This window comes from Astyanax mexicanus, chromosome 2, assembly GCF_023375975.1.
Source record: "Astyanax mexicanus isolate ESR-SI-001 chromosome 2, AstMex3_surface, whole genome shotgun sequence".
Taxonomy (NCBI): Eukaryota; Metazoa; Chordata; class Actinopteri; order Characiformes; family Acestrorhamphidae; genus Astyanax; species Astyanax mexicanus.
In genome coordinates this window covers 63241079-63505239 of record NC_064409.1, presented here as the reverse complement: position 1 = coordinate 63505239, position 264161 = coordinate 63241079, and the positions used below count along the sequence as shown (strand labels likewise).

At 37.9% G+C, this 264161-nt stretch overlaps 5 protein-coding genes across 7 annotated transcripts; 3 read left to right on the top strand and 2 right to left on the bottom strand.

The window, feature by feature from the left end:
* Window positions 1-68480: 68480 nt before the first annotated feature.
* mrpl23 (mitochondrial ribosomal protein L23) lies at window positions 68481-101929 on the bottom strand. The gene is made up of 5 exons (XM_049474710.1): window positions 101791-101929; window positions 100476-100598; window positions 94032-94114; window positions 85867-85940; window positions 68481-69586 (listed from the first exon to the last, which is right to left on the bottom strand). The coding sequence occupies exons 1-5, from the start codon at window positions 101805-101807 to the stop codon at window positions 69422-69424; spliced, it is 462 nt and encodes a 153-aa protein (XP_049330667.1). The 5' UTR covers window positions 101808-101929; the 3' UTR covers window positions 68481-69421.
* A 12366-nt stretch (window positions 101930-114295) lies between these two features.
* si:ch211-236l14.4 (SITS-binding protein) lies at window positions 114296-152504 on the top strand. The gene is made up of 10 exons (XM_007228066.4): window positions 114296-115252; window positions 117893-118064; window positions 130769-130976; window positions 131156-131306; window positions 143676-143870; window positions 144000-144268; window positions 145401-145537; window positions 146275-146396; window positions 148622-148801; window positions 149847-152504. Exons 1-10 carry the CDS (start codon window positions 114782-114784, stop codon window positions 150021-150023), a joined length of 2082 nt encoding a protein of 693 aa, XP_007228128.3. The 5' UTR covers window positions 114296-114781; the 3' UTR covers window positions 150024-152504.
* An 11118-nt stretch (window positions 152505-163622) lies between these two features.
* Window positions 163623-189813, bottom strand: cpt1ab (carnitine palmitoyltransferase 1Ab (liver)). Of its 2 annotated transcripts, none has more exons than XM_007228069.4 (19): window positions 189701-189813; window positions 182427-182585; window positions 182032-182174; window positions 180372-180543; window positions 178754-178855; window positions 177432-177569; window positions 177264-177341; window positions 176365-176472; window positions 175099-175186; window positions 171037-171232; window positions 169683-169871; window positions 169418-169523; window positions 169164-169280; window positions 168506-168670; window positions 168273-168407; window positions 167436-167588; window positions 167017-167130; window positions 165529-165621; window positions 163623-165427 (listed from the first exon to the last, which is right to left on the bottom strand). In XM_007228069.4, the coding sequence occupies exons 2-19, from the start codon at window positions 182565-182567 to the stop codon at window positions 165341-165343; spliced, it is 2325 nt and encodes a 774-aa protein (XP_007228131.1). In that variant the 5' UTR covers window positions 182568-182585; window positions 189701-189813; the 3' UTR covers window positions 163623-165340. The 2 variants fall into 2 exon arrangements, with proteins under 2 accessions (XP_007228131.1, XP_007228132.1); XM_007228070.4 differs by lacking the exon at window positions 175099-175186 and adding an exon at window positions 173583-173667.
* Window positions 189814-196785: 6972 nt separating this feature from the next.
* Window positions 196786-220931, top strand: nap1l4a (nucleosome assembly protein 1-like 4a). Of its 2 annotated transcripts, XM_007228068.4 has the most exons (15): window positions 196787-196931; window positions 199625-199677; window positions 201082-201142; window positions 201623-201782; window positions 204714-204797; window positions 205931-206062; window positions 208249-208320; window positions 208416-208555; window positions 208802-208947; window positions 212862-212878; window positions 214765-214884; window positions 215140-215175; window positions 215286-215336; window positions 218473-218509; window positions 218850-220931. In XM_007228068.4, the coding sequence occupies exons 2-14, from the start codon at window positions 199641-199643 to the stop codon at window positions 218476-218478; spliced, it is 1062 nt and encodes a 353-aa protein (XP_007228130.3). In that variant the 5' UTR covers window positions 196787-196931; window positions 199625-199640; the 3' UTR covers window positions 218479-218509; window positions 218850-220931. The 2 variants fall into 2 exon arrangements, with proteins under 2 accessions (XP_007228129.3, XP_007228130.3); XM_007228067.4 differs by lacking the exon at window positions 218473-218509 and having other exon boundaries at window positions 196786-196931.
* An 18385-nt stretch (window positions 220932-239316) lies between these two features.
* Window positions 239317-240749, top strand: phlda2 (pleckstrin homology-like domain, family A, member 2). The gene is made up of 2 exons (XM_007228071.4): window positions 239317-239908; window positions 240372-240749. The coding sequence occupies exon 1, from the start codon at window positions 239464-239466 to the stop codon at window positions 239872-239874; it is 411 nt and encodes a 136-aa protein (XP_007228133.1). The 5' UTR covers window positions 239317-239463; the 3' UTR covers window positions 239875-239908; window positions 240372-240749.
* Window positions 240750-264161: the final 23412 nt, after the last annotated feature.

Sequence of the window (264161 nt, the reverse complement as noted above, 5' to 3'; positions counted from 1 at the left end):
AAAGATTGTACAACATTTGGATGTTATATTGACTTCTTTTGCCTTGTAAAAGAGTTCTTCACAGTTTTTCTTAAATTACTTTTTTAGTAATAGCGTTCTTTACAAATGGTGGAACACTTTGTGAAAATGAATCTATGCAGGCCATAACAACAAACAACAAAAGCAACAAAAACCACAGAACCTGGTAAAATGGTTCTAAAGGTGATTTTATAGAGGATCATGAACATCCAAAGACGGATTTGGATTTTTTTCCCTTGTAAGGGGATTATTTGCATTGGTTGAAAACATTTTAATCGTGCTGCTGTGACACCATAAATAATTCCATTATCATTTCAAGTCCAATAACTCTATTGGCTTAGAGAGTGCAGAACTCAAGCGTTAATGTTCTATTCGTATAAGATTTAGGAGGATACAGGATTCAGTCTATTCCTTGTCTATGAATCAAGAGTGAGACTTGTATTAAAAGAGCAGCGTTGACATGTGGCATACCCTCATCTTCAGCAGCAATAAAGCTGAGTACTGACATGTCACTCAATTCTGCAACACTGCTGTAATTCATTCTTTATTGAGCTTCTTATTGAGTGCAGATGTTCGTGTGTAATGAATCCAGCTCTGGACTTACGGCTCAATACGGCTATACATACAGCTGCAATTCGCTTCCAGTACTGAGCGGCATTAAATGTGTAAATGAATATGCCCTCAAATCTTCACTGCACATCAGCACAGAGTGTACATGGGGGTATAGTGCAGGTGTGCTTTCACTGATGCTCTCTGTGATGTGACACCTGTGTGATTTCTAAAGATGCCTGTGTGTATGGACAGCTGGGGTAAAATGTGAACTGGTCAGGTCCTCAGGGTAATGTAGTAGACAGGGGGCTAAGCCGCAGCAGCAGCAGTAGCTGATATGTGGGAGGTAATATGAGTATGTGGAACTCTTGTTTCTACAACACTTACTTGACTTAATACTCTCAAATTATGGTGCTCCATGTAAAATGATTGGGATGAGTACAGAGTATAGTATATATAATTCACTGAAAAGTAGAGATAGTTACATCAACAAAAAACAGTTTAATATCCTTGATTTCAAATTAAAGTACAAACGAGTAGTGGTCCAATACTTCTGTCAGTATATTGTATTTTTCATATCTATCTGATAATAAAATCCAGGACCAGAAACTGAATTGAAGTCTGGATTTAAATACCTCTGCCACAGAGTATATTAACTACAGCTCTGGAAAAAAAAAAGAAAAAAACACTTTAGGTTCTGAATCCGTTTCTCTGGTTTTGCTATTAATAGGTATATGTTTAAATAAAATGAACATTGTTATTTTGTTCTATAAACTACGGATAAAATTTCTACCCAATTCCAAATCAAAATATTTACAGCATTTATTTGCAGAAAATGAGAAATGGCTGAAAAAATAAACAAAAAAGATGCAGAGCTTTCAGACCTCAAATAATGCAAAAAAAAAAGTTCATATTCATAAAGTTCAGAAATATAATATAATATTTGGTGGAATAACCCTGGTTTTTAATCACACTTTTCATGCATCTTGGCATGTTCTCCTCCACCAATCTTACACACTGCTTTTGGATAACTTTATGCCACTACTGGTGCAAAAATCTAAGCAGTTCAGCTTGGTTTGATGGCTTGTGATAACAAAAATTAGTGAAAAGAGTAAAAAAAACTTCCTAAGAGAACTGCTCATCCACTAATGCTTATATTTGTGTTAATATTTGATAGTCTATACCTTAAAAATCCACAACCATCTGTTGATTTTGATATATTAATGTGAAAGATTACAACTTAATGTTTACATGACATATTTTTTGTTTTTATGTTTATGAATAAAACCGATTTCCTGTCATTTTGAATAATATTGAAAACAGACTACAATGGCTTTAAAACTTTAAGATTTGTTTGTTTCTCTCATATTGTTTTTATTTATTTTACTTATTATTTATTTAAATTACTTATTACTTATTATTATTATATTGGTAACACTTCACAATAAGGGTCACAATTAACTGTGCTTGTGGCAGTAATAAACATTATTAAAGTAAGTAATGGTAATTAATGTCTAATTTTTACTACTAATTATTAACTGACATGTAACTGTCAGAGTGACATGTTAATTAGAATGTTTATTCATCATTATAAATTCATTGTCATTTAATTTCATATGGTTGTTAAAAAGGGCTAAAAAAGCAATACCAGGGTCCAAAACGAGGGTAAGATGTGTTTAATACACATCTGTAAAATAATAATTGGTTAAAAAAGAGTACTTGGTTCAGTGCTGCTTTACTGTAGAGCGTAATGAGTCGCGTGACATGAGTTAGTTATGCAGGTAACTAAAGAATTGTGGGTCAGAACTAACTTAGCGGCAGAGCGAGAACAACAACCGTAGCTAACACAAGGTCTAAAGGTGCACACAGTAAAAGCTTATTCTGTTTAATATTGTTTAATAATGTGTTTAATATGTCTTTTTGTAATTTATTTCATGTTTTGAGTTGTACACAGTATTGTTGTGCTAGCAAGCATATGCTGAACCGATGCTTTTTTTTGTCGTAGTTTTCACGGTGTCCGATGAAGGACCAGAGAGAGAGAAAGAGAAAGTAGAAATAAACCTTCAAAAGACATCAGTATGACTCGTGGTCATTATTCCATTAGACTGGTGTAGTTACATGACACTAGACATTTTAAATAATTACTAAATATTAATATGAATTATGAATGTTATTAATAATAATGAATTGAGACATTGGTTAAAAATCTATAATTAGTTGGGACATTTTGTTGTAATTTTAAGTAAATTTTAAGTAATGCTGTTTTAAGTAAAACAGCATTATAGTTTTTAAACTTTTAATATTGTTTCACTATTTTTCTCTCCCTCTCAATGCAAACTCAAGCTTAAATACAGCTAAAATAAAAAGGAAAATATGTAAAATGAAATGTGTTTGTTGATGAGGAGAACAGAAGTGAACAAACATTTCCAGTACGAGAATAAAGATTGGTCATGGATTACAGAGATAAATCAGCAGTATGTCTTATTTCTACACAGCCATGTTTTAAAGCAGCAAAGCAGTTTCACTTCCCTCAGGCTGCATTTAAACTCCATGTGATGAAATAAGCAGAAGGTTCAGCTTGTTCTTCAAAACAAGTGAAAAGTGAATAAACAATGAATAAAAAAGGAGCTATAAGGGTTATTGACTGGGATGGGACACTTTTGATACTAGAGAGATATAAAGTTCTATAAAAAACCTACAAGAAGATATACCAGCCAAAACACAATTTCTGCCTTCAGGTAGTTCGGTGAGCTATCAAGGTTCAATATAGAATGTAAAATATACAGAATATATAAAACACAGACAGAACTATGGCGTGGAACATGTACTTCACAGTGGAGATACCAAGTTAACCTTAGAACACAGGAAAAAAGGGAATATATTTAGCACAAAACCATGGTTCCTTATCTTAGACAAACATTTGACTGGATCACATGATCGGGTCGGTGCAGCTGTCTTACCATCTGTTGGTCCTATCTCACCTTGAACCTGTCTAGGAATTTGGATGTCATTTGTAAACGTATAGGAAAGACGTGACAGCCTGCACTGAAACCCTAAAACTGTTATTTTGAATTTAAATGAATAAAAATGTGATAAATGTCCATACACAGTTCAACAACACTTAAAAACAATTCATTTTCTTAAATAAAATTGAGTTGAAATATTGTATTTATATATATTTATCTATATAGCATTTTCATGTTTACAATACACAGTTTACAACAGTGCCGGTTGCAGGTCATGCTAAAAATAAACCAAAAATCCATAAATGAAAGTTAATATTTCGTTTTTTAGATAAATATGTGGTGGAATTGAAAAGAATAAAATAGAAAACAATATGCAATTAATGAACTTAATATATCTTTATATAGCGCTTTTCTCAGCTAATGCTGTTATACAGCAGCTTTACAGAAATCTACTTAAAATAACAAATCAATAAACCTTAAAACATTAAATCATAGTAAGCAAGACAGACAAAGTCAATATTCAAAAGAGTCAAGAAAAAGCTGAAAATGTTGAAAATAGTGATGAATAATGGTTGTATTAATAATATAATATAATATAATAGTAGACATTTAACCAATCAGGTCCGTGGAAACGTAGTTGTTAATGGGGGGGGGGGGGGGGGCATAATTTAAGGTAGGCAGCAATAGCTGATTGGTGGGAAGCTGGTCTGAAAAGGGTAGCAGGAGACCCCAGCGGTCAAAGTTCAATCAGTGTCAAACTAAAATGATACAATGTGCCCACACAAGTCAAAAAGAATGGTAATCAGTTGAGCACTTCCAACTAATAACCATATTTAACCATATATATTTAATATTATATTAGAAGAATCTTTTTTTTACGCTCAGAAATAAAACAAAACTAACAAATATTGATTAATGTATTTATATTAAGTGGCTTAATTGATATATAATTGATATATATAATGATTTTGAGCATAAATGATATTTTTTTTTCTTTGAAAAATGCACACAACATGGACTGAGACCTGTTGTTCATCAGAATAAATGTTTATCAGCACACTGATATAAGGCATGGTAGCACTTCAGCTAAGGAGGCAATGGAGTAAAAGCTTATTTTAAAAAGGTTTCTATAAAGTCTGTATTTCCAGGTATTATAAATGTGGTTATAACTGTTTACAACTCTGTACCAGTGCATTGTAAGCACGATTGTAAACTATAACTATAACTACTGAACATTGTTAATACATAATTACTTATAATAGGTTTTAAACAGGCATAAACAAAGTCATAAATTACTTATGCTACTGATAAACAATTACAAAAATGTTATAGACACTTAACATGTCATCACTGAGTTCTACGAATAAGGTATTTGATTAAGTGTATTATTTGACACTTAAGACAAAAAACATTGTTGTAATTTAGATCTTTAAAGTAAAGCAAGAATAAAAGGAGTGTTTTGTCTTAATCCAAATGTAAAGCCCCAATAAAAGTGACTCAAATAGTGTTTTTTTTTATATTACTTGGTCTAGACTTTGCTTTTTTATTGTATTCAGGAAGCGTGGTGTTGGTGTGGTAGTATGTGATAGTGGGTGTTGTGCTGGTTTGAGTGGATCAGACACAATAGTGCTGCTGGAGTTTTTAAACACTTTATTGTCACTGCTGGACTGAGAATATTCCCACTAACCAGAAATAATTAGCCAGCAGCTTTCTGTGGGCAGCATCCTGTAAGCAGCATCCTTTGAGCAGCATTCTGAGGGCAGCATCCTGTGGGAAGCATCCTGTGAGCAGCATCCTGTGGGAAGCATCCTGTGAGCAGCATCCTCTGAGCAGCATTCTGAGGGCAGCATCCTGTGGGCAGCATCCTGAGGGCAGTATCCTCTGAGCAGCATTCTGAGGGCAGTATCCTGAGTGCAGTGTTCTGTGAGCAGCACCCTGTGGGCAGCACCCTGTGGGCAGCATCCTGTGGGCAGCATCCTGTGGGCAGCATCCTGTGGGCAGCATCTTGTAAGCAGTATCCTGCGGACAGCATCCTCTGAGCAGCATCCTGAGGACAGTATCTTGTGGGCAGCATCCTCTGAGCAGCATCCTGTGGGCAGTATTCTGAGTGCAGTGTCCTGTGGGCAGCATCTTGTGTTCACAGATGAAGGACTAGAGGATGAGCAACACAAAATGTACAGCAACAGATTCAAAGCACCTGTCTCTGACTTTGGAGGAGCAGTTAGGTAGGAGTGTCTAATATAGTGTAGAGCAGGGGACGGCAATTAAGTTTGGCCACGGGCCAGATATTTTCCAAGCCATTACGCGGCTGGCCACAAAAAAAAAAATTATTCTGTTTTGGAAAATGAAGTGTAATTGGATGAAGCGCTACAGACTAGTAGCTCTCCAGCCCAGAGGGTTGTTGAACCCAATTTAAAAAATATATATTTTATTTTATTTTTATCATTATCATTCATAGTTCAAACAAGCTCACCGCCTATTGACCACCCCTGGTGTACAGTGAGTGTTTAAACACAGTGTTTAAAAACTCCAGCAGCACTGCTGTGTCTGATCTACTCAAAACAGCACAACACACACTATCACCTCATACACCAACACAATGTCAGTACAGTCACTGCAGTGCTGAGAAAAATTACCCACAATCCAAACAATACAATAGCTGCTCTGTGGTGGTCTGTGGGGTCCTGACCATTGGTGAAATGTGTTTAATAAAGTATGCACTACAATATATATGCACCACAGAAGGACTACAGTTTGTAATTATAGAACTACAAAGTGCCCCTATAAGTGAGTGGAGCTGATATATAGTGAAGCAGTGAGAAGGGAGGAGGTGCTATTAATACTGTAGTTTTATGAATCTTTATCTCTCTGAGATGTTTACTGATTGGTCTTCATCAGCGTATGTTAAGCTCAGTTTCACTGATAGTTGTGTGTATGCATGATGCACACTGTAGCTGTCTTCTAATTCCCCTGGAACCCTCCTAACCCCTGGCAGCTCTGACTTATCCTCATGCGCTGTCCGTGGTTCTGAACATGTCTGCTCACAATTCCCGCCTGGGCAGCCTGGCCTCCCTGTTTACCAGCTTGCCCACTGCTTTCCCTCCCAGACCCGGGACCCCTCAGCACTGATCTGTCCAGGTGTTTATAACCACAGACTCGGGACTGTTCAGAGCTTAGAGAAGCTTTAAATACTTTAAATAGTTTTCTTGGGTCAATATCAGAATACTGTGTCTTTTGGCCCTCAAGAGTTTCAAAAATGCATTGATATTTAATTATTTTGAATTTTCTTTATATTTATAAGACTTCAGACTACACAGAAATCATATTTTTCTAGCTTAATCACTTTTAAGTTAAATTTTTTAATTCCCTTTAATGCATGATTCACACAGTCACAACAAGCTGCATGGCAGGGTGGTCAGTTTTAGTGAAAAATTGTGATTTGATTAAAAAAAAAAACCTGTAAAAAAAAGAAACCACTTCAGTTTCTGAATCAGTCTCTTTGATTTTGCTATTTATAGGTAAATGTTTGAGTAAAATGAACATTGTTGTTTTCTACAGAAAACGTTTCTCCCAAATTCCTTATACAAATATTGTAATTAAGAGAATTAATTTGCAGAAAATGAAAAATGGCTGAAATAACAAAAAAGATGCACAACTTTCAGACCTCAAATAATGCAAATAAAACAAGTTCATATTCATTGAGTTTTAAGAGTTTATAAATCAATATTTGGTGGAATACCCCTGGTTTTTGTTCTTGTCATGTTCTCCTCCACCAGTCTTACACACTGCTTTTGGATAACTTTATGCCGTTCCTGGTGCAAAAATTTAAGCAGTTTAGCTTGGTTTGATGGCTTGTGATCATCCATCTTCCTCTTTCTTTTTCTCCAGAGGGTTTTTTAATTTGGTAAAATCAAAGAAACGTATCATTATTAAGCAGATCTTCTAAATATATTACCTTGATATTTAATGACAGGGTGGACAGCTAAAGCTTTACCTCAGCTGAATATGGAGACAATAAAATAAATATTAAATTAAATTAGTATTAAAATGTCTGAACATGCAGCAAACATCTTCAGTCCCTTGAAAAGAAAACAGTGAAGGTCATAAAGGTCTAATATTAATGGTTACTTTCTTAAAAGGGTTGCTCGCACATTTAAACAGTTTGATAATAAATGAATGAAAAGAATTAATGAATGATTTAATGAATAATTGATGTGTTTATATTACTTGAAAATCATGTTCAAAGCTTTAAGAAATCATATTTTAAAAAACTCTGAACATGGCAAAAACTCTTGATAAAATATGCAAAAAGGGAAGCATTCCTCTATATTTGTAATAATGTGTTAATTCAGAGTAAATGTTCAAAAATGTATTGTTACAGAGTGTTTGGGTACATAAACATGTTACAAACACTACACTGGTACATAACAGTAGTATTGGTCCTTTTGTTATCAGATTAGAGTCATGTGAGTATATGTCTATTGTAATATGTGTTTAGGATGACTGTAAAACTGTAAAAAAAGTGCAAGAGTTTTAAAGACTACCAAGCAAATACAATTACGACAAAATGTAAAGTGCAACAATATTTGTTTCTTATTGATGATTATGTGGATCACAGTTTGATAAATTAGCAGGGAATGAACTATTAAAAAGGAGGATTCTGTGTATCCCTGAATGGCTCAGGGGCGTTAACATCCTGCCAACCCACAGTCATCTGGAAAACAGAAACTAACATCAAATGGTTTTGCATAATACTGTGCATGTAGAGATCTCTAGACTGGATTACAGTGTAGGAAGTGGACTCAACCACTGATAGTCCTTTGAAAAGCAAATGAAGCCTGGATGTTTTATCTAGGAGAACATCATGCACACCCGATAGCTACATCCGCTTAGCAAAGAGCAGGGCGTCAGTCCTCCACTGATCTCCACTGGATCGGTTACGCAGACTGTGCTAAGTAGGAGTCATACTGCACGGCAAAGTTTTACTGATAATTTTATGTGGCTAGGTTTGTCTTTTTGTGTAAATTCAATGCTCAATTTGACTTTTAGATGCACATAAATGTAAATAAAATGTTATCAGAGTTGTTTGGTTTCTGCACTCTGGGTCTGTGGTTTCTTAAAGATGAACCTTAACAGTAAGGCATGCAACATCTACTAATACAGTTTTAAAGACTTTATAGTAGCAAAGTGCAAATATCATCACTGAACAAAATAGAAATATGCTTAAATCTAAATTATAGTTAGCAATAACCCTCCACTATTGTCTGTTGAAGCATAAAATGTATATGTTTTGTTTGTAGGTGCATGGCCACATTTTAATGATTAATTTAACTATATTTATAAAGATATCAAGCTACATAAACTTGTCCATGGATTCCCTGTCCACCTGGCCATGTAAGGATAACTGAAACTTTAAGAAATTAACCACTGACCTAAGTCAACCTTTACACAGTTCCCTTAGACACTTCCTCTCTGCATACAAAATAAAAAAAAAACTTAATACATGGGCAAACGAAGTCAACTATGTTTTATCAAATGTCAATTTTTACTAAATGTGTTGCATGCCAGATAAGTGAGGTACCAATTTACAATAAGGCATCTTTTTTTATAAAGAGTTTATAAATAGTTTAGAAAGAAGTTTATTAATGGTCATTAATTAGATTGTAGATACTTTAACTGGCATTATTAAGCAGTTACAACACATTATTGAATGGGCAACAGTGACTTGTCGTTTGCCCAATAGTGATCTCTCATTCATTACCACTGTCAAAATCTTACTTATGGTTTTTTCCATCAGTGAGCATTAACATATCTGTTAATAAATTCTTCAGTTAACTACCCAGATTAATTATCATAATGTGGTGTATATAAACATATGAACTAAACTCATGTGTGACTAAACTGTTTTTCTATGTTATTTTATTAGCGGTTGAACAGCATAAAGGAATGTGGAATCACTATTTGGCAAATGACAGGCCAGCACTGCCTTTTCTACTTATGTATTGTTTAAGGAATAAAACAGGAGGGACAGTGTGTTATCGCAAATAACATTGCAGCTGTGTTTTGGTCAAATAGATCACAGTTGTGATGTTATTCACTATAACACATGACCTTGAGTGTTCTATTGCTTTTGTACAATAGTTTTTTTTATTACAAGATAAATAAAGAAAATAAAATAACCTTAAAAACTGTTAATGGATATGCTTTTATATGAACTGTGCCTTTTGCCAAAAAGTATTTCCACAACAAGTGAACTGTAAGTGAACTTTAACTACAAAATGGTGTATACTTCATACAGGCTAACACCACAAATGTTAGCTTGAAAATAAAGTGAAGAACAGTAAAAGTTAAGGGGGTTGGTAAACACCAGGACCGTGCAATAACGCTGAAACTCTCCTCTCCTGCTCTGCTGAGTCGTATTCTGGTGAAAGCTGTGTGTTTGTGAGCATTTTTGTCTGTGTGCTGGGTGGTGTTGGTGAGCTAGCTGGCAGGTTAGCGTAGCTTGCTGTAGCTTAGCATTAGCTTAGCTTAGCTTAGCCTGGCTGGTTACCGTTCCGGATGTCAGACTGCGGGAGAGGTGACTGATGGATTTTCTTTTTCCTTTTTCCACAAAGTATGAGCCAGTACTGTGGGCTGCAGGCGAGAGTGCCTTGGCTGGGCGCTAGCCTGTGCTAAGCTAATGCTGCTGCTTGTGTTGGTGGAGGTGATAATACAAAAATGTCTTGTGTGTTTATGCCGTTACTCGGCAACACGTCCCGGAAGTGATGCAGATTCAGTGTTTGAATGCTGTGCTGGTATCACAAATATCTGAACGGTTTGAATACTTATTAGATTGTGAGGTCGGAACTATAAAACTGTATAGAACTACTTATTAACCATTCTTAAAATATTTACAACCTAATGAATAACATTAATAAACTCCTTTACAAACTATTTATAAACACTCCATAAAGGCGCCTTATACTGAAGTCATATCAAAATGCAATATAAAAAGTGATTAAGCTGAGAAAATATGATTTCGGTGTATTCTAAAGTTTTATAAATATAATACAAAAAAGTAAATATATATATATATATATATATATATATATATATAATTTTTTTTTTTTTTAATAATGACCCATATGCGGGAAACATTTAAACCACTATCTCTCAGATCATCACTCATATTCTCACTGCAAACTAGCTATCAGTATCAGCAATAATTAAGATCACTTAATGGTAGGACATGTAGAAGCATCTATCACTGCATCGTGTACTGAAGGACTGAATGTGTAAATCCTGAATTCTTGAATCTGGTCCAGTTTCATGCTCTGAGATATCTGTGCATTTCCTCACCTGCTGCATCCAGCGAAACACTGTAAACATTGACATAAACTCTCCGAACGTCCCCTGATTCCACATGTGGGATTTTTGTGAACCCCTGCTGGCAGCGCTCCAGCCCTGCTCGGACATTTACATTTCATCTGTCTAGCTTTAGCTGAATAGATATGTAACATTTTAACTCAGCAAAGATAACACCCTGCAGTCAGGAGATAAGAGGCTCAAGACAAACACTGAGGAAGATCATTGACTCGTATGGATTTATGAACTGTTCACTGCTTCACATCAGTGAGCTACAGGAAGAGACCCTCCTACCATAGCCCTGCTGCTATATTGTGTTAACCTTTCTCTGTGAAAAATGCAGTTAATTAAATCTGCTTACCATGAGCTTCCATTACCTTTTCCTCACTGGGGATTTGAATACACACACTTATTTTTTATTATTTTATTTTGGATGTTTGGGTTTTATTTTACTTCTGCAATCAATCTGTGCTTCCAGTTGAAACATTATTTTAAAAAAAGAAGCTACTCACTGCATTAGTAAGGGTTAAATAATTGGTTACCAGCTGAAACATAATCACCCATGCAGTAATTATTCAAGGAGAGGCTCTTTCCTCTTTGCTCAGTTAAATCCAGGTGTTGACCTTTTTTTGGCCAGGCAGTGTATAATGATGTTAAAATATGCTACTTTCTATAATGATTCCAAATATTCCAAACATATATTATTATTAAAATGTTTTCCAAAATAGACTGTGATGAATAAAAAATATTTGTTTATATCTCAGTTGTTCAAAAATCTAAGTCATGAGGCCTACACTCTAAAAATATCTTGCACAACAACAACAACAAAAAACTTAGTTCTTCATTTCCTCAAATATTTTTTTGCTGAATCAACTTAAAACATATTGTAGCTCAGACTTTTGTTAAGGAAGTTTAGATTTTTTTATTGAGCTACAACAAACCAGTTCTCCAGAAATGTCCTGCTTGATTTGTTTATTTCAGGCAGTTGTCTAAACCAACTCATTTGTTCTCCTTTATGTATCTCAATGTAATATAATATAATATTATAATAATTGTATAATAATTTTCAATCAGAGGTTAAGTAAGTTACCCATTATTGTAATTAAGTGTGAATTTGGGCTCCAATGTCTGGTAGCAGCACTTCTGTGCAAATAATCTTGAATGTCGCCAGTGTATTCAGTGTAAATTGGCTGAGATAGGAAGGTCCTTGCTGTTTTGGATGTTTGTTTAGCACATGAGATTAATCGACTTAGACACGGTAAAGTCCATTCTCTCCGCAGAGATTATTAACTCTCAGTGTGCGTAACTTAGCCAAGGGGAATATTGCCAAAAGCCACTCTGATTGCAGTTGGTGGAGCATTCAACACGTCATTAATAAACCCACTGAACCAGGCTGCACACTGAACACTGGCAGATTTACAAGTGAAGCTGAGCCTCATGCGTCACTCTTGTTTTTTGGTGAAGATTAATCATAATTAGTTATAATTCAGAGAGTGAATTTTCATGATCGACAATAAATTCACAGTTTAGTCATCAGGGTTCCCTAGCACATATTCCGGCCCTGTGAAATTATAAAAAAAATAACAAGTTAAAGCAAAGGTTATAAATGATTATCAAATTATTTATTTCATATCATTACTTAATTGCCACGTAAGTACTAACTGAGAGAAATGTGTTGCAGCGCAGCTCTAAATACATCGAAAAAAAGACAGGGATACAATAACGTCCAACATTATGATAAAACAGAGAGGTGCATGCTGTTACGAAATCTGGATGTTCTACAGAAAATGCTCGGAACGCGCTTCCCAGAAAGGAGCAGTTTGAACAAGTTTTGAGTCTGGTGTGAATGGTCGTAATGCGTAAACCTTAGATACCCTTTTTTCCATTCTACTGACGTATACGGAGCAACAGACGGAAGTTCAGAACCAATAATTTTTTATGCAATATACACTACTTTCTCTAGCTGATCTCTTTTATAGGCAGTTTTGTTATTATACCACACACAGTTCTATACAAATGTACGTGTCTCTAGCATCACCGCCTCTTAATACCATTTTTTTTATACTGCTGTTGATGCAGCATCACTGGGTAGCCAGCGTGTTCAGAGAAAAGCGCGGTAACTCAGCAAAGATACATCAACAACAGACGTCTGAGCTGACCAGCATTACAATAGGAGTGATGTGGGGAGAGAGGTTCATATACAAGTTTAAAGCATGGTGGTGGTAGGATCATGCTGTCAGTTAAATCCCTGTATATTGGACAAAGTGGATAAAACGATGAAAGAGAACTACCTCAGAAGTTATTCAGCATAATGTCAGACCATTAGCTCCATAAGTTAAAATTAGGACACAGTTGGTTGTTGTTCAAACAGGACAGCTTTTGGAATGGACTTTCCAAAGTCCTGACCTCAGATACACGATGTGTGCTGTGCCTAAATGTCAGGTCATTGCCAGATGAGCCAGTAAATTTAACTGAACTCTACCATTACTGCCAAGAAGAGTGGTCAAATATCCAACCAGAATTCTGCCAGAAGCTCGTTAATGACTACCAAAGTGTCTGGTCATAGTACAATTTGCTAAGCAAATATAGTATCGATATATGTTTAATCCTGTATATATAATTCTGAACAGGTAAGGATTTCTGAAAATAACCTAATTTCAAGGTTTAGGCCTTGAAATTAGGTAAAACCCTCTATAAGCTATGTTAAACCCTCCTGTCATGTTTATTTGACAGGAACAACAATGGTGTTCTCCGGTCAGTTTGAACCGGTACATGTTTAATTATGCAAAAGGTGTCTGAAACCAAAAAAAATTCTAACAAGCAGTGTAAATATTTAATTACTAACTCTATTGCTAATTATTATATCAATATTTAGTATATTTAGTACAATGGTGTTCCTTACCTATAACAGGTAATGGTTCAGTTTGGATAATTCACACTTCTTTCTGTTCAAACTTTTTTAATGTTTCACAACTTACTTTTATTACTTTCGAAAGACCGACAAAGACCAACACAATAGTTTTACATAACATTAAAACATAACATAGCAATTTTATGTTTTAATTTTCATATTATATGTTGACTACACTAATTAAGGCAAGCATAGAAGTTTAATACTAAAAAAATAGATATTCAAACGTTAAAACAGGTCAATTTGACCAGTAATATAACAGAAGGGTTACATTACGGTTGTGTTGAAAATTTCCAATTGCAACTGGCACATATGTACACACATGTTTATGTGTGCATACATCAAGATGCCACAGTAAATAAAATATATGTATTTATTACATTATTAATTTATTTATTTTAAAAAAATTACACTATTTAGGACAATAACCTTACATCTCTCCATTTCCGAAAAAAAGGAAATAAGAAGAAAGAAATTATTTAGATTTTGTAAAAATTAACCAAACCTTTCTTAATCTGGAAATTTTATAAATAATTTTCGAATTTTCTCCATACATTTTCCAGCCATGCATTTGTACTGAGTAGCATGTATGACAAACACATGGATGTCCTTTGACAAGATTTGCTGGCCCTTTTTTAAGGGATGATCAAGCTGAACAGCACTATTTCTGCTGTCACTGTTTTTTTATTTAGTAGGCTAATGCTGAAGGCTGACAATCAACCACTCGTCACTGTTTAAACTAGACTTAATTATCTTCTTATCTGGTAAAAAGATTTTTAAAATGAAAGTAACACATCTGTCCCCAGTACATAAGCTAATAGTTTTTGTGTCTGATTTGAATCTAAATGGTTCTGTTTCTTCTGATATGGCCCACTCACCACTCCTGAAAACTCACTTCAAATTCATTTTTAGTCCATGTTTTTCAGGTAGGGTGATGGGGCTGGGTTTTGTTGGATGCTCAGCCCTCCGAAACCTCTTATCCTAAAATCTCCCATGTTTCTTCTTAAAGTATTATTATTTCTCATAGATATAAATAAGTCGTGTTTAAGAGCAGTGTATGATTTACACATTTTCTATCTGTTTCTAAAATTCATAGAAAACAAGCATAAGATTCCTTATTTTTAATATTTTAAAATCCTCAGACAAAGACAAAAACTTATATCTCCTTTAGGTTGTGCTAAGATCTCAGTGTACTTTATATGTATTAGCAGAAATGCACTGACACATCCTCATACCATGACAGATCCTGGCTTTTGGACTTGTTTCTGATAACAGTCTGAATGGTCCTTTTGGTCTTTGGCCCAGAGCTCATAACTTTTATTTCTTCCAAAAAGATCTGGAATTCTGATTTTCTTCACCACAATACACATTTCTAATTGGTAATGATCTATCATAGATGCTTCAGAGCCTCTGCATTGTAGTTCATGATAAAGGTTTGCCAAAATGGCAAGGTTTGCCATGAAGTTCCATCAGCTATTATTAAATGACAGCTGCAGATGATCGAAGACTATGGGTGTTCAGCATAGACTTTTAATTCTTGTTTTTTACACATTAAAGACTGAGAGGGAGAAAACGGAGAACTATAGAACTATACCAAGTTAAGTCCCATTCCAGACTTTTAATTTCAGTCATTTTTTCACAAATTTGTTCACAAACTAGAGATCATCGACTTATTTTGCTCCTCAATACCTATTTTTGCCTTTTGTAGATTCTGGTTATTTTCCAAATCATAATCATCTGTTGACATCATCTATTTGAAATAATTATTTAGGATTTTTTCCCCTCATTACTAGCCCTGGACTTTTTTTATATCTTGGGTTCTCACTGACTGCAATAAAATGGGTTGCTCATGATTTTAATTCTGTGCTGTATGAGGGAAACGTGCAGCATTATCTCAAACACACAGCATGGGAATCGTTCTACTGAGTAAAGAAAAAAAAAAACTCTGTCCAAAAGTCACACTGGAAAAGATAGTGATGTTTGATTTCTTTGCTCTTTGATCTACAGCTCTTCTAGAGAACAAAGTGAAAAAAAATGTTGGAAATTTTATGTACACAGATGGGACAGAGATAGCAGATATTTTAATAAAGATGGGCAACGATGCAATAAAATGTGCAGCTGTTTGATGTTCTTTCAAATCTTATTTTAAGATCAAATTATTTATCATTTATTTATTTTAAACTTTATTTTAGGGGATACTCCATAAAACTGCTGACTCAAGTTGTTCAAATTCAGAAACAGTGCAGTGATAGTAGGACAATCACTTCATATATTTATGAATGAAACTTCTCCTCAGTAATGTGATGTTCTGTTGGGCAAAATGAGTGATGTGCTGCCACCTGCAGTTATGGGTTCTTTCCCTGGTGACGTTTTTTTTTTTTTATTTGCTTCACATTGGGAAATGTCTAAATTAACACACACACAAACTTGTCTCATCCCTGTAGAGAATTACTGCCAAAAGAATAAGACTCTCTGGAGCCTATAAAGCTGAACCTACTGGTACCATGCCTAATGTCAGGCGTGTGTTAGATTTATATAAACAGATATAAACTATATAGACAAACTATAACTGTATAGTTTGTCTATATTATTTTGGAATGATGGTGCTCAACATAATCTTTTGGGATGAAGCTGTTTAAAGACTCTTAATTTCAGGAAAACATTGAATGTGCATATGGCCCAATAATTTGTCCAAATATACTAACATGACAAAAGTCATGAGGAACATCTTAAAATTTCTCTCAAAAAAAACACTTCACAACTTTTACCAGTGTGGGCATTTCCCAGCAGCCCGATGAGGTAACACTTAGTCATCAGTTTACACACTGCATTTCCATGACATGTCAGGTGGATGAGTGACAAGACAAAATAAAAAAAAAAACTAGGAATTCTGTCCAAGAAGTAAAATAGGACCACCTACATGTACTGGAAAAGCCCTTTTCAGGGCAATAGTTAAAGGCTATATATATATATATATATATATATATATATATAGTACCATATAATACCGTATTTTTCACACTATAATTCTCACTTAAAATCCTTCATTTTTGCCCAAAATCGTCAGTGTGCCTTATAGTGCGAAAAAAAAAAACAGTATATATAATATAATATGATGGATTGATGGATGGATGGATGGATAGATAGATGGATGGATAGATAGATAGATAAATGTTGAGTGTTCTTTTTCAGTGTAGTCCACTAAGCGGTTAACATATATGACCTGAGGCATGACCTTTTAAAAAGCAAGAACCTTTAAAAAAAAATCCATTTGAAAAATAAATCTTGGGTCAATTGTGCTTTATAGAAAATTGACAAAGGTTGTACAGTTATACTTTATCTTCAGCTGTCTTTGTGAATGTATATTTTATTTAATTAAGTCCATGTAGGACAGAGTTGGATGTTGGGTGTGGATGAATTATGGAAACTCCCTCACTTCAATAAAAAATAATTAATTAGCTTGTTACTATACTCATGTCTGGGAAAAAGTCAAATTCAGAGTCTGAAGAGAGACTAATTTTCCTGTTTTACATGCATGAGTCACAACAAGAAGCTCTCTGTTATGTCTGCTAATAACCTTTAACGACAAAGGGCACAATAACTATTGTCATATTAACCACTGCCAAATGCAAACAAAAAACTGTCTTTGGTAGCTGCCTAAATACACTCACCGACAAAAACAATGCACCGAAAGGAGTTGGAATGAAATGAGAATTTATATGTGTAAATCTAATGATGATATATGTTAAGATTACAAAGGATAGGTTTTTAGGGAAAAGCTTAACTATTGAAAGGAGGCTCTAGAAGTCTTTTGGCTGCCTCTTGATACAAGATGAGATATGTTCCAAATGGACATGGAGGCATCTGCATGTTTGTAGATGTTGCAGTTCAGCCTGTAGATCTTGCACACTTGTAGGTTACCAAAGCTGGCTTCCCAGTTAGTCCCATAAATTCTAGATAAAATGACTGGATGACAGATGGCCTAGATGGTGGCCAATTTGCCAAAATGACCATCCTGCTCCCAGTTTAAGGACACCAAAGTGAGGCATGTCTAGAAGTCAACAGTCTCTCACCTAGAAGTACACTATCCAAAAGTAACCTCTGAGAGCTTTTTTAAAGAACAGCGAGGGAAAACACTTTTACATCTTTTTATAGAAAGACCTCAATGAGACTACACTTGTAGTCATTTATATATCTGTCTGAGACATAACTGCATGTTGAGATTTACAGCTGTCTAAGATGTGTTTTTATTCAGCAAATAAAATGTATTATTCAATAATTGTATTAAGAAGGACATGTCTGTCTCCCCCTTGTCTCCACAGTTCCTATGTCCTTCCGTGAGCCATCATTCTCTGATGTAGCAAAACTTTTACTTAAGAAAAAGATAAGAGTACTCTACTCGAACTTATCTCTGTTAGCATCTAAGAGCTATAACTCAGAACAGGCAACAGACCTGGCATGAGGATGAGGGCATGAGGGCAAATTGGCTGTTGAACCACAAAAGAACTTCTAGTAATGCCACTGTTCTGGAAAAACATGTTAATTGCTGGATTGCACATAACAGAACTTTGTTCTCTAAAAAACATGTATTTGATTTATGGTCATCCTTTGGGACTTTCAGAGATATTTCATTTTAGAGGTTCTACATGTTCTCAAACAAAATGACACACCTTGGCAAGGCTCATAGTTTAAGCACTTTTCAGAACAGTTTGTTTTATTGTGTTTAAACTCGTGTGTATTTCTATAGAGTGGGTTTTTATAAATTGTATTTGAGGGTTTCGATGATACCCATTAAAAGCATTACATTATACATGGTTTCATAGATCATAAATAAGAGAGGCCTAGCAGTGGTTCTGCTCTGGATGAGCCTCCAGGCCTGCTGCTCAGACTAGGCTCTAATGCAGAAACCATGGCATGTGATGAACCATGGCAGCTAATGTGTCATGTGGGGTTTGCCACAGACATTTGATGTGGGTCAGCTGGACCTCTGGCTGGTGGCAGACAGTTTTCCTTGGTCTTAGTAATGCTGCTTTTACTGGGGCTTCTTACTAACAGAAGCAATGGAGCAATGGAACACTGAGTGGATATACTACATTTATTTAAATATATTATATTATATTATATGGACATGCCATATGTTTTGGGAGTGCAGTATGTACAAGTTGTGAGGTGTTATCTTGTGACTGTGGTTAAAGACAAGGTGATGTGAATTATCACAGTTGTCAACTTTTCACAGTAACGAGTAGTTTGGCCAGTAACGAGTTACATGTAATTAACCCCATTTACTCACATAACATATACTAACTGACATACTAAAAGCCATGGCATAGCAGTATGTAAATTTATCAATAAGTTTTACCTCATGGATAGGCTTAGGAACTCCCACAGTTGTTTAATTTCGGAGGGGTTATCTTGTTAATGATGCAGAACATCAGATGAATGGGACATCCCAATTTCAACATTTTCAATTTGTGTGGGTATTAATATTCCACAGTGGACACTGCATTGGGTAATAATGATTGTGACCAGTGGTGTCTGGCTAGAAAGAGACTCAAGAGGCACAAATCACATCCAAATTAAGTGCAGGAAGCCTCACACACATTGAGGATTAGTGTTAGGATGAGAGTGTTGGTGAGGCTGTCAGGATGTTGGATGATCACCACCACACCTCATCCCAGAAGCATGGGATGGAGCACCATCATTCCAGAAAACACAGTTCCACTGGTCCACAGCTGAATGCTCCAGCCCACGTCTGGCCTCAGACATGGTATTTTTTGTTATAATTATATTACATAAATAGAGAAACACGCAGAGTAGCCCAAAGCTTATAATCAAGTAAAAGTGTTGTTGCTTCAGGGAAATAATGACTCACATTCAAGTAAAAATACCTTTCTTCCCAAAAAAGAGTGCAAAATATACGTCAGAACAGACAACAAAACAAAAATTTGGTGCAATTTTAATTTTGAAGGTGTTTTCTGAAGTCAACACATACTCAAATGATATATACTGTGCCAGAAATTGAGGAATATTTAGTAAAATGTAAACTAACAAAGTACATTGACCAGATACTTCTCATTTTGAACATTTGATGACTCTTGGCAGAATTGTGTTCACTTAAATGTGATGACTGTCTGGCACAGACCCAACTTTTATGTACAGCCCACATAAATTCAAAGGTTAATGTAAGGACCTCTGAAAGGTCAAAAGGCAACAGATTAATGGTAGTTTACTTTATCTATTCCACGCCCACCTTTGATGTGTGTTTGGGGTCATTGTGTTGTTGCAACACCCAATTATGTCCCAGGTTCAATCATCTAGCTGATGGTTTGAGGTTATGCTGAGGTATTCTGAGGTACTTTTTTTTTAGTTTGGTCATGTGGTTTATCTAAACATTAGTCAAGCTTGAGGTATCAATTTTGGAGCAGGGGCTTTTTTCTTGGACCACAGACTGTGAACCAGCAGCTTCCGTTTCAGGGAAGACCTGTGACTTGGTGCTTCTTGGGTTGTGTCTGAAGATCTAGACAAATTGACCCCAAGACTCATCAAAACCGCTATACCTCCCAATATAACTTGTATTTGTTGGTCAACCAAATAAATACTGTTAAGCATGTGACGTTAATTATCATTCGTAAATTAACGTAAATGAACATTTCTCCACCTGCAGTGTCACCTACAATGTCCACTGTTCTTTGGCTTTCATGGGACATGGCTAAAGTTATGGGGCATAACACTCATGAGGGCAATATTCGGCAATATGCCATAGAAGGAAATCCAATAATTCATGTCATCTTGCTCTGAGCAAGCTGGCCAGTGTTTAACCTTACAAGATAACACCTCACAACTCATACAGGTATGGATGTTCCCTATCCATCCCCTGAGGTAACACTTCGTAATCGGCCAATTTACAATAGACATGGCAGAAGTCACGGGACATAACACTAATGAAGGCAATATGGTGTGAATAGGCCATAGAAGGCATTATCACCCATAGTGGACAGTGCAGTGGGTTGTAATTAATTACATATATGACGTATTCCTCGTACACACATGACACTGTGCATCAACCAACAGTGCCAACAGATAAGAATCTGTGAAAAATGGCAACACAACTTTAGAAATGCAGAAATGTGGAAATGCAATGGCTGATCCATGTAGTATCCACCATTAGGCCTGGCTCCAAATCTATTAATTCACATCATCTTGATATGATCAAGCTGGTCAGTGTATAACCTTACTAGATAACACCTCACAACTCATACAGGTATGGCTGTTCTAAACACTTCCTGATTGATTATAATTAGGTTATCTCATAAACAGTAAATTTAACTCATTACCGGCCACGTCTGCAAAAAGATGACTTAACATGTAAAAGACTATAATAATATAATAATAATAATAACTATAAATAATGACTATAGTTATTCTCCAAGCATGTAAAATGTTCCCTAAACTGACTAGCCTCTGGATAACAACAAAAACCCTTTCCACCCCTGGCTGACTGCAAAGTATCCAATCGAGTCATAGACAGCACAACGCTGTCATTAAGCCCACAGCTTAGCTCTCATGAATCAGACTTTGTCTGACAGCAGTGGTGAATTAGCTAACTGGCCACGTACAATGAGCATGACAATGCCTCTGAAAGTGAACATTTTTGTTGTGTGATCTTAAAAAAACGTCTGTTCCCCATTGCCGTGTGGACAGACACACTATAAACACCAACTGAGATGAGTACAGGACTGTGCTGCTCCAGTTACATGCTATTTTACACCTACAATTATACACCAGCTGAGCCTAGTCAAATCTTCAGCTTAACAATCACAAAGGAATCTTTTAGCACAAAAGAGACAATTCCAACAATACTCATTCTTCCGCTGCTCGCAAGCAGACAGACATCGTCATGGTGGGTATGGGCTGAATCACCCAGGCAAACATCTGGTTTCTGCCTCAGTGTCTGACCAAGTGTCTGTCAGAGCTCAATAAACAATGACCCAACACTACGCTCCTCAAAATAAGGGTCCTAATGGTTCTTGGACCTACACTTCTAGGAAAAACCTTTTATTGGCACAAAACGCTGCATTAGATACACGTAAAGGACTTTTAAAGGTTTACATCTCATTTACAATGGTGGTTCTTGATCTGAGCCATACAGCATTTCCTTTGCTTTCATTTTTCTGCTTTCTTTGAGAATAAAAACACTTAGGAAATTAGATTTTTATTTCTTACAACATATTTAAAGTTGCTAGTTTATTTCCTATTCTTGTCAATTGTGCAGTACATAAATAAATAAAGACACAATTAAATAAAATCATTACAAATGTGATTATTAATAAACAAACAAATAAATAAATAAATAAATAAATAAAAATAAAAATTGTGATGTTTTTTGTTTGTTTTTCCCTACATTTCAAGCCCTGATTCTAAAGTAACTTTTGTCGTACAGATTGTAAATGCTTATTGACTCCCACACTTTTATTTCAAGTCAAGGGCTTGCTAATTAACTTATTTGGATCAGCTCTGTTGGAAATAAGCTGTGCAATTAAAATTTCTAAATTAATCAAAGCTGACATTCAGATCTTCTTGATAGATTAATCATGCTCACATCAATTAGTTGATATGGTTTGTACTAAATACTAAAGCCATATCTGGATGGGATTAGTTTCTCAGGGGGATATCTGTGAAAAATATTTCACACTACTACACTGACGGCAGTTGAAAAAACAAGAGGACCAGTGAGTGTTTTGGCTTTTTCGGTCACATGACATCGCTTTCAGTAGCTCCTCCATTTCCACTCGCTGTTGTGTTTACATGGATCTCTGTGGAAACGCACGCCCAAAGAGTAATTACGGTGCGTGGCAGTGGACAAATAGCTTTTTTATTAAACGCAAGGTGACGAAACTCAGAGATGTGCGTCGGGACGGGACTAAAATTAGAAAAAAGGTTTAGCGAAAAACAGTAGGTAAGTCAGGCTATAATTTTCTCAAAGGACGTCTAAAAAAACACATGCATGGTCATTCCAGACGTGAATAAAATCACAGAGGACCCCCCCCCCCCCATGAAAGAGAAAATTACCCCAGGATTACCCCCCCTCACAAACTAATCCCGTCTAGAAAGGGCTTAATACTCCTTATTGTCCGTCTTTATGTACTGTTTCCTCAACAACATGCTACCACATGTGTGGTCATGTAGCTCCATCCCTTCCAGTCTGAGACATAGAAGCAACATGAACTAGAACACAAATACTCTCAATAAAGGAAATGTTCATCATTCATTGAAATAATCACTCTTTATTTGTAATCAAGGCAAAATGCTCAATTAATTGTGATATAGAATTGAAGATATGTTTGAGATGTGTTCATGTACTGCCCCTTTAAAAAGATAAAACCATGTGTGGCCATGTGGCACCACCGCTTCCTGCTTGTTACATGGAAGCAACAGGAAGGTGATCTCAAACACAGAGTCAACTGAGCAGCTTGTTCAGTGTGTACGACAAAAAAAATGCAACGTTCGTTAGTTGTAATCAAGGTAAAATTAATTAATCATGATATTGATTTAAAATCATAGTGTCCAGCACTAGCTGGAAGCAGGAAAGCCTCCACAGTGTGCAGGACTGAGGTACTCAGGGCTGGGAACCACTGTTCTATTGCATAACCCGTTGTGACATTTTTAATTTTTAAGAATTTCAAAGTTAGGAAACCAAACACAGTTAAATGTTCACCAACATGCTGCAGATTCCAGTGGGTCAGCAAACCACATTTTATTCTCAGAACTAACAAAAGATCATTTTCTCAGTGGTCAGTGTTGTAAACACTAAAAACCCAGCATAGACCTGCGTAACAGATCACCAGTAAAAAAAAACAGCTTAGTTCAGCAAAGGATTTGCTAAAATATCACTAGTCAAGCTATTTTTCTTTAGCAGGGGCCATATAGAACCCATCAGGAAGTTCTTGACATCTCCACATTTTTCATTCATGCTTCCATATTGGGTAAACCAGGCACAGTGACTGGATCTCATTACTTAAACTAGCTGAAAGGTTTTATGTGTCTCAGTAGAAATTTGTAGTTATTTATGAGATGATCCAAGACCCTGTGAATCCTGTGTTCAGAGCACGGAGACATAAAAACATGGTGAACAGTTTTTTATCCTTCAGTTTGGGTCAGGAAGGGAACAGTGTCTCTTTAATTTAATGCTTTGATCAGTGGTGCTTGTTGCATTTAAATCACCACTGCATAAATAAGATTTGTGCTCCTTCTCTGCTCATACCAGATGTGTATGTGCATGTGCATGTGTGTGTGTGTGTGTGTGTGGTGTGTTTGTGTGTGAGTGGGTGGATATGTGTGTGTGAACTGATTGGTTTGGCTCACAGAGTTACTTATCCATTTGGTGAATGAGAGGGGGTGTAAGCTAAGCTTATCGCTGACCTGGACAGACCGTTCCTAGAGGAATGAATTGTCCAGCTTCTACAAATCTGTGTTGAATAACTTCCCAAAAATAGCCTTTTCTAATCGACTTACTCATATGAAATATACTCGTTTCCTTTGGATGGAGGGGGAGGGGATATAAATTATTCTGTAGATTACATGTACCGAGATAAGAGAGCGGGGATTAACAAGAACATTAAAGTGAAGCTGATTAAGCCAGGCCTTGCTCTTTTTCACTTCCAGCGTAATAAAGTCCTCATATCCACAGCGCAAAATTATTGGCCAGATTGTCTACCTGAAATATTTACTTCAGCTAAGAGGATTACGTTTCTTAATACTGTTAAGTGGCCTAGTCGACATTGGGATTTAACTTCACCTCAGACAAACACACTGTACTAAAACTTGGATAATAACACTTGATTAAGAGCCAGGTCCTGAACAAAGCACACTGAACGCCTCCTGCAGAGACCGCTCCGTTTTTTTTTTTTTTCCAAATTATGAAACTTTTCGGCATTTCTGTAACCCTTAATTATCCCAAGAAAACAGAAGTGCAGACAGATTTTGTCTGTTTTGGCTAAGACATAATTTGATGTATTCCAAATATGCACTCTCAGAGGATCTATCTCGTAAGTATCCAGTGGTTCTCGCTTTGAGATCTTTTTGCAAAATATTTTTGTTTTCAGAGAAATTCAATCCTTTCTAGTGCGATTAGTGGAGATTTGGCAGGCTGAGCCGTCCAAAAGATGCAGGTAAGTGAGCAAAACATCGTCTTAGAGAAATTAAACAAAGACCAACTGTCCAAAGAAAACCCGTAAAGCAATGCCCAGAGGACAGAGGACGCAGACTCTTGGATGATAGTGCTCTTCTGATACCTAGGAGAGTTTGTGCTCACAGCGTGAGACGCAAGTGGCCGCAGCCAGAGCCAAGGACAAAGGATCAAACCGAGAAAACCACACATGAACTGATGAAAACAACAACTTCATTGTGCACCCATCCGTCCTTATCGGGGACCCCTCAATCTCTGTTTCCTCCCCCCTTCGGCAGGTTTTTCATGTGGTAACGAATGTATAAGGAAGCAATGGTTTGCCGATTTTTTTTTAGTCGAGGGCGGAAAAGAATAGAGGAGCGATTCGAGGCCTTGTAATTGAAAACACACACTGAGTCAGAGAAGCAGAGCTACCAGGGGACGGAAGAGAAAGCCCCAATGAACAAAGGTTTGAATTGCGAAAGAGACAAACTAGACTCTGCGTGACATCTGACTAAATACTCTCATTGTTTTTCTCCCCAAAAACAAGTATCAAATAACCAGCGGAGAGAGAGAGAGCAGAGGGATGTCTGCGGAGCACAGACCTGCCGTCTTAACTTCCCCGGCCGAGGCCGAGAAACAATCCTCCCGGTATTAGAAAGACGCAACCCTGAAAAATGCGTATCCGTCTGACTTTATAAAACAATGTAACCCTGTGCGCTACGAACTTGGAAGCGTTTCTGGCTTTAGAAAAGATTTGCTGTTCTCAGGGAGTACTGTTAATGCTCTCCGTTGTGTGCTGGCACACGAGCGTGTTGTGGTGTACGTTTCTGCAAACCAGCCTTTCTGAGGGCAGCACGGGCCACCAGTGGTCAGTTTAAACTAATTGGACATTCACCCTGAATTTTCACTTCTCTCACTCGCTCTGCTCTCACATGTGGCCGGGTTATCTGGGCAATTCTGTACAGCAGTAGCATTAGTCATTTATTTCCTAATGTTTGTGTCGTGGTTTCCTTGAAACCCTGTAGATAAGGTTGGTGCGAACGTGCACATGCGGCAGTAGCCCTTTCATGTTTTAAAACTATTTTGTTTTTTGTTTTCTTGGTCTATCGGTTTCTTATCTAATGGCTGCTTTTCAGCCTTCATGCAGTCTGAACGCTTGGTATTTCTTTGGCTGCTGTCGGGAGGTGCGTTTTTTGCCCCGTTTTTCTCCCCAAACATCCTATTGAAATTCATGATGAGTCAGATTTTGAAGGCTTGGCAGACCAATGGATCAGCTCGTCCCCGCCTCCAAACGAAGCGCCATTGTAATGTTGGTCTAATTGCCCTGGTATACACTAGGACTGGGTCTGAAAGGAAGTGGACAAAAGTTCACAGTGGGTCACTTTGGCTTGCTAAGATGAAAGCAGAGTCCATTTTTAATGAGGATTAACCTAAAATGTCCTTTTTAACCGGAACTCCATAGAAACGGCTGGTGTCTTATACATGCCCTGCTCTCAGGCAGGGTCCCCTTGCTTGTCGGAGGGCCCCACTTCATGCGACCTCTGATCCCAGCCCCCTAATGTACCCACACATCACCAGCGTGTTAAATGGGTTCAGTTCTTGGCTGCACAAATGAAGGCCTTTCATCCCGGGCTGGCAGGCCCAACCTCATTTGGAGGTTAATGTGTCACTTTATGAAATGCTGTGCTGCATGCTTCCCTATGTAAGCGGGTTCATCCTCTTGGCTTGCGTCAATGTCTGAATGCGCGGAGGCTCACAGGAGGAGGCCCTGCAGGAGATGGAATGCATGTGTGCATGCTCACATGTAGCATAAATGATGAGTGTTAGAGTGTTTACACACACGTTACACACACACACTTCAGAATTACAGAGAGAAACACCAAGCAGTCGTCCATAGACAGAACAGAAATCAAAATACATACATACAAAATTAGATTGTTAAAATAATCATCATTAATATAAGTATAATTGCCTGTTTTTGGGATTAAAGGATTCATACACGACTTTTTTTATTATATTGTATTGTAAGTTTTACATTTTACAATTTGACAATCCAACCTCTCTGTATCTATTAAAACAACTAGGTCATTTAATTTTGTGTACTTTTAAATATATAAAATATATATATGCAAACTATATCTGTCTTGATAGGCTTCTCTGTATTTCGTTCATAAATAGTACAGGCTGAAACACTTCTTATAACTTCATTGCAAATGAGGAGGGGCTAAACTCTGATAAATACAGAGTACTGTATATATGATTATTTCTTTAATGCTTCTAAATTCAAACAGTCTGTACTTGCTGATTATTTGTTGTTTTACATATATATTTTTATAACATGGTTTAAACAGTGTCTAAAACTTAAATTCAGCTCCATGTGTTTCAGGCCCTTTAAGTCGTCCTTTTGTTTTGGGTAGTGACATTTCAATCAATAGCTGCATCCTCCTTTACCACTTCTGCAAAGCCAGTAAACACTTCTGGTTGATTGTAAAATAAAAAAAAGGAAAAAGTTTAGACCCCACCACCCCTCCTCCACACATCTACACACACACACACATACACTCTCTGCATTCAGAGACAGCGGCATGGCATGCCAAAAGAGAGGGCGAGAGTTTGTTTACGCAGAGACAGCCTTCAAATGCAAATGCACCCCACTTGTTAGACGTGCAGCAGCACCACAGGGCAGCAGATACACACTCTGACTGGGGAGTGAAGTGCTCCATTCATGAGATCACTGAGCCTCTTGTCTGTCTGCCTCTTTAAATTAAGCCTTTTACTTACCTGGCCCGCATCATCTTTTACTGGCGGATTAGCACTATTACCGCAACAGCAGTCATATGGGATGCATTCACTTTACTGTACTTTAACCGCACCAGGCCTCAGCCAGGCCTCGGATATGTGTACAGTGTTTAAAAAAAAAACACTGCACAGTGCATCCAGAAGTAGCAAAAAGTCAGCTGCGATTGTTTGAGCAAGTGGCATGTAAGACTCTCCGAAATGCTCATCTAATTTCCAATAAAACTGTGAATAAATCCTTTGAGTAATGGGAAGAGCTCCCTCTCTCCCACAAGGACAAACAGCTTTTGTTTCTCTCATGCACGCTCAGAGGCAAGAAAGGCCTTTATTGGAAAACGGCTGTGGTGTTTTTCCGAAAGATCAGTAGGCCTCATTAAAGAAGTCATTATAAAACTAGAAAGAGCATATGACACATTGCAGTTCAGACAGATGACCTATTTATGGGGTGACTGTTAGTGCATCTATAAAACATACAATGGACTTTTCATGGATTACATCTCACAATAGCTAATTCCCTGTTGAGTCGAGGAAAATATGAACAAATCATATTCCAGTCTGGCATCACTGCGGACATGTTGTGCTGGCTGTCAGGGCCTTCCCGCTGCATGCTGTACAGCGCAGGGTAGATCTGTAGAGTAATAACTTAGCTCTCATTGTTTCTGAATAATTTAATCACCTAAGATTATTCCTGTCCATTCCAGTCCACTTTAATACTTGGCTAGATTGCAGCTAAAGTCTGCTAAAATCTGGCTATTTACCTGTTGTTCCAGGTTAATTAACCTATTCTTAAAGCGACAGTCTGTAAGTTTTAGGGATTTGGGGAATTGGAGACCTCTCTGGTGGGAATGTGTACTTGCACAGAGCATGAGGAAGAGTATAATGTAATAGAGTTCATGTAATTGTTGCTGTTTTTTCATTGAGTCTGCTGTTTGTTTATTTTGTCCTTTTTGTTAGAACAATTGTATCTAGCAAACCTATCAGACCATTTGTTTTTTTTTTAACGGATTAAGCATATACTATTAACCCCTTAAAATGCCTTGTCCAGGTGTGGGTGATACAAAACCCTTTTTTTCTGAAGTAAAATAAGTTATTTACATTCTGAAACTTTGAGGGCTTTGAAATCTTCTACAGGACACTTGGAGAAGCTGCCTCTACTCTCTACTCCACTTAATAATTCCAGATCAGTAACAGGAATTAACCAAAATTTTGCAGGTTTGAAAATAGACGTACAAACTAGACAAACATACGAAACTAAAGGTTTGGACAACATTAACTGGTGAATTTGTATTCAGGACAATATTGATTTTAAAATGAAAGCCAATTTTTTATGTAATGCTTAAATAGAAATTTAGTGGTGTAACATCAAGCAGAAAATTGACCAAAATCCTGGCCTGTTAAAGGATTAATTAGCATACTGTGTCCCCTACAAACATTTAAAAGGAACGTTCTTAGAGACTGCTGCTTAAAGGTTAAAAAGGGTAATACACATTTGTACTTAGCAGTGGCTGCTCAGGACTTCTAGAAATAAATTAAGAAGTATTAGTAAGAGATGACCTGAGGACTATTTTTCTCTTAGGTAATCTAAAACTAACGCCTAATGCAAAGGTTATGACTTGTTTGTAACCTTTGATTGTCCTTAAGAAAGCTGTTTTGGTAATTGAAAGCTGGAAATGAATAATACACAGTAAGATGTACATTCACTGAGCTGCATTTACAGTGTAGCTGTATCACCTCATACCCAGACTGAGAACTGAGATCAAGATCTGGTGATTTTGTCACTCAGTCAAGGCCTCCCAGTGTTCCATAGCATCTGTTGAACTTTGTGCTTTGCGTCTTGTTCTGTTTGGACACAAAGCACAAAGTTATTCAGAGAGTGGGCTAAAATGGGCCAGAGCTCTCTAGTGCACTGGAGTAATCCTTACCTACAGGAGTGATTCTGTCATTAATCCCTGAAAATCCCAGCTATATTACAGCCTAAGACTTATTATTTCATAACTACAGTGACTACAAAGCAAAAAAGCACATTTATTCTTAGGGTTTAGAAGTGTAATACATTTTGGGCCCACCAGTGGGACCTGGTATTGCAGATGTAATCAGGACAAGGGGGCACTCAAGTCACTGAAAAAAGTAATTCAGATGGCCTTTAACAATGTTTAAATACACATGCAGGTTTTTTGAAGGAGTTATTTTGTGGAGTTCTGGTAACACAAACATTTCATGTCATGTTTGGTGCTGAAAGCGCTCCTGTGCCTTCCACACTCAGCCCCGTCAGTGCTTCTCCAGTCTCCAACTACAATACCCAGAACGCACCACACCATGAGATCATGCACACACCTGTTCACCTGACGCACCACCTGACTCCTCCAGGAAGTCCGGAGTACTAATTACTAATTAGTACTCCGGCACTATTTAAGGACCGAGCTCACGCTCACTCCTCGCCGAGTAATTGTTTGGTTTACCTGCATTACAAAGCGTTTCCTTGCCATTGTTTGATTATTCCGTGTTTGATTATTCCTTCGCCCTCTTATTGGATTTACAGCGTGTATGACCTGGACTGTGCTTATCACTCTGCTTTTTGCTTTTGCCCTGTGTGTTGGATTTACTCTCGTGTTTTACCTGGACTGTATTAACGACTTTAATTTTTGCCTGCTCCCTTTCACCGCCTGCCTGTGTATGAACTCTGGACTGATTCCCGTTGATGGTATGGTTTCTCCCTGTTATCCTTCTGTGGTTTTGTACCTGCTTGTGCTCATCACCCCTGTTACTACTAAGCCTTTTAATAAAAGCGGTAAACTGTGTCCGCACCTGTCTGATTCCTGTCTGGCCCTGACATTTTAACACATAGTGTAACACATAATGTGTTACCAGAACAAAATTCTCACCAGAACTTAAAATAGTTGATTAAATACATTTTAAAAAAATCCAATTTAGAAGTGCTAAAAAAAGAATTCACTACTCTTGAAAAAAATGCATTGGACCAAAAAAACTCCATCAGTGTTTGGCATATTTTAAAAAGACTAAGGCAAAATATTATTTTTTTCTTTGCTGGTCTAACGCTTTATATATTTTTAAGTGCCCATATTCATCATAATTATAATATTGCTATAGATCAATATAGAAAATGTAATTCTTTATATGGCAATAACATAACTCAAAAAATCTAAATCAAAATATTAATGTAAAGTTTTTGCTGGCTTTATTGCTTGATTTTTTTTACAGGGAACTTAAGGAGTCATTAATTAAGAAATAATACATAACACTAATTCCCTCTCTAGAGAGAAAAATCACTCTACTAAGCCTTCCTGCAAACGACAGATATGTGACTGTAACCTTTTGATTGTCCTTAAGAAATATGTTTTTGGTATTTAGAAGCTGGAAATTAACAATACATAGAAAAAGGCCTTTTTCTCCAGAGCCAAAAGTTCAGTCAAAAGAAAATAGCAGTCACAAAGGAAACATCCCTTGGTGATTTATGAAAAGACAAAAAATTAATAGTGATATAATTCAATAGACTGTAGCTCAGAGCTTTATGGGTAGAGGGGGTGTCTGGGAGCTGCTCCCTCAGAAGAAATAAAAAAAAGACCTTATATACTGTATTTGTAGATCATGAACTGCTACACTAGTAAATAGTGGCTATTAACTACTGGATATTTTGTCAAGTTGGCACACTGATTTTTTCAGGTTAAGTTCTTGAGTCTAATCTAATCTAGTCTACTTTGTGGGCATGCAACATGAATTTGAAAGGTCGGAGCGGATTTCGTGCATATTTTTTGCCTGTACGCATTATCTTAAAGCTGTCAACATCGACACATTCAACACCAGCACCGACATTGTGCCAGATTCTGACTAACTGCCAGGATCTGACTGTACTTTGCATGTCTTATTGTCTATTTTGGGTCTATTTATTATTGTTCTTTTTATTTCCTGAAACTGAAGGTGTTCCACAGGGTTTAGTCCTTGGTCCCTTCTGGTTTGTTAGTTACTCTTTTTTCCCATAATATTATGCAATAACAGTATTTTATTATGAATTGCATCTAGATATTTGTTTATCTATCATTTTGAATGCGTGATTTGGCCTAGAAATCGCTAGTAATGCTTATAAAGGCCCCTTTATTTTGGCTTAGCCACCATTTTCTAATGCTTCTGCATCATGCAGTTTTTATTGTGGAGGCGGGGAATGCTGTTGGGGTTTGCCAGAGTGGTGGACATGAAGGTCATTTGTAATTGCACCGAGGTTTTGTTTATACTATGGCAGCAGTTCCTCTCGCCCATGTGCAGCTCAGAGTAACCAGATTCTTTCGAGGACTGGACTGTGAGAGCCTGACATACAAAGAACAAAGAAGAAGAGACCGTCGAAGAATTTCACATTCCCATGAGCGGAGATGCAATTAATCAAACACTTTTAGCCAATTTTCTTCTTATCTCTGACTTTTTAAGCAGATCAACGATGTCGGCGAAGAGCAGCAGTGTTAAATATGTTCATAAGTTGCACCGTTTAGAAGCCGGATGATGAGAAGTTCCAGTGCCTGGTTAAAATGTTGGGAGCAGAGGAGTAAAAAGCAATTAGTTGAGGATTTCTTGTTGGTCCTAATGAACACCATAGTTAATGACCTCACAAAAGCCTGTTTACTACACAAAACAGCTTTTATTCTCTCCTCAGTGTCGCTGTGACCTTGCAAACATGTCTGACAAAAGAGATGGCACCCTTTCCTCTCTCTTTGCCACGGCAAAGTGAGACACAACATCTTGGGTCAACTCATTCAAACGCCTGCAGAAAAACGTCTGCGTATATTTTTCTGTTTAAATCTTATGGAGAATATTACTGCCTGTGTGACAATGGGGATCTTTAACTGGCCAATCATGTAATTAAACTGGCCATTTTAGAACATATCTATAATTACATTCTCATGATGGTCATATTTGTAATACTTAATCACTATCTAATATTTAGTCAAATATGTATGCTTTACAACAATTGCATTAAAAGCATTTGTTGGTTGGTATGAACTGTTTACCTCGTCTAACCCCCATTTCCCCTCCTTACATGCCTGATCTGATAGCTGTAATCATGCCAGCGATTGTTCAAATTCCAGGAACTGAAATCTATCATGCCCAGTGAATATAAGCCTAATGCCTCTTCAATTAATTTAACTGTTTATGAACCCTTATCCTCTATTTCGTCCATAAGAAGGGTCTCTTTACTGTGTTTTTAATAGCACCCGTGCATAAAAATGCTTCGTGAAATATTGTACTGTCTTATGCATGTAATTAAAGATAGACAATAGAATATTTACAGCTCTGGAAAAAAGATCACCTAAAAATGATTAGTTTCTTTGATTTTAACTGAATTGAAAACCACTGGAATATAATCAAGAGGAAGATGGATGATCACAAGCCATCAAACCAAACTGAACTGCTTGAATTTTTGCACCAGGAGTGATATAAAGTTATCCAAAAGCAGTGTGTAAGACTGGTGGAGGAGAACATGCCAAGATGCATGAAAACTGTGATTATAAACCAGGGTTATTCCACCAAATATTAATTTCTAAACTTTAACTTGTTTTCTTTGCATTACTTGTGGTCTGAAAGCTCTGCATCTTTTGTTATTTTAGCCATTTCTCATTTTTTTTGCAAATAAATGATCTAAATGACAATCTTCTTATTTAGAATTTAGGAAAAAATGTTGTCTGTAGTTTAGAATAAAACAACACATATACCTATATACATATACATATACTCAAACATATACCTATAAATAGCAAAATTAGAGATTTTTTTTCCAATGCTGTATATATAGATATGTGTAATTAGATATGTAAATAGATATGTAAAAAGTAGATATGTAAATACCTAAAACCCTACATCGCTCAGCTAACTGTTACATACATTTTTCTTTATGGTGGACATCATTCAGCAGGCTTAAGCACACACACCTTTCGGAACTGGACACCTTGATAGACTTTGCGATGACTTCCTTTTCTGTGCACGCACATTGCTTTGTAGAGTCTTGCTTCTGGGCTGCATTTCAAATGGTCCTCAATTTTTCATGAAGACTCTTTCGTTCAGCTCCCGAGGGTTGAGAGGCCTTCTTCTTTTTCCTGCAGCATCAATTCTTTATTTCTCTGCATCATCTGCAACTTTTCATGCCAACAGCTGTCACTTGTATGAGCCTGAAATACTGAGTTTTGGTTACAAATTCTTCCCCAACTTTAGCCCACAGAGAATAAACCTACCAGATATTCTCAGAAGTTCACAAGAGAAGGAACAAAATATATGAAAGACTGTATTTCATGTCATGGAGTGTTTCTACTGGTCCATTCCAAATTCGCTAAACAGTAATAGCCTAATTCACATTGTGTCCAAAAGAAAGTTTTTTTTGGGAAAGCAACAGTATGTATTACATGTCTGTTCTATATGTTACTATATTTTATGTTTCTCCAAATAATCTTTTCTGATTTTGTCCAAAGCGACTTACAATAGTGAAGTACAAATGTAATTGAAGTTAAAGGTAAAACATCTTTCGATAGGGCCTTAAAGAGGTCAAAGGGAAATAATGGGATAGAGGAGTGAAGGAGGGGAAGAAGGAAATGAGGTTAGAAGTAGTTAGTGTGTTAGAGGTGTTAGGAGAGTAAGTGCTCTTTGAAGAGCTCTGTCTTCAGGAGTTTCTTAAAGATAGTGAGAGATTCTCCTGATCTGGTAGTAGAAGGTAGTTAGTTAGAGGTATTAAGAGAGTAAGTGCTCTTTGAAGAGCTCTGTCTTCAGGAGTTTCTTAAAGATAGTGAGAGATTCTCCTGATCTGGTAGTAGAAGGTAGTTAGTTAGAGGTGTTAGGAGAGTAAGTGCTCTTTGAAGAGCTCTGTCTTCAGGAGTTTCTTAAAGATAGTGAGAGATTCTCCTGATCTGGTAGTGGAAGGTAGTTTGTTAGAGGTGTTAGGGGAGTAAGTGCTCTTTGAAGAGCTCTGTCTTCAGGTTTTTATTAAAGATAGCGAGGGATTCTCCTGATCTGGTAGTGGAAGGTAGTTTGTTCCACCATTGTTCCACCATTGTATGAGAACAGTCTGGATTGCTTTGTGTGAATGTTTGGTTAAGCGAGGCGACGTTCATTGGATATCTATAGATGGATGGAGGATGGATGGATAGATAGGTGGATAGATATATATCTCATTAATGCAGTGAACAGTATCAGATTGTAATAGCGCCTCAGTTTACTGCATCTAAAAGCTGTAAATGATCTCAATGAGGATTAATTATGAGGATTATTTACTTGCAAGAGAACCTAAAGTGATTATCTAAAGTAAACAGATTACCAGATTTGAAGAAACAGTTTAATTAAGCCTGATGCTTTTTAAATGTAAATGTTATGACCCAAAAAAATAATAATAAATCAACAGCCAAAGACTCTTGTTTTGTAAAATATTTTACATGAACATGCTTCACATTTCTTTCCTAGGAAATCTGTCCAGATGCTGGTCTTATCTCTGATACTTGAGATAAGACTTATGAAGGCTACTGATAGATGTGCTGTGTGAGTGGAGAGATGGTACAATGTTACAATTAGAAGCACTGACCAACATTTTTCACATGGCATGCTCAAATGAAAGCATGTGTCTGTTTCAATCCACTGAGGATTTTACTTATGAAGGACTAGGTGATGCTGGTGTCAAAAGTCTAAAATACCTAAAAAGGTAATTAGTATGCACTATATATTGACAACACTCATAGCATTTTTTTTTTTGGATAACAGCATCTCTTTGGTTGCTTCAAACAAATGCTGAGGATAAAAGGCATTACAGTCCACAGTGAACAGAGCAGTGCGTGGTCATTATGGTGACTGGCAGTGTCTGGTTAAAACTGTCCATTTAGACAGACTGCAAAGTCACTGTGGCAAAAACTAAATCCATATTGAATGCAGCAGGTCCCACACACATATCCTACAGATCAGTGCAGCATCCTTTAGCTTCTATAGGACATGGCATAAGTCATGGGACAGGTTAGACTAAGTCCAAGATAGACCTTTGGCCTGTTTGAGTTATATTAGTCATTAAAGTCTATGGCAAAGCCTTTCTAGACCAATGCAGCCAAACTTCAATCAAAAAAGCTTGAAGGTAATAGCAATAGGCTAACTGTTAGCACTATATTAACACCAAAACCTTTTTAAAAGCTTGGTATTGCATTAAAAATGGAACTCAAAATATACTAAAAATACTAACAAATACTAAAATGGACTCGGAAGATAAACTACTTCTGACATTTGAGCAAATTATTAAGCCTATAAAAGTGGTAGCCTGGACATTAGTTCAGTTCATTTCAGTTCAGTTATTAATATTGGGTATTTTTTTTCCAGTATCTCCAAAAGCAGCCCAAATGATTTATTAGGACATTTTGGGTGTGAACCAGTAAGCCCTTAAATTTGCATTCAGAATGTCAGTTTCTTGTGACACGAGACATGTTGATGTTTGAGGTCATTGAGAGGTAAACTCCACAGCTCCCAACCACATCTCACATTGTATAAAAGCCAGAGTTTCTCAAATGAGTCTTTACGTTTTGGATCTGATAAAAGCCACATGGAGCATCATCAGACCTCTCCAACTGGCTGAGCGATCGGATGAGCCACCCTCGCTCAGAGTTAGCGAGGATACTTTTATCTATCTTTGATATGGTCTGGGCTCGGATGAGATAAAAGATTCTGGGCGGGTGCCTGTGTCGCTGAAGTGCTCTTGTGTTCTGTCTCCCGCAGATTAGCCTTTATTTGAAAAGAAGAGGCAGAGAAGTGCCATCATTTTCCTGATAAGATCATGAATCAGAGGAATTTGTCATCAGACATCAGATGAATGCGAGTGACGTGGGACCCCCACCTTCTTCTCCCTCTGATCTGGATCATTTTCCCCACCAAACGATGATAGACTGCTTCCTCTTGAGTGACAAAACTCAATTACTTCAAGTGTGAGCGCACACACACACACATTACTCACATACATACACACATACACACACATACACGCAAAGTTTGGCGCAGAGAACAGTCCGTGGATTCTGACTGGGTTTATGACTGAACTGGAATTGGGTTGCAAAATATGCTGTACTACTCCCATAAGAATGCGTATTAAAAAAAACGAAGAGTGAACCACAGCTCTGCCTAGTTCTGCCTAGTGGGTTATCAAATGATGTATGACTACTTTCTACCAGGGAAACCCTCCAAAAACACATAAGCTCAGACACAGACCCACACCTCCTCCCCTCTCCTCTCCTCTCCTCTGACAACCAGAGCTAACCTCATTTATCTCCTGACCCCTGAACAGCTGTTATTTCTTCTAACCTTACACACCCCTGCTCCATTCTATCCATGTATCTGACATGTTTGCTATATAGGCCAAAAGGAAGGAAGCTCCTTAGGAAGTGGTGTGAGAGTCAGATACTCTCCCCGCAGACATGCTATTATTCTTAAACAATGTTTAGAGTGCAAAGTCTCTGTTGTTTTTCATTAGAAAAGGAATCACCTTGCTTTTGCCAAGGATCTTGATCAAAACCAGCCGCTTATGACTTTTAATTGAAGCAAGCTGGACCTCCGTGTAGAGCACGATACACGTAATGTGACAAGTTAACCCATCTCTTTAACAGCATTTCTCGAAAACAAGGGGGGGAAAGAAAAACACACAGAATAGCACATCCATTACGGAAATCCGGATTTGTCATATTTCAAAGTCTCGTTTAGAATTAGGGAAGCGAGCGCAAAACGCAGCCGTGGACTCCGCCACATCTTTCGGACAGCTGCACACATGCGTCTCTTTTGCTTTCGGCTCTTTATTGATGTTTTGTACATGTGTTTTGTTCAAGAGGTTCTTACCCCTCAGGACAACTTGGCAGCCGGAGTGGAACGGAGCACAATGTGTGTCTTTCTAAATGGCATCGAGCTCCGAGTGAAAACCTCGTCAGGAAACGGCCCCAGAAATAAAGTTCACTGAGGTTTTCTTCCCGGCATTCCCGGAGAAAACTGATTTAAAACACTGGTCCTGAATGATCGTTATTGTTGAAACGCGTTTAAATTGGTGTGGGCTGTTTTGCATCACTCACTATTGTTTTTGTTCTGTCTTGTTTGTCTGTTTGTCTCTGTATTAGTTTTTTTTTTATATAACTCTCATACTGTGTGGCTCTGAAGCTCAGCCCACACTTTACAGCACAGCTCTGTGCTGCAGAGCAGTTCCTGGGACCTGCATGCGTTTACGAGCCAGCGTGCATCCACAGTCCACGATCAAATCAGATAGGAAAGTGAACTTGCAAAACAAATAAAAGAACAAAAACATGCCTACAAAAAAGGCTTTCACTTTAAATGATGTCTAGTCTGGTTGTAACACAGATACACCACAGATACAACAATTGCTGGATCTAAATTGACTCACTCTGGCAAGAAGTTTGTTGATGCAATAGATTTCATTAATGTGTGACCTTTGTACAGTTAAAAAAAAGCAAATCCAAAGCACTGTGTACTGGCATGCCAAAAGTCAAGGTACAGGAACTAGTAGTGTTTTCCATAACTTTTGCCACATCCTGAAAAAGCTAAATAACACTGAACAAACAGCAGAATTTGCAAGATATGGGGTCTTCTGAGACACTTTTCTGTTCGCATGGACAATTCTATTCTAATGCTACTGGTCACGATCATTACCACCCACTGCACTGTACACTGTGGGTGATAATGCCTTCTATGAAGTATCCCCAGAATACTTAGAATAATTCATGATGCTTCGCTCAACCTCCACCTCCACCTACTAGTGCTCAACCTCTCTAACAAGATAACACCTCACAACTGCATTCCCTTCCATTAAGGTAACACTATATAATCAATGGAAAAATCTGGTGTCCCATGATTTGTGGCATTTCATTCTTCTTAAACTCACTTTTTCACATATGTTTAGAATTTGCTTTGAGAAATGTGTGTCCTTTTATTGTCTTGTTACTCTTTTTGCATTCCTCTGGGTCTCTTTTCAGGCTCTGCACAGCAGCACCTGCATGTGGGAGTTGGATGAGCAGAGAATGAAACAGATCATGTTTGATATGTCTTGTGGCCTAAAAATAAGAACAGAAAAACAAAGGAACAATGTGCAATCCTCCGATTATGTGCACATTCTCGAAAGTGAGGCTCATGTCAGGGGTTCGAAAAAGTTACAAAGACTTACTTGTACTTTTTTTTTTTTTTTTTGCATATTACAGGCATTAAAATAGTTTGTCCACCTTAAAACAAAGCCAAACACAATGCATTCCGTTCCCATCTTTCCAAAGCTGATTATAAATTATTTGGAAGTGGCCCCCTGCGGGTCTTTTGGAATGAAAAAGAGAGGCAGCAAGTGGACCACGGCCATCGAGACGTTAGCATGAAAACAGCGAGGGGGAACACAACTGCTATGAGTATCACGTCCGGGAAAGCCTTGGCAAAGTCTCAGCTTTTAAACAAACACAATGGCCCCAAGCGCAGTGGATCTGACAAAGGTTAAAACAATATCACTCGTGCAATTAATTTCAATTAATTCGCGTTTTTGTTTTGCTGGCTTTGATCTGGGTTTTCTAAGAGGGCTCCGCGAACGAAACCTTCCTGGGGATGGACTGGGGTCGGACACGACTTGGCAGTGGCAGCTGTGACATAGACCATCGCAAAAAGGGCCATTTCCTCAGGGTCTGCCCTGTTTACTTCACCGCAAAACATTTAGTTACTTGACCTAATGAAAATCTGTCCAACAGCCAGTGACGCGCGCAGACAGAGCGGGTTTGAAGTGGAACTCGGCTGGGTATGTGAAATGATAACACACAGCTGGAGTCTTCCCTGTTCAAAACATCCCCAGTGAGTCATAAAGAGACCTCCAAGCATGCATGCGGCTATTGCCAGGGTTTACAAAGACTGAGAGCATGCAAATGCAGTCCTGATGCACCACCTGAGTCGATACAATCAAGCTCAGGAAGAATTAGTCAGTATTTTATTCAGCCCATTTATCCGTTTTGCCAGTTGCAGTGATTTGTTGTCTGGGTGTACTGAGCTTTTTCAGTGTGTACTGTTTTACACTGTTGGGTGTAACAGTAAACTGCTCAGAGGTGAACTTCAACAACAGCTCGACATCGGAAGAAATTGCCCGTTTGTACATTTGTTGATGTTTTGACAGGCGGGCTTTTGTTGTGTAGCAACAGAGCCATTTACATAATTTTGCAATCGCGTAAGAACTTACATAACGAGTCATTTATTTCAATTGAACTGCAGCTCCCAACTTGGCCCCACGATTCCGAGACACTGCAGAGCCAGCTGACTCCACTCTCAGAGAATGCTCTACAGTAACTTACAAACGGCTCTGAGCAGCGGGAATCCCTACAGGCAGCTGAGACTTATTGGCCTGCTCACCTATTATGACATTTCCACAATGTAAAATACAGTAAATCCATTAAAGATAGCAGAACGTTAATGCAGTTGGAGCTGGTGTCATTCTTAAACGTGATAGAGAAATGCATGGGACAGATTTTTTTTCTGTAGAATTTGAAGCAGAAAGTGGTTGAAATACATTATTTTATGTACCATTTCTCTCTCCTCTCTCCCAGTAGATGATATCATCCACTTTAAGGCTCTTCTTGCATAGCATAGTGCACACAGGTTATGTCCACACACACACACATACATATGCGTACGCACTCACTGAGAGATAGAGAAAGAGACAGAGAGAGAGAGAGAGAGAGAGAGAGAAGGAGAGAGAGAGAGAGTGTATTTGTCATGCTGAATCACCACTCTCCTACTCTCCTACTTACTTACTGGGCATAGATACCTGAAATAGATGAAGCCGTGGGCCAGTGACAGATAAATGCATTTGTCAGCTCGTATTGCCGTCAAAATGAGCAGCACACCATAGTGAGGAGTTATATTTGGATTTCAAGCCACTGCTGATGCTTGAAAACTGGTGGGCACAAGAGAGAGAGAGAGAGAGAGAGAGAGAGAGGGAGAGAGAGAGAGAAAATGGACCATGGCTGCTTTTTCCCTCCTCCTCTAATAGGGGAATAAAAACCTGAGTGGTGTGCAGTACAACTATAATTCTTTTGTTTTGGCCACGTGCCATGCATTAACACCCATTTCCCCCATCAATATTTCTTTTAAGTGGCTTCAAATAAATGCTGTAATATTCACAATTCCAAGACCAATCACGCAACCAATGCAGACCTACGCGGAATTAAAAAACGCTTCCTGATGGGCCGTTGGAGGAAAGCCCTGAAAGCGGGCCTCCCTTTGCAGATGGAATCTGTCTCGGACGTAACAGTGACCAAATTGTGCACATTTTTTGGTTTTATTGGCCATAGATGTCCAGCCAACAGTCAAAGCCCAATATTTATTATATGTTTAGACGTATCACTGAGGCACAACACGGGGAAATACTTTGATTCCAAACATCAGGTCACGCAGTTGACGTCAGTACGCTGCTCGTTGGTAAATAAGCTAGACCCTCTGTGGCCTTCCTCGATCAGGACAAACAGATGGAGACGAGGACACAGAGAGAGAAAGAGAGAGAGAGAGAGAGAGAGAGAGAGAGAGAGAGAGAGAGAGAGACGGAGAAAAAAGGGAGAGAGAATAAAAATCAACAGTTTGGGCATCTAGTCGTCTGGATGATGGATTTCATAGATGTTCCGTAGTGTTTAAAAGAGAAAAGATCTGTAGGAGTTTGATGTGGGGAAACCCTTTTGGTTAACTGAAAGAGAGAGAGAGAGAAAAAATAGACTTGCCCAAAGTTTAACTGGAAAACCCATGACATCATTCTGAAATAGAGGGGTATGGAGAAAGAAGAACGGGAGGAAAAAACATGGAGAGGAAAAAAAAAAGCTGTAAAGAGTCAAAAATGGCATCTTTTAACCAAGAGTAGCTAAAAAAAAGAGGGCAGAGGAAGGAGAAGCAGACAGGTTGCCTGTTTGCTTGCTTTGAGAAAACTCCCGAAGTGTGTGTGTTTTTGTAAACGTGTGAATGAAAAGAAAACCCCATTGCCATAACCCCCCCCAAACCCCCCGCCCTGTTTTCCAGGAGCAGCTCAATTTGCGTCTGTTCATTTTGGTGGCAATATCCGCACTGTGTGATCTCCTCTCACTATGAAAGGCCTGTGCATGCCTGCATGTCTGACAGGGGAGCAGGGGTCAGGCTAAGGTTCAGATGAAGTCAGAATGCAATTATGTCTCAATGAACCAAGAGGGAAAGTAATAAAGAACAGCTGGGTGTTTTCCGACTTGAGACGTGTAGGCATGAGTAGCGTGCTCCTGCTCTCGCTCTCTCGCGCTTTTTCCCTTTCAATCCTACCCCGCTCGCCCAGCGGCCCGACGTAAGGTGGCATGCCATGTCCGACTGTTTTCCGAAGGCCTGGTGGCACCGACCACATGAAAAGAGGTCACAGGAATGGAAGTGTGGTCTCTCATCTTCTCTCACATTGTAATCTTTGTGTGTTCCCCTGGTTACTTGGCTTGAGGCCAGCGAGAGGTGGTCACTGAGTACAGCCGGGGGGAGTCGGGGGTACCAGGTGGTTCTACTCGGGTGATCTCACAACTGCCTGTGTATGGAGAAAACACAGACAGGAGAAACTGCATATGCGGCTGAGAAGGTCATTCGAAAAAAAAAAAAGAAAGAAAGAAAGGAAAAGGAGGGAAAAACAACTCAATCTCTCTCCCCCCTCCCGACAAAGCCCCTCTCCTCATCAGCTCCCAATCCGTCTCCCTCAGACGTGTTTTCCAAGCCCTGACGTCTATAGATATGGTATCCACGACAGTAGCCATGCAGTAGTTTTGTGGGAAACCACACGGGGAGAGAGCACGGAGTGACACGGATAAGCAACTCAAATGCGGGAAAAAAGGCACAGAGCACTTTTTGTTTCAAGATAAAGAGCTCCTGTTACCCACATACATGGAAACACGCGGAATAAGAAACATATTGCACACATAAGTACGCCGGACAAATGGGAAAGGAAAATATCCAAGCGCTCCACTTGGACGGGCAGCGGTTATATGAAACCCCCTTTCTGGAACTGTGTTAAAATTTCTCAGAAAGAAAAAAAATGGAAAAAAAGAAAAGAAAATCACTCACACACTGTATCTTTGAACTTGAGACTTTTCAAAGCTGTAGGTCCACATAATACCGATTCTGTTTCTCTTCAGGGAAAATAATCTGTAGTCACGTTTATTCAAACGTTATGATAAATATCACACATTCACATCACACAGATCAGCCATTACATTAAAACTGCTTCACTGCTGTGAAGTAAAGTGAATAGCATTCATTAATTACTAATTAGCTAATTTATTTTAACATTTTTTGGGGATGTTCATATTAAGCAGTCAGTAAAAATTTAGTGTACAAGATTCAAGATCTAAGCCAAAATTGTGATGCTACAGACATCCAACTAAAAAAAAAACTCATTTTAGGGAGATAGCAGGATGAAAGTCATGTCCATAGAACACACTGATAGGCCTGCTGAGCACAATGACAGACCGACTGTAGATTCTGTGCACGTCAAATACTCTTATTATCAATCAACCTTTATTTTCACTCGGGGAGAAACATTGAGGGTGACCCTCATTTACAATGTTGCCGAGCCTTTATAACATCAAAGGGATTGAACACATTTAATGATAATTTGAAAATAATAAAAAATAAAATAGTAAAAAAAAAAATAATAATAAATAAATAAATAAAAGTATGCATTTTAAATCAACATTTAATAAAAATATATATGTAAAAGACAAAATTCTAAAATACCATAAAAAACAAATTTGACATAAAAATAAAAAATTATAAAATATAAAATAAGTAAATAGATAATAGTAGAAGTAAAGTAAAATATTAAAATGATAAGTGATTAAATGAGTAATAGAACTAAGAACAAGAATGAAAATACAAAACATTAAAATGAAATACAAAATAAAAGTAATAATAAATAAACAAAAAATAAATGAATAAAATAAATAAAAAATAAAAAATATATATAAATGATATAAGAAAAAAGATAAACTAATAAAAAAAGTCATTTAAAACAGTCACAGGCTTTCTGATGGTGATTAGAAACTAAAAGTTTAAAATGGTTCAGTGATCCCAGCGAGCTGAGCTTTAACGTTGTTACTCTCATTACTGTCTCTCTGTTCGTGACTCTCATTACTGTCTCATTTGATCACTGGCAAAAGGTACCCAAGAGAGCCAGACACACAATATCCTGGTTTTCAAGATATAGTACAGTATGGTATAGATACAGTATAGATACAGTATGATCAGGGAGTTGCGATGAGTATGTGTGAGAATCCCGGTAGTTGCTGGAGAAGTGGGATGTCTGTAGTTAGATGACCGATATGCAATGGCTAGAACCTACCAAAAGTGATCCAAGAAAGTACAACTGGTGAAATGAAGAGCTACTATAGAGTAAAAAAACATAAAAAGAATCAAAATTACTTGTAATAATTCCATGTGTGATCCTTCATAGATTTGACGCCTTTAAAATTAATGTAGAAAATGTAGAAAATAAAGCAAAACAAAGAAAAAAACATTAAATGGAAAGGGAGTTGTCTAAACTCTGGACTCTTTACTGTATAGTTTATTATATGGTAGTTACTATAGTTCCCTAAAGGATACTTCACAAGTATTATAGGTTATTATTAGACAGTGTTGGAGGAATATTTTACAGAGATGAAAGGACTATAAAAAATACTATACAACACCCCATAAAAATGAAAGATTATTATTGCATTAGCTATTACTGGATAAATATTTAGATAAAACAAATCTCAGTTGTTGTGAGGGATGGTTCATTCAACAGAAAGTTCACCTTTTTTTCTTTGTGCAAGGTCATCTGTAACACTGTGGCTATTTTTAGGCCTTTTACAAACAAAATATAATAACTAGAATGTTATTATATAGAGCACGTTGCCAACAGAAGTATGAAATGTCATTTATGTATGTTTTTATATATGTTTTAATGTTTTATGCTTCAGTGTGTGACATTTTATGGTTAAGGGGGTTGAGATAGTGTTTTCCACTTGGTTTAGAGGGAGTGATATTCTCAGAAAGGTCTTAGGGTTTGTACAGTATTTGCCTAGAAATGTTCTTTAATCACTCCGTCCCCCCTTTCTCCCTCCCACCCTCAACACACACATACACACTTTTTTCCCCTTCATTCTCTTCTGCTGTTGTAAGCAGCGAGGGATGTGTTTTTTCCTGAAGTCGTCCAACTTCTGCTGTCTGGGTCTGATCAATGTCTGCGAGCAGCAGCGGTCAACTGGGCTCAGGCCTCTGACTGCTGGCCTTTAAATGCATTTTCTGGGCCACGGCAGACTGGCTGACCTGGTCACAACTCCCATCCAGCAAACGTGTGTTTTTTTGTCTTGTATTTTTCACAATGAAAATGAGAGTCTTGAGGCACTGAGTGAAGAAACTGTAGTGATCTTTCAAACTGTCCTATGGGGAAGCTTTCTGTCAGACTCTGAAACTATTTGTGAACAGTGCCCTTTGCAGCATTAGGGCGCAATCCCATTTCTCCACTTACCCCTACTCCTTCTTTTCGAGTGTAACCGAAAATCCTCCAGGGGTTGGGGCAACCCTTCAAGCTCCTAATACGTCATCAGGAGCGCTAAAGTTCAGTCACCTAGCTAGCTTCTGCTTTACTAGTTAACTTTATGGCATTTTATGTCTTCAGAAAGGGGGAAGGTGGTGTAGAAATTAATTATAATTGTCCATTCCTTAATTCCTCTGTGATGGGGAGCTAAAATTAGCTTTAATTAACTTCTATTTTACTAAATGTTTCAGTTCTGCCTTAAATGCTGCAGCTTCTGCCATCTGTAGCAATCTTTAAGGTGGAACGGGAAAGTTAGCTAGCTAGCTACTGAGACAAACTACCAGCGACCTTTTTTATGCTTGTTATGAAGAATTTGACCCTAAAACATTAAAACTACACATTAAACAAAACAGAGGGTTAGGGGTAAGTAGTAGGGCCAAGGGCTGAAATAGGATTGGGCCTTTGTCAACTGGTTTTGCTCTGTAGCTTATTAAGTTAATATTTCCAATAACTGTGAAAGAAGTGCAGCACCAGAAGAACTAATTGCAGTTCTCGTCCAGCATGAAGACACACCAGGCAGAAAAGAATATGATAACTTGTTCTTATGACCTACAACACTGTCGCCAGGCAATCAGTTAATTATTATTATATACAAAGTAATTGAAGGTAGCCTTGGTGGGCAACACTACACACTGATGGTAAGATAAGGTTGGGGACATACAAATGCAATTTAAATGTGAATAAATAATGCCAAGTGCTAATAGGAAAGATGTACTTTTGTTTGATGTAAGAAAGGTTAGATTTTACAGTATTTCAATTGTGTGAATCACACTCCACTCCACAGTACCCAAATACACCACAGAAATAGAGTATACACTGAATATATTAAAATATAAATTCAGTAAAAAAGCTTTTAAATATTTTTGGTGTTAACTCTAATGTTAACTAATGGAGTTAATTTAGAGTATATGTTTAGAGCTGTCAGATTTTACTGGTTACCTTAATGAACAGTTTCTCAAACATTTGCTGTCAGAGACCCATTCTCATAAAAAACCCAAGAAAATCCACAAATACCTGAAGGTTTATATTATACAAATATTCTGTTCAATGCTTAAGCACATTAAATAAGTATCTACTGCTTCAAATTTGTCAAAAGCCTTTATTGTTTTGCTATTATAATCATGGTGCTTGATAAAGGCGCCACTGTAACAAAGCTGGTTTTACATGACTTAAAAAGATATTAGAAAACTGGCATATCTCATATTGTGCTGTTTTGCTTTGGCTCATATCAAACTTTATATTGGCTCACAAAACATAATACCATTGTGAAGCCACTGGCTGCATGTCATGGACCCCTGGGGGTCTCTGAATCCTAATACTTGGGTTTAATGAACTTGCCTGGATTAGAGCTGAAATTCCACTTTGTCGATTAAAAAGAAATCCATTATGTGGCTGAACTGAAACAAGAGGCTTAATAAGCAATATCTCTCACATATACACATAAAGCATTTTTTTAAAGATAGATTGTTAGAAAACACTGCTAAACACATATTAAAAACATACAAGCATAACACACCTTTATATTACCACCAATGTGCAATCTTAAATGTGTTATATTTTACACCAACCAACTAGAAATTAAATCTCTAATTAAAAAATATATTTTTAAGTCTGCCCAAACATACATCTATTGTTCAGAATAAAAAAATGGATGTCATGATTGCTTTCTATTTAATTTCTTAGAAAATAAAACAAAACTGTCTGTCATGTTGTTATATTTCCAACCAGAGTCTACTCGTTAGATAACAGGAGCTAGGCCAGGCTGTCATACTCACTTGGTAGAACTGTACAGTTTTCCCAAAACAAGCATCTCAGACTGCCTTCATTGAGTTTATAGCACAGTCTACAGGCATAAAGGCAAAGTGGATTTTCTTATAAAAACTATCCAGGTTAGCTACTGATTTATTGCTGTAAAAACAGCATACATTGACTATACATTTGACTATACATTTTTTACAGGTTATTTGAACTCTTTGGACCTACCCTTTGGTACTATCACCCTATACAGGGCTAACATGCTAATGCAAGTTTTTTCATCTCTATTTAAATGTAACTATTTTCAAAAACAGAGTAATGGAAATTAGGCGAAGTTTGTTTTATTTTAATATCCAGAAATGTATAGGCTTTATTTTTTGTCTAATTTTTTTTTAAATGGGTTCAGAAAAACAACCAGCAGTAGTTAATCATGATCACCAACAGAAAAATTAGAGGCCTTTGTCTTGAGTTTTTAAAGAACTTTCGCCACCTCTGAATTAATATTCCAAGTGAGTGTATAACTCTGTATGTACTGTACAATTCTGACTCCTTGTTGACTTTAGGAAACCTCAAAAAAGTTCAAACCTGTGCCAAAAGATGTGTCATTCTGCCTACCCAGCAGTTCAAAGAAATCGTTTAAAGCCAAAATATTATGGCATTCACGTGTACTGCATGTAAACCGCCACCCACAACTGTCATAAAATCAAGCTACGGTTACAAGCTAGATATTCAATTGCAGTCTGAAAGAAAAAGAAATACAGATTATAGATTCTACTGTAATGAGAAAATATATCTCTACACAGTGAGTTTATCAGTGTTAAATCAACACCACTAGGGCTCTATCTTACACTCCGCCAACAGACTATTTTCACACCTTGTACCCGCTTTGTTTAAATAGCAATGGTGCTTGTAAATATATCTATGGGCATGGTGGTCTCAAAATGAGGTGTGTTTGTGTAAATTTCTTTCATATTGCTATCTTGCCCATGGAAAACACAGTTGCACCACTGAATGAAATTAACTCAACAGTCAGATGTTCATTGCTATCTTGACAGTGTTGACAGTGTCAACAGGTGCATCCCCAATGTGCGTACACTCCTGCATGTTATGCACACATGGACAGTGCAGCAGTGCAGAAAACCCATAATGCATGCCTGTTGGCAGCTGTGCAAACTTAAAATCCACAATAAACAGAATGAATAAGTGTGAACGAGCAGGTACTGGGCACGTCCAGATAGCTGCACCCCTGAAATAGCAATACATCAAATACTTTAAAGTCAGAGCACACCTCGCTGTAAAAGGGAATGGCAAGTGAATGGTTTATTATTAATACTTTATGCTCAAAAGACACCCATAATTAATTAAGAGAATTAGTACATGCCTTTTGTGCATTTTAAGACATGCAACACAAGGTACATTTCACATTGTTACGACAGCACAGACACACTGACACATCCTAATTCAAGTGGCACAATCCATATAAATCACTACAATTGGGACCATAGTTTCAAATAATTGTAAAGGGTACATGTTAACACTTATTGTTGCCTAATCCAACAAAAAAATATGTTGGAAACTGGAAGATAGTGCTGTATATAGTTGGAAGACATTCCTTCCCCACAAACACGCTTCTGTTAATCAAATTTTAAAGGATAATAGTAGTTTTAAGAGTTTTTTTAATAGTACATTATTTGGCTCATACAGATATGAGCAATAAGTACAGTATGAACAGCATTGAGGGGCAACTTCAGTTCCCCCCAACTTCCAACATCCCGAGCCCATACACTCCCAAACATGGCGAGCCGTATCCGTCTCCACTCAAGTTAAACTCAGGACACGCAGAGCCCCCGGGCGATCTCCAAGTGTGAGGGGCTCTCAGATCCCACCAGTCACTGCCTTGCTATAAACTTTGGACAAAAATATTTGAAAGGAAAGTTCCATGTAGGGTCATCAGTCTGCTTGCTCTGCTTTGTATCCCAATGGCAACTCTCCAAACACTGAGCTTTTTCCTAGTAAGACCCCCACTCAAAAACACTACATGGATCAGCAGTCATAAACTAAAGCTGCATAAACTCTGTATTGTATCATTAATGTGGTTTAAATAGATTATAGCTGTGGGCCAGTTCCTCTGATTACAGATAAAAGTTTAGTCTAGGACCTAAAAACAGAGGGTTTCAGTGGAGAACACTTATTCCAGACAATCTGGTCTATGGCTAGAACTAATCTGGGTCCTGGAAACCATCCCTCAGTGTAATAAAATCTACTTTGGGAATAGACCCTTTGCATTATGTATTATGAGTCTGAAATCCATGCATTTCTATGGAAAAGGAAGGGGAGAAGTAACTATGTGGAGTTTGGAGATTAGACTGTCATGTACGCTCAGACGTGTTGAGAAAGACTGTCTACCCTTGAAAGTCTTTGGCCTAGATTTACAACACCACCGCATAGCTTGGCAGTGACATACAAGTCAGGAACAATCTATTGGATATCTTTAACAAATGACCTCAAACTTTGGCAGGTCCCAGCCGTGGAGCTGTCCGATTTTGGCTCACTTTAGAACACCTTTTCTCTTATGCTTCTGATTTAGTAGTAGTACAGTATGTCTGTAGACTGAGAATGGGTGACTCACTAGCTTAAAGTATGAAATATTTGAGTGGATAAAAGTATCAAAGTTACTCATATAGATACTCATACTCATACTCATATAGTCAAGATACATACATAAATCTGGTATTCTGAATACTGAAACCAAATACAGGATGTTTGATCTGAATTACGCATTAGCTGTCACATGTAAATTCTTTGTATAAACTTTTTATTTTTATATATATATATATTATATATATATATATATATATATATATATATATATATATATATATAATGTCTTCTCTAGTGTATAATATATACACAGAAATAATAAAATTGAACATTGGGATATTGGGACAATTTATCAAAAAACTAAATCTTTTCAGAAAAAAAACATAACAGTAGAAGTTTATAATAGTATTATAAAGAGCAGTAGTTGTATTAAGACAATAACAAACATAGAATAGAATAGAATAGAATAGAATAGAAATATTAACATAAAACACAATTAACTTAACAGATAATCACTTTGTCATGATAAAATAAAGCCACACTATTTTCCAGGAGCAGTAGTTGTATTAAGAGAATAACAAACATAGAATAGAATAGAATATAAATATTAACAGAAACACAATAGAATTAACAGACTCTTTATAAAATAATTTATAAAATAAACCCACACTATTTTCCAAGAGCAGTAGTTGTATTAAGAGAATAACAAACATAGAATAGAATAGAATAGAAATATTAACAGAAACACAATAGAATTAACAGACTATTTACCATGATAAAATAAACCCACACTATTTTCCAACTGTTCAGCTCAGTAAGATTCTCCACTCCATGTATTTCTTCCTACATAAGCAATGAGTAGAGCTGGCAGAGTTTAAGATACAGCCCTCATGAAACTCTTTCAATAGAACCACTGTAAAGAGAGCATTCAGAGACTCACTCACAAGTTCCCTTACACTGGGTTTTATTGCTCATTGCCAGTAATCAGGTCATTGTAATCACTGAGCTTTGTGATGTAGGTACACCAGCAGAAGATGGATGTGGATGTTTTTGGTCGGGCTGCTCTGAAAGTCTAAGAAGAATATCTTCTGGAGCAGCAGCACCAACAATACTGTTTATTTTCAGTGGCTACAGCATTCGGAAAAAAAGACAAAGTGAGCTAATGTTTCAACAGCGAACTTGGCAGTAGATGATTTGCAGCTATAAAGAGGAACCGCAGATCTCCCACTAATCACTTAATCACAGATGGCTATTTGTGCAGATCACACTGAAGAATAATAGTTAATTGCAGTAGCTAACTAGCAGACAATGTTCCCCACACACTGAGTTTGCGGTATTCGCCTTGTCTTACTCTTTTAAACATTTCCAGCAGAAATATTCTCCACACGAAGAAAAGCAAACCCAATTAGTAATATACAATATGACTTCACCTTTAATGGTGTGCAAAAACACTGGTACAGGAAGCACAGTGTTTTTGCCCCCATTAAATACTTAATGTTCTTGTAAAAGTCGGGTTTAAAAGCACTCTTCAATCTGCTTACAAGGGGGAAAGCTGAATCATCTGACTCTCGTCTGAGCCCACGTATGCCACATATGTTCAGCACGCTGCAGAGAAAAAAAACACCATGTGAACTGCGAAAGCATCGGTTAAAGGAATCTATCGTCTCATTGTGCTCAACTTTTTTTGCTGTGCTGGATGGTCGTACAGTCCAAGCCATCAGGTTCATAGAAAAACTCTTAAGGCCGTCTTATGAACCTTACGTTAAACTGAACCAGCCACAGGAACTGTATCTGTATCTGCTGAACTCTGCATGTATCTGTCTAATGTGGACTGCGATGACCTCAGGATACATTGTGTAGCATATTTCAACTCCGGTCCAAGGTGAAAACAGATCTTGGGCCACTCTGGGGAAAACATTTTTTTGTCAGCGCTGATGGATTTGTTGTATGAAGGAAGACGTTATGAAAAAGAAAAAAAGCAGAAGAAAGCTTTTTAATTACAAATAGATTGGTTGCTATGATGTTGTTGTGTGGTCTTCTGTAAACAATCCAGATTTGCTTTGAGACGGCATGGATCCGTTCCCTTTGTCTGCCCTCCAAAAAAACAAGAGCTGCAGCAAAGCAGGCCAGTGTTTGTACAGAACAGCAAACTCAGGACACCCCCAGAGGTTAGAGATGTTTGGTGATGTTTGGTTCCATCTCTTGATCTCTCCCTCAGAGAAGCACTGCTAACATTGTTGTTGCTCTATTTTGTTACTGAGCCCGAGGATTCAATTACAATAACACTGAATAATAGGTCACTATGATGGGTTTCGCTGGTTGCGCCACCAAACCTCTGTAGCACCACAATGACGGCGCAGAGGAGGTCGATGGGCATGGGGCCAGCTGAAAGGCTCAGAACTTTCTTTCATCTTTTTTGTGAAAAGTTGTGGTGTCCTCCCTGTTAGATGTCACTCCCTGGAGTATATGTGTGTGTGTGTGTGTGTGTGTGTGTGTGTGTGTGAGTGTGTGTTTGCCAAGTCCAGAATGAGGTAATGGGTCTGTGGCATTGCCACTGCAGTTACCTGCCTGTTTAACCTTGAATGTCCTTTATTTTGCTGCCTCCAGGCAGAGTAGTCTCGGTTAGACTTATTGTATATATGGTTCAACTGAAGCTATCAATGTTTTTCTATTTCTACTTCTACTTTATATGTATGCCCACATCCTGCAAAACTCATTTCCGTGAGGCAGTACAAAGCTAGCTGCAACCATATATTTATATATATATATGAATACTGTTTGCTCTGCAGTCATAATATTAACTAAATTGCGGTTACTAATTTTTTTTTTTTTTTTTACATTTTTAGATATAAATATATTTTTGTGATACACTTTTAGGTATTTTAGCTAATCTGAAAACAAGTTAATAAATGTGACTTTAAAATATGTACATATACAGCTCTGGGAAAATTGAGAGACCACTTCAGTTTCTGAATCAGCTTCTCTAATTTTGCTATTTATAGGTTGACATTGTTGTTTCTTTCTATGAACCATGGACATTTCTCACAAATTCCAAATAAAAATATTGTCATTTAGAGCATTTATTTTCAGAAAATGGGAAATGGCTGAAATAACAAACAAGATGCAGATCTTTCAGACCTCAAATAATGCAAAGAGAACATATTTATAAAGTAAATAGTTTAGAACCCTGTTTTTTAATCACAATCTTCATGCATCTTGTCATGTTTTCCTCCACCAGTCTTACACACTGCTTTTGGATAACAGTTGATTATATTCCAAAGGTTTACAATTTGGTAAAATCAAAGAAACTCATCATTTTAAATTGTCTCTTATTTTTTTCCAGAGCTGTATGTTATTATTATTTTGTTTTTTATTATGTAATGTTAATAACGTCCACAGGAATTTTGTCCTCACTCATCCAAAGGACATTAATAGAGCAACAGCTAGCAGCTAATATAAAAATAAGATAAGTTTAGCAACAAAAGAACAAACTCATATAAACATATTCCATCATGTCTTACAGTCATTTGCCCACTATAGGCAATACAGGTAGGGGAAGTGCTTTTTTATGCCCTGTTTTAAAACTCTCTGCCACTGAAGTGAAGAAACTAAACTGAATGGATTCCCCAGCCAAGAAAAAGAGACGTCAAATTTAAATCTCGCTCACAGAGCTCACTGATAGGCCTAAGAAAGACAGACAGACCAATCTTGACGTAAATCCCACCCACAGAGCTCACTGATAGGTCACTGATAAGCACAAGGAGAAACCAAATCAGGATGTTTTTTGCCTCACTTGCCTTGCTTGAAAAAAGAATTACAATATCCTAGTTTCATGATATTATAGACGTTTTTCAGATATCAGAAAGCCGCTAACAAAATGCGCGGGAGAAGTGAGATCCCTGTTTATGTTTAAATTGCATTTGTCAGTGGTAGTCACAGTATGCCACTATGTTGAAGGTAAAACACTGCTTTAAAATGAAGTTTGTTCAGCTGTGGCACTGATGCAGACAATCCAGTTCATAAAGTAAAGCCTTTTCAGAGAATGTCGTGAACCTCTTCTATGAAAGTAAGAAAGAGATGTTATTTTATGCACATTAATTGGCCGTGGTCTGATTGTTTAATGTCTCAAGGTTTATTACAAAATCCCGAAAGGTCGACCGGACCACCTGTTAGAATGTGAAGAGACGGACAGATGGCACCTCAGTGTGCGTTACTCTGACATCTCACTTCATGCGTGGAGTGGGCAATAAACGAGAGTGTTTTTTAAAGGAAAGTGAGCTGGCTCTCCCAAAGACCTGCCTTTTCACTCCAACTACAACAGAGAATGCTTACTCTGGGCACTGTTTGACTACTACAGGGGATTGCATGGCTTCCCACACAACAAAGTGCCAGCTGAACTAACATAACCTGGACTCAATTGCACTGCAACCATTTCCCATCCGGTATCCATTGTCCGCAATTAGTACCGAGGCATTTCACCCTGGTCGAGAATTGTGAAACAACTATTTTTTTCACCCCCATCTTACTATTTTACACCCCCACCGCCCCCACCCCTCAGAAAAAAGCTCCTGAGCAAAAGCAAACACTGGACAAGTCTGGAATACCGGAAAACAAATATGAACGAGTCCAATTATAGGGAACAATACGTCAAATTTCAGCTTAAGCATTGGAATGGTTACAACTAAGGAACACACACATACACACATGCATTCAAAAAAAAAAACTGCTTTTAACAGAGAAACAAAAATCTGTCTTTACAATCCCCGGGTTTCTCTCTGCCAACTTTATGCTGGCTGTTGGGGGAGAGGAAATGAAAGCGTGCTAGATTCTCCCCTCCGGAGAATAATACTAACCCCGCAAAGCGCAAATCAAACATACAATCGACGTCACAGGAAACCATTTTGAAGCCTAAAACCTCCCAATGGGAGATCCATTTGAGTGCTGCGGGTATGCGCTTCTCAGCTCACCACTACGCCTCCCTCTTTCAAAGCTTCAACCGCAAAATAACCCAAACCATACCACACCAGCGCTCTGAGGAAAGAGCTGCTCTCTCTCTCTCTCTCTCTCACTCCACATACTCACTTTCTCCTTTTTCACTCACTCTCTCCTCCTCCTCCCTCCCTCACTCACCCTTAATCTATTCCTCTGATGCACTCTCACATCACTGTCTTCAGGAGCAATTAGGAGTGTAAGACTACACTCTTAAACAGAAAGTTTCCTAATTGGTTCTTGGATGTCCGTTTCTTGGAAAATTCTTTAATTGGTCTAGAAACTTTACATTATGTAATCTTTAAACTTTAAAACTTTTTTCAACCACTCATACTCCTACTACATGAACTCAAAATAAAACAAAGAATTTTCAATTTTCTTAGCTTCTAAGATACTTGCTAAAAATCATATGTACTCACTGAATTCCGGTAAATCACAAAAAATAACTGTAGTTTATTCTAGGAAACAGCATATTCTGAGAACAGTGCGTCTAACAGAATGTGATAGGGTGAATTTTAAACTGTGCATGCAAAAAAACAGTGAAAATATCAAATAGGAGAAATTAACAAGAAATTAAGCACAATGAACAGCTATTTAAGCATCTCAACTGCAGCTCATTCATTAATGTTTTGAGCATCAACAAAAAATGTGTTGGCCAAACGACGAATGTTAGGAGTTAGAAGACCTTTTGACCAAATCAAGATGATTTAACTCAGCTGTTCAGAAATTAGTAATAAGACAAAAAGAATCAAAAAACAGAACATAATCAATGAGTTATTTTTTTTATAGTGTACCAGGAAAACAAGGCTTTGATTGTCTATATATAATATACATTCACACATTCAAGTTAATATATTTGCATTTAAACAGTGGCTGTTGAAGAAACAGCACAAGATAAAGGAAAAAAATAAATAAATAAATACAAATTAAAGTTGTTTAGTGGCAGGGTTCATGCTAACTCACTCTTACATCCAATAACTGCAGAGATAGGTGGTAATCAATGAGCACAAGAAATGATAATGAAGGAAAAGCTTAGGGTTTTGGTTTTGAAATACAATACACATATAGTGAGTAAAATAATTAAACAATGGTGGAACAAGGAGTTGTTAAAATGACCCAACAAACACTCACCAAATAAACTCTGACAACTACGTTTTATTGAGAAACACTCACTCAATATAACTTAGTCACACATATTTGTTAAGTATCGTTAATGAAAAGCAGATTCAGAAACCTGATTCGCAAAAAACAGAAAGTTCTTTGGAAAAGCAAATGTGTTTTTCTTCTACAGCATCATCTTTATTACTAAGAAGTGAAGCAAAACATGTCATGTTGCTGCTCAGAAGCACCGATCTGAAAGCCGCCATCCTGTGGGCACTCTCCTGTCCACTAATCCAGGACAAGCAAGACTCAGTAATGATCTGGATCACATTGGGTTTAATTATCCGCAGGATCCGTTTGAGGCCCTGTGCCAAGCCCTCTCCCTTTCGTCTAAGGAACCCACATGACCCGCACGCCCCCCCTTCCCCCATCCTGACATCTGAAAGACGGAGGTCACGGGGTCAGACCCAAAGCAATCAAAGAGGTTTGTTTGGCTCTCCTTCCCCCAGCCCCATTGGCCGTGGAAAGGCATTGCCATCACCTAACATGCCTCCCAGAGAGACAAATGTTCTTAAGCTCACTGAGGGCTGAGGCCACACATCCAGCTCATCATTTACGGTTCCATCTCCAAAATAGGTACCATTCCAAACCGCCTCGGGAGATGTGCGTCTGTGGAATTTTGCGCACTCGTAAAATAAAGAGTTATGAATGGTTCTTGACTTGGATGCATGGGTTCTATACTGTATATTTATCCAAAATATTCAATAAATGAGCAACTTAATAACTCATATTTTATCGTTGTTTTCTAAAAGTGGTGTCAGTACTGTTAATATACAACTCCGGAGCAAAATATGAGTTTCTTTGTTTTTACCAAATTGAAAACCTCTGGAATATAATCAAGAGGAAGATGGATGGTCACAAGCCATCAAACCAAACTGAACTGCTTGAATTTTTGCGCCAGGAGTGACATAAACAAATCCAAAAGCAGTGTGTAAGACTGGTGGAGGAAAACGTGCCAAGATGCATTAAAACTGTGATTATTCCACCAAATAATAATTTCTGAACTCTTAAAACTTTATAAATGTGAACTTGTTTTCTTTGCATTATTTGAGGTCTGAAATCTCTGCATCTGCAAATAAATGCTCTAAATGACAATATTTATATTTGTCTCTTATTTTTTTCCAGAGCTGTATATAATATATAACCTTTATTCGAGCGTTTTGGATTACTAAATGTGTTGGAACTGATTTAAGCAATAAACACAATTTTAAAGGAGTTAGTTTTATTTTTTTTAATGCATTAATCCAGTGCTCCCACATTCTGTAAATAAGATTAGATAATCACACATTTACACATTGACCTGTGATGCTGTCAGGATGTTTAGTATATACTTTTTATCACTCAGGGACTTTATGAGTTAAAGTGAAGGGCAGAGTGCTGTAAGTGCTGTAACTTTACACATCTTTTATCTTTTACAGGGTCTGTCATACATACTTCACTATGGGTTGTTTTGGGTTGGTATGTCTAGAGCCTATGTATCAAACACAAGGCAAAATCCAGACCAGCCTGCTAAATGATTATGATATTCTGTTAATATCATAAAACAACATAGAACATCAAGAACTAACGACAGGAGTCACACCCTGTGTTGTATAGATTTAGTAATATTTTAGACACCTTTCTTTTAAGAGTTATTTTCAAATAAGTGATTAGCGACAAATAGAGAGTTTCTGTATACAGCTACATTACACAGAGAGAGAATCAGACAAACTGCCCCTAGCACTCTCTCTCTCTCTCTCTCTCTCTCTCTTTCTCTCTCTCTCTCTCTCTCTCTCTGTCTGTCTGTCTCTCTCTCTCTCTCTCTTTCTCTCTCTCTCTCTCTCTCTCTCTGTCTGTCTGTCTCTCTCTCTCTCTCTCTCTCTCTCTCTTTCTCTCTCTCTCTCTCTCTCTCTGTCTGTCTGTCTCTCTCTCTCTCTCTCTCTCTCTTTCTCTCTGATCCCAATAATCCCTGTAATACATATATAATGTATAATAATACAGGTGATATTTAGCATTTATTTGTAGATAATGTAGCTTATTGTCATATACATAGTTAGTACCTATTTCATATTTCAAGGTCTACATCAAGTGCCTATATTTTGCTTTTGAAGTTCTTTGGCAAATTTTGATTAAACAATAGGCAGTGTGGTTTATATATATAAAAAAAAAAAAAGAAATAAAAATATTCACCATCCTGGTCCCTGGTTTTGTTAAGATTTTGTAATGTGGCCCTTTATGCAATTATGCAAATAGTTTGACACCCCTGGTCTACAAGCTTTAAGCTTCACACTTGCATATCTCATTAAAAATGCTTCATAAAAGAACAATCGTTGTAAAGCATCTTCAGTAAAAGAGGTTCTGCTACAGCTTTGTTTCAAAAAAAACTTTTCCGGCACCTCGATTTTAAGAATGCAGCGGTCCTGAAACGAAAACCAGCAAGCCAGCATTTGCTCCTCCTCCCCTTCAAGCCGAAGCAATTCACAATTCACAGCTCACACACCATCCGTTCAAAAACACCTCTTCACGTTAAACTCTCTCGAGGGCTTGCGCATTCCAGTCATTGATTGGTCCAGTCTGAATGAGATCAGAAGGCTTGCCTCTGTGTGTGTGTGTGTGTGTTCAGGGATGAACAATGAGAGGCACAGCTCTCGTGAGCTGCTTAAAGCACTCTGGTTGATGTCTGTTTGAGTAAGACCTGGGGGGGCATCAGATATCCATTAGAGAGGAAACCACAGCATTCTCAGACGTTTAAGAATCTTTAAACGTAACCCTTAAAAATTTATTGTATTTCTTACGGGGTCATACCGACCCAGACCCTCATCTTTAGAGTGATGTTATTCAATTAACCTTCCAGCGATCCAAATGTCTGATCTCAGAGGGGTCAGTCTATTAAAGTCAGGCCTACATGCAGCAGGCAGGCCAGGATTTGGCTCTGCAGCAGTAGATGACTTCAAGTAGCAAGAATACCACAAATCCTACCAAAACCTAGCCTTCCATTAACAACCAGCAGCACGTAATGGGGTAGCTGCAATGCTACTTGTCAATTTCTGACGGTAAAACGCAGCTCTTTTATTATTTCTCATAATATAAGCTTCTATAAGAATAAGTCACATGTTACAAAATATGTAGACAACAAGTCATTAAAAAAATATGTATGGTTTGTTTTAATATAATGTGCCTTTTGTGTCTGCAGCATATTTGCTTATACTTGCTGTGCAACAATACATTTTTCGATAACTCGAAAATACTGCAATAATGGTTTTTAATTAACACTAGTTAAGATATTATTATTCATTACATGTGTTAACTAATGTCTCAATTCATTATGAAGTACAATTGTTTTAAGCACAAAAAATGTTTTAATGTTTATTATACCCCAGTTAGTTCCAATCCTGCAGTGTGATTGGCTCAGAGGCATTGTACAAGTGCCGTTATCAGCCAGTAATGCACTGTGACCGAAGCTCTCCATGTATTACTTCGCCACATACAGGTAACCTAGCAACGATGCAGCACTTACAAGCCAAACAGCGCAGCTACAAACAGAGCAGCTATGGAACTATTTTAACTCAAACAGATCGTATTTTCTCATCCTCTTTACCTCATAATCCCTAATAAACAGTGATAATGGAACTGTAGTGTAATCACAATAATACACTTGAGTTTCGTGCCATACCATGTAATATTGGCTCTGCAGTTTGAGTTAAACAACACTCCCTCTCATGTACTATTCCTTAAATAAAAATGTCTTATGTCTAGTGTCAATTAATAATTAGTTAAAACATACATTACTAAACCACATAATAATGTTTATTACTGTTGTAAGTATTGTTATTTGTGATCCATATTGTAAAGTGTTACCAATTTTTCAACATTTACGCTGAAGAATCACACTATCACAAGTATAGAAGAATGTTAACCTTTTTTTAAACACTTTTTTAGGTTCTTTTTATAGATTTGTTTGAGTGTGTAATGGTGTTTTTTTGTTTGCCACAGTTTTGCCTGGTTAAGTTCAATCATTTCTTCAGGTGAACAAATAAAACAATGTTTTTTATAATGATATTTTGTAAGCTCTTTAAACCTGTCCAGGATCTCCCTGCATCCCTTTAAGAAGGTTACCTTTAATATCAATGACTTTACAATCTCAACCGTGCCTTCTTGTCAAGGAACTGAAGACATGTGCTGCATGTTCAGCAATGAATATTAATTAATAATTAATTTCACTCAATATTTCTCATGTAGTCTTTATATTTATCTCAGGTAAAGCTTAAAATGTACATCATGTCATGATAAATGACCTTAAATCACAGTAATTACAATAATTTTAGAAAATCTAAATGTTTGCAATTCTAGATTAACCCCCTTTTTCATTAATTGTCAATTAATAAAAACAAATGTGATTAAGCTTAAAAATATGTTTTTTGTGTAGTTTGAAGTCGTATAAATGTGATAGAAGTAGAAGAATTAAAAATCCTAAGTTATGAGACACCAAAAGGCACAGTATTCTAATAAAAAGACCAAATATAACATACAGCCATCATATAAACAGTGCTATTAGCCCAATAAAACACCATCTGAATGACATGTGTACAGAAGAGTCTGTGCCAATTCCAACTAAAAGAATAAACATGCAACTGACTCATAAATGATTCTCATCTGTACATTTCTATTGACGATGTATTTCAAACAAGCGGGCTGGGTGGCCACATACTGTACAGCACAACATCCACTGATTGCAGTTATAGCAATCAAAGCCACTTTACAAAAGATGCTTTTTTTCTTTACCTTTCATACATCAAAAGAACTCCTGCACCATCGCATTTCCTTCATTTCATTATTATTATTATTAGTAGCTTTTTTAACATGCAAATGTGTTTCTTCAGCAGCTGCTTAATCTAAAGACCACCCAGTGGGTATAAAGCACTGTTGATTGCAAATATGCAGTTCTGTATTATAGGCTGTAGGAAGGGATATTCTTTTCCAGTAGGCTTACTAACATCACATGCATCATGCCAAGTACAATGCAGTCTACTGATCTACTGATTATATAGTAACATTATCTGAGTAACATTGTTTTTGTTGTTTTCTAATGATTAAATCTGACATTTCTGACATGCAAAAATGATGTGTTTAAAAACTCCAGCAGCACAGCTGTGTGATCCACTCGTACCAGCAGTGAATTATCAAACTAGACACAAATGTGCCAATAGACACAATAGACAATAAGTCTAGAAATTGGTGTATTGTATATGTTATGGCTGCTTAGTTTTAAATGGAAGTCAATTTAGATTTAATTTCATTTAGCAGCATTCCTGTTGGTAATTAAATTAACTATTAGATTTTGAAATAAAGAACAACCTCCAGATGTCTGAACTTGAAAAAGGGGTCGAACAAGGTTTATGAATCATAGAGACAGTATGACAAGATACATCCATATTTAAAGTGGCAGTCTGTAGGTTTTTGGTGAGTATGTGTAATTGCACTAAACATGATAAAAAAAAGTATTTTTAAAACAAGTATTTCAGAATGAATGAATCTGGTGGGCTTTTTTTTGAGAATTATGTTGCACCCTTTAGTTCTTATTCTGCTTCTCTTAAAATACATGATGCATGAGTGAGCAGGTACAGACAGAGTTTGCATTTCTGATACCTCCATGTTCGCAGTATTTCTTGTATCAGCACAATTAGCAGCACCGTGGTTGCTCAAGTATCCAGCAAACGTTGTTACAGCCAAAAGGCTTTTTAACCCTCCTGTTATGTTCCGGGTCAATTTGACCCGTTTTAAGGTTTGAAGATCTAGAAAAAATAGTTAAAAGTATTTTGTCAGTGTGAATCTTCTTCTGCTTGCTTTAGTTAGTGTAATCAACGTGTAATATGAAAATGGTTCATCTCACATATTTGCAACCACACTCTGCAAAAAGCAAAATTTAAACAAAATTGGAATCTTATGTTTCAATGTTATGTAAAACTATTGTTTTATATGTTGGTCTTTCAAACGTAAAAAAGTAGTGAAACTTAAAAAAAAAGGGTACCACTTTAAAATAAGACTACCATTATAAAGAGTTTATAACTGGTTTACAATTAGTTTATTGATGGTTACTAATATGTTTGTAAATGCCTTAAAAATCAAATTAATAATCAGTTATAACACATATGTAGAAAGGGCAACAATGACCTGTTTGCCAAATAGTGAACCCACAGCCATCTATATTGTTGCCCTTTCTACATATGTGTTATAACTGATTAATAATGAGTTTTAAGGCATTTACAACCTAATTATTAAACTTGCAATTGTAAACCATTTATAAACTCTTTATAAAGGTAGTCTTATTTTAAAGTGGTACCGAGTTAAGGAACACCACTGCACTAAATATTGATATAATAATTAGCAACGGAGTAATAATGTAATATATACACTGCTTGGATTTTGTTTTTTGGGGTTTCAGACATCTTTTGGATAATTAAACATGCACTGGGTCAGAATGACCCTGGAACACCCTTGCTGTTCCTGACAAATTAACATAATATGAGGATTAAATGAATATATGTGTCTTTGGTAGACGAAGCATACTGATGCCGCCATTTATTCTGATATGTTGCCCTCTCCTCACTCAAAAACACTACTACTTCCTTTAATTTAAAATTATTTAAAAATAAAATGACTGCTGCTTTAAATAAGACTTTATTGAGTTAGGTACATTAAAAATGTGGTCTCTTGAATCAAAAAACGTTAGAAAAAGTAATTCAAATCATTGTTGAAGCAGGCATGTTTTGTGTGCGAATAACCCTCTTATCTCAACGTTTGTGTTGAGATAGTGTTGCAGACTGATTGTGAGTAGATCAATTTCCAGACACTGGTTAGGACTATGATTGATGTCCTCCATGGCAATGTTTTGTAAATGACTTTTGTATTATTATTTTTTTTTTATCCGGTGGCTTGTCCTGTTATAGAAAACAAAGCACATTTCCCGTGCTATGTGTAAAACCGTGCAAACGCACAGCTCTTTGCAGTCTATCCATTATTCACTGTGTTTACAGGAGCAGATTCCTATGGCAGTTTTCTGAGTAATAATATATAGCCTGTGGATAGAGTGTCATAAAATACAGCTGTGAGCACGGGCACTCAGATGCAGGCTCCCGCTGGGCCAGAAACTACGCTGTTTGTGGATCGGGCCATGAGAGAGTAAGAGAGAGAAAGAGAGAGAGAGAGAGAGAGAGAGAGAGAGAGAGAGAGAGAAGACACGGGGTGACAGAGTGCGTTGGCTGAGCTCAGATGAACCAACAGCAACCTAGGGGAGTCAAGAATGTGTATGGCTCCTGTCCAACACACCCGCCTGCTCAGGGTCTGCGCTGGTTGTCTTAGCGAACATTAGGAGACAGTGAAATGTGTAGTAAATGCAGGGCTTTCTAAAGGTTGGCTTTGCAACTATTTATAGGATGGGGTATTTATTGTCCCGTCCGTCTTTGGCCACGTCCCATTGCGACCGCAGGCCTCCGCAGACGCTGAAGGTGATGGAAGCAGCTCTGCGTCGCCCGGGCCTTTTCCGATTCGTCCGAAAGCCTTTGATGGATGGAAGTGGCGGTTGGTTTAAACTCCAGTAAAGATGCTGTTTATTTAATAGACCCTGTGGGTCTCTCGAAGAACTCTCTCCCTCTTACTATCACTGCAAAAACAGCCACCATCCATGAGTCAAGAATGACAACAGCTGTTATTATCAGGGGGAAATAGCCCCATTACAGTTTGAAATACCAGACCACACAAGATGTTTGCAGAACCACATTTTTATTAGGCCGACAGAAACCACAATATATTCATATTGTTGAAAAGGTTAGTTTATCTTACTTGATAGCTCTTGTAAATTTGCCTCTCCTTAAAAAAAACATGGCGAGCTGAAGAGGAACATGCAATAGGTCATCTCTGCTGTGCTCAGTCAGACCATGCAGACGTTCACATGCAGCTAAAGAGAACAGCACGGCTGCAAAAAGATATAATAAAAGTAGGATCATCCCAACTGAGACTGTGGTAACCTGAAGTTTTCTAAACGTCATGCCGTTAAGTAAAGGTTCATGACACTGATCCTGAATTATGATCAGTTAAAAAAGGTTGGTAACACTTTATAATAACTTTCATTATTATATTTTTTAACTAATGATCAGTAGATGTGAACAAAGCAGTGGTTCATCAGAATTTGAATATTAACAAATGCTCACACATGACACTTATTTATCAGCATGGATATTCATATTAAAAATGTAAGCAAATCATTAGCGCATCAGAATTTGAACAAAAATAAATCGCTAGTAAATACAAATTTTAAACCAGGCAAATTTATTTATCAATTGCAGTTCAAGTTGCCAATGCGTTCATTAGTACTTACAAATGTGATAGCAACTTTTAATTTCTTAAAATGTGAAAAATAACAGTTATTAATCATTAGTTAATGGTATATTAATGAACGTTATTGTTACCAAAATATTTAAATTTATTTTGGTTTAGATTTTTTAATAAATAAAATTAAAATAATTATTAATAATAATAAACAAATAAATCACAATTTTCTTTAATTTATCACAGTTAATCACACTTTTCCATCTTTACACAGAAACGTCTAATAATGAATCCTTTAAATGAAAAATAAACCATAAAATGTTAGATAATCACAGTGGGACTTTATTTACATTTAAATATGTTTATTTAACTGTATCTTTTTAACTTTGAGCATAGCTTGTCCTTTGTGAACTTTAAGTACAATCTGATTTTCAAAAAAGTCACAATATCAGTAGAAATTATGAAAAAAGGAAAGATTCTTCTTAAGGAGATAAACAAGTGAATTAAACAGGCAGAAGAGGACAATTTTAAAATCTCACAAAAGCAGCAACCTGTGTGTTTGAGAAAGTGAAAAAGGAGTGTGTAAGAGAGATATAAATACATATAAATAAGTAAAAGAACAGGAAAAGTTGCACTAACTAAAACAATTAATATGTTCATATAAGCTACATACTGTAGACTAGCTCTTGTATTTATTCCCTATATAGACCTACTTTCCTGACAGGTATCTACTGCATGTTTAAATCAACCAATCAAACAGACAATAAAACACAAATCAATACAATGGAGTCAAAACAAGTCTGAGACAATAGAGTAAACATGCTGAACGCTGCAGTACACCGTGCAGTTTGTGTTATAGTCTAAACTATTCACTCTCTATATTCAGAAAGGACTGTACAGTTATAGATAGATAGTAAGTGGTGTGTTATTAACACTGCTTCACTCAGCTTGATTAAATTATCAGAGCTATCAGGGGTTCAGCTGGAGGAGCTGGGGTGGGGAAAATACTGCTGAAGCTGAGCTTTCCATCTCCTGGTCTCATCTTTCTTTCTCGCAGCAACTGCTACATTTATATCCCTCTCTTCTGCTTTATTTACATTCACATGCTGCACTTTCTGTACGCAGGCCTGTATCTCTCTCTCTCTCTCTTCACCTCCATCTAGGAATGCATCTCCCTCTTTCTCTCTCTCTGGAGCTGCCTCATCCCTTAACCCTCAGTCTATCCCTGCTTTTTATCTTGTGTGTGTGTGTGTGTGTGTGTGTGAGCACATCTTATGAAATGTACAGTACAAGTCGTTTTACTGTCCGGCTGTGAAAAGCTAATGGAAGGGGGCTAAATATTTTAAATAGACTCTCCAATTCCCCTGCCTTCTCAGTCAGGCTGATGTTAGAACTGCGAGCATGACCCTATTTTATTTATTTATTTTATTATTTATTTTTTTATAAACTCCGGCATGACATCATCGGCTCAGATTAGAAAGTGAGGCAAGGAAGTTGGAGCATGCTCAGCAGTCCCACCACGGCAGGTAGTAACACACAGGCTCAGTTTCCACTATAGAGACCACTTAAAAAAAAATTACTTTCTTTGATTTTACATCAAATCAAGCTGAACTGCTGGATCTTTGCACCAGGAGTGCAGGCATAAAGTTATCCAAAAGCAGTGTGTAAGACTGGTGGAGGAGAACATGCCAAGATGCATGAAAACCCTGATTTCAAATCCAGGGTTATTCCACTAAATCCAGATTTCTGAAATTTTATGAATATGAACTTGTTTTCTTTGCATTATTTGAGGTCTGAAAGCTCTGCATCTTTTTAGTTTTTTAGACATTTCTCATTTTCTGCAAATAAATGCTCTAAATGACAATGCGTTTATTTGGAATTTAGGAGACATATAGAATAGAATAGAATAGAATAGAACAACAATGTTCATTTTACTCAAACATATATCTATAAATAGCAAAATCTGAGGAGTTGATTCAGAAACTGAAGTGGTCTCTTTTTTCAGAGCTGTATAGATCTGTCAGCCTATTATTAAACACAAAACTCAACGATACATTTTAATAGTTCAAAGAATATTCATTAAGAATGTTGTGTATATATACATTCATATTAAAATTTAAGATTAGTTGATTTTTTCATACAGAAAAATTAGCTGTGGCAAATTACAAGATGTAATATCGTGCAACTGTGGTAAATCTTAGAATATCCTTTTTTTTTCCTCAACATGTTTTTTTTGTAAAGTCACTGAACTCTGACTTGTGCTCCAGCAACTCCAGATCTGAATCATTGATTTGTGTTTGCGACAGCCTACTTAATTCTCTGAAAACTGCGTAAAACTTGTGACCACATCAGATTAAATGGGGAAACTGTTACTTTAAATTGAGATCACATTTGTGTTTGCAAGTAGAAGAGAAACTACTATTCATGATTTAATAGAGTTATTGTTGAGCATATGGTTTTGTTTGCGGGCGAATAACCATACTTTACATCTGTACATCATGTTTTTTTTAATACCAGATGTTACAACAAGGCAAAAGTTCAGGCTTGAACGTGTCTGTACAGAACATATTGCAAGCTAAACACAAATGTTATATAACATAAAAAAGTTATATAATTTATTATTTTTAAAGAGAACTACAAAATAAAGCCTTAAGCAGAAACTGCTGTCCCACGTGAATCAGCTGGAGTATAGGACAATTTTAAAAGATAAATGTAAATAGAAACAGAATTTAATGACTGTAAATTTCAGACACATTTTTATTCACAACAGAACAAAGACCACTGAGCAGATGCTGAAAGTGAGACCTTTTACCATTTTATGAAAAAACATTACATGATTTAGAACTTGATGGAAGCAGCACCTTTCAAAAAAATGGGACAATAAGTAGCAAGCGGTACTAAAAAAAAGTGAGTGTTTCAGAAGCGAAGACGGGCAGAAGTTAATCTTTTTTAATATGCAAAATAAAATGAAATGATTTAAGAAAAATGTTTTCCATCATTAAATTTAGAAAACTTTGGATATTTCAATATGAAGAAGATGATCTCACCATTTACAGTGCATAATATCATCAAAAATTCAACAGAAACTGGAGAAACATTAGTGTAGGGGGAAAATACTGAATATACTGAATGCTGGTGATCTTTGGGTCCTCAGGTTTTACTGCACTAAAAAGAGTCATTAAAAGAGTCATGATTCTGATCTGGAAATCACTCCAGAGGCTCAGGAAAAGTTTTTAAAAAAAGCACCGTCACCTGTGAATACTGTTCCCTGTGCAATCCACAAATCCCATGCATTGAATTCTATGAAATGGAAAAATGTCTCACTTTTAATTTTGATATTTGTTCTATTGTGAATGAATATCTATAAGATTTAAAGTCACTGCATTCTGCATTTATTTACATTTTACACAGTACCCAAACATTTTTTTTTATTGGATATGTACTTACTAGGATTTTACACACACTCAGATTTATTTTTTATTATAATCCTTATTCTGAAGTTAAACGCGATTCTTTCGTAATCAAATTTTATTTCCCCAATGCTGAGCAGCAATTAAAATTTATGAAGTAATTGTATTCAAATTATAATTACAAGCTAGCCACTGAACTGCAAGTGTCCATCAATTATTAACAATAAGCGACCGTCAATGCTTTGCTCAGTTCAGATTTGCCCCGAAGGCTGGTACGCGAACAAACAAGGCATCGGTGCCAGGTGCATCATCAGCACTGTGTGAAATTCCATGTGCTTCCAGTTTTAATAGGTATGGGCAAGAGATGAGTGGGGGTAGCGCTGTTGTTGTGGGAGGCTTGGCAACTGCTGAGCAAGATTTCCCAACTTTCACGTGGAGTTTCTTCAAGCGATGAAGACACTGGACAGGAATCTGTTCTCTCTGTGGTCCAGCTGCCGTCTTACAAGCATTTCTTCTTTTCTTTTTTTTTGTTTTGCCTTAAATCAAATTGCTTTATTGCAATGCAGGGGGTACTCGTTTCCGAGCACAAAACAATGGACAAATGTGATCAATATTGACATTCTCCTTGGCGATCGCCGGGTTGGCCGGGTGAGGTCAGGCCCTCTGGTATGAGAACTGGCAAGGAATTACGCAACAACGTGTGGAGAAGAACAACTACAGTAGAAACTGTTCCTGTCGGCGCAGGATGAAGACTTGTCCTGCACAGTTTGCACAAGAAGAATAATGGCATAACTCTGAACTGCTTTAACAAATCCCTGAAGACCAAATCCAGACCAAAGATGCCCTTTGTTCTAAATACAGCTTGTGCCAGAAGTCTAAAAGCTCTTAAATAAAAACAGAGACAGAGACGCACTGCAATGTTTCCATCTTTTAATGGAAGATAAACTCAAGTATACAGATTCAAACTGCCTCATTCAAACTTTCAGTCATTTTTAGACAAAATTCAGTTCAATGGTGCGGACTGTCAGTTTTCCACACTTTTAAGGGTCTCACAGATCAGGATTATTATTCTTTATTTTGCAGAGGACCCTTATTGCATTGTGCCATAGCATTGCTATATGAATACAGGAAATATAATGTAACAAACATTGATATAATAAAAAAAACAATGAGAGGCACATGCATGATTTTCCAGTGCTAACTTTTGGTAGACTATGGTTATATGCATTGCATCAGGTCTTTTTTGTCATTTTTGTGATAGTTTTTTTTTTTCGTGTGTGTCGGAGTAAACAGCAAAAACACAGAAGGAAACTAATAGTGAAAAAGGAAAAATGGAGGACAGCAGAGAGTGAGGGGTTCAGTTGTGCAAAAACAAACTCATAACAGGCAACACAACTCTTTTTTTACTTTATATTATGTAATAATTATTTATTTATTTATTATTATTATTTTAGTCTTGAATTACTGCCGTACCTTGTTTCTAATAAAATGGCTTAATGGAGCTGAAGGAGGACAATAAAAAAGACTAAAAATTATGTTTATTTTCATGTCCATAGCCATAAGACATGCCTCTTTTTACAGCAAGCTTAAACACATTTATAGTAATAAGCCCCCCATCAGACACCTCAATTGAATGTCTCAATAAAAAAAATCTGATTTTGTGAAAAAACTGGATTTGGGCCACTTTTCCTGCTGTTTGATCTCAGCCTGTGTGAGAACATTTCCAGAAGGCAGAATTCCTCCTTTAAATAAGTCTGATTATGACCCATCACACCACCAAGCGATTCCGACAGAAACATCATCATTATCTCAAAACAGTTTTTATCATCTTCTGTCACGAGGGTCTGTAGGGGTTTAGAGACCGAACCATTCGGTGACCCCTCCTCTCCTGGGGTCTGGTTTCTGCCTCTGTCGCTCATCTTCCATGAATTTCTCCTGCATCTCCTCCACAGAACCTTCTTCATGCTTTTTTTCCTTTTCGGGGAAGATATCTGGAAACTGGAAGGTCTGCTGCTGGCCCTGTAGGGAAAGCAGGAATTCCTTTAAGTTTAAGGAGAGATAACCAGCACGACCGTACTGTTTAACTAAGGGTCCTCCAAATTCCCTTTGCTTTACCAAGACCCCACCGCATGCCGTTTTCACAGCACAAGTCCTGTTTTTCATCTTGTTTGCTTGGGAAATATGGTTTACAACCCAATCCACAACTGAACGCAAGCAAGGTTCAGAGTGAATGCAGTCTGTTCTTAAAAAACAAGGAAAGTAAAAAAGGAAAAGCCTGCTTAGGACTGGTAAGTCTCCTGGCATGCAGAGATAAGGTCATAGCAATTTTAAGGAGCAAGGATCATCAGGGACACTCTTCTTAATATAAATCAACACAGTGCAGTTTGTCTGCATGAAGAAGCGTGACTAACTGCTTGAACTTTACCTGAAATGTCAGCAGTAATCTGGTCTTCCTTAGCTCACCTTCAAGCTAAGTATACTGACATGCCAAAAGTCACAGGAACTTGATCATGAAGTGTTCCCTCAGTGGATGTCTTAGGAACACGCAAACCCGTGTTATCTTGTGAGTGAGGTTAAACACTGGCCAGTGTACTCATGGCAAGGCAATGTGAATTATCAATGCGAGTTGGAGCGAGGCCTGATACCTGATGCTGGGTACCTGATAGAGGGAACACTCAATTTTATCCATCTACTTCATAGAATTATTGTGACCACTGGTGTCTGGCTACAACTGTCTGTGCATTAGGGGTGTGCAATATCATATCATACGCAATAAAATCGCCAACATTTTTAAATACCGTGAAGAATAGTATACTCTGAAAAATGGTGCCATCATATTTCATACCTCTAATTATTCTATCAGGGTACTATTTGTGATTTTTTTCCTTTTGCTAAAAACATCACTGTTCTCATTTCCCATTATATATATATCTACTAGAGACAGATTATATTTGTCCAGTATCATTTCTTTTATTTTAATCCTGGATATATGGAGATATTTGGAGGGCATTATTAGTATCATGACATTCTGGATCATTGACTTATGCTACAAACCTAATAAAATTCTAGTATTTTTTTAATATGTCAGTTAAGGGTGTGCCATATTATATCATATGCAAAAAATACCTTCAAATATCGTTATATTATTTTAGGACCATATTGCCCACCCCTACTGTGCACACAAACAAGCGACTCAGAAATGGCACAGATCCACATTTAATGCATGGTATGTCTATGTAAATGTAAATGTCAATGTAAATGGTTTGCATTATGCAAAGTGTTTTAAATTTATCTTAATTATTTTTTTTATAAATTTAAAACACCTGAACACCAAACACAGCATGGACTGCACTGAACTATATTGCTAAAATGGTGAAATAATCTCATTCATGCTGATCCTTCAATTACAATGTTTCTACAACATAATTTAGACAATTTAGACTATACACTGTCGAAAACCAATTTTTAGACAAACAACCTGTGTACAATAGTTTTAGAAAATAAATCACATGTTAATCTGTATAGTAAGAGCTATATTGCAATATAATATATATTTTTATATATTTTACATACTGACAATATATCACCCAGCCCTAATTGCTAAGCATAATGTACACACAGTTATGGTCCACCTCATTACAACACTGTCACCATCCTCTTACTTTAATTTAAACCATCTTTTTTCGTTTAAAAAAATGTATATAAAAAAAACATAAATTATGCTGTGGATCTGTTTTTCTTTTGGTCTTACTTTAGTGAAAGTTAATGCTGACTTCACCACTTTCCCACAGCAAATAGTTCACTCAGTAATATCACTAGAACACCTGGTCACATGGACTGTAATTTATTATATTTGTTCTGTTGAGTATAACTGGTTCAATGTGCCTTGGTCCACTATAAAATTCCTCCCTGTGTCAGGTCAATGGACATAAAATTCCTCCATGTCATGTTATAAATCTCCAGAGACCATTATAAGCAGCACCGGTCCATGCTTTTCAATAGGAAACTGCGAGCAGAGTAATCATCAAAAGGATGAAGTCAAAGGAAACGGATACGTTTCAACTCCTTTGGTCAAAGGCAGAACAAAATAGAGAGATGTGAAGTTTAGTAAATGCCTTCCCATTCTCAATCACTGTGATGGAATGGGTTTAGGAAGAAGTTGAGGGGGAGAGCCTATCCATTAATTACCAAGTGACAAGAAAAATAAATAAATCTTTCATATATCCAGGTTTTTCACTGGTTAGGCATGAGCGAGAGAGAACGTTATGACCTCTTTCCGGAATGTTGGTCTTTCTCTAACGAAGGCTCCAAAAATGCATAGATCACAAAGGTTTCGAGGGCCTGGTCCCACTAGGAGGACAATGAGAAGTTCATTTCTTAGAACAGGGGAAAAGCACAAATCATTAGAAGTGGACGAGCTGATCTAAACATAGTGGTTGCACGCTGGTGGTGCTGCTGGTCCTCTGTATCAGGGCTCACCAATGTTGTTCCAGCGATAAAACAAAGTTGGGCAGCGGCAGGAGGAAACAAGGGGATTGCTGTAAGCCATGGCTAATGAGAAGCAGTGCTGCTCTGGACAAATACGTTCAGAGTTCCAGCATTTCTTACAGACTGTGTTCTTATTTGGGCCAGTCTGTCCACACTAAAGATTTTTTTGTTTTTTTGTGGAGGGGTAGGGGGAGTTGTGTTTGTGTGTGTGGAGGGGGGGTTATATCAACAGACTGGTCCCTTAGTAGTGGTGTTCGAACTGAAACATCTAGGAATGCAAAACTCCACACTATAAACAGAGAGTTCGTCCAAGTGAAAGTACAAGAACCAAACCTATTCAAAACAGGGCCCTGGTAACAGAGTACCAGATCTGATGCCAAAAATGCCTGTTCCTTTCACCTGTAGTAAACTCTGCTTCAAAAAACAAACTGGCTGAGGCCGCCAGGGGGAACCCTGTTCTGCAGGATAAACCAAAACTCAGAAAACATCTAAAAACTATTAGAAATATATCAATCAATAAAAGCACACCCAAAATAATACTGACAAATAATAATAATAACAACATTTCATCTAATAGTAATACTGTAACTATTACATTCATGCAAACCTACAGTAAGTGGAAGCCCAGATGCACATTTTTCTGAGCTGGTCTTTGATGGACAAAACATACCCTATACTAGTAAGTTAGCTGGGAAATGACTCATGATCAGCACAGTGTTTGTTTGTATATGATTTTGGTCATGCTTTGTCACACTGGATGACCAGAATGTCTAGTAAGGCCAAGCTGGTCAACCAGTTTGACCAGTCTGAATTTACTCAAAATGCTAATCATATAGGTCAACAAGCTTGGTCTTGCTCCGTATATTGTTGGACCAACTTGAACAGGCCTGTAGTACTGGCCAACCAGCTTGGTCTTATTGGCCATGCTGTTCAACCAGCTTGTTCCTATTGGCCATGCTGTTCAAGCAGCTTAGTATTAATTCAGCTAAATTCAATTCAATTTTATTTATATAGCGCTTTTTCAACAAAGGTTGTCACAAAGCCGCTTTACAGGAAAAACAGGTCCACGTCTCTTATGAGCAGCACCACAGAGATGCCAATTTTATGGTGACACAGTGGCAAACTCCCTTTAACCTTGGAAGGAACCAAGAGTCAGAGAAACCCATCCTACCCGGGTTGACCCGCTCAGTACAAACAAATAACAAACAACAAACAAATAACAGAACAAAACAGTACAGAGAATTAATGTGAACTATGGTTAATATAACAGGTACTAATTTATAATTTATGAATATAAGAATGTGATTGGCACAAACTATAGAGCTATGGCTAATATAGAAGCAGATTCTGAGTGTGTTAATGGTAATCAGTGCAGGGTTGCAGAGCCGGAGAACAACACAGCGGGCAGTGGAGAGCCAGGCTGGGAACAACAGGAACAGGGCATCTCCATACATGTAAAAGAGATAGATAGAGAAAACAGAAAGGAAAGAAAGAGAAAAAAAACTGGCCATGCTGTTCAACCAGCTTGTTCCTACTGGCCATGCTGTTCAACCAGCTTGGTCTTATTGACCATGCTGTTCAACCAGCTTGTTCTTACTGCCCATGCAATTTAACCAGCTTGTTCTTACTGGCCATGCTGTTCAACCAGCTTGTTCTTACTGCCCATGCAATTTAACCAGCTTGTTCTTACTGGCCATGCTGTTCAACCAGCTTGTTCCTACTGGCCATGCTGTTCAACCAGCTTGTTCCTACTTGCCATGCTGTTCAACCAGCTTGTTCCTACTGGCCATGCTGTTCAACCAGCTTGTTCCTACTGGCCATGCTGTTCAACCAGCTTGTTCTTACTGGCCATGCTGTTCAACTAGCTTGGTCTTATTGGCCATGCTGTTTATCTAGCTTGGTCTTATTGGCCATGCTGTTCAACCAGCTAGTTCTTACTGCCCATGCTGTTCAACCAGCTTGTTCCTACTGCCCATGCAATTTAACCAGCTTGTTCTTACTGGCCATGCTGTTCAACCAGCTTGCTTCTACTGGCCATGCTGTTCAACCAGCTTGCTTCTACTGGCCATGCTGTTCAACCAGCTTGTTCCTACTGGCCATGCTGTTCAACCAGCTTGGTCTTATTGACCATGCTGTTCAACCAGCTTGTTCTTACTGCCCATGCAATTTAACCAGCTTGTTCTTACTGGCCATGCTGTTCAACCAGCTTGTTCCTACTGGCCATGCTGTTCAACCAGCTTGTTCCTACTTGCCATGCTGTTCAAGCAGCTTGTTCCTACTGGCCATGCTGTTCAACCAGCTTGTTCCTACTGGCCATTAGAGGTGTGCCAAAAAATCGATTCACATAAGAATCTTGATTCTCATTTACTACGATTCAGAATCGATTTAAAATGTCCCAAAATCGATTCTGAGGGGCGGGTTTTAGACTGATTTTGGGCTGGGTATTTTTGTTGGACCTGGCAACCCTGGGGATAGCGCTTGTCCTTTCAAACGGAGATCTTCCAGACACACACAGAGCGTAGGTGTTTGAGAATCACCGGTAAGATGGCAGAACAAGCACTATATTACATTAGATTAACGTGTAGTTTCAATGTTTTATGGCAGAATGCTTCATAACAAGCATAAAAAAGATCGCTAGTAGTTAGTTTCAGTAACTGTTAGCTAGCTAACTAGCTAACTTTCCAGTTCCACCTTAAATAACGCTACAGGTGGCAGCGGGCTGCAGCATTTAAGGCGGAACGGAAAAATACAATAAGCTAATCAGAGCTAATTTCAGCTCCTCATCACAGAGGAATTAAGGAATGGACCATATGAATTAATTTCTCCACCTCCTGCCCCCTTTCTGAAGAAATACAACGACCTTAAATTAACTAGTTAATCAGCAGCTGCTCCTGAACTTTAGCGCTCCACTGCTATCATCACATCAGCCCAGCAGCGTCACCTACACACCACCGCTAGTAGCCTGGTAATAAAGCAGTGTTATTTATTATTTATTTATTGTTCATTAACGTCATTGTGATATCCCAGTGATTCCTCTGTCACTGAGGACCCACATTCCTGCACATTTTATTGTTTTTGTAACACATTACCTGCTCCAGGACCAGTGTATATTATGGAGGGTTTTTTTTTCAATAAGATTCATAAGCCAGAAGCAGAAATTTTTATAATTCAAATCGTTTTGAATCAAAAATCGATTTTGAATCGAATCGTGGCCCCCAAAATCGGAATCGAATCGAATCGTGAGATAGTAAACGATTCCCACCCCTACTGGCCATGCTGTTCAACCAGCTTGTTCTTACTGGCCATGCTGTTCAACTAGCTTGGTCTTATTGGCCATGCTGTTTATCTAGCTTGGTCTTATTGGCCATGCTGTTCAACCAGCTAGTTCTTACTGCCCATGCTGTTCAACCAGCTTGTTCCTACTGCCCATGCAATTTAACCAGCTTGTTCTTACTGGCCATGCTGTTCAACCAGCTTGCTTCTACTGGCCATGCTGTTCAACCAGCTTGTTTCTACTGGCCATGCTCTTCAACCAGCTTGTTCATACTGGCCATGCTCTTCAACCAGCTTGTTCATACTGGCCATGCTCTTCAACCAGCTTGTTTCTACTGGCCATGCTGTTCAACCAGTATGATCTTACTGGCCTTGCTGGACATGCTTGCCAACCGGCTTGGTCATTATGCTGTCAAAAGTCTTATGCTGATAAACCAGCCTACTATGTTTTGAACATGTTTTTATACCAGGGATATACAAAATGTTTATTTACAAAGGAATAGCCAACAGGCCACCAGCTACACCTTATTAAAATGATAAAGAAGTGCTATATAGTTGCTACCCAATAGCAGCCTCAAAATATCGTTGTATATAAAAGCTTACAGAGCTGTTTTCTAACTGAGAATCAAGGTCGACTGGAGTAGGGACTCTCCTCTTTGGTATAAAGATTCAGTGTTTATCCATCAGTTTCACATTAGCATGATTAGAAGCTTCGACAGATTGCTTGCCGAGTTTACAGCACTGCCGGCAGTTGCGTGCTCACATTCACGATCAAGGTGATTAAGCCGGTCTACATGAATATGCCAAGACTGGGGTGATTAACAAAAAAGCAAAAACAGCACTGTATACAAACCATTCACACGCACATTAAAGCATTAAACAATTCATGATTCTGTTATGGTTGGCAGCAGCTGATGGCTGCATATATGTTTGGGTGTGATGTGTACAAACTCTTGTCTGAGGCTGTGGAGCACATTTCCATAGTTTGATTTAGCAGTGGGGTAAAGCATTAATATCACCATGTGAAATGTATACACTGCACACTCCACTGAGCGTCAACTAGTGTATTGCACAACACGAGCAGGAGCATAGCTCCTAAAGCCCAGACCACCAAAACATTTCTGCTCAAGGTGCAGGACCATCTATTACACACTGACACATTAAGCTAAACATGTTCTCGCACATGTTCTAAACATGGACGAGAAACTGGGAATAAAAAGAAATCTTGCATGGAACACAAATGTCGTTGTTGGGCTCCGTCCAACCATTCTCTTTACAGTTTTCTGACATGCCATTTCAGTGTCTGAACACAAATCTATGGGAGGATAAAACAGAGAATGTTATACTCCTTCCAGACAAAAAAAGGCATATAACGAATCAGAGCAGTTTATGATAGGCTCGGAAAAAAAGAGAAAGCTCAGCAAAAACAAGAACAAAGCATCTGATGTTACAGAGTAGCAAAGAATGTTGTTTGGACAAATATGTGTCCTGCAGGACAGGAATGTACATGAAACCAATACTGTAAAATCCTGTGGAACCGATTCGGTCTGAAAACGAAAACAGAACGAGGAATTCAGAGCTGGCATTCAAGTTAAGATGTCCGAAAAACATGGAGTGTCAGAAACACGCTGGACATCCAAGACAAACCACACTACCTAAAGCTGTAGCATGAAAGTGTAACCGCCCAAACACGCACCCTTGGTGAACTCCAGTGACTCGTGTCTCACAATCACATCCACAATCAGTTAAACAGGAACAGCTGGCAAGACTTGGGCTGGTCTGAAAGGGTCAGCAGTTGATGGGGTTTCCGCAAAGGCAGCAACACCCTGCCCTCCTCACTCACCTCCATCTCCAGGATTTGCTCCTCAGTAATGACGGAAGGTAATGTATTGTTGCTGTTGGAACAAAAACTTGCAACTCCAAACCGCCAAGCTTTTAGCTTTTGGGAGACAGGAAAAAAGGAGCAAACCTTCGTAACTTTCTTATAAACATTTTTTAAGTGCTTTTGTTTCATTTCTGTTGATTAATGCTTCATAAAAATAATTGGAATCAATTGGAAGGACAGCCAGTATTTTAAACTAAAATCCTTTTTGGTTTGCTTGTTTTAATTTAAATTTAATCTTTTTATCAATTAACCCGCTCATATGATGCAGTGCTCCCAACAGTACTCCTCCAACTAACCGGCACACTCAAGAAGAAAGTTTTGATACATCAGCCAACAGACACTTGCAACAGTGATGAAAGGAGATAGTGTCATCTACTCACCCAGAGAGAACATGGCTGCCAATAGTGTTATCTCGGGCTCTGGCTGCTGATGTTGAAGCAGATGTTAAACCAGAGTTTCAAACTAACAATACAACAGCCGTAGTGTCAGCTTATTAAGCGGCATTCAAATACTTTTATTTTTACCCGGGAAAGAGGGGTAACGTGTTTATACTGCAGGACATCAGAAAAATATATGACTGATTCACATGGAATAAGAATTCTCGGCATAAATTATAAATGTACACTGTAATCACCTTCAAAATACATAAAGAAAACCAAGATTATAATCCACTTACAGTAATCATGACATTTTTCTTTAAATATATACATATTAGCTAAACATTCAAACTATTCACATGCTATACAACAAAATCAAAGCTGTGAAAAACATCTGAGGTATTTAAGGTAAACTCCTGAGGTATTTAAAGGAATTTTACCCAAATTTTACAAAAAGGATTCAGTTAACCTAAGGTTATTTTATGTGACTAGTTTAACTGAAAGCCAAAATGCTCCAGCATTCTCACTGATACAGGAGCGAGCAGTTTGGGAAAATAATTGATATGGTGCCTTCGGGAAGGACTAAAATAACTATCCCAATGTCATTCCTATACGACTTTCTTCTGCTAAGGTTCTCTGAGTAACATTGTTGTGATCTGACAGCGACATTACACAGACTACAGAATTCTCTAATTTCTTCAGGCATTGTTAGTAGGCAAGTTGGGATAGTTTTATTTTGTTTTATTTTATTTACTGGTGCTGGGGTACACTGAAGGGTTTTGCTGTTTGAAAGAGCTCAGAAGTAAACTCCCATCAAAGATCAATCAATCCTTCTAGAGAAAATCCAAAAGAAAGAAGAAAGAAGAAACGTCTGCAAGAGTTTAAGACCTGGAAGAGCACCATTAACACTTCAGGGAGGCCCTTCTTTCTTCTCCTCGTGTCCCTTTCAACAACAACATTTTGGATCACGAGTGAGCTGAGGGATACATTCATAAATCAAACATTTTTTAAGAGAATTTGCCAATGTGTACATTTTGTCAAGATCTGTTTGTGTAATGTTGGAAGTCTATTAACAAGTTCATTACTAGACAAGAGAGAGTAGGAAATGCAAGGAGATGCTTGTAAACAGCTCTTTTTGCCAACCTCTCTGGGTGGGCCACACTGTTGCTTCCTCTGGGTCCAGAGCCTGGCCCGTCAACTGATACACACGAACCACAAGCATTTGGCTGCCTTCAGATGCCTCATATCTCCGAGTCTTGATGCACACCATACCAGAAATTAGCCTTAATCAGGCTGGGGAGAGAAAGCAGTGGTAAATGGCAATAGCAGGGAGGGGTTTTTGAGACACAGCTGATTGGGGAAGGATTTATAGCTCTTGAGGGGTAATGCAAGTGTCAGGCAAGTGGTTAAAAAAAGGCGAGGGTGTGTGAGGGGAAAAAAATGCGAAGTCTGTTAAACGCAGAGAGGAGACGCAGGTCGAGACAAACAAATAAAAAAGAGAAAATCCCAGAGCTGACCACAAGTCAAGAGCTAGCTGCTTTTGCCCAGCCCGTGACCTCCTCTCCATCCCAAAACTCGCAAATTTCATTTAACTCTTCAACCACAGTGACCAACAAAATAGCATGGGCCGGGCCTGTTGATGGACGAGTACAGATGTGTTTGGAGCGGAGCCTATAGACATAAAGCACAAAAAGCTAACAGCTGATTCTATGAATAGAGACTGTGCCAAGTTTTCAGCTAAACGATTCTGACAATGTGAGGAACATTCAACCAAGGGTTACTGTGTGGCCTTAAGCAGCCTTACCCCACAGATCCTTCTCTTTCTACCACGAGCCAACATACAAGAAATATATAATTTATTAGAATGAAATCATTACGACATGCAAGCACGGCCAAATGTTCTCTCATACGCAGGGCACGTTTTTTTATGCAAGTGTGTCAAATTTGTTTTCCTCACTGTGAAAAACAGCATGGACCCAGTGGCACTACTGTACTGAGCTCTGGAAAGACAAGCGCTCCTGGCCCATCTAAGGTCTATCTGGGCCCACGCCAACCTGCCTGTCCGCCTGCCGACCCTGACGCCTTCCCCGTCCCACAGCAGTGGGCCAGCATTTGCGCAAAACACACTTCCTCCAAACACGAGTCGAGTGACCCAGCTGTCAAAACCAACTGCCCACAGCAGTTGAGAACATGATTCATGCATGGCATTCCCTATGCCAAGACTCAGCTGCCCCACGAGAGCCAAGCAGGGGAGAAGGTTTTTCGAGTCTTTGTTCCCGTAACCACTCTAATGAAACCTCAATGCCAGGGAAAAGTGGTGCTAGGGAAAAATGAAACAAAATGTATTATGTTTCCTCACAGAGGACAGCCATAAGCCAGACATTTCACCCATTACTGCAAAACAGAAGCGTGTTTCCACTGCAATTGAGAGATTGTTTTTCCCCCTCTGTGCTGTTCTAGACAATCATCTGGCATAGAGTCCAGCTTGTTAAATAAATACAGCCAAGCCAAGGAGCCAGTCTGAGGGAGGGGTGGCAGCAGCGGCTACTTTCAGCGCCACTACGTCCAAAATCGGCTGTGTCATTTCTTTTTTTGAAGCCATTGAGTCACTCATTCCACAGGGTTCTGCCTGGCAACAGCGTGACCCGTCCGTTCACTTGTCGGGGCTTGTCTGAGTCTCGGTTATTTTCTGGGCCACCAGGATATCGGACCCTGTCAACAACATCCAAAGATAAACTCCACAGTGTTGAAATTCCACCAGCCATCATGACGTCTGGACCCCTCCCTCAATTAGAAACACACAAAGGCAAAAATCAAGCCCAGCCAACAAATGGTCAAGCAGGAGGAAAATGAAGGAGTTGGCACCATAACAGGAAGAGCAGTGTCAGTATCTCAGGAATTTATTTTGAAAACGATACCAAAATAAAAGGGGGGTGGTGCCTCCATGTTGACAGACTGATCAAAGTAGCGACGGGTGGGAAAAGGTCAGGCATAATCAAAGGGTTTTATGACCGAAAGTGTTTACAGTGATATCTAAATGAGAGCGACCTGCAGGAAATAGAAGACAGAAGATAGAAGTGCCCGACACAAGGCATCTGAAAAGGGGTGGGGGTCAAGTATCATGTCCTGTCCTTGCGTCTGCTGGCTCTTACAGAAGCCGTCTCGCAGCGGCCGTCCGCTGGGGAGCCGTGTGTGTAAGCTGTCTTCAAACAGGATGCCAGAGACCCTGCTTTCTTTTCCATTATTCATGCTGTGCTCTCCCTTGCCATGTTCCGGCTCTTATGAAACTCTGTATCGGTAATGACAAATTGCAAAATCTTGTTGGATATTGTGTCCCGTTACATATTTCAAAATCAACATCCAAAATTCATCTCTTGAAAGGAAGTCTTGGGGGGGGGGGGGGGGGGGGGGGGATGGTTGGGGGTTGGGGTCCGACAGTACATTTATTATTTTGATTTTGTCTTCTTTTTTTTATCAGATCGGCTCCTTTTTTTTCTTTGGAAAAAAAAAGAAAATTCATCCATAACCATCAAGTAAAAACATCTTTCTCCACATTTTATACAAAGGAAGCACAACAAGCCTTACACACAGCTGCACAGTCCATGAACTCAGTGGTACTTCAGTGGTGTTTTCATTGCTTGGATGAAAACATGAGAAGCATGAATTGCGTGACAAGGTGAGCAGGAGGAAGGCACAATCACAAGAGTTATGATCCAAATGGTTCAGAATAATAAAATTCCTCACAGATAGCAGGATTTCCACTTTGAGAGAATCTACTGATTCAGCAACTAGCATTTGGGAGTGTTTAGATCCAGAATTCAGCAGGAAGCTGACTGTGAAGGGAATGGTGGGGGATTTTTCCTGCTGTTGGCTGGACTTGGACACAGGGGAAAATGCTCCACACCTTCCCCCTCGCTGCTGAAGGCTCGAGCTTACTGTACCCTTAGCCGCAAAGAATCCATAACAGTGAGGTCCTGGGGTCCAGAGCTCCATCAAAACCAGCAAAGCCAAACGTTGCCACCTAGTGTTGATCAAATCAAGATCAAGATTCCACACCGAACGCACACTTTCCAGAGAAAACTGAAAGGGTGTTAATTTGCCCGGGGGCAAAGGGAACAGTATAAGAAGAAGGAAACTATCCGAGTAGGAAACTGCAGTGTGCCTCACTCGCATTATGTTTCACAGTGTTTTGTTCTCCAGTAATTGATCCCAATATGCTCCAAACACATGGAGAACATGGTGATCTGAGCTGAAAGGTAGCCTGGTTACCAGCTGGGCCCAGACCGAAACACTGCCCCAAAAAACACACACTAGGTTCTTAAGACGGGGCAAGGAGATCTCAATCAACCAACAATAAGCAACAGTTGCTGCCAAATCCTAGCACACAGTGTAAGACCTCTGGAGCATAATGTGAGGGAGAACACAAATAAGATAAACAGCGTTTTGGCCACTGATGTTACTGATTGAAGCTCTTTTTTCAAGGCACATCATGGTCTCCTGGAATGAGAAACAGAGCCACCCTGTTTGTAATGGTTGGCAGTTTGAGAGAGGTGTCACTACCAAGCCAAAGCCCAATTATTACATTTTGGACTTGACAAGACATTAAAAATAACAACAGATAAGTGGTGAACTTGTGGAACTGGGCAATATACATAAATACAGATAAGTTAATATTGTACTATTTTTTTCAGTATTTTTAAAATAAAAATAACTAACTGTGCATTTATTGTTAATATATATTGTATTTAATAATAGATTTGGTGATATCTTACTGACTAAGTAAAATCAACTGGATTGTGTTGTTTGAGATGCTGAAATATTCATCATGCTGCTAATTTATTTGTGATTTTGGTTCTATGACAATTTATACCAGACTGCGCTTTGCTGATTGCCATCCCTTCAGAAACCAAACTCCTTAGAACAACCCAAACTTGTGTAGCAGCTGTGATTTTTACATATTTGGTCACAGACACATTTTGCATAAAATACTTTGGAATATATCAATATTTATGATACATTACCCAGCCCTGAGCCAACCCTGTAAGCAAAGCAAACTTAGAACTTAGAAGTTCATATATATAACCACCACCTTCTACCACCTTCTATACCTATGTCTTGATTGTGCTTGGCTCCGATGATCTGGAATAAGATTAAATAAGATTTTTCATAGAAAATAACTCTAAGCTCCTAAACTACTTCCTTTGCTATTTTTAAATTTTGCTATGCCCCCCTGTCAAAAAAGAAAAAAAAAACATTTTAAAAGCTTAATGTTTAAAGGTAAGCTTAAGCTTAAAGGTAACCTCAGACAAGATGAAAAAGGGTTTACTTTTACATTTATGTTTAAGTGCCTTTAATCTACAGTTAAGCTTACCAAGACACCAGAACCAGAGAAGTCAGTTTGGTTATCTAAATCATATAATAGAAAAACACCACAATCAGTGCTGTAACCAGAGACAATCACAGTACCGTGCACAAAAAAACAGACCATGCTTACTTATCTTACTTAGTTTTCATTTAAAAAACACACAACACTATTAATTTACTATTTTTCGCTGGTAATATTAAGAAGGTTGGATAGGAGAAAATATTCATTTAAATAAAATAGTTAAAAAAGAGTTAAAGAATAAAACTAGAGACAGGACTAAAAATGGGACTCATAACAACCATGCAACCTAAAAGACCACAGACCAAATCTTTTATCTATTAGAAAGAAAAAAAAATCAAGCTTCATGCTGGCTTTAAATGTGAACAAAATCCACAGGTGATCATGTCCATTCTTCCATTGTGAAAAGACAGAAAAAGACTCTTCTCTGTGGGTCTAAAAAGACATAGAGCTGATCAAAAAGCTCAAAAAGACAAAAAAAAAAGAAGGAAATGCACAAACAAAGGAGCTGCTGGGGTTCTCAGAACAATTGATTGGCCACCCCAGAATCTAGACCCTAACATTACTGAACTTGTTTGGGGTTAATTGGATTGTGAAAAGCTAAATATGCTTCAAATTCGACCAATTAAGTTTGGAGCTGCAAAACAAATGCTGTAATAGAGAGTGGAAACATATTACAAAATATTTAATACATTATATGTAATACATAATGTGTAATTCTCCGTTAAATACATGATTATTGTATTTAAAAAAAGATCTTGATTATAGTATAAAATAAAATTATTAACTTTTCCAAAGTATCAAGTTTCTCACTTCCTTGTAATCTGCCTTAATTCACAATATTCCTATCGAAACCCTGGCTGATGAAACAGCTTTTTATATATATATATATACACACAATAGCAGCACACTGCTACATTATGCAAGCCAGACTGAAGAAAAACATCAGAGACATCAGAACTCTACAACTTACACAGCGACAAACTGGTCATGACCTTTCAGAGGACGCCAAAATATCTCAGGATACTACTAACTGGAGCATGACTGACTTGCACGTTATTACATGGAGCCTAGATATTCTCTCAAGATTTTATTTTGCTTAAGACCTCCCTGCCCCATCTCTGGACCTCCCTGTTTTGGCACGGCTCCAGCGTGCCCTCAGTCACCTCCCGTTTCACCCGTTCCGTGCACCCTCCACCCTCCTTTTCCCCCCCCCCCTCGCCTCCAGCGGTTCTCCCCGTTGCCCGATCCCACGTCTGTTCTGTAAGTGGCCGTCGAGAAACCCCGCAAACGGAGGCCTGGCCCTCACTACAAGCCTGTAGTTTGTAAAAAAAAAAAAAAAAAAAAAAAGTGGGGGGGATAGAAAGGGGAAGGAAAGCTCTGCCTTGTACAAGCGCTGGAATATTAGCTTATGGAGTGTGTGGGGGAGGGGCCGAACAGGGGGAACCGCTGTGGGTATCAGACCACAGAACACTCCCCCACATGTGGTGTCAATTAGGAACAATCTTGTTTTTTACCCACCACTGAAAAGAAAGGAGGGTTTTTCTTGGGCAGTGTGTTTTTTCTCTCTGCAGACCGCCAGACCCCCCAAAAAAGCCGGAAATTCAGTTTCATATCAATGCGTTTATGCAGAGTTCCAGCTTTTTAGGACTCACATCATTCACACTTAAATAAGCATGACATTCAGTGAGCTACAGTTCTGCTATAAAACTTACGAGTGACATTTTTGCTTAAAAAAAGAAGCAACAGTCGATGTGTGTGTGAGTGTGTGTGTGTGTGGGTACCGGTATTCAAGTTGTGAAGTAAATGCTGAACTGTCAATATCTATTGAACATTAAGCTCCGGGACAGTAATGCAGGCTTTCACCTTAAAGCTGGGCTTGAGAGAAGATTAAATCGACTGCAGAAAAGGCACAAAGGAAGTGAATCAGCTCCTCACTGTGGAGGCTCCCCTTTAAAAAATGTATATGTGCTTCAATTTTATATCCCATTACAAACAGCCCTGTTTTGACAATTTTAATAATTCATTCATCTCCAGATTGATGCCTGAAAGAGAGTATAAACAACCTGATGCCTCTCTGGGAAACTTTAAAACCTCAGCACATGTAGAAGCATTTCTGGTTGAATCAGAGGAGAACAGATGAAGATGTGTTCGTTCACGCCTTTGAAAGCGGCTCACTTCAAACGGCAGGGTCAAAGCCAAGGCCCAGGATTCACCCCAAGTGCAGGTGTGAACGCTGCAGCTTGTGCTGCCTCTGGAACAAGATCAACCTTCAATGTTCTGATACCCACAAAAAACAAAACCCTCCGCGACCTAACCAATAACCATACCCAGTTCAGAAGCTCCTATTCTACATCCTGCAATAAGTTTGGCGTGTAACCAAAGAAGACCTCTGGCCCCTTCAGCTAAAGTGAGAACCCAGACGCTCTCTTTTCTCTATCTCACTCTCTCAGAAGAGCAGAGCCAAGTGTGTGGGAGAGACACAAAGTAAACAAACAGCACTGGGACGCTGGGAGTAGACCACAATAAGGTGAGGTTTTTGCATCAAAGGCTACCTGCGCCTTGGGGTTCTCTAAAGGAACATAAGCTGCGACAAGCCCTCCGAAAAGAGACAAAAGCTCAGGGCTCAAACGCCCATACAGCCCCTGTTTCCTCTGGGGGATTGTTTTGTTTAATAACTCTGACTCAGTAAAACAGTCGCTCCCATAAAGGCACGATTGACACAGCACTGGAGGTTATTTTACAGGTGACTCCCTTAAACTGCCCAATGTTAATGACACAGGCACCTTCTGGACATCGAGGTGGCCAGTGGTGTCAATAGCAGGAGATACAGGCCATTTCACAGTAGGCGAGGGGCCTTTTCTACTGTTACAGCCCATGGGAACACACTCACCAATTGAACGTATGCCACTTTGTAATCCGGCCTCTTCACACGCTGGTTTAAGTGGTTCCTTTTCTTGTTTGAACCTGGAATAAAGAGAAAAATGTCCTTTAATGTGTCGCTAATCTGGTTTCACCCACTTTACCTGTCCACAACAGAAAAAAAAACAGAAACGTACACTTTGTAAGGGACAGATTATTGCAAAAATGGTTTATGCAAATGATGGATGAAGAGACATGCCCAAGTTAACCTGTGTAGTCATTTAGCAAACCACATGGTTATGAGGAAGCTGCACAGCTGTTGTTTACTGTAGGCAATCAAATGTGGCTGGAGGAAGCAGCACGAAACCTACCAAAAGCCACTGCTATCATTTAAGGTGGAATGGTAATATACAATGATGACAATAAAAGATAAATAATAAGGAGCTGGCAAATAAAAAGCTAAATTTGTCTTTGTCTAAAACAGCAAATTTAAACCCCCCAAAAATATATGTGCTTCAAATGGTTCTTTAAGCTAAACTGCCATAGAAGAACCACATTTCCACGTTTCCATACAGACCCATAGAGATGTTAAAGAGTGTAAAGTCTTCTATGGCACTGCTTAAATAATGCTTTAAAGTACCTTCATTTTTAGGAGTAATTGGGTACTTGGTGACAGTAATTTTGAAGCCTCAAGCTTCTTTTGTACTAGTTTGTTCACATTCCACCACCATTATTGTCGTTTCGGACGTGTGCGCATCTTCACACTGCATTAAGACCAATTACTGTAATTTTACTACTAACAACTTCAAAGACGCAAGGACAAAAACAGGCTGAAGACTTAATGAAATAGTCTTCATCGTACAAAATGTTCTACAAACGTAGTAATCCATAATAATGAGCGGCACGTTGACCCCGTTTACACCTGGTCACGTCATCTGTATTGAGCAACCGGATTACATCTGGAAAAGGCCAAGCCACATAAGACATTATATGCCTGTATAAACTGTGTAAAATCCAAGACACGTTTACAACAAAGACAAATCTGATCATAGTCTGGTGGAGGTGTAAACACATCAGACACATTCTACAACCATTCTACTCCCAGTACTGTACAATCAAAACTACCAACATAACTGTTGATTTATTATTATATTAAACATGATGTTCTGTTAATGTTTGAGCTTGAGTTCCTATACATTCTCACACAAATTAATTTCTTTAAAATGAATTTTGAACCAATATATTATTAACCTTTTATTATTTATTATTACCCTGCCTTGTGATAATCAGTATTAGACAGTTTGTCATTTACAGTCCTAATAAACACAGCAGATACCAGTTTCTAGCTTTGTGCTTTCAATCAGTGTTTATGCATACTTACAAACTGAGTTTAAATACCTTAAAGAATATTTAGAACATTCATATATTTATAACAATTTTCAAATTCAGATGGCGTAGCACTATTTTGTTACACATGATGCTCAGTTTTGCTCAAACCGTGTTAATAGCGCTTATAAAAGTGATTCCCTCTTGTATTCAGCAACTCACTCCTTGTCGCAATTTTCCGGGATGATAAAGCTTGTAATAAGCGCGGTTTACTTGTCTGTAAAATCTTCCACTTACAGAAAATCCCTTGCCTTTTCATTTTACGCTTTTTTTAAGCCCCTTTAATAGAGCCCATTCCCTACTTTCCTCTTGAGTTCAATGGGTTCACTTAAAATCAGTCATAATTCATTTTTATTTAAAAAAATCTCTTTATTTCTTACAAATAAACACACTGCTTTTAACAGTATACACTGTATTCTAATTTTGGAACAAATTCCTGGTTTTGTCAATGATTATTTGATTAATTTGATTAAATGATTATTATCACAATTGATAGTGACAGGTGGCTAAAATTAGCATTTTAATAATGTAAAAAGTGTAATTTTGGAATTTTGTTACACATGATACTCAGTTTTGCTCAAACCGTGTTCCTAGTATACATTTCCACACTCTTACAATTACAATGAGTTGCATCTCAATTTATCATCTACCAACAATCAGTTCTGACCGGTTTGTGATCTACAGACATATAAAAACAGCACAGACATTGCAGGAATTTCAGCTTTGTGCCAACAGACAGTGTTTATCCAAGTCACAAACTGAGCGCAATAATTCTTCAAAACAGTACAGGAAGCTACAAAGTAAACGACAGTAGAGAAAAGTTTGGTCACTAAAGGGCAGACTCTCTTTTTTCTGTCTTGTCTAATGGAGGATAGTGTGTTAACCTTTTCCCAGCTGGGCATGATGTCATCCTTAAAGGCCTCCTGGACAATTTTAGCTAATAAACAAAGGAAGCAGTTCTGAGGAAAAACATCTTTCCAACCTCTCAACCACTACCATATTATTTCTAAGAAATGGAATGAATGAGAGAAAAGAAAAGACCTACAGTTGACTAGGGGGGCATCATATTATATTGTACACATTGAGGTTTCTCAACTATACAAACATTTACATTTGAGAAATTCTAACAATTACAGCGATATTCAATAAGTGTCTATTCTTTATTTATTTTACTATTTACTGTGAAGTTTTAAGGGTACTGTTGTATAGTTTATGTTTGCAGTTTTTATGCATGCACTAAAAATGCTGCACCTAGGTTTTGTGTAAAATGTATATATATATATATATATATATATATTTTTACATTACTTTATTTGTATGATTAAATGTTAGAAACTACTCTATGAAATAAAACTTAAAATGATTTTGTTCTGGTTTGAATCCCGTTCATGTAGCTTGTCATGTAGCTGCTGGAGCCCTGAGAGAGCAAGCTAGCTTCTGACATGTATTGCAGGAGGCATGTGCTATGCTAGTCTTTACCCTCCTGGTATTGAGCACTACACGTGTTATAGGGGGAGTCTTAATGAGTGGGTTGGATAATTGGCCTTGTTAATTTGGGCAGAAAATAGGATAAAAATAAATAAATAAATAAACAAATAAACAATGTTGCTGAAGTAATATACTAATATTAATGTAAGGTGACATATTATTACAATTAAGATTAAGATCATGTCGCCAACAATAATTCACAACCAAATATGTGATGACATAATTTTAGAGATATATAACCCACCCATACTGTTTACTACATGTTCATGTAATACTAAAGAATATAAAGTGAGGTGTTAAAACATATGAGCATGTATGCATGATGCGTGTGTGCATGTGTATGTGCGTGTGTGTGTTGTGTGTGTGTGTGTATATATGTGGTTACATGTAATCACTTCAGTGCACTCAGGGGAAGCCCTTCTTGGTAAAATCAACAGCCTGACTGAGGCAATGGTTGATGGTTGAGTAGAGGCAAAAGCAGGATGGGGGACTCCTCAGTTTGGGGTCAGCTGGGTTACTCCACTAAACCAGGTGAAAAGACTTGCTTTTGTCCATGTGTTTGAACCTCCTATCCTCCACACTGCGACCCCCCACCCCAAAATCCCACCCCACACATACTCCATAAAAAAAAAAGAAAGAAAAACTCCCTGTTTTGGGGTTGTGGTTTGGCTGCTCTCATGTTACAAATCCCAGGACAGAGAGGCAGCCATGGCAACCTCTTCCAAAATACCCCACCACACTCGGGGAGGAAAGAATGGAACCCTTGAGTGCTGGAAAACAGTCAGAGCCCCCCGCGCCCCACTCTCACATCCTTTACGCCGCCAATGAAGTGGAACCCATGACGCAGACAGGGATACCTGCTCTGACGCACCAAGGGGTCGCTCGGCCTTTGTTGTTTTTATTTTATTTATTTATTTTGTTTAAATCGAGCCTGTGTTCTGCTATTTTTTGTGTGTTGTATGTAGCACTCGTAAAACACAGCCCGCCCACTCACTGGCTCCCCACAACATTAGTGCAAAAAAGCTGCTCCAGGGAAATGGGGCTTCCAGTGGCTTAAACTCAACAGGGCGCTCATAAAAGTGATTCCCTCTTGTACTCAGCAACTCATTCCTTGTCGCAATTTTCCGGGATGATAAAGCTTGTAATAAGCGCGGTTTACTTGTCTGTAAAATCTTCCACTTACAGAAAATCCCTTGCCTTTTCATTTTACGTTTTTTTAAGCCCCTTTAATAGAGCCCATTCCCTACATTCCTCTTCAGTTCAATGGGTTCACTTAAAATCAGCCATAATTCATTTTTATTCAAATAAATCTCTTTATTTCTTACAAATAAATTAACTGCTTTTAACAGTATACACGGTATTCTAAGTTTTTTGTGTTGTTTCTGCCATATTTGGGAACAAATTCCTGGTTTTGCCAATGATTAATTAGATTAATTTGATTAAATGATTATCACAACTGATAGTGACAGGTGGCTAAAATTAGCATTACATTTAAATAACTAACCACAACTTAGTAAGCTTAGCTTAGTTAGGTTTAGCTTATCTTTGCTGTGGTGATCTGTTGAGTCAATATGTAGTAAATTGGCAGCTCTGTGAATGCAGTTCAACAGTTATTTAGGTTTGTGTTTTTTGTGATAATTCTGTTTTGTTTTTTTTTTTGTTTCCTCTGGTACACTATACAATCTGAGCATATAGACAAGGCAACACAAGCAACAGAACTAACTAGTTAGATACCAAGCTAACAAATTACAGGCCATTCCAACAGAAGAGAAATTACACAGAAATAAATAAATAGCCCATCAGTTTTTTTTTTATTTAAGCAGCTTGCGGTATAGATATATCAATAGCATAGCTACTAGCATAGCATAGTATAGCTTTTTCCTTGCCACTGTGTCAACATAAAATTGGCATCTCTGTGGTGCTGCTCATAAGAGGCGTGGGCCTGTTCTTCCTGTAAAGCGGCTTTGTAACAACCTTTGTTGTAAAAAAGCTATATAAATAAAATTGAATTGAATTTAATTGAATTAAATAGCTACCCAGCTAATAGCCCATGAAACACAAGAACATTTGGGATTAACAGATGTATTCTTTCGTAAAGTTGTAATTTAATATGGGTGTAAGTTTAATACTGCTGGAATGGGTGCTAATTTGTCAGCTGGGTAGCTAAGCTAGTCGCCTAGATGAGACTGTAGTCAAGTAGAGCCCCCTGCAAGAAAACGCATCCCCAAAAAAACAACAGGACTAAAAGCTGCAATCTAAAGCGGATCGGAAGCTTTCTACTAGTGGAACAGATGTTAATTATTTAGCTGGGTAGCTAAGCTAGAAGGGATGTTAGCCACCCAAGCTAATCTTTCTATTGAAAACCAAGTTAAATAGGTGGGGTGAAATTGCAGCATGCTGACTTAGGTGGTCCATTCAAATGTAATGGTTGTGACATCCCAAATTTTTATCTCATATGTACACTGAATGGCATAAAGCTTTTCAAAAGCAGTGTGTAAGACTGGTGGAGGAGAACCAGCCAAGATGCATACAAACTGTGATTAAAAACAAAATCAGATAAACTGATTAAGAAACTGAAGTGGTCTTTTAATTTGTTCGAGAGCTGTTTATACATACATGATATGACTAATGTTGGGCTGCAGCATTTTAACAGGTTTAGAACACGACCTCTGAACAACTGGTTATGCAAGTTCTTGGCTGGCAGGTTAAAGAACAGGGCATCCAGGACAGCTGATGGTCAGAAAGTTGGAGCAGCAGATTTAGAGATAAGTGACTGTGGGAAAAACATTGTGTTGCCACTCCATACTGTCATTTGTCACTCTCCCTCTGATCTGCCCTCCTTCAACCTCTTATCAGAGAACATGTTTTCTATGTAATATGAGCAGTCGCTTGTGCTTGAATGCACAGGTAAGGAGGAAAAAAAAGGGATCAGGAAATTCCAGAACACTTTATTGTAGTGTACAGTGTCAATGGAAATTTTTGTGAACAACTTTATGTCCTTTGTTTGTTCTCACTCTCTAATTTTCCTCTGCAGCAGCAGGTCGTTCCCTCATCACTGCAGACTGGCATGCAGCACCTGGAAGGGCAAAGGCTGGCAGCAGCAACTCAATGTCTCAATATGTGATGAGAAGGTGGGGGTGTCCTCCTGACAGTGAACCCCTGGGGTTTGTAATTGACTGGAAGAGGATTGCTTAGAATGCTTTATCTACTTTTCCCCATGGTTAGCAACATCGCCTCCCTGTATGAATCTGTCTGCAGGCAGATATTAGTTTTCTTGTTGAAGACTAAGTAAAGCTGAAAAATTAAACCTCTAGAAAAAATTAACTTGAAAAGCTTAAGCAATACAAGTAGATGAAATTCTGTATAAAAACATCCAGCAATATTTATAATTATCCCAAGCACTACATAAAGCTCTAAAAATAAATTCCGAGACCACTTCAGTTTCTCTGATTTTGCTGTCTATAGGTAGATATTTGTTTAAAATGAACAGTGTTGTATTATTCTTTAAACTACAGACAACATTTCTCCCAAATTCCAAATAAAAATATTGTCATTTAGAGCATTTATTTGCAGAAAATGAAAAATTGCTAAAATAACAAAAAAAGATGCAGAGCATTCAGACCTTAAATAATGCAAAGAGTTCAGAAATCAATATTTGGTAGACCCTGGAATAACCCTGGTTTTTAATCACGGTTTTCATGTTTCTTGGCATGTTCTCCTCCACCAGTCTTACACACTGCTTTTGGATAACCTTATGTTACTCCTGGTGCAAAAATTCAAGCAGTTTAGCTTGGTTTGATGGGTTTTGATCATCCATCTTTCTCTTGATTATATCCCAGAGGTTTTCAATTTGGTAAAAAAAAAATAAAAAAAATAATCATCATCTGTAATTTTGCATGTATGGCTATTATAGTTTAAACTACCTCATACCCTCTAGTGCAACTTCTGCCACATTAAGACTAATCACTTATATAAATCTATATACACTCATTATAGTGTAAATTATTTTATATTTATTTTACTTAACATATGTACACTTGTGTGACTATATGTATTGCTATTTGTAATGCTGCTATTTCCTGTCAGTCTTTCTTTCTGTATTTTAAATAATGTATGGCTTTGTCAATAATAATATTTGAGACCTTCTTACAATATAATTTCTTTTGGCACAGAGCACTGATCCTTTATCTTATCATATATATTTTACTTACTTATTTAAAATCTTTGTCAAGTTTGGGAACTGATCAAATATAGTGTGTTGGAGCTGTAAAGCATTAGCTTTTTAGACAAGTTAAAGGTGCCCACTGAGTATTTTGAGTTGTTGTTTGATGTATAAAGAGTCAGTATGTGACTTTAGCTGGGCCAAAAAACGCTTAGATGTCATTTTACAAGCCTATTTACAAGCCAAATTTGCCTCTGATTTCTATTTGAAGCAAAACAGTGTGTTCTTTGGTTTGTTGTGGGCCACAATTGAGATCCCCTTCAGTGAACACAGACACAGGAAAAGCGTGGTCAGGAGGCCTGGTGCGATTAGAAAACCATAGCGTCTGGAGTTGATGTGCTGCTTAACAGTACCAAATCCATATTCTCCTGTCTAGATGAAATATACTTTAAGAATTACCACAGTGGATACATACATACATACATACATACATACATACATTATGTGGTGCTTAAAAACTCTTAAACTCTAACACTTTTGGTGGTGGTTAAATGTGCTTTGAAACAGTTTGCTGTTACCTGTGGTTGGAGCTGTTAGCTCAGTTGTGTTGCTGCGCTAATAACTACTCACTCTATGAGCTGAAATAAGCAATTTAATAAGGTATCCAGTTAGGTTATAAATCTCTACTTAGCTTACTCCACTGATTTGTAACAGTCTTGCCTTCTTTATGATTACACTAGACATGGAAATACTGCGGCCATTTCTCAGCCAAATAATGTGAATAGCCAATCTACTATCTCTAGTGTAAACAGTTTTGGACATTTGGAATTGGCCTGAAAAACAGCCCTATTTCCGTCAGTCCAGACGTGCCAGAACAATTTACTTTTCAGAGGAAGAAATGAGGATATGAACTGGGGCTGGGCAATATAATCATATTTTTATTGTATCATACTGGGATAAACAATACACCTTTCTAAGCATATTGTCGATATTCTTAAAAAGCACTAACTAAAATAATGTAATTCGGTCTGCTCAACTGAACAGAGTGGAGCAGATTTTTAATAAATATGTCATAAATTCCAATTTTTAACAAAACGTCTTTAAATATCATGTATGTATATAAACTACTGATTTACTGTATAAGTGGAGAATCAACTCACAGTACTGAATCCTAGTGCGTACTCCTGAAACTGGAACACTGTAGATCTTCTCCAGGTAGTTCCTCACATCAAATTTGGTCATCCTAAGAAAGTAAATCAGAAAGAAAAAGGGCATGAAGTTGGAACAGAGCAAAATACATGGTCAGTGGTCTGTTCCAAGAACATAAGACCTTCTTAGTCTTGCTTTTGTCAAGACACACCATAGTGTTTAGAGGAGATGTCAAGCATGATGTTTCAGTAGATAGTGTTTGGAATGTTTTGTTTCACAGGAAAGAAGCCATTTTTAGAACATTTCAGAACAATTTCTCAAAAGTCATGGTTAAAAACACACGCACAAAGTGCAGTATAATAAAGTTAAAAACCCTTAATGCTCACTTACTGGAAAATCTTTCATAAAAAGCAACTTTATATGAAATATGACACTAAAAAACTGTAACTAGAAAGCATAGAACTGTCATGGCCAAAGATGTAATGCAGCCAGTCATTCTTGTGGGCACAGTTCATTGAGGGTGAATCATCTGAGCCAAGCATTTTCTAACATTCAGACCGATTTGGCTTTCTGAAAGCTGAATCTGCCATGTTAACCGCATGCTAACCATTTAGGCCTGTTGAAACTCTGTCTTGGTAAGAATAAATGGCTACGATTTTACAACAAGATGTAAAAATATATGTATTTCAACACACATACAGAACATAAAACTGTGGTGTTTACTGTGGTGGTAATAGGTGCGCTGGTTTCACCTTAGCACTGTAGCATGTTACATGTTTCCTTAGTAAGAGCCAATCAAAATCAGGAATTAATGTTTATGAGGTCTCAGTGGCTGTTTGGGTGCCATACGTTTATGCTGCAGTAAAATAAAAAGCAAAAGTCAGAGCTGTGTTATCTTAGGGCTTCCATATATTATACAAGTCTTACAGTACTGGGATTATTCTGGTGGTATTTAAGACCTTGCAACAGATAACCACATATACAGCATGTTTGCATTTTGGGAGAAATAAGTATTTGCTTGACTATTGTTTATGCTAAGGCCTACATGAATTAATAAATATAGAGGAGTCACGCATAACATTATGATGACCACCTTTGACACCTGCCGATTGGACATAGCCAACAAGACATAAGTCAATTTTCAGTCCAGAAGTGACAGTGAGGTGTTTAAAATCTCCAGCAGCACTGCTGTGTTTGATCCAGTCATTCCAGTGAAACACACACTAACACTGCAGTGCTGAGAATATTATGACCCATCACGCAAACAGTAATACCTGCACTGTGGTGGAAAGTAGGATAATAAAGTATACAGAAAAACAGATACAGGACTACAGTTTGTAATTCTAAAACTACAAAGTGCTCACATACTGTATGATCTGCTGATAAGCTGATAAGACAAATAATGGTTGTAAAAACACAGATAATGTCATAATGTTAGACGTGACCGATGTAAGTCTAAATAAAGCATATTTCTTTTTTTATGTAAAAAAAAAGGTAAAAAATGGTTGATATATGGTTATTTGGTTGAATGGCTCATTTGTTGCTAGGAGGTGTATTGCCATTAAATGACCTATGCCAATATTAGGTCTCAGTTAGAGGGTAAAAACCATCCACAGCACTGTGCCGTTGAGCTGTGATTTCATGGAGTGATGGAGCTCCAGCTAATACCACTGGGACAAGCTGTAGTAGAGTCTGTGATCCGGAACTAATCACCCAACATCAGCACCTGACCTCGTCACCTCACTGCCGCTCTGCTCTCATGGCTGAATGCAATCAGATTCTCATGGCAACGTTCCAGCATCCGGTGTGAAGTGTAAAATAAAGCGTCACGGCCATATTGTGAGGACGAGTGCCACTTTATGAGACACAGGAGAGAGCAGTGTGAGAGTACGAGTGTGTGACAGAAAGAGAGAGAGAGAGACACAGAGACAGAGGCACACAGACAGACAGAGAGGATTCCTAGAAAGCAACACACTCAACAGGCAGTGAGTGGAATGGTAATCAGAACAAAGTGCTTTCCGAGCCATTTGAGTGGAAAAACTGCGCCTGATTAGAGAGCAGGAACGCTCTGTAAATCACTGCCCCTGATGATCTCTTCCGCTGCCCAACCACAGGGCCTGACCCTCGGCCTGCCCACCCTTTCCACTGCCTGTTTTTTCCCCTTAACAGCAGTTACCATCTTCCATCATCAAGCGAATACATTTCTAAAACAGCATCTTGTAAAACGTGGGCAGCAGCAGTAATCATTAAGTTCTGAAATGGTACCTCTCATGGGGGCACCACGCCATTTGCTTTGTAGCTATGCTTCACAGAGCACAGAGAATACATGACAGCAGGAGAAATGAAGCATGGTTAGTTCGATGTGATATGTGCGACTTTACAGGAGGTCTTTGATGCTATTCTGTTTCACTGAAAGTGCACCACATAAGAGAACGCCGATGGCAACTAGGGAGGCATCAATTTCCCCCTCTCACTCTCTTCCGATAAGTATTGTGATTCTGAGCTTAGGGAATCGCTTGATGAACTGATCTTGTATTCCACCTACCTACATACATATACACACACATATATATATATATATACACATACATACACACACACACACATCACACATCAAAACCTTACAAAACTCCTTTTCCATTTTTGAACCAAAGTTTCTTAATAACTAAACTTAAATAAAGACCTGGAAAACTAAGTGTATATAGCAGCACAGTGGTGACAAGGTTGTTATGGGTTCGATGCCTACTCCAGTCACTGTCTGTGTGGTATGGTTTTCCCCGGTCAGTGCAGGTATGAAATTGCACAGCTCTAATTTTACAATGATCTTGACCAAAAACCCTATCCAAACGGGATTCGTTTTTCACGGGTACATCTTCGAAAAATATTTCACACTTCTACTTAGTGATAAAACTCCTGCATACGGACTGCAATAAAAAAAAAAAAAAAAAAAAAAAACATTTCTTTGCTTTCTCGGTCACATGACATCGTGTTCAGTAGCTCCTCCATTTCCACTTGCTGTTGTGTTTACGTGGATCTCCGTGGAAACACGCAACCATAGTGTAATTATGATGTTTAGCAGTGAACAAATAGCTATTTTATTAAAAGCGGGGTTATTTATAAATAATTAATTACATTTTTAGAAATGTTAAAAATATACAAAAAAAAACAAATTAGACATTTTAGTGTGTGTATATTAGGTGTGGGACAAAATATACATACAGAAATATACTGTATTGTTTTTGTTTGCAACACATTATCAATATGTGGCATCAAATATCGATATTTCCTTTTTGCATAAATGTATTTTTGTAAAATATTTTTTTTGTAGCGTAGTTGAGTTCTATGTAGATTTTAACAGCAGCAGAACTGGTCTCATTTATGGATTTATTTTACAGCATTGGAATAATTCTTCACTTGAGTTGTAGGGAGTGAACGTGTGTTAAAGAGACAGGAGCAAACTGAGTTATGCACTCTGTTGTACATTGTTTTATATTGAATGTCAAATTCTGTGAAACTGAAACCAACAAACACATAATTAGTGGTATTCCTGATATTTATGAGTATTTTTCCTCTTCACTAAAACAGATGATGTGTGTGTTTAGAACATTTGTGTGTGTTTTAACACTTTTCTGAAAACAATAATAACATTAAAATGCTGTATATAGCTATATATATGAGGTTTAAATAAATAGTCACTTTTAAAAATTAATAATTTATGGGTTATAAAGCTCTGTATATTTATCCTACTATGTATCTAACCAATTTAATCTTTTGTTAGTAATTTATTTAATCACTATGACTAATCAGAATTTACCCTGATCTGTAACATCTGATTGATATCAGATCCATTAGTAAGGTTAGTAAGTATCACTGCCTAAACTGATCTGGTACATCAGCTCAGTAAATCACTAATGACAACACTGCAGGGCAGTAGGCAGTGATATCCTGGTGCAATGAGCTACTAGGCTATTAGGCACAGATCTAAACAGCTCCCTGGAGGTCAGTGCGGCTTATCTTTTCATGTGCTGCCCTCGCTGAGCTCCCAGGCCTGCTCCCTGTTGTTCAAACTTCTCTCCCTGTTCCCAGTTTCAGAAGGACCCCACCCTTCACACATAAAAGGTATTCAAAACAACACAGACGCTCATCTCTAAACACAGCTCGTCCTTCTCTCCCTCCCTCCCTCCCTCCCTCTCTCTCTCTCTCTCCCTCCCTCCCTCGCTCTCTCTCTCTCTCTCTCTCTCTCTCTCCCTCACCCACACAGACCCACACGCACACATATCCTGCTTCTTTTTAAGTCTTTTAAGTAGGTGATTCATCACAGAGGGCTAAAAAACAGGGAGATGAATGATAGATGAGAACACTCCAGATTCAGATGAAAGATTCAGATAAAACGACTGCAGCAGTCCTGCACATCGGAACAAACTGGATAGGAATAAAAAAATAAAAAATAAATAAAAAACACATTAGGTACATTTACACAACAAAAAAAACGAAGCAGATTGCGTGAATTGGACGAAAGATTGACATCAGCCCCACAGCTGCTGCAGCGGGCTGTACCCGAAAGAGATAAAGGCGGTATAATGATGTGGTGAGGAGGCCTATGGTTACACAGATAACTGGCGGGGTGGTGCGGAGCAGTTCCTAGAAAACATTTATCTGACTCCTTCCACTTTTAATGCATGACGACAGACTGCATTCAGCCTCGTTTTGAGGTCTCAAAGACTTTTGGCCCAGTTAAGAACCTTTGCATTATGCTGAATCCCGAGCCAGATGGCTCCAGCACTGTGCTACAGGTGGCGAGGATGTCTAGTGTGGACTGATACGCTCAAGATCACAAAAGACAGAGAAAACAAAACACTGAACTCCTTGAAGGTAAAAAACTTCCCCCCTCCGTGCTTACGCAAGTGCTAACACACAGCAGGATTACAAGCTTGTGCGGTTTGGACTGCTTTCCGACAGAATAATAAGTAAGATGTGGCGCTCCAGCGTCACGGCGTAAGATGTACACCCTCAGGTTTAACTGAAAACAAAGCAGACTTTGTCCTCTTCACATGTGAGCTCCACTACTAGACCCCTCATTTACAGTTTGACTGCCTGTTTCATATTACAGCGCCGCAACTAAACAGCAAATGTTTGGACGCAACCGATGGCGAAAAAACGTCATCGGCAGGCCGTGCGTTGTTGACTTGGAAGGTGGTCAGAATGGTGAGATGTAAACAAGACTGAATGATAAGCAGCATGCCTCAGTCAGTTCTGTCTAACTGTCTTAGAGTTTTAAAGACACCCACACTCACTGCCCACTTCTTTCTGATCAGCGGGATTTATCATCTATATTTCTATTTGTTGTTTTTTTCAGTTGTTATGCTATTAAGAGTTACCTGAAAATGTTGCACTTTAGGTTGCCCACAGATAATCCACAACAAATGCTCTAATCCTTCTAATCTCCAGTCAGGAAAGACATGCTTTGTACATACACACACAGATACACACTCACTCACACACACATCTAAAATGTGCAGAGAACAGGCATAATCAGAACGTGACAGAATTAAAAAAAAAATGACAAAGGTCCCTGCTTGGGCTAAAATAAGACAAAAGGCATAATTCTAATTTTTAAAATGCTTAATTGTTGGAAAACATCATGTGTGCATGCTGTACACCAATGCTACTTTTGGTATACTATACTTGGCCTTATATCTTCTTCCTCTATGTTTGAGACCTATGATCTCAAGCATCCTGAGGCTTGTTTTGAAATGACCACCTACCACTACCACCCAGTTACTCACACACTGGAAAACACAAATCCCATTACTGAGATTTGGCTTCCCCCTAGTGGTCACAATGAATATTAAACTACACAACACCACAGAAACCAGTTGATGGTAGTCAATAATTCAAGTTTTTAAGTTTTAAGTAGTTGTGTGAAGTTTGTTCCAGTCTGTGCTTTAATTTAGACTTGCTGAAAATTAACTAAATAAAAAAAATCTAAAAAAAAATCTATCAAAAAAAAGTCTTTGCTCTGCCTCTTCCATGATATATATTATTCCTAGTCATTATAAAAAGCTGTGAGCTTAGGTAAAATAGTCTAGTTTTATGCAGTCATCCTGCAGTCAAGGTGGGCTACACTTCTTGGCCAATATATCATATACTGTTTTTTTTACACTGAAGGACTCTGTCCTACAGATGTTTCCTTTCTAGCAGAGTGGGTCTGTATTGCCATCTAGTGGTTAAATGAGGAATTGCAGCGTGCTATGACCTCAAACAACACAGCAGCAACTCACAAAATATGAATCATATGTTCAAATTATCTGTAGATTTTTTTTAGCACAAATATGCAATCAACCAATAGTTCAGCAGATCCTAAGAGCTGGGCACGTGTCAATATGATTCATATTTTGTGAGTTGCTGCAACATAACACAGCCGAGTGATCGTCCTATCTATACGAAATACTTACTGCATAGGGATGCGAAACTGCACTGTATCAGATGGCTGTTCTTTGCCCGGTCTGACGAGGGTCATGCTGACAGTGGGCCGGAATATTCTCAGCTGCGGGTTTCCCAGCTGGTAAATAGGATAGCTGCATAAAACAGAATAATAATGACAGGTGACATGAAGGAAAAACCCACAGGTATGACAACAATGCGATTTTTTTTCTATTATTACAACTTTTTAAGCCTTGATAACATGGAAATATACATTATTAATTTTGCGATAAATCACATTATACACTTTTCTGATTATACACACACACACACACACATTTACAGCAGTAGGCTTATGACTTATGACTTGCAATCTGAAACATGTTAGGAGAATATAGTTTTAGGACCGTACACCAAGAAGATTGTTAGGGTGGTGTCACACATACTGATTAAACATCATCGGTCCCTTGTTTTTATCCTTCTCTCTATTTTTTATTTATTTATTTTTTTTACTATATCCAAAGTACCAACTTATCATGGAAACTAACTTTTTATAAAATTCATTAAAAAATGGTCGATAAGTCCTTTTATCAGGACATTTGGACATCATTGTAACTGTTACAACATAAGAGCAGATTACACAAATATAATAGGAGCTAAATAAAGAATAGAAACTACCTGGATAAATAAAGGTTAAACTAAAAATATATAAATAAAGCTACAATGTAGACAATGAATTAGATAAAGAAATAAAGGAAAACACTGAATGAGAAGGCGTGTCCAAACCTGTAACTGTATATTGTAATGTAATTATTATCCACTTTATTATATGGTGTTTAGCCCTGATTCTGACCCTGTCAGGGGACGAGCCCTGTAAAGTTTGTTTTAATTCTGCTACACATTTTCTTTAACTTGGGAATAACTTAATTAGCTAGCTGATCGTTAAATCCTGTGTACTGGGATCAAGGAAGGTGTAAGCATGGTTTAATAATTTAATAATATTTTTGTATAATAATGTGTTACATTTAGAGACAGACCATCAGTATCATAATCACTACTTGTAAGCTAAATTAGCCTGCTAGCTACAGCACTGGACGAGCACTGCCAGTGGACGAAGGTTTACCTCCACATTACGTGAACTAAAACAACATAGACGCAGTTTTATTGGTGATAAGAAATTAACGCTAAGCTAGTAGTCAGACCATCAGGCTGGTAGTGAAGAGAACTGAACAGACCTGCCTGTTAGCAGGCTAACTGCACTAGCTAGAGAGAAACAGGGGCTTTAAACTGCACTGCAGGATATTAAAACCTATCTGACATAAACAGACATGAGAAAACAGCACCTACATTAATCGTCTGGCCATATCTGTAACCCGCCTCTGTAAAGCTGCTGCAGGAGCGGTAAGTTAAATCAAGTAAATTCAGCTGGTAACAACAAACGTGCTCAAGGTCCTCCGTAGCGTCCCCAATGACTACAGGAAGTGTTGGCCGGGTGACGCATTCCAAAATAAAAGCCTTATCAAGTCTTATCTATTCTCTATTAGTTTTTTAAACATTTTAGTCCACACTCACAATACCACCTAAAAGACATTTGACCTTTTTTATTATATTGAATTATATTATCACAGGGTCTTTATAAAAAAAAAGTCCACAGTAATATGTCTTCATCTTTAGGATTTTAACAGTCTAATATATTGTTTCTTAAGTCTGAAAGTTTTTTGAGACGTCTTAAAATTGATGAGATAATGCCCTGAGAATTAGACTCACAGTGCAATTTTCACCCTTTTTATTGAATGCTATTGTGACAGGGTCATTATATAAAAAATATTTTATTTTATTATTTTTTTTTTTTAAGGACTGCTGCTTTAATAAGTGTGATTAGTTGAATCAAATGTGCTGGGAACAAGAAAGACAAAAACATACTTTAATAATTTAGTAATCATTCATTTGTACTTTACCTTCAGTTAAAAGAACATGTATTCTGTGCCAGTAATAAGTATTTTTTATTTGTAACTGAAGCGGGTCTGAAACCTTTATTTTGACGTGTGAATAATTTTTCAACTTCTGAAAAGAAGAACACATTTCATAATAGCAGACTTAGCCTTCAATATATATATTCTTAAAATTCAATATACATACATATTTGAGAACAGCTTTTTAAATAATTATTGTATTGTCCCACTAATTTGTAGAATTAATAAAGCATAATCTAATGTTACATTAAATACATTATAATTACACCAAAATAGAAATATGAATGTGATGTTCTATTGACATATATATATATATATATATATATATATATATATATATATATATAAAGACACATCACAAAAACCTAGTACATAATAAATTATAGTTATATTATAGTACAAAAATGAGTCTTTGAGAAACAAATTATTTCAAAGACTGATAATCATAAATCATTAGAACTCAAATTTTCCCATTTCCATTTGATACTTTACAAATACATTTCTCATATAACTGCAGAGGTCTGGGGGGTCCACCACAGAGACTCTTGTTTATTATATAAATCAATCCTCTTCCAGTAAACTCATGAGACCAGTTCAGAGGGAACAGCAGAGGGAAACCTTGCCCCTTTCAGCACCAGCACCACACAGCAGCACATGCTGGGACATGGTCAGCACATCTGACCCAACATTTAATCTGGTGTTGCAGTGGGTGTAAAAATGACAAACTGTCTCCTGAAAGGAACACTTGTCAGGGCCTCAATTCATCCAAGGTCTCAGTGGGCAGGATAGCTTTTCCAGCCTGTGACTGCAGTCATGTGACAGGCAGACACTGTGCAGGCGGGGCTGTCAGAATGCTCAGATAGTAATCTGTCTAACTGTGCTGATCTTATTCAGTTAGTGATCATATTAATAACATTAATAGCATACCAAATATCCACTTGAGACCCAGAAAAAATTATTTAGATTTCATTTAGGAAACAAATCTAAAAACTAAAAGTCTTCCTTGAATAAAATTGTTATGCCTCACTCAGCCCTATACCTCTAGTCCAAGTATGCTGTTGTATAAAAAGGTTGCATTTATTGCACATTTCTGAAATCTTTTTATTTTAAAAAAAATAAGTTGATTATTAGTAACAGAAACATAATTTTTGCCAAAAATTGATTACTTATCCTACTTGTTACAAATTTTGAAAGTTGCGATGGCTGCTATTTTCAAAATAAAGTCCCTGTGCTTTGGTTGTCCACTTCCAACAACTGAGCCCTTTTCAGACAACTCATAATATCCTGATGACAGTCTAGTAGGATTGAAACAGGTCACATAAATGGTGCTTGACTTAAAGCAGAGACAGCATTAACGTGAAGACCAGCCACTGACTGCAATATAAATTTGATTTCTCGTTAAGGACAATCCTGTTTATGGATTGTCACGGATGACCCAGGCAGGGAGACGAGGAGGCGGACACAAGTGCAGGTAGGGTGAAAATAAATAATAATTTAATAAATAAATAACAAGAGAACAAGGAACAAGTAACATGAAACAAAGATAAACAAATAACCAATAACCAAAACAAATAAGGGGTTAACGATAACAAAACAGGGAGACTAAAGAAACAAACGAGTAACTGAAACAAGACTAAAATAACTAAACAGAACAAGGATAACCAAATAATAAAATAAACCAAATACTAACAAACAAGGAACTAAAACAAGACAGGATTAACTAAACTGGGCAAGGGAGAAAAGAAGCAAAATAAACAAGGAGCTAGAAGTAAAACGAGGAAAACTAGGAAACGGGATATGAAAACACAGAGAAACGCTGAGAGACAAAACGACATGGGAAGGTGCAAAGACGACAGAGGACAAGGTGGCAGAGGAGGGCTATTTATAGTAACATAAAACACACTAGAATTGGAAACACCTGGGGAAGGGGCGGAGCTACAAATGAGACACACATGGAAAGGTACTGAGACAGAACACAGGGGCACAGGTCAGGTGGGACACACACAGAGACATGAGACAGGGCTAAGATGTGACATGTATAAAATCCCACCCTGTGACAAAAAGAGCCAATCAGCTTGATAGTTGTCCTGTGAGTGGAAGAGGGTCTGTGTAGATGAGAAATGAAAATCATGTTTTTTGTGCATTATTGAGTCAAATGCTACGAATTCTTCATGATATTTTGTCTCTCCCCATTCAAAAAGATAGAAGACTGAGTAGAGTAGAAATAACTGCACAGCCATGTTGCAAAGATGGCCACAAACCTGCATATAAACACTTTTCTTATAGCCCCCCCCCCCCTACAATATGTCTGAAACAGTGGACAAAAATGAATAGCTAAGTCTCAGAAGGATATTGTAAAGTTTTATAAAATGCTGATGTCTGTAAGTTATGGAATTCAGGGCCCTCTCTGGTGAGAATGGGTAATTGTGCACCGAGCATGTGGAAGAATCATTTTAAACTGGGCGGGTGTGATGTGGTCTCCTTTCATAGCGGATCAATCTGATTCCAGGTTATGTTCAGTCAAAGAGAGAGAGAGCGCGCTCAGTCAGAAACTTCACTTCAACTACACACTTTGTTTTTACTATGAGTGAATGAGCTATTGAGCTCTGAGTTTCCCCTTTTGAAGTCTCCATTGCTCCACCAGCCGCTCACATTCAGTAAAACTGAACCAGATCCTCTTTTAGAGGCTGTACGTGTGATGTAATTACTTAAAGACGTGTGGCGTGGACAGAAGAACTCTGCGAAAAGCGACCCGACACCCCAGTTTTTAGAATGAATATATATTAGGCTTAGCTGGGATGGTCGTTTCAGCACAGTGGTAACATTAAACACGATATTTTATCCCTTCTCCACTCAGAAATGCTTCTGCTTTCAGTTTGAACAAAGTAATATGTGAGCCTACATGACTAAAATGGCTAAAGATTTTGTTTCATCATGTTTGTTTATAGGCCAAGATCTGGTTATGATGACAGACATTTTGAAGATATCTATGAGAGGGAAACACACACACTGTGATTATTGTAGATCTGTTTGGCTCTGTTCTTGCTTGGCTTCAGTCATTTCTCTCCAGTTGCCCTATCATGTAGCTGACAAGGGCTCTTTGCCACCATCATACTGTCACCTCTTATGAGACAGACAAACATTTGAACTCTATTTTGTTTTTAAATAAATGTTTAATACTGTATTTTACTTTTTTCTTTTTGTCATTTTATGTACCAAGAATTTCCAAATATTTCCCTATAATTTCCTACATATATGTGTTTTGTGCGTTTTATTAAACACACAGAACACATATACATGGTTACACATAGCAAGTATCATGTGCACTAACCTCTTAAACTTGTGGTTCCTGGCTTTTTTTCCCTCACTGTTATAACTCAGCTATAACAACTCGCAAGCTACTTTGCATTGATTTGCATGTATTTTTAGTATCAATCCTAAGGGTGTGATAAAAGTCACAGAGCATAATAAGTTAATGCGCTTTTCTTTGCAGTTTTATAAAAGTGTGAGGGCATATGTGGCCAGTAATTTTACCCCACTTGGCATTGTGGGAAACCCCCTGGCAAATCGCTTTAGGATATTACAAGACTAGTAATAAGACACATGAAACTCAAATTTTAACAGGGTTCAGAATGTTTATTGAATATTATCAAATGTATGTAATGGAAACTACCGGTTACTATTGGCTTTAATCCTGTTTTTTTCTCTGAATCTTTAGATTTAAAGCCTAATACATAATCAAGTAATACTATATAGAACTAAAATGAAAAAATATATTATTTCTCTTTAGGTCCAGACCCAGGAAATCCAACTGTGGTCATTTTAGTAAAGGGAACCCAATTACCAGTATAAACGCATTCACTTATCTGAAGACAGTTACAGAGAAATCAAATAGGCCTGGATTGGTCTGTTCTGCGTTTGACAGTTTTTTTTTAATGCTATTTTGAAACTGAAATTAAATTTCAAATATTTGATCATATATCACCATGAGTGAAACTTAAGCCATAAAATCCAGATTTGGTTTTAAATACAGAGCATATGATATAGTTAAAAATAATTTAGATTATTGCATTTTATACATATTATAGGATATAATTATAGGATATACTTGTATGTTTGAGAGGAGATAAAATCAAGCTAGGGTGCTGGAATAAAGAATGCATGATAAATTGGATTGTAAATGTCTCAGCTTGGTTGTGAAGATTGCTGAATTCGAACTTAATCTGCTGAGTATAAAAATCTCAGGGATGAGGAGCAGGGCAGGAAATGTTTCACTTTTTTCATGTTTCACCTTCAGAATGTCAGCTTAAGATGCAGCTATCAGCTCGTGGAATTTACTTGCAATAGTTGTTAGAGTGGTGGTGGCAGCTTGCTTGTTTGTTGATGACAGGGTTGTGTGTTCAAAACCCAACCCAAGCTGCCACCACTGGGTCAAGGTTTAAGCAAGGTTCCCAACCCTCTCTGCCCCCTGGGTGCCACATTAAAGACTGCCCACCACCTCAGGCTGCCCACTGTTCAAGGCACATGTGCTCACTTTCCAAGGTGTGTGTTTGCTCAGTAGTGTCCTTGTCTTTGAATTCATAGTGAGTCCTAAAAAAAAAGTTCCCAAAAAGGAAATAAATAAAAATTAAGATGCAATTAAAATAAAAGATTACACATACAATATTTTGATTAAATGAAGACCTATATAATTCCTGAGGTGATAATGAAAATCAACATGATAATGATCCACATGTTGGTAGTCTGGAGTTGGATTGGGCTGTTTTTGCATTAGCTGTAGGTAGTTGTATGAACTTGTTTGAATGATGTTCAGTTGTGTTTTGCAAATGTGACTTGCTTTAACCAGTGTTGTATAGTAAATTGCTAAATGACCAAACATTATGTTCTTCTTATATTTCTAGGGGGGCATTACAGTCATATTAGTCCAGCTTCAATGGCATTGCAGTGGCATTGTAACTAAGGCAATGAACCCAGATTGGGGATTTTCACTCCAATTCTGCTGCAGTCCCACATACTTAACCACCAATTAACAGATGCGCTGGACCAGCTATATTTGAGCAAAGAAAACACCCACCAAGAGGTGCTAGACTGTTGTCTTCCTGTTGCAGGATTGAATGATCCTGGTCTGGATGAACGATGGTGAAGTAGGCAGTACATATGGTCTCATATGCCAGGAGGAGGTTGGACCAGCTCCCTGCTGTGGAATCAAAGAGCATGAGCCTCCTGACCGGGTGCCAATGTTTTGCAAAGGGGTGGGCTCGAATGGGCTGGAGAAGATGTACACATGCAACTCGACCCCACTCAACCTTCAACTAAAGGTCTGCTCTCACACTGTTGTCCAACTCTTCCATTTATAGATTTGACTGAGCAGTTTGTTTGTGAGCAGTGCTGTCCCCTAATGCCACTGAATGAAATGTCAGATAGCTTAATTGATAATTTCCTCCGTCACTAGAACATGCTCCCACTATCACTTTCAGATCTCAGCAGAAATGCGCCATCTTCCCTATGTATTTTATTTTTCATGGTTATTCACCCAGTGTCTCAGAGTTCATTGTACTTGCACTTTGCACTTCAGTTAATTTAATGCAATCATTAATACAATGACAATAAAGACATTCAATCAATCAATGTACATTTTTCGAACTAGTAATATAGAAATATGTCCCATGACTTTTGCCATGTCCCATGGAAGCTAAAGTACACTGCACTGACCTGCAGGATATATGTGTGGGGCCTCCTGCACTAAATTCAGATGTGATTTCAGAGACAAAGACTTGTCTATTCACACAGACATTTCCAGACAGACACAGTCACTCACATTAATTACCACCCACTTCACTGTTCATTGTGGGTAATGCCTTCTACAGTTAGCTATAAAGACTTTATAAAGAGGTTAACACAGCTGGTTTGACACTTATTTACTGGTGTTTTGTGGTGGATCTATGACATATTCCCAGTACACGCGTGATACTGTGGATTCAGGAATGAAATATCCCATCCATCTGTCACCCACTTCCAGGCCTCTCTCCAACTCGGATCATTTGCGTTGCCTTGTCATGAGCACAGTGGCCAGTGTTCAACCTTACTCACAAGATAACACCTTAAAACTTATACAGGTGTCTGTGTTCCCAAGACACCCGCTTGGGTAACATAATAATTAGTTTACATATTGGTGTCCTGTGACTTTAGGCATGTCAGTGTGTTTTACACATAATCAGTTTCATTTTTAATCATTTTGATAGATTCATGTTTTTTTACTAACTGAGTTCAGTTTTAATATGTTGTGTTGGATCAGTACTCCTTTGTCATTGGGAACACCTCTGAGCTTTTTTATCATAGAACAAGAATGCACAAAACAAGGGGAAAAATATCTCCATTTTTGTCAATTTTGAGTTACTTAATTTGAACACACTAATGTTCCCTCACACTGTGCCAATTTTTTTTGATGAACAATAGAAACTCGTCAAAATTACTATTTTTACATTGTCTTCCATTAAAAGTTTAGAAGTTTTTATCTCTCTCCTGTACAGTTGCTGGTTTGAAGATACTTGCTGCAGTTCTATCAAAATATTTTAAACGACAAATTGTCCATTTTCAATGTTTTAAACACTACAATTGTTTGATTTCTTATTGTAGGACCTAATATGCAGTAATTACTGATTCATCAAGAACTACTGTAATTTGTTCAGTAATACATTAAACACATATGCTTATAAATTACATGTAAGAAGTTTAGTATGTATTTGTTAAGGAAATGTCTTATAGACCCACATACAGGGTTTCAGGGTATAAAGGTACCACTATTTTTACTGGCATATGGGCTTATATGTGGGCTCTACCCACTTGTGACACTCATAGCTGGTAAAGTAATAAATCCTAATTGCCAAAACTCCCAGACGGCCTTATTGTCTTACCATTCACATTTCTTAAAGATGAGGGAATACATTCACATTATGTCATCCCTGTATAGTATGTTTTTACATATCAATAACAGGATACAATGTTTGGATTTTGTAAAACAAGACAAAATATATCTATGAAAAAAGTCTCTCTCGCTTTGGATGGAGTCATGGCTAAGGCAGCAGCTGGAGAGCGAGAAGAAAAGCTATGGAAACTTTCCCGACTAGGCCTGTATTAAATGTCCAAAAGGAAAGGGAAATTGTAAATTGAGGATCCAGACGGGAAGATGGAAAACTTCTTCAGTTAAAATGAATATTTTTGCTTGTAAAGCTCTGCAGTTTTTTATTACTTTTGTCAAACAGTATTTTATATTCCCTCAAGGTAGATCTGTGCCATTCCAATTTTCCCATATTGCACTGATTGGGCTATCATTTTACATAAATATGTATGAAAAGAGTCTGCAGCCATGGAATTGAAGGTGGTCCACATCATGCAGATTTCCAGTATGAGAAGATAAAATGTGGCTATTCATAACATTAGTTAAGCCATATTGGTTCTAACTTGACATTGACCAAAGTTGTTGTAACAGTTTGTTCAGGATGGTCATCGTGTCTTTAGTGTAGATGAAATGCATATGCTGCAGTGTAGTGGATTGTAACCTGTCACCTGTACATGAATTTACACATTATGAGCTCTGTGTGAAAATCCAGTTTATCCGTGCTTTCTTCAGATGTGTTTAGTCACCTGGCATTAACTGGAGTCTCGCCCTAATACGAGGCATATCCCAGTGTTTTTCTAACACAGTGCTCCATGCTATGGAAAGTAGGGCATGCCAACAATCAGTCAAACTTTTATTTATAGCAGGCTACTGCCCGATGGAGTCATATAGTTGACATGTAAATTGACACCTGGTCACTGGACATGGCCCCAGCACAACTTTGACACTGGACCATGTCTGCAGTGAAGGTGTTGATTTTGACTTACCCACGTAGATTTTCACATACTGACCTCTGAACACACTTAGTCATGTGTGCACTCTTAAAAAATAGTGAATGAAACCAGCTTGGAGCAGTGGAGTTTATAATGTTGGCTTCCAATTCTCCCATATGATTTCCTACAATGTAACCATTTTTTTGCAGTATTACGGAGTATAAACAGATTATTGCTCTAAAACCTGTACACAGCATTTTGTTTTGTAGATCCACAAAATTTAGAACTCAAAATTCAGTAAAATGTGAATACAACAGTAAAAACATTTCTTCTGTGAATCACAGTACCCTGATTTTGAAAAAAACATTTTTCGTTATTTTTAGCTACAGCAACTTATATGATGTATGGTTAGTTGAAATGTCCAATAAAACGGCAGCCAAATCAGTTTCTCTGATTTTACTATTTATAGGCATATATTTGAGTAAAATTAACATTATTCTACAAACTATGGACATAATTTTTTCGAAATTCCAAATAAAAATATTGTCTTTTAGAGCATTTAATGTTAAAAATGAGAAATGGCTGAAATAACACAAAAGATGCAGAGCTTTCAGACCTCAAATAATGCAAAGAAAGTTTATATTTATAAAGTTTTAAGAGTTCAGAAATCAATATTTGGTAAAAGAATCCTGGTTTTTAATCACAGTTTTCATGCATTTTGGCATGTTCTCCTCCACCAGTCTTACACACTACTGGATAACTTTATGCCACTCCTGGTGTAAAATTCAAGCGGTTTAGCTTGGTTTGATTGCTTGTGATAATCCATCTTTCTCTTGATTATATTCAGGTTTTCAAGTTGGTAAAATCAAAGAAATCATCATTGTAAGTAATAAGTTATACTAACTAATGAAAAGTGTGAAAGGTTACTTTAAAAGTGTTGTTTTCTTCCATTATTTGAGTAGAGTGTATTAATGAACTTCAACTTGACATTTATTGGTTTTGGTGAGGAGCAACTTCCTTAAGCTAGTAAGCATAGTATTACCAAAATAAATTATTAAGTACATTACATTATAATAGATTCTGTTATCTGGTAACATTTAGTCCATAGTTTTGACAGTTTTATGTAGGAGTAACATTTCTAGATAAACAATTGTGGGTGCCTGGCTACATTGCTAACGCTAGTTAGCTTTAAAATAACAGAGCAGTGTAACATTGCAACTACAGTACAGACAAACTGAGCCACACACACACACACACACACACACACAAAAGGACAACTTTAACTTTAACATCATAAAGTGAAGCACTTGGTCAGTGGACAGCTGATCGTTAGATAGCTGAGATGAAAAGGTTTTTACAGTCTCACTGCCTTATCAAGTGACCTGCCCTGTTTTTACTCCACATACTTCCATTTACCAATAAGGGCAAACACACTAAACCCATTTTTATATTAAATAATTTTCTTAAGATGCTTTCAGCTTCACCCCACCTCCTACTCTGTGCTCTTTTTGTGTTTTTTTTTTTACTTGTTTACACTGATGTTTTCACTAAAGTTAAACTAATTCCAGTAGCAGACCTATTAACATAAAACATTCAATATATAATTCACCTTTCAGCTATCTTCAGCTTTTTTATGCATCTTACAATTTATAGCATATAATTTACAATGGGATAAAAATAGCTACATTAAGCTCAATAGATGTTGACAGACCAAATTCCATAGATACCATCTGGAGATCTTATGCTATCAATCTCCAGACACTCGTGACACCACTGCTTTTTTCCCCACCTGAACAGAATGGTGCTGCTTTCTTGGACATGTCCCATACACCTGCTCAGCTCCATGCTTTTAGTGGCTCGCAATAAATAATAGCAGAGAAACTCCCCTCTAAGTAGATTTGCGTAAATCATCTAACCACATGGGTTCTCGATTTAAGGGAGATATACCCAAAGCAGTGGCCAGTGTAAGACTTCCTCAGGTCTACAACTTCATTTGAGTGTTTGAGTAAGCAGAATTAACAGGACAAATATACAAATATTTTGTATCTCAAATACCCTTTTCACAGTACTGAACTTTACATGTACAATCATTATATACATTATAGACAGAAGTATGAGGATACCTGTTTCTTCCTAAATCAAGCGCATTAAAAATGTGTTTATCTAGCTTTTGTTGGAGTAATTGCCTCTACTGTGCCCATTTAGCTCACACCTGGTTTTAAGCATGGAGCCAAAATCTGTTATCTCCTCCAGATAGTCCTAGGCTGTGTATAAACTATATATTAATATACTAAATAGTGTGGGTTTGGCAGGTTAAAACACAAAATATTTGCATTCTAACCCATTTTGTATTAATATGAAGTGATAAAACATGAAGCGTTTTCCAGCAGTTTTTTTTTGTTTTTTGTTTTTTATTTATTTATTATTCATTTATTTCCCTCCCTTTCCCCATACAACTGTCCAGGTCCATGCTTTTAGTGGCTCATAATAAATAATAGCAGAAAAATAAATGTATGTCTCTCCCTTTTTTCTTTATGTATGATTAATATAATAAATATGATGAATAGAATAGTGTATTACATTGTGTATATGTTGCTAATACTGCAGTAAAACATTAGCGTTTCTTCAGTCGCCTGCTGCAATTTATTACAATTTATACAAATTATAACTTTTGCATCTTTGTCCTCTATGTTTACTAATATTGTTCCAGACGTGCGTGGCACCTCCCTTTCCGTTTTGCATTGCATTGTGGGACAAACCAGAAAACATTTTATACTATAGATTCATCTAATTATCACATTTAGCTTTGATGACAAATTTGCATACTCCGTTTTTTTCTCAGTGTCTTAAAGGAGTTCCTGGAGGTTCTAAACAATAGATGCTGCTTTTCCTTCAGGCTGTGAAGCTCCAGCTCATCCCAAATCACCATCTCAGTTGGGTTTAGATCAGGGAAATTGTGGAGGACAAAAATTTAGTTTACTACGTAAACCCATATGTGTCCCTTAATGAATTGTTTTCATGTCTTTAATATTATTGTAAATGTAGAAAACAAATTAGATAATGAAATAAAGAAAAACACAGAAAGTGTTGTGTATGAAGAGTTTCCCATGATCGACTGTTTTGTAATGCTGTATTACTTAATCATAATCTCTTCAGCTCTTCACTTAGTGATGTAAGTGACGTTAATGCTTGCGCACAGAATTGGGTGCATCTGGTGGAATAATTAGCGAATCCACAGAATTCATTCATTCCTCCGGACTCTGAGAAGTCCAGGTTTGTAAGATTGTGATATTGTACGGAGTGAGTGAAAGTAGTGAAGTGAAAAGATCTGCGCATATTGAAGCGAACAGTATGAGCGTGTTGTGGAGAGAGTGCGCATTTAGCAGTTAGCGGATTTTAAAGGTCTTATTCCATCGTTTTTTTTTTTCTTTTTAAAATGTCTAGTTGTGCTCTCTAGTATGAATAATGCCTTGTGAGCCATTTTTGTGAAGAAAAGTGCACCAGTGTTTCTGTATAGCCCTGCTTTAGTTGACTAAATTAGAGGTCTCTGAAGAAAGACTAGGATATCTGCTCTTGCTCATGAATATTCATACATAGTCGTATGCTCATTGTTGTTTTGTCATTTGCTTCAAACGTGTGACAGACATATATTTTGAGCTAGTTTAAGCTTCTGAAGGGTGGGTTTTAGACTGATGAATTTGGCCTGGATATTTTTGCAGGACCTGGCAACCCTGCTGATCGACTTTTCTGTTTTGCTGAGGCTTTTCTTTTACTAGCTACTGCAGACAATGGAGTTTGAGAAACAGTTTCATGTGCAGCATGACATGTGCGCAACAAGAGAGACCTATAGTATTTTACCAACAACAAGAAAAAGTGGATTTTGGCGGAAGGACACCTTTAAAAAAACTACCATTTGTCATCTGTAAACTATGGCGGGGGGTTTTCCAGAGCGCCAGGCACCCCCAGCCTCATCTCCCTCCACCTTCACCAAAACCCTGCCGCTCTGGGCCGTTACGTCAGAGCCGAGCGAGAAGTGCAGGGCAAGCAAATGAGCGCGTAAAGGAGCCGGGTGGCAGGCGGGCATTGGTGCCAGGAGGCAGCTCACTCTCCAGCGACCAATGACCACCAGCTCCAGAGCTCGAGCTCAGTGCGCACTGCTTAGAGCACCACGCGCTCAGGCACCCCTTTCTCTCTCTCTCTCTCTCTCTCTCTCTCTCTCTCTCTCATCTGGAGCTTTCTCTCCTCTCTGGACAGCAACCATCACAGCCAGCCAGCCATCGCCACTCATCAGGCGCGCGCATGACAGACAGCAGCTCTGTGGGGGCGTGAAGGAAGGGTAGAGAGCGAGCGCGCAAAAGACCCGCAAACTTCTTTCTCAGTGGCATGATGAGGCGCGCGCGAGCCGCTGCAGACGCGCACTGCATCTCTGCGTTTTGACGCATCTGCTCGAGCAAAGATAAAGAGGAAAAAACAACGCAAGAGTCAACACGGACAGCAGCAGGAGAAGAAGCGGCAGCAGGAGCAGAATCAGCAGCATGCCCCACGCACGCGCCAGGAACCCCAGCCCCATCCCAGAGGTAACATGGGACACGGGGCTAAAGGAAATGAACGAGACCTGGAAAGGGGCTATCGCGTGTCTCGGCGTGGCCATCTTCTTTGTCATGACCATCGGGATCATTTACTGGCAAGTGGTCGACCAGCCCAACAAGAACTGGATCCTGAAGGGGGGCTTCAGTGGACTGATCTGGGAGCGCAGGGCGCACTCCCTGCTCATCCAGACGCTGAGCGAGGACAAGACCTTCGTGGAGATCGACGTGGGCAACGTGGGCAACCCGGACATGGAGGTGCCCTTCGTGCGCAACCTGTGCTGGCTCAACAAGACCGAGTTCTGCTACACGTGGGACTCGGTGGCCGAGGTGAAGATATCTTTGGAAATAGCTGACGAGTCAGAGACCGAGTGCTACAGTATGACCTGGACCCCGGTTCACTGCCATGTAGAGCTGAAGGTAGAGTATCAGCCAAAACCCACAGGGCTGGAGAGAGGAGCCTACCATTTAGCTGTAAAAATGATAAAACTCACTTGAATACTGCACTGTATGTCAGAGCAGTGGTCCTTAGCCCCTTTACAGGCCTTGGAACATACATAGGCTACAAGTGTAAGTGATACAGAACACTTTTTATCTGGAGTAAAATAAGTTATTCACATTCTGGAAACTTTAAGGGCTTTGAAATCGCCTACAGGACACTTGGAGGAGCTGCCTGTCCACTCTCTACTCCACTTAATAATTCCAGATCAGTAACAGGAATCAACCCAATATTTGCAGGTTTGAAACTAGACATAAAAACTAGACAACCATAGCAAAACGAAAGGTTTGAAGGACATGAACTGTTTTGATTTGTATTCAGGAAAATACTTAAAATGAAGTTTAGGGAAGTTATTCATTATATTTTTAAAGTTGCATTACATTTTTATAAAATATATTTTGTTACAGTTACAATTAGAATTTGTAGTAACATTTACTATCAAACATGAAACCTTTTTATGTAATGCATAAATAGAAATATTCAAGATTAAGGTGTGTAATATCAGGCAGAAAAAATGCTGGCCTGTCAAGTTGTTAACTATGCTTGCCCAACCAACACATTTAGGTGTTCCCGCTGTTCCCAACACACCTGACCCAACTAATCCACTAAATAACAAACTCTTTTCAGAGCTAAGGGAGGTATGTGAACAAAAAAAGTGCACAATAAGTATGAAGTGTATGCATGGTGTAGTCCAGGACCACAGCTGAAAAGAGCTCAGTGATTTTGGCAATAGTACCACATACCATTTCCCACAATGTTTCCTGCTGACTCAAAACATGCTAAAATTTGCTTTGTTTTTTTATTTGCATAATCAACTTGATAATAATACTAATTCAAAGTTTATTGAGTTCATCCTTCACCTACAGCCCTGGAAAAAAAAAACTTACCACAAAAAAGACCACTTAAAATGAGTATAATCTGGAATATAATCAAGAGGAAGATGAATGAGCACATCAAATCAGGCTGAACTGCTTGAATTTTTGCACCAGGAGTGGCATAAAGTTATCCAAAAGCAGTGTGTAAGACTGATGTAAGAAAACATGCCAAGATGTATGAAAACTGTGATTAAAAACCAGGGTTATTCCACCAAATATTGATTTCTAAACTCTTAAAACTTGAATATGAACTTGTTTTCTATTCTATAAACTTGTTGCCCATATTTTATTATAGCAATTAATTTTACTCAAATATATAAATATATATATATAAATTGCAAAATCAGAGAAACTGATTCAGAAACTGAAGTGGTCTCTTCATTTTTCCAGAGCTGTATATCATTTTAACTGAAGTTAACTGAAAAAAAATAGCTCAAGCATTTTTCAGCAGTCTAGAAAAAATTTGTGAATGAAGTTTGCTTCTTCAGTTTGCTCAAAACTGAAGCTGTGTCTGAAATGTTCAAGTGGATAGAAATGCTCCCTGCCTCAGTATTCTGAGGCAAGAGAGAGCCAGTTATGTCTGAATGCTAGTGGCTAACAACAACCAGCAAAATATTTACGCAGCGTTTTTGCTTCACCAGAATTACAAAGTACAGTAAGCAGCAGGCCGGCGTGGCTGAAGGTTTTCATTCTAAAATAACCAGCAGTAAACCTGATTCTATTTAATTAATCAGTTGGTCAGTCTTTAAACAATTGACCACATGTGCTTGTGCTTGGCTGAAATGAAAACCTGCAGGTACACCAGCCCTTTGTGGATAAGACTGGACGTCCCTGCTTTTAGACAACATGTGTTCAGCGATAATTTAAACAAACTGTATTTTTTTGTCTTATTTCAAGTAATAAAGCTCAAAATCTAAAAAATCTAAATCTAAAAAAGAAATATTGGTATCCAAATGTTATAAAAATATAACTACACAACTTTCCTCACAAAAGTTGCTTGGGGTATGCTTGGGGTGTGTGTGCTGGTTAAGTAACTGCCTTAAAAATGTGTTGTGAGTTTTTGTTGTTTACAGCAAAACACTAAACAGTATTAACTTGCGTAATGTGCACATAACAGCAAATGGTATTTAAAAGAGTAATTTCGAAATAGGCGGTAGTTCACACTAGGTTCCCTTTCCCACGTGTCCAGACCTTGCTTTGCACTGCGAGGGATAAATCCTGGGGTGGTTTCGGAAGTTTCAAGTTTTAATCCCTTCTTTTTGTACATTCTGTACCTCAGTAATTCTCTGTCATGTGTTAACACACACACATTTCCAGTGGGCTACTGGTCGGTCCACCATTACAGGGTACAGTTCTAATAACCCCTTTTATATGGGTATAAATCAATAAGTAAATAGTTAATGATTTGTGGAATATTTTTTGAGTTGAGTTGATAAACTGGATCTCAGTTAATATACTGTTATTTGTGCCAAAGGATTTATAATTGATTTTATAATTTTTCTCCAACAAAAATGTAACAGTTAAACGTATTACATATTGGATGGATGATTGTATATAATTTTTTAATAAAGTACATTTGAAATTAACAGTCAGCAGCTATGTTTTTCAACACCATCAAACACCTTCTAAATGTCTCCTCTTTGTTTCTGTTTGTCTGCATTTGTCTGTGTTCTCTCACTTTTCCAGGACTGCTTCTCCATGGTGAACGTCTCATGGTATGGTGGGGCCAGTGTTCACTCCCCCAGCTGGCCGATAAATGATGAGGATGTTTCGATGCAGCCCTTCAGAGTCAGTGACCTGAGGGACAACCCAGCTGGCTTCGGTTCAGTCCTAGAGCGCTACTTTCTGGGCTCATCAGGTGAGCAAGGGTTGGGGGGGCGGGGTTTGGATGGAGGATCCACATCAACAAATGTCCTGCCAGGGTCTGTCACCTGTTCTCATCACGCCTTGTGCCCATACTTGCCAGTGAATAGACCAAAATAAAGGTGGTGTAAAGAGCTCTTTGGAGCAGTGCCACAGAGGAGTCATTGAGGGGCTATCATTGAGGGGTTTTAATTGAGATGTGTTGAAGGAAAACCCATTAAAATGATCTTGAAGGATTTTTTTTTAAGGAAAAAATTCTTTATGGTTGCACTTTGGCACGGATTCTGACTGTTTACTGATGTAACAGCATGATCATTTACCAGATGTTTAGAATGATCATAAACTAAATGCAATTTAATAAAATATTTGAGAATATCAATAGCAGGATAGCAGGACTAAACACGAGGTAAACACGAGGTGGCCTCTATCCACATGGTTGGGCACGCGTTTGTAAACGCACGTGTCAAAAGCTGTGCTCCTCAGTCCAGCACAGTTTTGCACAGATATTTCCAGTTACAGCTGAATTCACGATTTTAATCCCAGAAATAAAACGCTCTTATTTACTGTTTAAAAAGCCATTTAAATGCCTTATTAAAGCGCCGATTACTGTTGTCTTCTGTTTCCTCGGGTTTTGAGCGCTCGGCGCTGACTCACCTCTTGATCGGTCCGGACGCGAGACAGAGCGCTGGTGGGGACGGGGCTTGTGACATCATGGGCCCTGCATTGTTTAATATTTTGATATATATCGTCGAAAAAAGAACACACAATGTAATTTTTTTCCAATATCGTGCAGCCCTAGTATATAGACTCAATCCCCGAAACTCATTATGGACAAGCCTGAATTCTATAGAATCTATTCAAACTGTTTTTGTTTGCATCTTAATTTGTTAAAAGTGTGCAAAAATAGTGTGTTTGCAAAGTGCAGACCACGCCTAAGGAAGTAGAGAAAGAAGAAGGAAAAAGGGGAGGGAACTCAGGGAAATTTGGGCTGGAGTTCTGAACTGCGTGCTTGAAGAAGCGTGCAGTTATATCCCGCCCTTTTTATTTAATAAGAAGTGGAAGAGTAGATGAAGGGGGTTGTTGGGGAGGAGGTGGGTTGCGAACGTTCGTCACGAGATGTAGTTAGTTAGGGCAGGTATTTATAGGGCGGTTGATTGATACGGGGTGGAGTTAGAAGGTAGAGTTCGGGCGTGGTCCTTCTCCCAAACTTTTATTATTACATAACATAATTTTTTTAATTACCTTCCGTGACAGAATCGACTCCCATTCACAGCACTGGCGTGAGGATGTGAGGTGAGGAAGACGTCTGCTTATTAGACAGCAGATTAAAGAGCAGAGGACATCACACTACCTAGTGTCTTAATGGAACCTGTTGGAATTGCTCAGCAGTTGTCTTTCAGCTCTATAAAAAGCAGCCGTGTGGCAAACAGGCCAGAACCATGGTGATTATAATAACTTGGCTGGTTATTTTTGGGTGTGAGTTTGATCGGGTGGACGGATGCCACGCAGATAGATGCAAATGGTTAATGTTATTCATTGAAGGGGCATCGTGCAGACCCCAGGGACTCCGGACCACTAGGCCTGTTATGAAAGGCATGTGTGGCTGGGCAGCTGAGCTCCAAACCTTAGACACACACACACACACTCTATCCCTCCCACATATACACACACACACACAAATAGACCCATACTTCCCCAACCCACACAGCACACAATTCAACTATTAATAAGTGTACTTATTGTAGGAACTATTTGAAGTCTTTGTTTGGCACAGAAACAGTGTATGTGTGTGTGTGTGTGTGCATGTGGGGATGTCTGCACTGATGTGTATGCGTGTGTGTATCCGCTCATACGTCCAAATGTGTGAGAGAGACAGATTTCAGCAGCTAAAAGGTGAAAGTGGTAATCTGTGTCCCAGACAGCTGAACAGAATTAGATTAAAGCAAAGGGCATGACATCAGCCAAAGGACATAATTATCATCATGTGACACAAACAAAGGACTATTATGATTTCCTAGACGATTGTTTGTGCAAGCAATCGCGCCTTATGTAACAGTTTAAATGAAAGGGGGTCACATGACTTAATCCCTTTTCCACCTTGCTAAAGGACAGCCCTGATTAGTGAGACGTCTAAACCCCGCTTTAATTGCCCCACTTTAAAAGACCGCAATATAACTTGTCCAGTGGCAAAGCATAACTTGTCCAGTGGCAAAACAAATGCTGCCATGTTGTCACAAGTTCAGACAGCGACCCAGCTGCTGCCTCAGGACAGTGATCGGCCTGTTTAAGTTGGCACATGTTGATAATGGAGATAATTGTTTTTTCTTTAGTTGCCTAAAGCAGCTGACGGACGTGCTGTTGTTGTTTACGGCTGCGAAATGAGTCTCATGACGTCCTGGGATACCCAGGGGTAACCTTTTTTAAGCACTGGTCCAAGCAAGATTTATGGTAATGATGGGGAAGTGAAGTTTAAAAGTGACACAAGGGTAATAAAACAAAAAAAGGTTCTTGACAGTAGATATCAGGTGACATATAGCGCCATTTCTAAAAGGTCCAGTGTCGTAAAAATACATCTGAGTGATTCTTTGAGATGTAAGGATTCTATATAAAACCATTGACCCTTTAAATTCAAAGTATTTTTACATAGGCTTATTATTAGATTATGAAATTGGACTTATTTGTACCTGTACCTTTTGGGAAAAATTAAGATAGTGTCCAGACAACAAAAATTACTCTGGCCATTTCCAAATACCACACACTGAGCATTTTATACACTGAGTTGCATCGGTCCGACTGTGGTTTGAATCTAGGTCCGATTCTGGCCCAAATTGGTTAGCGTGTATAATACGACAATTGGTCTTTGCTGCCTGAGCCAACACCCTGGTTGCTGAGTCAAAAAATAAACCACATTCAACCCAATTCTGCATAGCCGAAGCCAAGTCTCCGACTGTGCTGTCATACGTCTGCTGAGCTGTATTTCTTTCCTTTTTTGGTCTCATAAATTTGGATTTGGACTAAGCATATCGGTTCTGATTCTTATTTGGTTATTATTTTGCAGTTATATGCCAATCAAAACATTACTGCTCTCACATTGGAACTTCATAACTCCAAATCAATTTAGTATATGTCTATACCATTTGAAAACTCCAGCCCATATGTTTCATGGACATTGGACCAACGCAGCTGGACCAAAACACTCTTTCTTGTGGCACGGTTCGAATTTCAGCCTAGGCAAAATGCACCATGATACAGCAAGATTTCTAACATTGCAAAATTCACATGTAAACCACTCTGGATAAATGCAATACATGTAAATGAATATAAATTCAAACAACTGTGAGGGCATTTATTATTCCTCCATCCACAGTGTCATGTGGATCTTCAAGATTGACCTGTGACGCCATGCATGTTTGTAGATTTATAGGGAAGATTATTTTACTATATTGCCAAAAATATTTGCTCATCCATCCAAGTCATTAAGCTCAACTTTCAAACACTTTCATGGCCACAGGTGTATAAAACCAAGCACCTTGGCAGGCAGACTGCTCTACAACCATTAGTGAAAGAATGGGTCGCTCTCAGGTGGTCAGTAAATTCCAGCATGGTACCGTGGAAGTGCAGTCATGAAATTTCACCAATCACTACTAAATATTCCACAGTCAACTGTCAGTGCTTTTATGGAAGCGACAAAATTGAAGTGACTGGAAATGAGAGTAACACGTTTTGTCAGTGTTAAGGTACATAGTGCAGAGAGGTTGCCAACTTCAGTAAGTCACTACAAACCTCCAAACTTCATGTGGCCTTTAGATTAGCTCAAGAACAGTAGAGCATAGAGAGTTTCATGGAATGGTTTTCCATCGACGAGCAGCTGCACCCAACGCTAACATCACCAAATGTAAGGATACCTTTGGCAATATAGCGTACATCCAAAGAGGTGTGTTGATTCATAGAGTTGATTATATGAAATATATGGCACTCATTCTTTTGCATTTTTTATTTCAGAATATGGTATACTTAAATTATTTTGTGCGGTTTCAGTTAAATGTTTTAGATATATTAAGCTGCCACGTTTTCTCTTTGTTTCGATATCCATTCCTCTGCCTTGATGAGAGTTAATATAATAGGCTTACAAACAAATACCTTGGGTTAACATTTGTCAATTGTTCGTCACCCATTAATCAAATTCAGTGCTGAATTGCTGATTGATTAAAACAATGCACTTACTGTTGTTTACAGCAATCTGCTTAACTGCAGGTTTAGAGTGTGCTAATAGAATTATAGATGCCTTAGTGGAAGTACTTGGGGAAAATCTTGCAGTTTTTGACACAACATACATTATTCTGTTATGGTCATATATAACCCTTTGCCATTGTTCTGTTTAAGTTGTACACATTCAATGTGTTTCAGAATAATACAGTGTATTCTTAGAGCTTACTGGAAGTCATACTGGAACATTCGCTGAGATACTTTTTCTTCAGAAATTTTCTGCAATCCACCCTGTGATAGAGGACATTTTTCATAGATTTTAGATATGTTTATGTTTGTGTTTGGTAACCACGGCAACCTTTTTTTTGTTCTCCATCAAACATTATTATCTCATTACTTTTCTCTTAATATAAGATATGCAAGCCTCGGAGAGGAGCATCTCCTAAATAAGAATAATTATTTGGCATACTTTGAAGTTTCCTCCATTTATCACGGCAGATTAGACTTGGAGAGATTACTAAAGGTTGTTATCATGGCTAGGGCTGATGAGTGATGGTGTGCGGCATCCACTAAGTAGTGCACCTGCCACTAAACCAGCCGGTCCAAAGGAAAGAATCAGGCTGTACTGCTATCTGTGCTTTAGTGCTGTCTCAGAGTTAGGAATGGGGTTTTAGATAAACTAATCCACTATGGCACAGGTACAGGGACAGATTTTTTGCAGAGCTCTGCAGATTTTGTTTCTTTAGCTTACTGTTCTTCGGGCTAATGGCTTAATCGTATTAGTGAGGCATTGGGTGCAGCTCTGCAGAAGGGTGTTGAGATGAAATGAGCGGAATTCAGCATAGTGCACAGTGTCGTTTTAATGACTTGCATATATTTGTCTGAATAGGTTCTGTATTTAGTTCTACTGACGTTGTGACAGAGCTTGATTTTTCATGTGTGATTGGATTGCAGTGGATTGCACCATTACATTACTTCTTAAGCACTGCACAAAAAATAGAACAGAGAAAATAATCATTCAAACGCTTTTGCCATGTTTCTGACTCTTCACATCAGACAAACGATTTGCACCCAGTAAAAATTGTGACCTTAAAAGCAAATGTTGGTATTTTACTTCATTGTAATGTTAGCATGTGACGTTTGGAAGACGTTGAATTTTGGTTTCTTAACATCTCAACTTCTGAAGTCTGAAGTCGCAACCTACATTCAGCCTTGATGTCTGGATGTGAGCAAGGCTGTGGGGGTGTCCAATTACTTTACATTGTCCCAACAATAAGTACAAAGATAAAAGTTCAGTTTAAGTGGAAGTGGAATCTATTATCTCTTACTTTGTCAAGATTGAAAAATAATTTTTAGGCATAGGCATGTTATTACAAAAACAGCCTATTTTATTATTATAATTTTGTAGGACATTTGTGCCCAGAACAGTGAAGGTTAAGGACCTCAATGGCCCAATGGTGGCAGCTTGGCAAACCTGGGTATCGAAACCACAACCTTGGTGATGTAACTAGTGAGCCACCTGTACTACCTGTAGTAATTTTAGGCGCTTCAACGATTAGTTGATAAAATCGACAATGTCGATTATTTAAATTAGTTGACTGAAATTTCATTGTTGCGTAATCGTTAATTTGTAACAGTAGTGCACCACTCAAAGTTCTGGGGACAGAAGCACAATGGGAGATGGGTAAATGGCTCACTCACACAGTTTACACTCAACTTAGTCTGTGTCTCCAAAAGTGCCAAACAGAACAGATTACACGTTTACTCACTAAATATCAGAACTTTCCACATTTAAACAACATCTAGACATTTAAGTGCCTTTAAAATCTCATGTTCAGCTGTTTCTATTGTTTTTAGTGATGGAAGACATGGCAGAAATAAGCGCTGACTAATTGACTATTCGACTATTCGAAAAAGTAATCATCAGATTTTTCGACTACCAAAATAATCATTAGTTGCCGCCCTAAGTAATTTATTAATATTTAATTACCTTTATAATGACTCTTTGCCACCAGTCACTTATCCATTAACATTGGGGAAACTGTGGAAATTTCTGTTCAAGCAACTGTATCAAGTATTGTATACAGGTGAAGGAATGTGTGGCAAAGTTTGTCCCAATTCTGCTATAAACTCTCCAGCACTATGAATCTCACACTTTTTTCATCTGCACTTCCTAGTGGAGTTTAGGACTTCAGGACAAATCAGGAAAAATCAGGACAGAGCCTATATCTTCACAGTCTAGCTCAGAAACAACTATGAATGTGTGAAAGTTCTAAGAGTAGGAAAGTGTGGGTGCTTGCATTTAAAAATTTAATTATGGTAAAATCATAATTTGGAACATATACAGAAAATAAGTAGATTTTCCCTTAGCTGAACTTTATTTTCATTCAGCATTCGGAAACCTCAAAAACCCAACCCACATTTAGCCTCCACAAATCACACCTTCAGTGCTCCCATGCGTGTGCTTGGCTCGTAAATAAGCGTGTGAATATGACAGGTGTGCAAGCAGAGCCCATGTGGCAGACAGCAGGATGCCTGTCCGCACTGTTTCTTTTCATTCTCTCTGATCCTCACGTTCCAGTCAGGCTCTACAGAGATGTTCTTCTGACCTCACACACCACAACACTATAAAGCAAATGAGTTAACCCTTTAATCTTTTAAAATAGCAGCCTTATTATATCATAAAGTTTGCTATTCAATAACTAGTGCATAGAAGACATTGTAAGCTAACTGAGCTTCTTTAAGATCTTATACAACCTCAAATCTGAGAAAATTGGAAGAATATAGACAATAAATATGCACAGTGTATTTACACTTACTTTTAATTAATTGCAGACACTATGAACTTAAGGTATTTTATATTTTGTCTGGTCTATACTTACTTTGCTAATTTACATCGATTCCTGCATTTCAGACCTGCAAATCATTACCAAAACAAGTTGAGACAGTAAAGCATTTACCAATGTTAATAGTGCCATTCCTTCTCACAACACTTAAAATATGTTTTAGCTTTAAGAAAACCAAGCGATTAAGTGTTTATGGTGTTGTTTTGTCCCATTCTTATTGCAAGCACATCTAAGAGTGAGAAACTGGAGTGATTGTTGTCTGTGTCCAAGCATTCTTTATTTCTTTATTGGAGATGGGTCAGGACTGCAGGCAGGACAGTCCAGTACCTGTATACTGTTCTTTCACAGCCTGCCTTTGTGTTGTGTGCAGCATTTGGTTTTGCATTGTCTTGTGGAAAATGCATCGACATCCCTGAAAAAAAAAGAACTTGTCTTGGAGGCAGCATTAGTTACTTTAAGAACTCACTGTACTTTTCTCCATTAGTGCTGCACCACACAACGTGTCCCATACACTTTTAACATAAGTCTTTTGTTTAAAATGGCCACTGTGTATTGTAGTGCCTGAAAAATATTTGCCAAAGTAATAGTCTTTTTATCTAATCTAAATTACAGCCACCTGTTGACATCTCCTGTTTAAATCCCATAATTATTTAGCTGTTTCACATCATTACTAGCCCTATATCATGCCAATCCCATCCTTTTTGGAAAGTGTTGCATGACTGAAACACAGGAATGGATGTATATTAATAAATTATATATGTTGGGTTCATACTGTCTGCAATCATCGCAAATGATTAAATTGCAGATATTAATATATTATATGACATATGATTATATGAATTATATGATACTCATTTGTTTACATTTTTAACTTTAGAATATGGTATTGGTTTAGTTAAATTGCAAGTATTAAAATCCAATAATGTTTATTGTATCTAAGACATTAGAAGTAACAAAGAGACATTTTAAATGCATAATGTACCTAATTCAGCCTCCAAATTTTTGTGCAAACTTGTTTTATGTAAAGATGTACAATTCTTCCTTTACTGTTGGATGCACTGTTATGGTTTCTGACTTTATGTGCTCACACATTAAGAACACTATACAGGACTTACAGGATTTATTTACTTAAGAATTAATAATAAAAAGATGATAGGTGACAACTAATGTGATATGTATTCATACTTTGTATAAAATTAAAATTTTATGGCAGAAACTAAAACACCAGTCTTTGTAAGAGCACATTTGTGTATGATTGTGGGATTGTTTGTAGGTTGGTAAGTCTGTTGGTTTGTGGGTTTGTAGGTCTCTAATGGAAACGGGAGAGGAAGACACCATTAAGCACTCATCTTTCCTTTAAAGCCGTAGTGGAAAATACTTCGGCAAAGCTGGTAGTATTTACTGTAGGGAATTGTTCTAAAAATAAGAGGCTGCTCACTTAAGAGCCCACCTTGCTCATAACTCAAGCTAAAAGTCTCTTAAATTTCCCAAAATGACAGTTATTGATTCCCTCCTCTGCAGATTCCTGTATGCTACACAGGCCTGGAGAAGGGGCCTCAAGGCTTTTGAAGGCCTGTAGGTTAAAAGCTTTCCGACTCGTCTGACTCAGGGCCTTATTGATACTGAAAATAGAACCATGTGCGGGTTTATTCACCAACATTCTCTCGACCTTATTTTTCCACTTGATCTTCTTTCCTCTCGTTTCTTTTTCGTAGTTAATCTAAAATGTATGAACTTTCTTTTTATGATCCATAAAACGCATTGGGTGAACATTGGGGTATTTGTGGACTTTCAGCTCTTGTCTATCAGTTGTATTTATAGTTTCCTCGCTGTAAACGTCATTCATCTCATCATATATCAGTCATATAAGAGAGATTTTGTTGCTTTTCATGTGTTTGATCTTGGCATTAACAAGAAGACAGTGATTTAATATTCAGGAAAGTTGTGAAGATGGAAAGGATGTTCTTTTTCCATGCTGATCATTTTCAACACATTTGCTCTGTTGTGAATGGATCTCCTCAGTCCTGATGTTTTTAGGGCTCTTTTGCTTTCTAGATTCAGTTTTTAGCTAAATAAAAGTCTGAAGTGTAGTTCCCTAGAATTTTAAGAAAATAATTGCATTAGTAAAGGAATATTTCACTTTTATGTATTTTAAGATTTGCACTGGAGAAGTCTACCCTATAAATTAAATTTTCAAAATTTGTTTTGTGTATTATAATAGCCTATATTAATATATTAATAGCCTTTATTAATCATCATTTTTTATTGCAAATCTTACTGAAAGAGTGCAGGTTCGTAGATTATATAAAAAATTTTTGGTTGTTTATACTCATCATCACAATTCTCAAAAAGAAAATGTTAAAAAATGTTGATATTATTTTAGACTTGTAACCTAATCGAACTAATCAGAAACCAAAAGCAAAAAAAAAAGAAAGAAAAGGAAAACAGAATAAAGAACGGAAACTTATAATAGCCTCTTTTAAAACATTTAATTTGTTTCTGGAGCAGTACTACACTTGCCAAAAGTCATTGGATAGCAGTATGTAATTGATCCTAATTTGTGAAAAGTTGTATAAGCTGAACACTGCTCTTGGCTAGGTGATGTAAATAAACATTCCTTGGCCCACATTACATTACATTATAAAAGACATTGCCACTTACAGTGGACAGCACAGTGGGGTGATGTCTGCGATGTCTGGCTAAAACTGCCCATGCAAAAAGACAAGCAGAAATCAGGCTTTGATAGAAATCACATTCAGACCCCACACATATATCAGTGCAGATCAGTGCAGCATTCTTTAGCTATAATGGGATGTGATAAAAGTCATGGTATACAGTACAAGTTCCTATCCCTTTACTTATCATATGTACTTATATTTTTATGTGTATTTTTATATCTGCTTCAGGCATTATTTAATCAAAGCACTAAAAATCTACTTGGTTTTAAGTTTAGATTACTGTACCTTACTCTTGTAATATCCCTTTTTACGGTAATGTCCTAATACACCATATGTCCCGTGTAAAATTCATGATGCAAAAACGACTGGGATGCAGTTTTGCCACACTTTTTGTGAAAGTGGGAAAAGGCTGTGGTTGTGATGGTCGAGATTTCTTTACAGAATGTACTGAGAGTTGTGTGTGAGGCCACGTCAGACCAGTTACAAACATATGGGAGATTTTCACAGAGTATTGAGTTGAGTGTGATATGTGTGGAGGTGTGTGTGTGTGCGTGTGTGTGTGTGTGTGTTTGTGTGAGGGGTTACTCTGACATGGTGGGGAAATCTGAGAGGTGGTAGGAATTCCAGGGAGGGCAGCCACATCTGTGGACACAATTATCTGCTTCACATAATCTCATCAATTCACACGCAGGGAGCAGGGATACACCATCTAGACTGCATCTATTCGCTTTGCAGATTATGAGTTTCTAATTTATGTGTCAAGAAAATAACTTTCTCTCTTTGATCATTGTTATTAATCTTATTTATTAATCTCACAAAGTAATGTTCAGTAACTCTTATGGATTATTGGGTAACTACTATGGAAATGATTCATGTATAAATAATGTGTGCTATGTTATAAAGAGGATGAGGAACCCATGGCCCACAAACAAAAAGACCTGTGTAGTTTAAGAGATTAAGAAAACTCTTGAATCTAATTCTGTAGTGTATGGTCACTAGTTTCATTAAATGCAACTAGTATGTGTGTTACTGATATTAATAGATAGTATAATGTGGAATATTATGAAAGTAATATGTTGTAAGTAGGTTTAAAATCATACATTAAATGTAAATCTGTTGTTCTTTAGTTCTAAAAAAAACATATTAACGCAGCTCAATAGATTTCCTGGGGGCTCTTCCCACAGAGGAAATACACTGCGTATCATGTGAAGTAACTGTGGATGCTTCTGCCATCCAGAGATGTGCTGATGCAGCCCCAGGGCCCCTTTCCCCGCGTCACTTCGCTGGCATCTCCCCGATACTTCTCACCACGTGGCCTGATCAGCCTGCTTTATGAGAGCAATTCTAAAGATGGGACTGGAGATGTGCTGTGGCTTATGTAACAGGATATCAACCTGATCCACAAAGTTGACTTTCAAAGAAGTTCATCTTTGTTGTTCCTTTTTATATCTTCTTAGTAAAGATTCTCACAGGAGCATTCAGTGTCAAAGGTTTATGTTCATAAGCGGGGGAACTCTATGTAGTTGGAGTCCCTCCACTTCCATTGCTACTTACCCACCTGGTTTTAGAAGCTAAAGGCCGCTATACTGACCTGTGGGATATGTGGATAATAAATGTGGATGTGAATTCTTCCAGAGTCATTTATTTGTTGCCACAGCGAGGCACCCACTCTCAGGCTTTGCTAAAACTCTGATGATTCATATTTCCTTACTATAAGTGGCTGGCCATGAACATAGAGAATAGATAACACCTCAAAACTTATATAGGTGTAGGTGTGGGCATTCCCAATCTGTGTTACTGATACATATGGCTGTCATACACACTCTAATTTATACTTTCTAGAATTTTCTATTCTATTTGATTTCCATTGCTTTCACAATCCACAATAACTTTGGAATTTCCACCTTTTATGAAGGTCAAAATTAGCTTTAAATGTGTCATTCCATCATTTTTTAAATTCATTTTAAATTGTCTAGTTGTGGTGTCTAGTATGAATAAATGCCATGTGAGCTGTTTTTGGTGAAGTGCTCTGGTGATCAGGGATAACGGTGCTTTTGTCCTGTGGAGGAGTGAGCAGGGAGAACCGGTGATGAATATTCATACATGCAAATGTATCGCCTCTGATTGGCTAACAGCACTGCACGGCAGTGCGGCAAACAACAGTTAGAAACATTTTAAAATAAAGACACTTTATTTTTACACTAATAACATTCTTTGCCATGTCAAATGATACTTTTCAACTTGTGTAATGCCCTGCTAAGTGCAGTTCAGCCACAGACCTGGTCTTAAAGTCTCTGTAAAACACAAAATCCTATGTGAGATCCTATGTAAACACACAGAGGTGGGTAGTCCAGGTCTAAAAATATTTTTCTTTTTAACTAGTGTAAACAGAACTGTTTTAAACATAGACCTACCTATCTCAATTGTACTTCGCTGGTGGTGTTTCATAGACAAATTCTAACCATTTTTTCCTTAGCTATGAATTACTGGGCAAAGCTTATAACACTGATGTGTTATTTGCACAAATAACACAGGAAAGAATGTGCCCTGCTGTTCCTAGAGCTGTTAGCTCCTGTCTTGAATTCACAGGTTGGCGTAGACTCAGTGCTTTTCCTGATCAACTTGTTTTTCTGAATATTTTTTTTACTAGCTACAAACAATGGAGGTTGAGGAAGGGTTTCATGTGCAGCATCCATATACAACTCAGAGAGACCTATTGTATTTTTTATTGATTTCATCCGAAGGCTGCAATGAATTTCTATCGTTTTAAGAGATGAAGGACATGGCAGAAATAATCGTTGATTAATCAACTAATCGAAAAAAAAAAAATCATCAGATTAGTCGACTACCACAATAATCATTAGTTGCAGCCCTAGCAAAAGGACCCCTTTAAAAAACGACACTGGTTGTATGATACAAATTGAACAGTTGTATTTTTACACATCTTTTGTGAATTTGCTCTCTTAAAGGTGTGGCAGTTCTGGTGGCCCCACACATCCCGCTGCACGTTGGAGTGCAGAGCAGGCAGCAGTTCTGTCTTCAGACGGCCCCCAGTATGGAGCGAATGCCCCTGCAGTACACCGTCTGTGTCGGCCAAAACATCAGTGCTGTCCATCAAGAGGCAATACAACAGCTCAACATGCCCTACAGAGAACTGCCCAAGATGAATGTCTTACGGTATGGCATATCAAGTGCTAAATGTTGCAGTACCTGAACCAGTCATTAGTAAAAGTGTAGCATCTATATATGTGTCTTTAAAAGCTTCTACCTTGTGTGGCAGTTATATGACAAATGTACAAAAAATTAATGAAACAGTAGATGGATATAATATTGTTTTTTTCATCATCATTATCAAGGTTGCCTTTCTGGAAGCTTCCAGCAAATGTGGACTCAGGGGTGAAGGTTGAGAAGGAGCTGAGAACCTTCTCTAACCGGTTGAAGAGGCACCACCTAGGGGAGGGGATCATCAGCCTTGACGAACATTCCACGTCTCTCCTCTCCAACATGGTGGGTCTCTCTTTCCTTTCTCAGTGATTCTGCTCTTGCATTAACTGTTACTGCTACTACACTTTACCTAGAAGTCAGTAAGCCATCAGATTTGACTTCAGTGAACCATGTTAGGAATATTCTGTACAGTTATTTTGGAAAAATAGATGTAAGTTGATGAATTGAGGTGAAGAACACTCTGCCTCAGTCCAGCTATGTAAGTCAGCAGTCAGATGAGCAGCCTATGCCCATGGCCCGTGGCTGGTATTGCAAATGCGGTGTGCAGTGTTACCGCTGTGTTCCCCGAGGCTCCGACCTTCAGTCCAGGGCCCGAACAGCTCCGTTCTCTGAGCTGATTAATCTCTGTCCATCAGCGGGCTCCAGCCTTGCACCTGGTGGCCTTCAGCTGCTGCCTCTGCACTACATGCCCTCATTTGCTCAGAGTGGGAGCTGGACCTGACTAATGGTGCTACAACTTGTACTGCAGGGATTCTGTTCCGACTACAAATAAGAAACAACAAAAAAAAGAAACTTTTTTTGCACTTATTCTTAGTTATAGTTCAATATTCAAGCCATATTATATTCCTTAAAGCTAAATAATTATGAGACAATAGTGATGCAGCAAAATAAAAACAAAAAAATGAGTTTCTCTGATTTTACCAAATTGAAAACCTCTGGAATATAATCCAGAGGAAGATGGATGATCACAAGCCATCAAATCAAGCTGAACTGCTTGAATTGTTGCATCAGGAGTGGCATAAAGTTATCCAAAATAAGTATGTAAGACTGGTGGAGGAGAACATGCAGAACGCATGAAAACTGTGCTTACTGTACGGGAGTTGCGCGTTAAAGGGGGGGTTCTGTCAGGTCTTTTGTCTGTCTGCTTCTCATGTCTGTGTTATTCTCAGGTCTGTGTTTCATTCCCAGTGTTTTTCCACTCACCTGTGTTCATTTGTAGCTCCGCCCCTTCGTCCCAGGTGTTTCCTGTTCCCTGTGTGTGTGCACCTCTATTTAAGGTCCGTGTTCCATTTCCCCGGTGTCGATCCTTGTACGTTTATCGTCTGTCAGTGCTCCATGTTTTCCCAAGTTTCCTCAGTCCTGTTTGTCAGTAAATCCCTGTGTATTTTGTATTTGTGTTCGTTAATAAATCCCTTTTTGTTTGCATTTGCGTCCGCCTCCGCGTCCTCCCTGCACCCCCACCTGACAGAAGGATCGACCTAAATAATGGACGCAGCAAACGAGTGGACCGGCTCCAGGTTGGCGATCCGCCATGCACCATGCGGGACCCCGGCGTTGGAATCCCCGAGGCCTAAAGGACGCCACAGGCCTCGGGGTAGACGTTCTAAGGGGTCCCGCCAGCATGAAGAGGATCCCTTTACGGGGGAGGATTTTCTTGGGGGGGCGCTAAGGGCTGGTGCGTTGAGCCTCGGGTCTCATCCCGTGTTTGGCATGAGTACCCGAGGCAAGTGGCGCGCAGCCGGTGGGACTACCGGGGATGTGCGCCCAGTAGCTCCGAGGAGAAGGAAGAGCTCTACCCCGCACCAGCCCGTACTCCATGGCCGTTTCCCCCAGGGGCTGTACTCTACCCGCGCTCAGTGACTTTCGCGGCCGAGATGCCGCGCTCCGAGAAGCAAGCGGATGGGACGCCACGCTCTGTGACTCCCGTGGCTCATCCGCGCTCCGAGAATCCCACGACCGAGACGCCACGCTCCGTGAAGCCAGTGGATGGGACGCCACGCTCTGTGACTCCCGTGGCTCATCCGCGCTCCAAGAATCCCGTGGCCGAGACGCCACGCTCCGTGAAGCCAGCGGATGGGACGCCACGCTCTGTGACTCCCGTGGCTCATCCGCGCTCCGAGAATCCCGCGGCCGAGACGCCGCGCTCCGAGAATCCCGCGGCCGAGACGCCGCGCTCCGAGTATTTCGCGGCTGAGGCTCCGCGCTCCGAGACCCCCGCGGCTCATCCGCGCTCCGAGAAGCCCGCGGCTGAGGCTCCGCGCTCCGAGACCCCCGCGGCTCATCCGCGCTCCGAGAAGCTCGCGGCTGAGGCTCCGCGCTCCGAGACCCCCGCGGCTCATCCGTGCTCCGAGAAGCTTGCGGCTGAGGCTCCGCGCTCCGAGACCCCCGCGGCTCATCCGCACTCCGAGAAGCTCGCGGCTGAGGCTCCGCGCCCCGAGACCCCCGCGGCTCATCCGCGCTCCGGGAAGCTCGCGGCTGAGGCTCCGCACTCCGAGACCCCCGTGACTCATCCGCGCTCCGAGAAGCTCGCGGCTGAGGCTCCGCGCTCCAAGACCCCCGCGGCTCATCCGCTCCCCGAGACTTCAGCGGTGGTCGCGCTGCCCCCCGAGAAAGCGCCGGCGGCAGTGCCGCTCTCTGAAGCTCCGGCTAAGCTAGCTAGCCTGCTAGCTCCACCGCGCTCTCAAGCCCCACCTGCTTCCAGCTCTCAAGCCCCACCTGCTTCCAGCTCTCCAGCCCGGCCAGATTCCAGGTCTGCGACTCCTGCTCCAGAAGCAAGCTCCGGTCCGGTTTCTACCACCTCGCCCACTGCTGAATCTGCGGTTCCAGGCCGGATCTTGGCGGCAGCCGCACTCTCAGCTCCCGCTGAATCGACGTCTTCGCCAGCTGTATCAGCGCTGCCCGCGGCTCCGGCCGCCTCTGACCCTGTTCCCGCGGCTCCGGCCGCCTCTGACTCTGTGCCCGCGGCTCCGGCCGCCTCTGACTCTGTGCCCGCGGCTCCGGCTGCCTCTGACCCTGTTCCCGCGGCTCCGGCCGCCTCTGACCCTGTTCCCGCGGCTCCGGCCGCCTCTGACTCTGTGCCCGCGGCTCCGGCTGCCTCTGACTCTGTGCCCGCGGCACCCGCCGCGCCTGCCCAAGCTGCACCCGCCCACGTGGTGCCCACTGCTTCGGCTCCAGTGCCAGCGGTGCCCGCCGCTCCTGTGTCTGCAGTGCCTGCCACCCACATGGTACCCACTGCTTCAGCTCCAGCGGTGCCTGCCGCTCCTGTGTCTGCAGTGCCTGCCACCCACGTGGTACCCACTGCTTCAGCTCCAGTGCCAGCGGTGCCCACCGCTCCTGTTCCTGTACCTGCTCCAAGAACAATGTTTGGCCCTAGGCCCCGTGTCCCTAGGCCAGCAAGGCCTCCTGACTTTGCCCCCAGTACTGTGCCCAGGCTGTCCCCACAGACTTTTGCTGGTCCTGGGCACCCTCCTATGTTTTTGGTCCCCCTGTCTCTCCCTGTCCTGGTCCCTGTATCTGTGTTCGTTCATGTTCCTGTCCCCTTAGGTTTTTCTGTTCCTGTCCCCGTCACTGTGCTAGTTTCTGTCCCTGTAAGTGTATTTGTCCCGGTTCTCTCGTCCACAGTCCAGTCTCTGTCCCAGTCTAACGTCCAACCCCCTGTCCAGTCTTTCGTCCAGTCTCCGTCCCCTGTCCAGTCTTTGTTCATGTCCCCTGCCCTGTCTGCATCCCTGCCCGATGTACAGCCCTCTGTCCAGTCTCAGTTCTCGTCCCCTGTCCGGTCTCTGCTTTTCCCACCTCCCCGGTCTCCATTCCAGTCCCAGTATGTATCCCCTGTCCAGCCCGATGTCCAGTCTCCGTTTGTGCCCACTGTCCAGTCCCCTGTTCAGTCTCGTTTCCCATCCCCTGTCCAGCCCAATATCCAGTCTCCATTTGTGTCTAGTGTCCAGTCTGACGTCCAATGTCCGTTCACATCCTTAGTCCAGTCCCCTGTTCGATCTCCAGTCCAGTCCCCTTTGTTGTCTAGTGTCCAGTCTGTGTTTCAGTCTCCTCTCGTCTGTGCTCAGTCTTAGTCTTGTTTGGTATCTTGTTGTGTTTTCCACCCCCTCTTGCCCGGCTCCTGGGGATCTGTTTTTACGCGCCCCGGGAGTTGCGCGTTAAAGGGGGGGTTCTGTCAGGTCTTTTGTCTGTCTGCTTCTCATGTCTGTGTTATTCTCAGGTCTGTGTTTCATTCCCAGTGTTTTTCCACTCACCTGTGTTCATTTGTAGCTCCACCCCTTCATCCCAGGTGTTTCCTGTTCCCTGTGTGTGTGCACCTCTATTTAAGGTCCGTGTTCCATTTCCCCGGTGTCGATCCTTGTACGTTTATCGTCTGTCAGTGCTCCATGTTTTCCCAAGTTTCCTCTATCCTGTTTTTCGGTAAATCCCTGTGTATTTTGTATTTGTGTTCGTTAATAAATCCATTTTTGTTTGCATTTGCGTCCGCCTCCGCGTCCTCCCTGCACCCGCACCTGACACTTACAAACCAGAGTTATTCCACCAAATATTGATTTCTGAACTCTTATAAAAATATTTTTATTTGGAATTTGGGAAAGATGTTGTATGTAGCTTTCAGAATAAAACAACTATGTTCATTTTACTCAAACATATACCTATAAATAGCAAAATCAGATAAACTGATTCAGAACTGAAGTGGTCTCCTAATTTGTTCCAGAGCTGTGTAAGACAAGATAAGGCAACCTGAGCAGAGCATGGCCATCACTGTGATGCCCAGGGAGCAGTGAGGATTAAGGCCCGTGCTCATAGGCCCAACAGTGGCAGCTTGGTGAACTTGGGTATCAAACCCACAATCCTGTCATCTATATATCCTGGTGCTCTATCTTCCAAGCCTACTCTATCCACAGGTTTTGGCACCACTGCCTATTGCCCCACTGTTTTTCTGCTCTCAGCCCCTGATATAGAGAGGGAAATTTAGGTATTCTGATTAAACCTTATTCCATTGAACTACAGTATGTAGCCAAAACGTATTTAAACATTAAGACGAATTGTTAGTGTAGTGTCATTTCATCTGTTGCTGCACAGTTTGTGTTGGCCATGTTCCAGTCCTTCTTCAGTGGTCAAAGGGCTCTGTCCACAAGATGATGCTGAGTGGACACTTTTGGTTTGTTTTTTTAGTTGGTGGTCTATTCTAAGTCCAGATTTGACACTGAAGCGTTTAAAAACTCCAACACTGCTGTATCTGATCCACTCATACCAGAACAACACATATCAGCAGCCCACCACCATGTCCGTGTCACTGCAGTGCTGAGAATGACCCACCATTCAAATAATACCTGCTATGTAGTAGACTTTTGGGGGTGTCCAGACTATTACAGAGCAATGAGACAGCATTATAATAAAGTATGAGGTAGAAAGAGAAAAACTACAGTCCGTAAAATTTAGAACTACAAGTGCTCCTATATGATCAGTTGACAGATAATGAATGTATAATCAAGAATATGTTCATTTAAAATTAATTTTGTTTATTTTAATTAATAAGACATTTGTTCTTGTTACATTTGATAAAGTAGTTTCTGGCAGGGTTTGGAATAGGAAGGGTTAATGGGTTCGTATTCTGAAGTGGGAATATAAATCTCAGTTTGACCTGGTAAAAATGCTAAGCCTGCATTTGGTCAGGCTGCCAGTTTTGCATGAGAAAAGCGGAATGTGCTAAAGAAGTCTGGACATTCCGTGTGGTCGGTTTTGAACTTTGTGAAGTTACCGATCTTAATCAATGCCACAGGCTGGGGCCTGGCAGGAGGCGCTGTGCTTTGATAGCAGGAAGGGTTAGCCCAGGACTTTGGAGCACAGTGTGTTGGAGTAGAAGCGCCTGACGTTAAAAGCCACCAGCTGGACTGTTAACTTCAGCCCGGCTGAGGAACGGTTCAGTGCTAGTCAGAGGCTGTAAGACTTGAAAGGTTTTATTTTTCTAAGCGGATCTGCAGCAGCCGAGCAGAGGTCAGAGAGGTGCAGGGCCCGATCCCCAGAGATGCAGAGACACTTCTCAGGTTCACCGAAATGTCAGCAGGGAGGGAATGGTTTCCACTGAGTTTGCTATGCTGCGGAGAGCTGCTGGTATGCGTGCGGCTTTAATGCTAGCTCTGTGTGGCGGCTGTGGGAAATTTATCTATTTTGTTTTTAAACACTGCATTGAAATAATTGTACTTTGAATTTACATTATTCAAATATGTGCTTTACTTTATGTTATATCGTATACAGTTAGAGAAGTGCCATTTTTCAGTCTGATTATGATCATGATCTGTTGCATTTGTTACATATTGCATCTCTAAAACTAACTGGTAACTATTAAAACATAATGAACTGAGGAAAAGGAAGGACACACTTCTTATATCTATTTTAATAATGATTAACTTACAGTCCTTCTGCTGTTTTATACTAAAACAATTCAAAAATACAGAAAATACAGTATATTAGTGATAAATAAATAATATACATTCTATTCTAACTGATTTTCTAATTCAATTCCAGTGAAAACAAATTTATTTGCCCTGAAATATTGCCATTCTGACCTTTTGCTCTAACAACAACTGATTTTATGTTAAACTAACAAACTGGCAAACAGTTCATACAGATTCTATTCATTTTGACTGAACAGAAAGATAACTGAGTTACGTAGTTTAGTGCGTAATCACATACTTTCTGTAATTAACAGACAGCTGACCTAATTTCTCAGGCTTGGCCTAATTATACTCAGACATACCTGCATGAAAACCGGGCAACTGTGCACATAACCTGTCTCTAATAGGAAGAGTTAGGCAACCAGCCAAGACCAACTTCTTCAGGTAAATCTGATATTACAGTAAAGCCGTGAGCCGCACGTATGCCACAGAGAGGAGTCAGGAGTTCACTGGCTGTTATTTCAGAATGGTCATTTCACAGGGGTTACGTTTCTTTCCACGCTCCTGAATTCTTCCAGAAAGATTAGAGGAAGAAAGGACGGTGAAAGAGCTGAGAAAGAGCCAGCTCTCTCCCAGAAAGAGAAAGTCCTCTATGTCTGAACTAATAACGGATTTCGTCAGTCAGTTTGTAGACCTCTAATTACCATAATTAGACACATAGACTGAATTCAGGTTACTGTATAGGGCTTTATCATATTCTACTAGCTGTCTTTCATCATTAGAAATGGAACAATATTTTTCTGTTCTGATGCTGATACTGAAATTGTAAGTATCTTACATACAGTTTGTTAGTTTCTAATGTTCTATCAAATTTTATCCAAGGATTGGATCAGATCTCACAGCATCCAGCTCTCTGAGGTCATGAATTTGCTGGAACATCAAATTTAATGTTTGTCAAAGCTTCAAATATTGTGATACTACAGTGCAGTTAAGAAGTTAACTTAGTCCCAGGTGCACAATACTCTTACATTAATACATTAATACTATCTTAGTAGTGCGGGTTTGGCAGGTTAGTACACAAAATACTATACAATGAAGCATTGCTATACTATATATGTTATTACAAAATTTCTGTCTGCCATTACTACTGTAATTACATTGTTATTCAGTGTGGGTAACTCCTCTTTTTCTGTTCCGTACTGCATCAGGGGATGATAAAGTCCATCAGAACTACACTCAAAGCATAGCAGTTCTGAGCATGCGGCTTAATTAATTTTAAATATACTCAACTTTAATACTTTGATTACATACTTCATATTCACAACTAATATTAAAGTAGTAATTAGTACACATTTGTGATGCACCCTTACTTTATTGGAGGGCTGCGTTCAAGTCCATATTCAATAATATAAGTGCTCAGGAATTTCCTGAGTGTCCTTTGGTCAGTTTCTCAACTGTATCATTCACAGCTCTGGAAAAAATAAGAGACCACTTCAGTTTCTGATTTTTCTATTTATAGGTTTAGGTTTGAGTAAAATGAACATTGTTGTTTTATTCTATAAACATTTCTCCCAAATTCCAAATAAAAAATTAGAGCATTTATATTTCAGAAAATGAAAAAATGGCTACAATAACAAAAAAGATGCAGAGCTTTCAGACCTCAAATAATGAAAGAAAACAAGTTCATATTCATAAAGTTTTAAGAGTTCAGAAATCAGTAGTTAGTGGAATAACCCTGGTTTTTAATCACAGTTTTCATGCATATTGGCATGTTCTCCTCCACCAGTCTTACACACTGCTTTTGGGTAACTTTGTTTCACTCCTGGTGCAAACATTCAAGCAGTTCAGTTTGGTTTGATGTCTTGTGATCATCCATCTTCCTTCTGATTATATTCCAGAGGTTTTCAATTCGGTAAAATCAAAGAAACTCATCATTTTAAGTGGTCTCTTATTTTTTGATTTTTTATATTGTTACATAGATATTAGGAGAAACATCAGGGTTTTTTTTATCTGATCTGTACTGAACTTATTTTAATAAATAAAACTCTGTTTCCTCATAGATTTCTTCTTTTATAGATAATACCTGTTCACATTTTAATGCACTGCGTGTGCCTTCCAAAGAAGACATTTATTCCAAAAAGAAGGAATAAATGTCTTATCGCTTAGGAAAGCTTTCACTGAGACTTTAACAAGATTTTGAGAACTCTACAGTCCTCATGCAAAGTTTAATTTTTTTCCTTTCTAGTTTCCATATTAGCTTAAAATAACAGTCATAAGCAGAACCAACAGCTTGACTTGGAATGAATCTGGTTATGAACATGCTTGCCAGTATTCTCTGTTTATTGCCCAGATCTTTCATTTACACAGCACACCACAGATCGCAGCAGAGCAGAATGATTGATCTAAGCTTGCACCATTCTTTTATTTTCGCAGACATTGTGCTGCAGTTCTAGATTGAGTCATGGTAAATCCATTAATAGGCCCTAAAATATTTTATTTTGTTCTGTGATGCTTAAAGACAACATTTTCCATACTGGTAAAGTAATCAGCTAAATAAAATTTCCAAGGTGTTAACTCTGACTTTTACCATTCATCAGTGATGCCTGGCAGCAATCTAGAGCAGCAGTCATGAGACAGGGTTAGACACAGTGACATTTAAAAGACAAATAGACACTGTTTCTGGGACAAACCCAACGGCTGGGTGTTCATCTTCAAGCCTCACCTGTGCAGTGTGTCTTTTTTGTGGCCCCTGAGAATGCAGTTGTGCAGAGAGCTGTTATCAGAGAAGAAAGATGTGGTATGAGATGATTGTGATAAACATTCGATCGCGGAAAGTCAATAGCATTAACCCCAGTATATGGAAAAAAAAGGGCGGGAAATAGAACAAAGGCAATGCCACAAAATGGCATGTACAAACAAAAGATAGCTTTAAGCTTCAAATAAACCACACTAAAAAAACAATCAAATTAAAACTCAGTCCTCTCCTTTTTTTTTTTTTTTTTTTTAATGATCTTTTTTTATGGCTTCTTTTCAGATCTCTTTACATTTTTGTGAGCCTTTTGCTTCTATTGATGTAATTTCTTGATTGCGGTTTTCTTTTCTTTTCTTTTCTTTTCTTTCACCATCTGTTACTGGTCACCCCTCTATAAAGGTGCAACGAGAATGAGTGGTTTGACTGGGGTTTATATATAGTGCTGCACAGGTGTGGCTGATTGCAACTGATCACCACCAGGGATTCTGGGAATTGGAGCTGCTGGTGGCCAGTGGTGCAGCACTTCTCATCACAAACTTAAGTGAAAAGTTAGATGAAAAAACAAGTACTTACTAACTTAAATAACTTAAAGCAGCTTTTTTTTTGCAGTAATTTATTTTTTCTTGCCAGTCTCTGTCTACACACAGGAATAAAAAATATTGCATCTGAACGTGAAAGACAAGTGAAAAGTGACTGACAATAAAGAATAATATTACAGTATTGTCAGAGGTGGAAAAAGTACTGAAAATTTTTAATTAGGTAAAAGTACCTTTACTTTGCTAAAATTCTACTCAAGTAAAAGTAAACGTACCCATCAAAAACCTACTCGAGCAAAAGTATAAAAGTACTCAATTTAAAATATGCTTTGAGTAAAAGTTACATAGTTACTTTTATTTATTTGATGTAAAAAAGTAAAAATCATAAATTAAATAATTATTAAATTAAATAATTTGGACCTTTCAGGCAGTATTTGTTCAGACCACCCCATAAATCATTTTCAAGAGCAAGTGGTATAGGTTTCAATGATCCATTTTTTTTCTTTACTGTTAAAAAGTTATGGTCATATAGGTGACTATAAACTGTATTTTTTATAGTTTTACAGATCATTATTATTTTTTAACTTGCCGTTGCTGTGCTTTAACTGCTATTTACATGTTTTTTTTTTTTACATCCAAGCAGATTGTTTAATGTTCCCAATAAAAATGTAAGGAATTATCATGAAAAATATGAAAACATACAAAAAAACTGTTGCACATATCGATGGGTAGCATAACTCGACAGAACACCGGTTCCCCCGAGCACAGTTGATTCACACAGCGTCTCTCCATATTAAACACTGCATGGAGAAGTTCAGCTGCGCTACCATGGAGAACAAAACTCTATTTTTTTTTATTCAGATAATTTGTTTTTTTTCCCCGAGCATTTAATTTTTTCTCAGTAATGGGGAGTTTTCCAATGTAGTGAAGTAAATTACTTGTGTCAAAATGTACTTGAGTAAAAGTAAAATTACCTATTTTAAAAACTACTTTAAAGATTACAAATTACTCATAAAATCAAACAATGTGAGTAAATGTAATTAGTTACTTTCCACCTCTGACTATTTTACACAAATATGACTTGGGTTTTGCAGCAATACAAAGTTATTGATGGTGTTGTCCTGCTTACTTCTCCAGAGTAACATAGCGCAATTAGCAGCATTTTAATTCCAGCATAGAAAAGATATTGGTGTAATTCTCAGTTTTGCAAGTCACTGGAGCATCATAATGTAGTCGAAGCTGTTACTGAAAAATTAGTAAAAAGCTACATAATGCTTTTTTATTACCAATACTACAAATAAGTGCACTTATATTTGTAATATAATATTTGCACAACATAAAAAAAGAAATCTAACCCGTAAGAGAGGTACATAGCAATATATGCAGCACATATCCCCACACCAACAAAACACAATGAAATTAAGCACAATTAATACATCACAATAACTAGCCTTATTTGCCCTGTATGATTCAGAAAGAAATGTCAGACTTTATGTAAAACAGTTAAGCTTATTTTGTCCCTCATGACTTGCATGTTTTTACCTCACTGCAATGCATTGCATAATCTGTAATCCTCACTGCTCCTTATAACTGATCCATGATGCTAGGCTTAAGTGCAACCCAGCCAAGATAAAGCGGTAATGCTAATCAAAGAGTCAGAAGTCACCATAACATTACTATTTGATCTCACACCCTGGTCTTAACCTTTACCCAGCTTTAGCTAAGACTGTGAAAGCAAAATCCTGGGCTTCAGCGTTTCTGTGAAACTGGCTTGCCTTGTAATGGAGGCCCTACAGAAGAGGCTTGAACTGTTACACTTGTGACACTGTGGATCAAGGAATGTTAAATAGCTGCACAACTTCAGAAATGGAATGTCCCATCCATCTGCACCCACTATCAATCCCCACTCAAACTCTGATAATAACGTTGCTTTGTCATGAGCACACAGGCCAATATTCAACCTTACTCGCAACATCTTGCAACTTATACAGATATGGGCATTCACAAGCCACCCCCTGAGGAAATGCTAAAGTTTATGCACTACTTTCATATAATTGTTGCAGTTCATCGTATATCCATCATATGTTCATTTATTTATTTATTTATTTTTTTTTTTGTGAATCACTGATAAATGTTATAACTAACATTGTCTAATTTCCTGTATTTATCAGCCTTGTATTTAGTGTTTTTATTATAATCGGATGCACAAAACCTCAGTAAGCTCATGTTTTCTTAGACAGTCACTTTCCACTAGCGATTAAACCAAGGCTTACATTAACTCTTTTTTTTCCCCCAATTTATATGGCCAATTACCCAACCTAATCATTAGGACACCCCCTATCACTAGTGATGCCCCAACACCAGGAGGGTGAAGACGTTACATGTTAGTCATCCGTGATGCTGGTGATTCAGCATTGATGAGTAGCATCACAGCGCACTTGGGGGGGAAAGCACAGCGACTATGTTCCGATACATCAGCTCACAGACGCAGCCTTGTGCTGATCGACATCACCCTTTAGAGTGATGTAGGGAGAAATCGCCATCTACCCACCCAGAGAGAGCAAGGCCAATTGTGCTCTCTCAGCTGATGGCTTACATTAACTCTATCTAGGATTTTTTTTAAAATACTTCCACTGCTGAGTTTGTGGCTATTCACTTCAATATATTAGATTTATGTGACTTTTTAAGTTGCCTGACCAGAGGAGGATGGATCCTCTCTTCTATCTAATTAGCCTTAATTGTGCATGTGATAGTACATGTGATAATACAGGGTACACATGAGTCTTGGTTCCTCCTAGTATTCCTTCTCCTTTAGTTAAATGATTTGTCTGATTTTTTGTCCTGCAGTCACATTTAGTACTTTAAAGCTGCTTTGCGACAACATCAGTTAAAAGTAAAAATCTCTGTATAAACCTGATTTGATTTGATGTGATTTGATCTGACCGCAGTTGTCTTATCTGTTGATTTGCAGGACCATGACTACCTCAGTGGCAGGAGAAGGACGTCGAAGAGACAGACCAGGGACCTCCCTTTTGTGAAGCTTCTGAACATTTCCGTTACTCTGTCCCCGTACTTGAGTGTGGACACGCGACAGTTCCAGACCTCCATGCAGGACGGAACGCAGGATTACTGGCTCAGCCTGCCCTCCGGCCCTTCAGCTCGACTGGTACACGTCTGACTGTCTGCATTTCCAGCTTAAATCCACAAACCAGTTCAGCCATCTGGACGCAATTTATCTGCTTTCTTTCTCTCTTTTTCTTACTGTATTTTTTTTTCTCTCCCTTTCTCTCAATAGGTTCCTCTGTTAACTCAGTGGAGAGGAAAGTATTGTGTCAAGCTGAACATCACTAACCCAAAGGCCGTGAACTGGTTCTTGGAGAGAGTGGGCAGCCTGCACAGTCGCCTGGGCATGGAATATATTATCCTGGAGGGGGGAGAGGGAAACCCCTTTGAGGAACAGGCCCTGCGGCCCCCGCCTGCACTGGCAGGAGATGAATATGTTGGGTTATTGGCGGGACTTGCTGAAAGGATAGGGGACAATGCCATTGTGAGTGCAGGGACGAGGTATGAGCCAGAGTTCCATATTTTATAGCGTATGTTTTTATGAAACTTATGAAACTAAAATATAAGTAGTAGTTATGAATGTGAGGACATAAAACCACATTATGCACATTTTATATATTATCTTTACATTAAAATAACAGCTTCAAATCATGTTCATGCTCAAGTGACCTGTAATAAAGACAATGGGCTCTGCATACTGCTAGTTCTGGGAGAAAAAACACTTGTGAGAACTCCCTAATTCTCCCTAACTCAAGCTATATTAATATTTAAAAAAATATACATAATCCTGTAATATTACCTGAATGTCTCAGTCAACAGGTTTCTTTTGATTTTAATGTTATGATTCCCTAAAGTAAGAAATGCCAATTCTCACATAATGCTGCATTAAGTTTCAAAAGCTTATAGCACGAAAAAATATTTTTTTTATAAATTAAAGAGATTAAAGAATTTGACGTAGTAAATGGACATTTTTTAAGCATAAATCGAAATGCACCTTTTTTCCCTTTTATAAGTCTATACATTTCTAATGACAGCTAAGCTACAGAAATCGGCCATTTTTAATAAATCCTTACATAAGTCCACCTATTCAATCTGCAACGGTCATTTCATTCATCAAAGCTATAATGTGTATTCCAGCCTGGACTGCTTTCTGAATACAGTACATTTCAGTAATAACCAAGCAATGGTCATTTACGTATACCACTCTTAAAGGCACAGTAAGAAAAGAAGAAGCAGCATGTTTCAATCCAAAGAATAGGAGAAAGAGATGTTGGAAAATGGTTGTGTAAAATGAATTATGACTGTTTTGTTGCGTAACACCACACAGATGTCATGAGTGAGCGTAAGAGGGGAACAAATAAGGAGCATATAACATATGGGGTGTTCAAAGGGTCAAATGAAAAGTATCAAATAGAGGTTATACAGTATTCACATCTGTAAAATCTTAATGCTCCATTTTTGGGCATTATTTCTATCGAACTGTCAGACAGCCTAACTTCACTATGACATAAGACTCTTCTCATCCTGAGAGAGGTCATTATCATTAATCATTTCCAGTATGTTCCTGCTTTCCAGCTAATGTTGTCTTTTTGATACGGGCACTATCACAGTTTCTGTTATTCTGTGCTTTCAGGTCCAGCCATAAGCCTTTGTTCATCCATATGAGTGCACTGCAGTCTGACTGGAGCTATGCTGGTCTTAAAGGCATCATTCCCTCCTTGCTGCATTACAGCCTGCTGGGCTACAATTTCTTCATTCCCGATGCCGTAGGTAATACATGAGTCCTGTGCAGGTCCACAAAACCTTGTCCCTGGCCACAAACCAAAATACATATACTCTTACATTCTGCCGGTTCTACTAATAACTTATATATACAGTTCTGGGAAAAAAATAAGAGGCCACTTAAAATGATGAGTTTCCTTGATTTTATCAAATTGAAGTCATCTGAAATGTAATTAAGAGGAAGCTGGACTGCTTGAATTTTTGCACCAGGAGTGGCTTAAAGTTATCCAAAAGCAGTGTGTAAGACTGGTGGAGGAGAACATACCAAGATGCATAAAATTGTGATTAAAAACCAGGGTTATTCCACCAAATACTGATTTTTATGAATATGAACTTGTTTTCTTTGCATTATTTGAGGTCTGAAAGTTCTGCATCTTTTTTGTTATTTCAGCCATTTCTCATTTTCTGCAAATAAATGCTCTAAATGACAATATTTTTATTTGGAATTTGGGAGAAATGTTGTCTGTAGTTTATAGAATAAAACAACAATGTTCATTTTACTCAAATATAAACCTATAAATAGCAAAATCAGAGAAACTGATTCAGAAACTGAAGTGGTCTCTTAATGTTTTCCAGAGCTGTAGTCTGAAATGTGTTCTGTATACAACTTAAATAAGGTAGACCGGATAGGACTTGAAGGTTTGGCTTCATGTTGAAGTTGCTGTTAGAGTTTTATGTCTTAAAATGACTCGTGGCTTATTTTCTTATGCTTTTCTGTCCTATAGGAGGCTCTCTCTCCAGTGAGCCAATCGCAGATGATGAGCTCTTCATTCGTTGGCTGGGAATCGTGGCCTTTCTGCCTGTTCTCAGTTTCCAGACACCTCCATGGGCATTTGAAGATGATAAGGTGAGAAAGTGCCAGGTTTCATTTTATTCAAGTGAGCAGTTGATCCAAGAGCAGCATTCACTCTTCACACAAAACAGGTAATCAAGCACATCATCATGTGATACTTTAGCTGCAAAATATGTCTGGAGCCTGAGGTTAGGTGGTACTCAGTTCATATAGTTCATATCAGGCTTTTTCAATGGATGGTTCTTCACTGAAGTATGTTTATCTCAATTGACAATGAGTGAGTGTGATCAGCATTCATATACGGACATCCATTACGCAAAAACCTGTTTCATGTAGCTAGCTTCATTCACCTTAGTGTGATAAACCTGTCCAAAATGGCATACAGTTATATGAAAACACAAATACATCCATATATGCAGAACTCTGGGAGCTACTGATTTTGAAAAAGTCACGCAGTTCTAAAGATATGCAAAGACTCAAGCAAATACTGGCCAAATATATACATCTCTGGAAAAAAAAATTAGGAAACCAAATTGAAAACCTCTGGAATATAATTAAGAGGAAGATGGATGATCACATCAAACCAAGCTGAACCACTTGAATTTTTGCACCAGGAGCGGCATAAAGTTATCCAAAAGCAGTGTGTAAGACTGGTGGAGGAGAACATGCCAAGCTGCATGGAAACTGTGAATAAAAAACATTTTTTTCCACCAAATCTTGATTTCTGAAGTCATAACTTAATAAATGCTCTAAAATTTTGTCTGTAGTTTATAGAATAAAAAACAATGTTCATTTTACTCAAACATATACCTATAATTAGAAATCCATCATAGCTATAGATGAATCTACAGTGTTTGCAAACAAGAAACACAGAAGTCCCTCAAGAACTCCAAGTTGTTGGGGACATTTTAAATCCTCAAATGTAAGTGGGTACTTATTTTCATGTCCACCTTTGTGCTTTTCCGATATGACAGAATGCCTTATCCTCCCTGCTTAGAGCTGGAATCCAATATTCACCCTCACTGTTGGGAGTGTGAGAACCGAGTCTCAATAAGTGCTAAAAAAATATCTGACCCTCTGCGTTCAGCGTATCTGCTCACAGGTATTGGTATGTTTGAGCCTGTGTGGAGAGCCTGAAAGCAGTTCGAGTTTCGGACAAGCGCAGAGGATCTCGCAGGCCACTATTTTTCTTGCGTTTTGGAGAGTAATTGCTTGGCCCTTTCCCAACGTTACCTGTGGTTAAGGGTCCATCTGTTCTGCATTAGCTTTTCTTTCAAATTTGCGGCTCTCGGTCTCAACCATAATGACTGTCACTGCAGCACTCAGGAATGATAATGAATTGAAGGATAAAGAGAATTTACAGAGGCAATTAAGGGTTTCAGTTCTAATTGTCGTGACAGACAGACATGTTGTTTCTATCAAACATCGACCGACATTGATTTTAGTCCCTATTCAGGTTTGCAGAGTACACTGCAGATTACACTGTTGCTGTTCATGCTGTTGTTTTTGTTCAGAGTCTGTTAAACAACACAGAGTTGTGTCTAAGTATAGCACTGGCCATCTTTTATTTTCCACTCAGAGCTGTGTGATGAGTTAGAGACTTACTGTGTGTGCGGGTGTGTTTCCAACGCCCATTAGAGACTGTTAAATCAATGATCATGTTGAGCCGGAATAGACATATAACCAGAACGAAAACCACAGGCCTGTTTTCTCAATTTGAAATTAGGTTGAACTTAGGCAGCAATTCAGAATTCATCTCACGGAACCTTTTCTCATCCACCAAAATACATTTTTTATGAATGTGGTTTTACTTTGTTTCTGTCACCAGAGGCCGAATAGGATGTGACCCTTCTAGGAATGTTCAAAATGCTCCACAGCAGAAGTACATTTGGATGGTGTCAGACCACAATACGAAAATATTCACATCCATTTTCCATATGAAACGGAGGAGAGCATAATAACTGCGGGGCTAGTCTGAACATTCTGACAGTTAATGCTTGTAGGTATATGATTTAAGTCCTTTGGCATTGAAAAATGGAAAATTAATGAAGAGGGCTGAACTGTTTGAAGTATTCACGTTTTATGTCTGTTCTAAGTCCTAAACGTTTGCAGGATTTTCCTACCATAGATTGCAGAAAACCAGACAAGCTGTGCAGTGGCCACTTTCCCAGACTTAGATTAAGTCTAGGCCTAGACTAAATACATTTGTGAATAGTGGAAACACAATTGGAGTTTCCTGTTGGGATTTCAGGACACTAATCATACCATTTTGCCTGCAGGTTCTTAACCTCACCACAGTCTACATAGCGAAGCACCAGGACTTTGTGGTTCCACTAATAGAGAAATATGCAGAAGAGTGGCAGGCCAGCGGAAACCCCATCTACCGTCCTCTGTGGTGGGTCAGTCCCGAAGATCCAGCCACGTTTAGTATTGATGATGAGTTTCTCATTGGAGATGAGGTAAGCTTTCATCCCACCAGCTATAGATGTCATGAATGAATTTAAATTTGTTTGATAAAAACATACATTAAAAGAGTTTTTACAGTACATTTCTAAAAAAATTAGGTCTGTTCAACTGCAGTAATTACAAAATAACACTCTGATCATAGTAGAATTATGTTTTTGTTTAATCTTGTTTATATTTTTATGTTATTGTTTTATGTATTTTTAAAACCTGCAATAGTTATGTGATGTTTAAAAGTAAGTTGCATTTTCATTGCCAAATAGTTTCATTTAAACATAAGCAATTTAACAGTGTAGAGTATGCTCTCATGAGTATACTGAGATGGAGCGTAAAATGTACAGTTTTGTTCTTTGTTCTGTGGTATGGTTTAAAATTGCTTTTTAAATCTATATATGAATATTTTAATATAAAATTGGTCCAGATAAAGATGAAGCGAGTCCTAGTTTACTGGGCATGGCAAATGGAACTTTTTGCTATGCATGAAATATATGAGACAAAAAAGTATTGCTATGTTATTAGAATAGAGGGATTGATCTAGTAAATATAGTAATGAAATGTTTCTATAGCAGTATTGTTAAAGAAGATAAAGTAACTGAATGACAATAATATTTTCACAATTGGTTCAGGAGCCTGATGGCCTGTGGATAGAAACTGTTCTTTATCCTGTGTATTCTAGATGAGATGCTGTGGTACTATCTGACAGATTGCATAGTGATAAAAATAAATAGAAAAAATAATACAATATAAAGTATGCAGGGTAATTCCTGGCCAGTTAGTGAATTGATGTGTCAGTTGTATGTTTGTCATCAGCTTTTGTCACATTATAGCAAGAACATCATGAAACATTCATTTTGATACAAATTCCAAAAAAGGAATTTCTTTTTGACAAACATCACGTATATACATTTCAGCACCCGTGTTCTCGACTGTAATTTAAGCTTGTTTTGTTGTGCACAGACATGTAGTAGCTGAGCTACCATGAAGCAGCTTATGTTCTTCTGTCTGCCAAAATAAGCACCAAGTCATTATTCATTCTTTCAGGTCCTCGTTGCACCAGTGACTGAAAAAGGAGCCTCACAGAGAGACATTTACCTGCCAAAAAGTGACTTTCAGTGGGAGGACACGAACAACGCTAAAGTGTTTGATGGAGGGACGCTTCTCCAGGGCTACCCTGCCGAACTTGGGGAGGTTCCTGTATTTGTACGAAAGACGTCCTGAGGCCGCGCTGACTGCCTATCATAAAGCTGATTTTTCTATTTTTGATTTCTTCACTTGTGCTGATCTCCAGTTGCACTTTCCACAAAGACCACTTTCTGTGTCTCGAGGCACCGTCTTGAGATTAGGTACAAGATGATTTGATACTTTTGCACTTTACAAATCAAAATGATTTATACCTTCTCGTGATTTTTGATCTGTTTTGTTTTAGTCATCTGCTATATGTTTTGTAAATTTTTTTTATTTATGTTTTGTTATTTCTTAGAGCTGTGGTTTACACTTGAGAAACTCTTACAGCCTTAAACGTTTTCCACCTCGCATAAAATGAGGAGTGAGAAATTTGCTTAAAAACTTTATTTTTTTTTTTCGAAAGAAGACCAAACAGTCAGTGAAAAAAAGAGACTTCCTGCCAAGGAAGACCCTGTGAAGAAGAAGCTTGACGCTGATGTCAGAAAGAGTAGGAGCGTCACGTAATATTGCAGACTTTTCACTCGGACTTTGCTGATTATTTTGATAAGATAACTGTACCTCAAATCTGTTGTACTTTTTGTTGAATGGGGGATAAGTTGGAGTGACTCTCTATAGCCCAACATACACTCAAACTTACTGCAAGTCAAATAGAAGGTAAAGGAATAGTTCAGTAAAAAAAAAATATATATATATTTAAACAGTTTTACCTTTACCATGTTTGATGACTGAGGATCACTTCAAAAGTCTTGCACTGGAGAAGGATAATGTAATATAATTACTGTGTTACTCATAATATCTTTTATAAATCTTTTTATATTAGCACTTCCAGCTTAACAGAACACACATTAGATAGAAAGAAAACTACAACCTCCTCCACCTTGACCCAACAGTGGCAGCTAAGGAAAAACCCTGAGTATTGAACCCACAACCCTGTGATAAATTACCCAGAGCACCACTGCCTCAGTTTGTTTGTTTGTTTGTTTAGACATAGTAAGAAAAAAACATTTTGTTCCCCAAAGAACCATGTTACATCACTTTTACATCAATGAACATTTTATTGAAAGTTCTTTATGCTTACACAAACAACAAACCAAAATTGGCTTTACAATTTTATGGTATCACTTAAACTTTTGTAAAACAATTTTAGCACATTTTATAGAAAATTGTTAAATGAATCCCCCATTTTTTTTTTTTGCACCTCTTGCATACTTCAAGCTAAAAATCATGGAAGCAATGTTTGGATATCAAACACTTCTGGCGGATTAACTGTTTTGGGATAAATTTAAATGTTTTTTGGTAAACTGTTCTTTTAATAGTCAAATGTGGTGCACAGTGCACAGCCTTGAGTAACTCTATAGGCAAGGTATGAGTATAAGAGATGACCACCACTTATGGTATAAGATGGTTCATCTCCAGGATCTATAAAGCTGCACAGTCTTACAATGGGATGCTGTCTAAATGTAGTTTTTCAGATACGTTTGTCTTGGACTGTTTCATTTGTCCAGCTGTCACTTCAATACTTTTTTTATGTTTTCAAAGTGATTTGTAACATTTTAATATTGTAGATTATTGAGATCAAACAAGAACTGTATGATATTCTTGGTAATTACTAAAAAATACTAAAAAAAAAAAACAAGACAAAAATCATTTTGTATTCACACATCTACACACAACTACAGGATGTAATAAGTTTTCTTATGAATCTTAATTCATGTCAATAAGGCTGATTACTACGGGACTACAGCAATTGTTAATTACTGATTTGCCAGTAATACAGGGGAACACAGAGATACAAGAGCTTTTATATAATGCCAAATGATGTACACTATGGGTGCAATATTGCCTCAATACTCATAACCTTTATGCTTCTGCACACTTGAGTCCTCTGCACTTGAGTTTATGAGGGGATTAGTAGGAGCCCAGCATTTGGTCTTTAAGTCTGAAACCAGTATCAGCCAGTGTCATGTGAAGCTCCAGAGCTGAGGGAGAACTTGATCAGTGTGACCTGGCACATGTAGCCTTCTGGGAACTTCTTCTTAATCCAGATTGTTATTGTCTGTGTTTACTGTAACTGCAGGTCTCTCAGGTCAAAGATATCCAATCCAACAACTGAAGAATGTCTTAGCGAGGCCCTGCCATGTGCACGCTTAAAATGTCTTAATCTCTTTTTTATCTGAACATATAGTTTTCAGATGCGACAAACTGTGATGCTTTTATGCTGAACTGTCTTCAAGGAGCCTCTTTTTCTGTCTTGTTTTCTTTTCTTTCTTTCTTTTTTTTTGCTTTGATTTTGATACTAAAACTGGGTTTTCGTAACATCAGTTTAAAGGCGTTTATTAATTCTGTCTGCTAAATGCGTTCAGGTCCTACGTTCTTTTGTAAACCTGGGCCTTCCACAAATCAGCATTGTAAGTGACTGTGCCACTGTGTGTCAGTGTGTATTTGGTCTGTAAATCTGAGAACTAGAAATGTTAATTCATAATAAAGTTTACATTTTCGTATGATAGAAATATACATAGTGGCTTCCAAGCATGTCATTCAAGCAAAAATGGACATTATATAAACACAAACAACAAACAAACATAACATTATGATTACGTCCTTGTTTCTACACCCATTACCTACTGTATTTATCCAGCTCTATTAAGCACACAGGACACTTTGTAATTCTACAATTACAGACTGTAGTCCTTAGTCTGTTTCTCTGCATACTTTATTATCCCCACAGGAGAGACCACCACAGAACAGATATTAGGGCCATTCCACCGAATGGGAGCCATTTGCTTGTTGTAACTCTTCCAAATTAAACTTATTTTTTCATATATTTTTTCAACTCTGAATCTGATAACACATGTATTTAACTATTCAAAACATGTACTGGTCAATCTCAGGCAGCTTTACTTAATTATTTACAAGGTTTCTAGTCCGAAGATGGTCAAGCAAGTCTTTCTTTTAAAAAAATGGTTGACTGCATTTTCAAATAATTGATATTTATGACAAAAGAAATCACTCCTGTTAATGGCACTCATTCCTGTTACTGGAACTCACTCCTGTTACTGGAACTCACTCCTGTTACTGGCACTCATTCCTGTTACTTTTTATGTTTTGAGCAACATGAATGATTTTTAAAAAATGAATTAGAATTAGAATTAGCAAAAACATGAAAAATAGCAAAATAGCACACTTCAGTGCTTTTCCCAAAATGTGTATTTTAAAAATACAGAAAAACTAATGAGGGAACTTAATTTTTGGTCTTTCCATGGTCTTTAGAGTCAAATAACAATGCAAAAAAATATACATCTCTGTAGGATTTTAATAATTATATATGGTAAAGTTTATAGTTAGAGAGTGCGGACAGGTAACAAATGCTATTTTTTCCTAAGTCATTTTCATTTTTATTTTTTTTAATTACATATCATGCAATTAGATCAATGTAAATTGTATTCTAAAGTTATTTTGTGTTCACACAAACATACATACAAATTTCCTGGGGACAGAAATGGCACCCATTTGGTGGAATGGCCCATTATCATTTGGATTGTGGATCATTCTCACCACTGCAGAGACACACTGTTGGTGTGTTAGTGTGTGTTGTGCTGGTTCAAATAAATCAGACACAGCAGTGTTGCTGGAGTTTTTAAACACCTGACTGTCACTGCTGTACTGAAAATCGTTCTGTGGGCAGCATCCTGTAGCAACCGGAATGATTTTTGGTTGAAAACCTCTTCTTTAAGAGGAAGATGGATGATCACAAGCCATCAAACCAAGCTGAACTGCTTGAATTTTTGCACCAGGAGTAAAGGCATAAAGTTATCCAAAAGCAGTGTGTAAGACTGGTGGAGGAGAACATGCCAAGATGCATGAAAACAGTGATTATAAACCAGGGTTATTAAACCAAATATTGATTTCTGAGCTCTTAAAACTTTATGAATATTAATCTGTTTTCTTTGCTTTATTTGAGGTCTGAAAGCTTTGCATCTTTTTTGTTATTTCAGCCATTTCTCATTTTCTGCAAAGAAATTTCTTTCAAATATTTTTATTTGGAAGAAATGTTGTCTGTAGTTTATAGAATAAAACAACAATGTTCATTTTACTCAAACATATACCTATAAATAGCAAAATCAAAGAAACTGATTGATTCAGAAAATTAAGTGCTCTTAATTTTTTCAGATCTGTAGCTGCTCTGTGGTTTGTCCTGTGGGGTCCTGATCATAGAAGAAGTGTATGCTTGATCAGTGTATGTATTGGATTAGTTACATACAAGTCATTCAGACATATATCTTACACCACAGCACGCCGTAGTGTCACAGTATATCAGTACTTATGCTGACAACAGATATCTCCACTAATTCCACTTAAACCCAATAAAACATATTTATAGCTACACTAAGCATGCTAGGGGAATCATATGGAAAACACATTGACGGTCCCCTCCCTCACCTTAACTTGGCCCTATTCCATTACAGGCAGCACTTAAACGTTCCACTCCTTACTATAGGTATAGGAATACCTCCTCCTAAATAGTATGTATTGCTAGGCTGTATTTAGCTCACGCCCACAGAGAAGTTATATAGAAGGTTTCCTTAAATAAAAATGACATTTGATCTGTGCTTACTGTGCTTAAAACAGTTTTAAAAAAAACTTCCTCAAAGTAAATAAATAAAGCTCTGGAAAAAAATAAGAAACCACTAAATGGTGATGTTTTTCCTTGATTTTACCCTCTGGAATATAGTCAAGAGGAAGATGGATGATCACAGCCATCAAACCTTACTCATCAAACCTCAAACCTGCTTGAAATTTTGCACCAGGAGTGGCATAAAGTTATCCAAAAGCAGTGTGTAAGACTGGTGGAGGAGAACATGCCAAGATGCATGAATGAACTGAGATTAAAAAACAGGGTTATTCCACCAAATATTGATTTCTAAACTCTTAAATCTTTATGAATATGAACTTGTTTTCTTTGCATTATTTGGGGTATTTTTTGTTATTTTAGCCATTTTTCATTTTCTACAAATAAATGCTCTAATTACTATATTTTTATTTGGAATTTGGGAGAAATGTTGTCCATTGTTTATAGAATAAATCAACAATGTTCACTGTACTCAAACATATACCTATAAATAGCAAGTTTTAAGAGTTCAAAAATCAATATTTGGTGGAATAACCCTGATTTTTAATGATGGTTTTCATGCATCTTGGCATGTTCTCCTCCACCAGTCTTACACACTGCATTTGGATACTTTTATGCCACTCCTGGTGCAAAAATTCAAGCAGTTTAGTTTGGTTTGATGGCTTGTGATCATCCATCTTTCTCTTGATTATTTTCAATTTGGTAAAATCAAAGAAATTCATCCTTTTTAGGTGGTCTCTTTTTTCCTAGAGCTGTATAAACACATATACAACACCATTTTGAGAGAAAAAAATAATTAATGAATACACTGTATAACTTATAGTTATGTTGCCTCACTTTCTAAAACATAAAATAGGTGTTGTTCCTTTGGTGTGGTACGGTATCACTGTCAAAGTTGGAAATTGTATCTCGCATAAAAAAAAAAATATTTACTGTATTCATTCTTTTTAATGTCACAAAAACCTAATTCAGCATGCATTATCATTGTTTTCAGCATCCACCTCTTAATTAGGCAGATACGTATAGAGAGCAGTTACATGTAGCAGTTTTAAAGGCACAGTAACATCCTCTTTAATCCTACGGGATAAAGAGAGGTTGGAAAATGCTTGTGTAAAAAGTGAATTACGACTATCTGACTGCTACATAAAACCGCCCAGATGTTATAAGTGTGTGGGAAAAAATAAAATCCAAGACAAATATGTTATGACCTCTTTAACAGAACAGAAAGAACCTTATAATATTGATTCAGATATTATCATAGACTGTTTCCAACAATATCAGGCTTGTTACCAAAAGCAGTATAATGGTGCGCTCTGTCCTCAGGGTTTAGCAGCGCGTGGCCTGTTGCACTGAAGATGAATTAAACTGGTGACAAGTCGAGGGACGAGTCCTGTTGCTCCCAGGCTACTTTTAGAAAGTGCAAGTCAAGGTGTAATGTTTCACTGTGTGGTGAAGTGAATAGGGTTCCCAGCTCACGAATCAGAAAAACAATTTGAAGGCCCAGGTGTGTAATGCACGTAGATTATGTAGCTATAGGTGATGTGGTTAAAATTCTTATCACTATTATTGCAGAAATCCAGTTTAAACATACAGAGGCATGCAAATGTTTGGGCACCCCGGGTCAACATATCTGACACTTAAAACTTAAGTGAGTGAAAGATGACCTGGATGCTGTGTAGCTCAATACTAGGCTTAATCCCTGCTTGGGAAAATGCCCTATAGACTCTTAATAATTTAACTAACTTAAGAGGTTTGTCAATTATTTTTGCAAAGGTCTTCTAGGTCAGGGAAAATCTTGAGCTTACCTTTTTGAGGTCTATCGACAAACTTTCATTCATACCCTTGTAAAAGAAAAGTGCATTTAAGTATATATTTTAAAAGTATGCTTAACATGGAAAAGTGCATACTTTTTTTTCTATTTTTTTCCCATTTTCTCCCCAATTTACACGGCCAATTACCCAACCCACTCATTAGGACTTCCCCTACAGGTTGCTGCGCTTTCCTTCGAGCGCGCTGGCTACTCAGTAATGCTGCATCAGCAGCAACTCGAAAAGAAGCGGTGGAGTCAGCCGTGTCACATGAATCGGAGGAAGCATGTGTTAGTCTTCACCCTCCTGGTGTGTTGGGGCCTTACTAGCGATAGGGGGAGTCCTAATGAGTGGGTTGGGTAATTGGCCGTGTAAATTAGGGAGAAAATGGGACAAATAAAAAAATATATAATAATAAACAATAAAAAATACAAATCAAATGCAGAAATTAATCCTATGGTTATTTTATATTTTAGGGCATTAAGCTTTCAAAATATGTTACATATACATTTATTTTAAAACACACACTCTGTGAACACATTTATAAAAAGGTCAAGATGAATTTGTAAAATAGTATAAAAAATCAACATTTTTTCTTGTGACAGCAACAATAATCACACTATTAAATGTCCTGCAAGGCTTTTATAAAAGAAAGATACCATTATAAAAGTTTCGTGGTCTGGAGCGCCATTAGCAGCTCAGGGGCGCCAAGAATGCGGCCTCGAAATGTAAGCCGGCCAGCGGAAACAGTGGCAGCTAACATGGGTGTAGCATTGTGGCCGGAGTCACATGGAACAACTTCCTGTTTCTCCCTCCTGAGATATCTGTCACCCTGTGATGGCTTTAAGCATCTTCCTGATTAGGGAATAGCAGGGATATATTTAGCAGCAGACAGATCTCTCCCATTTACACTGATCTTATAACAGCCCCATAAACACAAACTGTATCCGAGGCCGTTTTAATAGAAACTGGAGTGCTGGTTTCAGATCAGCGCAGATGAGCCGCTTCTCAACACTTTCTATTAAGAGTAGAGGCGGAAGCTGCTTTGCCTGAGGTGGTAATTTTAAGCCTGAGAGCTTGAATGATGCAGGGGAAGGGATTTTGGAGAAGCCCCACTAGTCCTTACACACATCCTTGTCACTCCATATCACTGACTCTGCCAGGAGGATGGGTTGCTCCTGCTATCTGTTACAAATGTTTAAGAGATGAGTATGGACAAATGACTATTTTCAGCTGAACTTTTAAGTGTGAATGTTTTTCTTAAGGCTCACTGCCCACAGCCAAAGCTCTGACCTTTTACTCAAGACTCACCTTTAACTGTTTAATACCTCCGTCTATATCTTCATTTATTTACAAATAATCATTGTCTCTACGACAACACATTGCCTCAGAAACTGTCATATTTACAAGTTAGCAAAAATTGTATGGAGTGAATTTTGTGCCAAAAGTTTTACGTAAAAAAATAAAATCCACAATCAAAATTTTAAGAATCAAAAGTAAAACATATGTTGCAAATTCAAAAGAGAAAAAATATATATCAAATATATATATTTAAATATACTTGGTTATTTTATTATTCTTTGCACTTATTTGAAAATTATTTTAGTTTGGATTTTGCCAGTCTTTGCTTTCATTTTTGGAGTTTTTTGGATTTTCTGTGGATTTTTGTGGATTTTGCTGCTAAAGACTTTTGCTTCTGGAATCTCTCCTTTGCTTCTGCTTCATTTTTTTGGTTCTGATTTTTGGCACACTTTTCACGGGTGGGCGGGGCTTAGAAGAAGGCGTTCCCCTTTAATCTCTATTGGTCACCTACCCTGAACCCTCGTCTGAGACAGACCACGCCCACCCCGCCAGCTTCAAGCGCTCTTCCAAACATGGCGGAGCGAACGGGGTTCAGCTCACAGCAGCACCAGCAGGTACTTTTCCAATTAAATTTCATACAGACGTTATGTTTAATGTTATATTTCTTTTTTAAGTAAGTGTTTAACTCTATTAAGATGCTCATGTTAGCGGGGTGTGCTAAATATCCATGCTTAAATTATACTAGTTAGTTAGTGAACACTAACCTACCTAGTCAGTGAGTTAGCTAGTTTACCTAGGTCATCTGGTCAGTGAGTTAGTGGGTTAGCTAAGCTAGTTAGGTTACCTAGTCAGTGAGTTAGCTAGTTAACCGTAACCAGCACTTACTTGGCTTTACCCTGGGGCATAATAACTAGCTTAGCTAACCCACTAGCTCACTGACTAGGTAACCTAACTAGCTTAGCTAACCCACTAACTCACTGACCAGATGACCTAGGTTAAGTAGCTAGCTAACTCGCTGACCAGATAACCTAGGTTAACTAGCTAACTCACTGACTAGGTAACCTAACTAGCTTAGCTAACCCACTAACTCACTGACCAGATGACCTAGGTAAACTAGCTAACTCACTGACTAGGTAGGTTAGTGTTCACTAACTAACTAGTATAATTTAAGCATGGATATTTAGCACACCCCGCTAACATGAGCATCTTAATAGAGTTAAACACTTACTTAAAAAAGAAATATAACATTAAACATAACGTCTGTATGAAATTTAATTGGAAAAGTACCTGCTGGTGCTGCTGTGAGCTGAACCCCGTTCGCTCCGCCTTGTTTGGAAGAGCGCTTGAAGCTGGCGGGGTGGGCGTGGTCTGTCTCAGACGAGGGTTCAGGGTAGGTGACCAATAGAGATTAAAGGGGAACGCCTTCTTCTAAGCCCCGCCCACCCGTGAAAAGTGTGCCAAAAATCAGAACCAAAAAAATGAAGCAGAAGCAAAGGAGAGATTCCAGAAGCAAAAGTCTTTAGCAGCAAAATCCACAAAAATCCACAGAAAATCCAAAAAACTCCAAAAATGAAAGCAAAGACTGGCAAAATCCAAACTAAAATAATTTTCAAATAAGTGCAAAGAATAATAAAATAACCAAGTATATTTAAATATATATATTTGATATATATTTTTTCTCTTTTGAATTTGCAACATACATGTTTTACTTTTGATTCTTAACATTTTGATTGTGGATTTTATTTTTTTACGTAAAACTTTTGGCACAAAATTCACTCCATAAAATTGTGGGTTTAGTACTCAGCCTACAGGAAGGCATTTTTTTTTTTACATGTTTGCAGGAAAAAAGTGAAACCATAGACTGTGGCCGTTTCTCTGCTTTCTTGTCTATACTTGTGTTCTTGTGGACTCGGGAAACGTCAGTCGCAACCCAAGTACTATTCCAATTCAGAAGATCGCAGTTTGCCAAGTACACAACTAATACCCGGATGTGTTCTTGCTCCTCCCACTTTATCGAGTATGCATGGAAGGTGACTTGTGTGGACTTCTTACAGCCCGATAACCCAGAATGCACCTCGCAGCAGTATCAGCGCAATGCAGGAGGAGAAGGTACATAACTGTAAGCACCTGTACCTTTTTCAAAACAGTATTGCTGTGTGCTAAAACAATGTTTTAAGTTATTTGTAGGCGTGAATGTAGGAGTTTAGACTTTAGATATGTGGTTTATTTGTTAAGAAAGCGGCTAGGTGAAAATGTGCTCCTGTGTTTTTTGAACAATGCTTTCCGCTCCTCTAAGAGCTGTTCCAATTACACAAAAACCATCCCGCATCCTCCTGTCCTCGGGAGTCTGCACTCGCAATCCGAACTTCCCAAGTCCGTTCTTGACAAGTACGGGAGTCCAGACTTGTGTACTTGTGTATTGAGAAACGGCCTGTGTAAAGCTCGACAGTGCATCATCTCTTAAAAGTGAAGCCGGTGAGGTCGGGCGCCCCCTGCTGTTCGGTTGCAGAAAGCTGTGTAACCCCACCCATTCCCATAGGTTTCAATGGTGTTTCATGTTTTTTCCCAATATACTGTAATTCTACCTGCAGTATTTTAATGCAACAGCTAGTGTAACCTCTGCTTATATTGTCAATTTTTTATATCCCCACAGAATTCATTTTTTAAAACGTTATTCAGCTCTATTCAAAAAGGTGTGGTTATGGTAAAAGAGCTGCGTTACACCTAGCCGGGGTGGGACCAGTGACTGCGTGAGCTCTGTGGAGGCAGCCCTTAGGGGCGGGGTTATTTAAATGAGTAGGCTGTCTCTCCACAGTCTTTCTCCCTCCTCTGGTCTCTACTGCGCAGACTCGGGTGTGAGGATCGCCAACATGGCGGAAGATTTTGGCTTCATTTTCATTGAATGAATGGGAACAGAGACACCGCGGCCATCTTTTTTACAGTCTCTGAGTGAAACAAAATGAGGAAAAAAAAAACACCTGAAATACTTTTATCACTTGGTATACTCAGCGCTAAAACATATTTTATATGCTATGAGTGGAAATATCCACATTACAATGACAAAATACTTTAAAATTAATTAAAATTACTTTGACTTTTTTATTGCAGACAGTGCAAATTCAAAACAGAGTTTGCACTGTCTGCAATAAAAAAGTCAAAGTAATTTTAATAACCAAAAAACTCAATCATCAGACAGTGAATTCACTAATCTATTGTCACAGCAGCTGATAATTGTGTACCAAATTCAACAGCAGATGATCACAGTATGTGTCTGATTGGCACTTGATTATCAGCAGCTGTGAGCATAGGCTCCAGCACAGTGGTCAGTAAGTGTCTGCTCAGAGAATTGGCATGCCACGTTTAACCGATCTGAATAGGGCACATGCTTTAGGGCAACTTCAAGCTGGTGTTCCACAAAAGCCCTGGTACCAGTGTCTCCAAATCGAGTCAATGGCAGAAAAAAGCTGTTTGGCATTGGCAGAGAGGACTTTTTTTTCATGGCAAATTTTTCATGGCCACTAGCCACATACTCATTTCTGCTGCTCATTCCGCAAATGCAAGAGCCTTCTTAATGTGGCTCTGTAAGAGAAATTAAGAGGATTTTTATCGGTATAAGATTATTTACCAATTATTACCAAGAAGCATTGATACAACAAAGAAATAATCTACCAAATAAATTTATTTACTTTTGTGCCATGAAGAAAGAAGAAAATGTAAAAAGAACATGTAAAGTACTTTGGTAGATAGTAAATCTCTCTCTCTCTCTCTCTCTCTAAAAAAAAAGAGACATTCAGGACTGGTAATGGATGTCAGATCAAATTTAAAAAGCGACATTTTGCAGTTTAAAAGGTATTGCTTGTATTTATTTTTTAATATTGTTATTCATTAGCAGCTATGTATTAATTATTATGAATTTTTATACTACTGGATTTTTTATACTATATGAAAACACTAACTCTCAATTTATTGAGAAATTAAATTGTTCAGAAAATAAATCGTTAATAAAGGTAACTGATTGAAAAAAAATAATCATGACAATAAAAATAGATGGCACATTGAATTTTTTTTAACCCTTCATTTCAGTAAGAACACTGACATTCTCCCACATTCCAATACACAGTATACACTCAGTCAGGCCACACCTACTTTCACATTCATCTTTATTGTGGATTGGTGTTTCATTTGTGCATGTGTGGAAAATGTCATATAAACAGAGGCGGTCTTTGCATAGAGGCATTGCTAGGCAACTGCCTTGGGCCCCTCCCACTGCAGCCCACTGTAGGGGCCCCATACTTAGCTGCAAATTCCCATAGGCCTACAGCTGGTAATTGGGGCCCTTTGGACAGTAATTCACAGATAGTGAGTTCATAAATGGTGATTCTTGTATGTTTAAAATGGAAACAAAGACAACACAATAAATTACAAAGAAATACAGATTCCGTCCACACCCCCTCTCTTTCGCGTTAAAATGGAATATTCCATCCATGCCATGTGGTCATGCCGGTCAACCGCGAACGCGCTGCTTGTGAAAGACGGAATTAAGGTGAAATTAAGTGTACAAGTGGGATGTGAGCGAAAAAAGAAAAAAGAAGGAAGAGGCTAAACTAAAAACAGATGCTCTTTAAAAACTGATAAGCTTTTTTAGTGTGTCAGCACCCATATCGTCATTTATGACCCACGCCCACTTTTTTGTTTTTCCAGAAACATGCACTGACCTTCTTTGGGTCTCCTTCACCTAAAACTTTAGCAGGGATTGTATGAAAAAATATCAAATCAGGTATATAACTTAAATTAATTAGAGTCAGGGATGAAAATTTAAATACCCTACTGCTATAAATATGCCTAATTGGCATATTATTTTATTATTTATTATTATTCTATTATTATTATTCTATTATTTATATCTAGGTTACAGCTTGTCTTCGTTTTTTCTACATGTCTGTATTAATTTTAAACATTTCATGTTATTCAGGCAAATAGAATAAGCCTGCTCGTTGTGCGTTGGGAAACTTGCACATTGTCAACCAGTGTTGGGCTTACTTTGAAAAATCTGTTATATTTACTAGTTACTAACGGAGTTACCTCACTATAAATGTAACTAGTAAAAGTAATTGACTTACTTTAAATTATGTAAATTCTATTATTTTTATTTGAAAAATAACAAACGAAAAGAACCCAAAATGTTGACAAAAATATAATCTAACGAATTTCAAAACATAGAAACGAAAAACGTTAAAATGGTATTAATATAACATAATATAATATAACAGCTGGATCAAACAGTTTAGCGTCAGTCACAAGGAAAGCGCGCGCGGCATTGCATTTTAAAAAAATAATAAATAAGATCTTATCAAGTGAAGTAAAATATAATGGTAGTAAAAAATATTAAATTCACATATTTATTGATATTTAAACAAGAGAAATCAGGCAAAATGCGCCGCGCCGCACTGCGCTGCCCGCGCGCTCTCTCTCTCGCTCTCTCTCTCTCTTCCGCAGCGCGGAACTGAATTCAGCGCGAGGCTAGAAAAAATTTGAAAACTCAGTTCAGTTAAATAAATTAAGATGAGTGAGGACCTGTAAAGTTAATCAATATTGTCAAATATAAAGGATAGGTTGAGGTTTTGGGGAGCTGTTTCAATTATTTGAAACTGAAACTAACTTAAACTGATATTATTAGCGCACTATTAGATAGCTTTTGATTGTGTTTTAAATGAGTTTTTATTTATATTAATTATTTTTTATTCATTTTAAATATTTTTAGTATTTTATTGATCTTTTTTTTTTATTGATGGGCCCCCAAACTAAATTCGCCTTGAGCCCCCAAATTGCTAAGTCCGCCACTGCATATAAACATATTAGTTACAACACTGAACACATTTCATTGACACGGAACACTTTCCAGAAAAAATCTGTGATTTTATTTTAGTTTTTTTCCATTCAGCCTTTTTTTTCCATTCAAATCAAGAACACCAAGCGATTAATGAGCACACCCTATTCACGAGCCAAAGCAACGAAATGCACAGTGAAAACACTGGTTTGAAACTGATAAATAAATAGCACAACTTTCTCTGCCATTGATAAATAACATATACAGAATAAAATATCCCTTTGTCCTCTGAGTTTGTGAACACACCCATTTGTTCCTTTTGAATGGTTGCTGTTCCTCCTCGATTCCTTTTCCTGCACTGTGTGAAGGCCACACTCAGGATCACTGCAGCTCAGGAGAGGCTGAACTGCGTCGCTGTGTCCGCCGTAGCTGCCTGTTCATATTAACCTGTACGATCATTAAATTAATGGATAAAACATCTGCAGCTTCACCACTGTAGGTCCACAGTAAGTTACATGATCATAAAATGCAATAAGTAGCATTTTCCAGTTTTACATGAAATCAAAGGGGTGGTGAATTGTGGTCCTGATGGCTGATGTCCATCAGGTTTTGGTAATTAACAGCTGAGCTTCGACTATATTTCAGTAGGAATATACTGAACTTTGCTGACCCTCCAGGACTGAAGTTTGCCACATATGTTTATGAGGTACCCAGCAGCGCCCACTGCTGAAAGAATTGAAGAACCTTTAGCAGTTTATAGAAGGGTAATCTGTGTTTTTACTTTTTCGGTTTTTTTTACATGATTTCTCCCCTTAAGCCGCGTATTTATTATTATTATATAACTGGATTATTTATGCCATATGGAAATGCTACTCAATGCATGATTAAACCATTCATCAATCCCAGTACAATCTCAATTTATTGCTAGATTAAATTGTTCAGAAAAAAAAAAAAAAAAAAAACTCCTATGGAGTTAATGCAGCCTACCGGACAAGCCTATGTGCAATAAAAAGGCTTCAGAGGTCACAACTGTCCACAATGTGCAACTGATACACAAGAAAATCTCATGACAATGTAATATATAGAAAACTTCACTTCACTATATAGCCTTCAAGTAACTGTAGTATACATGGCGTACAGAGAGAGAGTAAGCACTCTAATGGCTCCCTCTAGTGGCTGACCTGTCCCAGTGCCAGTGAAAAACAACTGGGGTTACAACTATCCTCAGTTCTAAATAACCTGAGTATGAATGAAAATGTCTGCTAAAAAAACACAGCATTCACTTTGACATAAAGCAGTTATAGGATGGAGCGTGGTTGTGCGCACAGTACGAGTGAAATCAGAGCGTCTTCTCAGACTTTTATCTGGGTTCTGGAGTTTCTGTGATAGCCGTTCTATTCTATAAGGCAACAATGTATTAATATGCTTAAAAAAAACAATATGAGGGAAATGAAGGCTACTACAATCTGCTATAAAAAAAAAGGCCCACTGAATAGTTTCTCCCATTTTACACACTTGAAATAACAACAGCGGGAATATACCCACCCTTTCATGCTTCATTTATACTTTCTCATTTCCCATCTCTTAGAACATAAATTAAAAGCCAACAATACATCTGTACATGCCTCTGTACATGCCTATGGAGGAGTGCTCTAACACTTAGAGCATTTCCCTGAAATGAAACCCCTTTTATGGAGAGAAGAAAAAAAAAAAGAGAAAATGTGTGCGTGTGTGAATGAGTGAGCGAGTGAGTGTGAGTAAAAGAGAATAGAGGGAGCAGTGTTCACTTGGTGGCTTTCTTGTCGAGTTGGAAGAGGCTCAGAATATCGCGCATGGCCTGCTGAATGTGCTGACCAAAACGGTGAGAGTCCTAAAAACACATCAATTTCAATAGTTTAGCCTCAGTGAACTGAAAGTACTGTTATATTGGAAACTGCAAAAAAAAAATAATAATAAAAGTAGAATACTCACAGTTTCTGGACTGGAGTGTTTGCTGGATATGTGGAAGTTAATGAGGTTTTCCCCAAGAATGATGTATGATACACCATAACCATCATCTGCCACCTAAGATGAGAACATAATCGTCGTGGTTATTCATTATCATGAATGTTTACTATAAAATCAATTAAAAAACTAAACCAAGGCATAGACTGCAACACTGCTCTGACCGCATAGCTCTATATAATTATATCTGATCACACACTCAAAAATAAAAAGTGGTATAATGGGTTCTTTAACCCCTTATGTTCCCTGACTTTTATCGCACCCTGAGGACTACTAAATAACTACATGCAAAGCAATGCAAACTGTAAGAGTTATCAAATCTTAAAGAAAAAAAACAGCAAAGCAATGCCATCACATGTTTTGAGTTCCATAAATAACCATGTTAGTTAAAAAAAAAGTTTTTTATGAAGTGTCGACATTACTCAAAGAATCCTTTGAGTTATCATCCGCACTTTCCACAGTTTACATTAATTAATGCCATTACCAATTAAACTATTCTAGGGACAAAATAAGCATTAAGATATTCTTGAACTTTTGCCCTGATTTAAAAATATACAAATAGTAATAAGAGTTGTGAGTCTGGCTTGTATCTATTTAGATATACAGATGAAACTTGCACTTTATTAAATAACAAGACATGCTGAGTATGCTGAGACACAGAACCTGAGACCTGTCCTCACTTCTTAAACAATATGATTTTTTAGCAGAGGACAATACGTAGTTTGTTTCTAAAAATATATTGTCACAATTTTGTTCTACGACAGCTTTATCTCATTAAAAATATGAATTTGATTTAGTAAATTTAGCATATTGCTCTTGAAAGAGTTTTGTGTTATAATATGATGGTGTGAATAGGATTTTTTTTTAGGTTTAATCTGCAATGGTAAAAGAAGGGTTATGAATGGGTAGTAAACTGGTAGGAAGAAGTTAAAGATGTATGAAAAAAAAGGCTTTGAAGAACGTAAATGATACACTACACTGTTTGATCTTATTTGAAGAGTTTCCATCAGGTTGACCAGTATAGGATACCAAAAGATACCAGAAATATTTATACAAGATTATTATTACCAAATGAAGTTGATGAAAATTATAAAAAATAATTATTGTTTTTTTTATGAAATATATTCCAAATGTTGTTTTTTTTTTTAGATGTCATTAATATATTATGTATATTAAGTCAATTCTAAATGGCCGATTACACGCACATTTTGCATGCGCAGTGCCTCAGAGACGATGCTTAACTATGCTAAATTATTCAAAAAGGACATTATTAATATGGACTAAATTATTGAAACTGCTGTTTACAACTGGCTTCCTGCCTTGTTGTACCAAGTGAGAATTATGTCTAACGTAGTAAGTTTGCTTTTAACTTTTCAAATATTTTTTTTTTCCACACTCTAAGCGAGTGAAGTTGGAAACAATGGAAACATGGAGTTCTCCCAGTAGAGCACATACCGGTCCAAAGCCGCCTCCACTGGTGACGTACTCTGGGTTCTTTGCCAGGTTAAACAGGTCCACCTGCTGGAGAGGAGTCTGACTGGTGGACAACCTCCAGGGCTCAGAGAGCACCTACACACAAACACAACCAGTCAGCAATTCATTCCTAACACTGAATTGTTATTTTGGTCTATTTATGAAGGAGTGTTAACACAGTGTAACATTGATTCATATGATGTTTTCCAAAAAAAAGACAACCTTTGACATGAATTTGAGAATTTGACATGGATCCAGTAGTATATGTAGTCAATGAGCTGTGCATTAATGTATGTGTTAAGAACTAAAAGGTACAGCACTTTGGCCTGCTATTTTATATGTACTTTATAAATACAAATTACTTGATTACTTGATTAAACTTGCAGGAGAAAGGATCTCACCTCTTTAAGGAAGGGGGAATCCACACCCAGGTACCTGGACACCACATAGAGGCAGAAAAGATGCCGATCAATGCCTTTTCCTGTCATGGCCATTCTGTACAGATCCTGATGCTTGTCTGCAGCCACTTTCAGCAGTCGAAGTCTTTCCTCTCTCTGCGTAGAGAAGGATAATCAGACAAACATACATTATGGTTATTCTTAATTACAATATACAATATTACAATATTACAATTCTAAACATCCACTTGTAAAGATTTAGTAATGAGAAATACTATTTTTATTAAGTTTATTAACCTATATTGAAATGTTGCTTCTGTAGACAATCTTACTAGACTTGAAATGTAGCAATAAAAGGTGTGATTTACCTGTGTTTATAATTAATCATATTAAAAAAAAACAACCATTCATGAATCACAATAGTTTTTGCATAATTTAATTTTCAAAGTGCAGGGAACACACACTAACTGGCTATTTTTAATAACTGGATAAAACTCCTCTGCAATCAGTGGCTGCCTGAAGCCTGAAACCCATGGATATTACCAAATACTGAACTTTCTCTCCTCAGATATTTTGCCAGGCATTTACTGCAGCTGTCTTCAGTTGATGCTTTTACTGCCCTCTAATGATTAAAACTTGTATTGAAACCTTTTTGGAGCAAATATTAACTTTTCAACCAACATAAAACCAAATTCATTAATTTAATACTTAATTTGCGTAAAAATTGCTTAATTATTTTTTAAGCATTTTAAGCGTCCAACCTAAAACTGTAAAAACAGAGGGAGGATGTAAAAGAAATGCTGCATGTGATGGTATTTAGAGGTTGTGGATTAAGCTTACCGTCTGTTTCTCATCCATCATGGCACGGACAAAGTCGCAGGACTGGACGGTGCAGGAACGAACAGTCTCAGTGCGACCCTCTTTAAACAGTCTTGTCATGGAGGCCTCGTATGTCAAGCAGAACTTGCCCTTGTCCTGATGGATGAAAGATAGATGATTGATTAATGTAAGAACTGTGGTGTTAAGAGATTACTGTGTGTCTGGAGATCTGAGGTACTGGTTAGTGTGGTTACCCTGAAGTGGGCGAGCTGCAGAGCAAGCTGGATAAAAGCGTCTGGGCTGGTCTTGCACTTCTTAATGAGGCCTTTTCCGAAATCACTGAAGGGGATGATGTGGGAGTCCACGTCATCTGCTAAGGCATTAGCCACCTTCAGAGAGCTGGCGATCACTGACTGACACTACAGAAAAAGACAAAAATGAAAAGATTAAGCACAGCAGATAAAAGTAGCATCAATGGGATCTGCAACCTGATGTTATATCTTTATGGCAATGTGAAAAACTAATAAAATCTCATTTTCAGTTCCTGTTTAAGACATTTTTATACATGGTATTGAAATTTGATAAATATCAGATACATAGCAGTGTGAATCCACCAGATCAGAGCAAATGCAACCAAAGAAAAGTTTAAAGAACCAAATAAGTGGGTGTGGCCTAATAACATGCCCTTTTTACACAGCCATTTTAATTAAACTCTTTTTTACTATGAGTCCAGCTGTACACTTTCACATTTAGGTCTCAATGAAAAGAACCAAATTTATAGAAGTTTATTAAGAAAACTAATTTTGTCAACTTTACCTTTTGTGTAAATTTTGTGTTAATTTTAAACAGATAATAAGGTGAAACCATACAATCAAAAAGTAGTTTATGAGTTATTAAATCAGTGGCTTGTACCTCCTCTGGAATATCCCACTGTAGGCGCTGAGGTCCAGGCAGACTGGGATGAGTTTTACCCTTACAGTGACCATCCTCAGCATAACCCAGAGTCACAGGATCAAAAGCTAATACTTGCTGTAAAACACATAAATACATCATTAAATTACATACATTTATTTGTTTGATCTGTTTCAATCACTTTAGGTGTTTCTCTATTCTCAGGTAAGAGCGTATCTGTAAATACTCCATGTACAGTAATGTAAGTAATTTACCTCCCACAGGTGACCAACAATGGGGGCATCAGCCCAAGTGTGCTCAGCATTCAATCCCATAGTGCCGTTCTTAAACACGATCAAGTTGAAGGACTTATCAAACCATCTGTTAACAAGAAACAAGAAAATGTTACATTCTGACAGTACATGGCAAAATAATATCCACATATAATCAAAATAGCAATTGTCTGTCTTTTATTTGGACAGAAAATTAATTCTGAATTTTTTTATTCTAAATAATCTGAGAATGAGTCATGACTCTGACCTGTCATAGCATTTCCCATGGAGCAGAGATTTGGCATAGCTGTCGAGAGACTGGACCGGGTTTTTAGGATCATAGCGCTGTTCAGTGTCGTCCAGAGTCACAAAGAAAGCAGCTTTCTCCACCGAATCCAGAGCATGTTTATTCTTCCCCTTACTGAAGAACTCTGTACGAGCCTTGGCCCACGGCACTCTGTGACCACAAACACAAGGTGATAAACGCAGTTATATAGACCCTGTAGAAATAAATAATAATAATAATAATAATAATAATGATTATTATCATTATTATTAATAATAATACTAGCATACATAAAGCCATTGTAAAAAAACACTTGACAAAACAATACACCAAAATGTGTGCAATCCATGTGTTACACGGATTGCTTTTTAATCATCCTATATGGGTTAAGCAATGCAATGTGAAGGCATACCGTAATAAGTTACATTTATTATTTTAAATGTATTATTTTTTTTATTATTCAAAGAGTAAATAATTTGTAATCTCATGTCTAGTTCAGCGCACAACCACAACGCTTGCTGACTCGGGAAGTTATATTTTAATAAATACACAATACATTTCTGAGCTATACATTTTATGAGCTATAAGCCACAATTTTAAAAATTAAATAAAGAATTTGTGAAAAAAAAAAAAATGTTGCTGGTTGATTGTGTTTACACTAGGGGTAGGTGATATGGCCCTAAAATAATATCACAATATTTCATGGTATTTTTTTTTAACAATACTATTGGCGATATGACAAAACACTGAATTTAAGAAAATATATATATGTCAAGAATACACTATTGCAAAAAAATTTAATTGTTATTATTGCATACAATATTATTATATTACATATTATATGGCTCACCATTTAATAAAAAAATACAAGAATTGTATTAGAACTGTAACCGAAGTCAATGATCCAGAATGTCATAATACTAATAATGCACTCCAAATATCTCCATATATCCAGGATTAAAGTGAAATGAATGATGCTGGACAGATATAATCCGTCTATAGTAGATTTATAATGAGAAATGAGAACAGTGTGAATTTTTCTTTTGCTAAAAACAGCAAAAAAAAAAAGAAAAAAAAGCAGTGCCCTGATGTGATAATTGGAGGTGGTGAATTATGGCACAATATTTAAGGGTATAATATCGTTCATGATATTCAAAAATGTTGCCGATATTATCGCGAATGATACAATATGGCACACCCATGGGAAAAACTGTATAAACCACATCTTTTGCTATAACTTTGTTATAGTGGTGAAATCTTTTTACAGTGCTCTCCAGCAGATGCACTTTACATTTGAGTCTTCGGTCAAATAATGGTACTGCAGCAGCACCCTCACCTCTCTCCTGCAGTAAGAGCAGCCAGAGTCATCTCTCCGGGCTGAGGCTCGGACGTGTCGGCCAGAATCCTCTCCATCTGCTGCTCGATCTCTCTGGGGAACAGCAGCCGGCCGTCGTAAAACATCCACACCTTGAAAAAGCGCCCCTTGTGGTACACCACAATGTGCTTGCTCTCGTTCACATGCTGAATCACATCTATTCACGGGGGAATACGGGAGAGAAGTGGAGTTCTTAGTGCAGAGTAAATACAATCCAGCTGCAGTCTACTAAATAACTAAATAACTATCATAGCAAAGGCCTGTGCTTTACTAGCCCGCTACAGGAATTAACAGCTAATAACTGTAATTTATTCATATACTAGGCCTCTGGAATAGTGACAGAGCACATGTCAATTCCTATGGAGTCAGTTCCTATTTCTAAAACCAACATTTCTATTTTATTACTCAATATATAATAGTGGCCTCAATGCACCCAGTGCACCAGAGCCGATTCACAATGACATGAAAGTAAAGGGGGAGATGAAGACGTGGGAGATCAAAGTCCAAACACGTATTTTCTGAACACCACAGGAAGTGTGTGGGACACACTACAAATGGCCTAAATTTATATGGCTGTTTCTGTTTCTTTTACAGGGAACATAACTTCCCTGTGGTGCTCAAACAAATGTTTGGTCTTGATGGGAATGATAAAAGGGCTTTGTTAATGAATACTCTTCCTCCAGGCTTTAGCTTCCTTATACTTCCTTAGGACTTTCGATTTCAGGATCTAAGAAATAATATAGGTCAATCTTACCACTATGGACTATCCCCCAAGATACGTTAACAAATGTTTAAGTGGCAAACAACGTGACACAAATATATGTTCAAAAAATGACACATGAAAAGCTTTAAAGCCATATAAATTAATCTCATACTCACTGCACACCAACCAGTGCTTTCAAACAGTGTGCTTTTCATGCAGGTGTTATTTGCCGGTCAGTTATTTATTCAGAAAGCTTTATAAAATTAATAATTATATATAGTATTTAGTAAAATAAAACAGGCAGGGTTAAAGAGCAATTAGCAGGTGCAGACCCTCCACTGCTCTTATCAGAGGGGGTATAATTATTGGCAGTAAAAACTATGAAGGACTATGACCTCTAACAACCAGTTAACTGCCATCTTCTTCATGTTTCTGTAAAAGCAAAATGAAACGTCTTTCTCCTATCAGCACTGTACCCATTTTAAATATGGACAAAAATAAATTCACTTCAGAGTGACCGCCTATAATACTAATCTCATGCTTAAACCTTTGAAGTCAAAGTTATTGTTACAAACAAAAACTGCTCCTCCACTGCTCCTCAGCTTAATGCTGGGGGGTGGGGGTTCTGTTCATGTGCTCCTATTCTACCGGCAATACTTCTCTACAGGAACTAATAATGCTGTGTAGGTATTTGCACATCTTCGTAAGCAGTGGATTTTTAACCATGTAATTTAAATGAGATTGCATTAATTATTGACTTTTAAAATGTTTAGGCATTCAGACATACAGTCTACCTCCAAACTATGTGTTTTTTTTTAGCTTCACTCTTAACTTCACATTCCTGCACCAGAAGAACCCATAATGAGCTTAATGCTGAAATATGGAAAATCAGGGACCACAGTTTTGCATTTTCTGTATTTAAAAAAAATAAAAAACAACACAAAATGAACCCTATCTTACACCCTGCACTAGAGGTGTCATGACGCTCATTGCTAATTTACACCCCGTGAACAGTCTGTTTTCACACCTTTTGCCTGTGCCCTTAAAAATAGCTACTGAGCTCAAGAATAAACCTACACTGATGGGCACGGTGGTCAGGAAATGAGGTGTGTTCAGGTACAAATCTTGGCAGCAGAAAACACAGGTGCTCCACTGACTGATACAAACCCTGACAACAGTCAACCATCAGACGTCCACTCCTATCTTAGCTACAGAAGCGCTGCACTGTTAAAATATCAATCTGCCAAAGTCAGAGTGCACCTGCCTCTTAAAGGGAATGGCAAGTGACACACTGATTTGTTTATTTCAAAACATTTCAAAATACACCCATGATTAATGAAGAGAATTAGAACATTCCAGTCAGTGACACCCTAAATCAAGCTGCATGGTGCACGGTTGACGGCTCGCCTATAGATCGCTAAATTAGGGCCCAATGTGTTTCAAGAATGGTCCCATACTAAAGTATTGAGCTTTATTAGCCTGATATGTGCTTGAACCCTAGGAATTGCCTTTTGTTGCTATATTTAATATGTACTTTATAAGTTACTGCAATAACTTTGACTTCAAAGGGTTAATTGCATTGTAGGCCATCAGTTTGGCCTGATGCACACTACCCTGGCCAAAATCCCCCAGGTGAAGTAGGTATGTGAACAATCTGATTACACCACACCCACACTTTTAGATCACACCTCTGCAACGACATGCATTCTTTTAACCCTCACCCGCATGCACTGTTGAGTAAAGTGTCGGATTAATCGGAATCGCAGATTAAGGTGCTGAAGCAGAGGACAGGAGAGAGCTCTACCTGTTTCTACCCCTGGAACTCGAGTGGTGTTGAACATACGCTCATATTGGGATGAGCACATGGGAATAGTGTTTAGAACCATCAGCTGTAAAGCAAGAGGGAGAGTCAGACACTAACAGATAACACGAGGGAATACCACATACCTGAAGAAGAGGAGAAGGATGAGTGACGAAGGGAGAAATAAAAAGATGACAAAACGGATGAAGGGAAGTCGGAGGGATTCACAAGACCATGGAACCAATGAACTGCAGCCTCAAGTCACCAGTGCGATTCATCAGCATTATCAGTTCAGCTACAAATCAAATCAATTCGCTTAAGAACTTCAATTGTTTCTTAAGTTTAAGTCTACTAAGCAGCTAAACAAATATATAATCATGAAAACATGTTAACCCCTTAAACGCCATGGCCTTTTCTGCTAGTCTAGACTTCTATTGTTCACTCTTCTCATTTACACATTAGCTTCATACATTTAAAAATAAATCTAACTTGACTTGACTTAAAAAAAAAAAAACTATTGTTATTGCTATTGTAAAATACGTCATTAAGGAATAATTTAAAGTTTTTCACATTAATTTCCATCTGCCACACACCTGTTCATATGGTAGTGTTACAAGATGCTTATAAAAGTGTGGGTACACCTGGCCAATTTACATATAAATCACTATCAGACAAAAACCCGGCATCTCCAAAATCACAAATTCTTAACTTTCCTATAATTCTGGAGCATTTCTCCTGGTCAATTTATAATAAAATATGGCTAAAATATAACTAAAAACTTCCAGATTCACACCAAGTGAAAAAGCAGAAAAGATCTAAAGTTAACATTGCATATTTGGAATTGATATTTCTGCAAATGTTAAAGCACCATTACTTTATACAGAGGTGCTTGAAAGTTTATGAATCCATTAGAAATCCATTAGAAGTCTGCATGAATTTGAAAAACTTAATCAGATTTTCAAAGTGCTAAAAGTAGAAAAAACATTCATTAAAATATCAGACTTGCTCAATCCGTGTAAAATTTGATCAAGTTTTGTCTAATTTATGCAGAAATTTTGAACGTTCAAAAGTGTAAAACTTTCATGCATTAGTCATTAACTTTATAAACTTTATTTTCTGTAATCGCTAATCGTATAACAAATAAATAGTAGTTCGGATATCCCACAAAGCCAGTACTTAGCATAATATAGTAATTTGGCCAGCGGTACCCAAACTTTTAAACACACTGTTCTTTAAAAAAATACAAATGAATCCATTACAATTATCTCTCACATCAAAATGACACCAAATTTCTGTGCTACCTAATAACACATGATATAGAGGTATAGATGACAGGCAGAGATTAAGCTGAATAACTCAACACTAATACCTGAAGAATGAGTCTGTTTAAGGGGTTAAAAGCTAAAATCTGCTGACTGCAGGTCGGGTGATGTGAGGCTGCGTGTTTTAGGTTAACTCGTCACATGATGTGAAGAGTTCAGGGATTAGCGGTTCGCGGCTTCCTTGCCCTCTCTCTTACCTGTCTCCACGCCCGGGATGCGGGACGTGTTAAACATGCGCTCCCACTGTGCCGAACACAGCGGCACTTTGTTCTCCAGCAAGTAAACCTGCGCATGTGCCACCGTGCGCACATTTAACACAGCGACATCCGAAAGCAAGGGACAAAACACAGCACTGTTTAGGGGGGATCTTTCAGAATCATGCAAACAGTGAGGGTCAAGAGAAAGAGCAGAAAAAACAGAAAGAGAGAGAGACACAAAGAAGTGAAGAAGGAAAGAACAACACAACAGCTTTTTCATGCTTGTACATGTCATGATTTATATATAAACATATTTCTATATAAAACATTCTACATCAGTGATATTCAGCCAAGCATATACATTGCAATACATCTATATAAGAAAACGCATAATTAGGCACTAACTAAGTACATTGTACTGTGCACATGTTTGCCATCTGAGCAAAACATTTACAACCATTACTCTGAGCAATAAGATCTGGCCAGAACACATTAGAACAGATAATAAATAAATTAAAAAATTAGAAGAATGTCTTATTCCAAAGAAAGTGTGATTTTTTTTTTGGTAATCAGGAGAACAAAGCTTTGATCCAGATTTCTCCTGGACAGTTTTATTGTTTAATGTCAATTAGCTGTTACATTAAGGCAAAGTGAATTAGTGTGATTTAGAACACTTTTTAATTTTTTACTTTTTTTTTTTTACTGGTTAAGGATGGTTTATGAAAGAAAAAGTCAATATGAAATATAAAATATTATATTAGGAGCGGCAAAACGCATTTAAAAATCAATTTTGTGGCGTTTTGAATCTATTCAGAATCGCCAGGACTAGGAATCACGATGCTTTAAATAGTCTTTTTTTTTCTCAGCACCCCAAGCAGTTAGTATCTGTTGAGATGCTTGTTCATCAGGCTCCAGCATAGGCTGTATATTGACTACGGCACAGATTTCATGCAGAAGAATAAATTTGCCAGAACTCAACTAATTATGTGTTAAGCTCCAAGAATTAGTTCCACTGCTATTGTCATGTATTGCCCTACATATCCTGTAAACCTAGAAGTGTGTTTTGCATTGCAACTGCACTGTAGTTTTATTTAATGCAGAAATAAAATTACAATTAAGCAAAGACACACTGCTTTAGACTAAGATATAGCCTTGCTAATGTGAAGTACAGAAGCTATCCACGTAAGCATAGTACAATTTTTTTGGACTATAAGAGAAAAATATATAGAGAGTGTTTGTTTCTATAGTGAGAAAAGCAGTACTCACGGGTTTGATCTGAGCACGGTCCAGTTTCCTCCTGTACAGCATGGCGGAATGGATGGCATTCCCTGCCCTGGCTGCTTGAAGATGAGTCGGGAAAACGTACAGGAAGTCCTGTGGGTGTCAAATGTAGAGAAAATTTTCTCTTACAATGTGTTTAATGGAAGTTGAAAAAGGTTTTATATGGCATTCCAGCTAGGTAGATGCTAGGGTACCCTAGGAGGTTGATATACAGTGTTGCTAGGTAGCTGCTATTGTGTTGACATATGCTAGGTTGCAAGTCGGTTGCTATGCTGTTGCTAGGTATGGTTTATATGGTGTGGTTAAGTGGTTAAGTGCTATTTTATTACTTAATTAGAGTTTTTTTGTATTATTTAAATCAGTGATGATACCCATTCCAACATAATTGTTTGCTATAGTGTCTCAAATGGTTGATAAATAAGTAGTTGCCAAATGGTTGTTGTGGTACCCACTGTGGTTGGGTATCCTGCTTGTGTTTTTGTATGACTGTAACATCTTTTAGTGTTAAATTAAAGTATACATTGTTTTTATATTACTTACAAAGTAAAAATGCAGTATTAAATGTTAATACTCGTCACTGGTCAGCTACAGTATATAGAACACTTAATAAATTACAGATATGGTATTTTTTGTGATAAATAGTACCAGAGTTATTCATGTCTTTCTAACCATGTTAAAAATGGCATGAGTGGAATGCCCTGAGAATAACAGAGTCATGGTTGCTGTAATAAGGCCCAATGTAATTAGAATGAAACCTATCTTTCATTCAGTATCTTTCTCACATGATGCCCATTCACATTGGCAACAACACCCATGTGTTGAGGCATCTCTAAAGCTCAGGACCTGGAGCTCTACACACACAGAAAAGAGCATCTCTACTTTACCATTGCATAGTAGTTGCTGTTGACCATGATGGGTCCACGTCCTCTTAGGTAAACATACTCTTCCCACCAGTCACTGACCTGCCAACATCAAAGATAGAGGAGCCAATATTTATATCACAAATAAAAACCTGACACAGAGATCAAAGTTCACATATGATGTCAGCTTACATAGTTGGAAGTCCACCAGGACTTGAGCTTCAGGTACCACTGAACTCTGGGGCCCAGATTCTTCTCAAAGTCCTTCGCCAGCCCTTCCATTCGTTTGTAATCCTCATCATCCATGAGAGCACGTGCAGATTCAAGATACTAAACAAAGAAGAATTCAAAAGTACCTCAATATAATGTTTCCAAGCAATCAGAACACAAAATGCACAAGAGACCACTTTAGTTTCTGAATCAGTTTCTATTTTTTTTAATGGTATATGTTTGAGTAAAATGAACATGGTTGTTTTATCCTATAAACTACAGACAACATTTATCCCAAATTCCAAAAAACAAATATTGTCATTTAGGGCATTTATTTGCAGAAAATGAGAAATGGATGAAATAATAATAAAAAAAGATGCAGAGCTTTTAGACCTCAAATAATGCAAAGAAAAGAAACTTTTTAGAAACAGAAATCAATATTTGGTGTAATAAGTCTGGTTTAATCACAGTTTTCATGCATCTTGGCATGTTCTCCACCAGTCTTAAACACTGCTTTTGGATAACTTTATGCCACTTCTGGTGCAACAATTCAAGCAGTTCAGGTTGGTTTCATGGCCGTGATCATCCATCTATCTCTTGATTATATTCCGGAGAAACTCATCATTTTTAAGAGCTTTTTTTCAGGGCTGTATGATTAAAAAATCTGTGTTAAATGTGTTAAAATATTTATTTTCCCTGTTTTGACATACCTTAAATTTAGATTTTATGATAAGTTAACCAATAGAAATGCTCCAAAATTTGTTTTAAAACACTAACTTAAGAAGCTTTCTCTGTTTTCAGGAAAGCTGATGTTTTGGAGATACAAGTTTTTTATATGACAGCGAAAATATGTATGTGTATGCTATACGTGTGTATGCTATAAACGTCTTAAAATATCTCTTCTTGTTTAACTGTTTGATACTTGTTATTAAACAGTACATACATATTAAATACATTCATATATATATATATATATATATATATATATATATATATATATATATATATATATATATATATATATATATATATAATATAAATGTATAATAAATGTATAATTTTGTTATTTTATTTAACAAAACAAAAAAACTGTGGTAAACAAAAATAAACTAAACACAAACATAATGTGTATATAAAGAATAAATAATTATGTAACTGAATCAGCATAACAGAATAACAATAAAAACTCTATATACTACATCATTTAATGAGCTATCTGAAGAGACGTGGCCTTTAATATTGTGTAATATGCAGCATTATGAAGCATGTGCTTTGTTATCTGTAATAAACAAATATAAACTCACTCTCTTCACTGTGCTCTTCACTGAGGGCACGGGCAGGTTTGGCAGTGAGCTTTGGTAACTGTAGAGCATTGGCTTACGACCAGAGAACAACTTCACCAACACCTGCAGAGATAACAGGTTCAGGCGTCACACACACAGCACGGGAACACAACAGCATGCGGTAGAAGTGATTAGCGTGCCCAGCAGAACAAATATAGCACATGGGTAAAGGGTGTCCGAATGACAACTAAAAGCTGTTCGTTTAGGCTATTGTGCATTGAGCCTTTCTATTGAGGTTTATTAAGTTTTTTTTTTTTTTTTTTTTTACAAATTTTACAATACTGATACAACAATACAATACGATATAATACAATTTAGAGTGGGCCTAAAAGTGTGATGCTCACATATAGGATCTTACAGATTAATCCTCTAATACTGAGATCAAAAGGGTAGCCATTTTTGCCTTTTAATCCAATTCACTTGTAGAAAATTGTATAAAAAAAAACACATATTACAGTGTAAATGGATAACCCTACAAAGACTGGGGTTCAATTCCGCACCGGAGCAAGACAACCTTCCAAGGACTCCTTATTAATGATGCAGTAAACATTCTGCAGTAGGGGTGGGCGATATGGCCCTAAAATATCATCATGATATTTCAGGGTATTTTCAAAATTACGATACTCTCAAAACACTGAATTAAAAAAATATTTCAAGAAAACACGACTGCAACAAAATTTAAATTAAATATTATAATTGCATACGATATGACATATCACACCCCTAACTGAGATATTAAAAAATACAAGAATTTTATCAGATTGTAACAGACGTCAATAATCCAAGCTGTCATAATACTAAGAATGCACTCCAAATATCTTCACATATCCAGAATTAAAGTAAATTAAATTATACTGGACAGATATCATCTGTATCTAGTAAATATATAATGGGAAATGAGAAAGAACAGTGTGAATTTTTCTTTTGCTAAAAAAAAAAACACAAAAAAGTAGCACACTGATGTAATAATTAGGGGTGGGTGATTTGGCATTTCAGGGTATAATATTGTTCACAATATTAAAAAATGTTGGCGATATTCTTGTGTAGAATATGATGGCACCCCCCTATACTGCAGCACAAATTATTAGACCTTAGATGACAAAAACAGCACTTTCGGTGTTTAACATAAGTTAAAAATAACATTTAGACTGTTTAATTCATGCAATAGTGTAGAAAGTGGTAAAATGAATAAAAAGCCTGGACCAGTTGTACTCTTAAATGACTTGGAATAAAAAATAACTAGAATACATATCTTATATTGAATTTAACAGTGTAGTTTTTACTTATCCCGTAAAAAAAGGAAGTTTTTGCCACTTTTTTGCATGATAGTAAATCTGTGTAAAGAAACAACACAGATACATAAGCAACTGTTTTCTTTCATCTATATAACAATAAAAACAGAGTGGTGCTTTCATACAGTGATAAGCACACAGAGCATCATCTAGAAACAGAGTTACAGGAGATAAAGCCAATGCCTCTGAATGCATCACACACATTAGATAATCTAGCTAGATAAGGTAGGGGGTAAAGTTTATTCAATATTACACAAGCAGGATGATTTATCCGGGACTGAACTCACCAGCCACATCTTTGTGCCTATGGACACAGTCCCGTGGCGGTTGTACATCCAGCCGTGCCAGGAGAGCAGCGATTTGAGAACATTCCTCATGACGAAAATGATAGTGACCCACAGCCCTGTGCCAACTAGCACTCCGCCAGCAATACGCTGCCCATCCTCTGTGATGTACTTACTGCAAAAATACACAGTGTTGCATCATTACACTTTACTGTTTACATGAGCAAATATATTGGTTGTGAATGTTGTGAATGTCTTAAACTGATACGAATTGGAAATATTAATAGTGGATTAATAAAATTCATTTAAGTGAAAAACACGAGATGATTATTTCGAGATTCATCTTACTTCCTCAAACAGATCATCCATAAGAACTACAAACAGGATGAGGCTTTGAGGTTTGTACAGTTGTCACAGCAGCAGTGACAGCAAGGTGGACAGGCTTATCTTCCTCATAAGAACATTCTGTACACTCAAGAGTACAATGAGCACAATAGGCTGCTACAGACTGAAATTACATGTTTATATTCTCAATTTCCAGCCTGGATGCTTATCAGCTTATTATTAGGTATAATAACTGATTAGAGGTGAATGCTGCATGCTATTGGCTTCTTCAATAAGATGTAATGGAATTGTTTAGATTAGTAGCTTGGAAATCAAGGCTTTAATATGAAACTGCTTAAACAAATATATAGTTATTACCAGGACTGGAAGATTTAAAAATGTATATCCTAATATATTTCTTAATTTTATTTGACACAATGTAATTCTGATATCGATATCCCTGCAAGAAAAAAAAACAGCTGGTTAAAAAGCTGGTCATCCAGGCAGAAGCATAGCTTATACTGGTAAGCCAGCATAGTGAATGTTACATTTAATTTTGGGGACTTAGTCATGCTAGTATTGAATTGCTGGTTATGTTGGTCTTATTGGTCAACCAGTTTGGTCTTACTGCTGGTTGACCAGCGTGCTCAAACTGTTTAGCTTACACGGTCAAGTTTGGTCATACAGGTTTGATCAACCAGCTTGACCCTCTTGAGCTGGCCATGCTGTTTGGTAGGGATAAACAAAAAATAATAATTCAGGTAACGTGCTCTTATGAATCACAGTCATTGACAGATACTTAAAAAAAAAGGGTAGGTTAATAATCTAAAATGTGTGTAAAAATCATATCACTTTAAAACTGTTAAAACTGATATGTGGATACTGAATTATTGTTCAGCCCTAGTTATAACCTGTTAAAGTCAAGAGTTATGTTGTTTTTCTTGCTATACAGTTTATTAAAAGATCAGATCCCACACTTCTGACAGAGTGTTTCTGGATATTTCAATAAGTTTCAAAGAAGAAATTATTCATTTAGACCATGCTTTCTTTAACAAATAAGCAATAACTCCCACTTCTAAGGGTATGCTGGTGTTTTCTTAAAAAAGCATAGATTTCATGTAGATTAAAAAGTCCATTTAAGAAAGCTGTTAGTTAAGGAAACAGAAATAATGAGAGCAAGATCATCATTAATAGTCTCTTCATTCTAAAGTCTAAGGTAGGAGTTAGAGACACTGCAGTTTCTGTGCTAAACCAAGACCAGATGAATGAATAACATTGTGTCCTTGTCCTTGTCACAGACTGTATGTCAAATGAACCATAAATTCTGTCAGTCATTTACCTTATTGGTATGTGAGTGGCCAGCTTTGCCACGATTCCGAATGAAGGGTCCATCTTGGTATACTTGGCATAGGACATGTATCCACTAACAACAACTAGGAGCCCAGTAGGACTTCCAGGATATACTCCAGTCATAACGCCATTCTAGAAAAATACAGAAAGGAGACAAAATTAGCATTTACCATCACACTGTTATACAACACAGCTTTATTATTCTCTGTGAATGAAAACAGATAATCCATTTTACAGCCATTTATCAGTTAAAGAATTAGGTCATTATTGGCTATAAGGGAGACATGACCTATATTTAAGCAATCAACGTAGTACTACTAATATGCCCTTTGAACCAGTGGCAGGTAAATCATTGCCAGAACAACAAGGAACTTCAATGAGTACCTTGAACCTAACGAACTTCTTCTTCCAGTTGTGCAGGCCGGAGAGGTAAACCTGGCGCAGGGCCTCATGGCACAGCTGTAGGTCGATGCCATCTGGAGTGACGGTGAACTGGAAGGCCACCGCCTGGTGAGCTTCTGCCATACTGCCTACAAATACTCACTGGAAGAGAAGAGAGAAGGAGGTTTAAATGATATAGTACACAACTCAATATGATTTGGTCTGTGTGATCTTTATAAAACTGCTCCAGTGTTAACCCCTTAACAGACCTTGGCCTGTATACGGGCTACAGGTGTAGGTGATACAAAAAATTCTTTATCTCTGCAGTAAAATAAGTTATTTATATTCTGAAACGTTGAGAGCTTTGGAGAGATTCTCCAACAGAACAGTTGGAGTAGCTGCATGTTCACTCTGTACTATTAATTGAAGATTCACTTTAAAATCATAACAAAATGACAAAAGTTTGGAGAACATGAAATGATTCATTTGTATTTAGGAAAATATTAATTTTAAAATGTTAAAAGTTCAGAAAAGTGCTAATTTTATGATTTGTATTCATTATATTTTGACAGTTGCAGATTTAATTTAATATATATATATATATTACAATTACAGTTAAGATTTTCAGTAATGTTTACCAAACATGAAACCTTTATATCTAACGCTTTAAGAGAAATCCTCAAGATATAGCTGTTTAATAACAGGCAGAAACGTAATAAAAATGCTGGAATGTTAAGTGGTAAAATCTGTATATTAAAAAAATAAATTAATAAATAAATTAAAATAAAACAAAAAGAATGGTATATGGAAGTCACAAACACACCCAATATCAAATAAAATACAGTATGTGCGTATATTGGGGAAACATGAGACTCATGCAGGTTTCTTTTCCTTTCATCTAAACAGACAGTTGTGCAAAATACAGTTTGTTCCATCTAGTGTCGTACTGCTCCCCTTGAGGTCATTACTGAAGTAGATACAGTCTGTAGAGTGTTAATTAAGCAGCAAAATCTAAATATTAGCATGCACACACACACACACACACACACACACACACACACCATCATGATTTCAGTTGAATCCAAAGTGGTGAACCATGAGAGATAAAGAATAAATACTACAGTTACCACAACAACTACACTTCCCATAATACCATGCAAATTTAATATCCTACACCACTGTAACATTCAGTTCTGTATAAATACACATACTTTTACATTATTAATAAATAATACGAAAAATCAAGCATCTCTTCAAATATATAACAGAAATTATTTGTGGAATCAGAACTACATTTTTCTACTTTTCATGACTACGCCTAAAATGATGATACCAGGATAACATAATCAAAATCATATTCATGATGGTCACATTTTATTGGCTCCAGGCTCTTATATTTGCCAACAATTTTTTTTCTATTGATTAAAATGGCCTTTAATATTATACATCCAGAATAAATGCTCATCAGTGTGGTCACTAAATGTGAACTACTTTTCTGTTTAACCTTTGTACCAAATGTGTACTGTGATGAATGCTATCAGTATGTAAAGAAAGCAAAGGGTATAACTAGTGAAGTTGGCATACAACATTATGTAATAAATGTGACCTGAATCAGCTATGTGAACTGTGGCCTATATGCAAAAAACTAAGCAGAATTAAGATTACACATTATAATTTCTCTTCACTAAGAAAAAGGTTTGTTTTTAGTATGCATAATTACCCCTAAACTAAAGGAGCAGCAGTGTAATAAACGCCTCTTGAATGTCATCGCAGGTGTCCAACATAATCTGAGAAAGCCCACAGGTCTATAAACTAGTTAGACAACATATGTCAAATAAAACAATAGCTGAGCATTATGTTAACTCTCTTGCTATTGTTGTCAAGTGTGAAACGCATTAAAGAGCTTTAAACAATTTATTTAGACGTGATACATTTATCAGTTAGATCAGGACTATTCACTCTCGGTCCTGTTAGGCTGTAGTCTACAACTGTGTTTGCTTGGCTCAAACGCACCTTTTAGACCTGGAAAAAACAAGTGTGTATGAAAAGGAATATCACCATCCCCAGGAGAAAGATAATGATCAAAGTTAACATTATAAGATCCAGAGCGAAAGACAGCATGTTATATTGTTTTTACAGTACATCATGTATTTAGATAGCAATAATATTTTCATGTTTTATCTCTATAGGCTGACACACTGAACTTAAATTTAAATAAAGATTCCAATAGTAAAACTGAGTGTCAACTTCAAATTGAGCTGGGAGGTTATTAAATGCATTTGATTAATTGAATTACTGCTTTAAAGTGATTAGCAAAATGGGATAATAGTTGAGATTGTACATGTTAACATATAGAAGCTGCAAAAAAAACTGTAAAGAACTTTTATGCAGCAGTAACTTTCATATTTTACACCTTTTCTTTACTGAAATACAATGAGATTATGTTTTCACCATGTTCAACATAAGCTGCATGCAAGGATGAAGCTTTCTATTTGTTAAAAATAAATAAATGTAAAGGAACAATAGCTTGCACATTATTTTAAATGGTGCTGTCTGTTATATTATGTATATATATATATAATATATCATTTATTATGTAAGGACTAAAAATCATAATCAAGAATAAAAAGATTATAATTATTTTTTACAATATTGCCCAGTCCTGAAAAGTCCTGAAAATATCTAACATTAGCAGTACACAAAAAAATGAGTTTGGTATAAGCATGGAACAAGTAAAACAGTAAGTGGTTGAACAAACAGTACTTAATCTATTATAGCAATATCTCTAAATCCACTACAGTTTCCATAATACCATGCAAATCCAATGGTTTATAGTAATAACATCAGCTAACAACCCCACAGACCACAACAGCGATAAAAAAAACACTATACTGGATTCAGACATTAGCATATAAAACACAGTTAACATCCCTTTTAATCCCTGCAAGACCTAACTTTCGGATAAACCCAATAATGGTGCATCTAAACTGGTATGAATTGGGCATAATCTAGGCTTTTCCAAAATATAGTCTATGACTAGGTGAAATCCCAGTTCAGGAAACTGCCCATTGGTGTTAATATCATATTAACTGTAAAACTCACTCTACCCTTTACAAATTGTCTGTGTCGTGAGCTGCTTTAGGTAGGGTCAGCCCTGATCCAAACAGCTAAATGTTGTAAGACAGAGGTCACCTTGGAAAAGGACAATGACATTAAACATACCAATTAAATATATATAGACAGTTTTCCCGGGTAAAGAAGCGGTATGTCTTTACTGTATAATCTAAGGCAAAAATCTCTCAAACTTTATCAGAATCTGAAAATGGCTGCACCATGTGGAACTGCAGTACAGTATGTTCTCCACACAATGAGCAATGGATGTTGAAACAGCAGTTTATGATATGCCTTGGGCTATCTCAAAGTCCACACCTGTTTGTGGTTTTGTTTGAGTGTACATTAGTAAGAAACTTATGAATTTAAGTGCATAAACTCTCATTAATACTGTCTAACTATGACTATGTTGTATTTTTGTGGTACATGCAGCTGTTAACATTTTTTGGTAAAACATTTTGATTATTTTGTGTAATAATTCCTGTCAATGCAAGCTGTACCAGATCATGCTGCTACTCTAGGTTAGCATTCAGCTTAGCATGGATACCCGCTCGCTTTCCGCACTTTCACTTCTTTGTGCAGGGCTTTCAACTTCCCTGCTCCAGCTAATGGCATCACAAAGAGCTGCAGTCACTAGGCCTGGGTCAGTCAGTCACCCAAGCTTACATTTCTTTTATATAAATATGGTTGGTAATGTGCATTGTTACAAGTGCATCCAGGGAATATCATAACTGTAAATACAAAAGTATTAAAGACACAGTATTCTCAGTTACTGGCTAGATGTAAATATTAACAAGTCAGTATGGTTACAGTTTTGGATAAAGGAATCTGCCTGTTTTAGGGCCCTCTTTTTATTTTGATGGATTTGCATTAGAATGAGGAAACAACAGTGTTGGATGTTCACGGTGTGTCACTTCAATGCACCAAACCCATTATACAACTATGCCAAGGAAAATCCAGTTTTCCTTTGTATGGTAGACATCTTTTAAATTTTTTAATTTGTAAACCATAAAAAAGCTATTTTAGTTTCTACCCAAAACAAGTCAAATCAACTTTATTGTTAGAGCAGAACCTATGAACTGCTTTGCTGTAAAGGTAAAAAAGACAGAATGTGTTGATCCTACAACACCTTGCGTTGTTTATTTAAGCTTTGGTGAAAAATCCAACTCAAAAGCAGCATTTTTATAAGTACATCTGGTTTCAGATCTAAGCTGGTCTTTGATGGTCAAGGTGGTTGGAAAGCTGGTTATTCTGTGAAAAATATCCACCATATGCTGATAAAAAATATCAGCATAGTTTATGTTGCTTTTTATTTCAGTTATACTTGACCATGCAGGTCAACAAGCATGAATTGCGAGGTCACTCTGATTGACCAGCTTGTTTTGCAGGTCATGCTAATCAACCAGCATGACCAAGCCTGGTCTTAAAGACTGTCTATCTTAATCTGATTGATCGTGCATGCAGACCAGCTAAACCATCAAACTCAAGTGAAAACATACTCTGAGCTGGTCCAGAGCTTTTAAAGAAGAAATCTGTTACAATATGGAGATGGTAAGAAGTACGCTTTTAGCTGATGCTCCCAACGGGCCTACAGTAATAGTGATAGGAGCATAGTTTTGCCCATGCAACAAAATTACTATTTTTACAGCATTAATAAGCTCAATGAAACTCCACATTTCATTGTTAGAATTTTGAGGCCCTGATATTTAAAATGTGGCACTAAGAACTATGAGAGTGCATATCTGAAATTAAGTCACGATAAGTCAACTGATAAGAATTAACAAACTGGTAGGACAGGGGAGCAGATTGCAATATAAATCCCATGAACATGCATGAATTTTATTGAGATATTTTCAGCTACTGCTAGAATTTTCACAGTTTATTGAATTATCATGACTTAATTTCAAGATGACATTGCCTGGAGAACTATATCAAGGGACTCTGTGTATTAACCGTCTTTTTTTTTTTTTTTTAACTACTTGTGCAAGTTCCCAGTGCCTTGTCTCACCTATAGAACTCTAGTGATGCCTCAACACCAGGAGGGTGCAGACCAGCACATGCCTCCTTTGATACGTATGAAGTCAGCCTCCGCCTCTTTTCGAACTCGGCAAGCAATGCAGAGTTCCCATACATAAGCTCACAGACGTCTTGTGCTAAGCAACATCACTCTTTAGAGAGAGCAGGACCAATTGTGCTCACTCAGGGCTCCGGCAGCTGATGGCAAGCTACATGAACAGGATTTGAACCAGCGATCTCCTGATCATACTAGCAGCACTTAGCCCACTGGACCACTCAGAGCCCCCTTCTTTGAGCTTTTTAATGGTGTAAAAATAGCAATTTCCTTGCATGGGCAATGCTATGCCCCTATCACTAGCACTGTAATTCTGTTGGGAGCATTGGCTAAAATCAATATATTTCAGAATGCTGGTGGTGAACAGAGGTAGGGTATCTGTCAAAAGTTTGTAATTGTTATCATGTTTCAATACAACCCAAGTCCATTTCACACCAGATTTCTCCTTCAAGCAGGTCAACCAGCTTAACCAGCCTGAGTTGTCCATGCTGTCCTCCTGAGCATTATGTCATGATGTCATAACTCAGGGGTGACTATAAAACATACTGTCGATAACCCAATATTAGCATGTGATGGGAGCCATTCAGGAGCTTTCCAATTCATAGCTAACTAGTTGTGAGGTGTACATGGTATAGGTGTATGGTTTGGTTCAGACTGTCCTACATCTGATGGTACACTGTGTTGAGGGAGCTCATATATGCAAACAGTTTACGCAGTTTCCTTCCATAACACACAGCTTACAGGGCTGCTGTTACTGAAATAACACGTTCCAACATAACAAGGGCTTTTTTTCACAGCCTGCACACATATATGACACACCAAAAGTCGTGTGAAGGACACGTTAAGGCACCGGTACGTGTATCACACGTCAACGCGCGTTTCCCTGTCCCCTTCCCCATCCCCCAGCACTGCGCGCTCCCCTGATCACATGACCAGCCGGTGCAAGTGGAAACTAGGGGAAAGGTCGCCATGCTGTAGCACAGCACTGTGTGGTGAGAGAGAAAGCAGCAGTGTGGTGTCTGATCGTGTGCTTTCACGAGCCCACAAGCAGGAAATATAGCACAGAGACGTGCATTTTTACATGATGCACATTCATTTTATCTTCATTTACAGTTATATACACATAATACACGTGTATAGCCTGTTTAAAAGCATGGTCTGTTTTTCTGTAAACACCAACAGGGCTTAGAGGCTGTCTTGCTGCCAGCACTGTCTGTAACTATATTTAAAGCATATACTTCATAGACAACATCCACAGCATTAATATTGGCTTTAAATTTGACAGAAAGGGATGGGGTTAAATGAGGATACCATAGGCAGCTAGCTACGTAAGCAAAGCCAGTGGAGCTGTGGTGATTGGAGAAACAGTATGGCTGTCATACTCTGTGTGAGTGTGTAGATTATTCGACTATTCGAATATTGTATTGCTGTGTATGTTCGATTATTATGATCAATAACAATAATCAAGTGCCTTTCAATCTAATCTAATCTTTTAAGCTCACTAATCTTAAAGTCATGTCCTTGGACCTGAACCCATCACGGGCACCTACTGACTGACCTACCTACCCCCCACCCACCTCTATCTGCCCCCCTCTCACCCCCCTCTTGTAAAGCACGACGCCGGTGAGCATGCTTGCTTGCAACAGTGTTGCCAAAACACTTGTTTATATGACAGCATGCCCTCAGAGAAGACCTTGTGGCAGGGGGGCAAACGCTGCTTGCTATACGACCCGTTTGCATATTTTTGCGTTTACAAATGTGCTGTAAGTGAGCAAAAGCTGGAAAACACGGCTAAAATAGCTTTTTAAAAACCTAGTGCGCGGCTATTCGATTATATACGGCTCTAAACGCAGAAGTACGCACAGTACAGGCACTCGACTAGGCTGAACTGCGCTGGTTTATGTGCACATACGTAGTGTATGTGTGTGTTGTGTTTTGTGAAGTCAGAAAGATGGCTTCGTTGACTGTGCACTTTAACCTACTTACACTCACACACACAGACACATATACACTGCAGCACTCCAGACAACTACGTCTTTATACCGGCCTGCCCAGAAACTGCACTATATATATAAAAGCCCAGCAGAAATCCTACCTGTCCGTCTTCAGTCTTCGCCGGAGGCTCGTCGGGGGCTGGTGTGTGTGCGTGTGTGTGTGTGTGTGTATGTGTGAGGATTTGACCACTGCACTAGGCGCCGCCTAGAGAATGAATGAAAGTGGAGGGCGCTACACATCAAGTCCCGCCCCCAGCCTGACGTCACATGTTTTCTCCGCTAATTTATGCAGCGTACACTGACTGCTGCCCCACTGCGCTCAGACACGCCCTCACCTGTAACCTCAGACTACCTGGAAGGAGCCTCCCTGTTAGATAACGTACATCATAATGTCTCAATGTGAAGATAGGCACCACATCTTCAAAGGGAACAGGCTACTGGAGTGGCCTTTTATATGGCCTTTTATAACTGATGTTATAAAATTAAAAGAAAGTTTAAAAAAATGACAATGCACATGTCCAAAAGTATAGACAAAAAGCTTTGACTTTTTTAAGATATGGCTGGAAATTTCCAGTATCAAATATCAAGTATCAATATCAAAAATATTGTGATAGTAATATATCTAAGCCCTGCCACTATGATCAGGAGCTTGCCGGTTCGAATCCTGTTCAAGTAGCTTGCCATCAGCTACCAGAGCCCTAAGAGAGCTCAATTGGCCTTGCTCTCTCTGGGTGGGTAGATGGCGCTCTCTCCCCACATCACTCAAAAAGGGTGATGTCCGCAGCACAAGACGCCTGAGAGTTGATGTATCAGAACCGAATCGCTGCGCTTTCCTCCAAGGGCGCTGTGATGCTACTCGGCAATGCTGCATCAGCAGCAGTTTGAAAAGAGACGGTGGCTGACTTCATATGTATCGGAGGAGGCATGTGCTAGTCTTCACACTCCTGGTGTTGGGGCATCGCTAGAAATCCTAATGAGTGGGTCGGGTAATTGGCCATGTAAATATGGGAGAAAAGAGCTTGTCAAATATCTCATCTCTGCTTGCCCCCAGCATTCCAAAATACAGCACTTTTTGGGGCATAGTGTTACCCATGCAAATAAATCACTATTTTTACACCAATATCAAGCTCAAAGTACTGTAGCTTCACACTTCATCAGTAAAATTCCTGACGAGGCACTGAGAACTTTGAAAGTGCACAGATATTTTACTAAAAAACACAGTACCTTAAGTAATGGTAATTTGACTGATGAGCATAAACAGAGGTAGAAAAGGGGAACAGACTGAAAAAAAAAAATCAGTGGAGATGGCAGCACACGGAAAACTACCTCAAAATCCTGTGAGTATACGCAGCCTTTTTTATGAACTACTTGTGCACCTTCCAAGTTTTCCGTTTTAAACACCAGGGCCCTCTGAATTCTACCAATGAAATGTAGAGCTACTTTGAGCTTGTTAATGGTGTAAAAATAGTATTTCTTTGCATGGATAATGCAATCCCCCTATCGCTTGTATTGTAATCCTGTTAGAAGCATCAGCTAAATGTGCAGTATTTCAGAATACTAGGGTAGAATGGAGGTAGGCACTTCAACAAAAGTTTGTACTTGTTGTCATGCCTGATCAAATCAAATATACATTATCTAAAACCAGTTAGAATAACCTTGTCTAGAGCTAGATTTTATAGCAGGGTGGGCATGTCCTGAAAGTTCAGGGGACCGAAGCTTCAACCATCAGATCACTATCCCTAAGAGTGGTATAATGCCACCCATCTGCCATACTGAACAACATGACACCGGTGAGCTTGTAGGAATGTTGTCAAAACACTTGATATAGTTGGTATAGTTTATATGACAACTTGCCCTCAGAGATCTTGTGCTAGGACTAATGTATTTGTGACATATTTACATGCTTACATACTGACATATGGACAGAAAATTTAAAAATACAACTGTGGAACAGTGGAACTGCATTCTCTTTAATGGAGCTCCATTCAGTACCACTGGAATAAGTAGGAATGGCATTTGTTATCCAGAACCAATCAGTGCATGAACTCATTCATGCCCTTGTAGCTGAAGTTCCAGCATCTTAATCAATATATTAGTATAAAGATTGGGACAAACTCCAGGTTAATATTCTTGACTTCAAAAGAAACCTTGGATAAGAGCTACTGTATCTACAAACACTTGGACTTTGACTCTTTTAAGATTTTTCTGGGAAATTCCCAATGTAATTTCCTGTTATATACTGGAGATAATGTGATATAACCAATTGAATGTTCTGTATGCTAGCATGAAATTATTTTATAGGAAGATGCAGTGGAACTTCAGTGGAAAAAACACCGAAATGCTTAAATTTACTATATGTCCAAATGTCTAATAAATCCACTCAGCTATTTTAAATTGTATCCATTGCTGACACAGTTTAGGACATGCTTGACCAGATAAACAAGAACCTATTGGAACCGTGTCTAATGCCATGCAAGGGCTAGAGGGCTCACCACCACCAGCACTGAGCTGTGGAGCATTGAAACACTGGAATAAAGGTTCACTAATATTGAGAAGTTGGGGAAGAGGTGTGGTAATCCAAATTCACTGACCTCATTAAGGTGCATGTAGATCAATGCTCATCAAAATCTAGCAGAAAGCATTCCCTGGACAGTAGAGACAGTAGAGTAACTAACAAAAAGAGGATAAACTGTGTTAATATTACTGATTTTCTAATCAATTATTTTGTCCATATATTGTGTAGGTCTTTTGTACAATGGAATTTGTGTTTTAAAAGACGAACATTTAAAATCTGGTTCAAAACATCTCTAAAGGGTTTTATTATTGTAATTAGCCAAATATCTATTTTTCACTAAGGTGCCACACGCACTAACTTCACCTTAATGGCATTAGCCAAGCCCACCACCATGTCTGAACCTTGGGCACAGCTGGTAGGGCACGACCCAGAACCCTTTATATTTGGAGCATAAGGTTATATCTTCTTCTATAATCCATATAAAACACTGCCAAAAGAATGGGATGCCACAGGAATGGAGTTTATGATCCAGAACTCATCACCCAACCTCATGTACTGTACATGATCTTACTAATGCTCTGGTCACAGGAGAGCAGACTGTAACTGCAGCAAATATATGAAAAACTCTAATTAATATTCTTGATTTCAGAGCACACTTAGAATAAAGCCTTTAGTTCATGCACAGTCTTTAGTTCATGCACAGATTCTATTTTGGGTTTTCCTCTATGTTTATTTGGGAAAATCATGATGGAGAAAATGAAATAATATATATTTGTATTAGGAAAATTTGTTTACTTTTCTGACTGGGAGAATGCTAGGTCTACCTATTTTCCCTAAATCATGGACCCTATGTCCCTGAAGGTAATGATGCAGTGACCGGTATGCACCACCTGAGGGAGGTATTTAGCTGGGCCCTAATATAACTGATATACAGTATGGACAATTTGAGGTACAAATGGCTCTACAAACAGGTTTCATTATTATTATTGGTCAAACATTCAGCTTTAAATATTATATACTACCCTTTTAGTTTAGAGAGCTGCTTTTAGGGTAATTATAGCATACCATCAGCTCTTTAAACTTTATAAGCAGCATCTTGCATCTCCCAGCGACAGTTCTCTTTCAGATACACTGGATTTATTACATTGCTTGTGGGCACAACAGCAGCAGCAGCAGCAGCAACCAAACTCATGACTTCTTGAGCTGTAGCCAAATCCACAGATTCTTCAGCTCTTAACACAACCTACAGACTTCAAGAAGGCACAGTAGTGTTGTATTTGCTGTAGTGGTGAATCCAGGACTAATAACTCATACAACCTCAAAGAGATGTTCTTCAAGGGTCCTTTAGTAAAGGCAACCCAGCCAACATGCTCATGTAGGGCTGAGTGGGTTTCAGGTGGACGAGGGCTCTAAGTGAGTTTTTACGTGTATTTTTACTGGGGCCTAGTTGGGTTTCCCAAATGGGCCCCATAATTACAGCCCATTATAATCTCACATGGGTTTCATCTAGGCCCCATGTGCAGTGTATAACCCAGATGGGGCTCATGTTTAACCATAAATAGTTGTGGTGTTTCCACTGATGGAACATTTTCACCCTCTTGGTGTTGGGTTAGAAGGGGAAAAAGGGTCTCTACCAGTGGACTGATATTTAAACAAAACTACTTACTTCACTCCTGGTGATGCGACATTATTATAAAATGGCTCTTAAACTTTGTGGAACATTTCTATGTGCCACCATTTACACCTATTCACATCATTTACAATGGGTTTTCTCTTTATGGAACAGTCTGTTACACAGAAATCAAAGGGGAACAGGATTAACCAGAGCTCTGTACAGTAGTTTCCCTTTAAATAACAGCAGACTTACAATACAGAAATCATACCGAAAAAACTATATCTGTGCATGAACATTCAATTCCACCATTTTTACACTGAGAACATTTGGAAACATCTTTAACCAAAGCCTTGTGACATTTGGTTAAAACAAACAAACTAACAGTAATATATTTTATAATGCTTGATATTGACTTATCTGAATGATCTCTGATTCTGAAGTGTTACGAAATTCAAGGTGCACAGATTCAAAGTTGTGGCACCATGTTAAAGATATATACAATTTAACTTTTAAAGTTGCCACCATGTGGTACACCTAGCGCTAACTTTTAACAAGCGCTACCTTCTACCTAAGGACAGTCCTTGAGTAGCTTGTAATGGCAATATCTCTTCTTCACTATCATCACTGGGAAAGGACAGAAGATGCAAATGTCAAAGCTTTATAAATAGTTTGACTTCTTAACCCTGCCCCAGCAAACAGCAGACATGGGCTTCTCTAAGCAGCTGACTGACACTGTTTATTATTATAAAGAAATCTAATAATTAATACCAACATGGCTGAAAAAGAAGACTTATCAGTTTGTAATGTAATTAAAAATATCATCTTAAGGTCTTTCTGAGTAAATTATATACATATAATAGATATAAAAAAGATATATTTTTTAACTTTCAGAAATCAAGTAATCTTTTACCAGTTTATCTGTCAAATCTAACAGAAATTTTGATAAGGGTTGTATAATCCTTTGTATGCCATTGTATATGTTTTTAATCTATTTCTTTCATTAAACTTTTCATGACTAAAGATTGCTCCAGGATAAGTGCCCTTTAGGACTGGATTGAGTTAACTTGAATACTCCTTGTTATGGAAGATGAAAAGGGTGGAATATTGTGCAATGTGAGCAGGGCTCAATTTGATAGTGAATGCACCGAGATCTGCAATAGCCCAGGTATTGTTCATAAAGAATCCTTTGTTTGGCAAAATGTGTAAAACGTGCTACATTTTACTAGGTAGAAACAATGCCTGACCAGACAAAGAACCATTTCTATTTCTTACTAAAAAACAGCCAAACTAGCTCAAGCTGGTGAAGGTGTTTAGGCTGGTTGGCCAGCTTAGCTCTTGATCAGTATAGAGTATGTTTTTGATTAAGTGTGATGACTTAGCTGGTCTATAAGCCTTTACTACCAGCATGGCCAGTGTAACCAAGACTGTTGTACAGCTTGACCAGCAAGAAAAAACTGATCAAAAGCAGAAAGGTTTGGAGATGACCGACTATAATAATAAACTGTATCAGTGGACTTCTGCTACCATACTAGATATATTAATTCTAACTAACTGTAAGAGCTTTTACTGGTTACCTAAGCAACCATGGTGCTTCTAATGGCACTGATTCTCAGCTACTGTGAAAATGGAGATACCAGAAATGCAAACTTACATGTCTTCACCTGCTCAGTTATGCATTGTTAAACCAAAGAAACACAGAATAAAAACTGAAGAAATGCTATTTCATGTTTTTCTCTCATTGTGTGCACAAGTTCTACTTTAACATTTTGTTCTAGAAATCATTTAAAAATAGTTCTATAGAATGTAAAACATTTAATTTAAGCAATTGAATTGTTGCCATGCATGGAACATAATAGAACAGAAAATACATCTTATTAAAACGAGCAGGTTTTATCTCCAACACTATCCCAGCACACCTCTGTAAATAAAGTCAGATGATCACAGATTCACACACTGTGCTGCTGTGATGCTCTCAGAATGTTCAGTATGTGTCACTTAGGAACTTATTGAGCTCCCTTAAAGGACAGAGTGCTGTAGGAAAGTTTACACAGCTTTTAAAGGGTCTGTGACATACTTTACTATGGTTTTTTTATTAATGTGAAAAATGAATTAAACCTACTTGGCATGGATTTTTTGGAAGACAAATAACAATGACCACTGCCTTTTCCCAAAGAAAAATGTGGGCTAGCTGCATAATGTTGCCCTGAGGAAACAGATAAGTTTTCTTTTAATTCTTTTTTTGTTTAGTTAGTAAACAACAATTTTGTGACAAAAAAGAACATTTAAAAAAAATAAAGGATAACATAATAAACAAAATAGTGTTTTGTTCCCTGAGGGCAACACCATGCCATAGGGGGTTAAATGAAGACATAAGGAAAATCATTGACAGAGAAGTTGTGTTTACTTCTGACTGGTTGTAATTCTCCCTAAAATCATCATATTCATTCACTCATAAAAGAGCCTGCCCCACAATGCATGTTTTATAAAATGACGTTTTAGAATCCTCAGTGCAATTACACATTCTCAACAAAAAAGCTTAAAAGTTACTACTGTAGCACCAGAGGGAGGCACATTTGTGACAGGCCTTTAATATACAGCTTGGAAAAATAAATAAGAGTTCTCTTAAAAATGATTTTCTTTGATTTTACCAAATTGAAAACCTCTGGAATATAAACAAGAGGAAGATGGATGGTCACAAGCCATCAAACCAAACTGAACTGCTTGAATGTTTGCACCAGGAGTTACATAAAGTTATCCAAAAGCAGTGTGTAAGACTTGTGGAGGAGAACATGCCAAGATGTATGAAATATGTGATTAAAAACCAGGGTTATTCCACCAAATATTGATTGGGAGAATTTGGGAGAAATGATGTCCGTAGTTTATAGAATAAAACAACAACGTTCATTTCACTCACACGTACGCCTACAAATAGCAAACAGAGAAACTGAGTCAGAAACTAAAGTGGTCTCTTATATTTTTTTCCAGAGCTGTATACCGTCTAACAGTGCAGTAGTGAAAGTGTGCACTGCCTCCCGTCTCCACACTCAACTCTCACTACCACCAATGAAGTCCAGGAGCACACGCGCTGCGTGCGATTCGCCCGCGCTTCAACAGCACAGCCAATCAGAGGCGCGGATCCTGAGGGGTGACCCTGCACTTCTCCGTGTGTTAAGAAGAGCGTGAGGACAGCCCGGAGCGTGCGGTAAGTCAAACACGCGCTTTCCCCGCATGTTAGGCCTGATAGTCCTCTGATAGGGGCCGCAGCGACCCGCAGGCGGGACTGGCGGCGGGTCGGAGCGCCGAGGCTCGGTTTAATCCGGTTAACGGGGAGGAAGGAGCGGGTTTAGGGTTTTAAACGGGCGCTCAGCTACAGCCAGTTAACCTCACTAACAGGAGAAAACGCGCCTGTGGATAAAAATAAAGACCAGTGCAGCTGTTCTTCCACTATAATACAACCCCTCTTATATTCATCCAGCCGCTCGTTTCATTATTTACCCAGCTAACGCTCGATAAACACGGCACGAGGCCCGTCTCCAACAATAATAACACATAACCGAGCCCTGTGTATTAACCTAGCTTACCTAGTTAACTAACCTCACTAACCCAGCCGGTCTCCTGTATTAATCCGCACCATGCGCCTCCCCACTGCTGCGATTAATACCATAACAGATGAATGAGGGAGGTTAAACTACTGAGACGATGAACACATGCTATAACCCCCTGCTTTCTCTTATCATTATCATGCTGGCAAAGCATTAGACCATGGTTATTATAGCTAAGCAAGCTTAGTTTTCTTTAAATATTAGAAATAAAATAAAATGCTATTCATAGCTAATACAGTTCTTTAGCTCTAAAATAAAGTTAAGACTAATGTAAAGAACTGCCTGCTGACTAGTCCTGATTGGCTGACAGCTCCTGGATCTGTAGGCCAGGCCAGCTGTTAAAGCCATGTGACTCATTCATCAAAAAAAAAAAAAAAACTTGAGTTGGGGGTTAAGGGTGGGTGATATGATGAAAAATATTACATCACGATATTGATAAATACATGAAATGTGATGGCAGACAGAATTAATCAGTAATGGCAGGTTAATAAAAACTGCATTTTCAATATTCAATTATTGCAGCACTTCCAGTTCACAGGAATCAGCAGATATTTGGCTAGGCAAGCCAAAATTACAAAAAGTGAAAAATGGCCACATGATTTTCTAGTTACATACATAGTTACGTAGTTTTCCCTTTTTTTTTTTTTTTTTTGAAAAGCAGTATTTTCAGAAATACGTTTTCTCAAAATATATTAAGACAATTTTATTCATGCAATGATAGAAAAAGTGACAAAATTAAGAAAAATCTGTGAATAAACCTGTTTGGTATGCCATATTCCGAATTAGGCCAAATACTTTTGTCTATTTTATTTTTTCTGCACAAAAAAATAATTTTTGGTAAATCCAAAAAACTTTAAAATAAAGTCGAGACTAATTTAATATTTTTCAATCAAGACTGCTGACTAGTCTTGATTGGCTGACAGCTCCTAGATCTGTAGACCAGGCCAGCCGTTAAAGCCACATGACTCAAAAAAAGACTTGAGTTAGGGATTAAGGGTGGGTGATATGATGAAAAATATTGTATCATGATATTAATAATTGATAAATACATGAAATGTGATTGCATCCAGGTTTGTTTGAACTGCAGTTCAAATATTCAGAATTTGTAGCACTTCCAGTTCACAGAAATCACCAAATGTTGTGCATTTGAAACGATTAGGCTAGCCAAGTAAAAATGACAAAAAAACGATGTTTACGAGTAATGTATTTCATTGTATAAATTGTCTTTAAAAAGCAATATTGTCAGATAGGCAGTTTAACTTTTTAAAGTTTGGTATGCCTTTTTCTGAATTAGGCCAAATAAATTAGGACAAAAAATATTTTGGTGCATCTAAAAAGCTTTAAAATAAAGACTAATGTAACGAAGGGCCTGCTGACTAGTCTGGATTGGCTGAGATCTCCTGAATCTGTGGGCCAGACCAGCTGTTAAAGCTGGTGATTCATTCATCATCATTATCAAAAAAAAAAAAAGGTTAGTGGTTAGGGGTGGTTGATATGCTAAAAAATATTCTAACATATCATAATTTGATATTGATGATTGGTAAAGGATAAAGATGTTTCTTAAAAGACAAAGTCATTACAGACAAAAATTATCAGTAGTGGCAGGTGTAGAAGAACTGCAATTCAAATATTCAAATACAACACATGAATGCAGCTTTAGTACACTGTCAGTAAGGAATTAGTAAGACTGATAATATCTATTGAAAGCTTAGGAAAGCAGTTTGTGTTTCACAATACCAACCCTCCCTTAAAAGACCTCAAAGAGCATGTTGTTGTCAGAAGTCAAACCACTGGCCTGTCAGATCTGGTCCAGTCTGTCACCTGATAGCCTGGTCAGCATTGCCCATATGTTGGCTACTGTCAATAGGAAAAGTGTAAAAATATCCATACAGCGATTACCTAGACTGTGTAGAAAAGTGATGGGGTGAGTTAATCATGCTACGGGTTTATGTTTTGTTCAGATTACATGCTGTTATTAGATCAGGTAATTAGGAACTTTTCTGAGCTGTAGTCAGAGCAACAGGATACACCCGGGCTCATTCAGCCCCTCGCTGTGCTATGTGAGGTTCATGACTGGAATGCACTTAGCTTTGTTCTCTTTGAAAAGGTGCTGCAGTTTTTCTCTCTCTGGGTTTTGTGTTGTGTGCTGCTGTTAATCCAGGCCAGCTAGAGCTGGGTGTGTGTTCAGTATTCACTGACATTAAGCTGTCAGTACTGCTGTTATAATGGTTTGTTTAAAGTATGCATGTGTTCCCATGAATAAAATTGCCTAATGTGTTTTTTTTTCTTTCAGCCAAAGGGTATCAGCAATGGAGGCACGAAAAAATGAAAAGAATGAAGCTAAAGGTATGATAATGGATTATCATTTTGTGATAGTTTGTATTTTATATATTATTTATTATATAATCACAAAGGTAACTTTTTACTTAAACTGAAAAGAAATGTAGTATATAATTATATATCAGATATATTTTAAAAAATGGTGACAGATTTTTTAAATTTTTACATTAATTTGAGACTAAAAAAATAACATTGCTTAGTGTCACTGCTTTTACTGCTTAAAATGTGAATGATTACAATTTTGGGCCGTTTTGGGCCAAACAAGGTCAGCGACTGCTTGTTCACACATAATATCAGATGCTTTTGTCCTACCTTCTCTGGTGTTTTTTTCATCACACATTTAATAAACATAGAGAATGATGCAATATATTTTTCCCAAAACTACCAAGTTTGATATGTTTAAATCTCATTATATATCTCATTTTAATTTGTTTATACAAACTCACTGTAAATTGTTTATTTATCTAATTTCTTTGGAGCATTTATGTCGATTCACTCATAAAGTCTTGGCAAAATGGAAATAACAATTGCTAAAAAGTAAGAAAAATTATTTACAAGGTTTTTGGGTGAAAATAATGACATTCTAGAACAGCTTGTGTAGACCCACCATGCTAGATCCACACATCAGTCACATCATAAGCCTGTTTTTCAGTGAAACCGAACCCTTCTTATTAGGAGTGGGCAATATTATATCGTATACAATATATCGTGACACAGAAATATCATGATATTACAAATCCATATCGTGGTAATAGGGATGTTTTGTCTTAAAGCTTCACAGTAAATAATGGACTACTTTTAAGTGTATTTATTGTATAATTGTTTTAGTTTGCAGTTTATATGCATGAAAATATTCTGCAATATTTTTGCTGCAATATATTATTTTATGCTATATTATTTATTTTGCCACATGATGATTCTACTGTTATACTATTATACTATATTCCTAAAATTAATGAATTATTTTCCTATTATCCTATATCGTTATCGCAAAAATACCCTGAAATATCGCGATATTATTTTAGAGCCATATCGCCCACCCCTACTTCTTATCAATAACTACTATCTATCTAGCCATTTTGGCTGTCCTTGGCACTCAATCCCTAAATCCAACAAGGATATGACAGACCTGACTACTAATTCTCTAACATCTACCTGTCTAATATTTACCCAACACCTTTTCATTCCCTAAATCTCCAGACCTTAACGTCTTTCTATCAAAGATCCATCAACCAGTTATTGCTTTTCTTTAAATTCTATTCTATATAGACTTGGAGGTCATTATCAGAGAACTTCTCTTTTATGCATATTATTTGTACTTTCCTTTCTGATCTTAATTAGGTAAGAAAGAAAACTCATAACAAGGTCAAACTGCTTAGCAGTATGTCATACTGTTTTGTATATACACAGGAAAAGGAGGAAACAAAGCCTTACAGGTTGACAGACCGGAGATCATGCCTCAAGCAGAAAGGTAAGCATGAAGGTTTTGGGAAGAATGCATCTTACACAAGAGAAGTGCTGCCATTTAACACTGTTTATGAATAGGTAATCATGGGTAAGGCATTTATAATTCACTCTGTCCTTGTACCAAATTACCATCTTCTGTAGCATTGCTTATTAATAACCTTTCTACTTTTTAAAATCGCTGGTTTCCTGAAGAGGGATCTAGCACTGGAGTAAGTGGCATAGATAAAGCCCTGTCCAGAACGGGCTGGACAATAATTCTATATCAGTAAATAATGCTATAATAAATGTCACAATTTTTAAAAAGACATTTTCAATATTTTAATGATTATTATTTACTGTGTGTCACTGACTGATAATGTAATTTTATTTTATCGACTGAAATTAAGAATAAATATTGCAATATTAATTTTGACCATATTGTTTAGCTCTATTCATACCAAAACAGTGCTGTTCTGCTATGGCTAACAAACTAAATTCTCTACAGGATACCCAACTTCAGTGCCCTTCCCCAGGCAGTGAAGAGGAGAGTCTACGCTCTGAAGAGACTGCAGGTCCAGAGTGCTCATATAGAGGCCAAATTCTATGAGGAAGTCCATGAGCTGGAGAGGAAGTATGCTGGTCTCTACCAGCCCATCTTTGACAAGGTTCTTCTTTGTTCCTTATTTATTGTCTAAAGCATCCGTTTTGACTTATTTTCACCACATACCATATACAGTAAATTAACCCTTCATTGGCTTTGGTCCAGTAATCATTAATTTGTATGTATATGCTGGTGCTGTGCACAAATGACAAAAGGCACCTGCAGTGACCTTTGTCTCATGTAGACATGAAGCTCAAGCCTGGCTTGGTGGGCTTTGGGCTAACTGAGGCACTGCTAAATTGATCCCCCACCCGAACGAGCGGCCACCTGCTCTTACTCAGGTCTGGTTGTTTCTAAGGCTGGGAAAACGTACTTTTTTTAATAAGATGTATAATTTAGTATGATCCTTCTGAAAAGTTCATCTTTGGATCAGTGTGGCTGATCATCACAGCAAACCAACACATGCACTTTTTAACCCGTAAACACTGAGAGACCCTAAACCCTTTTCTGACCCAGGTCTTCAGAGTCCATTAAGATTTTTTCTTGTATGTGTAGAACCATTGTACCAGGCCAAAAAAAAAGTTTTAAGCATCACAAAGGTTGTTTGATTTGTCTCTGCATAGAACTATTGCTTTAACAATTAAAGAACACATTGGTTGATTTAAAAAGTATATAGTCACTACATATTTCATAGTAGTTACAGAATAATGACCCTTAATAAGCTCAGTTGAAAAATGATGTTAATATAAACAGCAAAAACATTTTGCAAACTTGGACAGAGCTCCACTTTTTTTTGCAAGCACAAGAAAATGTGTCGCATTAAACATTTGAGAAAGTTTCCTGTGCTGTCTGAGGCAGGAGCATTAAAGTAAATACAGGAAGATGCCCTGTGTTCTGGAATAGTGCCTATTTTAGTGCAATTTAATATGGAGCAACATAGCTGTAGTAATTAACTTGACCATATACTAGGATAAAACTGGCTATGGGAGACATTTAGCTCAAATTTAAGATATAGTACACATTATTTTTGGTTCAGATCACATTCCCACAACAAATAAACTGTTCTAGAGTTGGGGGCTGGACCATGACCACCTCCTCTCAAGGATCACGGTGAAGTTGTTTTGGTCTGCTTCATTGTTGTATTCACACCTTTCCAATTAAATCACCCCAGAATCACGTTTTAGTTGAACTGGACTAAAAAGTGCAGGTATGAAAACCTTTTATGACTATTTATAATGCTTTATTACTTAAAGTTTATAATATAAATTGGTCTTCTAAAGCTTAGTACCATCTATTACATCTCTTTAAACCAGGGGTTGGCAATTAGTTTTGGCCGCTTCTCACGCAGGGATAGAACCCGAGTCGACCGCGAGTCCTTTAAACTATCGCTGCGCCGGCTAGTAAACTGAGTTACAGCTGGGGGAAAAACGACTTATAATGATAAAGTCCGAGAATGGGCGGAAACTAAAGTCACACCGAGCGTAACAGAGAGACACGGAAGGAGTGTAAACTAAAGTTCGCCAGAGAAGCGTTTTATTTATTTATTTTTTCATTATTGTTTATTATAGTTCAAACAACCTCACAGGCCAGATGTAGCCTGCAAGCTTGAAACATCTGGCCCGTGAGGTTGTTTGAACTATAATAAACGATAATGAAAAAATAAAAAAATATGTTTCTCTGTAATGGTCAGGACGCCTATTGGCGATCTATGCTTTAACCCTCCTGTCGTGTTCACCTCCTGCCCCTTACTTTAGTGTTCCCGGTCAAATTTGACCGGTCAGTTTTAACGGCTCTTAAATTAGCCCAGAAACCATTTTTTACCACCAAATTTTTGTACAACATTTTTTTTAGCTGTGAACAATGTCTCAAAGCAGTGTTTAACCTGAATTTATAGAATTATACATAAGATAACTGCAGTGAAAGTACAAATAGGCACTGAAAATGTATTACAAAATGAACGTTATGAATAATACATTGAAAACCAAAGACAAAACTCATTATGAAGAAGTGTGTGTGTGCATGTGAATTCATGCACATGGTCAGAGTGGGCCTTGCAAACATAGGCATCATATTTGCAGCACCCCAGGCTTATTTTATTGTCTCTAGGGGCACAGAGCTCACATGGGTTTTCCCATGTATACCTGCATATTCCAGCATCACTTGCTGCCCAGATCTTTATTCCACATTTCCCTGTTTTTCCCTTTTTGTAGCCTCATTGTTTGAGAGATATACTCCTGCTAAAATCAACAGACCTATGTAGGCTTGGAGGTCTACCAGGTCCATTTCTCTCCAGGTGTCCCCAAACACACGCTTCCCCTCCAGGTCATCTCCAGTATAATTCCCTCAATGAACTCTGGTAAAAAGGGTTGGAAGCTGGACTTGATGTCATCCACATGAGTGAGTGAGTGAGTGAGTTGGGGTGTTGTGTATGGGGATGTTTTGTGTCTGATGAATGAATATATTCTGAATACCCATTCATTTCCTATGGCGGTCACTTTTGACCGGGAACACCACAGATGTAACAAGGTTGAATAAAACCCCCAAAATTCAATGAAAGGGGTGATCATCACTTTTATGTGTTCAAGTGCATAATGTGGAGGATATCATAATGCCTTGAGGCAATCAGATGTAAAACACAATATTTATGAGTGTTTTAAATTGTAAATCGGTCAGATTTGACCCGAACACGACAGGAGGGTTAAACTAGGCAAACACCCATTTGTCCTTGTGTGTTTCATCTTCTTGTGGACTCGATGTGAACTTGCGCTGTCAGTATACTCTGTGGTAAGATGAGCTCAGACTGATTTGCAGACCAAGCTGCTCTTCTCCAGCCTAGACCTGACCCTGAACCGAACAGTTTTACGTTTTCTCCGACCTAACACTTCTGATCCAACTTACTGAATTAATAATTAGCTTTTACTTTTAATAATTAGCTTTAACTTTTACACTCTATATCAGTGCATGAACTAATAAGTGTGCGTGTGTGATCATTCAGAGGAGAGAAGTGGTGTCCGGAGCAGTGGAGCCTACAGATGAAGAATGTGAGTGGCACAGCGAAGGGGAGGAAGAAGATCTGGCTGTGAGTCTAATTCTATATACTAACTGGGATGTGGGTTGTATAAAAATGTCTGCTGTTTTATTATTTCTTTATTATTTACAGGTACTGTATATCTGCTGCTTTCTGCGCTGTGATTTTAGTCAGGATCAGCAATTAAGATATTTTTGTTTTTTTCTATATATATTTTTTTGAATTATTATTATTATTTCTTCCCAAATATTTCTCCCCAATTTTAGTCATTTATAAGCTTACGCCCACTAGCTAAGACTACCCTCATCACACGCTGCTACCAGTGCTGCTTTCTCTCAATTACATGAAATCAGTAAACCACATATTTACCCTTATGGTATTTTGCAGCTGAGTGTGCTCAGAGGAAAACAATGACTGGCAATTCTTTAACATAATTGTGAGAATTTAAGTACATTCTCTATTTAATGAATGTTTGAGCATCAACTGATATGAACATGCAAAATGTCTGCACGGAAAGGTTTACAGTAAAGTTCAGCTCTAGAAAAAAATGAAGAGACCACTTTAGTTTCTGAATCAGTTTCTCTGATTTTGCGATTTATATGTGTATGTTTGAGTAAAATGAACATTGTTGTTTTATTCAATAAACTACAGACAACATTTCTCACAAATTCCAAATAAAAATATTGTCATTTAGAGCATTTATTTGCAGAAAATGAGAAATGGATGTAGATAAAGATGTAGAGCTTTCAGACCTCAAATAATGAAAAGAAATCAAAGTTCATATTCATAAAGTTTTTACAGTTCAGAAATTAATATTTGGTGGAATAACCCTGGTGTTTTTTAATCACAGTTTTCATGCATCTTGGCATGTTCTCCTCCACCAGTCTTACACACTGCTTTTTTATGCCACTTCTGTTGCTAACTTTCAAGCAGTTCAGCTTGGTTTGATGGCTTGTGATCATACATCTTCCTCGTAATTATATTACAGTAGTTTTCAATTTGGTAAAACAAAGAATCTCATCCTTTTTAAGTGGTCTCTTATTTTTTTTCTAGAGCTGTATGTAAACAATTTTTGTAGGTGTATTTTTTTGCCATTTAATCCATTAAGCAGCCTTTATAGTTGTTATGAGGAGAGGTATTTGAATTATTGAACCATTACAACTTGTTAAATCTCTTTTTAACAGGAGGATCTGAAGAAGAAAGCTGCTCTGGAGGAGAAGAAGGAAGACGCTGCTCCTGCTGAGGACCCAAAGGGCATCCCAGAGTTCTGGCTCACCATCTTCAAACATGTGGACATGCTAGGAGAAATGTTACAGGTAGGATGTTATTAACAACTTATAATAATATCAAAATGTTAATCAATTTAAATCAGATAGTGGCAATGGACAGAGCAATAACTTAAAATTAGTTCAGTCAGTGGATAAACTTGTTAATGTGGTTTTGTCAGTTTATGGCAGCTATACATGACTTACGACATCAGGCTTACAAACAATGTGATTTTACTTGTTGCACCACATTGTATGTTTTATATTATTTACAGATTCAATTAAAATTTTGTAGCATTTAGCATAATACTAACAGGTAATTTCAGATGGTGTAGTCAGTTGGTGCATTTAATGCATTTTCATTATGTAAACAAGTCACAGCAAATACCAGATATGCAAAATATGAGTGTTTAAAACATTAGCTTTTTATATATATACACTACCGTTCAAAAGTTTGGGGTCACTCAAACAATTTTGTGTTTTCCATGAAAAGTCACACTTATTCACCACCATACGTTGTGAAATGAATAGAAAATAGAGTCAAGACATTGACAAGGTTAGAAATAATGATTTGTATTTGAAATAACATTGTTTTTACATCAAACTTTGCTTTCATCAAAGAATCCTCCATTTGCAGCAATTACAGCATTGCACACCTTTGGCATTCTAGCTGTTAATTTGTTGAGGTAAGCTGGAGAAATTGCACCCCACGCTTCTAGAAGCAGCTCCCACAAGTTGGATTGGTTGGATGGGCACTTCTGGCATACCATACGGTCAAGCTGCTCCCACAACAGCTCAATGGGGTTCAGATCTGGTGACTGCGCTGGCCACTCCATTACCAATAGAATACCAGCTGCCTGCTTCTGCTGTAAATAGTTCTTGCACAATTTGGAGGTGTGTTTAGGGTCATTGTCCTGTTGTAGGACGAAATTGGCTCCGATCAGGCGCTGTCCACTGGGTATGGCATGGCGTTGCAAAATGGAGTGATAGCCTTCCTTATTCAGAATCCCTTTTACCCTGTACAAATCTCCCACCTTACCAGCACCAAAGCAACCCCAGACCATCACATTACCTCCACCATGCTTAACAGATGGTGTCAGGCATTCTTCCAGCATCTTTTCATTTGTTCTGCGTCTCACAAACGTTCTTCTTTGTGATCCAAACACCTCAAACTTGGATTCATCCGTCCACAACACTTTTTTCCAGTCTTCCTCTGTCCAATGTCTGTGTTCTTTTGCCCATCTTAATCTTTTTCTTTTATTAGCCAGTCTCAGATATGGCTTTTTCTTTGCCACTCTGCCCTGAAGCCCAAAATCCCGCAGCCGCCTCTTCACTGTAGATGCTGACACTGGTGTTTTGCGGGTACTATTTAATGAAGATGCCAGTTGGGGACCTGTGAGGCATCTGTTTCTCAAACTAGAGACTCTAATGTACTTATCTTCTTGCTTAGTTGTGCAACGCGGCCTCCCACTTCTTTTTCTACTCTGGTTAGAGCCTGTTTGTGCTGTCCTCTGAAGGGAGTAGTACACACCGTTGTAGGAAATCTTCAATTTCTTAGCAATTTCTTGCATGGAATAGCCTTCATTTCTAAGAACAAGAATAGACTGTCGAGTTTCAGATGAAAGTTCTCTTTTTCTGGCCATTTTGAGCGTTTAATTGACCCCACAAATGTGATGCTCCAGAAACTCAATCTGCTCAAAGGAAGGTCAGTTTTGTAGCTTCTGTAATGAGGTTTTCAGGTGTGTGAACATGATTGCACAAGGGTTTTCTAATCATCAATTAGCCTTCTGAGCCAATGAGCAAACACATTGTACCATTAGAACACTGGAGTGATAGTTGCTGGAAATGGGCCTCTATACACCTATGTAGATATTGCACCAAAACCAGACATTTGCAGCTAGAATAGTCATTTACCACATTAGCAATGTACAGAGTGTATTTGTTTAAAGTTAGGACTAGTTTAAAGTTATCTTCATTGAAAAGTACAGTGCTTTTCCTTCAAAAATAAGGACGTTTCAATGTGGCCCCAAACTTTTGAACGGTAGTGTATATATATAAAAAAGATGAGAATGTAACTTAAAAATGTTAGTTATTATTAGTATATAGCAAAAATTTTATATGATCTTAGTTCTGCGTTCCTTACTTATTAAAATGATCATGGCCTACCAAATCGTTTAGTTTAACTATATAAGTGGATATTACTATATCTGATCTGCATGATCCTTCTTCTCTTTCAGGAGCATGATGAGCCAATCCTGAAGCACTTGCAAGACATAACAGTTAAATTTTCTGAGCCTGGACAACCAATGGTCTGTACTATGTGGATTGTTGTAAATTAAAAGAAAATTTAAATCCACAGATCGAGCACTATTTAACTCTGTTTTATGTTCTAATTTCTGTTTAGAGTTTTACATTGGAGTTCCACTTTGAGCCCAACAGCTTCTTTAGCAACACTGTACTCACCAAAATGTATAAGATGAAATCGGAGCCTGATTCAGCAGACCCCTTTTCTTTTGAGGGCCCAGAGATTGTGGACTGTGAGGGGTAAGCACCATTATCATATTTCTGTACTATTTACTGTACTGTGCTGTAATAAATGGGCTAAAGTCTGCTGTAAAGTGTACTGGTAGTTGAGCTGTTTGCATGAAGTGTGCATTATTTACAAATGTTAGAAGTCTTATAAATGATGATTTAAAAATTGTAAAAAGCTTATCAAACGTATTTGAAAAGGTTGAAATTGTAAATACATTATATTAATGAATTTATTTTCTTCTTTTTGGCTTTGTTCAGCTGTAAGATTGACTGGCAGAAGGGCAAGGATGTAACAGTAAAGACCATTAAGAAAAAGCAGAAGCACAAAGGAAGAGGGACAGTGAGGACCATCACCAAGGAAGTGCCCCAGGATTCCTTCTTTAATTTCTTCAACCCAGCCAAAGGTAAGACACAGTGCATTTAATGAAAGACGTTTTAGGGTGCAGGCAACACTGATTTATTTCTTAAATCAGATCTGTTGATATGAATGTCCGCAATGTTATTTGCAAGTGATCAGATCAGATTTATGTGGTCAGACATTATATATCTACATGGGTTGGCCGAGTAACACGATCAGTCAGTAGTTATCTTTGGCACTCTTTCAGGACTACCACACTTCCATCACTCTGGATTTGATGAGGTCGTTGTTTTTGTTGTGTTTTGAGTTTCTCAACAGATGCAGATTTTAGTGGCCAGAACATCCAGACTGAGATGCATCTGTAACAAACCTGATTGTAATCGCATTTCAAACCACCTCCAAATGTAGATTTCATGTGGTTTCAAAAATAGGGGTGAAACGATTACTCGAGTTATTTGAGTTATTCTGTGCCTCGAGTAATCCATTAATTAATTTTAAAACGCAGAGCACGATGTTTTGCGCGGACTTTTAATGTGAAAAAGCGTGCTTAGCGTTACATAGGGCGTTTTTAGAGCGGTGAAGCAGTGAGCAGGTCAATTTATAATAAATCAATGAGATTATCATTAATGTACCTTAATAAAAGAACGCCAGCACTGTGGAGTACGGATTATTAGGAATACTGTCTAATGTGTGGTTAGTTTATTACAACGGAGACAAGTTCTAGACTTAATACAGGCTTTTATGTAAACAGTAAACTCAGCGCTGTGGAGTTTAAAAGTTAAAGTGGAGTTTATAATAAAGTTAGCGAGATAAAGTTATTCTGGACAGAATGTACGGCCATGAACTTACTGAATTGTCTAAAATGCACAACTTAAAGCCAATGTTTATGCCTTTATTATTGATTAATGCCCTATATTTGATACTTACAAGAAATCCTAAGTTAAAATAATTTAGCTTAATTTATTAAATTATTAATTACTAAAGTATTACTTGTGGTATTTATGTCTATTTTGTGTTTGTGTTTGCAATGTGGAAATTAAAATTAAACCAATTAGTCATTATTAAATGAAATTTCTTATTTTATGTAATCTCTTATTTTATGTTTTATCTGATTACTCGATTAATCAAATCGATTTTTCAGTAGAGTACTCGATTACTAAAATAATCGATAGCTGCGCCCCTGAACAAAAATCAATCTGGATGCAATCTAGGTATACCAGCAATCAGATTCAGGCTGGCAGTCTGAACATAGCAATGCACCATCCTTATTTAGTGGTGTGGTTGTTATTCCTAATGTCCAGCAGATGGCACCACAGACTCATTTCTGTTCCTACATGATCCTCTGGTCCTCTGTCCCTCACCCAGGCTTCCATGTCATATGAAACTCTTTAAAGGGGGGATAAACTTGCCTTACAGATTAACCTCTGGCTGTCATTACATACATTTATGAATGAGAGCGTGTGGCAATTATTGGATTTAACCAAACACAGGCCTTTTTAAATCTGGCCGTTTTTTATTAGTTTTAGAGTTAATGGAATGCAGACTGTAAATTGTGAACCAAGAGGCTCTTTGTTACATTATTACCATAAGCCAAATGTCAGCCTCTTAAATTAGAACGCGTTAGTTCTGAGTGGTTGAATGCCAAATTCAGTGAGATGTGGAGAGTTTGCTGGTCGCTCCTGGCAATTTGAACTTGAATTTTGCGTGACTTTACATTTGTTGCTTCTGGCAGTGTGACATTTTCTCATGTGACTGCTTTTTCCCTTGCTTGGTCATGAGGGAGCATTGCATCGGTCAATATATTTATCAGTAAGGATTTTTCCTACCCCCTAGCTAAGAATGGAAATATCAGATTAAATACAGATTTTGAGGAAATTTTCTGCTTTTTGGCTTCTTCACTATAAGGTGCACTTAAAATCCTTTCATTTTCAGTGCACCTTTTAATCCTTATGTATAAATGTTGCCAGTCAGGTTGTAAGAAGCAGTAAAGCCTCTCTGCCAAATTGCAGTGTTATTCAGGAGTTTTAGTTTAGCATTATTGTATAGCAGTATTAGCATTAGCCCCTAAGCGCTATTTCCCCATTCAGAGGGGAGTATTATCGGACTGTAGCCTGCTCCTAACCCCATCTAGCACTGCTGGAGCGGTTAGCCGCTAATGCTAATGCTAATGCTCCAGCCTTAGTGCTGAAGAAATTCTGGGATCTAAGCTTACTGTTAATAAATGAAAGATCTTTACTCACCCAAATCAACAGTTTTTAGGAGAGAAATCTGTGTAGATTAACATCTGGTGGCGCTTTTAGTGTCTCTTAAAATGCACTTTATAATCCGGTGCACCTTATGTATGAAAATAGAGCAGTTTTTATTATTTTTTTGTCAAATGCTGTAAATGTAATTGACATGTAAATTTAATTGCTGTCAATCATTTATGTCCTGTTTTGGTAATATGAATTTGACAGTTCTTTTACATTGTGCCAGAATATCATGATGAATGGACCTATAGGAATGTGCTAAATCCTTCACATTATCTTTCATTGAAGTTTTTAAAAAGTTTTTTTTTTTTTTTTTTTTTTCCGTTTTGTTTAATGTTTCCTTTTTGGAGATAATATGAAATAATTTCATGCCCACCTCCTTGTTTCTATGCTGCAACAGATAAACTTCTGTCTCCAGCCATCTACATGGTGGTGAAGCTAGATGTAGGAGTGTTTAACAGAGCGGCTTAACAAACACTAGCACACCAGCAGTATGTCACCACCCAAAAAGTAATATGTGCGCTATGTTGGTCTTGACCTTTGTAGAACAGGGTGAAATGAGAATAATAAATTATGCATAGAAACAGATACAGGAATACAGTGTGTGATAATTTAAGAACTACTCCTATATGATCAGTGGAGGTAAAAATGAACAGTGTAGTGTAGAAAGAAGGAGAGGGTTATTATATACTAATATGACTGTGTAGATGTGTTAACACATGTAACACAGAGAGGGAATGATTAATGACACTTTTGCTGAGTGTTCACGTGATGGTGGTGTAGTCAGGCGTGTAGTCATGATGTTCTTCTTAACTAGGTTTGTTTAGTTATTTATTACTAAACCCAGTTGATGATTTCACTTGGGGTCATTAGTTTTCATCAGATCTTTTCCTTGTATCACTTTTCCTTTTTTGCAGATCATTGTTTGTTTAAGCAGCGTCAGAAGCTTTTAAGACTTCCTCTAACACCTCAGCCTGGCCGTGTCACCTCCATTCATGTCTCTTATGTCTGTGCCATTAGGCATAGTTCTTCTATTGTCTCACAGCATTCTAATCATTCTCCCCTTACCCTTTTGTCCTGTCATACTCGAACAGCTAAAGAATGCAGCCCTGCCTGCCTGTGGGAAAATATGTCTTAGCGTTCATAAGGCTTGCCTCCGGATGTGTGTGTATGTAGGCTTGTGTGTGTTTGACTGTTGGCGGATGAATTATTTCCTCAGACTTCCTCAGAAAGGTGTGGCGCTTACCTGCAAACGAGTGTGACGAGGCAAGGTGTCACCATAGCAGTATCTAAGGCGCACTGAATGATGTAATGGGGTGGTAATGAGAGGAACTGTGAGACTTGAGTTTCTTGCTGTTCTTGAAGTTTACTACTTCTTTGCTTTCAGTCTTTCTTTTATTTGTACAGAAGGAAAGCTTAAATTGTCTTAAAATACTGGTAATATCTTGTTATTTCAGGGTATTTTTGTGATAATTATACCCTTAGGGATTTGACAAGACAGTGAAAAATAACAGTTGCTGTCATTTAGTAAATCATTTTTACATTTTTTTAATACAACAACCTAACAAGACTCTAATGTAAAATTAGAAATGTAAAATCTTTTGATCTTGTCTGATAAGTTATGGCTCACCTCTTTCTGATTTGTCTGCAATGGATGAAGAAATAGCATGTTAAAATATTATTTTCTTTCTCTGCTTCTTGTCTCTTGCAGCATCTCCAGATGGGATGGTGAGTGTCTCCGAGTCATCGTAAATACGTGCTCTCCATCCTCTGTTTGTAAACATCTGCCTGATCTGCTCAGTGGACCATCTACGCATCTCAAAGCAGCCATTACCTCAAAGCCACGTTAACTGCGTCGTTTAGACTCTGAGTTTTCTGAGTCACAGGGGTCACACTATTTGCATACATTCCTCTCCCACGTACTACCAGCTCTGCCTTCAGTCGCATTTTGTGCGTCAGTAGGGTTATCATGTCAACACTTACTGTAGTGTGTTGTGTTACTGCGTGAAGCTTATGTTGAGTTGAGCATGCCGCTCTTTTCTGGTTACCAGTAAGCCAAAAATAGCACATCCTTCATCTAATATATTCTGGACTAAGCTGTAAAAATAAGATATGAAATCTACTTTGAATAGTAATATTTATATTTAATATTCAAACCTTTTTTATTATAAATATTTATATTCTATCATTTTACTAGGTTATTTAACAATTTTTGTTTTTTAGTTTATCAATTATAGTGAGGAATGATTATAAATAACAGTACTTCAAATGGTTATTTGATGATGAGTTTAAGTATGAAGAACAGCAAGTAAAGCAAGTCGTACCATGAACACCAGGACCAGACTACATGAATTCTGCCTGCAAATTTCCAGCATTCAGCCCAAAAATGAGTTACATGAATGATGAACGTGACGTAGGGTGATGTAATAGAAGAACAGCCTTTTGATGCTTTTAACAAAAAGTATTGCATACCAGATTTTTTTTGTTGTTGTTGCATTTTTCCACCTAGTTTGATTTGTCCTACGACATGTTCTTTGACAATAACATTGATATGAACACTGAGAAGGGCTGCGACAAGTAGTCAATATAATTAGCAATTGTCGACTCCAAATGTTTATTGTTGACTGATTGTTAATTTGTAGCACTAAACTCATTACTGGGCACATTCACACAGTTTACACTCAATCTCCAAAAGTACCTGAACACAACAGATTACGTATTTCCTCACTAAATAGCAACACTTTCCACATTTAATGTTCTGGAGATTTGACGGTCATTAAAATGTCACGTTCAGCAGTTTCTATCGTTTTGAAGCGATAGAGCAAGCTAGACACAGGAGCCGTACCCACAGCAAGCAGAGTTGGAGTATGTGGCGAAATATTCGTTGACTAATCGAATAATCAGAAAAAAAATAATTGTTAGATTAGTCCACTACCAAAATAATCTTTAGTTGTAGCCCTAACGGAGTGCTCTCTGGTGACATACTCTATGTAAACATGGTGAATACAAAAAAAAACCTTCCACTGCAACTTTTAGATGACGAAAAAAACTGAGAAAAGTTTAATACGACTGTAGCAACAATGCCACTGCCTTTGTGACTTGATAGCTACGTTTATGTATGTTGTTGACATTAGCTCAAGTTCTGTTTGACGGATCCCCAGATACAGATCACATGTTTTTTTTTTCTATTATTATTTTTCCTTGTTGAACACACATCAACCAGCCTCACACACAGCCTACATTAATGTAACCAGGACTGAGAGATCATTGACCCTCTTTCCTAAATAAATACCTACAAAATATGCAAGTACAATGAATGATGATTACATGTCAATCATGTAGTGTTGCTGGGCTCATGATCAAGAGACAGCCCAAAATCATTGCACCATGAATGCCTAATCTGACATGACATGAACTGTGTGAAAATATATACAAATATATTGTGTAATCTGAGCTTGGGATATAAGGTCCTTCACACTCACACATTTCTAATAATTAATTCTAATAATTACTATTTAAAACATTCTTATTTTTAATAGTGTAGGTGATATATACTTATGTAATGATGATTATCTGAATTGTGTATATATATAGATATATGTGTTGTATTTCAGGATGAGGACCTGGACTTCACTCTAGCCACAGATTTTGAGATTGGTCATTTCTTCAGAGAGAGAATCATCCCCAGAGCAGTGCTGTACTTCACAGGAGAGGCTTTGGAAGATGATGAGAGTGTATGTCCTCCTTTAAGATCAACTTTTAATACCATGAAGCTTTACTTCTATATTTTACATTATTTTATTTCGATAAATCCAACACACAGTTCTATTCCTTTCTTACAAAAAAAGTTGATTTTGAAGATTTGAGTCATGTTGTAGGCTGCGTTATTAAATGGACGAGTTACGTTTATGTAATCTTAATGATGGGAATTGTTTATGGTGCTTTGCTGGAATTCATGGCTTGCTGTGTGTGTGTTTGTGTGGGTGTAGTTTGAAGAGGAGGACCTTGAAGAGGGAGAAGAGGAGGTTAGTTATGCAAACGTGTGAATCTTTGCTTAACACAAAGGTTTTTTGATATATTTTTTTTATACTGGCACATCCTGACAGGAAGTGTATTGTGTGCGGTTGTGTTTCAGGACCTTGACGAGGAGGGTGAAGAGGAAGATGAAGGAGATCTTGACCTCACAGTCAGTGCTCAGCTTTGAGTCTTTTGTCGTTTTGGCATCGCTTTTTTATGCATCTTCTGCACTAAATACATAAATGAGTTTTTGAATGATGAATGGGATTGACCTCAACAAGGTGAATGTACTTCTCACAGTAAATTGAGCTTTTTTACTGTCCAATGAAAATGAGGGAAAGACGGTGACAAAGAGAGGGGTCAGAATATAGAAAGAAATAATAAGCTGACAAAATAAGGTGACTTCTGTGCTTCCTCCCACACACACATTATATCAAATGCTATAGCCTGGCTGGCTAGGATGTTAAAACCAGGATGTTAATGACAGAAACAGCTGGCTAGAGATAGATATTGCTTACTTTAATTTTGCCAAAACAAACTTTAAATAATAGTGAAACAATAACCACAACCCAAAAATTCCCTTCCCTTCCCCCCAGACATCCTACGTTTCCAACTACCCACAGTGTGCACTGTGTAACAGTAGGACATTTATAAACAACCATTGATTTCAAAAGAGTCATAGCAGAATCAGACAGTAATAAGGAGAGAATGGTCCGGTGCATTTACTGTCCACAATCATGAATAAAGTAAAATCACAAGGTTAAAGAAGTTTAAAGAAACAAAAAATGTTTGAGTTCTTGGTGCTATGTTTTAAAGCAACCAGCCAATCAGAAATGGGAGGTGAACAGGACGTGGTCATTGGCTGTAAACTTGAAATACAGAAGAGACTTGCTACACCAACTTTTTAGTTGAGTGTTAGCAAAACCCATTTTAACTGCCACTATTTACTATTTCTTTTAACTCTAGGACATTAAATATGTTATTAATTAATTTATTTTTTCTTAAAATTCATAAACAAAAGACACAATAAAAAAGATATGTATGATTATAATGCCTTATACCAGAAATGTTGTGTTTAATATTTGATCTTAAACAGCTTTTTATATTAAATACTGAGAAGATTGGAGTGATACAATACAGTACTGTAGCAAGAAAGTACAATACTACTCCTAGATTTACCACTGTTCTAAAATTACTGATGGAACATGTCAAGATCACTGGTTGTTTTAGATAATAAATAAAGTGGTTTGAGTCCATCTGGCGCAGGCAGAGTGTGCCAGCTGCTAAACAGAACATCCAGACTCCACACTGTTTGCTCCGAGACCTTCTCCTGGCTCCAGTTGCTGCTTATGTCACATGGTTTCCTGCACAGCTCAGAGTGAGAATGCTGTTTGTTTGTGTTCTCTGTTTTCGTGTCAAGATATCTGCTCCACTCACAACCCCCTCAAAAGCAATTTGCACCTCTAGGGGTACAGAGGGTCCTGTAGAGATGTTTTTCTAAGGCCCTGTCCACACGTATCTGGATGATTTTGAAATGCAGGTGTTTCTTTTTCCGTGTCCAGTAGTGTTTCTGCAAATGTCTCCAACCAAAGAATAAAGTAACAACCGAACAAGGGACACCAACACTAACACAACATTTTTCATCTTATTAATTCGCTAAAGTATACTAGGGCTTCACAATATAGAAAATATTATTATAGTATTGCAATACTTAAAAAATATAAAATCTGCCTCTGGTACATGCATAATGGAAAATGTAAGTTTTCCTTTTGCACCAGGCAAGTTATGACAAGACTCCTTGATTTGATTTGCCTTATCTGACATTACATGTGCACTCTTTGCCATTACTATGCTGAAATTATATGGATTGTTTAGTTAAGACTTTGGCAATGCTGATGTCTTTAGGTCACCCACACACTCATTACCAATCAGAGAAGCAGAGTTTTGTTGCTATTTTTTAAAATGAGATGACAGCATTTTTATAAAGCTCTGCTTTACCTGTACATACAAAAATATGTTGGTGCTTTTTGACCAAAATAAATGTTCAGGCTTATAAAAAAAACATTGGTGGTCTTCAGTAAAACGGCCTGCTGTGGTTTAACGTGGAAACAAGCTTTTCAGGCTCCAGAACCAATTTTTTTTGGTGAAAAATCGCTGAATGATTCAAAGTTACGCAAGACACGCAAACCAGAACGGAACCCATTCCACATTGATAGAAAAGCCTCTTTTTAAATTGCTGCTGATGCAGCATTACTTGTAGCTAGGGGTGCAGGAAAAAAATTCAAGCTCGAACCGCGTTTCTAACATTAAATGATTCAGAATCTTTTCTCATTTTCAAAAAATCTTTTTTTTTTTGCAGGTGCAGCTACTGTCATGCAGAGCTTTTTAACTGTACCACGGAGCTCAGCTACTGTCCTGCTGTTAAAGCCCTCTGCAGGACAGTAGATGAACTCCGCGAGACAGTAGCTAAGCTCCGATGTACAGTTAAAAAGCTCCGCGTGACAGCAGCAACAGGACAGGGAAAGTTTTTGCTCTTACTGCCTCTCCCTATTAGGCTACAGAGAGGCGTGTAGTGTCGTGTTACGGTGTTTGTTGTCGCGCCGCTAAAGTATGGAGGATGAAGAAAAAGAAATCCAGCCGTTTTGAAAGAATCAGAAAAAAATTTAATCAAGACTCCAAGAATTGATTCTGAATCGAATTGTGGGATTCCCTAAAGATTCACAGCTACTTAAAGCTGAAACATTCAGTGGAAAGTGCAGCACACCAGCTCTGCCTCAGCAGCCAGCGGATGCCTGTGCCAGCCTGCCAGCATCCTAATGAGATTGCCATCTGGTATTTTCTTTTAACCTTAGTCTGCTGGAATACTTAAAGCCACAACTTTAAAATATACCTTCCTATATGTGGTTAAGGTCTAAGTGTACTACAACAGCGTAACTTCAGTAATTTGATTGGTAATGACTGAGCCTGAGCTGAGGTGGTAAGAACAAAGAAAGTAATGATGGTCCTTAGTAGTAAAAATAAAAATATAAGCAATTAGAAAATGAACTCTTAAGTTCTCAAAAATGTCCACACTTGAGGGTGTTTAAAAAAAAACACACAGCACACTGTGTTTGTGTGGACAGGAGGTCAAAAGAGTGAAAAAGCTGTGCAAATACAGATCTGGATACATGTGGGCAGGATCTTACATCAGCACAACTTCAATAGTTTGATTAGTAATGACTGACTGAGCTAGCACTCAGTGAAGATAACTGCATGTGTGGTGTGTGAACTGATTGTTGTCCCCGTCCCCTTTGTCCTCATTACAGGCATGATTCATTTCCACTCCATTCCATGCATTCCTAGGTAAGGGGTACACTTCCATCTGCTCTTTTGCTCACTTTCTGCTGCACTTTTCCTGTTAGTTTTGTCTTTCCTGCTTCACTGCTGTTTAATTTGTTTGGTTACATCCTCTCCTCCCTGCAGTTTTACTCCCACTCTCTCTCTTTTTTTATAGCAGCTGAAATGATTGATTGTTGCACCTCTTATTTTCCGTTGCTGTTCCTCAGTATGTTTATTCATTCCTCGTGCAGTTTTCTACCTTTTTAGGATTCCTCTCACAACTTTCCACTCTTTCTCGCTCTTTCATTCCACAGGATTGATTCAATGTTTGTAATAGGTTTTCTCCGTACTCTTCCTTTTGTAGAAAGAGCCTCAACCAGCGGAGTGTAAACAGCAGTAAAGAAGCGAGACGGTCACAGCTCATCTCTACAGTCGGAGTGATCTCAGCCCTGCAGGACCTTCCATCTACTCTCTTCAATCAGCGCAATATGAATCCAGATGCCATTTAGGAAAATGCATGATCATGTATGATTTCTGATTTATGTTTACGTTATGCAGAGAGAACCACCTCTGCATTCTTCAAATCAAGGACATTTGTTCAGAAACAAAAATATTGTTTGTCTACATGCAAGTTCTGCAGTTCTTTTTCTTTCTTTTTCTTTTTTTATGTTAAGGCCTTTTTGTAAGCTCTCCTGTGTTTGACTGGAAGTTCTGTACAAAGAGGTTGTTCTGTCCCCAAAGCACGTGCACTGTTAAAAGTATACGTTTTTGAGGTTCTTTCACTTAAAACTGTGGAGGAAAAACATTTTCTTCTCAATATCTTGTTTTAAAGGTTCCTCAAAATAACTTAGCAGTTAAATTACAAATCAAATAAAGAACCCCCAAAAGTTCCTCAAGGAACTTGTACAGTGTTAGTCAAAAGTTGCAAGACACCCTTTTATTTTTAGAAATAAATTACGAAATGTGGTGGCTTTCAAGATGACAGCCATGTTCTTGACGTACAGCCTAAAAGATCCCCTTACCCATTACTTTCTGGGTTATTCAGATACATTTCGCTTCCCTTTTGTGTCTGAAAGAATGGTGTCCTGCAGCCTTTGACTCTTTAAACACTTTAAACAGTGTACTCCTGTATTTTCTTACCTCTTCCTATCTTTTGCTAGACTGTAGCCATTGTTTTGTGATGTTAAAGAATTTCAAATTCACCCGTTGTTCTCATCACACCATGTAGGTCACTCAGGGTTTTTTATACCAACACAGTAGTTACTGTCAACCATGAAACTAAACTACTGTGAATTTATCCTGTGAGTTTAACAAAAGGAAAATATATATATATAAATCATCTGTTACAGCACAGTTATTACTGTTAAGTGTTTGGGAGAATTTGAGCCGACGTCTTCATGTCTTGTCTCGTAGTACTGTATGAAAGCAGCTATAATTTGCCGGCAGGGTTGAGGTCAGTTAATTTTCAGCTTAGCAGAGCAGCCAGCAGTTTTAATCTACTGCATGAATGCCTGTATTAAAACAGACAGGTACAACTGAAATTCAAATCAGTCTCAAGTCCAAAAAGAGATTTCTCTCTCCTCTTCTTTTTTTTCTTCTTCTATAAGCTATACTGATAGTGACTGATCTCAGCCCTGCAGGCCTGAACAAGCCTCACTCTTTTTTTTGGTAGGTCACGACAGCTCTTTCCTTCAGTGCAGGTGTTCATGTAAAAACGGGCAAAATTCATTTCTTTTTTTCTTTGGTTGTTTTACTTTTTTCTTCTTCTGTAGATTTGAACTTATTTTGCGAGCACTGGTTATTCTTTATTCTTTCTATTTACTTAAACGATTTGCTTTATTAAGTTTAAGTTTATTAAGTTTGCTTTATTATTTGTGTAAACTAAAAGTTGCCAATGCGTTTAGGTGTTGCTATGAGAAGGTGACTTAAGGTGGGATTTGTGACATGTAATTCTTCATTATCTTCATTGTGAGTGATCAGAAACTTCTGGGTGAAGTGTAGCTTGGTGAATGTTAGCCTCATGGCCTTCTTTTGCACATCATACCATGATAGACCTCAAAAAGAAATAAAAACAAAAATGTCCTCATTTGTCTTTGTTATGATAAAAAAAAATAATACAAAAAATACAGAAGTGTTGATCGCTCAGAATGAACCATATTAGGCAAAAGGCCTAAACATCATGGACTTTGGTCATTAGGTTTGTATTTTCAGCTGAATTTCTATCATTTTCTGACCATTACAGTGCATTACATGCACAAAATCCCCTTTTTTTAAAGCTGATTATTAACTAAGGGTAGATCTTACATTCACTGCCCCAGTATTAAATGTATGCTAGTAATGGCCTTCATGGGATTTGTTTTTTTTCTGGGTTTTAATGCAATATTGTTTTTGATTTGTATAAAATAGTCAAGAGAATTCTATTAAACATTGTGTAATGTGATAAACAGCACTGGACTGCATTTGTGACTAGATTTATGGAGTTATGGTGTTCTTGTGTTATGTAACTAGTTTGCTGTATTCCTAGATACCATGTCCTGTAAACATCCCAATATGTCTCATATGTATTTGGAAGAACATTTTAGGTATTTCCACACCCTCTGCAGGAAGTCAGAATAGGCCCATGACCTTCATTAAGGGAGATGTTTTACTTGAGAAGTGGTTTCCACTGAGCAGGATTCCTCCAGCAGTGGAGAATGTGAGGAATCTCAGAGCTGATGGCTCAGATACGGTGGCCATGATGGCTGCGCTCGGCTCTCGGCTCTGCTGCGCCTGGAATGCCCTCTGACATTCTTAAATCTCTGCCTCAAGTGCTTAAACTGGAAGCCTAGATGCCGTAAGAGTGAAGACTGTTGCTGTTTCTGTCAGGCCTCCCACCCCAACACCTCCTTGGTGCTGGGTTCTGTCAGCAGGGCGGTTGCTGCTGCTGCTTTAGCTCAGCTCAGCTCCTGAACCTTCCACAGTGTTCTGGCCAGGTGAATTCTCTCCATGCTCTACCTGTCTCTGTGTATCGTCAGCCTTCAGCTGTTCCATAAATTCCAGTCTTAACAGTTTTCCAGTGGAGACAAAACACTTCTAAACAGTAAGATACACTGGAGTTAGTGTAGAAGACTCAAGAACAACAGCCTATTCAGTCAGTAAATGCTTTGTGGAAGATGCAGTCATCCAAACAAGTGAGCTTTTCACTAGTTCAAGATATTTTTCAGATGGAGACTCTGAAGTCATTAACAAATATAAATGTCCACAAATGCTTTTTGACGCCCAACTGGCTATCTGGCTTTTCTTGGCTGTCAGTGTTGAAGCAGTTCACACAGCTTGATGTAATGATGGAACAGAATGTCTTTAGTACTCTACACAGCATTGGGATACAAACAAGATGTTGACTTTATCATTGCTGTCACATTTGTAAACTTTATCTACATTTGTGCTGTTTTTTACTTTACCTGTTGCAGTTTTCTAAAATTTACCCATTTCATGAAATGCTCTAAAATGACTTAAAGGGTCACACACTAACATTTTGTTTGGACCACCTTTAGCTTTGTTTGCAGCACGCATTCGCTGTGGCATTGTTTTGATAAGATTTTGCAATGTCACAAGATTTATTTCAATTCAATGTCGTTTTAGTTAAAATTTTCACCAAGATCTTGCAGCATTGATGATGGAAGAGTCTGATAGCTGCACAAAGTCTTCTCCAGCACATCTCAAAGATTCTCAATGAAGTTAAGATCTGGACTCTGTGGTGTGAAAATGATGATCTCATGCTCCCTGAATCACTCTTTCACAATTCCAGCCCCATGAATCCTGACATTGTCATTTTGGAATATTTCCGTGTCATCAGGGAAGAAAAAATCCATTGATGGAACAACCTGGTCTATATTCAGTATATTCAGGTAGTCAGCTGACCTCATTCTTTCAGCACATACTGTTGCTGAACCTAGACCTGACCAACTGCAGCAACTCCAGATCGTTTACTTGGTTAAATCCATTGCCCTTTTTTTTGCCAGGCAGTGTATATTACAATGACTTCCACTGAACATTAGGAAGAGTACAAATAATGAAATGACTACAGACATTGTTTTCCAAAGAAAGATTCTAAACGATTAAAGAAATTGGGAGGAATTTTAGCGTATTAAGGCCCCAGGCTTGATCTTAAATCCGTCAGAAATGACTGCATCAAGAGCCGACATTCAACACTAGCTGATAGAACCTCATGGACAAGAGATTACTTTACAAACCTTCATCAACAACCAGCTACAATACAGAGTTACATATTACTAATACCACTTACAACTTCCACTTACAACTTTAAGTGTTATATATTTACCATATCCAGAAGCAGCAACAACTTCTTTGGGTTTAGACTTTTCTTCACACAGTTGACAGTGCACAGCAGTCAGAAGAATCGGTATTCCTGATCTTTTTAAGAAAGTAAAATGCTGGGAGCTCTTTTTTTTTTTTTAATTAAAGACAAACTTGAGTAGATAAAATATGAAATATCCCGAGTTTGCATTGCCAGCAATGAAATTAAATTCAACTTAATGTCAGCTTTTCTGATTTGAGGTCAGGCAAGAGATGTTTCCTGCATCTAAATTTAATGAACGTCCTTCGATTATCCCTGTTTTGTGTGTAGTTGCAAAACTGAAAGCAGCTTATCAGACGTGTTCGTCTTGCTTAATAACTGGTTTAGAAGAACCAGAATTGCATAATATTAAGGAAATACCTATTTCACATTTCCCTAATGAGAAAACTTAGCCAAGATAGGGCAAGCTCTAACACTCCAAAGACAGTCGCTTAAGTGTCCCCGTGTCAGTAACAGCTATTTGATCAAAATGTCAGCCAAAATTTTACAATCCAAAGATGTGATTCAGTAGTTCCATTCAGTAAAGCCCCTCAGCCTGTGCCAGCTGGCCCAGTTTAAATCCCGCTTCTCTGGACTCCCCTGGCCGTCCCCCTCTAAAGCCCTGTGGCTCTTGTGAGGGGTTTCTTTAATGTCCTGCAGCGGAAGCAGCCATTTCAGAGAGCTAAACAGGGAGCTTTGTGCCCCTGAAGCCAGGCCCCAGCTTGACTCTGAATTAACAGTGCTAAAATAATAACTGCCTTATTATACAAGATTTAAAGCCTCGAGGCCTTTTACTGCACCCGGACTAATAGTCCATGGATAATTATTGTCCTCTAGGTTATGGGATAGCTACATGTGTAGCTTCAGTCAACAAAGCTGGGGACAGGCATCTCACTTGTGACCCTAAACGTGCTGAATGGTTCATTATGCTCTATTACAGGGCATGTTGGTACATGTTACAGTGAGTGTGGCATATCATACACTGAGAATAAATTTAGGCCTAATACAAAGGATTTAGCTGATGATTTAATTTCAAAAGAAACCTGCTCTCAGTTTCCTATATAGTGTAGCCTCACTTTCTATAACTATAGACTAGCCATTATTATACAAACCAATCTAAATATTTTTTTTTCCGTTAAATGTCACAAATGTGACTGTGTGAAGATATGAAGAATGGACATATTTCATTTTCCTTCTCTAAATGATGTCTTTACTAAATAAGCAGGGTTGAACATGATAACATTATCTGTGTCCAATTGAACTTCTTTTTTAGCCTCACTTTCTTTTCCCTATGTGTGAAAATGTAGACAAAACTAAATAGTGAATAATTGAAGGAAACATAATTTAACAAAACTGTAACAATAAAACAGTGCATTGTAATACATATAGAATACACCTATCGTATGTGAAATAACCATAACCAATCAAAGGCACTATTGTTTTGAAGATTCACATACAAGAAGACAAGCATACAGGTGGTTTATAATTAACTGTCGCACTAAGGTCAAATAATAATGAATTCAATTCACTGTGGGATTGATGTAGTGTACTAAATTTACCAAAAGTAGTACACTATTTCAAATTAAATACATTTATTTGGTGCTTTTTTACAATTGATGTTGCAAAGCAGCTTTACAGTAATGTGATAGCAGGACAGAATCAGACAAAACATTGAACATACAATACAGAACCCATAGTGAGTGACAGAGGCAAGGAATACTCCCTCAGAGATGTTAGAGGAAGAAACAGGAAGGAAACAAGGCTTACATGTACCGTGGCTAATATATAAGGGGGGACCCTTCCTCATCTCGTCAGTCAACTTGGGGTCTGATCACAGTTCTATGAAGCTGCTTTGTCCACATAGGTCTAATATATTCAGGTGATTAGTCAGAAATTCCTTTTTAAAGTTCTTGTGAACTTCTATGTAATCAGTAGCGGAAATTGAACAACTAGAAAGAGGCAGGAGGCAAAAATGGACGATGTACAGCTGATCTGTGGTGGGTGACAGGAGAACCTGAGGCTCCAACATACATCTGTATCAGGCCGGACAGTGAAAAGGGCACAAGTTTTGGTATGACATTAATGTGAGGTCCATTAAAACAAGCCTGTTGCTAAAAAAAACTCAATTCAGTCTTCTGTAGATTTGTATTGGAATAAAATCACAGATCGTATTAAAATTTTACTTTGGTCTCTTAGTACCTTACTATGATCTCCCTGATGCACAGTAGAATTAGATAATACACTGTCTGGCCAAAATAAAAGTCTCCATCTGGATTTAACTAAGTAAATGATCTGGGGTTGGAGTTGCTGCAGTTGGTCTGCAGGTCTAGATTCAGCAACAGTATGTGCTGAAAGAATGAGGTCAGCTGACCACCTGAATATACTGAATATAGACCAGGTTATCCTAGCAATTGATTTTTTCTTTCCTTATGACACAGACATAGTCCACGATGACAATGTCAGGATTCATGGTGCTAGAATTGTGAAAGAGTGATTCAGGGAGCATGAGATCATCATTTTCACACATAGATTGAGAGAGTTCACCACAGAGTCCAGACCTTAACCTCATTGAGAATCTTTGGGATGTGCTGGATTGAGAAGACTTTGTGCAGTGGTCAGACTCTACCATCATAAATGCTGCAAGATCTTGGTGAAAAATTAACAAATGCAACACTGGAGTGAAATAAATCTTGTGACACTGCAGAAGCTTGTCAAAACAATGCCACAGCAAATGCGTGCTGTCAAACCAAATATTAGAGTATGTGGCCTTTTTTTTTGGTGGCAACTTTTTTTTTGGCCAGGCCTTTTATGTAGCAACAGCCTGTAGCATTACCACTTCTTATAACTTCCTCATATTTGGACGGATCCAGTCGTGTTCAGAACAAAATGTCAAGGTTTCTTAACATATTAAATTACCACAACATGTGATAGATATGAAAGGGTATTCATTCCTGCCATTGAGAATTGAGGCTAGACACAGAGCTCCATATGTGAACATAAGCTGGTGCCAGACCACAAAATGACGGCACGACTTTGGTGAAAAAATAAAAACCAGCCACATTCCTCCATTACATGTTATGTAGGCACCAGAACTTAGCACTAGAGCTGTAATTATTTTTCTGTTTGTTTTTCCTGTAATTACTGAATGAAATACAAAACTGTGTGAAAAACTGTGTGAATTTCACCTTTTAAATGATGGGACATGATCACAGGACCTGAATCATGCTGAGCTCAGATGTCCTTGGTGTTTTTCAGGCCTGAGAAGTTGCTGTTCAGTATGCGTCCCCCGCACAAACGGAAGCAGCGCAGCGTCTGAGACCTTGCTGAGTGTTTTTGCAGTGGGAGGCAAGGTTAGTTTACAGTAACAGAGCAGAGTGAGTCAGATGAGAGGAAGGAGCTTTTGATGAAAGTAAGATTTGTAGTGTGAGAATTGTGTCACTCAGCACTAATAAAATGCATTAGGATTCATTAAAGTTTAACTACTGGTCATGAGCAGAACAGCTGGACAATAGGCGAGGGGTCACAGTCTAGATAAGGTTGGTGATTACTCTGATCAAACACGCCCGATAAAGCTGGTTAGCAGCTGCTGAATTAGCTGATTAGCAGCTGTGTTTGATCAGGGTAAACACTGAACTGTGCGAGACTGCAGCCCTCCAGGCCTGGAGGTGAATACCCCTAGAGTAGCAGCATATAGAACAGGGGTATCCAGTCCAAAGTGTGTTTTATACTATGAGTGTTTTTTCTAAAATGTTATATAAACAAACACAATCACCTCTCAATATTTAATATCTTAATATATTGCAATATATTGAATTGTAACCCCTGTATCTTGATAATAAAGAGACTTGATGATGAGTTTCTTTGATTTTACCAAATTGAAAACCTCTGGAATATAATCAAGAGGAAAATGATTGATCACAAGCCATCAAACCAAGCTGAACTGCTTAATTTTTGGACCAGGAGTGGCATAAAGTTATCCAAAAGCAGTGTGTGAGACTGGTGGAGGAGAACATGCCAAGATGCATGAAAACCAGGTTTATTCCACCAAATATTGATTTTTGAACTCTTAAAACTTTATGAATATGAACTTGTTTTCTTTGCATTATTTGAGGTCTGAAATCTCTGCATCTTTTTTGTTATATCAGCCATTTCTCATTTTCTGCAAATAAATGCTGTAAATGACAATATTTTTATTTGGAATTTGGGAGAAATGTTGTCTGTAATTTATAGAATAAAACAACAATCTTATAAATAGCAAAATCAGAGAAACTGTTTTCCTTGTTCCTTAAGTTCTTGTCCATACACAGCCATACTCTACATAATAATTAATTTACAGTGAAAACAAACAGAAAAAAAAGGAAAACAATACAGATGAGAAAATGTATAAGACATACATGTATAACTCCACAGAGCATGTATATAATGGCCAAACAATATCATTTAATCAGAATCAGAAAAGAAAAAAAAACAGAGAAATAGTTCTATCCTTGACTTTGCACTTTCAATGTTAGAATGAAAAATGTTAAATCAGACCTTATTAAAATTATGGATTTGTACAAAACCTGAGATAGCAAAAAATAAAAAAAATTGTGTAGTGTGAGGCCAATTTAATATCGGACACCCTGATCACCTGATCTAACTGAAATATGGCTGGTCCTGGGTGGGCTGTGTATGTGCTTACAGGATTTGAGTACTGGAGAAGATTAGTTTAATCTTTTCTGATGAGTTTCTTCTGAATGAGTTCCATCTGCAATAAAGCAGGTAAAGTGGGTTTTTGTGGTTTTTCAGTTTATACTTGATTGTTCTTGTGTTTGAAGAGTCTCCTGACTGCTGAGTGGGAGAATGGAGGCGGGAGGCTTAGCCCAGAGGTGGAACAAATCTTAGCCAGTGTTTTTTAATCCTGCTTCTGGCAGTGCACGGCACACCACAGATTCAAGGATCCTCTGTAAACCCTGGAGGCAGCTCATCAAATTATTACTGAGCCCTTCATGAGCTGGATCAGGTGTGCTAAGGGGAGGATTAGCTGAAACCAGGCAGTGCTGTGGGTTGCCAGGTGCAGAATAAAGAAACCCAGCTCTAGGCCAGTATTTCTTCACTATGAACAACAAAGGAATGGAAATATTTTCTGCAACGTATGTTGAACTGTATGATTTGTTATAGTGCCAGGTTTTTATACTGACCTGTGAATTATGATTTGTATGGATGTGTATGTGTATGATGCCCATTTTCTATTTCTTTAGTTTACAGAAGACTGGCTTTACCAGGAAATGCTAAACCAGTACTTTTACTTCTGCATATTTGCATAAGGTGGTTGATGGATTTAATGCTCTGTCTATGAGTAATCCATTATTACTATGAGTAAACTGCTATTGCAGTGATTACAGTTCACACGTCTTATTCACCACAGCCATTAAGCTTGTTGCCACATATAGGGTGGAAATAGAGTTATTAGTCAACTATTAACTATTTTACACACATTATCTATTGTCTAAGCTTTGAAAAGTTAATTAATATATATAAATCTAAAAAGATAGTTTATAACATCCGCAAACAGACTAATTACCATGTTTCTAATTAGGTAGTTGTAACATGAGTAAGATGTAATAATTATGGCTGCCTTAATAAGTTGAATAAGTTGAATAGGAGAAATTTCACCATAAGCAAAACAAGGCTATATGATGTAGTGAATATTGTAGAGGCAAATCCTTTAGTTAAGGTGAAGCAATGGTTTACTCGCGCCATGTCGTTGAGTCAGATAATTATCCATTTTCCACTCCACAGGATGTTTTAAAAGAAAAAACAAACTTTATTTCCACGTTTCCACAAGTACAATTATCCAACAAAAACGCTGGCCACGGTAAGAAAACCGTGTGCTTCCACAGCTGATGGCTCTTAACAAAACTCTCTCCACGCACGCTAATCACTGCTTTCCCCCAAAATAGCGTTTCTCTTAAAGAGACAGTACCCGTTTCCATTGAGACTGCAGTACCACACAATGAACTAACAAATAGGGAAAACTTACTTGCCTAGATATTAATGAACTAAATATTACACAAACTAAAAATGGTCTCATTCAGTAAAAACTTCTCATACCAATAACCACAAAATAAAATTAACATAATTAAATAAACATAAATAACAGCTTTGATTAGTTTCAGTACGTGGCCCATACAAATATTACTATTAACATAATAATGTCATAATGAAACCTGCTTATTTGCTAGTATGTCCCATGCCCTTGGACTGGATTGAGAAGGAAAAAGAGGGGCGAACTCAGAGGATTTGAGCAGGAGTTCGGGGCAGCTTTGCTGGAAAGCCTAGAAGAAGTATGGGTAGAGAAAAGAAAGAAGGAAAGAAGAAGGAAGATGGGGAGGAGGTGGGTGCGAAGTTGTTCAACACACAGGTAGAGAGGAAGTGACAGTATATATAGGGCAGAGGGTGGGAGGAGTATAGGCGTCGATCAATCTCCCAAAATTAAATTATATTCATAACTCCGCTTAATATAATGCATTACATAGTCTAGTTATTGTGCTTGTTATTTCAGTCTAAAGCAGTTATCAAAAAACACATAAAATATTTAAATGTAACAATTGATAGTCTAATTTTAAGCTGTGAACTGGAGTGACTGAATTGATGCTACCCATATGTTTTCTTATTTCTTTTCCTTATGTTTAAAATGTCCAAAAAAAGATTTTGTTTTATATTTTTTTGAAATAAATACAAATAGTACTCCCGCAGTAAATGTCTAACACAGAGGGTAACGTTTTTATTTGTAGAAGACTGGAGACTGTTACTGCAGCAGTAGGCTCATCAACTACCTATGAATACTCTCAAATCCAGAAGAAACACTATTTTGTGTTGTCTGTAAATGCTGACCTTATATTCTTACTGTATGATTGATTGGAAACATATGTCATGGCTCAGTTTACACACATAAAACAGCAGTAAATAACAGCAGTAAATCAGTATTGTTCCATTATAAAATACTAAAACTCAAAACAGCATCATTCAGATGCTCCAGGAATATACTCAGAACATTTCTCTGAACAGGAAGATGAGAGCTTTGAAGAGCTATGCAGAAAGTCAATGAATTCTGACATTCCCTGTCTGAGGGAAAGGGCAGCCTGCATGGTTAAGATTTACTGCTCGTGCCTGACTGGAATGAGGAGCAGTTTAACAGCGGGCAGGTGGATACCTTCATAAAAGCAGCGAGGCTGCACCTGCAGTCTCTTCACACCGATTCGAGCTCGTGCTGCTTATTAATGAGTCTAAACTAAGTTTGTATGTATTAGTTAGACTACATCAGTGGAGCAGATTCCATGAATACGTATCCCTCCCTAAGCCCCTATTGTCGCCGGATCCACTGTACGGCTCACGCTGACAGGCCTGCGGCCGCGGTGAAGACAGCGGACCTCTCAACCTTTCAGAATGTCACTGCCTCTCATTCCCACTGCATTGTTTCCCAACAGTTTCTCAAGCTTGTCCAGAACATTAGCGCCATTTGTTCTTTTTCCCACGGTGTAGCAGCATTTGCCCCGGCCCCTGCAGACCGGGCTTATCTGAACAATGCTTCAAATAGCGGCGCGGACTCATCACTCCTGCATTCCGTGGCCGAAGCACAACGTGCATGTTTATGAGCGTGAAGAGAGAGTGGAGTAAAGGCCTTTGAACGGCAGAGCAGGTCTTAGGTTGCTATATATAGGCGGTCAAAACAATTGGAGTGGACAGGACTTGCCAGAGATAGGCTGTTGACATGCGTGGAGGCCTGCAGCAGAATTATCAGATAACAGCTGTGAGGCTCGACGTGGCGTTGTCAGACTCTGCTGCTTTCACCGTGTTCTTTGTTCATCATTATGATAACTGCCTCACGCCTATGTGCTCTGTGCACTACTGCCAAATGCATGCAGGGATCCATTCAGCCTGTAGTGTGTTGGTGGTGCGTGTGATGATGGCTGCTGTGATATAATACATACTCCATAAAAGGCTGTTTAAATGTAAATCAGTTTCTTTTGTCTTGTGTTTATATCAGTGTTGTAGACGCTTTCATTTTAATCTTCGTTCATCTTTATAATAAGTACCTGACACTCAAGCATTGTATACTCTGCATATAATGCCTTATGCATCGGTAGTCACAATTATTACTGTACAGTTTGCTTTTCCCACATATTATTGGAATTTATTGCTCAATTTGAAGGTACTCGTCACAAATCTGAAAAGGAAAAATATTTTTAGGATTTTTTTCCCCTCTATTTTACATTAGTCCAGTAATCTTACATTTTATTTACTTTTTTACACTTTATATACTTTTGTATAATTTTATATTACGATATGCAAGGCAAAGCAAGCTTATATATAGCACCTTTTAAAAAACAGTGGCACTTTAACGTGCTTAACATAAAGCCTTTAAAAAGCATCTAAAATTATATATAATACAAATAATTAACACAAATATACTGTATATCTAAAGGACTATTAAGGATTCTATTTTTTGTAGTAACTCATAACATGATCAGGATGCATCATCAGATATTAAGGTAAACATGCTGAGTTAAAGCACTGGCAGCTCTTGACAGCAGAGCTTCAGACAGTATTTTCTTATTTGAACTGTGAGGTACATCACAGAAATATGTGTGGGTTGTGGCCTCTGACTCTGCCCACCTCCATTCCCCCCAGTCCCATTTCCACACTCAAGGAAGCCAGGTATAAACAACAGCATGCAACAGTGTTCTGCAGCCATGTAAATGGGCAAGCTGGCTTTTTTTCCTGCTGAACAGATAATCACTGTACTTCATTAATCCAGATACTACTTAAGAAGTGTGTAAACAGGGTCTTTCTCTGCTATAAGATGTGGTTTAAAAGTTTCTCAAGCCTCCCTCTAAAGTGGTTTGAGTGATCAGATTTGTATGATGATGTTTTAACCCCTTAACGCCTGAATTAATGTAGCTGTATATGAAAAAATGTTTCATGTGTGTTTTACCTTTAAGTAGATAGTAAATATTGTTGAGATTATTAATTTCACTTTTGCACAAAAATAAATAGAAATTTTGGTATGTTGCAAATTTGCAACAACAGGCAATATGGTCTATTTGGGGTAAATTTGGTATGTTGCAAATTTGCTACAGCAGACATAATGGTCCATACTAAGATAACAATAACAGAGTAATATAACAGTGAAAAATCAATGTTTTATTTATGCACCCAACAGCAGGCATTCAATAATAAATAACACCAATTACTGTCACCAACACAATATACACAAATATTACAGGAAACATTTCATTAATTTGAATTCTAGATTCATTTGAATTGTAAATTGTCAAAGGTTCCTAGGTCCGTGGCGAATATGCACTAACAGGCATTGGGGGAATGCAGGCGCTATCTTGGCAGGTTGATTGAATCAAACGGTTAGTCGCATATTTGCAACAACAGGCGTTAAGGGGTTAAATGTGTCTCAAGAGTGTTTTATTTTGAAGAAGATTGGTCTTCTTCTGCAGATATAAACCTGATGCCACTCAAGAAGTGAACAGATGTAAACAGGGTCCAATACACCACATACAGCCTATGAAAGACATCTGAAGGAAATAATTAGTTAAATCAGACAGTTGGATTAAAGTTGAAGACTACTTCTTTTTTTCTTTGGATTTGTTCTTGAGGATGTTTACTATAAAACATGTTATACAGTGGTGTGAATTAATTTTGTTTTTTTTGCATGTTTGTCACTCTTTCAGATCATCAAACTAATTTAAATATTAGTCAAAGACAGCACAAGTAAACACAAAATGCAGCTTTTAAATGAATGTTTTTATTATTAAGAGAGAAAATAATCCAAAACTACATGGCCCTGTGTAAAAAAAATGTCCCCCCCCCTAAACCTAATAACTGGTTGGGCCACTCTTAGCAGCAGCAACTGCAATCACGCTTTTACAAAGCTGTGGAGGAATTTTGGCCAACTCATGTTTACAGAATTGTTGTAATTCCACCATATTAAAGGAGTTTCCAGTATGAACCGCCTTTTTAAGGTGATGCCACAGCATCTCAAAAGGATTTAGGTCAGGACTTTGAGTAGGTCACTCTAAAGTCTATATTGTTCTTTAGGCATTGAGAGGTGGACTTGCTGTTGTGTTTTGGGTCATTGTCCTGCTGCAGAACCCAAGGTCATTTCAGCTTGAGGTCACGAACAGATGACTGATAGATCTCAATTACTTTCTTTCTCAATTGGTCCTGAATTTCTTGGCTTGATGTCTAGCTTCTGGGTATATTTTGGTCTACTTTACTTTGTCAGGCCACTCATATTTAAGTGATTTCTTGATTGAGAACAGGTGTGGCAGTAATCAGGCCTGGGTGTGGCTAGGAAAATGAATAAACCACAGTTATGTTATAATTGGGGGCAAACACTTTATTACACAGGGCCATGTAGGTTTATTTATTTCTCCTATAATAATAAAAAACTTTATTTAAAACTACTTTTTGTGGGGTTTTTTTTTTGTTCTCTTTGGTTAATATTTAAATTAGTTTGATGAATTGACTAAAACATTCAAGAATGACAAACATGCAAAAAAATAAGAAATCATGAAGGGGGAAACACTTTTTTCACACCACTGGACATTTAACTGTGTAGTATATTATTATTACCATCATAATCATCATCATATTGTATGTTGTATAGCAGCAGCATACATTAACATTGATTAGGAAAGTCCCTGAGATAAATAAATATATATATACTTACAAAACTAAACAAACAAACAAACAAAAAAAGTATCTTTATACTTTTTCCCCACTGCACAACATTTGCTTCATGTCCATGTGTGAGTTATTTAACACACTAGATTTATAATGGCTCAATCTCTTTCAGACTGTGTTGAGCAGCAGGAGCTGGAGTGTGATCTTAAGAGCTCAGAGGAATTGCACTGCATTTCTTCACTCCACCACACAGTGCAGAGGCAGCTTTCAGGGCATGTCCAGACTTGACTGAAGCAGACATGGAGTCAGACGGGGTAAGTCCCCTGATCCAGTTTATGAAATCATGTTAGCCTTTAAGAAAGCGCCATTACTGTTTTACTCCTTGTTGAGAAAATAATTTCAAAAACCACCAAAACACACATAGTGTCAATTCAGCGATTCAGCTGTAAATGGCTCACACACCACATTAATATTATTCTTTTGAATAACCCACCTCAGCGCTAACCTAAATCAACTCCTGAATTATGCTCCCCCACAAAACCTTGTTATGACTTTCCTCACACAATGAGCCCAATGTCAGGAATTCACTGTTCTCAAAATACACCCACTGAGTGGCACCGGAGATGCAATCAGAAGTAGGTGGAATGCCATCTTCAGCAAGATTGGAGAAGATGCAGGGGCGTAAGCAATTCTGAATTAAAAAAATAATAATAATAATATTATGGGACTTTAAATGGTCCTTTGAGGGATATCCGTGGTTTTAGTGGAGAAATGTGAGTATGAAGAATGAGTAAAACATCAAGTAAAGGTTCTTTAGACTTCAAAAAAAGTGTTTTACACTTACAATCTAAATTACAAATGTAGGTTATGGAACCAAAAATGTTACTGTGCGGCATATTTGAAATGACAATTTGTTTTACAGCACATTCCCCAAAACTGCATTGCAATTTATTATGTGGAGTAATTACCATGGAAGAACTACTTTTGGCTCCCTAACAAGCCTATCAGTGAATACTTCTATAAAGAACCTTAACAAAAAATGAGACATATGAGTATTAAGAACCTTAAATGTTTTTTTCCCTTTTCTTAGTGTAGTATATTTAGAACAAGACGCATTTAAAACCTCTTCTAGAATATTTTAGGATTTATTGTCCTCATTAAATAAAGGGGGTACATAAAATAACACATGTTCACTGCTCAGGTGGGTAAATGGACTTCACCCTCAGTCCCTAATATCTGTGGTGCACCCAATGCTCTATTACTCCCGACTCTTTCAGCACATCATGGTTATATAATTAAAATCCCAAATAATCAGTCCTCTATATCAAGATTGGAGCTTGTTAAAAATGCTCTACTGATATATAAAAAAATAGATAAAGTGTTTCAGCAGTTAAAATTCTCTACACTGGCTCTACACTGTCAGATCAGGTGGATGGATTGTAAAATTTTACTATTCTTTTTCAAGTCACTGCATGATCGCTCCTCACAGTATATCAGAGATATGAGATACGATAAGTCCATTTAAACTGAACAGGACACTTTGATCTACTGGTAAATTACTGTTAAATGTTGCTTGTCCTCAATTAAACATAAAGGTGACTAAGCATTTTCTAAAGCCACATCAGAAATCACATTTAATCCAAAGTATTTAAAGTAATTAAGAGAATTGCTTTTTGCATTTTATGCTTTTTATTTTTGTTATACTGTATTTTTATCTGATATTATGTCTTGTGTTTCTGTTTGTACAATGAACCTGTCTTTTTGATTTAGCTTTTTCCCCATCTGTTTATCACAATTTTTTGTGTCTAAACAGCTTTGGCATTAAGGCTACAAATATGCTGGATTGAATTGAACTGAAATTGTTTGTAAGAGTGTGGATAGGGTTCTGAAGCCTGGCTTTTTATTAGTGTGGAAGGGCAATGTCCTTAGCTACAATCTGGAATGAGTAGGACGAGCCCCTCCCAGTGGATCTGACTCATAGCACAGACATGCCTCTCTGTCTGTCTTTTTCCCCTGATGACACCCCTTTATACACACACACACACACCCTGGTAACTACAACACAATCCACTTACACAAAAGTCAAGGAAAAGAAAGGAAAGGGAAAATGATTGTGAATGACAGCTCAGAAGGCCAGATCAGGCACTTTCAATGGGTACTGGTAGTCATATCCAGGCCTTAATTACACATTTAGTCATCAAAAATGATTTTAAAAAGGATGTAGATATAACTCACACTCACACATACATCATAGCTTATCACACAGCTTGTGTAAACCCACTTTTAATTCACAGATAACACTTAAAACGTTTTTTTTTAATTGCCCAACCCCTCCTTTATGGCTGTAAATGGCCTTTTCTTCTAATGCACAGCTGTGTTTGTACATCTCTCCACTTCCGCCACTTTAATCAGCCATTAAGTCCTTCTTCAGAAGTCCAGACTCACAGCCAAGTAGACCACTCACTTCTGATTAACAGCAATATATTCACCCCCTCACACACGTCGAAAAGTATTATCAAAGCACTTTTTTAATTCCTCCACTACCCACTTCCGAAACCACGTAAGCCACGTCCACTGTGGCTCAGACCCATAAATTATTCAGATCCGCTCCACAGAAAAACCAAAGCCATCAAACACTGTTTAACTCAGACTTGCAAAAGAAGGATGTGTTGCAGCTTGAATACATGGCAGGGGTGAAGATCTGATGAAAGGGCTTTAAGTCTGCTAAACAGATTGCAGGATAGTACCTGAAGCACATGGTTTATTAGACTGTGATGCAACACAATCTTTCTTTGGTTGAATTGCCATTGAAGGCTGCATTATATAAAATGTGGTGTGTGGTAGTAAAACATCTGCTAAGGAACTTCTGTTTTTAATGAAATAATTTGTGAATTGTAATTATTTAGTTTTAATTTACACTACCTGTAATAAGAATAGCTCAATTTATTTTTTTATTTATATCATTTATTTCAAACTTTATACAATTTATTCCCCAATCCGGAAGGACAATTACTCCATCCGCTTACTAATACTGCCCAAACACTAGGAAAAAAAAGTGAACTCTCCTGCCAGCGTAGCATTACTAGAAAGCCAGTGCACTTGGAGCAAAGTGCCATGGCCCAGCTTTGATACATCAACTACTGTAGCAGACAACATCACAGAATGAGCAAAATGATGAGAGAATGCCATCTATCCACCCAGAGAAAGCATGGCCATGTACTCTCTCAGACTCCGGCTGCTGATGGCAGCACGATTCACACATTTAAACCAATGATCCTTGGATCACAGTGGCAGCAGCTTAGTCCCCTGTACCACTCAGATTTCTAGAACAGCTCAAATATTTTAATGATTATATAAACTCACCAAACAGTTCAATGATTAAATGCATTTATTTTTCTTCTCTACTTGCTTCCCAGCACAGTTCCACAAGAACTCTGTGCTATTCAAAGCTGGTGCATGTGCTGTTCACAGTATTACTCAGCTTTATCACTTCTGAACTCATCCCATCACTTGTTTCCAGGCGCATCACATACTTTTTTGTGGTTATTTACCTAAAATTTGATCCTTTAAGTGTTCAGAATATGATATACAAATTGGCCAAAACATAACAACTGAAAAACTTAATTGCTTGCTGTCCTTGGTGCCAAAACTGTGCCTCATTAACATGTTGTAAAAAGGAATGGTAACATTACAATGTAATATATATTTTTGGATACATCCCTTTCCCATTCTCATTCAATTGAACACATGAAAAACTATGAATGAACACATATAAAATTATGGGGTAACAAAACAATGCTAAACAAACCAGAAACCATGCTTTGATAGTTTTTCTCATCCCAAACTGTCTTAATCAGGTTTAGGTCACATGATTCTGGAGGCTAATCTAACCACACATATTCACTATCCTGTCTGTTCACAGTGTTTAGTGTCAAGTGTTTTTTTTTTTCTCACATAAAAAAGTGCATATAGGTACATGTAGGTATATGCAATGTCTGTCATATTTATAATATTTTAATGTATTGTTCTTGGTCTATGCACATTTCGTAGCCTGTACTGTATTGTTTTGCTTTATTTACACATACAGCACAACAATAAAATCATCTTGGCTTGAACAGACATTTTACCCACTACCGTAGCCTGCTTTAATTTGATTATTTATTTAATTTGTAATGAATATCAGCTTTTAAGACAATCAGCCTACTTACTTACCTTTTAAGGTAAACGTTTCCTACAGTGTGTGTACTGAGTAACAGTTGTGACATACACATCAGAGGCAGTGCTGGTCATAGACTAGTGTAATATAGTGTAATATTTAACAAGGTCCAACCCTGTTCATCATACAGTAATGTCCATACAGTCTATTAGTGACATTTGCTAGACATTTTATTCTGAAAACCTAACATCTAAATTACTTGAGTAACAATTAGCTACAATTAGTTATTTACAATTGCAAAAATGATCAGTGTTTATCAGTGTTAATATAAGATAAAGTTTTATTTATTATTTGAGTAAAATATCAGTTAGTTCAAAATGTAGCCAGATTTAAATTGATACAGATTTAACTCATACTGTATAGATTAAATGTCTTCAATATTAGATTTGCATTGGAAAAATCATACAAAGAAAAAAAATGTATATTTGGATGATCCAATAAAGACGTCTCATAGATGCTCAACTAACACTCAACTGAAGGATTAGATTAGGGTTTGGATTAGGGATAGGTTCAGTAGAGAGTAATTTACATCCAGTTTAGGGGTGAGGTGCATTAAATAGACATTCAGTTTACGGTTAGTTAAGGGCATCTAAAATAGACCATCCAACTAAAAAGAGATACTGTATATTTATGTAGTCTGAAATCGTGGATCAAAAACAAATATACAAGGAAAATATGCAAGATAAACTATAACCTAAAATTACTTAAGAAACGTATTTTATGGACTAAAGGGTGCACCTTAATATAAGGCGCATTTAAAGTGAAAATCGTAGGGAACAAAGATGTCACCAGGTTTTCCTTAAAATTGGCAAGCTGGGGAAGTGCATAAGTAAACGAAACTATAATTATTTTGTTTATTTAAGTAAGCTTAGGTTTCCAATATTTTTCTAACAGAACGGTTAGCAGTGCTTAGCGCTAGTAAATGCCACCTATCAGAGCTATACTGTGGAGCCCTGAATGTTCCGGTGAGCCAGGGCACTTTCAGTTAGCGGTTTGTCTAATATAGCTTGTTATAACACGGTAAACACACAGACTACAGTCCGATATACTATACTCACCTTCAAATGCGAAAGAGCTAGCCAGCCTCGGTGCTGGAGAAAATTCACTGAATCTCCTGTATAACGCTGCAGTTCAGTGGAGTTGCTTTACGTCTCCTTACAACCTGACTGGGAAAATTCATACATACACATTTATACATTTTTGGGGAAATTAAAAGATTTTAGGTGCGCCTTAAAGTGAGAAAAATACAGTACCAGTTAATTGAAATATTAGTAAAAACAGCATTTATGAAATATAGTTAAAATTGATTAATATTTGGAGTCAGTTGAGACTTGCTCTTTTTTAGGTTTAAAAAAAATATGGTTTAGGTTTGTGTGCAGTGGTGGTTGTGTTTTAATAAAGCTGTTAATCAATGCCAGATTCAGATCTGCTGATAATGGATTTAGTGTAATATCTAACGAGACCCAGCCCTGCGCTGCGGCGCTCCCTCATTGGCTGCTCTGTGGGGCCCTTCAGCCAATCAGGGCGCGCTGCAGCTGGATCGCGGGGTGAGCAGTGTGAGGGGTGGAGGCTGTAGCTGAGCTATATAACCCGCCGCCTTCATTCATTCCCAGACCCAGCCTTATCCTCCCCTATACCCGCGCGCTCACAGCCGGAGAGAGGAGACCCAGCGCGCGCAGAGCTCACCCGGAGCCCGGTTTGGATTGTGTTTGTGTGAGAGGCCAGTGGCCGCGTGGGAAAACCATGAAAATGTCCGCGTCCGAGGTGTCGCGAGTCCTGAAGGAGGGCGAGCTGGAGAAGAGGAGCGACAACCTGCTGCAGTTCTGGAAGAGGAAGACCTGCGTGCTGACCACGGACAGCCTGAACCTCTATACCGACCAGCAGAAGAAGAACAAGAGCAAGGAGCTCAAGCTGCAGTCCATCAAGAAGGTGGACTGCGTGGAGCGCACCGGCAAGTTCGTCTACTTCACCATCGTCACCACAGACAACAAGGAGATCGACTTCAGGTGCTCGGGCGAGGAGAACTGCTGGAACGCGGTGATCACCATGGCCCTGATCGATTTCCAGAACAGGAAGGCCATCCAGGACTTTAAAACGAGGCAGGACACGGAGAGCACAACGCAGCAGGACATAAGGATGGCCAGATCCCCCTGATCCAGCTCCAGGATCTCCTCCACCACTCAGCAGGGTGAGTTACCCAGCCCAGCCCATCCACACACTCACTCCTTCAGCACACGAGGCATGGAGCCTGGCAGGCATTTCACACCACCACCACCCATCAGCTCACATTTTACCATCAGCCCAGTCTCTCACCATCAGTCACATCATCCCCCCACCACCACCAGGCTGACCTCACTGTTACTATTATTACACACACACTGTAGGTGTAATAGGCTGTTTAGTAAAATGTCAAAATATTAGGCATGCACTGAAATGAGAAAAAAATGTCTGATACCGAAACCAAACCAAATGAAACATTTACCCAATTTTAAAAAGCCTACATTTAGAAAAAAAGGCTGAACACTGATTTTTAACATGCCACCTAAAAAATCAGTCTCTATTCTATACACACACGTGCATCCCGCCATAAACCTTTTGACTATCTTGTAGTTGGACACTGATTTAGTGTTCTCTGCCTCTTTCCTTTCCAGAGGGATGTTGAGAAATGGACCCAGAAGAAGTTTGGACCAAAGTGGAGACATTTCTCTTTCACTGTCTACATGTCTGAATCAGGCTGGGATGGCTGGACCGAAGAGAGGGCGAATCCGTGGAGGAGCTGCTCCTCATCACCGCTCTTTTTGGCAAGAATTTCTACTACAGACACTCAGAACAGACACTCAAGACTGAACTTTGAAATCCTTGAACTTTCAAAGCGACGCCGGGGCAGCCGAAAGCCCTCGGACGACTGTGTACATTTGTTTTATTTATTTTTCACTATGAACGTTGCATTAGCGTATGTCATTAAGTTATTATACCTGTGCTCTTTCGCTGTGTATTTATTTAAATAAATTTGCAAAAAATGAACAGTATTTCATTTGACTCAAGTCATTATTTGCTTACATTTTTTGTTGTAAACTGTAAGCTCTGATTTATTTTGTTTAGTTGAGAAACTAACTGCCTCACCTTTTAAGTTAAATTTGAGTCAACACCTTTATTTTAAGTTAACATGTCAGTATTTAGGTAAATTAGTTAAAATGGAATAGATACAGTCTGAAGTTTAAGATCAAAACATTTGCTAGACCTTTTTTTCTAAAAACCTCAAATTACTTGAATTAATCTGTTAAAAATTACCTTTAGCAAAATGTAGTACATTTTTTCATTTTAAAAGTTTGATTATCTTAATACAGATGACCTCAATGGTACCACTAATAGCCTTTTAATTTAATTTTTTATTGTGATTTATATATTTTTTAAACACAATTTTAATTTTATCCGTTTAGAGTAAGGCTAGGATTTTCACCTTCTCTTTCAGTGACCAAGACAATAGTTCAGTTACTGACACCTCTAGAAACCTCACCCATTCCTCCAGGCCCTGGAAAGTCCCTAGTCGCCGCTCTTACTCATTCACTAAAAATGTGCTGTCATGCTATATGAGATAAGGCACTCAATAGGCCTGTTCTATTGCATTGCTACAATGGCGTGGGTTGAGAGGGTGCCGAAATCTAGATGAATAAGAAGAATGTTGCACTTGGAGCTTGACGCAGGAGTGGAACTATGTTTAAATATTTTACAAGCTTTTATGAGAGAGATTTACAATCTTGCGCCAATAAACATCGCTCATGTCTAGATTAGACTATCGTAAAAAAGTGTGACCCACCCGAGGTTCAATAGGAGCCGCTTCATTAACTGGAGGAAGAATAAAATGACATCAGGCTTTCAGGAAACCAGTGTCCCGATTACATTATTTATTAGACTAGATTGTTAGTCAGCACAGAGAGGCACTTCAGTCCACACTTTCTGGTCCAAAGATCCAATGGTATGATTTAAAACTGACCAAAGCTGGTTGGTGTACAGCCAAACAACCCAATCAGCCAAAAAGTAGCATTAGAATCAGGTGTATAACTGAGTTAATCAGCTATAGAACCCCCTTTGTGTGTGTTAACTATTGATGTTTCTGAATGATGTTTGTAAAAGAAAAGAGGCTTCTGTTTAGTAGTTAAATATCAAGAATTTTACACAACCTAAAAACACCAGCTACAGTTTACTTACTTTGTCTGGACAGTTAAAAGAAATAAAGTTAAAATTAAAAATTACTAGTTAGTACAACAAACGAATTAACAACAATGTAGAAAAGCCATTTAGAACCAATTTATAAAGTAGTTTTATCTCAGCAATGTAAAACACAAAATCTGTTTCCCAGAGATGGATTAAGCTCAGCTTCTTTCTTTGTTAAGTCTCCTTTCAGAATGCTGTGTAGACCAGGCCTAGGCTTAAATCACTGTCTGACAAACTGCTACTATATAGTATTAGTTTGACAAAAGGAGTTATTTACATGTTCTTTAGTAAAGAACGTAATTCTGTATAGAACCAGTAATCAGTAATCTGTAAACCTCTTGAATGTGGTTCCTAATCTTTAATAATGGTTGTAGATTACAAAAGAAGAGGCCTTCTCTATAGCTATAAGGTGAATGACGCTTTTGAATAGGTTTATAGAATCATTTTAGAACACAGGTTTGATTACTGTTTACTCTGTGAATCTCCTGGTGCTGTATAGGCTTGTTCAGATCCACCAGCAGCTCACCTGATTTACAATAAAGAAGGACTGATTATATGACAGTGTTAGATATTTTCCTTATAGAAAAATCAAACATTTTAAGAAATGTTTTATTATATTTATAACTTATTATTATTTTATAAGTTATTTTCTTTCTAAAAACGAATAAGAATGAAAAAATCCAAATAAACTTACATTTAGTTAAGTGCATTTAGAATAAGTCCTCTTCATATAAGAACGGATTATTATGTATTTTTCTTTATTTATTTAGCACAATGTTTCACTTACTGCATACAACAGTGCCATGAGTATTTATTGCATATTTGATTGAATTTAAGTTAATTCGTCTCTTCTCTATACAAGTCTGTTTAAGTTCATCGGATAGCTCCAGTTGTATTTTCAGCTTTAAATTAAAGCCTGTCAGCCATGCAGTCCACTTAGCCGAGGGGGAAGTGAACATGTATGACCAGGCTTCAGAGTGACCGTAACTGAGCTCCTCTCTGGAGTTACTTTGCCGCCAGCCTTTGATGCTGGATCAGACTACACTGCAGATCAAAGGACATCCTGATCTAAGAAGTAATACCGGGTCTGATCCGGTCCTAAAATATTTCTCGCTAATTACCCTTTTCATAACGTCCTGTGCCACAGTTTGTCCTCCAGCCACTTGACCATGGACAGTCCGAGAGGCTGTGCTTCAGCTTGTGTTCTGAAACAGAAGACACGGCCGTGACTCTTTACTCTTAGCAGCATTGAAACACAACACACACTCTTAAAAATAAAGAAGCTTCAAATGGGTTGCTGAGAGATGCCATAGAAAAACACTGTTGGTTCCACAGAGGTTTATTATGTTTGGAATAGAAATTAAATACATCACTGTGATTAAACCTTTTCATTTGTGGATAATCTTTATAACTTTTACATAAAATTATGGTTCTTCAGAACTTTTAGAAGGTTCTTTTTATGAAACTAAAACTAAACGTGTTTATTCTATGGCATCACTCATTTGAAGCCCATTTATGTTTAATATGTGACTCTGCTGTTAAAGAAATGTGGAAATTTGGCAAATATATAACCCAAATTATATCACCACTCATTCATAGTTCTTATGTAAACACAGGCCTATGTTGTAGGTCATTAATTCATAATTAATCCAGGTTGGGAGCACAGCTAATGTCAATATTGGACAAAAGGGCAACTATGGAACCGTAACTGTCAATGAAACTGTATCACATGAATAGGAAGGACATATGTGACACTGTGTGACTTTCATGTTTACTTTCTGGGCCTTCAACAACAGTATTTAGAGAAGTTGCTTGAGAATATATGACTCCAGGGCCACTGATGTGTGAGAAACAGAGTGAGAGACTATAGTGTGTGTATGTGCTAAAGGTTGGGCCCTGAGCGGAAATGTTTCCCCCATCCCGTATCTAACAGATAAGCCTCACCCACAAGGCTACTCTCAGATCCTGGGAGTCATATTTATACATGCCCTCATGACTCAACACGAACAGGTGGAAACTTTTCAAATATACACAGGTCAGCCATAATACTAAAACCACCTGCCTAATAATGTGCAGGCCACCCTCAGGCCGCCAAAAGCAGCTCCGACCCACTGAGGCATGGACTCCATAAAACTCCTCAAGGCGTTCTGTGGTATCTGAAACCAAGTCAATGGAAAATTGAGATTTTAAAGACAGCCAAGAGACGGAAAAATTAAATTTAAACCAAAATTTTGGAGACTGCTAAAAAATAAGGCAAAATAAAATTGAAAATACATTTTAACAGAAACTATATTTATAAACTAAAATGTCTGGCAAAAGGAAACTAAACTGAAACTTCACAGACTACCAAAAGAATGCAAACTGAAAATTACAGTGATTAAAAAAAAAGGAAAGTTTTACAGACTGTCAAATGTAAATAAAATCAAACTGAAATTTTAGAGACTGTCAAATATAAATAAAATAAATTGACTTTTTTTAGAGACTGTACAATGTAAATAAAAATCAAGCTGAATTTTTTAGAGACTGTCTAATGAAAATAAAAGCAAACTGAAAGTTTTAGAGACTGCCAAAAGAAAGAAAACTGGCATTTTAGAACATAAAGAAAATAAACTAAAACTTCTGACACTTCCACAAGAAAGCCAACCAAAATTCGAATTACTGTCAGAAGTAAATTAAGAAAATTTTAGGAAATGTAAAAAAATAAGAAACAGGTTGTTCGTATCAAACAGCAAAACCGAAACAGGTAATTTTAGGGAAATTGACAGGGTCTTTTGTTCCCAGTAAAGAATGAACGATCTGCTTCCCCCATTAAAACCGTATGCGTCATGGGGGTACTTTTGATGTCCAGTAAACCAGATCACCACACTTCCAGACATCAGCCCTGACGTTAGAAACAGAGAGCCCTCTGTCATCAGACCGGTCTCTGCTGCTTCCTCAACAAGCTGCTTAGATTTGCTAAATTATTAGCATTCCCACATGGGGCTGGACTACAAGGAGTAAATACAACCTCCAAATGTTCAACAGAGAAAATGTGTTGCAGACATTCAAGCTAGTAAACATCCTGCTCAGTGCATTAGATTATCTGTCCCGTGAGCAGAATCAGGCTTATGTAGTTAGTGAGGCAGACTGCAGCTGCTCAGCGGAAGACTACTGTGAGGGGTTTTTCTGATCATGAGATGTTTCTTACTTTTTTAGACCTCAAAGGCATTTTTTGAGATTTCTGACGTAAATGTGATGGGTCTAATCTATCTCAACATCTGACAAGGATTTAAACAGGGGGTGTTTTAGCATGAGTTTACACAATCATCTCTTTCACTTTATCATCAATGTATGTACAAATGTTTGTGGACACCTCTTCTAACAAAGCATTCAGCTACTTTACAGGACTTTTGTCGGTACCACTTTAAAATAAGACTACCCTTATAAAGGTTTATACATGGTTCATTAATAATTATCGATTAGATTGTAAATGCTTTAAAAACATTGATAAGCAGTTACAACACATCAATTAAAAAGACAACAGTGATTCATTGCGTGATACATTATACTTATAAATAAGTGTGAAACCACATTTGATCATTTTTTAGCTCACTATTGCCATTTCTATTTATGTGTTTTCGTTGCTAATTAATGGGTTTTAAAGTATTTGCAACCCAATTAATAACCATTAATACACTCATTTATGACCATTCATAAAGCCTTTATAAAGGTAGTCTTATTTTTAAGTGCTACCCTTTTGTCCATGTAGTGTATGTGCAGCTAAGAAGTGGATTGAAGTGATTATTGAAGTGATCTCATAGCAGAGTCACGCCTGAACACATTCCTTTCCTCTTAGGTTAAACACAACGGAAAGAAAAAATGTAACCTATGAATATGTGCAATTTATGAATGGCTCTGTATAAAAACAAAGGAGAATTGTGTTTTATTCCGCATTGTGCCAGTCATTTTCTCCATTACACTCTGTTAGTCTACCTGCACAGCATTTTTTGTTCATTTTATTATTTATCATAATTTTATTTCTATTTTTTCCCCATTTTCCCAGTCAGCCACCGCCCTTTATCAAACTGCTGCTGATGCAGCATTGCCAAGTAGCATTACAGCACACTTGGAGGAAAGCGCAGCGACTCGATTCCAATACATCAGCTCACAGACGCCTTTGGAGTGATGTGATGTGAGGAGTGATGTGAGGAGAGAACGTCATCTACCCACCCAGAGAGAGCAAGGCCAATTGTGCTCTCTCAGGGCTCCGGTAGCCGATGGCAAGCTACATAAACAGGATTCGGACCGGCAAGCTCCTGATCATAGTGGCAGCGCTAAGCCCACTGGATGACCCTGAGCACCTCATTTTCTGTTTTTGTCATTATTATTAATAGTTTTTAGTTTATTAAAGCAAATTATTATTTCATGGTTTAACTAAAATAAATGAGACTGCCTTGTTTCAAGCTTTGAAAATATAGAAAAATATTTTTGAATTATGTTAGAGTACAAAACCTTTTATATACCCAATTGGTTTAATGAATATGTAAATGGGAAATTAATAATTTAAAGTTACTTAGGACACAGAATAGAGTTTTAAATATACATTTATAACATTTAAACAAAGTCATTTTTTTCTTTAAATTTGAGACAAAATGTGATTGCATGTCTTTAAAGACAAGTGAATTATGATCACTAAACCATGTTTGATTCAGATTAAAATTTCTGATTACAGTAAATATTAAACAATTAATAATACTTCCATTAAGCAGAGTGTTTATGGAGAAAACTATTCTACTTTTGAATGGTTATAGATGTAGTGGTTCAGTCTGACCTGTAAACATTATTGCAGTTCCTTACATAGGAACATTACAGGAGGGTTAACATAGGAGGGGAGGTGGAACCTTGACATAATCCTGTAGAAGAATTTCTAACTCATACTAAAATCTTTACATTTAAAAAGATCTCACATCTCAGCAAAAATGTTCACTAGCAAACCATGATATCCAGGTCAACTATTAGTTTTCTGTATTTGATCTTATATATGAATTTTAACCTTTTTGGTACCTTTTTAAGATTGTAAAACTTGAAGACTTTCAGAACCCACAACAAGGAAGTTGGATAATCCTTGTTTTGCGTCTAACATTGCCCCATTTCAGCTAAAATTACACATTGGAATCCACTGAATGCAGCAGCTCTCAGTCTCTGTTCACTGACCGAGAATAGAGCTAAACCCTCGTGCTCCAGCAGATAAAGATCTGAACTCAGTAATGAAGAATGAAGTCTCCACTGCTGCTGTCTGGAGAAGATACAAAAAGAGAGGGATTGTTCTACATCTCCAAAGTTCATACTTAATAGACTATCCAAATAGTTCTAAACACATTCAATGACATTGAGATATACAGAAGACTCAGTTTAGGGTGGCAAGTCTGCTGAGACATGAGTGCTCCAGCCGATTCTTTGTTTGACCGGATCCAATGTTTCATTTCTCTCCATCTTTTTTTCTCAGTAGGAACATCTTTATCAGCTTTACATTTTTACAGATTCAAGGTTTTGAGTCATTATCTTAAATAGGAAAGATGGATGGAAACATGTGGATGTTTTTTTAGATCTGAAGCAAGAGAGGCACTTAAAAGATGAAAGCTGGGAGCAGTTTTTCAGGTCTTGCCAATTTAACTTTTTAAAAAAAGTGATGCCCCAACACCAGGAGGGTGAAGACTAGCACATGCCTCCTCCGATACATGTGAAGTCAGCTACCGCCTCTTTTCCAACTGCTTCTGGTGCAGCATTACCGAGTAGCATCACAGTGCGCTCGGAGGAAAGCGCAGCGACTCAGTTCCAATACATCAGCTCACAGACGCCTTCTGCTGAGCGACATCACCCTTTGGAGTGATGTGGGGAAAGAGTGTCATCTACCCACCCAGAGAGAGCAAGGCCAATTGTGCTCCCTTAGGACTCCGATAGCTGATGGCAAGCTGCATGAACAGCATTTGAATTGGCAATCTCATCCAATAGTTGCAGTGCTTAGCCTGCTGGATCACTTTTAATATTCACTAATTTGCCAAGCATTATGGGACAGCAATATGTAAATTTATCATGAAGGGTTATCCCAGGAGACAATTTGTAAATGTCCACATCTGTTTAAGTTGTAAGGTGCTACCTTGTGAATGAGGTTAAACACTGGCTAGCATACCATAGAATTTTTACTATAAACACGATTTTAAGCGAGGCCTGCTAGTGGGTGCGAAATCAATTGTACATTCCTTTTTTTGTGTGGACATTTATTACTCAACAATACACAATGTCATATATGTACCAGGAATATGTTTAGACAGCATTACCACCCAGAGTGGACAGCACAGTGGGTGATAATGATCGTGACAGGCGGTGTCTGGCTAGAATTGGCCATGTGAACAGACAAGCAGACAAGCAAAAGTCTTTAGCAGAAATCAATGCAGAATTCCCCACACAGGTCAGTGCAGTCTTAGCTTATCTAAGCTTCCATGTGGCATGGCAAAAGTCAAGGGACACAATAAAGCAAGCAAATAGGTTTGTCTTACATGTAACATCTTCAGAAATATTCCTTAAATAACATACTGACTGTCTCTAACTGGATATTAAATAAGTTAAGGTTTCCAACTTAATGTTTCACAGTACCATTTCTACAGCAAAACATCTTTAGCAGTTTAACACTGGGGCAGTGTAAGCTGAAAGAGGCATTTCCCTGGTGTGACTCGCTGGATTGTTCCAGTCTGTTTCTGGAAAAGAGACAGACAGAGGGATAGAGAGAGATCATACTTCAGCCCAAGTGGGTGTGAGATTAGCAGAAAGAGCCTGTCGTCTCCTGAAGACCTTTCCAGTTCATCTCTGTGGACCTTTCTGGAACTAAACACAAGCTGGAAAGTACTGAAATTATTACACCCACGGCCTGCATGGAACAATGACAGACAGATTCATCCGTGATGAAAATTTATACCTTCATCAGCACTTCATATCATAAGTGGATAGCTCACAGAGGACAGAGGAGAAGCTAATTTCTCAGAGGACGCTAAAATAAATTTACACCTGCGAGGGCGTGCATGTAATAATTTTGCAGATAACACGGAGTTGTAAATACTGGCCTGGTAATTTAGAGTGTATGATCATGAACTCAGACAGCATCTGAGATAAATGACTGCAATAATGCAGCACCCGCTGTAGTGATTGCACCACTTTATAATGCTTACAAGTCGAGAGGTTATTGCCTGCTTTTGTGGTGGCACAAGTGAAGACGAGTTTTGCCGTATTCACACATTTCAGATTATAATCATATCAGATTATCAGACACTAGAGGAGGAGGGAGACAAAAAGAGGCAGACAGCAGGCAGAATGATCACAACCATTACGATAAGTAATGGCTATCGTAATGGTTATCATCGCATACTTGGTGCTGCAGGACAAAATATGAAATATAATAATGTACAGATGGGGCTTTGAGTGGTCCTGCGGGCTAAGCACTGCCACTATCAGAGCCCTGAGAAAGCACAATTGGTCTTGCTCTCTCTGGGTGGGTAGATGGCAGTGACGTGCAATGTGCTTGGTCAACTGCCCTTTTGCCGTCCTTGGCTGATATTGCCCTTCCGAGGCAGGGGAAAAAATAATATAGGCAAATGTGATTTCATATTTCAACAAGATTTTCTTTATAATTCGTAATTTTGATTGAAGATTCGTAAAACAAAGCTTTTAGAGTCAATCATTCAGATTCAGACACCTCGAGAGGCAAAAGGGAGGGGCGCGGGCGTAGCGGGGGACACGCAGCTGATGTATTGGAATCGAGTCTCTGCGCTTTACTCCAAGTGCAGTGTGATGCTACTCAGCAATGCTGCATCAGCAGCAGTTCAAAAAGAGGCGGTGGCTGACTTCACATGTATTGAAATAAAATGAATAATAATATACAGCCCATGTCCATTTTAAGCCCATATTGAGCTATGGAGCAGAGGAACTGTGTTCTTTGGAATAAAGGTGCTCCATCCAATATTTCTGGGGCGAGTTGGGGAGTTTGGGGGTAAACTTAATAAAAGCAAATTTGCTTAATAATTTAATAGAAGTCTTTGATGAACAGTAAAGACAGTTATGTCAAGAAAAGCAGGATTTCAGAAGAAACAAGAAATTAGCAGGTATCCCCATCACTACTATATGAAAAGTGTGAAATGAGAAAGAACATAAGAAACTTCTGCTTCAGTGTCTTTAAAATTTGAAAAATAATTAATCCACATATCTCTCTTTTACAATAATTGTTTTTCATGCAGTCAGAATGTGCTTTCACTGCTATGGCATCTACTGCTTTGGCTTCTATGGTCTGGCTACATCAGCACTGCTAGGGGACATTAAAGAGTCACCTAAGTTTATACATACAGAGGGGTACTTAGCTGGTTGTTTTCCTTGTGGGCATTCCTGGGGAAATGGTGGCCATTTTAACTCCTCTTCTTGTAGTATCCTTGGAGCTACAAGAACAGGGATAAGGACTCCTTAGTGGAACACCTATGGTAAAGATTAAAGTTGAGGTGGAACAAATATGTATTAATACTTACGATCTAAAAACATCTGTACAGACAATCTGTACAGAGCCCTGTAAATAATGTCAACATTAATGTGTGTAAATACTCTTTATGCTACCCCTACCTGTAGCAGTGGTATGGTCCAATTAGAGAAGTGGGCAGGGCTACAGCTTTAAAATGGCAGGTAGAGACACCTGAAATGTCTGGGGTCTACAAAATAGGAGCATTTTCAGCTAGCAAGGCTGTTTGGGTGCACAGGTTCCTGAACTGCTGAGTGTCCGGATCAATTCTGTGTAGGGGACTGATATTTAAAAGGTTAGTGATTTAGGTTTACTAATTAAAAGTCCTATGATTTTGGTCAGATTTTTTTAATTGTATTGTATAGTTTATCTTTTTCTATTTTTGTCAATAGTGGTGGTAAAATTAAATCACTTTGCTGTTTAAACTGACCTGAAGGCTCTTCTTTGTATAGTGAATCTTGTTTTCCACACTGTAGTTTTTTCTTTATTTTTTTTAATAATCTAATTAAGCCATATTCAGACTTTACGACTGTTTGTCAACATGCACAGAGAAGTGTCCCATTTAACTTTTTTTTATATTAATTAAATTTAAGTATATAATTGGATTCAATGTAATTCAATTTAAACTAATGCAATTTAATCTAATTTTACTGTAATAATTAGACCAACTAGTGTTTGCCTTCCAAGAACCCATGAAGGTTTTTTGGAAGAGTTAATCTTTTATCATGAATGGACCAAGAAAAAAAATCTCCAAAAGGACTTTAATATAATATAATATTTAAACCCTGACTTCTATTAAATGCTAAAAAGGTAAAGTTGCCATTTTTGAGACACAATTTTTTTTTTGTTAGATGATCTGCTGTACTGATGCAGACGGGCTGGAGACCAGTAAGAAAGGCATTACAGAGGAAATTCCCCAACACAAGTTTCTTTATGAGCAACTTGACCTCCTGCCCATTAACCACTAATCATTCTAACAGCATTGAGCACCCGCATTCAGCTCCCACTGAATTGATATAGCAAACACTCATCAGTGTTTCCTCTGACCCCTCGGCCCAGCTCAACTTCTGATCAATGATCTCTACACTAATACTGAAAAGGCTGATGCAGGAAGGGATTGCTAAATTACTTCTCTGGCAAATACAAGATGATTAGAGCCCTGAGACCTCAGGCTCTACACTCATAAAAATAAGGGCAGACATCCTTTATGTTAACGTCATGCATCCTTTGTGTGTTGTCCACCTCAACAATATATGTATTAGGCAGCCTTCCCTCCACTTAATATATTGTTGTGGATAAAAATACAAAAGCATATGGTGTATCCTGTTTATTTCTTAATTTGTCTAATCTGTAAAGCAAGCTGATCATAACTATTGTAACAATGAACAAGTGAAAAAGGAGTTTGGCGTCACCATGAGGGATGTCACAGCTAGCAGCTAGCATGTATAAGATTAGCTTAACCAATAACCTTGTCCCATGTGAGGAGTATGGCAATACCAGCAGGCCTTTTCATATACTCTGTTTTTAAACCATCTACCATGGAGCTGCAGAACTAAACTGAACCCATGCACTAAAAATGAAAGGTCAAATATAAATTCTGCTCACACAGTAGATCTAACACTGCTGGATCTACTGGACACCAAGTAAGACCCGTTTGGATGTACCCTGTGTCACATTCTCAATGTCACACACTTTTTCTCTCATGATCACTCCTAAAAAAAAGCACACAAGCAAGCCCGATAAACAATGTTCATACCTCTGATATATTATACAGGATATGAGAGCATCAGTCAGAGAAGTAGGGAAAATCCTGCAAGAGAGGTCAGATGTCTGTAAACATGCCGTTAAAGCATCTTTGAACAATACCAGAGAGGAACTACTTTGGTGCAAGGAAAAACCGTGTTTCCAAAAGAGATGTGTGAGTGCTATATCCCACTACATATATATATATATATATATATATATATATATATATATATATATATATATATATTTACTATATACTACACTGCCTGGCCCCCAAAAAAAGCCACTTTTAGCTTTGATTGCAGCACACATTCGCTGTGTAACTGTTTTAATAAACTTCTGCAATAATTAATAAATCCAGTGTTGCATTAATTTATTTATTCACCAAGATCTTGCAGCATTGATAATGGTAGAGCCTGACACGGAAAGTCTTCTCCAGCACATGAGGTTAACGTCTGGACTCTGTGGTGAACAATCCATGTGTGAAAATGATGATCTTATGCTCCCTGAATCACTCTTTCACAATTCTAGCCCCATGAATCCTGACATTATCATCTTGGAATATGCCCATGCCATCGGGGAGGAAAACAATCCATTGATGGAATAACCTGGTCTATATTCAGTATATTCAGGTAGTCAGCTGACCTCATTCTTTCAGCACATACTGTTGCTGAACCTAGACCTGACCAACTGCAGCAGCAACCTCAGATCAACTTTTTTTTCAAGGGCAGTGTTCTATTCTTCAGCAACCTTCTGAGCTGTGACCACCATCACAACAACTTCACTTTAGACTAAAATGATTAAATAGTTTGGAGTTCTAGAGCTGACAGCTTTTGATACACACACAAAGAGAAACTCCTCCTCATTTCTTCCTGCTTTTCATTGACTCTCTTTGTTGAGCACTTTGGCACAGAAAGTCCTGCACCTGTGCTCTGCTGCTGTATCTTTCCCAGGAAGATACGATTTGCAAGGTCACTGTTTAACAGAGGCCTTAATGGCTGTGGAAGCGTAGGTGGTACATTACAGCTCCAGTCACTGAGGATGTAGTTCATTGTATTCTTGACACAATGGCTAGTCCATACAGCCCCCCCCCCACACTCCCCACCCCACCTCCCTTCTCCACAGCTGAGTGGTTATGAGACACAGAGCGGAAGTCAGATGTAGCAGGGCTATGATTGATGTCTGGGGCTGTAAAAGACCAGACGTCTCTTTTCCATATGAATGACCATCTGTCTCGCGTCTGTATGAATTTTACTGTAGTTAGAGTTCAGCTCAGATAGAGCTGGAGGTTTAATTTTGCAGATAAGATCTCAGCTTATTGTAGACACCAGAACTTCCCTCATGGGTAGCAGGTTTTGCATAACAGTGTAACTCAATCCAGGTGTTTGAATGGGAACCATGTCCCCCAGTCCCTTACGATTCCATAGAAAACGTCTCGCCTTGAGGGTTTTTTTTCCCTTCTGAAAGCACATGTAAACCTTAGCCCAGGCTAAATGGAGACAAATGCAGCCCTTCAGACGAACTAACACAGTTAACACACACAGAGAGCTCTTTCACAGGGGAGAGCTCCAGCCTATTCCGGTTCTGCTGTGCTTGTAACAAAATCTTTGTTCACCGGACCGGAGGTTTTTCTGTGTGGCTTGTGTGTCTTATGTGTGTATGTGTTGTGTGTATGTATGTGTGTTGTGTGTGTGTGTGCAAGTGAGAATGGGTGTGCCACATTATGCTTGAGTCACTGGAGCTCTCTTCAAAGGCCGGCCGCTGCCCTTCTAGGCCCTGCGGAATCCAGGGGGAGTGAGGGACAGACAGCACTCGAGCTGGACGCCAGGCTCCAGACACACTACACACAGCAGCACTAATAAAGACAGAGAGCTCAGTGAGTGAGTGACAGAGACACTTCATTCAGTTCAGACATATTCTACTGTATCCTGCTAAAAAATTATCATATTGTAAAAAAAAAAAATACACCTACAAGTTGTTAAAAAGTAAATTAAATTTGTAGTGATATACAGTATGTATATAATTAAAATTATATTAAAAGGAGGCTCTGCCAACTCTTACCCATATACAAGATGAGATACGGTTGAGCTTGGACATATTACATCCTGCACACTTGTAGTTTACCAAAGCTGATGTACCAGTTGGTCTTGATTGATTAGTAACAAATCTGGCAATCAGGCAGGCAAAGGAAGTGTTCCCGGGGTAATTTTCTCTTTTATGGGGGTTCTCTGTGGTTTTATTCCCATCCAAATTTACCATGTATGTGTTTTTCTCAGATGTCCTCTGAGAAAATTACAGGCTGATTTACCTACTGTTGTTGCTAAACTTCATGGTCCTCTGGTAATTTTAGTCATGTCCAGACGCAAATCTCTGTAATAAACATTTTCGTCACCTCACGTTTAATAAAATAGCTATTTGTCCACTGCCATGCACCTTAATTACACTGGTCCTCCTGTTTTTTCAATTCAGATTTTTCAAAGACGTCCCCCTGAGAAACTAATCCCGTCCGGATAGGGCTTTTAAAGCAACCCTTGCTGTGTGTGTGTGAGCGTTATCCTGCTGAAAAATGCCACATGGAAGCCCTGCTATCTGATAGCAGGATGTCCTTCACATATCACTAAGCACTAAGAAATCATATACGATGACTCTTCAGACTATCAAAACAGCCGTTGGGGAAATGTGCTCTATAGTAAAGGCAGGACTGAAGATTTTTTAAGTTTTTAACTTTTAATCCCTCCCAAACCATCTTTAGTAGAATAAATAAACCTTAAATTACGTCTTTTTTACATTATTAGTAACATAAATGACTCACATTTCTGAAAGTATATTTTTTTAGTTTTCAGTCATTGTTGTATTGCTGCAATGGATTGGCGGCCTGTCCAGGATGTATACTGCCTTCCGCTCTATGCCGATCAGACCACCTCATACCCTCCAACGCGACCCTGACGGATAAAATGGGTATTGACAATGGATGGATGGAGTCATTGTTGAATTAAAAACGTTGAGCACTATATAAACATTTGGGCACCCCACACAATTTGAGCTCTCAGACACTAATTTAAGGGTAAATTAAAATGAAATAAAGAATATAAAAAAATGATTCATCCTGCTTTTGTTGGAGTAACTGTCTCTGCGGTTCAGAGAATGCTTTCTACAAGATTTTGGAGCTTTGCTTTGAGGTGAGGATGTTGGATGATCACCACCCCACAACATGTCCAAATGCCCACAAACATTTGGATATATTGTGTAGCTTATTGTGTAGCTAATTTACAATCATCATTAAAAAAAGACTAGGCCATGTCAATTTCAAAAGACACTATGAACTTTGTCCCAACAATCTGCAGCCATAGGCCCTTCAATGCAGCTGTCCATCAGCAGAAAATGAAAATAAATGATGTTCACAAGGAAGGAAAAAGCTATAAGATAAAGAAAGCATTTTCAGACAGCTGTTTCCTCCATTTGTAATTTGATTATGAAATGTACAAAACGGCCATGAACAGAAAGTGTGGAGGTCAAGTTGGGGTCTAGGAAACCAAGAAAACCTTCAGAAAGAAAGGACTGTTGGTAGGATTGCTAGAGGAGCGAATCAAAACCCCCTTCAGGAAACACTATTTAACTTTTTAATGTTCTTAAATATGAATATTTTTGTATGATGCAATTTTTAACTGTCACAACATGTCCTTTACTTACTAATAAAATAAAAAAATGAAAAACATTTTTAATAAAAATAATATATATATATATATATATATATATATATATATATATATATATATATATATATATATATATATATATATATATATATTTAATAAAGTTTGCTCATATAACTAAAAATGGGTTAGTGATTGAGTCAATGAAGTTGGCCATAAATAGCAAAGAGGAGCAATAACAAAAACTTAACTTGATTAACGATCTATCACAACATTAGATTAGCATGTCCATTTTTGATCTGGAACAAAAAACAGTTAATTTAAAATTAACACAACAGGGGGCTAATCGGAGGCTAATGTTACAAATATTAATATCTTGACTTATACTGAAGTGTATTTTCTCAGCTAGTATACTGTACACTCATTTATTCAAAAACGGTTCTGTTTAACTTCAACTTGAGAGATTATTATTAGAATTTCCAGTACTTTTACTTTACTGTGAGTTAGGCAGCCCTACCCCCCACACTGCTCTAAATTAAGCAAGAGACACACTAAAATGTGCAGACTAGGAAAACTCTAGGGGTCTGGACTGGACCACTGCCACACTGATTCAACACATGAAGGGCTTAGCGATCAGCAGATGAAAGTGAAGTTTGTGTCTGAGCAGGGAATACACTAAACTGCTCCAGGCAGTGGGCCCCCAGTACTGGGAATCGCTCATCTAACATATGGTCTTTATGGTGGCAATCCATTTCCCGACATGTTATCTCACAGCGAACACATCAAATCCCCACCATATGCCAGGAGCTAGTGTCTCTAAGCCCCGAGGAGCAGAGAGGAGCTGCAGAAGGCACTCTGGGTTAAGGAGCTCATGGCCCTCCCCCAGGCTCAGGAAAATCAGAGAGTCACTGTTTCTTTTACTTAAAAAAAAAAAGAGTATTAGAATATACTGTCACTTTCTGAAAGTTTAATACATAGGGATTTTTTGGTTTTATATATGATTTTATTAAAGAGCAATATTATATATAGCTGTTTTATATATAGTTATATATCATATACAGTTACATATAGTATATAATATGCATATATAGTATTCTATATATACATAGAAAGTTACGACATACAGTATAGCAATGTATTTAATTTTCATAGGGGTCTTCATGACCAATCTGATCCCTAGTTTCAGAGAGGCACACACATGGATATTCACTCTCTCACACACACACACACACACACACAGTATATTTATGTACACCCATGTCCACCCTAGACCCCTCAGCTGTGCTGCCATTCCAAAGGTTGAACGGTCTTGTTTATCAAGCCCATAGCAGCTGTCCTCGAGAGCAACTGCCAACAATGAACGAATCAGAGGAGAGAGGACTTGGGTGGAGAGGAGAGGAAAAGAAAGAAGAAAAATTAGTTTCAATTAAATTAATTAAAAAGATTAAATGTTTAAAAATGTAATCACTTCATAACTTTTCTAGATGGCTGAGAAATACCTGGTTTCTGTGCTACACAATAAGCCAAGTGCCTAAATATAAACCTAAAAGAATAAAAATCATCAAAGGAAATCAGATATGATGAAATCATCAATGATCTACTGTATATGCTGTTTGACTGACCAACAGATCAATTCTCACACTGTGTAGGTCATGATGATCTAGCACGTGTGGAAACACTGGTGGCTCAGCAGCTTTTGGGAAATGTTACATCAGCTTCAAATAGAAATCTTAAATAAATTGGGATGTCATCAACCTCAGAACATTTCTCCCTCCAGCAGAAATTCTTGCGCCATACTTTCTACTTTCAGCAAAGCAGGAAACTGACTTCGGTTTCTACTGACTAGGATTGTTAAACAAGTACCTATGATTTGGAAAGGTTCTTATAACTAATAAATTATGACTAATAAATTATAATTAGAACTAATTAATATGCCTTGAAACAAAAATATACTAAATTGGTGCTCGACATAAAATGCAAGTGTGACTGTTCAATTATTATTATTGACAAAATGAAAATCAGTATTGGTAATGTTACAGACATGTAATAATATATAAATACTTATCCAGTACTCTTAAATTACATTGTATAAACCTTGATTTCTGTCAAATGTTTAATTAAGCCTTTATTTAGATTTAGCTAGAGGATGGCCTTACTCAAGAGTGTTGTATTGACACATCCAATCCCATCTTCTCAAATCTTACTGATATTTAAGCCACTTTCATGGTTGAACATCAGATAGCTCTCTGATTTCAGGGCATATTACATGGATTTGAACGGTCCGTTTCAGGCACAGGTTAATTTATATCACAGACAGATGCAAATCACTTAACATCAAGACAAATCAAAAGACAAATCAGCAAAAAAAAAAAAAAACAGAATTTATTACCAAGGCAAATCTGAGTCCAAACAAGATCCTAGTGTAAAAATCATGACTTTAAAGCAGGAATCCTGTTTGTCATATTCTATAAGAAAAAAAAAAAAAACTGAATTATTTTTTTTTCCACATTTAATACTATTGGACATGAACACTACACGTCTTAAAAGTTTCCTTTGAAGTATCTCTCAAGTTACCACTGGCTATATTATGCCTAGTGAAGAGCTTAGCTTATCATCACTCTCGTGTCATCAACCAAAAAATCTCCAGACCAATTTTTCAAGATGGCAACTTTACTGAAGAGATATAAAATACTTTCTTTACTTTTAATGTAATTATTAGATTTAATTCCAAGTCATTTCAGAGCATTTCTATTGGTCCATTCATCATAACACCTGGACACAATGTCCAGTGAGTCATTGTCATACACAAATTATGTCAAGAAAAAAAAATGCAACATTTTCTTACAGCAATGATACAAGAGATTGGCAGAACTTGGTCTATATGAGTAAAGTTTATAGTACAGTTTTCAGGTAATGTAGGTGTGATGTGTCACGTCTCTTATTAGAGGGAGCTTTGCTGTGGGCGGCGCCAGCATGTGTGTGTTTGGGCGTGTGTGTACTGGTAACCTCTGCAGCCTTGGCTTCTCTCAGTGTATAGAGGCGTTTTGGTCCATAACAAGACCTGACAGGTTCAGCTCAGCTCCAGTCACTCTCAGCCCTGCAGCATGCCAAGGCTCAAAACACAGGCTGCCATAGAGACGGGTCAAAGCAGTCTACAGAGAGCAGGGAGCCACAGAGGTGTGTGTGTGTCTGGAGAGCACAGATGTGTGAGGCGTTGGTGTGTTTTCGGCCCCTCTCTCTCCTCCCTCCGAGTGCTGCTTTGAAGTGAGGCGAGCTGACACACTCGAGCCCTGGAGCCAAATTCACTCAGCACAGGAGATGTGTGTCAGGAGCAGAACGACTTTACACAGGGAGGAGGGGTGCAGGTGCTACAGTGGGACACACAGACTCCCCTTCATCAAGACAGTCCGTCAGTCAGCTGTAGCATTTAAACCCACTCAATAAATCAAGCAGCTTTATTTGTTTTGATTTATATTTTCCTATCATTTAATAGATCAGACCTTTTATTCTTTTTCCAATTCAGGTCTGACAAAACAAATACAAGTCTGAAAATAAGTCTGAAAATATGTCACAAAGAAGGGATGTCCTTATCAGGTTAACTGACAAGAAAATTATATTAATCATACTGGTGCTGGAAGCACAGATACACTTTGGCCTTTACCCTTAACCCATCTGCGCAGTGAACACAAACACTCAGTGACACACAGTGAGTATACGTGCCTGGAGCAGTGGGCAGTCATCGCTGAGGTACCCCAGGTGAGTATTAAAGCCTTGCTTAAAGGCCCAACAGTGGGTATTGAACACACAACCTTGTTATCTATGGCCTTTTGCTCTAAGAGCTGAACCACCACGTCCCAGGTGTTTGCCCCTGAGCTGATCTGAAATACTTAATGCTGAGTATCTCACTATCACACAATCATTGGCCAAAATTAGGATGTATTTGCTTATATAACTCATAAAAAACGAGTAAGGTAAAGTAAAAATTCAATCATGACTCAAGAATCGGAATAACTTTACCAGTGACCTTTAATAATTAATTTGAGTTCAAATGACTTAAAATAAGGTGACAATTCTATATGAGGCTTATTAAGATTACTGTTCCTAAAATAAGCTAAATAATCTTACACTTACAATGCATAGTGAGATAAAAATGCTAATTGGAGAAGAAAAAAAGATGTATTGCCTTGAAAATAGATAGTTTCACTTGCTAAGATTTAGTTTTTTGCAGTCCAGCTGATACCAGTAAGATATGTGTGTTTGTATAAATAATACAGTCCTATAGTTTAAATACACTGTGCTGCTTATTAATAGTAAAGTGTTTTATTTGGCCAGTACTTACCACTACACACTAAGAACTCTGCCTATTTTCTAGACCTCACACTTTCTTATCAGCTCTTATCATCAGTTATTCTGATTTTTGTATCCAAATGTAAGCAATTTTTGCTTAATTGAAGTCTTACTTTACCATTTTGAGACATTTTACAATTAGGCCTACTTATTTTTATATAAATCTCTGCTTATCTTTTAACACATTGTTTTCAAGAACTGACTGTTCTGACCTTCTGCCCAGCATGTACCAACTATTAGCAGATGCCAATACAGATTAAGATAATCAGTGCTTTTCATTTCACCTGGTGTTACTGTTATGGGTTATTAATGTATCCATCTACAAATCTACCTGTTTGTCTATCTGTCCATCTACACTATATGTCCAAATGTTTGCAGACACCCCATCTAACAAATTAATTCAGCTACTTAAAAGTGCACCTATTGCTGACATAGATGTGCAAATGCACACATATAGATTATCTACTCAATGTAGAATAATACTGTCAACAGAACATGACTCTCTATAACAGATAATAATAAATGATATAACTGTTCCAAAATTGCAGGCATGGACTACAGGGGTATAAAGGCCCCAGTATTGAGCTGTGGGAAGTGAAACTGTTTTTTTTTTTTGGATTGATGAAGTTCCATCCAATATTTTAGGGAAGGGTTGGGAAATTAGGAGTGTGGTGGCATCCTGACCGCAAGAGCTCTTCTTGCTAAATTCAATCAAATCCTCACAGCAATGTTTTAAAATGTATTAGAAAGTCTTTCCTGGACAGTAAAAAGGGTTATTCCAACAAAAGGATATCACAGTGTCTCTCAGACATATCCTCATGGATGAAGGAGCATCACCTTCAACTAAATCTCTCAAAGACTGAACTTTTGGTTATACCAGCAAAACCATCTTTTCACACAACTTCGCTATAACCATCGACTCTCTCTCTCTCTCTCTCCCTGACAAAGGTTGCTAGGAACCTGGGTGTTATGGTTGATGACCAGCTGTCCTTCACGCACCATGTGGCCTCAGTTGCTCGGTCCTGCCGCTTTGCGCTTTATAACATCAGAAAAATTAGACCGCATCTGACGCAACAGGCCACCCAACTCCTGGTACAAGCGGTCGTCATCTCACGCCTCGACTACTGCAATGCCCTGCTAACTGGCCTCCCGGCCTGCGTAGTAAAACCACTCCAGATGATGCAGAATGCAGCAGCACGTCTGGTCTTCAACCAGCCAAAACCAATGGGCTCATATCACCCCGCTGCTCATTGAGCTCCATTGGCTACCAGTTGATGCTCGTATCAAATTCAAAACTCTTACAATCGCCTACAAGGTGATGACAGAACAGGCTCCTTCCTACCTGCACTCGCTCCTGAAGACTTACGCTACCTCCCGGCCACTGCGCTCCTCCAATGAACGTCGCCTCGCTTTGCCAAACACACACAAAGCAATCCAGACTGTTCTCATACAGAGTTCCCCAATGGTGGAACAAACTACCTTCCACTACCAGATCAGGAGAATCTCTCGGTATCTTTAAGAGACTCCTGAAGACAGAGCTCTTCAAAGAGCACTTACTCTCTTAACACCTCTAACTAACTAACTACTTCTACCCTCATTTCCTTCTTCCCCTCCTTCACACCTCTATCCCACTACTTCCCTCTGACCTCCTTTAGGCCCTATATAAAGATGTTTTTACCTTTAACGTCTATTACTTTTGTACTTCACTATTGTAAGTCGCTTTTTAATGTAATGTAATGTAATGTAAAAAGTAGGATACACTTTTTTACCACTGATTTTAGAAGAAACCAGTAATAAGCAGGTGTCCCAATAATTTTGTTATTATAGTGTACCTATTTAAAATCCAGAAACACACACAACTGTGGCTTATCCAATTTTGCAACAATACAACAGTAACCCGTGATTAGCACCACCCAGTGAAAATCTCGCCATGACTAATCTCACACATAAGGTTTAATTTACTGTAACAGTAATGAGTGTGTGGGACTGAAACTAGGGCTCTTCTTCACCTCAGGAACCTTGTGTGTGAAAGAGACAGAGTGAGAGAGGAAGAGAGAGAGGGACAGAAAGAGAGAGAGAAAGAGGGAGAGCTATCCTCTGCTGTGCATGCCTAGGCATGTCTGTCTCGTGTCTGTCAGTGCTGCGCATGCTAAAAAGGCTTTAGAATGGCAGTAATTACGGAGCAAACATCCGCACAAGGAACCCAACCCAGCCCACACTGACACACCTCAGTCTGTGGCCTTCACCCCTTCACCCCTCCATAGACAGAGAAGCACCAACTGATCCTGCTGTAGTCACGTCTTACAAAGCCTACTATAGTATATCTGAGCCTGTAACAGTTAAAGACAACATCACAATTATACAGTTTGGTTGACTATTTAGAAATCTTAACTCAATTTAGTTTTTTACCTAAAATGTATACTGGGTTCATAAATAGAACTGGAATTTTGATTATTAATTATTAATGATAATTTCTATCGTCCTAAAGTCCTGATCCAGGATTTTTGCCCAATGATCTGAACTAGGCACATTAATGTTGAGTATCCACCAGTACCAATCTGGTCTGATCTGATGGACAGGCACCAGCTATACATTAATTATTGTCACTGTTGCAATGGAAACTTGAATCTTGACAAATTGTGTTATAATGTAAAACTGTCATTTGTTCTGTTTATTGTATATTGTTTATTGTTTATTGTCCATTTTTTTCCTTTACCTGAATAGTTGCTATTTTGTGTCAAAGTTCTTCTAGTGTGCTGATTAATACTACAGTAAAATTATGTTATTTGTATTAACTGTGCAACATCAGTTTTGGCCTAAGTTTAAATGTGCATTCCACAGTATCTTTATTATTTATAATTCAATTTGATTGATCTGTCTTATTACATGACAATTCCTTATTTGAATATGCTTCAGTGCTCTGTCACTTAAAACAGCAGAATGTTTCTGTGATCCTTTCAAGAAAAAAAACAAACAAACACATAGCAGACATACATTTTTTAAATTGTTTTAGTGGCATGTTGCTTAAAGGAAACAGAAGAAGCCTGAAGGCTAATATTTGCAAGCTCATATTTCAAATGCCCACAGTTCTGTAAAAGGCAAATAGTGAAAACACACAGCTGAAGCTCTACATTTTCAACATTATCATGCTCCCACAGTTAAGACACCACTTTTTAAGATCTAAGAACATAAATATAGGTTTATCATACAAATAATGCAAAATAATTAGAAGTGGATTAGAAATGAATATATATAAATGATATAGAATATATCATTTATAATACATAATACGACAATCAAAATGATACTTACCAGAGTTTTAATCTCACTAAAAAGATGATGCAAACTTTAGTGAAAACTACAGTCAAAAATATTGTTTATATGAACTTCATATTCAATCATAAATTAATTTCTGCAGTTATCTGATTGTTCAAGTCTGAGCTGTACGTATAGTTCTTTTTTTTTTTTAGATGTTCTTTCATTTTGTGTTTACTCTGTAAGTGGATAGAACAGACTAATTTATATTACTAATTAATACACCTGGTTATCTGCTATATATTACTTCCAGCAATATAGAGAAAGATATAAGAAACCATAAAAAAATGTTCATATTTGCTGGTAAAGTGGGTCCATGCTGACAAAGGGCCACTGCAGGAAGTATGAAATTTATGTCACATGCTTCTGTGAGATTATTGGTGGGACATTTACAAGTAGAAATTTGATTATTTACTCTGAATCATGGAAACCTGGGGTTTTCTCATTATGAGATTACCCAAGTGCATGTAAAAGTTTTTGCAGTTATCTGATTATTAAGCGTCTGTAAACACTATCAGTTCTATCACACAAAAAATTGGATACAGTATGTGAATCACAATGTGGGACATACCACATGGTATGCATTCTATTTGACTGACCTGAAGTAATGTTCTCTAAAGCAATGACTCAAC

What these genes read in the sequence shown, in the direction of transcription:
- mrpl23 (XM_049474710.1), bottom strand. An exon ending in CAGTTTCGCATCCCTATGCA is followed by an intron (nt 94,115 to 100,475) that starts GTAAGTATTTCG and finishes TTACTTTCTTAG; the next exon opens with GATGACCAAATTTGATGTGA. An exon ending in AAGTGGCATACGTTCAATTG is followed by an intron (nt 69,587 to 85,866) that starts GTGAGTGTGTTC and finishes CTTTCCCTACAG; the next exon opens with GGCCAGCAGCAGACCTTCCA.
- si:ch211-236l14.4 (XM_007228066.4), top strand. Translation starts at nt 114,782, where the DNA reads ATGCCCCACGCACGCGCCAGGAACCCCAGCCCCATCCCAGAGGTAACA. An exon ending in CTACTTTCTGGGCTCATCAG is followed by an intron (nt 118,065 to 130,768) that starts GTGAGCAAGGGT and finishes GCTCTCTTAAAG; the next exon opens with GTGTGGCAGTTCTGGTGGCC. An exon ending in CCGGCCCTTCAGCTCGACTG is followed by an intron (nt 143,871 to 143,999) that starts GTACACGTCTGA and finishes TTCTCTCAATAG; the next exon opens with GTTCCTCTGTTAACTCAGTG.
- cpt1ab (XM_007228069.4), bottom strand. Translation starts at nt 182,567, where the DNA reads ATGGCAGAAGCTCACCAGGCGGTGGCCTTCCAGTTCACCGTCACTCCA. An exon ending in CATGGGAAATGCTATGACAG is followed by an intron (nt 169,524 to 169,682) that starts GTCAGAGTCATG and finishes TCTTGTTAACAG; the next exon opens with ATGGTTTGATAAGTCCTTCA. An exon ending in TGATGGATGAGAAACAGACG is followed by an intron (nt 167,589 to 168,272) that starts GTAAGCTTAATC and finishes TTCTCTACGCAG; the next exon opens with AGAGAGGAAAGACTTCGACT.
- nap1l4a (XM_007228067.4), top strand. Translation starts at nt 199,641, where the DNA reads ATGGAGGCACGAAAAAATGAAAAGAATGAAGCTAAAG. An exon ending in TTGAAGAGGGAGAAGAGGAG is followed by an intron (nt 215,176 to 215,285) that starts GTTAGTTATGCA and finishes GTTGTGTTTCAG; the next exon opens with GACCTTGACGAGGAGGGTGA. An exon ending in AAGGAGATCTTGACCTCACA is followed by an intron (nt 215,337 to 218,849) that starts GTCAGTGCTCAG and finishes TTCCTTTTGTAG; the next exon opens with AAAGAGCCTCAACCAGCGGA.
- phlda2 (XM_007228071.4), top strand. Translation starts at nt 239,464, where the DNA reads ATGAAAATGTCCGCGTCCGAGGTGTCGCGAGTCCTGAAGGAGGGCGAG.